This window comes from Netta rufina, assembly GCF_964035555.1.
Source record: "Netta rufina genome assembly, chromosome: 4".
NCBI classification, from domain to species: Eukaryota; Metazoa; Chordata; class Aves; order Anseriformes; family Anatidae; genus Netta; species Netta rufina.
In genome coordinates this window covers 50,557,425-50,845,782 of record NC_140127.1, presented here as the reverse complement: position 1 = coordinate 50,845,782, position 288,358 = coordinate 50,557,425, and the positions used below count along the sequence as shown (strand labels likewise).

The 288,358-nt window shown below is 39.8% G+C and overlaps 3 protein-coding genes across 3 annotated transcripts; 2 read left to right on the top strand and 1 right to left on the bottom strand.

Annotated features, from left to right (window-relative positions):
- Positions 1 to 23,142: 23,142 nt before the first annotated feature.
- LOC311209260 (maestro heat-like repeat-containing protein family member 2B) lies at positions 23,143 to 34,714 on the top strand (the record flags this gene model as incomplete). Its single annotated transcript, XM_084286524.1, has 26 exons — positions 23,143 to 23,213; positions 24,264 to 24,415; positions 24,597 to 24,721; positions 25,056 to 25,178; positions 25,773 to 25,938; positions 26,735 to 26,886; positions 27,373 to 27,516; positions 27,846 to 27,938; positions 28,231 to 28,300; positions 28,412 to 28,525; positions 28,612 to 28,685; positions 28,931 to 29,050; positions 29,188 to 29,295; positions 29,491 to 29,653; positions 29,776 to 29,958; positions 30,347 to 30,399; positions 30,645 to 30,752; positions 31,042 to 31,161; positions 31,300 to 31,422; positions 31,528 to 31,683; positions 32,324 to 32,403; positions 32,617 to 32,755; positions 32,869 to 32,961; positions 33,620 to 33,743; positions 34,217 to 34,329; positions 34,418 to 34,714. 26 exons carry the CDS (start codon positions 23,143 to 23,145, stop codon positions 34,712 to 34,714), a joined length of 3,264 nt encoding a protein of 1,087 aa, XP_084142650.1.
- Positions 34,715 to 106,026: 71,312 nt separating this feature from the next.
- On the bottom strand, positions 106,027 to 143,538 carry GABRA4 (gamma-aminobutyric acid type A receptor subunit alpha4; the record flags this gene model as incomplete). The annotated part of the gene is made up of 9 exons (XM_084285876.1): positions 106,027 to 106,560; positions 121,988 to 122,247; positions 127,347 to 127,499; positions 128,884 to 129,027; positions 130,800 to 130,882; positions 130,985 to 131,205; positions 133,725 to 133,792; positions 143,238 to 143,356; positions 143,456 to 143,538. The coding sequence occupies 9 exons, from the start codon at positions 143,536 to 143,538 to the stop codon at positions 106,027 to 106,029; spliced, it is 1,665 nt and encodes a 554-aa protein (XP_084142002.1).
- Positions 143,539 to 161,866: 18,328 nt separating this feature from the next.
- On the top strand, positions 161,867 to 286,207 carry GABRB1 (gamma-aminobutyric acid type A receptor subunit beta1; the record flags this gene model as incomplete). The annotated part of the gene is made up of 9 exons (XM_084285607.1): positions 161,867 to 161,892; positions 161,966 to 162,057; positions 162,171 to 162,238; positions 228,522 to 228,742; positions 257,127 to 257,209; positions 277,697 to 277,834; positions 277,934 to 278,086; positions 279,161 to 279,411; positions 285,860 to 286,207. Exons 2-9 carry the CDS (start codon positions 161,985 to 161,987, stop codon positions 286,205 to 286,207), a joined length of 1,335 nt encoding a protein of 444 aa, XP_084141733.1. The 5' UTR covers positions 161,867 to 161,892; positions 161,966 to 161,984.
- Positions 286,208 to 288,358: the final 2,151 nt, after the last annotated feature.

Sequence of the window (288,358 nt, the reverse complement as noted above, 5' to 3'; positions counted from 1 at the left end):
GACAAAAAGGTCTTGTAGAAAAAGCTACTAAAGAAACAAACAAACAAAACACACTCAAATCATCTTATGAAGAAGAACAGAATCACCCCCAAAACCTATGCCAGCTGAGATGCTGAAACAGTGAAAGAGGGAGCTTTAAGGAGAATCTATCTTTAACAAAGGAATAAAGATGACATACAGGAGAGGAACACCTCAGAGCAAGTGGTATACGTGACAGCTGAGCCAACTGTCGTGTCCCCAGACTGGGTAATTTGAAACAACAAAGGAAAATCCTTGCTGTGCCAAGACTGAGACAGAACTATTTATTTTTCCTTCTTCTTCTTTTCACTTGTCTGACATGTGTGATTTTAATTTTATAACTCAAGAAACTTATCTCATTTTCAGCCTGAACTAAATGTGGTGATAAGAGCTCTCAGGTGCCTAGACATTATGCATGAGGTGCCCAGGGATCATCATTAAAATATTACCCAAGGCACTTCCTTTCCTCTGGAGCAATACATCAAAATACAGTGAGGACTGAGGGCAAAACATGGTTGTGCGAAGGATTTCTGCAATGTGTATTCCCAGGTTCACACAAAAAATATCCTTAAGAAACAGACGGGTGTAAGAGCTGCATCCTTCAAACAGAAACTAAAGAAAACTTTAATGTTTCTGTTTTATTTTATTTTATTTTAGGGATTCTCTGGATCCCAGCAGTAATTCCTCTGGAGATGGGGACAACTTTTGTTTATGTCAATTATGACTCTCTTGCTTTACAAATCTTCTTTGTGAACAGGAGGTTGATGGCTGTATGAGTAACCATCTCTTTCCTCCAGACTTCTTGCATTTCCAAGACAAATGAAGCTCCTAAATAACTTGCTTAGGGCTGCTGATAGCTGGAGAAGTTCTGATTCCCATGTAAAGCATAAGTAAAAATAATCTCAGCATGAGTAGGCCCGGGGGAGGGCTCCTTGTCCACCTGTATAACATTCAGGTCCAGCACTTCACATTTGCTGCCATGTGTTTCTGCAGCACTTCAGTGCCATGCAATTCCTTATTCTGCAGGTGACAGATATTCTTGGTGGTATTGTGGCTCTGTGGGCAATAAATCTCCACTCAGAATATAAGACTGGGTCACGCTGTATGACAACTTCTTTACTTATTTTCATCACTGTAAGGCAGCCTGGCAATTATACGGAAAGTATGTTACCATGACAACACAGGGAAACTGCAGCATCTAAAAAAAAATTAAGACTGCAGAATTACTTAACATTTTATTCCCCAATGACTCTGGTATTCTGAGTTTAAAATTGAATGAAAAATCATAACAAATGGTGCCTATTTCATAAATAGTGCTTCCTACGCCTTTTAGAAGTAATTGCTTCTTTTCAAAGCATTTTATATTTTCATTTTTGTGAAATTATTGAGTACAAATCTTAATGAGTGAAATATTCCTCTACCCCTTGTCCAGATATTATTTTTTTTTTGGCAACAAATACCACTTGATTATTAGTCAAGTCAAATACAGTAATTATTTCAGTACAGTTAATGCATAAGTCCCCTCACACCTCCCACACAAATGACTGCAGACAGCTCTGACAGCTCCTGTGTCCTGGTAAAGCTCTGGAACAGCACAAAGGAGTAACTGAGAATTTACTTTCATAGGGTGGGAAGAGCTAAGCAGTCTGGGGCATGAGAATGGATGGAAAAAGGAAAGAAGGACTCAGCCATCCACAGTCCAGATAGTGGGTTGGTACCCACTGACACAAGTTAAAAAACATTCTGCTGCTAGCTAAGTTGCAACACGCTTACTGGTTTAGTGGTTAATTCAAAATTGAGACTCAGCTGTTCAGAGATTTCTTTGTCATCCAGGTCCTACAAGCTACACAGGTTATGAATATTTCATGTCAGATGATTTATGTCCTTAATCCCTTTAGTCATGCACATGGTGATCAGGAAGGCAACGGAGAAGGAACAGTCTTTCATATCAGTCTGCTGCTGGAGATCACCTTCTAGATCTAGGTTTTGTAATGACTTAGCATAAGCCATTGCTGACATATCATTGCTATAAACAGTGGCAATACAGTGAAATACATGTACAGTATTAATGAAATTCAAACCATTTTTTTATGTTAGGCCACAGTATAGTGGCCTAAGAATATACATTAAGTCTTTCATTGAACAGAAATAATGATAAGCAAAGATGAAGTAGTCTCAGTTTCATGAAATCTTTCTCACAGACAGAAGGTAGGCAGAGTTCTTTCTGAGCCTTTTTCAACAAAAATGGAACCACATAATGTGGATACAAAATTTTAAATAAGTACACTAATGCATAAGTAATCCTCCACACCTCCACACCAGGCCTCATATAGTCTCATATTTGTCTCATATAGTTCAAACACTGCATACAGGTTCTTTAACGTCTTTAAATTAAAACATCCCACCCATCCATTCACTGACATAGTTAAAAATAAATAAATGAATAATTGACTTCTGAAGATCAGAGTCTGAAAAACAAAACAAAAGTCTTGCTGTTCAGTGTCTCTGACCCACATTCCACACTAATTAACCTATATTTTTCAATTAAAAATATATCTTGGTTCCCTAACAGGACGCTTAATTATGTTACCTATATTGAATTTCTGGATTAGGTAATAAAGTCCAGTCTCAAATTTAAGTCTTTGTCAACACCACAAACCAGCATGCTTAACAGAGAGATGGTTAGGAACAGAAACTCTACAAATTTACAAAGCATTTGTTCAATGAACTTGCAGAAGATAATCACCATAGCCTATCTAGAATTATCTGATGTCTAAGTGGGTACAATAAATATGCGATAAAAGAACTCTAAATAGTACTCCTTTGAGTAAAATTCTAGAGTTTGAGGCCAACAATACAATGGAAAACACAACAATAGATCAGTAAAATATATATATATATGAGAGAATGCTGATTTATATTCCAAACAATAGTCTTGGTGAGCAAGAAGCAGAATGCCAGGCACGGCAAAAAGCAGAAGCGGCAGGGGGAAGAGAGGTAACAGAAGGAGATGCTTGATGTTGTCAGGGAGTCTACTGACATGTCAACTGAAGCAACAAGCTGAGAGCTGTGAAAAGAAAATGGTAAACAAGAAGCAGCAGCTCAATCATTATGAAGCAACAGCCAGCTAATGGGAAAAGATGTCTTGCTATCAAGGAAGCCAACTACCTGGAATAAAACTACCACAAAGCAAAGGTGACCACCTGGCACCACTGAAAAGAAAACAATAGCCTATTGTACATACCAACAAAATTACTAGAATTATTGAGCGGAAAAAGCAGCAAGAGAAAAAGCCTGAAGCTAAAGCTGCCGGAATATCTTGGCCACACTGCAGACATCAATTGAAATGAATTCAATTTTGACTGCAGCCTCACGGTTGTAATGAACCATTCACAATGAAATTGAGTGATTTCCAGGTGCTGGAAAATCTATGCTCATATTGGAGAAAGTGAGGTGTCATCGTCGTAGGAACAGAATTACTTACCAGTTCTGACTAACTGGTTACCGACTTCATAGGACAGGATCCCATTCACACCCTGCCAGTATTTCCTATCATTTATAGTCCCAAATAAAATTGTGCATCTAACTGAATAGAAGGGGGAAGGAAGAGTGACCCAGATGTTGCATCATTGGCCTGGTATGTGAGAAGCCAAGCAGGTTCCACTCCCTATCTTGCAACACACTTTTGGAGTAACTTTTTGTAGATCACTAAGTCTGCTCTTTCCAGTAAGACGATGGTTCAGAGCTGTGGCTTTCCACTGAGCTCTGCAGGTGATGTGCGAGCCTTCCCGATGCATGCATGCTCCTGTAGTCACACTGAAAGCATTCTTATCTTTGAAATGAAGATAATGATCTTCCTAATATAGGTGGAAACAGGACAGAGATACTATGGCAAAGAGCTAGTGAAATATTAGGTACTTATATCATCTTTATTTTCAGAATGCAAGCTGTCTGGTTTAAAATTTCATGGGTATAGGCTGAAAAGAATGTACAGCCACCTCTACAGAAAACATATGGCTGAATTCAATCTTGGTGTAAACAAAAATACTCCAAGTATCACACAATTTCTTTTCCTCCTTTTTGTTTCACACTTTTTCAATAACTGCAAGCTATCATCAGAGCCTGTCACAGCCTAAGTCATTTCTTAAGCCAAGCTATGCATTTTTAATGCCATTTTATCTTTCTCCATATGTCATTCTTTCTATTTCTGTTGCTCTTCTTCACCTGTAAGTCGATTATATATCTTGTAATTCACTCTCCAGTGAAGCCTGATTCATCTGTAACCATGCAAGGACAAACTCCATGATGGAATCTGAAGAAGAGACAGTTGGGAATAGGAGAACTTCACAGTTTCCCCTAAGGACATTTTTCCAAAGTGTTCCACTTCTAGAACACTGTCTAAACCTTGTGGAATTAGCAAAATAAATAGAATAGTCCCTAAGGCCAAAATTGCACATAGAGAAACCTGTTTCTGGACATGTTTTCTTTTGTGCAATATTCCCTTGTGCACTTATTCCTTTTTAAAGATAATCTTGAGAAGGATAAGTTGTATTTCATCATGTCTAAAGCAACTGCAGAATTATTTCACCCATTTTAACAGTCAAATTTCTACATTGGCACTCTTATTGTATTTTTTTTTCTATATATCCACTCTTCTGATTCTAAATCAATGTGTTTCTCCAACATATGAATTATGTGTTTGAAAATCATGGATATGTTTTATCTTTTCCAGAATTATGTTACATTAGGAACCAAATTATCTGTCCCTTAAGAGAACTCTTGGGACATCTCCTACCTCTCTTGACATATTGTTATTTTTAATATATGTGGTAGTCTTTCAGCACACACACACACACAGAGCTTCTTTTTTTTTTTTTTTTTTTTTTTTCTCAGTTGATTCCATAGGATGAGATAAAGCTTTGAAATGAAATCCAAAGACATTTCATCTGCTGCAATCTATACAGCCACTGATTTTCTATTGTACTTTCAATATAAAAGAACAATAAAAACATGCTTGGTAAAAAATAACTTCTCTAAGAATCGGGATACTTCTTGCTCAGAATCTTTTTATATGCTTAGAGAGACGTTTTTCCTCACTATTCTATTCTGATTCTGGAAACAGAAGTTAAATATAAGGAAGCCCTATTACTAACTTTTTTTTCCCCACTTTCCTTTTCACCTCCATCTCACATATCAGTACAGCTAAATGTGTTTTCTCCCATTTCTAACCAAGTAACAGGGGCTGCAGAACCTTATGGTAGTTGAACAGCCACTTCAGCTCCCATACTTTGGCATCCTAGTGCCATGCACAGGCAATAGATTTGGTGCACACCATACCACAGCAGGATGGAAGAGATACAGGTGTGGAAGAAGACAAAGGAGAAATCAAAATAAGCAGTTCATCTTCAATGGACATTTGAATTTGCACATGGAAGCCCTTCAAATGTAGCCCGTGATTTGTATATTTGGTTACCTGGTTCTCCAAAACCAAAATTTTATCCAAAATTGTCTAGAGCAGCAATTCCTCTGGGCTCTGCTACATCTAGCTTTTCCTCACATACTTCCTCCTTCCCCTCTACCCCAAAATTATTTCTGGATGACCCTTTCCTCTTTCTAATTTGTGTGTGCACATATAATAAAGAAATTTTGCAGAGAATCTCAATCTTTGCCATTTTAAATTCATAATTAATTCACTCTTCTTCATTTATTAATGAATTAATTTCTTACTAATGTTAAAGTTACTAGAAAAGGAAAAAAGAAGTTTTTCAGTACATGAAGGTCTCCATCACATCAGTAAAGAAGGGTGTTCTGGGGGCCCACTGCCTAGAAAGGCCCGCAAAATACAACAATAAACAACAACAACTGTACATTTATGAAAGTTAGGCACTCCTCTGGGATTTTCTGTTTGCCTCTTTCTAAACCCTCTAAGTCTGATTAGATCCTTAAGGGGAGGAAAAGAAAAGGAAAGGAAAACCTCAACCATTCTGCTATAATCATATTCAGAAAAAATCTTTTTCACAGCTTCTAACAATGTGCCTCCCATCCTTTACATCTGGGGCTAGTATTTGTCTTCCCAAGACCAGGAAAACAGTTTGCATTTGAGAACAAAATACCTTTTATGGCCATGAACATCCTGAAATAGGAAGCTCTGTGTTTCAAGGGTCTAATTTAGACATTATAAAGACAGAGCAGACTACCTGACCCGGTGCAATGTTTCCCACATTGGAGCAGCATGGTTTTTCAGGTTTGGATGACCTTTCCCCCTGAGAGAGATCATCCTTTCAAGACCTTTTCTTGGGGACACAGGGTTCTTTGTTTGCCTGCAGTTTTCATTGTGCACAAGTGTGAGGACCTTGCTTATTTTCACTTTCCTGAATCATTTTATGTATCTGAATTCTCCACTAAACCGTCTCACCATTACTCAGGTTGCTTCCAACTGGTAACATAAGGCCGCAAGGTAAGGGGAAATGGGGGTAAGTGAAAATAATCTGTTCTACTTGCAGACATGTTTTTCAACGTGGCATGTCTCTAGGCACAACTGTTGGATTCCACATGCCTCATGTTGTCTCTGCCCTTTTCTCTGATTGAACATTACAAATTGATTTCGGATGGTGCTCAATCTTCTTTTCCTAACATTACATTCTCATTTTTATGTTCTTTTATAAAATAGGTCTTTAGCTTACTCAACTCTGTGGCATGCACATTTCTCAAACCAAAAATAAGGTCAACCAAGGTTATCATTATTAATGAAGACTATTCTAAAATTATGTAGCCTAGATGTGTTTTTTTTTTTTCTTCTTCCTTTTTTTTTTTTTTTAATCAAATGTAGGACAAGAGTAAAGAGTACTTGAATTGACACGTTAATGCAGGAGGGAGAGTAGGTGAAGATGGAAACAGAGTTATAATCAAAGTCAGCTGCATAAGAGCAGACTGCTGCAGCTATATTCAGAGATGTATATGATTCAAGCGATCTAAATACATTCTGATTTCTTCTTCAGAAGATTTAGGGTTCATTTCTGAAGGTTTGCATTGTATTTCCATACACAAACACAGACACAAACTGTAACGGAGAGATCACAGCCACAATTGGTAAGGAAACAAGTTTTTGGATTCTGAAATCCAAATTTTAAATTAGAATTGTATTAAGATCTGAATCAATTTATATCTATAATCATGAATGAGCCTTTAATATTATCTACCTATAGCAGAGAAATCATTAAATGTGTTAAAATATATGAAAAAATGTATTCCATCAGTGTTGAACTCATGAAAGGAAAAAAAACATATATATATATAGTGGAAAATGTGCCCATTCCTGTAGAAAATCAAGGACATAAAATTGCAATACCTTGTTTCCTGCAACTTTAATTAGTTTTTGAGGATCTGATACTCCAGAACCCAGCACTTTTTTTGGCTGCCATGGTAAGAGATATCTTCCATAAAATTTTGTGGAAGCAAGAAACCAGAAACCCACCTACATCAAGTTTATGAACTCTATATAGATTAGGTTATTTCAAATGCAAATGTGTATTTAATCAAACTGCAACATTGATGGTCATTAACAAAAATAATATTCAAGACTGGCATTCTCGTAATTCCACCAGACTTGTACCAGCTGTTTCAAAAACTATGTCACTTGTTACCTATGTTACAGTCTCTTACCAAGTCTAGCCAGTTCTCAGCCACTTGCATTTTTGCAAATTTCTCTATACATCAAATATGGAATTAAAACTTTCCTGTATTTCAGCATACACTAACTGCTACCTGTTAATGTATCCTCAAGTATACATTGTAACATGCCAAGACTTCAAACAAAAAACAACCTGAAGCATAATATTCTACCACAGAGTTAAAAGGTTACCTTGAGGATACCTGTTCCAGCAAAGCATTTTAAACTGTATTAAAGTTCAAGGAACTGACAAAAGAAACACATTGAACAGCAAAAAGTTGGTCCTGTTGCAACTAATTTGGTGCCTCTATTTTTTCTCCATTTTTGGACAAGTCAAGAAAAGAGCATGGAAATAGCCACTGCCTTGAGGTGATATAGACCTAGCAGCAAAACTATCAGACACAAGGACAATTTGCTACTTACTGCTTCAGAAGGCAGCCAAGAAAGGACAGCATTTGTGTACCACACATTGCTAGGATAATGGCAGTGTTTTTCTGCCAAGTACTGTTTGTTACCAGAACAGAGTCCAATTACATGGCAGCTAAACAAATTTCATTGTTCCTAGATGAAAAGATTCAAACCTGAACCAAACAGTAGTGCTTTATCAGTTTTCCAAAGTAACATTTTTATTTTTCTTTCATACAGCAGTTAAAGAAATTCAGTAGGGATCTCTGAAAATATAGTTAGTTTAACCAAACATATTAAATGTGAACTGCTTGTGAACATAAATGTGAACATGAACTGCTAACACTTTATAAGTCGAACAAGTCAGTATTTTATGTTTTCCTCAATATAAATCAGTTCCTCACATAATTAAGACACTGTAGCTGAAGAAATATATAATTCATTTCCCACCCTGTTCTCCTAGTAAGGTAGTAAGGATAAGCTGGAACAGGATCATCTCTGCTTTTCACAACTCCTGGGAGTTGTGTGCATGCTGTATAACAAGAATAAAGCTTCATGTCATATTTTGAAAATGCCATTGATACTGTTTTTATGGCTGCACAGTTTCAAGGCCATTCACCCACTTCTTCTACCATTTCTTTCAATAGTTTGACATAGTCAAAAAAAAACAAAAACAAAAGGTTTCTGAAAGTATTAAAGCACTCTAATTAAAATAGATTCTTGCTTTCTATTCTACCTTAATAAATTTCAAACTAGAGAAGTATATTTTTTTAATTGTGTTTTTATTATACTGCTCATATTCCCAAAACCTTAAGCATATATAATTAAGGATCTTAAGCATTAATTTTTAAAGAGGTCTTCACCTTTCTAGAGCAATTATTAAGTTCTGTAAAACAATTAGTCTTTTTACAATTATGTCTTCTTGCAAAAAAAAAATAAAATAATAATGCTCTTTAAAATTTTAAGCTCAAACGCCATTTAAGTTTATTGTTGAAATGATTATTTTTATGAAATAATGAATTAGAAAAAGATACTTAAAGATATTATATTAAGTCCTACTACATGCAAGAAGATAGGTCTAAATTTCTTGGATATTTTTCACTGAGGTGTCAAGCATTAATTTTGTAAGGAGCTTTATTTCATCTGAATAGCAAGAAAATTCTTATTCATTTAACTTCATCAAATTTAGGGAGTTTTCCATCTCTAGGGACAAATTTTCCTTTTCTTTCTAGCAAGCTGCACTACTACAAGTATTAACCTCTCACCATCTTCACTAATGATACATTATTCTAGTCCTCTCCTAGTAAATCTAATTCAGGCTTTGAGTGCTTTAATAATTAATTCTTGGTACTAATGACTCTTTATGCAAGTAGATCTAATACCATTGAATTATCAGTACTAATAAACCCATATAGCTAACAGTGAAACTATTCCTCATCAGGTAGTGTTTAATGCTGTTAATTTTATTATTTAATCTACATTAATCTATGAAAACTCATTTGTTTACAGACAAGCTACAGAAACAAATTATGGGTAAGGTTCATGGATATGTTTTTGCAGCTAAGACAAAGGGAAAACATTTATATATGAATATAAATACATCACTGGCTGCTGTCTCTTGCAAAGTCAGTTATAGTGGAGCAGTGATATGCTTTGCCAACCTACCTTCTGATATGTTTGCCGTGTAAACATAGAAAATCTTAGTTATGTTTAGACATGTTCCTTGCCACACTTGTCAAAGGTGACTTACACCCTTATTTTGCCCATATTTGTCCCAGTCACATTCTCAGCAGATTACAAAGCTCTGAACTCCATCCTTTTCAAATGGAAATACTTAGCTCTTTCAGAAATATCTTTAATGTTTATCTGGTTATTCATCCCAGGATTACAGTGCTTTATAAACACTGCTGAACTAAGCACAGTATGTTGTTAGGTCATGAAGGTAGGGTAAATGGACAAAATCCATCAATATCTTAGAACAGTTCCCTTATGAAAGCCTAAGAAGGACTTTCTCCTGTGGTAGCCAGAAGACCAGAGTTTTGGTGACTATTATAGTTGATTGTAATAATTACAATAACTAATAATAAATGACAGTTCCTCCATTCCTTCAGCACTGCCAGTTACTGAAACTCATGTATCTTGCTTGTATTTCTCTTTGAGCAGGTTTCAAAAGCAAGACCCAAAATCACGTGCTCAACACCCCCTCAGTGGAGCAGGAGCATTTTCAATCCTGTTGCACTTGGGAGCAAAGGGCAGAAGAACAAGTTCTCACAACAGACTGAGAAAAAGAAGCCTTTACTGAGTCTCCAGTCCTCAACAGGAATGGAAGACTGTGTGTCACTGGTGAGGAATCAAGCTGCAGAAAGCCAAATGTTGAACTGGATAGCTAAAACATATTCCAGCCCTGCTGGTAATTTTAGTTTGCTCCCTACTTTGAGTCCATTCTTCTTACCTGACACTCCTGAAGTTTCCCTGTCTCTTCTGCTCTCTGGCTCTGCTCTCACTACAACTCTTGTGGTAATCTGTTGCTTTATTTGTAATATTTTCATTTTATATATATATATTTTTTTATATTTTTTTTATATTTTCATTTTATATTTTTTTTTTTTTTGCTGAGGCGATCGGCTCCGGGGCAGACGTGTTCTGCAGCGGAGCAGGGGACCGAGGCGGGCAGGGCTTTTTGTCCGGCATCGAGGCCACTCGGGGGAGCCGCCGGGACCCGGCTGTCCTCGCGAGGGAGGCTGACGAGGCGAGGGCGGAGCCAGCAACGCCCCCTCCCAGGCTGTTTAAAAGTTGCCCCTAGGGAGCGTGAGCGACCAGGAGCGCGGTGAACAGGGTGTGGCGCAGCAGTTTGCCCGGGCAGGGCGAGCGGGGGGCCCATCGTCGCTCTGTTGCAGCTGCCTCTCCCTTCGGTGCTTGTAACCTGCTTGTGTAGAACCTGACCATGGTATCGACCAGGCAGAAAACCGTGGCCTCCGCATCTCGTGCGGCATCTCCAGCCACGGTCGCCAGTGTGGCTACTCAGACGGAGGGCTCGGGGAAACACGCAGCCGTCCAGGTCCTGGGCTGCAGAGTGTGCCCCAGCCTTCTGTCGGTCTCCGACAGCAGTGGTGGGTACGCCTGTGGGAGGTGTGCCCAGGTTGAAGAACTGCTCAGCCAGGTAGCGGAGCTCCGGGAGGAGGTGAACAGGCTCAGGAGCATCAGGGAATCAGAGAGGGAAATTGACTGGTGGAGGTGCACTCTACCCTCTCTGAGGCAGGCTCACGAGCCTGCCACAGCACAGGCGTCTCCTGTTACGCAGAAAACGGAGGTTCCCTCCTCCTGCCAGGCAGCAGGAGGAGACCTAGATCAAGGGGGGGAATGGAGGCAGGTGCCTATTCGGGGTGGTAGGCGAGCCCTCTCTCTGCCCACCTCACCTTCTCATCTACCCTTAAATAATCGATATGAAGGACTAGAACAAGACAATCTAAATGACAAAGTAGATAAAAACCCATCACAGTTGGAGGGGACGCCTAAGACAAGGCGACCTACGCGTCGCATTGCCACATCATCCTTCAAAAAAGAAGGGCTATTGTTATGGGGGGCTCCCTCCTGAAAGGGACAGAGGGACCGATATGCCGACCAGACCCAACCCGCAGAGAAGTCTGTTGCCTCCCTGGGGCTCGGGTGAGAGACTTTGCCAAGAAAGTCAAGCACCTGGTACGGCCCACTGACTACTACGCGCTACTGGTCTTTCAGGCTGGTAGTGATGAAGTAGCAACGAGAAGTCCGAAGGCGATCAAGAGAGACTTTAGGGATTTGGGGCGACTACTTAGAGGATCAGGGGCGCAGGTTGTGTTTGCCTCTGTCCTTCCGATAGGGGGGATCGAAGCTGAAAGGCGTGCTGTTCACATAAACTCGTGGCTTCGAGACTGGTGTGACCGGCAGAATTTTGGTTTCTTTGATCACGGGAAGGTCTATGCTACACCGGGCCTGATGGCACCGGATGGGATGCGCCTCTCTCGGAGAGGGGTAAGGATCTTTGGTCAGGAGTTGGCAGGGCTGATAGATAGGGCTTTAAACTAGAGTCGAAGGGGGAAGGGGCTAAAACCAGGCACGCCGGTGAAGACCTCTAGAATCAGAGGGGCTGTGTGCCAGTGAGGTCCTTCGGTCAGATCCACAAGGTGCTGAGTGTAAGGAGACGCACTTGAAGTGCTTTTACACGAACACACGCAGTATGAGGAATAAAATGGATGAGCTAGAAGTCCTGGCCCAGTCCCGCAACTACGACATCATCGGCATAAGTGAAACCTGGTGGGATGAGTCCTGTGACTGGGGTGTTGCAATAGATGGTTACAGGCTCTTCAGGAGGGACAGGCAGGGTAGGCGAGGTGGTGGGGTGGCGATGTATGTGAAGCAGAGGCTGGACTGTGTGGAACTTCAGGTCGGCAATGGCAAAGTTGAGAGCCTCTGGGTAAGGATCAAGGGACGAACGAATGAAGGGGATGTCGTTTTGGGAGTCTATTACAGACCGCCTGGCCAGGACGATAGTGCCGATAAATTATTCTTTACAGAACTAAGAGAGGCCTCGAGATTAACTCCCCTTGTCCTTATGGGGGACTTCAACTTGCCGGACGTTAACTGCGAGTGCCACACGGCTGACACGAGCAAGTCCAGGAGGTTCATGAAGCACCTAGATGATATCTTCTTGGTGCAGGTGCTAACGGAGCCAACTAGGAAAGGTGCCCTCCTAGACCTGTTGCTAGAAAACAGAGAGGGTCTGGTGGGAGATGTGGTGATTGGTGGCCGCCTCGGTCATAGTGACCATGAAGTGGTTGAGTTCAAAATTTATGGTGACAGAAGGAAAAGTGCCACCAAAACCTCATCCCTAGATATGGGGAAAGCGGACTTCAGGCTGCTCAGGGAACTAGTCAGCAAGGTCCCCTGGGAAACTGCTTTTGAAGGCCTCGATGTCCACCAGTGCTGGTCATTCTTTAAGCGATGCCTCCTAGAAGCACAAGATCAGGCAATTCCTAAATATCGCAAGTCAGGCAGGCGGGGCAGGAGGCCGGCGTGGCTGACCAGGAACGTTCTAATGGAGATTAGGTGGAAACAGAGAGTGTTTCGCTACTGGAAGGAGGGCCAGGTGTCATGGAAAGAATACAGGGATGCTGTTCGTGTTTGTAGGGAGAAAGTTCGTGTGGCCAAAGCACACCTAGAGTTGAAGCTGGCTGTGTCTGTGAGAGAAAATAAAAAGGGTTTTTTTAGATATGTGAATGGAAAAAGGAGAACTAAAGAATACATAGGGCCGCTCCTTGATAGGGAAGGTCTCCTCACAGACAATGACATAGGCAAAGCAGAGACGCTTAACGCCTTCTTTGCCTCTGTCTTCAATGCCGATGATGGGCTTCGGGACCCAGGGTGCCCTGAGCTGGAGGACCGGGACGGTGGGGATGACAAACTCCCAACCGACCCCGAACGTGTGCGGGATTTGCTACTCCACCTGGATCCCTACAAGTCCATGGGTCCGGATGGGATTCATCCCCGGGTGCTGAAAGAGCTGGCGGACGTCATCGCAGAACCTCTCTCAATTATTTTTCAACGATCCTGGGAATTTGGAGAGGTCCCGGTGGACTGGAAGCTGGCAAATGTTGTGCCGATTTTCAAGAAGGGTCAGAAAGAAGACCCTAGCAATTACAGGCCTGTCAGTCTCACGTCAGTGCCTGGTAAAATCATGGAGAAGTTGGTTCTCGAACTTATTGAGGCGCACCTGGGGGACAAAGCAGTCATTGGTCCCAGCCAGCATGGGTTTGTGAAGGGTAGGTCCTGCCTAACTAACCTGATTTCCTTTTATGATAAGATCACCCGTATGGTGGACCAAGGGAAACCAGCTGATGTGATTTTTTTGGACTTCAGCAAGGCTTTTGACACGGTTTCCCATAGGATCCTACTGGACAAAATGTCCACCATACAGCTAAATAAAAACATCATACGATGGGTGAGCAATTGGCTAACGGGCAGGGCCCAAAGGGTTATGGTAAATGGGGCTGCGTCAGGCTGGCAGGCGGTCACCAGTGGGGTCCCTCAAGGCTCCATTTTAGGGCCGGTACTTTTCAATATTTTTATAAACGATCTGGATGTAGGAATAGAAGGTATTTTGAGCAAGTTTGCTGATGACACCAAACTTGGAGGAGTTGTGGACTCGAATGAGGGTGGAAAGGCCTTGCAGAGGGATCTGGACAGGTTGGAGAGCTGGGCGATCACCAACCGCATGAAGTTCAATAAGAGCAAGTGCCGGGTCCTGCACCTGGGACGGGGAAACCCTGGCTGCACGTACAGACTGGGCGACGAGACGCTGGAGAGCAGCCTAGAAGAGAGGGATCTGGGGTAGTGGTAGACAGCAAGTTGAATATGAGCCAGCAGTGTGCCCTGGCAGCCAGGAGGGCCAATTGTGTCCTGGGGTGCATCAAGCAGGGCATCGCTAGTAGGTCAAGGGAGGTGATTGTCCTGCTCTACTCTATGCTGGTGTGGCCTCACCTCGAGTACTGTGTGCAGTTCTGGGCACCACAGTATAAAAAGGACATGAAACTGTTGGAGAGTGTCCAGAGGAGGGCTACGAAGATGGTGAAAGGCCTGGAGGGGAAGACGTACGAAGAACAGCTGAGGTCACTGGGCCTGTTCAGCCTGGAGAAGAGGAGTCTGAGGGGAGACCTCATCACAGTCTACAACTTCCTTGTAAGGGGGTGTCGAGAGGCAGGAGACCTTTTCTCCATTAACACCAGTGACAGGACCCGCGGGAACGGGGTTAAGCTGAGGCAGGGGAAATTTAGGCTTGACGTCAGGAGGGGGTTCTTCACAGAGAGGGTGGTTGCACACTGGAACAGGCTCCCCAGGGAAGTGGTCACTGCACCGAGCCTGTCTGAATTTAAGAAGAGATTGGACTGTGTGCTTAGTCACATGGTCTGAACTTTTGGGTAGACCTGTGCGGTGTCAAGAGTTGGACTTGATGATCCTTAAGGGTCCCTTCCAACTCAGGATATTCTATGATTCTATGATTCTATATTGGCACAGCTAGTAGAGAAGATGCCCCAGAATTGAAGTTACAGAATCATTTGCTGAGCATGGTTTTGTGGAGCTCTTTGCACCCCAGAATTTGTATGCACACAGTGCTTTCCTCCTATTCCTTTCTGACTTGGGGTGGTTATTACTGAAAAGAATTATTTTCTGAAATAAATTTTAAGCCAAAGCCCTTTCATGTCCCCAAAGTATAGGTAATAACACTGGCAACTACTGTAATTGGGTCTGCAGTGAGTAGTTCAAGGGAGTCAACATGATTGACAGCTCTCTCTGGGCTAATAACCACAGAAGCTTATCCATATTTTCTACAGCTGAAGTACTCCTACAGAAGCTTAAAAGTTCAATACAAACTTCTTCTCCACTTTAAAAAATAATTATTTTCTTACCTGTTTAGAGCCCTCCATGGCACTTTTCTGCTTTTTAACCAGATTTCAGTGGCATGCCATCCTCAGCGTGATGAGGATGAGGATCTGTCATCCTCATAACAGATTTCTTCACATTTCTATTCCTTTTAGGTCATCTACAACAATTATTAAAAGTTCAAATATCATATGAAAATTAAAAATAATAATAATAATAAAAAATATTTAGACTTAAGAACCTTTCTCAAGACCTGAATGTTGTTTCTGAAATTAGCAGGATCTTCTCTCTGTTCCAAAATCTGGGTATATTTTCACACATTCCCTGAATGATTCATGGAATAGTCACTAAATTGATGGAATAGCCCTGGGGCCTTAAAAAAATTATACCAATTTAGTTACCTAAACCCTAGGAAAACATTAAAATCATCAAAACTATCACACACTTTGGAAAATACAAAGTTATTTAGGCCTAAAGCAGATTGTATATTCTATTACAAAACAGTACATTAAGAAACAGTTGACTCCTTTTTTCTTTACAATAAACCTTAGGCTAAAAATTCATGCTTTCTCCCACCCAATTTGTCCCGACTGTTTCCTTGCTACAACAACAATCCTTCTCTCAGCAGTGTGGGTTAACCTCAATACAAAGCATTTCACTGAGAAGCAATGCACTCAGATCTCTAGTGGAATTTGGTACTCAGCATGTGCAGTACACAGCTGAAGTATGGACAGCATATATACAAGAAAACTCTGCTTTTGTACATCTCAGTAGCATAAAGCAACAACATCCAGAACTGATTGTTTGAAAACATTCATCACGGGGAAAAAAAAAAAATGTAGATCTTTCACAAAATCTAGTGCTGTATGTACTACACTAATCAAAATCTCCATCTTCCTGAACTTATTAGAACATATTCCTCACTCAATTAGAAACCAGGCCAACCCTAAAAGTCAGTATTTTTGCATGAATTATTTCACCACAGCTGTGCACCAGCTACATTACTGCTTCAAGTACAGCCAGCCAGCCAGCTGTGCAATTGCTCAGTCAGCAACAACAAGACTTTTAAGCCCGGTACACTAAAATGGCTGTTTAAAGATGTGTCAAACTGGTCAGTGGTGATTCAAATACTGAACAGGAGTAGCTGTTTGCTGGTTAATGATGGGCAAGAGATATAATTTTGTACCTGTGAAGAAAGATGAATTTTTTAGAACTTGCATTGTCATAATACTGCATCCTAATTTACGCCACACAGCATGGCATGAAACTAAAATAACATAACTGGGCTGAATTCCACAGGCATTTGTCAGGCAAAAGCCATCACTCAATTAAGGACTACAGAATTTGGCACACCAATCTGGACCATTTGTTTCATATACAACAACTCATGGCTTTCTACAAAATAAATAAATAAATAAATAAATAAATAAATAAATTGAAACTAACAAAATTTTTCTTCCCATTTTGTAAACAAGTAGATGCATAAATGTTTATATACCTTCCATAATTCCCACTTCTAATGCAGCTGTAAATATCATGCAGAGATATATAAAAGTTTAAGATTGTGACTTCTATTTACCTTCTGTCTGCAAAGACACCTCAGGGCAACGAATGATGAAGGTTAATTATACATTGTAAAAATGTATGTATTTTTTACTCAGCTTCATGTTTAAACTGACTGAATTCTCTCTTGCTCTCAGCACCCATGAACTGTGACCCTGAAGCAGTAATAGAGGCCCCATGAAACTGTCTAGATTAAACTACTTCTCAGAGGTCCATGGCAGCATAAATACAACTTACCCTCAATTAGAATGATTCCACATATTGTGAATATTCATTTTTAAGTAATATATAGTGAACAAACATGACTGAAAAAAAAAATCCTTTTTTAAATTAAAAAAAAAAAAAAAAAGAAATATTTAATTTAGTAAATATTTAAATATTGCCCATTAGGCTTATTATTGAAAAAGTGGACCATCCCAGTAAATCATTTCATTTCTCCTTATGCTATCAGTGACATTCCATGATTCCTGGCTGTCATTAAGTATAACATTAGCTCTTTTTTTTTTATTCTTTCTTTCTTTTTTTCTTTAAATCTATATCCAGAAAAAATTATGCTGGCTTTTCTACAAAAGAGTGCCAGAAGGACAGGTCTGTCTTCAAGAAGAGTAAAAAGGAAAATCTGTTGGGAGGGCTAAGCAAAATACAAAAGTAATAATAAAAATAATAATAATAAAAGTTAAAAAAATAACTGGCTATTGGCTTCAGCATAGTCCCATTCAAATGGCTTTGGGATTAAAGCCGGCTTGCGTGGTCAAAACCTATTCAACACCAAGGACATGCAAACTTTTCTTACTCATCTAACAAGATGAACAAGCCCTGAGTGAGTTACCAGGAAAGTCTGAGCCAGTTTCCCCATATATTTGTAGTGAAGCAAAAAAAAAGTCTGTGGCAAATCACAAATCCTGCAGCAATGTTTCATATTCCAGTATCATTTATTAAGTCAGATCCACACACAAACCCAAGAATTTCATTCACACGCTAGATAGCTTCAGCACTCAGAGCACTTCCAGCTTCTCACTATCAAATCTAATCCACTCTCCAACAGCCACTTTGTTCACTGCTAGTGAAATTCATTGCTACCTGTTTTCTGATGATGCATATGTACTCTTGTATTTCTTTCTTAGGTTCTCCAATGAATCTGAATTCAATCTGTAGGTTATGGCCATAACCAAAGCATGAGATTATATACAGGGAATGAAAAAAATCCAGATATTTTGGTCCCAGTTTGGAAAAAAAAAAAAAGTTATAGCATTTCCAGGAAAGTTTGTATGCCTTATAGTTTATGTTTCCTTTGTAGGTCAGCCTCTACTCCTTGGGAAAGCACCTACCATCATTTAGTCAGAAACCACATTTGCAATGAAAGAGTGTTCAAGTGTAATTTTCCATGATCCATGATACTAGCAAAGCAGTTAAGGTTGAAATTCAAAGACCTCTTAACAACTATAAAATGTATGTACTCTTTTTCAATCTACTCTCTAAAACTCTTACACGAAAGGATGCATATCAAGGATATAACCAATGCAGGAGAGCATAAACTGAATTAGAAGCATTTATAGTCAAGGATGAAACAGTCCTTATCTCATTAAAAGTTGTTACTGCAGCCATTACGGTCTGTCAGAGAGGGAAATCTTGCACGCTAAATGAGGTACAATGGTTCAGCATAAAAACAATAATTGTTTTGAGTCTTACCCCTTCATTTCCCAAATTCAACCAAATGCGTAATGTTAATTGAACTTATTTTTCCTCTGTATTACTTTTATGGTGCTTAAAAATAGAGCAGATAAACTTGCATTTGCAACAGATATTTTCTTTAAAATTAAATCTGCTGGTGTGGTGTACAAGGCAAACTTCCAAATGAGCTCAGAACAACAAAGCTCTGCTTTTCCCTGTGTTCAGTGAAGTTTGACAGCTGTGACCATATTGCCAAAGGCAAGGTATCTCACTGTCTTATGAAGAAGTCAGATTTACATAGTGGGCTTCATTACTGATGAGTCCAAAAACTATACCCCTACAATTATTGCATTGGGACTGTAAGAGGTTCCTGACTCAAATGTTACCATAACAGTCCTAGTACTACAACTCCGTGACAGAATCCTTCCCATAAGCTTCACAGGCAGTAGAGCAGGCAAAGCAGGGGGCAGGGCTGTTGTCATAACACATATTAGACTCTCAGACTAAAATTAAGCAGGACTTTGGTTCTGTTGATTAACTACCCTTGATCAGTGATCCAGGAATACAAGTACATGTATCAGTTAATTGGAGTATATGTAGTCAAGCAGTTACCTTTGGCTCTACGTAAATTAAAATGTGTCTGAATCAAGCATGCAAGATAAAATAGCCTGTACACAGTCGACAGACTACTTTTACAAAACACTTAATCACATCATTTAAAGATCAGTTGCATAATTTAGTATGTAAAATATCACCTTCAAGAGAAAAAAAAATAGCTTAAACATGCTTCAGTGAAGAGTGAAAGTAATGAGAACAGACAATTTTATTTATTTATTTACTTAAAGATGACAAGCACCACCACCACCACCACCACCTTTTTTTTTTTTTTTTTTTGATTCGAACCATTTTAAACTGGAAAATGTCTCAATAAACACTAATTGATGAGAAGTCATTCTGGGATAACTTTCCTTCTTGGGTTAAATGAGATATATAAACTCTCCTGCAGTCTCCTCACACAGTCTTCAAGTCATAGTAATTTTTATAAAACTAATTGGAAGCCTGGCATTCAGAATTTTATCCAAAGACTAACAACAAGTCTATCTGGCTTCTCTTTTTTCATAATAAACTTAGGGGGAAAGAAAAAAAAAAAAAAAAAAGAAAGAAAGCATGATTCATTCTCTCTGCTCTTGCACTAGATCACAGCTTTCCCTATGTTTTCTCATTTTTCAGGCAATAAATATTTCTCAATGCCTTCCCACACAGAATCTTCTGCTAAGCAAAAACTGAACCCTTATGATCAAAAATGGTTCAGTACTACTTCTACAAGATGTAAAGAAACTAAATGAATTTGTTTCAGGAAGACATTTCTTTCCTCTCAAAGAATATTAACAAGCGCATTGAAAAGAATGTCAATGATCAGCAAATTTTCTTACTAATGTTAGTTTAGTTATCTACGCAGAAGTCTCTTGCAGTGATAAGGAAAGTAGCAAAGATGACTGAAAGAGGAGTAGAAAACAGTCAACTAACTGACTACACAAAATACAGAAAACTCTGAGTTCACACCAAGTTCACAGAGCTTAAACAAAGTTGAAGCAACTACATTACCTATATTGAGAGTCTGGCCTTCAGATCACTGCTGAATAGATGCACAGCACACTAAACAATGAAATGTATAAATTCATCATTTGTTTATGACTTTCATGGTAGAGTACAAACAGATCTAAACCTTCAGTGATGTGTGCATGTTCAAAACTTGGATAAATAACTGTAATGGACCATTGCAATTTCCTGCGGACACATCTACATAGAATCTTGCCACTTAAAAGTTTTTCATTTCTCAGGTGAATAAACAGATATTTGTGGCAACAAATAAGAGATATCGATGCCTAAGGCAAAGAAATAATGCGACATCCAAAAGTCTTTTAGAGAAGCCCCACTCTCTTCAGATCCAAGACAAAGACCTTGCCAGTAAAACCTAAAGAAACCAGCTACACAAAACCTCAAGTGATGAACGTTGTGACCCTGAGTATACAAGGACATCAAGCAGAGGATTCTCAGTATTATTTCGCTAGGTGAATACAACCTTTTGTTTCTTGTTTGTTTTTAAACATTAACTAGTTAATTAACTAGTTAGTTTAACATCCTTTGAGTTTGTGGCTGAAGAACTGTAGTTTGGAAAAAGAAATATACCCTTACTGAGTTTCTTTAAGAGGAACATGAGCTGTCATTTGAAAATGATCAGCTTTAATAGATAATGACTCACAGATCCCCTTACTACAAATGGTAATCTACCTAAAACACCATATATGATGGAGATATTGGCCTGCTTCAGAAGAGGATCTGCTACTGAATAATTTGCCTCTCTGCAATATTATTTATTTATAATAATAGCTATGTGCCTTGCAGAAGCTCTTTTATTCCTCAGATGCACTAGAGAACCTTTGGGTGGCTTTTAACTAAAGTAATCACCGATATTTTATTATTCCTCTAAACAAACTCATCAGCCACTGATTTATTTAGCATTTACTACATAGGCAATTGCATTTATCATTTGCTATCCATTCTTTAAATATAAATATTTATACAATACAAATCACCACAGCTCCTTTAAGTAGGATTGATCATTACCTGGTGTCACTTCCCTTTCCCCATCTTTTAAATGTCCTTTTAAGTCAGTCCTTAACACCATTCTTTTCTAATGGACTAAGCCTATGCACTCTAGAAGTCTGGAAAACAAGCCAGTGCCTGGAAGTCCCTCAGGGTGGTGTGTTTTACCACAAATGCACTCACAGCTTTTGGACTACTTTGAACTAGCCTCTACGAGGAAGCTGCATGAAGTTCCCTCACTTGGGTTTTCTCTGTTTTTGCCAGAGACAGGAAAAAATAAAAATAAAAATTAAGCAATGGTGTTATCTGGCACAAATCAAGAGTGGCCACCCCAACAGTAGGCAATCACCAGAGACCATTTGAGTGTTTCATTTCACCTCAGTACAAACAACAGAAAGGATGCAAACAGTACAGAACACTGTACATGTTTCACGTAAAACTCACAGTTCCTCTGAGACTGATGTTTTGCTAATCCATACAACACACATCAAAGCAACATGACTGCAGGAGATAAAGAAAAGTATGCGTACAGTTAATCCTTATAATCAGGAAGGATATAAAGAGTATTCTCTTAGTTACTCTTAAACTTCTGCAGTGCTTAATGCCCCCTGTCTGGCAGACATACCACCTTTGAAATTACTGAGACAGATCTGACATGCTTGTATAAAGAAATGATGTTCTAACAAGGCAACTATCAGCATAAATAGCTGTTAAATAAAAATAAAATTAAAAAAAAAAAAAAACTATTATCTTCAATAGTGGATTATTTGGCTGTTTAAAATTGCTGTATTCAATTTTTGTGTGTCACCTTACTTCTATTTTCTAAGGTAAAGTAGCAATGAAAGGAAGTGTTGCCACGTAGAAAAACTTCTCATTTTAAGGCCTGTAAGAAAATATTTAATTTTGTGGCAAACGTTTTTTGCAAAGCCATCATATGTGAAAGGGAAGCAAGTTGCTTTGCACTACTGCTTGGCTAAATTGCATCTGGTAGCAGTGCCACACCTACCTGGGGCTAATGCCTGTAACTCACTTGGAGTCACAACATCTGTACCTTCCTACACTGCCTTTCCACAATAAGCATTTATTTCTGATGGGATACTTACATGACATTTAAAACCTTCACACTAAGCACTGGCATTAGGAGAAAGCAAAACATTGAAACTCTAATCTGAATAGAAAGCAACTCTGGGAACATTAAACAAAATTTAAAAAGCATAAATTCTATGCAGATTAAATTCTTTAATTTTGTTATATATGGAGTGGTAATTCCTGTCAAGAAAATGGTTGATATTAATAAAGAAGGGGGAGATGTGGGAGTGTGGCCATGGGGGTCAGAAAGCCCCGTGGTTGATGATAACATCAGACTCTTAATGATGAGGCCATCGGGAATATAAAAGAGTTTAGAGGGAACGAAGAAGGGTGATTCAGGAGACTCCATGCAGTCTCCAGTTTCTTGTTCTCCAGCCATTAAGGCATTGGAAGTTTCTGGGTGTTTGCTGCTGTCGTTACATTCAAAGTTGTTTGACCAATGAAAAGTTGTTTTGAAAAGAACTGCTGTGGAGAGAAGGGTATAAGAGGGGAGCATGCCTTCAAGAAAGAAGAAAAAAAAAAAAAAAAAAAGGCAACACGATTAAGTTACTGCATCAATAAAGAAGCAGGAAAAAGAAGTGAAGAGGAACAGGCTGGCAGAATGGAGACCAGGACGGGAACAGGCACTTTGATTGCCTTATGAAGATAGGTTCGGCCAAACTCAGCAAACCGCTCAGAGAAGCTCGCACAGAAAGTCACTGGAAATGGCACACCGGAGCCCGGAAGAAGCTCAAGCTGAGAGAAGCGGCCCTGCGCACACAGCTGCCCCTCGCTGGTAAGCAGCTGCGCATTATGGGGAATCATACGTCCTTAGAAACAAAGACTGTCCTGGTAACCTTACAGCTTATCCTCCTTATTGACAATTGGACAGTTTATGAGCCTGAAATATGGGACCAAATTGAGGTCAAGGTGGGGGACTCTGCAACTAAAAACAACAAGGTTGCAGTGGGATTGCTCGGCACCTGGCGAGCAATCTCTGAGGCCTTAAAGAGCCACATGGGACCACAGTCAGAAACGTGTGGTTTGCCAGACAGTGAGGGAGCTGCAGGCTCCTTTACTGATCCTTCTGCTATGACTGCTATGGCTGCTACGCCATGGGCCCCTCTGCTGCTACAGCCATCGAAGTCTTTTGCTGTTCCGCCCCCTGCTGACCTGGACATGCCTTTTGACCCAGGCCTTATTGGCCTCGAAAAGGAAATGGATATGCTTTTCTTTGATCTGGGAAGAACGGGATACATAAGGCATGAAGACCAAGTTGCTTGACATCTTAAAGCAAGACATATTGTTCAAAAGGAATGGAAAATTGAGACTTGTATGTAATCAAGAAAAGGAATGGGAAATGGAGACTGTTAAGTCATGGAACTTAAAGGAATGTTTGTTACCTTTCCTGATTGTACAAAAGTATAGGCATACTCGGGTTTAGTATGTAAAGCAATGTTCTGTATATTTAGAATGTTTGATGTTTGTGTGTGCATGTTGGTGGAGCGTAGACTCCCCGTACACCCAGCACTGTTTACTTGCCTTTTATACCTTTTAGAAATATTTGTTTTATAAATATTACAAAATTCAGATTGAGTTGAGACCTCATTTATAACACTTTGGAGACTCAGGAGTTGGACTCAGGGATCCTCGTGGGTCCCTTCCAACTCAGGACATTCTGTGATTCTATGACCCCAGTGGAGAAGTGGTGAAAGGTGACAACCAGACCAAGATACTGTAGGTTTGCCAGGATGTATTTCAGTGCAGAAGTTTCCTCCTTGAGTCTACTTCAGCCATGAAGGGACGGCCCTCTGTGTGGTAACAGGCCCTGGTGGTGATGTCACAGCATATCCCTCCTGTATCCCTCCTATGTCCCTCTGCCGTGGGTGCTAGCTGTGGCCCAGTTGCTTGTGGGGCCTGTAGGAGGAGGACCCAGAGAGAGCATTGTGTCTATCTGGGGACATCCTGCTGCGATGGAGAGGCTTAGAGCCCTTAGCGGTGAGGGGCAGCGCGAGGGAGGTTGGGGGCTGAAGCAGGACCCTTCCCAGCAGGCTGCTCGGGGCTGCATCTCCAGCGGAGATTTCTCTCCAAACTGGCCAAGATCCTTGTCCCTACCAGCTCCAGCCCCCTGCAGCCAGCAGCACCAATGACACCTGCTCCGTTCTTTCCTTCCTTCCAGGTGTGGGCTGCTGGCCCAGACGTAAACGTCGCCAGGGCAGAGGCAGGGTGCCAGGGCCTGTCCCTGAAGCAGCCCCAACCTCTGCCACTGTTGCGACTTTGCTAGAGCGCCTGCAAGACGAGGAGGTGAGCTGGGGGCTCCCCACCATGATGCAGCGGGGGGAGCAGGGGGAGACTGTGCCTGGCAGCACCTCTGCCCTCCTGGTTTTCTCGTCCAGAAGCCCTGGCACAGGGCAGTGCCCAGCCTGGAGCTTCTCAAGGAGCAGTCATTTGCCCTGGCCCCATCCCAAGGTCCCGTGGCTGCCCAAGCCCGGAGACCAGGGGATTTGTGTCCCTATTGCAGCTTCCCAGCCCCAGCAGCACATCCCTAGGCTCTGCAGAGCGAGGGCGGGCAGCTGGTGGCACGCTGGGAAGAGGAGCAAAGCAAGTGCAACTGATCCCTATGGTGGTCTGTCCCCAGGGTGACAGAGCGCTGACTTACTGCGAGCTCGAGACCGTCTTGTGGGGAGATGACAGCTGCCTGCAGTGCGGTGTCGTGAACCGGCTGCTAGCAGAGGCGTCCTGGGACCTGACAGCTGACCAGGTGAGACGGTGCTCTTGGAAGGCGATGGGAGCAGCCTGCCAGGCATTGGAGGGCAATGCGGAGCAGCACAGACAGGTTTTTCTGGCCTTGGGGCCTAACAGAGGCTCCCCAGTGGCCCCGAGGGATCAAGCGGCTGGGGAGAAGCCTGCCTGGGCTAGGCGGGGAGCAACAGCTGGGGAGCTGCTCGCCATCCTTCCCCAGGGGACCAGAGGTGGCAGCTGCCCAGCCCCAGGCACAGCTGTCCCCAAGGGGTGTTGTGGGGGAGTAGGGGCCATCTCCCCAGTGCCTCCAGCACACAAAGTCCATTCAAGCTGAAGCCCCGTAGCTGGGGCTGGCTGCCTCGCAGATCAGGGGATCGCAGAATGGCTGAGGCTGGCAGGGCCCTCTGGGTCCACCTGCTCCAAGCCCTGCTCCAGCAGGGCCACCCAGAGCAGGCTGCCCAAGACCGCGTCCAGGCGGCTTCTGAAGATCTCCAAGGAGGAGACCCCACAGTGTCTCTGTGCCAGTGCTCCGGCACCTGCAGCTGTTCAGCCCGTCCAAGTGCCTCACTCAGCCTGTCTCCCGGGGGGCAATTCACCTGAGCCTCTTTTTCAGGGCGTGACAGAAGACACAAAGGTGGCTGCCAGCGATGTCCTGGTGGCTCTGGCCCGCTCCCACTTCAGCTTTGTGCTAGCTGAGCTCCTGGCCCAGCTGAATGCCCCAGGGCAGATCTCCAAGGAGTTCGTGCTCATCACTGTGGGCAAACTCCTCAGCACCAACGGTACGGTCCAGCACCACCATCCTCCCTCCCTCCCTCCCTCCCGCTTTGGGCCAGGCTGGGAGAGCTGGGATAGAAAGGGATCCTTCCCCTCTCCACGCCAGCCGTGCTGAGCTGGGGGGCACCGTGGCTGCAGCGCCTCCTCCCTCGCTGCCAGTGCAGGCTGGGGGCTCTGACCGTGGCCACTCTCCGTTCTCTTCACAGCCCTGCAGTGCATCCCCTTCATGCGCGTGGTGCTGTTGGGGCTGCGCACCGTGGTGGGCCAGTTAGGGAGCGGCCGGATCCTGCGTGCTGCCTGCGGTGGTGAGTGGACCCTGGGGAGGGGCAGGGGCAGGGGCAGGGGCAGGGCAGCCCCTGGCACCTCGCTCTGGTCTCAGAGCGGGCATGGTGGGCCTGAGCCCACAGTGCTGCCAGCCCTGGGCCATCCCAAAGCATTGGGGGCGCCTGGAAAGGGTGGGTGAAGGTTTCTGTGGGCTGGAGGTGAAGGTGCCCGGGAACTCCTGGGTCCCTTTGCTGCCTTCCTGGGCTTTCCCACTGGGTTCATGTGCCCTGATGGGCAAAACTTGGGGAAGGGAAGGGCAGGGGAAGGCTGAAGAGGAAAATGCTGGAGCCTGTGAGGAGACGGTGTCATGTGGAGGACAGAAACGGTGTGGCATTGTCATTGAGACACCTCGAGCACACAACTTGCCCTCGAACCTAGATCTGCTCCTGAGCTGAATGAACTGTGCTTCCAGCAGGCTGGCGGGGGGTGCTGCTCCCTTCCCTGCTCCAGGCTCCTTTTTCTCTTCTCTTGGTGCAGCTCTGGAGCAGTGGGCCAAAGTGGTCAACGTTTACATCTGCACCTGGAAAGGATGCTCCTTGCCTGCTACGGAGAAGGAGCAGCTGTACGAAAACCTTTCCCAGGTGTTCTGCTCTGTGGCAAGAAACTGGCTGGACTGCCAGGAGGAAGAGGTGAGAAGTGCTGCTTTCCCAGCTGGGGATGGCAGCAGGGATGTCCCCGCCTGTGCCTCTGTCTGTGCCCAGAGGGCTGGCTGCAAGAGGCCCCAGACTGGCTCTGTGCCCGGGGCTGGGGGCTCCCTGTGGGGAAGCAGCTGAAGCCCAGGGCATTTGGGCAGGCAGGGCGGGGGGTGAGGGGTGCGGAAAACCTCTCTGCCCTCCAGAGCAAGCCCATCTCCTGCAGAGCAGAAGGGCAAGGGGAATGGGAAGGGGGAGGGAGAGGGAGAGGGAGCGGGAGAAGGAGCGGGAGAGGGAGAGGGAGAGGGAGAGGGAGAGGGAGAGGGAGAGGGAGAGGGAGAGGGAGAGGGAGAGGGAGAGGGAGAGGGAGAGGGAGAGGGAGAGGGAGAGGGAGAGGGAGGGAAAAAGGGCAAGGGGAAGACCTCTCTGTGGGCAGAGCAGACCTTCAGCCTTTGACGCTGGGCCTCCCCGGTTCCTCTCCAGGACAAGCAAGCTGTCATCGGGGCCATGACTCCCTTGATGCGTGTCCTCCTGCACAAGGAGGAGCACCGGGAGCATGTCTGGGAGCAGCTCCTCTGGCTCCTGCACCAGTATCGGACGGTCCAAGACGCCTCCAGGGTGACCAAGGTGAGGTGTGGCGCAGGGCCTGGCACGGCCGTGGGGTCTGTGCAAGTGGCACAAGGGCTCAGGGATCTGTGGCATGCAGGGAGGAGCCAGGGAGCTCCCCTTAGAGAAATGTGCAACAGGGAGGTCAATGGAGATGCGAGGCTCCCTCGGCTCTTCAGGCAAGGGAAGAGCAACCATGATGGGGCCAGGAGGGAGCCAAGAGGCAGTGGGGCCCACCTCTGGGAGATGGGAGGCTTTGCACGGGGAGCTCTGTTGCTGTGCACAGTTTCTCCATTCACAAGTGGCTTGACATGGCTTCGGCCCTTTCTTCCTCTCCTGTTCTCTTGCAGAGCCTCCTTTATTTCCTGGAGGCCCTGGAGCAAGTTCAAATCCCCGTCCCCAAGGGCAAGTGTCTTGCCATTAACAGCGTCGTGTACAGCGAGGTAAGGGGAGCCTGCACCCACACAGCCACAGCAATTCCCTCTTGGCTGAGTCTCGGGAGGACTCCAGAGCCCTGAGTCTTTGAATGCTGCTCAGCCTTGGCTCCTGGGTGGCTCCTGGGTGCTCCAGACCTGTGCGTGTGTCCCTGAGGACGCTGTGGGGTGGGCTGGGTTTTGGCTGGGGGTCCTCTTGCCACGAGTGCTCAGGGAGATGAGAGCTGGCAGCGCCATTTCTTTTCGGGCCCTCTCAATGCTGCTGGGACTTTCTCCACCATGTGGGACCTTGTTCCCACAGCTCACTGCCGACACCAAAGAGCACAGCCAGGACCATAAGGCAGAGCTGAGCCATTGCATCCTGCTGCAAGGTAAGGAGAGGAGCTGTGGCGATGCCCTGTGGTGTCCCGGCAGCTCTCTCCCAAAGCTCAGAAATGGGGGTAAGCTGCTTGCTAATGCAGGATGGGATTTCCTCCCCACAGCTCGGATCTGCCCAGAGGAGACGATCCTGTTCCTGGAGTCCCAGCTGGGCCACGAGAGGGAGGCCGTGCGCGTGGCAGCCCTGGGTCTGCTCGGTGCTCTGGCACGCTGTGACGGTCAGTACTGCGGGGTCAGGGCTTGGAGGGCTCTCTTCCGCCCTCTGGGCTGTGCCTCCACGCATGTCTCACTGGATCTCTTGCAGAGCCCGCGATGGCAGAGAAGCTGCCCCAGGTCGTGGAGGCTGTCAAGTTTGTGTGCAGGGACCCCAGCATCCAGGTGAGCTGCTTTGGGAAGGAACTGTGCCGTCGGGGTTGGGGTCGGGGTCGGGGTGGGAGAGAAACCTTTTCCCTCAGGGCAGAGGCAGAGCCCGGCAAGGCTGGACTAGAAGGGCTCTGACCTAGCCAGCCATTTCCCCGCTCCTTCATGTTTACCGGAAGGAGGGCTGACGGCCAGAGGTGATGCCGCTGCCAGCATGGGCAGGTCCCCGCGTCCCTGTGCTAACCACGCTTCACCCCTGGCAGGTGAGGAGGGCAGTTCTGCACTTCATCAGGGAGCTGCTCAGTGCCAATGCCCAGAGCTGCTCAGCGTGGGACGTTGTGGGCTACATCTTCAGCGAGTTCAGCCAGAGCTCGAGCAGAAGGGTAAGGACAGCGTACAACATCTGCCCTTGGAGATCTGCTGCCAGGAGGCTGGCATGGGAGCCTGCTGGGGCCACGCCTGAGCCTGGGGCAGGAACTGAGAGCAACCGGGGCGGGGGGTTCCCAATGTTGTCTTGCAGGCTGCAGGACTCCTGTCTGCCCAGGAAGCCCACGAAGAAGGAGGTCTCCAAGGGCTGTGCATGGACGTCCTGGCGTCACTGGACATCTCTGTGAGAGGGATGGCCAAAGTAAGTCCTCCTCTGTCCTGCTGCTGCTGCTCCTCTCCTCTCCTCTCCTTCAGGCCATTTGTTCCTAGCCCCCTTTGCACACCTGAAAGCTCCCCCCCAGCATGCTCTGAAGTGCTCCGGGAGATGCACACCATCCTCCCCATCTCTGAGCTGATGCAGAAATGCTGACGGGCTGAATTGTCTCATTGCCTACAGCTCCTGTGGCCGAGGCTGCTGATCTATGTGATGCCAGCCAAGTACACGGGCATGCTGATCCCCCTCTCGCGCTGTCTCCGCGCACTGGCTGAGAGAAATGAGCTGACAGCAGGGCACGAGCATCACGAACTGGATCCCGATGTCCTCAGCTCCCTGTTGCAAGGTAGGAGTAGCAACTCCCCCAATGAGCTCTGCTGACCTCTGGGTCTGCGTCCTGCAGGGACGGCAGCGTGGCAGGGCACGGTGTGGCTCGGCATCTCACCCAGCATTTCTTTCTCCCCGCAGAGACAACGCTGACTCCTCACAACTTGCTGGCCCGCCTGCTGGTGGTGGCGGGGTCTCCTTTTGCGGGCAGCGAACTCCAAGCAGCTGCCTTGCTGGTGATGCAGAGCCTCCACAGCAGGATCCACGGAGCTGTGGGGGCCACGTGGAACATCGAGATTCCCCTGCTGCTGCAGTACCTCCAAGGTAAAGTGCTGCTGGGGAGGGGGAGGGAGGGCAAGGCAAGTCAGCTTCCCAGCATGGCTAAGGGGAATCCCCGCCTGGTGCCCAGTGCTTGTTCTGCTGCTGTTTCGTTTCCCTGCCAGGGAGCCAGCACTAAAGCTGGGTGGAGCGGTCCCACAGCGATCCATTCATCCCGGCGCATGGATGGGGCCCTTCCCGTCCCCTTGGACAGCGTGCTGGTCCTGGTGGCACCTCCATGGCCCTGCTGGGGCGGTGCTTGTGGGGAGGGACGGACAGCTGCCTCTGGAGCGGGTGCAGCCACCAGCTTCTCTGGGCCAGGCCAGCTTTGCAGCAGCTCTTCTTTTGTGGCTTGGTCCCAAGCAAGGTTTTTTGTCTTCTTCCTACTTTCTAGGAGGAAAGGGGAACATCCCAGACGCTGCTGAGTGGGAGCACCGTCTGCTTCAGGTACTGCAGCCTTGGGAGGCGTAGCATATAGAGGTGGCCTTCCCCAGCTGGCAGGGGTGTTTCCCAGGCACCCCGCGCCTCCTCCTGCAGCAGGTGCCCGCCTGCCTAGAGGAGTCTCTCCCTTCTCACACGGGCCACAGCTCTCGTGGAAGGCCACCCTGGCGTGGCCGTGTGCCTTGGCACTGCCTCTTCCTGCTTGTCAAAGGCCAAGAACCATTCGCTTCCTCTCCTGTTCTCTCCTGCAGTTCCTGAGGGCATCCCTGGAAACCATCGGGGATGACGCCTGGACCAAGCGCCTGAGCTGTGCGCTGAGCCAGCGGCTGGACAGCTCTCCCAGCAGCTCTGGGGAGAAGGTCGGTTCCCTGCCCGGCTCTCCCCTGGCAGCGCAGCCACGGGGCCCCTGCCCATGTGCGGGGCTGGGGCTGGGGCTGCAGGCAGTGCTCTGCCCACGAGGGCTGTCTGCACTGCTTCCCCGGCCCTTGCCCCCCGCAGCCTTTCCCTCCGTGCTGAGCGGGGCTGGCGAAAGCCCATCCCTGCGTCCGGGCTCGGCTGCTCCCCGTGCGCTGGTGCCTGTCCTGCTCTGGCCCCGTTGCAGCACGCCAGGCTGTTGCTGCATCTCGGGCTCGGCTTTTTCCCTTGCAGGCTTTCCTGTACAAGGCTCTTGGGACAACGCTGGGAGCTTGTCAGGAACTCCCACACGTCCAAGAGAACCTGCTGCAACATCTGACGAGAGCACAACCTGAGGAGCCATCTGAGGCCCAGGTGAACTTCCCTGCTCTGTCCCTGGGCCCTGCTCCAGGCCTTTTCCAGCTCCTCATCGCTGCCCACCACTGTGGCTGGCCATGTCTGAACGGCTGGGCCTGTGCCAACTGCCAACTGCCCCTCGCTCTTTTGTTGCAGGGAATCATTTCTCTCATCTGCCAAGCTGCCGACAGCCACTTCGGCCTGGTCTTGGAGACATTGACAACATTTGCTGCCACCTCGTGCAGTGTCCGGGGCTTGAGGGTTTCCAGACGCAGGAAGGTGAGGTGTTTGGGGTTTCACTCCCTGGCTTTCTTCCACCTGCTTTTCATCGTGGGCTGTGGGGGGCCATTGGGCGGATGTCTCACAGCATCTCTCGCAACGCAGACGACCCAGGCCAGCAGGAGAGCTGAGGCCACTTGCAGTGCTGTCATGCTCGCCCACAGCAGCATGGCACTGCGTGCCTCCAAGGAACAACTGCTCGCCCACGTGGAGGCAGACATCACGGGCAACATCCTGCTGCTCTCCATCTCCAGCAGCCAGGTGAGAGCTCGGGGAGTGCAGGGGCAGGGCTGCTGGGTGCCCCAGCTCCAAGCCCTCCATGCTAGGGCATCCTGAGCCAGGCCGTCTCTTTCTAAAGGTGCCCCGAGGAATGGTTTGTCCCAGCAGGAAGATCCAAGCCCTTCCCCTAGATTTCCCCCGTGTGCACATGTTCCTCTCACAGCCCGTAGCCCTTCCTCCAGTTCAAAGGGTTTTTTTCTCTCTTGGGCCCCAGAACTTGCAGACCAATCTTGCTCTGGTGCAGAGCATCCTTGAGGTCGGCTGTGCCATCCAAGCTGTGGGGAACTTGGGCAGCTTCCATCCTGTCCTGAAGCACAAGCTGCTGATGATCCTGCAGGTGAGTGTCCAGAGCCAGGGCTGCCTTGCAGGGGAGTTTGGGGCCATGCCAGGAGGCAGGAAGGTCTCCCTCCTGAGCTCCTACAGCCGTGTCCCCAGCTGGGCCCTTGGGTGCTGGCAGTCCATGGCCATGGCTGGGCAGCTGCTGGGGAGCTGCTCCATCCTGCAGCGCCCCTGTGGGAGCTGCGGGAGCGCTGCAGCCTGTGTCTGGCAGTAGTGCCCGTCCCCGGGCAGGGTGTGAGAGCTCTCCTGTGCCCAATGCCCACTTGGCAAATTTCTCTTGCAGAACTTGATGAAGACGACTCTCTGGGACTTCCCGGCAGCGTCACTGCACCTGAAGGTGATTCTGGCCCTGGAGCAGTGGAGGTAAGAGCGAGGAGCTGCGGGGGCTGTGAGGCGGGATGACGTTCCTCCTGTCGGGGAGCTCCCAAAGAGCAGCACTCCCTGCCACAGCCTAGGCTGGTTGGATTTGGGGCTGTCGATGAGGACAAGCCCAGATGCCATGCGACCCTCTCTGGACAGCGCTAGTAACTCCTCTTTTTTATTGTTTTCCCTCATCTTCCTTTTTCCCCTTGCCAGCAAGCTGGAGATCTCATTCAGCAGCAAGGAAATTTGCAGCCTGCTGTCTGATTGCTGCCGGGCCATCCTGCCACTTCCTTCAGCGGCTGAGCAGATTGGGGAGGTCGGGAACGCAGAGGAGGCAGTGCTGCAGCTCCAGGTAACTTGCTGTCCCTTCCCTGCCCACCTCTCGGTCAGGACCCCTCCCCAGCACAAGCTGTGTGCTGGCAGCAGCCGTGATCCTGCATCTCCGTCCCTCTCCTCCGCTTTCAGTCTCTGCACATGGCCACGAAGGCTCTGGGCCGGCTCATGGCAGTCCTGCTCAAGACAAAGCCGAGCCCTGTCCACTTCGTAGACATCGCCGAGGTGAGTATCCATGGGGTGATGGGGCAAGCATCCCTCCTGCCACCAGTGGGGACCCTGGGGAGTTAGCAGAGGAGCAGGAACCTCCTGCTGCCACGCCAGGTTTTTGTGAGCTCGGGGAGGCCAAGAAGTGGGCCCTGCAGGGGGGGAAGCCAAGAGGCAGCCCCTGGCTGGCTGCAGGGAAAAGCTCCTGGGTGGGAGCAGGTGCGTCTGAAGAGAGTGGGGCAGTGCCGCAGGGCAGGCCCTCAGGGAAAGTGCCAGGAAGGGAGGGAAATGGAGAGGGATGGCGGGCAGGGAAAGATGCCCCTTGGCAGACAGAGCTGCTCTGCCCCAGGTCCTGTGGTTCTGGCTCTCCTCGGATGATCTGTGGGTGTGCAAGAGGGCCCTGCAGGTCTGCGCCCAGCTGCTGGAGGACTGCAGAGATGGAGTCGCTTTTCAGGTGAGGAAGGATGCCCACCGTGTGCCCCCTGCTCCCTCCCCAACCACCTGCAAGGGCCTGGCAGGGCAGCTCTGCCCAGCTGTGCACGGGCTGTGGGGTCCCCCAGCGCAGCGCTCTGGGGTGGCCCCTCTGCCCAGTCCTGGCCTGAGCAGGGCGCGGGTGGGAGACGCAAGGGAGTGCTGGGGCCACCTCCAGCCCTTGTTCTTCCTCTCGCCCCTGCAGACAAGAGGTGCCTACCTGCCGTTTGGCGCCTTGGCGGGCTTGCTGGGGCCTCTGACCTGTGAGCCCACGACCAGCTCTCGCCAGCTGGCCGCTGCCTGCCTCAGCTCCCTTCTCCACATCCAAGGTGAGTGTGAGTAGAGCAGGCGCCTGCCAGCCCTCTGCCCCACCTGGCCCTACCGGGATCCCCCGCGGGGGCTGGGCCCTGCCGCCAGGAGGGAGAGGAGAGGCACAGTGCTCGGCTACTGTCCTGTCCCCACCCTGTTCGTCCTCCACCTCCCCAGGCACCTGGGGAGGGATCCTGGCAGAGGGCCACCCAGTGCCACCTGCCAGCAGCGTTTCCTGCAGCCAGGGGCGCTCAGGGCCACCCCTGCTGCTGACAGCAGGACACAGACCCCTGAAACAAGCACCTCCAGGGAAAAGAGGGGTCTTTTCTGTGCAGCCCAGGCTTGCTCAGCGGCAGAACCTGGCAAGGGCCATCCCGCTGCAGCGAGTTCAAGACTGACCCCCCTGGCCTCTGGTCCCCCTTCAGCAAAGGCTGGGAAGGGAAGTTCAGTTGCCCTAAGTGGGACTCCCCTTTTCTCCCCGTGCTCGTTCCAGCCAAGGCCACGAACAGGGTGTTGGAGACAGACGACCCGGTGAGCTTGTGTGAGGGGCTGAGTGCTCGCAGCGACACCTCTCAGCAGCTCCAGACCTCCATCCAAATCGCAGAGGTAAAGAGTGCCCTCAAGCTTGCATTATGTTCTGAAGAGCTGGAGCGGAGCCGTGATGGGATCTCTCCTGTTTCTTGCATCTTTCCAGATTGTTTGCAAAAACTTCCCCAAAGAACAGGCCGCACACTTCATGAATGCCATCCAGGAGCCCTTCCGGCATGCCAGAGGAAGCCGCGTGCGTGCTGCAGGCAACTGGATGCTTACCTTTCTGGAAACATGTGGCAAGGACATTGGTCCAGACGTAAGAGACATTTTGCCATGCCTTGGACTTTCTCGCTTTGGCTGTCGCACCACACATCTTGCCGTTTGCGTGCTAAAGAAGCTCTCGGTGCAGAGTCAGGGCTCGGGCAGGGTGCTAGGGGTGAAATTTCGCCTTAGAGCGTGAAAGCGTGGCAAGGGAGCAGGCGTGGCTCATGGGCTGAACGTCCATGTTCCCGGAGAAGCAAGGACGTGCCAAGACGTTCTTTCTCCCCTGCTTCTTTCAGGTGCAAGGAATCCTCTCTGTCCTGCACACCTGCACAGAGTCCATGCTGGAGCCCTCATTCATGTACTTCGTGCACCATGCGGTGCTGATCCTGGCCCGCCATCACCAGGAGCTCACAATGAACGTCATCCTCCAGAAGTTTGTGCCTATGGACAGGTACATGCGCTCCTCCCTTTCCTGCTGGGCTCAGAGAGCCGTAGCTTGCCTCCCCTCCCCTAGGGCGATCCAAGGGGAGCAGCAGCTCCTTCTCCTCCACCCAAATGTCGGAGGTGTGCTTGTACCGCTGGGAGGAACCGGGCATCTTCAGCCCGGCTGCTGAAGAAGCGTGAGGTGAAGGCATCCCAGGTAACAGAGCATACGGGCTCATGGTTGCACATCTCTTGGCAGAAACACACTGGAGCTGTGGAGGACTCTGGGGAGAGACAGCATTGGCATCGGTGTGCTGAAGTACTTAGCGAGGAAGCTGAGGAGAGTGGGAGACGACAGCTCCCAGCCCAGCTCGTCCAGTCGCAGCTTGCACGCCCAGCAGCCTTCTCCGGAGTCCTTGATTGTACGTTCAGTGGCAGAGGCTTTGTGTCTGCTCCCCCACTCCCAGTGCGAGGGCAAGGCGTTGGGTGCCCTTTGCAAGCGTCTCTGGACACCGCCAGGACACTGCTGCAGTGTCTCAGCGGTAGCAACTCGGGACGGCCGGGACAGCCGCTGCTCCCAGGCTGCAAGGCTGTCCTGGAGACGGGGCGTGCAGGCAGTAGAAGTGCCCCAGGCAGCCAGCGGGCCGGGGCTGGTGGCAAAGCTCTTGTTTAACGGGCGCTTCTCGGGTGGTCTCATTTCCCTGCAGGTCACCTGTGCCATCTCCGAAATGGTGTCTGTGCAGTCCAAGGAGGAGGTCCAGAGCTTGCTTCCCTCTCTCCTCCCTGGGCTCCTGCTGCAGCTCAGCAAGGCACTGGGGGAAGAGATGCTGTTTGCGCCCCTCAGCCCCTGGAGAGGGCACGCTGAGGATCAGCGGCAAGAGGGCAACGTGTGCAGGTCAGGAGCAGGAGGGGCAGGGCAAGGGGGGCTTGAATTGCCTAGCCAAGCATGGTTGGTTGTTTCCTGTCCTGCTTCCTAGGCGGGAGGCCACTCGAGGCTGCAGATTTGCTTTTTTCCTCCCATCCCTGTTTGTTTGGAGCTTGGGATGAGTGAAGAAGCGGCTTGTAAAGCTGCTGAGCATTCTTGCTCTGCTAAGTCTTCCCCTGCGGAACAGGAACACTGCTCTGATCTGAGACTTCTGTGGCTCTTGCTCTTTCCCCAGGCCTTTTTGCGAGACTCTCATGTCAGTGCTGAGCAAATGCGCTGAGAAGAACTGGCTGACGCCATTCTGGAGGCAGAAAATGTCGGCGCTGCTGGAGAGCCCCCGCACTTATGCCGAGGGCATGTGCCTCCTGACAAGGTGAGAGCCCCAGGGCAGCATCTCGCCTTCCTCTCAGTGGCTGTGCCCAGGGGAACGGCTGCCGGGGCCCTTTCCTGCGTGCTCGGGGAGCTCTGTGCAGGGCAGAGCAGCACCTGTGCTGGAGGAGGGGAAGTCCGCGGTGGCAGCCTGCAGCCTTCCCACTTGACCGGGCGTTGCCCCTTGTGCTCTTTGTGCAGTGTCCTGGTCCGTGCCCAGCTCATCTCCCGGGAGCTGATTGAGATCTTCTCCCAGTGGCTGCACTGCCCATCAGCAAACCTGCAGCTGACGGCCATGGCGTTCTTTGCTGAGGTGAGGCAGTAGGAGGGCAGGGGGGCTCCCCAGGGCTTTTCTGAAAGAGATTGCTGCTTGGGCTGCCTCTTGCTGTGGGGAGAGATGAGAAGAAAGCATCCCCATCGAGACTCCTTTGTCTGAAAGCTCCTTTGTCCGAAGCCTGCTTGTGTGCTGTGCCTGGGCTGAGGTTGTGTCCTGACTCTCGTGGCTGTGTTGCTCTGTTGCAGCTGATGAAGGAGCCGCCTCTTGAGAAGAGGAACGTCCTGAAGACTCTGCATGTCTTGGCTGAGAAAGCACACCACCGAAGCAGCACCATAAGGCAGCTGGCAGCAAGAGCTCTGGGCAACGCAGCCGGCAGCATGCCCGTGGAGGTGAGACGGATTTCCCTGCGCTCTGACTGCAGGGATATTCCCCTCCCTAGCAAGACCCCGGGGGAGAGCTGCTTCAAGGGCCTGGACAGAGCGGCAAAGGCAAAAGCAGGGCTCCTTCCTAAGGCCGCGCTCCTTTCCCTGATGCCAGCAGGGCTGCCGAGGGCAAATTGGGTGCCAAATGTCAGAGGAACAGTGCTTTGGAACAGAGCTGTCAGCCACGGAAAGAAAGAGCAGCCCTTGGAGGCAGGGAGAGCCCTAAGTCTGTGCATGTCTGTGGCTTTGCAGGTGCGGAAGCACAGGAGACAAGTTGTCCAGGTGCTGCAACAAAGCCTGGCGGACACTGCCTGTCCCGAGGTGGTTGCAGAAAGCATGCTGGCGCTAGCTGAGCTCGTGAGGGTGCTGCAGGTGGTGAACTTGGGATCGGCCTTTGAAGACATCGCCAGGTCCACCAAGATGTTCTTCGAGTCTGTGAGTGAACCCAGCTCTTCCTGCCGCTGCTCTGAGAAGCGTGGGGTGGGCAGGGGCCTGCACGCGCCGCCTGGACGGCGTCTGCTGGCTGAGTGTCTGCTTCGGCCTCGTTACCCAGCTGACAAATAGCTTTCTGGTTGCAGGAAGAAGAGTGCCTTCGCTACTCGGCCTTGCGCCTCTATTCAGTCCTGGCCTCCTCAGCCTCGAGCAAGCGGTCGTTCTTTGCCGGAGAAGTGGCGGAAACATGGGTCAGCCTTTTCCTGCACCTCCGGGATCCCGACTTTGCAGTTGCCAGCGTAAGTGCCCTTGGAGCTTGCTCCCAAAGCCCCAGAAAGCTGTGTGGCCATGGCCAAGGCGTTCTGCCACTCCTGCCTGCTCAGCGGCTGCCGGGCGTCTCTGCAGATCCCCCCTAAAAGTGTTCCAGCGAGCCTTCCGCTGTGCTGCCCAGGGCAGTCTTGCCAGCATCGCTGTCAGGACCATCTCAGGCCTCTGGGCCCTTTTGCTGGCCACGTGCCTTCGTGCCTGCCTTTGCCTCCCGGAGCTGGTGCTCCCCTGGGAGCGGGCAGTGGGGAGCAAGCCCACGGATTCGGCCGCCAGGCATCAGGACTGGGTCGGGTGCCGGCCTAAGGGATGGAGCAGGTCCCCTCTGCTGCCGCCAGTGCATTCCCCTGCCAGCGAGTGCCCCTCGGGCAGCCCCCCGCCGGGTGGAGCTCAGCAGCACATGGCTGGCTCCCTGGGCAGGTCCCAGACACACTGCTGGAGGAGGAATGACGGCACAACTCTCTTTTTCAGATGTGCAAGATCACCTTCAGTCTCTGTGTTCCATTTATGGGGCTGAGGCAGCCACAGGAGATCATCTCTCTCTCTGAGAGGCTGGGTGCACGAGAGCTGCAGGATGCGCTCTGCAGTTACCTGGTAAGTAAGCTGTGCTCCAGCGAGACGTCAGGGCCCTGTGGCCCTGCCCTGGCTCCCTCAGGGGAGCGTACGGTGATGCACGTGGGGCTGGCCAGGACTGGGACATGGCCATCCCTCCTGGCCACCCACTGCCTCTCCCCTTCCCCCTGCAGCCCACCCAGCCAGCTGGCTGAGGGGCAACAGAAGGCATCTTTTTGGACCCCTGTGAACTTGTGCCTTCCTGTCTTGCCCTAGGCCAGAAATGCTCCCCCCATGTTGGAGAGGCTCCGTACCGTAGCCAGGAGAGGCTGCCTAGAGAACGGGCAGAGGCTGCACCCATCGACCTTCGAAACCCTTGGTGAGAGCCCGCACTGGAACTTACCACTCCCTTTCCTGACCAGAGAGCTGTAGGGGCCTCTGCTTTCTCTTTCCTCTTTCCTCCGGGCCCTGCCTTTGCAGAACAGGGCAGACACTGTGCTGTGTCCCATGGGCTGAAGATGGGGTAGACAGGGACGCAGGGCTTTGCCTTGCAACCTGCCTCCAACTTCCTTCAAAAGCTTGAGCAACCATCAAGGAGTGATCTGGAGAGCCTTGCACAGTGGCTCCCCAAGCATGTGTCCCAGATGGAGGGCAGGGCTGGAAGCCAGGGCTGTGGAGCGGTGCTCTGATGGTTGCCTCTTTGCTCTGTACTTTAGCTGCCATCCTGGCAAGGAGAAGGAAATGAGGCTCCGTCACATAGCAGGTTGCTTCACATGGGGCTGAGCTCCGGATCCGTGGGGCTGGGCAGAGGTCAGAGCCCAGAAGCAGCCCGGCAAATGCCCAGCACCAGGGGCCGGCCAGCCAGGGGGGAGCAGCTCCAGGGTGGCAGGGGGCACAGCTGCCTGGGCTGGCTGCTCACAGCTCTGTCTGTCTTGTTGCAGCTTTCCGGGGCCTGAGCAGCACTGAGAACACCCGAGTACGGAGAAGGCAGACAAGGCCCTCTGTGACTGTGGCACGCTTTGGCAATAAAACTCTGTACATGTACGTGGTCTCACCGCTTGCTGTGTCCTTGGGGAAATCCAGCTCAGCGTGGCCTCCCCTCTGCGGACAAAGGGTCTTTTTCATAGAGCCAGGGGGGCACGTTGGGGCCTGTGGGGAAAAGCCTGGCAGGATGCACAAATGGGTTCTGAAGGAGTTGGTGGACCTAACCATGAGGCCTCCCAGGATTATCCATCAAACGTCACCGCGATCAGGAGAGGCTGCTGACAAACGGGAGAAAGCAAACGTCACCCCTCCAAATTTGTTTCTATCAAACTTCCCTGAAAAAGAAACTGCTTGCCACTCCTGTTCCCAACATGTACATTTCGTGAGAAGCGCAGAGAACGTATACTACTATAACCTGGATCTTAACTTCTTCCCCCAGGTTTCACTAAAGCGCCCTTTGCACCCTTTGCACATTCCAGGAACTCATCTTGGGCATCTTTGGAAAACTGCTCTCAAAAGCAGTTCTCAATATACGCTTCTGGGATGATTTTACTCGGGTAGGCAGCTGAGCTCCACCACAACCGCTCTCTCACTCCCCCTCCTCAAAGAGGAACAGGGAGAAAAGAGGATGCAAAGGGCTTGAGGGTTGAGATAAGGACGGGGAGATTGCTCAACAATTCTCGTGACAGGCAAAACAGAGTAGGGAGACAGTAACATTTATTGCCTATTCCTAACAAGCTAGAGAAGTGAGAAACAAAGGAAAGAAAACAAAAATGCCATCCACCCTCTTCCACCTCCTCCCCCCAAGCAGCGCAGGGGAATGGGGGCTGTGGTCAGTCTATGGCACTTCACTGCTCCTTCTTGGTCACTCTCGTCCTCTGTGCTGTGGAGTCACTCCCATGGGATGCCATCCTTCCCAAACTGATCCTGTGGGGGCTTCCCACAGGCAGCAGCTCTTCCAGAACTGCTCCAGGTATGGGTCTGTACCACAGGGTCCATCCCTCAGGAGCAAACTGCTCTAACCTGGGTCCCCCACGGGCAGCAGCTCCTGCCAGACCCCTTGCTCCTTCCTGCGTGGGCTCCTCTCCACGGGCTACAGGTCCAGCCCGAAATCTGCTCTGGCAGGGGTCTTCCACAGGCCACAGCCTCTGTCGGTGCAGGGCCACCTGCTCCACTGGGGAATCCTCTACGGGCTGCAGCGTGGAACCCTGCTCCACCGTGGTACTCCACGGGCTGCAAGGGGGCAGCCTGCTTCACCATGGTCCTCACCACAAACTGCATCTGGGACATACGTGCATTTCTCAACACTGTTTTTCATCAAAGAGCATCAAGCAGACCCAGAGGTTTTTCAAATGCACGAGGGGCAGGCGCTGAGCTCTGCTCTCTGGGGACAGCGACAGGACCTGAGGGAACAGCAGGGAGCTAAGCACTGGAACAGGCTGCCCAGGGAGCTTGTAGAGTCTCTTCCTTTGGAGATATTCAAAAGCTGCCTGGATGCTATCCGATCCTCTGTGACATGCTCTAGGTGATCCAGCTTGAGGAGGGGGATTGGACTAGAGGATCTCTGGAGGTCCCTTCCAGCCTCAGCCATTCCGTGATTCTGGGATTCTGGGACAGGGGTGGCTCAGGCTGGCTGTGAGGAAAAGGTGCTGCACCGAGAGGGTGGTCAGGCTCTGGAAAAGGCTCCCCAGGGCAGTGGTCACAGCACCAAGCCTGCCGGAGTTCAAGAAGCGTTTGGACAACATTCTTCGACACAGGCTCTGATTTTTTGGGCGGTCCTTTTGTTATATATGGAGTGGTAATTAGTGTCAAGAAAATGGTTGATATTAATAAAGAAGGGGGAGATCTGGGAATGTGGCCATGGGGGTCAGAAAGCCCCGTGGTTGATGATAACATTAGACTCTTAACGATGAGGCCATCAGGAATGTAAAAGAGTTTAGAGGGAACAAAGAGGAGTGATTCAGGAGACTCCATGCAGTCTCTGGGTTGCTTCTTCTCCAGCCATTAAGGCATGGATGTTTCTGGGTGTTTGCTGTTGCTGTTACATTCAAAGTTGTTTGACCAATGAAAAGTTGTTTTTGAAAAGGACTGCTGTGGGGAGAAGGATATAAGAGGGGAGCCTGCCCTCAAAATAAAAAAAAAAAGGCAGCACGATATAATGAAGTTATGTCATCAATAAAGAAGTAGAAAGAAGTAATGAAAAGGAACAGGCCAGCAGAACAGAGACCAGGACAGGAACAGGCACATTGATAGCCTCATGAAGACAGGTTCAGCCAAAGTCAGCAAACCGCTCAGAGAAGCTCACACAGAAAGTCGCTGGAAATGGGCGCACTGGAGATCGGAAGAAGCTCAAGCTGAGAGAAGCGGCCCTGTGCACACAGCTGCCCCTCGCTGGTAAGCAGCTGCGCATTGTGGGGAATCATACATCCTTAGAAACAAAGACTGTCCTGGTAACCTTACAGCTTATTCTCCTTATTGACAATTGGACAGTTTATGAGCCTGAAATATGGGACCAAACTGAGGACAAGGTGGGGGACTCTGCAACTAAAAACAACAAGGTTGCAGTGGGATTGCTCAGCACCTGGCGAGCAATCTCTGAGGCCTTTAAGAGCCACATGGGACCACAGTCAGAAACGTGTGGTTTGCCAGACAGTGAGGGAGCTGCAGGCTCCTTTACTGATCCTTCTGCTACGCCATGGGCCCCTCTGCTGCTACAGCCATTGCAGGCCTTTGCTGTTCCGCCCCCTGGTGACCTGGACGTGCCTTTTGACCCAGGCCTTATTGGCCTTGAAAAGGAGATGGATATGCTTTTCTTTGATCTGGGAAGAACGGGATACATAAGGCATGAAGACCAAGTTGCTTGACAACTTAAAGCAAGACATATTGTTCAAAAGGAATGGGAAATGGAGACTGTTAAGTCATGGAACTTAAAGGATTGTTTGTTACCTTTCCTGATTGTACAAAAGTATAGGCATACTCGGGTTTACTATGTAAAGCAATGTTCTGTATATTTAGAATGTTTGATGTTTGTGTGTGCGTGTTGGTGGAGCATAGACTCCCCGCACACCCAGCACTGTTTACTTGACTTTTATACCTTTTTCTAAATATTTCTTTTATAAATATTAATAAATTCAGATGTAGAGACTTCATTTATAACAATTTGTTCTCACACACAAATGTATATAAATAGGTTATACATGTATAAATCAATTAACTTTTTACTCACACAGGAAATACCTTTTTTTTTTTTTTTTTTTTTTTTTTTAAGAGATTCTTAGTGGCTGGAAATGAACAATGAAATCCAGTAAAAAAGTCACTTGATTCATAAATTGCATATAATATCTGCTTTAAAATTTCTCAAATGGAAATAATAATTCAGGAACCATTTCAGAGAATTTACATCAGTTTTAAACTGGCCACAAGCAATGAAATCAGAAAACCAAGAGTATATCCACTTTTATGATGAATTTCATCTTAGAAAGGCATGAATGCCTTTACCAATGTTTGTGGACCATGATCAGCTTATTAATAATCTTAAACTAATTTATGCAACCTCTTTGGGACATCTTATATCACCCTTTTAATCTTGTACATTTTGACTTGCCACAAGAGTCATGCCAGCAAGTACAGTCAAGCACACACGGTAAGCAAAAATATGAATCAATTAAAAAAAAAAAATCCTGCTTATATAAGGATTTAGCATGTTGAGTTTTGCTGAGCGAAGCTCTTACCTTTGGTCTGTCATAGATGACAACACTCATTTGAAGTACATGATCAGTAGACTTCAATAATGATACCAAATGTGATTATTTTGTTCATATAATTCCCATTCTTTTGATCCTGATTTTTCTTTGCACTCTGTTGTGGTAAACTTTCTCATTAATTTCATGGGTGTAGCTCTTGAAGAGCAGTTGCTCATGTAGTTAGATTTTGATTGCTTTCTCAGTGAAATTAAATATTCAAACTAATTAAAGAAATTAATATGTAATCTTTCTTCTAGCAGAACGAAAAGGGAATTCACCATCTTAACCATAAACCAAAGAGTACTCATTCTAGAGGAACAGAAATGATTCTGGGAAGAACTTCTGCCTTTAACAAAGGGCTAGAAAAGTCATTTTGTACTCTCAAACTGCATAACAGTCACTGCTTTACAAGCACTGTGGTCCCTATGCCAGCCCATTTAATAACAGTTCACTGCAAATTTCATTGTCAAAAGCCCCAGACTTCTTCTTACCTTCTCCCTACATCTTTGGGGCATGTGAACTCCCATACTCCACAGTCCTTGGTTATACTGAACTCTTGCTTGCTCTTCATCAAATGCAATTTATCCTTACTAAGTGAATAAACAAATAACTCTTTATTACCTCTTTAAACAAAGCTTTAAGCTTGCATTAAAAATAACAACCAAAGCACTTGCACAGACATTTATGACCGTTAGCTGCACCCCAGCAGTCTGAATCAGACTGTCCTTTCTGTGGGTTTATCGATAGATGGCAGCAAGAAGCTCCTTCTTTCCTAAGTGTCAGGAACAAAAGATGCATCCCGGTAAGAAGGTAGGACCAGCTTTCCAAGAGAGTTCATATACTAGATGATAACAGCCTGGTATTATAGCTTGTTCAGCGATGATTCTGTATATGCTATAGCAACATGGAGTTAACATTTTAGTAAAGTGTCCTGCCACATTTGCAGAACACATCAACAAGAATTAAAATATGCATTCCATTCCACATTCCAGTTTACTTGTATCTTAACTGGTATGGGTTACAATCCTGAAATAAAGTGTAACAATCACTAAGAATAGTAGCCAAGCCAGGTCAGGATATCATCTCCACTGAAACAAAGGCTTTGGGGGTTGCAACTCACAAGCCATAAGGTTTTTGTTACAGCCCACTACACCATTTGACCAGCTTGTGTATTTAGACATGAGGCACAATTTACATTACACATACCAAAATCTGAATCTGGATGCATGTTAAAAATAGCACTTCTTTTCCTAGTGAGAATGTGTCTTTCAGAAATCTCAAAACTACTTCATCTTCCTTCTCTATTTGACTTTTTTTTATTATTATTTTATTTAAGCAGAACATTAACAAGTTGTCAGACAAAGGACATTTCAACTTAATTTTCTGAGCCAATAGCATCCAATAAGAGGAAACTATACCTTCTTTGAAACATTCAGACAAAACCCCTAAATACCTTGAATTTCATTTTTCAGTGTTAGTATTAAAATGATTCAGATCATCACTTGCAAGACTTTGTTTTCTGCATCATGCTACATGCTTTGAAAAAGTAATTAAAAAATAAAAACTAATACTTGGTATTCTCTTCAGTAGCAGATCTCTTCTGTTTAAGGCTCACCAATTTATGGAGCAATTAATTCCTTACACAGCTATTGACTAAGAGATCAAATTCAAAGCACTCTACAGAATCACTTGTGGATGCTTAAAATCAGCCCTAATGTCAACAACAACAGGGGCAGTGCCATGAACCTGAGAACATTTGTGTACCCATCAAAGTTCTTTCCATCTTCTGCATGACTAAGCAGAAAGGGCAAGGGGCCCCAGTGGCAGTTAAAATTATATTAAACTCTGGCTTCTTGAAAAAACACTGTAATACCATCCAAGATCAATGGTGTGATAAGTTGAGATGGAGAAAGGTGGCTATATTGAGGATTTTCTAACATTTTGTGATGATGGCTGGGGGATTGTAATTAGTATTGGGCTGGCTGAGTGCCTTGGCACATCACCGAGCTATCCCATATTGTTTTTTTGTTTGTTTGTTTGTTTGCTTGTTTTAATTATCTTTGAGGAAAACTTACCTTTATTTTTTACACCCAACATCATCTCATCTTTAAATTTAAGCTAAATGACACATCAAGTTGGTTTTACTTGCAGCCTTTTGATTACAGACTTTTACCTGAAAGCCAAACCTTCACAAGTACCACAGGGGTCTTTCATTGTTTTTACTATTGGCATATCCAAAATCCAACAAGTATTCTTGCAGGCATCTCAAAGTGTTTTCAGCAAAACTTCAGGCTATGGAGCACTTTCTGCCAAGTTAAAAAGAGGCAGAACAGAGTCATGAGCTTAGGTGGAAAGAGTTTCCCTGGGAGGGTGAAAACCAGCAGTCTACCTGTGAGGTTCAGATAACTGTGAGACAGCCCAAGGCTCCAGAAGGGGCAAAAACCCTCATGGTTGTTAATTTATTCTCCCCTTCTAAGCCACAGGGATTACTGCAGAGAGGTGTGGCTGAGAAGATATGAATTTCTGAAGTTAATTTGTGGTACATAATTTTATTTCAACTTATCAAACACATGCAGAGGAGTGAAGTGACACCTACACTTTCAGCCAGAGGGTGGCCGTAGATCTATTTCTGCTGCACTGGAAGCTGCATCCCCCTCTCCTGTCACAATTATTTGCACATCCACAACACAGCCAAAGTACAACCACATCCTCGCTGTGTGGCAACAATCACGCAATTATAGCATGGAGAGGAGGCAAACCAGCTAGCTGATGCATTCCTTTTTGCAGGTTGTGGATGTCGCAGGGCCCACATCTGACACACATTGAAAGAGGCATTGCTTTTCACAGGATGGGCATGTTACTAGTCACAGCAAAAGTGTGAGCAGCATGCCTGACATGCTGCCTGCATTTTGACTCCCCAGGCATGAGCATGGGGCACAGTCCCCAGATGCACCAGGATGGGTGTAACTGGAGCATGATACTAAAGGGAAGAATATCACCATAAAGTTTACCTGGCACATGGGCCATATCTCAGCTGATGCTGGTCTGAAGAACAAAGTACCAGTCAGATTATTTTGCTATTTTATCAGACATTGTAACTAAAGGAGAGGAGAGTCACAGCAATGATGGACACAAAGTGTAAAGCCTCCTCTGAAAAATAATCCACTAAATAACATTGACTCTATACCTTCCAAGAAAATATTTTCCTTCATAGAAATTCTTTTCTACACAAGTTATGACAACATTTGGCAAGCCACAAACAAGTTTTGTCCTGGTGTACTATAGATAATTAAAAAATAAAAAACAACATTTAAGGCTTTAAGTAGTCAGAGTATAGGTATGACAGAGTATGACAAAATTCTGCTTTGTCATAATTACAAATGGGCATTGATGGTATATTTTGGTTATTCCTTAATCAAAATAAATATTTATTACTTAAAAGATTCCTTTATTACAGTGACCTGAAATAATGTATTAATATTTTTAATGCTCATACTAATCAGATTTCATACACACAGACCAATTTCAATATAATTGTCTTGGTAATTCTTCTGCAAACTATACCTCACCTGAGGCTCCTAATCCTTCATTGATCTTCTCGCTGCTATTTATTCTCTCATAGCAACACACAGGAGAATCTAGGGAGAAACTGCCATAAGTGGAAGGGATGGCCTTTCCCACTACAGTTCATACATGTCTTATTCCTATCTCTTAATTTCACCTCAGTGGCAAAATTGCAAGCCCACCTTTCAAGAATCACATAATTTGCAAGTAATCATACCTATATCCCCCACCATATTTGAGATGCTGTAACACTCCCTCACTAAATTACTGCTGTTCAGGCACCTTTTTCCATGAGTAATGAGCCTCTGCAAGCAGGATAGACACAACTTAAGAGGATGTAGCTGTTGTTTATTGCCTAATGCATACACCAGGAGGCTAGGACTGGTGAGCCAGCAGCCTATGCTCACCATCTTTGCCTTACCAGCTAGCCAGAGGACAGGTCTATCTCCATTGCAGCTGTGTTGCTCAGTGGTTTTAGTCTGTTATCTTCTGGACTGCTAACTATTACCATCTCAAAAGTAACACTTCAGTTTGTGCTTTTACCTCTCTTATCTTGCATGATTTTAACTCTCACTTCCTTACGCCTTGCCACAATTTCCTGAGTAAAGCTAAGCCAAGGTTGCACACCTGTACTTCATCAAACCAAGCCTTGGAACACAGGTAGCTAAATCCCCTCATTGTTGTTTACAGGATGGCTATTGTAATGCCTTCAGGACATTAATCAGTGCTCCATTGGAGCTGTTTATCTCCCAGTATATTAGTTTGGTGGGTTTGGGGCTCAGACATCTTTTGCTAGTTTCAACATTGTGTAGCCTTACTACATTTTTTCCCTGAAGCAGTTCTTCACTTACCTAACAGGAGCACTGGCAATTACTGTATACAGGTTATATATCCTAAAGACAAGATGTATGCCATCTGAAATATTACAGGAAAATAAATAAATAAATAAAAATCATCCTCCATACAAAAATGTCCACAGATTTTTATTTTTAATGGAAAGAGACAGGTAATTAACAAATGTCTCTGACAATACCTTTCTAAATCACTGATATTTTTAACGGCATTGAAGATTGATGGCTTTGGATTGTTCATAAAGGATATTTGAAACCAAGAGATTGTTCAGTCCTTCCCATGACAGTGGAAAAGTATTCAAAACGCTCTTTTCTTGAAAGAGGGGGAAAAGGAAATGTCATTTCATGACTTGGTTTACTGTTCAGGAATACAATCAAGCATTTATAACATGCAATTAAAAAACTCGGTCAAATGCTTTATATCACCCCTGAATTACCATAACACTTAAACATCTCTTTCAAAACACAGTATAGCAGAAATGGAATATGATATTAAAGCAAAACAGATCTTCATAAAAATATTACAAAGCTTCATACAAAATTCTTTGCAAACAGAGGTGGCATTTTCCTTCTTCAAAACTATAGAAAGAACAATGGCAGAGAACAAATGGTTTCCTAGGAATTTCCCCAACAAGCTTCACATTTCATAATTACTTAAGTATTAAATTTTGAACTATCACATTTTCCAAGTGTTGCAATACAAAACTAATATTTCTCTTCAGCCTTGGAAAAATCATATATACATTCATGGTAATACAATACATTCTAATAACTCAGTTGCTATTTTGCGTTAATATTAGTCATTGTCTTATGGTACATGGGAATACGTGATTGTAAATACGTATTATTTCCCCTATTTGAGGAGCGGTAATTGTAAAACTGATTTAAAAAAAAGTTTTCAAAAATTGAAAAAAATGTTAAGGTAATGTGAACCGTGAGGAATGTAAATACTTAAAAGACAGTCCTGGTACATATAAAACATTTTTTTTTTCAATAAATCAGCTTGTTGTTAAGAGTCAGGCATGCATACAAGTGAATCACAGCTTAATGTTTTCATTTTGTATTATTTAAACATGTTTAATGACAAAACACTGAGGATGATTGGTGTCCCTGTGCAACTCACTTAAAAAGCTGGAGTTGCTGTATATTATTGATATAGTATTGGGATCCAGGTAGCTTTTCTTTGGGATGTTCTCTACAATGTTCAGTCTGGGTCAAAATTGGTTTCCAATTTTACACGTCATGTAGCCTCTTCAACACTCTTTGGTGGTCATGTTGGAGACATATGCTGGACTTTTTTTTTCCTGTTATTCTGATAGCACTAACTGTCTGCTTTCTGCAGAAATTTTATGTCTAAATTTATTATTTACTTTACACATTAACTTTGTGTTGTGTTCTGATATCAAGGCCTTTTGTTTTTCTCCCCTCTTAAACCTAGAACCAAAACCTTTGCAAGCTTCTTTAATCATGCATTTCAATTGAAAGCTTAGATTGGTAAGCTAAGTATTACTTTATTTATTTGAAAAACATTTTAAGCAGCACAATGATTGCTCTGATATACATAGCTTCCCTTTCCATCAGTTTCTTGCCTGGAAAGAGAAATTTTGCAGAGTCATACATACAGGGTAGATATAGAAGGCTTCACAAGTCATCAAGCTTCGTTTGATCTTCAGTTCAGCTAATTTCACATAGCAATACTATCACATGTAGTTTACTTTGTTCTGAGATTTAACTCAGGTTTTTCCCTACAGTATCATAAATTTGTCTTTGTAAGGAAGCCAGACAATGAAGGATGTGGTCAGTGGCAAGACATGGAAGCTGGCTTCTCAAAAATATAAGAGGTGATAAGAGAGAATGTAATTAGCCCTGGGGAAAAAAAAAAAAAAAAAAAAAAAAAAAAAAAAAAAAAAAAGTGAGAAAGAGTTCATCTGGTGTATTTACAAAGAAAAAAATATACATGTATATATAATCAAAATCTCACAGTTCTTAGGGAATGAAAAAGCAGGAAGCAGGATGGAAAGGAACAGCGACATTCCAAATCTATGATGTAGGAATGGGGCCTGTGCAATATTCAATGAAGTAGCGTGGAAAGGTTGTACTCACCACTTCCAAACAAACACATGCAACTTTTTGAGGAAAATTATGTTTAAGAGTCTGGATGAGAGTAAAGATGAGAATTTAGATGACAAGATAAATTTTATTTTGCATTATGGAGTTACATTTACCTAGTACAGAAATCCACAAACTACAACACTCACTATTACAATGCCTAAAATTTTCCATTCAGTTTAATGAGCAAGATCTGCATCACTACCTTTTCTGAAGGTCTTCACATCTTTCTAAAATCCCATATTTCATCATCAACTTTTTAATCCTTTAAAAAGTGTGCACTCTCAACCCTAGTACCATTTTGCATTGTGCAGTGCAGTCGAGGTAACTCTATTTATTATATTTTCCCTGCTCAGAATTTTACTTATAACGCTAAGAAAGTTTTATTTCTTTGTTATTTGTTTCCGCTAGAATTAGAACAGATGGAAGACTGCAAAATATGACCTATACAAGGTTTTTCAAGGACCAAGATAAAGATTAACAATTCCATCACTAGGTTTGCACTAACCTTTTACATGTAGGGGAGAAAAAAGAAAAAAGAAAAAAGAAAAAGAAAAAAAAAAAAAAAGAAAAAAAAAAAGAACATCAGCAACTTCACTTTTTCCCCCTCCTTGTCTGGAAACCATAGAAACCAAACTGAAAGTACAGCCAAATGACGAAGTTCTTGGCTATCTCTGGCTGATCTCCATGGAAACATTTCACTTTTTGTTGAAACGAAAGATTTTCAAATCAGACAAATGGCCACAGTCTGATGGTTTATGATATCTTTGGGAAAAATTTAAAGAACAAAAACAATGTCAAGTGTTCCTGCTTTACATATTCCTATTACATTTCTAGTTTAGGCTATTCATGACTATTTTATTTCATTATAATAACAGCTTTTCTTTCAGTTATGTTATCAAAAAAGACATTGAATTTGGGAAAAAAAAAAAAAAAAAAGCTATACCCTGCATACAAACCAGGGTTTGTTCACTCTGGCATCCAATTTGAATATAATTTGCTGTAAATTATATAGGTCACATAATACTTTTTTGCTTGCTTTGCCTGGAAGATGGGATAGAGGCGTTGAATGCATAATAATAATAATAACTAAGACAGAGAGCTGAGTAACATTCAACATGGCAAGTCATACTTCTCAGAGCTATTGTCTAAGGAACCCTGCAGACCTAGGAAGGTAGTTCTGTTTGCTTCCCATCCTCTTCACATTTTAATATTTATGAAAACTACTATAAGAACAGGAAAACTGGGGGAACTGGGGAAGGGGGGGGGGGGAGTTATACAGAGAAATGATACAAAATCCACTTCCATGCAACTCAAGACTTAATTATTCCAGGGAGGTATTTCAACACTTGGAGTATATGTCCACAAGCACAATTCTGACAGAGGGTGGAGTGACATTCAGAGGAGGATCTTTCAAATGCTTTGGAGTGCAAGTGGGTTGCTGCTGCTCAGCAGCTATTTCATCAAGTTCCCTCCTCAGACCTCTTTATGATCAAACTTATGAGTGAAAAAGTGCTATTGTTCAGCTGAACATTTCTGCTATTCACATGCATTTCTTTTACTATTTAGGATCTTCTATAAGAAGTGATCACTTAACAAAAAGAGCATAAAGCATAAGTAGAATTCTTCCATGTGGGTAAGCTTTGCAGATACCCTGCTGAACTACACATTCAGCAGTGGAGATTAAATATATATGTTATGAAGTGATTTGAGGCACATAATTAAAGGTATTTGTTCTTACACAAATCCACGTCATTGTTGCAGCTATACAACTCCCATAAGTTTTCATTTTCTCATTTTAGAGGTAGCACTCCCAGTCCAGGTGAGAAAGCTTTTTTTTTCTTCTTCTTCCTAATATAAATACCTGCAGAAGCTCCACTCCAGGAAAGCTTAGACAACAGAGGACAGAAAATACTGATGCTATCTTAGCCTATAAATAAATATATATATATATATAAATCCATAATCACCCTAGAATTACTCAATATTATTCTGTTTATCAACATATATAGCAAAACTACAATGCATATGAGATATGACTTACAGTCTTAAAAATCTCTCTAGATTTCTCTGACTCATTCTGCAATGAAAGATTGTTTCCAACATCAACATTATTGTATAAGGTGTGATTAGCTAAATCTTAGGATGGCACATTATTACACTGTTCCTATCAGTGGTCTACCTGCAAAGAAATAGTGACAACAGAGATTAATGTAATGGAAATATTGCCAGTGATGAAAAGACATCATCTGAATTCAGCTGCAGACAAACTGTCACTGAACAAAAGAGTGAAAATGTGCTGATGCTTCCTGAAATTTGAAAGAATGTCGAAAAGATTGCAATGAATTATAGAGACAGAAGTAAACAGAGCAGCAAACTCAAGGAAGTCATGAAAGAACATTCATAAAGAGAAAGTGACAGGCAAGATATGACTCTGCTGAAAGTTTTATCTAACATCCAAAGTAAAATAATAGCCCAGAGACAAAAGGAAGAAAAAGGTCACATCTGCCTTAGTTAGAAGAATTTACTTTAGAAACAAGGATAAAATCTTGCATGGAAAATGGTGGCAGAGTTTGGCAGATTTTTGCAAACAAGTATGGTGAAGATATCAGTTCTTTAGGCCACTTGATCTGTAACTACACTAGAAGGAAGGTTGTATATTATTTTAACTTCACAGGGATAAAGGACTGATATTTTCCAGCTTGATTCTATTGCAATCTTGTTTTGGGGGGTTTGTTTTTTAATTAATTCTTGAGAACTCAAAATAGATCTCAACATATTTGTTAAATGATTGTGGAGAATACAGATTTGTGGTTCTTATTTGTGCTTAGAATGGATCAATTCCCCAGACAAGAAGGAAAGTGATCGCCTGAACAGTATCCAACAACACCAATTCTGAAAAGCTATCCATGTCCCAGTGTATTAGAAAAAGGGTTAGATGCAAGTCTTCCAACCTGGTCTGCTCAGCACTGCTGTTGAATTAGCAGAGCTACATTCCACAGAGTATCAGCTTCAACAAATCCATGGATCAGCTGGAAATAATACAGAGGAAAACAAGAATAATAATCAGAGAGCTATGAAATGTCCTATAGGGGTGGTTTGAATCAATTGCAGCTACTTAGTTCAGAGAGGAGAAAGCTACAGGGAGACCAAGTTTTGTAATATGCAAAAGCTTCTTGTAACAAGAAGAGATTAATCTGCTTTCTGTGTCCACTGCAGGGAGGTCAAAGAATAATGGACTTAAACTGCAACTGGGGAGATTTGAGCTAGAGAACAAGTGAGAAGTTTTTCCAACATTAAACATTGTGATAAATTTTCTTATAGAAGTAGTGAACTATCCATTAGTAGCAGTTTTTAAGAGCACTTCATGCAAACATCTGTCTGGAAGTCTTTATATTTAATCAATTCTGCTTGGGGCAGAATTGGGCTAAATTAGAGTTTATCTGTTTCATTCCCAAGGTCTGAGCCACAAGCTCCAGTAACAGCAATCAAGGCACAGGGCAAGCTCCCATCCTTTCCTTAGCCTGGCAAGTGAGAGAGGAACTAACCAGTTAGGTGGCCAAATTATTTTAGCTATGATAGACTGGAAAAATTCCACAGCTTCTTTGGCCTTGTTTCCAGCAGTTTTTAGGTAAGGTGAAGTTGGAGTAGTAGAAACAAAGAACACAACAAAGTAACAACAGTTTAAAACCTAAGTTCTAAAATGTGATTCTGGGGAATCTGGTGAAAACTGCTTTTGATTAAATAAATTTAATGAATATTTAATCATCCCACCTGGGATAGCATTTGAAAGGTTTAAAAACTTCATCTGCGTATTTGTAACTTTTCCATAGGAAAGGTAAAGCACGTTGCATGCAGGTGTATATAGCTGGAATCTTTAGCTTATGATATTTTAATTTCTACGTGAGACCTCTTTCATATGATGCTGACATAGGAAATCTTTCCAAAGGCTTCAGTGACAGATTTTAGCAATTTTATTGGTTCATTTTTAAACAGTGCCATCTCTACACATGGCATCTCTCACCCTTGTTATACTCAGATACTCCTTGTATGAGCTAGCCTGAGTTAGCAACTTGAAATAATTTCCATGTATGTGTTTCCAGAACAGAAGATAACAAATTGTACTACCCCAGATTTATCAGGCCAGAGCGTATTTTACACACTAATTTTGATGCTCTTGTCTATGCTAGCGAATTGAAATAAGAAATTCAAATTCAGACACAAGAAGGTTAGAAAGGCAGGCAAGCTGCCTGTGCTGCAGGGTCAATGCAGCCCTGCACCTACCCTCTGTCTGCAGCATCTCCCCAGCCCTACTCAGCCAATATACTTCCATTCCTTTTCTCTCATCCTGATCTACTTTGTGGCTACTAAGATCGTCCTCACATCAAGAGCTTCTTCGCTTCAATGCAAAATAAAAAAAAATAATAATAAAAAAATCCCTTTTTACTTCTCTTAATAAGGCTTGTAATAGATCTGCATCTGGAAACACTGTACCATATTCTTACACTATTTTACAGCAGGAACTGCTAAGTACTTTAGCTCACTTACAAACTCCTCAATTCACGAAAGTATAATTGCGCTGTGATTCATGCCTTTGCTCAATCTATGCTAGTTGTGGGCATGATTATTAACATCACATTTAAACCCTAGAGCTAAAAAGATTAGCAAAGAGATTTTTTTTTCTTGGACATTGACACTTAGCAGATAAATTACACTGTCAAAATGTTTAAGGAAAACAAAGCACAATTATGAAAGGAATGATTTTATTTTACAAACTGCCCTATTTTAAAGAGTATAGCAATTGTTATGTACATGCTATTGTTCTATGGCATAATTTCAATATTTTTTTATCCATGGAAAATCACAAACATAGCATAAAATAACATTAAGTGTTCAATTCAGGAACTTTGATTTCTTAATTTCAATAGAATTTCTCAGTTGGGATATCATTAACTTGTAGAGTGACATGTAGTGGCATAAATGTCACTGGATACCACATAGTGATTTGTATGGAGGGCATCATATATCTGAACGACAGCCACTGGGCCACAAATGGGTCCACTGACTTCATTTCAAGTTTAAGGTTTGCTTAGCTTCAGACCAAAACTATTGCCTTTTCTTGCGTGCTTCTCTGTTGACCTCTGTCCAATGCAAGTATGCATCAGCTATGATCAAAAAGACTATTCAGCTACACTAAAATAATATATCATTTCATATCACTAGGCAGTATTTTCCACCTCCTCAAACAGGTTTGACACAGTATATGTGGTTTTTAGGAGACTGCGGGCTTTCTAAGGAAAATAGGTGAGGGGAAAAATAGGAAACTCTAGGCCAGGGTAAAAGGGGTAGACTTTAATATCACATACCATTGACTTCAGGTGACTTAAGGATACTGTTGCTGCCTCTCAGAAGTTTCTCCTAATCTTCTAGAAGTCCTCTAGAAAACTTCAAGAAAGTTCAGCAAGAAATAAAAGTTCTTATATCCTTAACAACCAAAAATATGATGAAGATGTCTTGCCAAGACAGCTGACACTGACCTCCTCCTTAAATAGGTTTGAGGTTCTTTTATGTCTTTTCTCAGCAAGGTCAGTGTAGTGAATTGTGCTGGAGGAATTGTGGTTAGGGAAAGTATACCACTATAAACATCATCCATCACTAGAAATCTATGATAATATAGCAATACAAGAAGTACAAGCTAAAATTTAAAAGTCTGCTGTATTTATTATCATTTGTTTTATCACATGCATATAACAGATTAAAAAGAATGTATTTTTCTGTAAAAGCAATCAGGAAATCTACCTTATTAACAATGGCATTAAGTTTAGAATAAGTGCTGTTTCTCTTGCCCCTTTTACAACTAAATCCTATTTCTTGAAAACTAAATGATTATAAAAATGTCAGTGTTTCTAGTCATTAACCCCTCACATCTAGCAGCTATCTTGTGACAATTGATTCTAGTGGCAATTACACACTAGGGTTTTTTCAGACACAATGTGTTAAAATACTTTTAGCAAAGAACAAAGGAGACGAAAATATGTTGTTGTCATTGCTGTGAGAAAACTGACACATCAAGACCACACACGATTTTTTGGCTGTTCATAGGTGCAGATCAGGGCCAACTCCCTATAAGGCAAAATTATATTGCCCTTCAGATTTTTATATCATCCAGCAAGACCCAGGAGCACACATTTTCCATAAGCCTGACCTCAGCAGGCAGACACCATCTCTCTCCATTGGTAGAAGACAGATAGAAGCCAACATGCCTAATGCTCAGAGCCAGGTTATTCAACATATTAACAGGATGAATTTCATCATGTTAGCATTGGTACCATTCACATACACTGTCTAGCAATCAAAGAACTACTAGAATAGTAATGCCTTGACTGACTTTCATAAGACTTTAAAAAGAGGAACCTGAGTAGAAATCCCAAGCCTAGGCAGTCTGCAGGTGCCTAACAACCTTCTAGGAGGAGAGAAACACTTCTACCCATACATTCACCTAGTTCAATCTGATTTTATGCTTAAATGCGTTAAGTAAAGACTCAAAACAATGCAAAATATTGACTATCATAGCCAAATACAAGCTAAATTACAACAAGAGTCACAAACTACAGGATTACAAGCAGTAGCAAAGTAGCTGAAGGATTATGAGTGAAAAAAAAAATCTCATTTTGAACAAAGATAGGTAAGAATAATTACCGGCTATATATATTTCCTCTCCATTCCCCTGTCAATTTGCCCATCCCAACCCTCAGGCGTGTTCATTATAACAACAGGCCTAATGGTTGTAACGCTTTGCAGCTGGGAACATGACGAGATTTTCATGACCATTTTCTTCTACAAATGTTGCTGTCAAACAGAAGAGGACACAGCAGACAATGAACAATTTCTTGCTTCGTTTGTAACAATTTTCTTGTTAGCCACAGGGCTCAGTTTAATTACAGTCACAAGCATTGGGTCAGCTGATTTCTTGCCTCTGATAACTTTGCAATTGTTCGTGTCTTCCTTTATCCAGTGCTATCATTAGCAAAAGCACACAGCACTGAGCCTGATGTCATCTTCTAACATCTAAGCCCCAAGAAAGAGATTTATTAATATTTTTTGTTTGTTTGCTTTAAAAATAATGACTGTAGCCCAGGAGACTGGTCTAATTAACTTTCTGAAAGAGTAACTCATTAAGCTGATAATTAACAAATACACATCTCTCAGTCTCTATGATTATTACAATACCAGGCAACGTCTATGAGCAAAAGGGATAATTAGAGATGCTTTCTAATTTATCTTTTTAAAGGCAATCTAAACAACGTTGCTTGTGGAAGGGAATGTGATACAGAGCTTGTCAAAGCAAGCACTGTAAGCCCCATTTAAGCACTGTTTTTTTTTTTCTGTTTTCAATTATTTAGTGTTGAGGTAGGGCTTTTGCTTTTCACAAGCAAATAACAGGAAAGCTCTGAACCACTAATATATTAATTTCTCCTCTCCTGGAAATAATCTTTGCTTCAGCTGTGATTCACTCTGTGTGCCTTGCTTTAAATCAGACTGAAAGAGGCAATAAGCAGTTTATTGTTGGTGGTGACTGCAGATTAAGTGCATACAAGCACCTGCTTAAGGGCTACAGAAACACAGTTCTTCTGTGAAAAGCTCTTCTGATCAGGTGTTGATGTACCAATTTTATTTTAGTTTTACTTACCAGTCATAGGTAAAATTTGTAGTTAAAAATGATGAGAGCAACAAATACTGGGCATCCCTACTGCACTGATCATATATATTTTAAAAGTCTAAAAGTTATGAGTGTGATTATGAATCTATGATTATGAAGTACTATTATCCTCTTACATTCCTTTAAATGGGTATTACTTCAAATGTAACTGATTTAGTTAAATAGGTTTAACCTGATACTATGGTACAATTACATAAAGTTAAATGACTGTTTTAACATAGTTGAGAGGCAAGAAAGTAATACTGGCATATTCATACTTTTGGCCATAGAAGTGAGACTCCTGAGCTAGTTTTTAATAAGTGTAAATATCTAGAGGAAATAACTATAGTGTGTATGCATCTCATACCTCTTAATGCAGCATAATAGCATACACAAGTGTAGGGCAATATGGTTCTCCAGGGGACATTCTGATTTTCATTAAAACATAACTTTGAACATTAAATGCTGCAGATAATTCAAAATACCTATTCATATAAAATTACCTTTAAAAAAGTTTAATGTTTATCTGAACAAATTCACAATTTCCTCAATGTAAACACTTAAACAAGTTATCTTTATTTTTAATACTATTTAATTTGCATACACATACATATTTCAGCTGCAAATTATCCTTATTGCATTACTCATTGTAGCTAACGGGGTTCATCTTGTTAGTTGCCCTGAAGCTTATTTGCTTTTTATATCACAGATATTACCAAGAACACAAACCAACAAACAGGTACTTGAAAGTATCCTGAAAAACAGGGCTTGACTTTACTAATACCCTACAAGAAAGCTTGATGTTCAAATGTGTTTGGTACCTACTTTATAAGTATCTTAAACATAATAAATAAATACAAAATAAGGTTAATGTGCATTGTTGTTATTAATCTACATGATTCATATTGAATTGTTATTTAGTTTGTTCATTCTTATTTCTAAGCACTTGGTAATCTTATATTTGCTTAAAAATAAAAAAAAAATAGGTTTCTTTCATCACTACAGTTTTCTAATAATACATCTCTTACTCTTAGAAGTTTTAGTGTTAATAAAATTAATACTGGCATTACAGGATTACTGCTTTCTGTACTTTAATATTTTTATCTTATTATTATCTCCCAGTTGTTCTGTAATATGATATTTAATTTGTTCCTCTACTTTATCTGTTCCCTTATATTCTCTGTATTTTATTATATATAAACCTCCATCAACCATCCTTTCAAGATATGTAATGATTTAAAAGTTTTCTACTATTTTTTGAAATTTTCTTTCTAAAAAGGAAAAGACAAGACTTTTGAAATTCTTTACTTTTTACCTCAAATCTCATTCAATTTTTAAGGAACTAATTAAGCATTTTATGTGAAGACACAATACAGTATCTGCTTCAGATCATATCATATCAAATAAATTATAAAAATAATCTGTAAGAAAAACTAGCAAAAGACTTGTGGTCTGAAAATTATTTTCCAGTATGTGAATGCATGAAGTGAAGCAAACCTTTTAGTACATCATAGAAACATATTCCATAGAAACCAAGGACAATTCCAAAGAGGGCATTAATGAAGAACCAAAATAATAAAATCTTCACGTATTTTTGAGGGATGTTGATTGATTCCCCTTCTATAGAAGAGCATTTTGTTTCTGTTTACTCATTTAACTTCCAGTCACCTTCTGAGATGAAGATGGGTAATTAGCCTTTACCATATACACATGTGAGGTGAGTTTTATGAGTATAGTCCCCATGTGGATTTCCCCAACTGGAGACCATACAAATGGGCTTGGGCAATGAATGAAATATCGGATACCTGTTTCCCTTTCTGTATTCCTCCCATCTTGGACTTAAACTCTTTGCTTTTCCATAGCTCACTGCTTTAGTCCCCTCCATTGATGTGCACCTATGTGGTTTAGTCAAAGCTAAGGGCAGGTAAACAGTGTATATTCTTCTACTTTGGGTAATCCATCATTTATGGCTACCCAGTCAGAAGCAGTGTACCTGTGACTCTTCCCATCTATTCTGAAGTATTCCATCACTGTTGTAGTTGCACGGCCTGCAGCCTCAGTAGTTACGCTACTAAAATCCAAGAGCAGATTTCTGTGAAAATATTCTTTAATAATCCTCTGCCACCTTCATGGCACCTCACATAAAACTGTTTCATTTTCTTTCCTTCTCCAGAATAGGCACATGTCTCAATTCTCGATCTTCAGAATTTCAATTTAAACTTGCTTCTGGCCTATTATAGCATCTTTTCAGATGTGAATGCTTTTTCGTTCCCAAGTATATTCTGATTTCATGCTGTGAAATCCGTGTTTCCCAAGGCCTTCCCTGACACAGCCTTTGCTGCTGCTGCTGCTTGTTCACTGTTATGTCAATCTGAGGTGAACATTTCTATTACTTCAGAATTCATTCTAGGTTACACCTCTCAAAGGAGTTACTAGCATAAACATATACATTGTCTTTGTTTTAAAATAATGGCATCTAATATTAAAAGCTGCAAGTGAAGAACAAGCTATTACTGCACAGGAAAACTTTGGTTTCCTATGGACTTTAATCATATATTTCTAGAACAAACCTAGCTCGTCTGCTCACACTACGCCCTCTGTGCCTACACTCTGACATGAAACTGTGCTTGATCTCCTCCCCATCTACAAACCCTGTTCTACCACACTCATAAACTCTGTGCTCAGCACAAGGACCAGTACTTCCAAGGTTTTGGTTTTGGTCAGATTTTGCTGCTTTGGAAATGGGAATTTGAAGAGGAAAATATGGAATGAGATTTTCCAAAGCATACACTGCAGCCTTCCATCTATTTGAGAGATTTCCATAACCTGAAGTTGTATTCTCCTCAATTCTCTACCCCTTGCTGCTCCCTTGTACTTTATGAAGAAAGAAGCCCCTGCTTATGTTATTTCTGAGAATTGCCCTGGGCAATCACTACACAAATCAGAAGGTAAAAGTCCAGAGTTCAGAAGCTACAGACTTTCAGATAGTGCACTAAATCCCTCATTTCACACCAGCCACCTACAAAACTAAAAGGAATTTCATATCTTTGAGATCTCTACCCTTTTGTCATGTTCATTGGGCTCAAAAGTTATAACACCATTTGGAAAGTAGGGAGAGAGAAAATAATTAAACTTAACAACATTGTGGAAATGCACAGCTCACAGAGAGTCCATTTTTCAGTTCCCACAGGAGCTGTGTTACTGCACAAGTGCACAACAGGCAGAAAGGGTTTGAATGTGTGCTGCCTCCCACTTTGCAAAGAAGCAGTGATGGTGGAGGTCATCAGAGCTAGAAAAGGCAGCTGAGCTGCAGCAATGGCAAACAGAGCAGCACCCCAGCAGGGCTGAGGGACTACAAATAACAACCAAGGCTCAAAATAGTTTCCAAGGATTCTACCCCAAACTGGAGCTTTTCATAGCTGTTAAAGTTCTCTGACTGCAGTAAGAGTAAAGTAAAGGCATATTGTTCTGATTTAATGAATAGTCAACAATGGTCAGAAACTAACATGAAATATGGTCAAGAACAGATATGAAGAATGTTATAACTCTGGAAAGGATTAATGGTCAAGATTCTCCTTAGCATCTAACAAGTTACATATTTGCAGTGTAAAAAAATGAGACTCTTGAAGGGTATTTTAAGTTCTTGATTCTATTAAGTTTTTGTTTCCATCTGAATGTGATGGTTATTTAAGAGTGAGGGTTGACTGATTGTTGTTGAAAGAAGAGGTTGAAGGTGAGAAGAAATATAATACTAGAGACTGAATTGTGCTTTGGTCAAGATAATCCAATGACAAGTCCTATACATACATGCTGCTGAAACATTTAAGTTACAGAAACCTGGATAAAAGCTTTAAGATACTGCTGTAAAAACTGCTAGTTTCCTATTTACTGTGTTATTACACCACATGCCCTTTGGAGACTGAGACAATCTTTTTTTTTTTTTTTCTTTTTTTTTTTTTCTTTTTCCCAAGACTAAGTGCTTTTAGTCATTATTCAACCAAACCAAATACAACTCACTGTTAAATTGTCTGTATGCTACTAATAGAATCATAGAATATCCTGAGTTCAAAGGGACCCACAAGGATCAATTCCTGTGTCACCAAAGGACCACTCAGAAAATCAGACCATATGTCTAAGAGCATTGTCCAAACTACTTCTTGAACTCCAGCTGTCTCGGTGCCATCACCTGGGGAGCTTGTTCCAGTGCCTGCCCACCCTCTCATTGAAGAACTTTTTTCTGATATCCAGCCTGACCCACCCTTGCCACAGATTCAAGCCATTTCCTTGGGTCCTAATCATCTTAAAAATAAAAATAAATAAAATAAATAAATGAATAAATAAATAAATAATAATAATAAAATCTGTGGTCTGTTTTAGATTATTCAGAAATAATGTAAAGTTCAGAAGAACAGTGATACTATGTAAATAATTTAAAACACTCCTAAATAATGAAATTATGAATGCCTTTTTTTAATTTACCTTTGCCTAGGAAAGGCCAAAAGCAGGACCTCTAGCACTTAGCCTTGGTTTGTGGAATAGCAATGTGAAAACAGTGTTCAGGTGTCACGCAGAATCATTATACTCAGCACAGCTTTAGCTCCTCTTTGCTCAGCTTATACTTCCTGTCCACTTCCTTCCAAATCAATCCATCCACCTATCTATCTACTCCACTGTCCATCCATTTTCTGAGCGATCCTCAGGCCAGACAGGTCCACAGATGCAAACACCTGTGTGCATAAGTAGCAGTATGAATAATATCACTGCAGTCTTTCACCATGTTGGTGAAAGATCTTGGAGTTAAGCTTATATTGAGTGTTCTCAACTTGAAAGTGTAACTTTACAAGGCCCAAGGGCAATCCTCACATATCCTGTCTAACCCAACATGCACGTTGTACACTGATCTAGCATGAAGCAGAGTCCATTGTGCAAGGAAGTATCTAGGGACCATGGCCCGCAGCAAATACATACATAAGAAATTAATTAAATAAAAGGAAAGGAAATGATCAAAAAAGCTATTCACAGAAAATGAGACTGGAAAACAAAGTCTTAAAGATTTTATTTTTGGAGACTCTTCTGATGATGTAGATAGCAAGCTACACTGCAATCCCTAAGTCTAATTAAGTTGTGGAATACAGATAGTAAAACTAGGTTAGAAATTCTGCAAAAGTATGTTTTTAGTGGAGATTATATGATTCAGTCCCAAAGATATAACTACAGATGTCAAGGCTGACTAGCTGATCCATAATAACATTGCTCAAAGTACTCTTTTCCACATTTACCCAGTCACAACAAAACCCATTCCCAGTTTCAAAATACAGAAGTTGCATAAATACAAAACCATTTTTTAGTGTCAGGTATGCAAAAGTTAAAGACCTGCCAGAATATTGTACTGAAAGGAATGTCACCATACCACTTTATGTGCAAAAGACATTTGGCATGATCTCAGCCAGAGCAGAAGTTGCTCACTTTTTCATTGACTGGTCTGAAGTGGGAAAAAATACACAGCAAATTCACACAGTTAAAAATAAAATAAAATAAAATAAAATAAAATAAAAAAAATACAGTGAAGTTATGAAAAGTAAAGCAGGAAACAGGGGATATCTGTCATTTATATATTCTGAAACACACAGGAAGTATTGTTCCATTTTGAAAGCAAAAGAGGAAACAGTGACCAAAATTATGGGCATCATTGTAAGACTAGGTAGGCTTTAAGATTTCTCTGCTGTAAATGTGTGTAGAAAAGTATTTGATCCTTGCTGGCATTTCAGTTGCTATAACACCACCTCACTGACATGAACAAAGAGCCCTTAATTCATGGACTTCATCTGAAATTTGACCTCCTTAATGCTAATGGAAATATTTCAGGTAAGTGGTTTTATTATCAGCAATAAATGTGAGGACTTGCTATTTGGCAATAACAATGTTTTCAACAACAACAACAAAAAAGATGTTAAGATTTGATGACTAGAAGTTTTCAGGCTTTCTAGATAAAGATCCTTAAAATATGGGATTTGGAAATATCTGCTAAGGCTTTAGGTGTAACTCACATTTGCTTTTTAATTTCAATACTTACCAGAAGACTTTGGACAGTTTGAGGATGATGAATACTGTAAGCCTAGATCTGACCTTCTTGGAAGGGAGAATTTTGCCAGCAATTTGTCTTTCAGATTTATGTTTGATCATATCATCTGGTTAAATGTGAAGACATTTCATTCTAAGTGGGAGTGCAGTATTGTGCATTAATGCAGCTATGAGGATGTGAAGTGAGTGCAGGGGAACAGGTTAATGGCATTGCTGACCTGAGAGAGATTAGAGACTGACTCTGATAAAGGTGACAGAATTTCTGAGACAGACTCTATTTACACAATTTTAAAATGTTATTAGTATTTTATTAGAAAGAGGCAGCTGAAATAAAACATATAATGTTTTAGAGAATGGAAATATACACAGAGATACAAGTATTCTTAAATATTAACACAATCCCCGAGTCATTAAGGCATTACTTTTCCATTAGTCATGAAGAAAAAAAGTGATTAAAAATGATGGATGATAGCTATTTATATGGGTGAATTTGCCCATCTGTCTTGCTAATTACAGGCGAACTCAGTTTCTCTCTGTCCATCTATGTGTGTGTATACAAATGCATATGTATGTGCATATTGGACATTTATTTACAATGAGCCTTTTTAATTAGAGGAAGAGCTGTACAAACAAGTAAAAATGGATTGAAATCTTTGCAACCGAGTGGGTTAATGTGAGGTGGGTAGTGGTTCATATATGCAGTGGTTACTATAGTTACAGCCTCTCTCTCTGGCCCTTTAATAAGGAACTAATCACTTTATTTTCTGTCCAAGACATTACATTTCACATGTTTGTCTCTTCACCCACACCTGACATTATTTTCTCCCCAAGGAGAGGCAGAAAGATATTAACTCTCCAAAGATAAAGTTTCTCTAACTAGCTAATCCCAAAAACTGAGGGGGGGAAATGTAGGACTTTCACATGATTTCTGTTGTTAATAATGGGCAGGAACCTGCCATGGCATGGCAGTGAATAATACTTCCCATCTCACCACAGCTCCCAGAAACCTTTAAAGGCTGCAAAGAAGGTCTGTGTCATACACTTCTATTGACACCTGTCCTTGAATTAAATATCAGACAAGGAAAAAAATAAAAAATAAAATTTAGAACTGTTTAATGAAGAGTTTGATACAAGACCCCCAAAATTAATTGTTCCTAAGATTAAAGACATCCATGGGCTCTACATGCACACATGGTAGCTTTTTTCCCCTCTGAAATTATGTCTTAAAGTTGTAAGAGATGAATTGTAACCAAAAAAAAGACAGAGACTGAGGGGCTCAACCTTCAGGCTGCTGTGCCTCCCAAAATATCTGCCAGCTTCCATTGGTACCTCACCTGACAGGTCTGTCCAGCTCTTCTTTTTAGGTAAAACGGATAAAATTCAGGGAAATAAATATAGGTGCCAAGTGCCCTTCTAGGCAGAGTTGTATTTCTGAAACTAGGTCTCATCCTTTCGAAATCTCACCTGGTAGGCAGCAATACCTCAGCATCCTGAGCAAGTGCTCCTTCATGAAAAGGCCAACAAAGGCAGTTTGGGGTTACCTACTTTCACAGTACTTTTCACCTCTCTAAAGAACAGAACACTCTCCCAAGATCCCAAGAGGTGGAACAGTCTGTTATCAATTGCTTCTGGGTAAGAGACACCTGAAGAATGATAAATGTATTAGAATAATCACTTACTGGTTGTTTAATATCACTAAGCAAATTTGGTAAGACATCTTTTCAGCTTCTATCATTTTGTGTTATAAACAATAAACATCAGTGGCACTTGTCAGCTTTGACAGCATGTTTTACTGTAGAGCAGGCCTAAGATGAAAATTAACCAACGATAGCACATGTAATTTACTGCCCCCAAATATCATGCATATCTATTCTTCTCTAAGCTACATCTTTTATTATTTTCAGATGAACTTATAACCAGGCTTAATGTTGAAGAAAAAAGGACTGAATTAAGCTTCATCATAGATTTTCTTCAACTTAACTGACAAGCTAAAATTACCCATACTTGGTCTTTGCCTCAAGGAAATTACATTTAAATTCACCAAGGATTCAAGATTCTACGTGAATATATAAGTTTGCCTATACCTCTGCATGCTCCTCTTCTTCCTCCTTACTGTTGAACCCGGTGCCATTTGACAGATGGAAATGTGAAGATACTGTCTTTGGTACCATAAAGATATTAAGATGTATCTTGTCTTTAAAAGCTTATTGCCTTTATATTTTTAATTGTATCTTGCCATTTTTCAATAGCACCATGGTGATGTTAAATTCTGTAAATATACATGACCAAATAGAAAATGAAAATTGTGCAAGTGCTGAGGCAAAGATTGTGTTATGATCAGGCAGCAGAGAATCAAGACACAAAACACAAGAAAATTGATTTAATAGGTTTCAACAATTAAAAACATTTTGCTGAAACACTAAGAAGCAAACAAAGAGAAAAAGTTTTATTATTTTTGATTTAAGACAGTGAAAATATCGTTATCAGTTTAGATTTCTCTTAACAAATCCTTCAATTTTTGGAGAAATATATTTTAATTTAATATGTTAATGTTTGGACATAACCAGTGGCATCATAAAACCTGTCAAAGATTTGACTGGCTTGTCAATGCAGAAATTCATTGCTTTCCATGGGAATTTTTATATCTCTGTAGATGCATTGTAGAACAGAGTTTTAGGACACAATACAGACAAAATAATAGCTTCTCTTCTGTTTTACCTTCAACCTCTCTGTTCCTTGTAATAAATAAATAAATTCTAATTTATGCTAACGTTGTTGAGGGTGAACTTCAGGTTAGTCAGTTCAATTTGGAGGCCTGCAGTCTAAGTGCTGAGTCGTCCTCCTTGGACTGACAATTAGAATACATACAATAAAAGGATATCATAAATGTTGATAGGAGCTGAGTTGGGGATATATTACTGCTTGACCTTTTTTTTCCTTTTTTTTTTTTTTCTCGTTTCTTTGTTAGTTTGTAAATAGTCTAATTCTGCACAGTAGAGAAGGAAGAAAGTAGCTGATAAGTAAAAAGTACTACACAAACAGAAGACTAAGGCAACACTTGGCTCCGTGTAGAAATGTTCTCTTAAGAGATCATTTTCCCTTCCCCTAAGATCTTTCTTTTAGCAAATCAAGAAAATAGAGAGGGGAAGAAAAAAGAAAAAAAAAAAAAAGTGTTTTTCAGACCATAAAGTGATACAGGTACATTAGCCAGAGTAACAGGCAGTTACATGAGCATAGGAAGAAAAGATATTTTAAGAAAATGTTAGCATCATTAATTCCTGAGGCCTTTAAATATGTCCACCCTTACTCAAAGGCCCTTATTGATGGCTGCAATTAATTGAAAACAATATTAAGTACACTCCATACATATTGACACAGATAGTGAACATTCTGATAAAGCAGGTGGCACCATCCCAGAGCTAGGCATTCTCTATTTAGTGAATTAAAAATTCCACAGAAAGATCTACATTGTACATGCTATATCTGTTTCTCTGAATTTCAGTTAGATAAGAGTATGAACTCTAAACTGCAATAACAGTTATGTTTGCAAAACTGTACTTAGAAAAATTCCTTGCATTCTGAGGATGACATTTTGCTGAACTCTACTAACAAGGCAGCTAATAAGTTCCCCTCTGAGCTGCAAAACAGTTAATAACACCAGCAGTTGTCCATTTGCATATGAAAGACAAAAAGCAACAATTAAAATAATCTCCAGAAGAACAATTATTTCATCATTCCAGTTCTACATATAATTTGTCATATCATATTAGCTTTTCCTTTTTAAAATGTTGTTCACAGCATAACCATTTCTTCCTGACACATCTTTCAATGAGGAGAATGAACAAATAATATTTTTAAACACTTCTCCACTATATAAAATAGGAAGTAGGTCACTGGGTTTGCAGATAGTACATTTAATTCTGAATTCTCCTGTACTTCTTGTTATCAGGATGAACATTAGGTGGTACTAAATCAAATGATGGTGCAAACTACATACTATGGCAGGCTGCTAGGGATAGCAAGAACTGCTTACATTTCCAACACCCCCAATTCCAAGATAGCAGATTGACAAACCACAGGAATATGCAGTCCCTTTTCCTTCTTTTCTGCCATTACAGAAGGATTGTTATTAGCTAATCACTACAGCTGAGGTCTCCCATTTCAAACACCAGTGTTCCCACTCTTCTGCAAGCAGGCTGAGCATCTGAGCCACTGAGGGATGGGCACATTGCCTCTTTTACCCACAGGGATGGTGACATCAGGGCTGATAGCATTAGAAATAGCTTTTACTTTTGAAAGATCAGGTGCTTTCCATCTGAAAATGGAAAACTCTGCATTATATGCAAATAATCAACCTGAAAATTAGTAAGGTATAAAGCAATGGAGAATCAAGTCTCAGGTCCCCTTTTTCCTCAGGGTCTTCACTAGCAATCTAGTTTCTTGTGGAGAAAAACAAGAACATATTCTGCTCTAAAACACCCCACGCGACAGAAATAAACAGGGGTAGGCTTTGCTCCAATTTTGGCCATCCTCATTAAAACCAGTGATTTTTTCTTTTTCCATATGCAGTGGCCAGGAGGAAGGGACATCCTGACTCATGGTAGGATAGTTTATCAGGAAGTTATATGTCACTGATAAACCTGATCAATTTGCAAATTGATAATCTCATAAAAACAGTGGTTATGATACCAATGAATATGCTGTGTATCTTCACCTACTTTGCAAACAGCAAAGTCAGTACTCAGCACCCTCAAGGTAGGCAAGGATAGACAGAACCCACTGAGGTGAGTGCACAGCAGAACATCAGCTGCAGGAGGGTCCCAGCACTGAAACAAGCATCTGATGTTCCTTCTCAATTTATCACTTATTCAATAGAAACTTGGCAGAAATACATCCCACCATTCTGGAAAAGAGGTAACTGGGGAGCAAGGGAGTTGTTTAAAATATTTATTATGTTTCTACACTTTTACATGCAGATAATTAAATCCCTATCCTGATGTCAAACAAGGATGAGAATAAACAAGACCAGGATTGGAATGAGCTCTCAGTCTCCCAACATAAGTGACATTTCTCAATCTAGGCAGAAGATGATAGTTTCAGAAAGGGGAGGAAGAAGGAAATCTCCATTCTTGTAACATGTTAATGTTATAAAAATGGGCATGGTACTGGCTACACAATTGACTATAGCCACTATTTGCCAAATGAGGAGTTTTAGATAAAGAATTTAGTTTTGTATTAAAAACTGAAATACTTGTTAGTGCTGCCTAATATTTTTGGAACATCTAGTTGCTGGAAAAAGCTATATTAATATTAGCAAAATTTCATGAAATTATGAAATTGTACTATGTTGTTTAGTTTCCTCTTCCTCTGCTTACAAAGGAAAACTAAAATAAGTGAGAAGGAATTTGGATTTAAAACTTAATGTGCTTTCCTTTTTTTTTTTTTTTTTTTTTTTTTTTCCTGTATAGACATACATTTTTATAAAAAGAGGAAGGGAGAGGCACAGAGCAAAAGTATTTTATTATTCTTGGGGTTTTTGCCATCTGGGTGTACTGTGAGGTCATATTTCTGTGATGTCAAGATAGCGCAAGACAGTGATAAACTAGGCAGCTATTAAGCTATCTTGTAAATTCTTACACCCTTTATCTTTTGATATCTTGAATATAGCAAGAAGCTATGCAAAATATTATAAAGCTGAAGCAGCGTCAATTAGCTGCTAGTCTAATAACTCTACCTTTTCAACAACTATGAAAAGAGGAAAAAAAGGACAACAAAATAAAACACAAAGCTCTTTCTTGGATGACTGGATTTGAAATTAGCTGCTGTCATTCCTTTATTTATATATATATATAAACTCCTTTATTTATATATATTCCTTTTGACTCAGCACATTCACACAATGCTCTTAGATCACTCTCATCTTGTGAATACATAGTTGGCTTCATGCATACACAGCATTTTTCTAAATGTCTTTATTTTTATAGTAAAGATTTTTTACAACATCTTCAAAGTTTACTTTTTCTTTCATTGGTCCCTTTTGTGAAATACGTTTTTACTGTTATCAGAGTTTAATATCAATTAAAGTTCTGTTTCAGATCAGTGCAAACAAGCTCATCTTTTACACCAAGGTCTATCAACTCTCCAAACTGTCTTTTAAATTTGATTAATAAGTTTGAAGAGTCCTTACACTTAAATAGTAATTTTAAAAATCATTTTCCTTTCCCATTAGCAGTCTCTGGATAGGTAGCTCCTGCTATAAAGAAATTGCTTGTTCAATGACAGATCGTCCATCCAAGTGACCATAGATATTCTCTTCTCAAATAATTTGTTACTTTGGATGACAGCTGATATACTATATATACACCATCTCACTACTCAAATACAGTGTTGAAAGTGAAATATTTGGTGGATTATGTTAAGATGAATAACATTTGCACCTACAAATCAAGAGACACAGCTAAAGGATTTAAAGGTAAGCTTCATTGACGTAAGAAGCAGAATATGCGAGACGGAAATTTTCTCACCTTCCAATTGTCTTTCTTAAATTTTGGAGATTCTAGGCAATAAAATATTTTCTGAAATAAAGTTATTATTTCTTCTGTAGAAGAGTTTGAAGTAATGTCCTTGTCACCTCCAGGTACTAGTTGAGACTAGACTATGCTCTACCTCATATGCATGTCACAATAGAGATCAGAACACTGGGGTAGGTTTTGTTCAAACAAGGTTTGAACAATAACAACAAAAAAACGACTCTGAATTCCCCCATAAAAGCAAATTAAGGAAAATATTGTGATTAGCAATAGGTCCCACATGCATTTTGGAGCTGTTCTGGCTTAGGCACCTGCCAGAGCAGCGATATTCTACATTGCTATTTTTAATGTGGATGGCTCAGTAAATCTTACCTTAATCCTTCTGACAAAACCCTGAATCTTTTCATCTAGATCCTCAGGAAGATGTGAATAGTATCTCAGGAATAAAGACAGGTGCTCAGATGGATGTGCATCAGCAAAACTTACAGAAACACATCTATCTAGGAATTCGGATCTAGCCATCAGGATCAGTCCTGTATCTTTATGAGCGATATAACATCTGTGTATTTGAAGTTAGTTAAACACATGAATTTTATTTTTTAGTGCAGTCAAAAGATATGAAAACAGATTTGAGGAAAGTGTCTGTTAGAAAAATACAGTTTCAAAAACAAACAAACAAACAAAAAACAAACAAACAAACAAACAAACAAAAACTGAAATTGCTGACCTATTACAGCTTCTTTGACTATCTTTAACTAGCTTGGAGACATAGGGGCAATAAAGAGTCTGATCGTCTCATAAGTGCAGTCTGAAAAAAACATTTTTCTCAAATATAGAAAATAACAGATTTTTATTCATAGCTTGATTTTTAAGTAGGTAAACTAATTAAAAGGAGCTTGGGGTATAACTTATATAGAATAAGAAAAATATGGACACCTAGATTTTCACTGGTAGTATTCTATACTTAGGCACTTTTATCTGCCTAATGTAAGTGTAAATTAGCACCCCCAGGGTAAGAAAGAATCAGATTGTGATATAATAGTGTTTGAAATCGACTTCACTTTTTTTTTTTTTTTTTTTACACACAAAGGAGAAAAGAAACCAGCTCTCTATATTTCAATGAATAAATAAATAAATAATGCTATTATTTACTGGCAAGGTTTTTTTTTTTTTTTTTTCTTTTTTTTTTCTGGAATGCAGAGAAGTTTAAATAAAGCCCCTATCTCCTTTTTGGCTTCCAAGTACAGTCATTGAACCGGAATTATGAAGAAAAAAGAAAATAATGTTATCAAATTTAGGAGAAAGTGAACCAGGACCAAAAACAACCAATCACTTACTTTCTCTTTCACCTGGTATTTAATCTCCCATGTATCAGATATAAATTACATTACCAGATAGCAGCTGTCTTTCAGCTTTAATCTGGCTGGGCCACACAAGCAGAGCTTCTCTCATAAAAAAGTCTCTTAGCTCCCTAGCTACCCTTGCAATCTTACCATATACCAGCTATGCTTCACATTTATCTTTCCTCAATGCAGGTGACCAAAATCACCTTCATCTTTCCTTTCTCCAGATGATGTCCAACCAGTTTCTCATACAGGGGTGTTACCAGCCTTTTATACTAAATTCATTTACAAACCTAAGGGAACTAGGAGAGACATTCACCTGTTTTAATCAGTTTATTAAAGTTCTGAGAAGTTATTCAATCAGCTTGATCACCCAAACTGCACCTCTTTATCCAGGTAGTACAGCTATAGAGAAGGAAGCTATACATAGCCTGGCATAACTTAGCTTAGGTTTCACAGGTGCAAGTATTTTAGTCCTGCTTTTATCTGTAATTACTTGTGGCAAGCCAAGAATAATGTATTACTCTCTTATCCCTTGTCACTTTTTGAACTTTAAGGTTTGGCTCCATAAAGACCTTTCTTGGAATTGAAAAAACAGGACTCCTGAATCTTAGACATTTTGCTATGTTAGTAAAGCATTGGAATAAAACAGAAGTATCAACAAATGAACTGAAGACCAGAAGACTGTTTCAATGTCTGCATAGATCCTGACCCTTTGGTCTATACAACTAATGTAGATGGGATATAGCCTCATGGAGAATGTGTATGTCTGGAATTACCTATGGTATTTGAGGAGATGTCACATGGCATTTCAGCTGCTGAACGCAGAGAAATTACAGTGAGATTCAATGCGCATTTAAATATTTCTTAGAGTTCCCTAATAGAAATATATAGCCTTTTAAAGTTCCCGAGTTCTGGAATTTTTCTTGGTTGTATGATGCTGATGCAGCATAACTTAGTATACCACAGCAATATATGAGACTATGAGCCTGTCACGAGCCTTTTGTCTTGATGGCTGCTCAAGCAATTACTTAGTAGCACTGAAGATGAGATTAACCAAAATAAATTAGGCAAACACTCATATATTTAACTTCCATTCACCACCAATAATTGCCAGTCAAATTTAAATATGTTCACATTGTGGGTGATAATGTAAAAATGTCTTTAGTGGAAGTATTTGACTACTTATCAACTCAAAGGGAAAATTGGGCTATTTATGGAATGTTAACACTCAGACCATTTGAAAAGAAAAGCACATATTAATCTTTTACATGTTAGGATTTCCACTGTTTTACAAAACTGTATAAATCTAAAAGAAAAAAAAAATGCAAATGAAAATATCTACTAAATATAAAATAATTTTATATCTTCTCTTGATCACAAAAGAGAAATAAGGTGATATGCTGTATGAGCTACCTCTCAGTGAAGACAGAAGGTCTTGGAATAAAACTCTGCAATAGCTTTATTTTTAAAAGTTAGGGTTATACAATGAGCAAAAAATCAATTTGCAGTTAATGTACAGTATGTGATGTGACCTGGAGAAAAGTAATTATCTTATAAAGCTATAAATACTTGAAAGCTCCATAGTGGTCTCACCATGAGAAGCAAAAAGGGAAGCTCAAAGTGGTCATTGCCACAGCGTGTCTTTGTTCATGCTGGGATCAATCCAAATTCTGTATGATTTGTGTGATGCAGATGAAGGAGAAGAGATACAAAACCAGAAATAAGCTTGCTGACTGGAACCCAATACCTTCCCCTGACATCCCAAACCTGGGTGTCATCATTCTTCAACCAGTGCGCCTGCCTGCTGTCGGTGGGTTGGACATTATCTAGTTGCACTGGAGTGACAGTGGGCCCATTCTAATAAATCCTGTCCTTCAGATTACTTACTTGCCAGGTGTTAGCAGTCTGCTATCTACACCGCTTTGGCATACAGCTTGCTCAGCCAGAATGAAGCCTGGAGAGAAACAGCTCACTTCTACTTGCAAAACACTGAGTAAATATGCCAAAAGTCAAACAATTCCCTTCCCTCTTCTCTGGCATTCACAAACCTTTAATTTGTACCTGCACAAAGGCACAGCTCTAACAGAAGTGACATCTTCCAGACACTCTGTGGCACTACTACAAAGGCATTTCCCTGGGAGAGGGCAGATTTGAAACTCTTCACACTGCAAAAAACATCCCTCATCCTAATGGCATTACTGAACTTTTACATGTAAAGTACATCTTTTCCCAGAAACAAGATTCTATCATTACATCCTATCCATTAGGTGCACGCTATAAATGTCTATGATTTTGTTTCTGTACATAAAAGTATGTCTACGTAGCACTTTGAAGAGAATGGTGTAAGGGAAATGGCCCTTCAAATGAATTGGAAGCTATTCTGCCAAGATTAAGCAGTGATAAACCATGAGGAACCCCAGGTGTGATAATCCAGATTCAGCATCTCACAGATCTGTGTAACCTAGAGTCAGTTCACAGTGCAGGCTTTTACCAACTTTCTTACTTTAGATATCACTTCTGTCCACTGTTGGCTGTTATGTGTTTTCCTACAAACCATCCTCTGGGGTACAGATCAGCTCTTGACTTGACTATACTCCTTTCTGATGTTAGATGAAGCAAGGGCTTAAAAAAATGGAAGAAATGAGACCTTCCCTGCCCATTGCTGAGTGGGACTTTGCTGACATTCCCATAGTGCCTCCTGGCTTCTGTGAATATCGACACCTTGAACTGCAGCATCCCATGCCACCTAGGGGTCTCTGCAGAGCATTCAGTTCCCTGAGGCAGAGATTGATCACAGCTGGAATTTTTTTTTTTTTTCTAGAAGCCTTGGCATGTTTTAGATTTACATCCATACTACATTTCACCAAGTATGACACTAAATATTTTTCTCCTCTCTTCCCACTATATTAATGCTGCTTTTTCTGGGATGGTGAATTCCATTGCCAATTTCCCATCATAGGACAGCTTTACATAGGAAAATATTGAAAGTAGAGCATGTGGAATCTCCAAATTTAGCTTTTTAAATTAAGCCAATAGGCCATGACAAGCAGTGAATTTCTTGAATGGTCATTGCACACTGTAGGGAGCATTAAAAGGTACAAGACAGAAAGCCAAATGGCTTTTTAAGCACTCAAGCAGAGTGAAGCTCAACTGGAAATGAATTACCTGGAGTGCATTGTTGCTACTGTAACATACAATTCAAGCATCTAAATAAAGCAGGACAAACTATGTTTTAAATAACAAATAATCTGAAAGAAACACAAACTAGGAGGACCTCATAAAGGCAGGCATTCTGCAGAAGGCTTATATATAATTTCAGACAGTTCATCCATAATTTTCAGGCTCCTGAACCCTGAAATAGAAAACTTGCTAAATAGACTGTTCAAAGCTATACTACACTCCATGGTCACGGTTTCACTGTGTACTGAGGAATGAAAAAAGTTTCTAAATAAAGTAAAACTGTACAAGGGCATACAATTCTGGAGATATATATATATATATACATATTTAGTTGGTATTCCACTCAGCACTGTATTTTGAAAATTCATAGAGATATTGCTAGCTACATTCAAATTTTGTTCAAAAATTTGCAATTTATTCCATTTAAGTTTGGCTATCATTTTTAAACACGATAGGCAAAAGCAAGACCATGAAAAATCTAAAGTCTGCTGCTATATCCAGATTATTCTTTATCCAAGAGTATGGTTTTCTTTAAAAGGTCTTACTGGTCTTTATGATCAATCTGGATGCTGCAAAACCTAACTTTAGGTGGCTATATCTCTATTGTATCTAGAATAAAACCAGTATTTGTGTCTCTTTAGTGAAGTTACCCAGCCTTTACAGTGACGTGCCTGTTCCCAAACTGCTTTAGTTTAGCTTAAGATCCTAAACAAGGAATATCTAAAGCTACTACTATGTGAGTGTTTTACATTGAACATTCAAGCTGAAATTGGCCCAACCACTTCTGTGGCACTAACAAAAAAAGCAGGTAAAAGATGGGAGCTCTGAGACAATTTCCCTTTGAAGAGAGCAACTGATTTCAAGGAGAAATCAAGGAGAAATACTGCATCCACCAACAGCAGCCTCCTGCCTGGATTTTAGTTGAGCATTCATTTGCTGAGCACCTGACTTAGCTACGTAAATTTGCAGGTAAGATTGAAATAGACTCAGCCAGTGGCTATCCCCAAGAGGGGAAGTAGAACGGAAACAATGTGGGGTAGCTTACGGTTTCACTGAAGTACCAGATTCCTCCACAGATGCTGTGGATATGAAGACCTTGCAAAAACTCTCTCTATACTTTTTTAATTTTTCAGTGGAAAGTAGGAGAGGAATTTATTTATTTATTTATTTTCAGCAGCAGAAAGCTGTATTAAGGGCAAGAGGATTAAAAAGGCTGGCATAAAAGAAGCCTGCATATATTACCTTCTTTTTTTTTTTTTTTTTTCTTTCATTCTCCATTTCCACTTTTCTGCAACCTCTTCCACAAGAAATTCCACAAGAAAAATGATCCACATCATTTTCAAGCATGGATTGTGATGCCCATAAAAGCTGTCCTTATGGTAGCAGTTTTCAATGTCTCTTTCACTAACTCAATTTTGTATCTGCCTTGAAAAATCTCACCCTTTGTTGTTTTGATGCTTGAAGAACAACCCATTGTCATGATGACAAAGTTACACTCATCTGGAATTGCAGAAACATGAACATATCCATTGCTTAACAGGATGTTTGGGGGAAAAAAAAAATCATATTCAACTTAAAAATTTAATGTTGACACAGGTTTAGATGAAGTATTTTTTCAGTTCATACACTGCATGAGCTTGACTGTAGTCCTCACTTGCATAAACATTAGAAGGTGAAAGCAGATGGCTGTCATTGGGAAGTGTGGTTATCTTTCTGGGCCCTGTGGCAGAACAAAATCTCAGGTCTACCAGCCTCATGTTTATTGCATCTGATAAGCAATTGCCTTCATAGAGCAGAGACATGAGCTGCAACGTGGTGAATATCATGGTGTTCTAGCAGTAGATATACATCACAGCACAACATCCTACTATTCCAGCCTCACGATGCTTTCAGTCCTCCTAATTTATTGTGGAAAGAAGAAAACCCAAGCCTTCAAAAGTTAGAAAGTACATTCACACTTGCAGAGGACCAGCATGTGGTGTGTTGGTTAATGACCTTCCTCCCCATGCACCAATTCACGTTCAGAAAAGTAGAGTGTTTTTTTGTTTGTTTGTTTGTTTTGTTTTGTTTTGTTTTTCTCCATTCCCTTCAACTTCTTATTAGCTGGGGATCAGATCAGGGATTTTAGTGAGCAGCAGCTATCATGGTATATTTTAATATCTTTTTACAACTCTGTAATTGCATTGATTCTGCCCTCACTACCAAATCTAGGAGTTATTTTGCTCCTTTTATTGAAAATGTGTGAAAAAAATGTGTGAAAAATAAAATGCCATTTTAAATTTACTTTTGATGATATAATGTCCAAGATACCAAGAAACTGAGGCTGGTATCTGGATTGTACAGTTTAAACAAATAGACCTGAATACATCCTGAAATACTTGTGAGAATAAAACACTGTTTACACATGTGCAAGGAAAAAAAAAAAAAAAAAAGGAAAAGGAAATGAAAGGTTTAGAAACCCTAGCATAGTTGAACATGTGTAATTTAATTTCTCTCTAATTTGCACATTTTATCCAATTTTAATTTATGCTACCTCCAGGCTAAGAGAATGAAAAATCACAAATTTAAATTCTTACTTTCTCAGATGGTCATTGAGATTTCTAGGTGATCATCACATTAACCCCTCCCCCCCCCCCCCCCCCCAGAATCAGATAAGAACAAAATAAATGAAACCTACTTTTTTTCTCTGTAGGCTTTCTAGAAAGTTTTTTAGTGAGGCTCTGAGTTTAAATGGTTGGAAAAAAAAAAAAAGCCTTGATTTCACAATCCAAAGGATCTTGGAAAAAGTGTGGGGAGAAAAATATATTTTAGTCTTCAGGTAATGTTAATTTTCAGCAGTAACAGCTCAAATAGAGTTGCTCACTGTATGAAAGATTTTTAATTGCCAATGGGTTCATTCAAACTTTTAGTGTTCCTTATTATTTCAATGCTTTGTGCCTGTGAAGGGAATTACCCCACCACCACCACCCCATAGACTCCCCACCTCATTTTTTTTTTCCTGGTTATTTCTCTATAAGTCTTTTAGGGTTCTCTTCAATAATTGGATTGTCACACATTTTGCTTAGAAACACTGCCTGAAAAGTCTTTCTCCCCTGCATGTGAAAAAAAGCAATAAAAATACTTGGAAGACAGATGCAGTGGCCAACAGCAAGAAAAGTAAAGGCTCCAGCACAGACCTTAGTAACAACTACTGCATGTGCAAAGGTTGCACGTGGTCCTTATTTGGCTGACCTGCCATTGAATTCTGGGGTTGCCAAGTGAATGAGCTATGTGTTTCAGCAGAGGTTTTAGAGGTTTGGGAGATTTAAGTATGCTATTTAGAGGAAAGTAAGAATAATTAAAAAAAAAAAAAAAAAAAAAAAAAAGTTTGGAGTAAAAAACAGAATTTAAGTGGGAAATCCTAGCTTGGAAAAAGAGTACTGTTGACTGACCACATGCTCCAAAAGAAGTACTAAGAAATACATTGACTTTTCAGTTGACTGTGGTATGTAGTCACTGTTTGTAAGTACCAATAATATGTTAGCTAAATAGACATCAGCAGCAAACTGACACTGAATCTCAGGGACAATTCTTTTTCCTTTCCAGACTCTTTGCAGTAATTAATGTCTTATTATAGTAAATCCCTTTGGAATAAAAATGTGTATCATTAAAATAATTAAAAAAGACCAAACTTTGGATTCTGAAAAAGCTTGGCTCCTTGGTGCTCAAGGTTTCTTTTTTCCCTCTTATTACTTCTGCTTTGGAACAGAGAAGGTCTTAGTATAGATATGAGAAATGTGAAATTTAGTTTGTGGGAACTGAAATTCAACAAAATCATGTTCTGAGGAGAGTTCAACAAGTTCATCACCTGCAGTCACAGTTTATTTCGGCATTAGTCATGATTCTGATGACTGCAAACTGTTGACTGTAAGTATTCCCTGAACAGTTCAGGCATGTCCTCTTTGTCACACAGGTTAATAGTAAGTGAGGCACTGACTGTTTCAGTAATCCTCATTCACGTTGTGCAGAATTTCCACAACTGGGGAAAAGAAGACCTTTAGCACAAGGAAAAAAGACAAGTAAACTTAGGAGAAAATGAGAAATTTTTTCATAAGGACATTTTTTCCTACCTTTTGGCAGCTTTTTCAACAATCGCCTGCAATTGAGCTATTTGAAAAATGGCAAATTAAAGATAACACATTGCAGTTATAGAGGGCTACGGCTTAAGTTAACATGAATGACCACTGGGAACCATTCCTGTGTGTAAAGTCACCTTATTCCTGGTGCTCTTTGTAGCAATAATCTAGATGGACTGTTGATTCACAAACAGCTTAATGAATATGCAACACTTCCATTAATCTAGATGCATTGTCTTTACTGGCAAATAATTTGGTAGGTATGGGCTAGAGCTACAGAGAGATTTATGCACTAATTGTCCTTATCACTTTATTCTAGAGCATTTGCTTAGGCTGTAGGCGAAAAGGGGCTCCTTGTGCCTCAAACTGGACTTGGACCTAACACATTTCACCTCCTAAGAGGCTGCTCTGAGGTGGGGATCTCGGTCCCTCTACCTGACACACTGATGTCACCATGCCCACCTTTACCCACTAGACTCAATGAAGCAATTCTCATTTGGTCCCTCTCAGAAAGCAAAGAAGGAATTCAAAACCACCCCACCCCAAAATATCCCAGAGCAACTTTTCCCCACACACAACAAATTATTGGATCCAGGCAGCAGTGATTAGACGTTTCTTTTATAGCTTCACAATATGGTTATGAATAAAAAGAAAATGGCAAACACCTTTGAAGTCTTTTCCTGTCTTTTCTCTGAGCACTTGCAGTATTTCACGGCTCAGCAACTAATTAGCATCATGCTGACAAACAGTGCTGTGAGTCACTGCTAAGAGACAGGGATGGGGAGAGGGCTTCACCCTGGTCGAGACACACACCTCCCTTCCTCTGCAGCCTGACCACCAGCCAGGGAAAGGGAGGAATCTGACTCAGAAAAAACATAGTGATTTCTGATTTATTGGCAGGCCACTGCCATGATCACAGCTCTCACACTGTTTCTCTCCTGTCTTTTGCAATACTTTGCAAGCATGAATTTGGAACTGAAATGATTAAACAACATAATTAGACATTTATTTTAACTCTGTGGGCCAACGTGTTGGCTGAGGCTTTGCAAATGACGAAAACCGCAGCTGCCATGTTCAGCTTTGGGAGCAGCTCAGCTGCACTGTGTGTCATCACTTCCCATCCTGCTCTCCTGTTTTAATTAGACTCTCTTGCAGGCAACAAATCAGACTGATATTCTTCCTAAGCGCTGCAAGTACCCAGAGCAAACTGTGAATACTAAGGGAAAAACAAAGAGACAAACTAGATGTTTGTGCTCTTTAAGATACCAGAGCTTTGCAAACACAGCCAAAGCCATCAAAATAGCCACGTTCAGAGGGAGATGGCATCCTACTCTCACTGTAATGTTAGTCCAGAATTATTAGTGATAGATATTGCTGGGCTCTCTGTGAGAACAGGCGTGGGTTATCTGAGGCTCCTGGCCCAGGTTCTACCTCCACCTTCCTTCCCCCACATTTCTTCCTATTGGCAGGATAATGCCAGTGCATGGGCTATGGTACATGCCATAACAGAAGGAGACAGCAGTAGAGATGTCTTATTCATGCCTTCTTCCATTCAGCTCAGTAATATCACACCTACTTGAATTGAAAATCCCCAAATGTCTCACTTTTCACCAAAAGCAAGGACCATATCAATTCCCCTTAATGTCAACACAAGAAAACCATTTGACCTTCTTTAGGTGGGAGTGCAGGGCCTCTAGATCCTTCAAAATAAAGAGTCTCATTTGCTTTTATTCACCCCCTTCCATCCCTTAATATTTCCCCCTAAAATCAAACTCCTAAACCTCTCTTTCTGCTGCAAGCTCCTCTTTTTCTTGAAGAGGAAGCCTTTTAAATGCCTGAGATCTTCCCCACCACCTGTGCTTCTTAATATTGTCTGGCAGAATGATCTAACTGAGAGATACATAAAAGGCATATTGTAGAGTGCCCTTCTCACATTTTCTGTTCTCATAACCTGTATCTTCTCCTACCCTCCCCAGCAAAATACAAAACGCAGCAGACTGTTCTGTGCATGGCTGAACCACAGAGGGGACTGGGTGGAAGGAACAGCTGTAATTTGTAAAAGAAAATAAATATAACTCAGTGCAGAGGGAAAGACTCAAACATGCCAGGGCCTTGCATGGCATCTTGGGGTGAAATCTTGACTATCAGCAATTTCTGATCAGCTGCAGATGTGACCTTAGCGTAGTAGGGAGGGAGGGAGGGGCAACACACAGCCTCCAAAAATAAAATAAAATAAAATAAAATAAAATAAAATAAAATAAAATAAAATAAAATAAAATAAAATAAAATAAAATAAAATAAAATAAAATAAAATAAAATAAAATAAAATAAAATAAAATAAAATAAAATAAAATAAAATATAGTTATATGAGTATCACAGTACTTGTTTAAACTGCAATATCTGTTTTAGTACCAATATACCAACACTGCCAAGGATTCAATTGACAGAACCCATCGCTAATTGATATCTGGATTTGTTCCATTCAGATATATAATACATAATCATTCCATGCCAGACTGCAGCACTTATTTATAGCCATGTTATCTAATTATTTAAAATACTCTAACAGCTACTTTGTTTCAGAAAAACACTTCCAGACGTGATATGAAAAGATCCATTGTAGCATTCATTCTTTGAAAGAGGTAGAGAAATGTCTCATTTATCTGTTATCTTCTCGTGTTTATAACTTGGCTAAGACTAAAAAGGCACCTTTTCACAAATCAGAGCATTTTGCATGAAGAACTGAACCATTCATACCCTGTATGAGCCATATAGTTACAAGTTAATTACAGAGTAAACTGCAGTTTTGAAGGATGATTACAGATGAGACCCTGGGTGTTCATATAGCAAGAGACTTTAATTTGAAATGATCTTGGTTGGGGAAAACAGCAGAGCAGTAGCTTTTCTCCTGAGGATATGGAGACAAGCTGTTGTACTGAGGTAGGAACGTACTGTGCCAGGGGAATAGGAAATAAGAGCTAATGAATGGGATTGCTTATGGGAGTACTATCAATTGGATGATCCTGTTCCTGAAATTGTTAATATCTTAATAGTGTATAAGAGGTTGAATAACCATAAATCATTTGACCTGGGGCTGCATGGATTCACAGCTGAATTTGCTGTTTTGGATATCCATACAACCTCAGGTGAAGGCAAACAAAAGAATTATTCAGTCATTGGGACAGACTAATAGAAACTGAGGTAACATACACTGCTTGAACAACTGCCTGTTGACACACTGAAAAACATATGCGTGTTTGGCAAGGCAGGCAGCTCCTAGGGATTATGCTTTTCCCTGAATAGCTATCAGCTTGCAGCATGTATCTGCTTTACAAAAAGAGGTTTAAGAAAATGGATTGAACTGCAAACAAAAATAGTACCAAGAGCAGGCAGAGCTCAAACAGCTGCATTGCAGTAGAAGTTTGCTTTGAACATCGTGACAGAAAAAGCTATCCAGCGCGTGCTTTCAACAAGAATGCCAGGATGTTGCTAGTTCTTGTACTCCCACTGACTTGGATGACAGAGCAATGAACGTAATTGTCAGGCAGAAAGAAAAAAGTGGATAATACTGCTGAGGTGCTTCAAACAAAGGAACATAAAGATTTCTATGATCAGCTTGCATCTGACTAGACGAGGGGTGGTACAAGGCATGGAGAAGGGGAAGAAAGATCACAGAGTTACAGAAGCACCAGAGACATACACGGAGCACTGACAGACACACGGGACAGGAGAGATGAAGGCTGGCGTGACACTGCGGAACAGGAAAATACTACACAGTAGTGAACACTGAGTGAGGAATAGCTTACAGAAGAAAAGATAAACAACATAATAACAAATAAGTAGTGAACAACCTGTCAGGTCTTTGGGTGAAAGTCTAGGGTTCCACATGTACCTTTCCAAGCATGACTGAGAATGGGGCCCTTGGGTTACATCTAGATGGAAGGAGTTGGTATTAAGGTGATTATGCTACTTCTGGCCCCAGGGTCTGTCAGACCTCTAACCAGACATCCCCCACTAATGAAATCAAGTCTGCTGAAAGAGCTTACAATTTGTTGTCTTTTTTGTTGTTGTTGTTATTGTTTTGTTTTTGTTTTTTAAGGGAATGCTGCAAAGTCAGGTTAACAGCTCTTGATATGTTGGAAACTACAGATCTGAGCTAAAGGTTAGATATACTGTAGAAGAGGTAGGCAGGCCACAAAACAGAGCTTATCCAACCCAATTTTTCCCAGCATAATGACACTAAGCAACACTCAAAACATGGAGGTGCTCAAATCCCTTTGACAGCCCCCCAAAATCCACAGTGGTACCCTCCTACTCTTCTGTATGTTTGCTTCAATGTATATAGTTCAAAATCTATCTCCCACCCAAGTCTCAAGGAATCAGCCATTCATTCACCAACATCTTGAAAGGAGTCTGTTTCAAACAGGTTTCATCATTTGCATAATTCACTCTGGATCAGATACATTTCAAAGAAGGTAACATTCACAGGATAAGTGCCCGAGGGAACTCTTCCAGTAACAGACCACCATTTCAGCAGGCAGATCATGTCCCAGAATAGCTTTTAGCTCAGGTACAACATGCTCCTACCACAATTATGTAGTTTCTCAATTGGAGGTGGAGTACATACAAGCAATGATCTCTTCCTGTTCAAGTCTAAACAGGTATATCTGTATAATTTTATTACTTACAGACTAAGATATTTTGAATTTGTAAACTATCATGTTCTTATTTTTTTTTTTAAACTTCCATTTGATTTTTCTGTTGGAAACATAAAAATGAGAAAAGCTAATTTTAAACAAGCTGTTCTTATGGAGTTCAACATCCTTTTTTATTATTATTATTTTATTTTTATTAGAGAACCTGAATTCTCAGCTATTTTTTCTGACCCATTAACTTCCCGAAAATTAATGGACCTACTTTACTCATTTTCCTTCCTTCTTACCCTTGTCCACTTAGTAAATCCTTTTAACAACCGATTAGATTTAGCCAATCAAAATCATTATTATTCTTATCTTTTCTATGCTGGTTTTAATAGTGCCTTAATTCTTGCAAATGTAATCTTTATTTTCTGCCCGTAGCTGAAGGTTCCTTCCTCACAATTTTTTGTGGTGCTTCATGAAGCCACACTACTTCTTTCCTGTTTCACAAAGATGTCACAGAACCCTTACTGATGCTTTCTCCATTATCTTCACCTACAATTTTTAACTCCCAGAAATTATACATGAAGTTCTTCTAATCCACAGACTGACAGTCCTTGCCTATGGACAGATACTTTGTTCTTATGATTATATTAATATATATTATTTCAATACAACTCTCCATTTCTATTGTTCTATTTCTCTTATTTCTCCATCTCCATACTGGTTTAATACCATACTGTAAAGTATTGTTATCTTGTCATTATTTACTTAGCACAAACCCCTCTATTTGTTTTAATTCCCTTTCAATAATTAATTCATGTTGACTGCTTGTAATTCTCTTTTCCCACTCATTTTCTAACCTCCAAGGTACTTTGCTTAAATCCTCAGGCCTTCTTTGACCATATGAGTGCCTACTCTACATACTTCCCCAAATCCTTTCTGACAATTTTTTTTTTTCACTTAAAAATATCCGGAGACCTTTTCCACAATACTGTGGATCCCAAGACTTTCTTTCCTCAGGCATCATCTTCACATCATTTTCTGGCCTTCTTAGTTCAGTTTTGTCTTCAGCTCAGTTTTCTTCACTCATTGTCTCTCATAGTTTAGTCTGCAAATTGAACATCTTAATTATAGGCCTACTTTTGTTCTCACAGAATCTAAAGAGTACTGACATGTTAATTCAATCCAAGGATTTTTCTATCACCAGATCTTTTACTGTGTTTTCAGTGCTTACCACACTACCTCTGTATACAAAGGTATGCCCAATGACAGAAGCAACGAAATACTACTACCAACAGGAAGAGGAAAGACCAAAGAACAGACAATTATATGCAAACGTCTATCTAATAAAATCGGCTTCCGGTATCTATTAAGAAGATTTGGCACCTAACCCTAAATAAAGACAACACAGACATGACCCTAAATAATACATCTTATAATAATAAACACAATACTAACTAAAAACAAACTGCTGTTTGTATAGCAGTTTAATACGTTTCCAAGAAAATATGATGCTAATACACCTCACCTCTTCTTGTCCCTTACCTGGTATGTAGTTATGTCAGTAGCCAATTAACAGCCATCACCTAAGTACACCGTAGCTGTCTTTTCTGAGCTGACAGGGTCCAGGCTTATTCCACACCTCCAAATATTCATACTATTCATATTAATTTTTTACTTGGAATGGGTTGCCCAGGGAAGTGGTGGAGTCCCTGTGTGTGTTCAAGGAAAGGTTGGACATGGTACCTAGGGACATGGTTTAGTGGGTGACATTGATAGTAGGGTGATGTTTGGACTAGATTATCTTGAATGTCTTTTCCAAACTTTATGATTCTATGATTCTCTAACAGTAGCACACTGTTTCACAGTTTCACATCTGCAAGTTGTGCTTCTTTGACATCACAGCTGCCTTACATCACAACCCTCTCTGTCACCCTACTGCTGACAATGATTCAGAGAAGTGTGCAGGTGGAGAGCTGGCAAAATGAGAACAGCAGGAAATTTTTTATCTACCTCTTTAGAAGAGAATGGATGACATCATATGAATTGCCTTTGTGAGTGACATTGTTTTGGTCACACCTCTCTCCACTATGTCACACATATTTCAATGAGGTAAAGCTAAGCTGCAGCACAGTTAAAAACTAAAGGCAATATTTAGAGCATTATTATCTAAGAAAGGCTTTTTCAAAAATAACTTTTTAGTACTAAAAAAAATAAATTACTCTTTTGGTCTGTTTTGTACAAATCATATTACTGTTCTATATTTACCTAAGAAAACTGAATTGACAGACATGGAGTCTGAACACAATTAGATAATGACTAGACATATAACTCACCAGTCACCAAGTCACACTGTGCAACAAAGACATTGTAGCAGCAGTCCTTGTAACAAAGATGTAAACATTAAAGAAAGATAAGAAGCGATATTAAAAATAAATAAATAAATAAAAACAAAAACAAAAAAAATAAAAACTTTTTTGTTGTTGTTTTCTGAAATAGATGAAATACATCAGATATTACCTTAAATGGAATTTAAAAGACCACCTAATCCAGACATAGATCTTAGGCAGGATCAAGAATACTAGAACATTTCTGATACAGATTATTTAAAAAGAAAAGCTGATGCCATAAACTGCCCAAAGTCCACAGAGGTTCCTATGCTTGAACACAATATCAGCTAGCAGGTTTTTCCCGAGTCAAAGGTCTCCCTCACTGTATGAATGTCAACTCGTGAGTTTGAATCACTAAAAAAGTAGAAGACCAAAAGCTACTATGCATACAGAAAGTCCAGGGAGAGTATAAAGTCATGATAACAAAAACACATGCTTAAAATCACTAAAGTGCACAACGAGGTGGATCTGTGCACACACCATATTCCTGAAGCGGGGCACAGTATTGTCACCACCTGAGCATTCATTTTTTCCCCAACCCTAAAGACACTGACCATCTTCTCAGTTTTAAAGCCTGACACAGATAAATTTTGAGGGAAAAAACATGCACCTGCAGCTTGCTTAGGCCCAGAATGCTTCCAGGTTTGAGTGGTTTCTATCTTGCCTCTGGATGTAAAGCATCATGAGGATTGGATACCTTGGAAAACTGGGTTGCTTCTTCAAAATGAGAGTTTTCTGCCTGCAGTGCACTTCCAGCTATCTTCCAAGATTTTCTGTTTGGAGATAACAGACTCTGGGACAAGTCATAGATTAATCTAATAGACAGAGAGGCATCCTCAGGGAAGAAATCAGGAAGGTCCCACGAAATCCCAGCCATTGTCAATGCCAGTAACCACACAAGGTCCTAATGGGGTCAAATCTACTCCACACAATCTTTCAAATGCCAGAAGGCCTTCCACTGTTCAGCAGGGACCTCACCAACAGGCACACGATCAGTGAGCATTGGGCTGTTTAACACTATAAGCAAAGAGCGTGAATCCTTTAGAAGATGATAAATATCAAAAATTAATTTAAATCAGGGTAAGAGTCTGATTTCAGTTCTGCCCTTGAAGTAACTCATTTGCTATAGCTACACCTTTTCAATAGCAGTAGCTTCACTTTTTAAGTTGTCAGTAGGAGTACAACTTCACTTATTTGTTCTCAGCTTTTAAAGGGCCTCACATCAGGGATGTTATACAAGGACTCGATGATCTTGAGGTCTCTTCCAACCTAGAAATTCTGTGTGTGATTCTGTGTGTGTGTGACTGTCTTTATCGGTGACTGCTGAACCAGGAAGTCCTGAAATGAAGAAAGGTATCAAGCTTTTTTTCCTATAATAACTTGAAGTCAACAGCATTTAGGATTAGCTTTTTTTATCCCTTACCATTTCCTGTTCAAGAATCGGGAAAGCTGCTCTCTTTATGTAATTGTTTCCTTAAATTGCTGTTTTCAATTTGCATAATGTATCATTTAAGTAAAGGTAAAGAAGCATTTCATCTTGATAATTTCTGCCAGAGCTGAGATTGCAAAATTGCTTCTTGTTAGAAGGAAATTTTTAAAAAGTGCAATCACTGCAACTTTCCAGATGGGAACTAACATATTTTCAGTGCGCTGCAATAGTGTGTTATAGCTATTCAGTTCAGACTATGAAATGTTAGTTCCAGCTGAGGTAACTTTTATAGTCCCACTTCTTCACATTTTATCACATGTCTTGCCATTTCATGGTGGCTGTTGGTTGGTTTGCTTTTTTGGTTTTGCCTTTTTTTTTTTTTTTTTTTTTTTAATTTCCTTGGCTCTAAATTTTGTCTTGGATATAGAAAATGCTCTAAAAAATTGACTTTCCAAGATATGTTATTTCTCCATTGCTAATTTGTCATTAAAGCTGATTAATTTTTTTCCAGCTTCACCTAAGAATGAAATTCTTTATCCAGAATGCCATTAGACATTTCTATTCCTTACTTCTTTCAAGACATTTTCCATTGTAAAATTTTTGTTTATTACTAATAACAGGTATTCATACCTGCAGTACCAAGCATGCTGCATGCTGGATATGTTGGATCTATTCAGAAGTCCAGAACTACAAAATACAGAATTCTTCCTAAGGAAAAAAAAAAAAAAAAAAAAAAAGTTCACATCTGATACTTCTGTGGAATTAGTCAGAAAATTTGCCAGAAATATCACTGTCATTATATTGAACAGTATCAGGTATCAGGGAGTTCAAAACTCTGGCAATTGATCTGTAATTATATATTGTTTTTATGGGTTTATTTCCAAATTTATCTGAGGTTCTGACTCAGCCAAGCATATAAGATATATTTTCCTCTTTAAAATCCAGGTTTACATGCCTAAACTTTGGTTCAGTTCTGCTCAATACCAGCCATAGCCATTCAACTATTAAAAAAATAATAATAATCAGTACATTACAAGCAACAAAAAACATACAGATGATACTGGTTTACACAATCCCATTCCTTGACTTTAAACAAAGTAACAACAACTCTAGTCCATGGCTATCTACCAGAAAGGAAGAAAACACCATTACTCAAGCTGAAGCTCTTCTTCGGGGTATAACCTTATCAGGAATCATTCTTGTTTACCTGATCTCTCCTGATCTCTTCCCACCTCAAGGTGGGCAGGATACAGAGCCGTATTGTCTCTGTAGTGCAGTCCAAAGACTTGTGCAAATGGTCAATGGAGTAGAACAATTGTGCTTAATTCAGGCATCTTCCTTTTACTACATTTTGAATGTTATCTTTCTCCACCACTTTTTCCATTGTCAATACTAAAAATGTGAGTCTGCAAGGTGATGCAACCCTTCACTTGAAATTCTTTCATTAGAACATGTAACTAGAATTAATTAAAACATGGCATGCACTTCCCTACCAAGTGGCTTTTATCAATCTTTTTCTACCAGAACTGGACAAAACTCCTTTTTTTTTTTCTCACAGAAAATTTGAAAACTTTGGTTTTGATGATATATAATCTTAACTATTTCAGATTTATTTTTCAGTGTCTTCTGTTTCTAGGTAAATTTCTTTAATGCAGAAGAAACCTAAACATTATAATGGACATTATATAAACATTATAATAAACATTATAATCTGTAATAATTTCATTTTGATACCATCTTTCTTGGTCAAAGCAAGCTCTATGAAACATCCCAGATCCAAACTCCAGTGGTTCCCTTACATTTAATGACAATAACAAGGACTCAAGAGACCTGCAAGAAGATCTGCAAGAAGACAGTGATATCAGTCACCTGCACACAGGGGCCAGAAGGATTGACTGTTTGCTGTCAGATCTGAAAGACTGAGAGCAGATTATATCCAGAATACATATGCTTCAGCCATGTGGGTGATGATTCATGGAGCTATCACTTTGTCTCAGTCCTGATGGAACAATTTGAGCTATGTCTGAGGGGATTTATTTGTATGCTACCACTTGGATGTGATCACAGGCTGTGAAGATCACATGTGATGGTACCAGCAAGATCATTTATATGTGATGCCTGAGATGCTAAATGGCTTTACTGAGGAATGCCTTACGGTTATTTCCTAGACAAAAAAATACATTTGCAAAAGACCAAACTGCAGTAATACACATCATTTCATATTGAAATACAGTTATTAAAGTCACCCTACGTCATTAATAGTAGTTAAATTTGACCTTCAGCTAGAATTATTATAACTCTGTGGGATAGTCCTACATAACTGCTTTTTAAAAAGTCTCCTTTCAACAAACACAGTTTGCATAATCCCTCCATACATTCACAGTTCAATTCAAAGAAGCTCCTTTGCTGCTTTTACCCCCTTAATGACTAGGTAAAATTACTGTCCTTTAATTAAGGAACATGAGGAGCCTTCTGTGCCCTGCTGCAGCCTGGTGCACCCATGCTACTGGGCTAAACCTGCCCAGGACTTTTGCCTGTTGCTGAGACTGAGTAACACCATAAATGTCTCTTGCCTTCCAGTGAAAGAAGGCACTGTATTGAGAAAGCTTCTATCATTAACTCCCAGATTGTGTTTTGGAACCACCTGGCTAACTGGTCTGAGCCAAAACCAGTTCAGAAACTAGGTCAGGCATTAAATTTTTAGTACAGATGTAATCAGGAAGAAACAAAATCAAGAAGGAAACAAAACTATGCCTTTGATTTGCTGTCCAAACACTGGACTACAAAGTGTAACTACTGTACTGGAGGCTGCCAACAAAAGCTCCCAAGTGAATATGTAAGTTGTTTTTTTCTCTTGCACACCAAGTAACTGAGAAAGGTTTATCTAGCTGCCTGAACAATTTATGAATGAAGTCATTTGTGACAAAATCAACATAAAAAAATGTTCTTGAATTTATTCATAACTCTGAAAACTCTTCATAAATGTTATTTACTTCACAGACAATTTCAGTCCTGATTAACTAGAGCATCCTTCTTCAGGAGAGCACTTGAACACACCCTCAAGTCCCATTGGAGTCAATTATTAGGTTAGTTGAGGGAATCAGTTATGAAGAGAGATCTGTGAGGAACATTGGACAAAAGAAAGAAGGAATTGAAAAGCAGAGAAGGAAAGAAACAGAAAGAATACTTGGAACAAAGGCTAACAGCAAAAAAAGTTGGAGGTCTTTGAGATTAAACCTCTTGGCCTTGTACTACTGTACTTTTTGTACTTTGCCCATTGTGGGAATCTGCACCTCACTTTTCAGTAGCTCCAGCACAAATATCTTCTGTAATTTTCTCATTTCTTCATGACTCCCATGAAGTGTTTTATTCTATACAAGTTTCCCTAGAAAATCTTTAAACAAACATGTTAATAATATGATACAAATCTATTTGTAGCCTGAATTAACTCCTTGTGAATGTACCTAATTTAAAGACAATAATGTAATGTGTATTAACTGAATATTGAGAAAAGGAAAGATCTACCATAGAAATGCGGCAGCAATGCATTTGCAAGGACATAACAAATACTCTTGCGGAAGATCCATGACATCAAATTAAGCGCATGATTAAGTAAAGATTTGGTTGATTTGCTCAATTTAACACACCCTGATCTTATGATAATGGAAGTAAGATATGCTCACATTATATGAGATAATTTACTCAATGAATTTGACTTTCATGTGAACAAAGTAACAATAAATCATGCTGCATGAAACAAGGCCATTTCACCCAAGGGAGCACTCAGACTCATTCCCACAGCTCTTGCTTTGAGCACCTGCAACCTATCACTGCCACAGGACATTTCTGCCCATCTGATCAAACAACCAGACCACAGCATAGGCTGGGACAGAGGCTAGATACCTAACCAAGGATCTTGTTTGGAGTTCAGTGCAAGTCTTCACATCCATAATTTAACCATTTTAGCAAGACCTATATTCCACAACATACTTGTGAGAAAAAAAGACATAAAATTAGTGACACCAAAACTAATGTTGCCAAAGTGCATTTGTCCAGCAAATTGTGTTGGTCTCATATTTCCAGCACAGCTCCTGCAGTTTTGTCTCTGACAAAAGCAGATCTCTCCTCTTCCTGAAAGCATTTATATAAGTCCATTGTTTTTCCACTCCCACCAAGCACTTCAGTAAATACAGCAAGTACTTGCTGGCTAAGCGTTTAAGATGTTGATACAGAATGTCAACACAAATTTTCATGTCTAAGTTTTGATGTACCTAATTACTAGGCTTTGCCCACAGATGACCTGGAGAGAAATTTGGACAATACATTAAGACTAGCTGTTTCCAAGCCTTTCTCAACAGAAAGATGTCACCCAGATTTCATAATCTGCTAATCAATTTCTCTCTCCATCACCACCTGCAATAGCAAGTTGGCCATTTATGCTCATGTGATTTTTATTTGTCAGTGACACAAAGAAGTCTAATAACTCATATTTTAGAGTGCAGCTCATTGACAACAACCTATAAAAAAAGGGCAAGATGAAGCACACTTTAAAAAAAAAAAATCTATCAGATACAGTGATCTGCAAGTGGTCGCAAGTTTATAACACTGAAAACAAACAATAGGTATACATATTCAGAAGCATCAATACTGACAACTTAGCTAATCTAGTTAAGTGGATATTATTATGTAGCTGCCTGTTCCAATGATATTAAATCCCTTATAATAGGCTGAGTAAAAGGACAATATTTACTGAACTTTTAGCAGATAATAAAAGAGCAAAGGATCTAACTGTCTAGGGTGCAATCAATCCATTTTACTACAGGAAGACTAGATAAAAGTCACGTGAATGAAAATTATAATTTAAGAATAAGTAAAATCCATTAAGAACACTGGGAATTTGGGTTTACACATTAAATGGTAGGAATTGACTTTTTCTAAAAAGCTGCATCCCTATGTTTCTCAGCTGAGTATTTCTGTCAGGAATTAGGTTTTCAAGATGCACAAAATCTTTCAGTGTCACAGTTTCTATTGTATAGCCTGACAGCAACTTAAAAATAAAAAATAAAAATAAAAATAAAATAAATTAACAGATAATTCACTAAAGCCACTTGCTCCTGAAAGTTTGCCTGTACCTGTGAAACTCAGCCACTGCCACAAAGATGGCTCTGAAACACTCATACCTTCTGCATGGCTTCAGGTATTATATCAGCAGAAGGCCCGGTGTTTTCCTCTACTCCTTCCCTTGGCCAAGTCCCTCCAATCAGAGCTACACGCCTTCAAAAGCAGTCACTACTGTAACAACCTTCGGAAAGCATGGGAGGAGGCACCTTATCAAAGCTGAAGATGCTGATAGGATCCCAGGCTCTTGAAAACACAGAATAAGAGGCTTATAGTTAGAGAAGTGGAGCAGACATGCCATTTCCTTACTCGCAAAGCTACATTTATGAACAGTTATGGTCTTTTCTCAAATTCACAGATAAAAGTTATCAGATTTGCTCTGTGAAAGTGATATTTATTTCAATCTTACATGCTGAAGTTAAAGCATACTAAAAAGGGGTTTTAGGGCTAATTCCAGAAGGAGAAACTCACAGACAACAGTGTGCTTAAAGAGGCTGGGAGCCACATGGAGAGCATGGAATCAGACATCCTCCTATGTGCTGATCAGGGTCCTGCTTCTGCAGCCCCAAGGAATCCCACATACCAACAAGAGCCTACATACATCATCTCCAAGGCACCGCACTGCTTCATAGCCCACAATGAATCACATAACAAAGGTGCAATGAAGTTTAGAAGTGCTGAAAATTTAGAGAAACCACAAGCACAACTTCCAGCCCAAACTGTCTTACAGATGTACTTGATTTCCATAAAACAAAAACAAAACAAAAAAAAATAAGGTGATTAAATAAAGAAATCAAAGTCAATTGCATGGTAAAAATAATAATAATAATAGTAATAAAGAATGCTGTAATGCAGTAGCAAAAATTATTCATTACTATGATTATTATTACTATGGGGGGAAAGATAGTGCTCTTATATCTGGTTCTATGTCTATACAACCCACGTAAAGCTTAACCCTGAAGGTTATCTTTTCAGTTGATTTCAGTCTACTTCTCATATTGAAACAGGCCATAAGCTGCTTTTATCAGCTGCTATCTTAACAGCATTGAGGGCTGAATCCAGCAATATACATAGGGACTTTAGGTACAGACTCCTACAATGCTACCTGGTTCCTGGCTCCCTGTGTGTGTGTGTTCCTCAAACAAGGGACCCAGAAACACTATGAAAAGTGTATTTGAATCACACATCTTTGCTCATTCATGATCCAGGATAAACTCCTAAAGCAAAACACATTCCAGTATGCTTCAAGGAACGCCATGAGCTTCTTCTTTGCTGTAACGGAGTAGTGGTTATGGTTAGTTACTCCATGGAATCTGGGTACATGCAGTAATGTGCAAGTTGTAAACTGGGCAGGAGTATCTGAAGGTCTTTTATGGACAAGATCTCTAACCATTAGCCTACAAAGAAAAGGACATAAGAAGTACCTCAGTCTGCAATCAGTTAAAGGAAGACAAAAAAAAAGAAGGGGGGTGGGAAAGTAGGTACAACACTGGGAAGAACCAAGTTGTTCGTGCTGTTTTGGCATGCTCTCTTAATGTTGTGCATGACACTTCAGAGTGAGGAGCTCTCTTTATTCAGCTTCTTGTCATCTGAAAAAGAGAATACTTCAATACATTTTTAATGAATTTTCTGTAGTTAGAAGTGAAATTTTCTCAGCTCAGAAAGTAAAAATCTCCACAGACCAAGCAGAAAATGTCATATAGGAAACATAGCCAAAATTTAAATAAATACCACAGAATAAGCTTGGATACATTTCCCATCTTAGAATGCCTTTGGCATCTTGTTCCAGCAGTTTTATGCCTGCTGGTTTTCCAGAGAGATTCCTTTCAAAACATCCCCCAGGGCAGTGGTGTAATTCCAGTCCAAAGGCTTTCGTCAGCATTAAAGCCAGCTCAGCAACACAGGCAAGTCCTCCGCTCTTCTTAAAGGCTACCCTTCAGCCTCACTTTCCAATGAAGTGAACCTTATAATGTTTCATTTAATATTATTAAATAATTTCTCTAAATCTTGCTGGCTTTACCACATCAGCTCTTGTTTTCATCACCTGATAACATCCATCCGCAACCAGTTCCTTCCTGCTCTCACACTAGGATGGCCCCCTTCACTCTCTCCCGACCTTTACCTCCAGCCTCAATCAGCTGTGCTCTCTCCCTTCGTTGATGTGAGTACAACTGCCTATCTCTGTCTCTTTCTCATGTAAGCTATGAAAAGCCACGTGGGTCACATCTGCCCTATTCCCAGGCGTTTGTTCACTTATATCTGCAGCTGTTGCCTGGTTGGTATCTTGGACAACTTTACTCTCATCATCTCACATGAGCTAACATGCTGAGCTGGTTTTACTTTTATATTCCAGGTCAGAGTTTGCTCAGTAGATGAACAGTGATATTCAAGATCTGAGACCAGGGCTTTTATTATGTTAATGGCATACTTACACTTCTTCAGGGCTGTTCCAACAAAGCATCCCAGAACACATCTGTGAGACCAAGCCCTGCAGAAAGGAAGGAGGAAAAGAGCAGAGAAGAGCAGCAGGAAAAAGATAGAGCCTGACTCCCCCAACTAAGTCCCAAACTGTGGTTTTTCCTTTATGAGAAGGATTGGGTTCTATGTACAAAAGCAGAACATTTTAATGGGAATTGAGAGCACCCACTTCCAGCTCAGCATAAGGTTTTTCACAGGCCTGTAGACAGACCACTCACATAACAAACCCAGGCTCAATTTCCTTCTTCAAACCAGACCAAGAAACTTAGAAGTTTCACGCTCCTGCCTACCAGGAATGGACCCCAGTGCTCTCAAGAAACATGAATCACACTCAAGCCCTGCACACTAAGGCATTCACAGCTGTGAATAATGAATTTAAGAGGTGCTTTACATCAGCCCAGAGAAAAGTTCCCAATTGCTTTCAGGCTGCATACTGAATTCCTTTTACACTGCCAGGAGACAGAGCTCTGACTTGCATAAGATCTGATCCCATCACCCTCTGAAGCCAACAGCAACTGGGATGCCAAACATGCCTTACAAGCAGCCTGACAGCAGAATCACCTGCCAAATCAATACAAGTACCATTAATAAAACATGTGATGTGGGGTAGCATCATGCCATATAGCATTAAACAGCAGCAGCAGCCCAAACAACAAGTTTGTGCATCAGGCTTAAAAAGTACACCCACAGAAGCCGGGAGAAAGAGACGCAGAATCTCCCAAATCTAAGAAATAACTGTGGTTGTCAAACACAGCAGATTTCTTGGTGTCAAAATCTGTCCCTGAAGCAAGCAGCAATTACAGCACTTTGCAGCACTGTAAGCCGTTCTGACAGCTCTCATCTCAGCCTGCAAAAAAAGATTTGATGTTCCTGACCACCCTTAAGCAAAAGAAATAAGGGTGCCCCACTCCCTGCCCTGCACAGGCCACTGCACATACTGAAATGATTTCTCCATACATCTTTCTCCCTACACATATTTATTGCTAGGTATTTTTCAACCCTCACTGAAACACAGTTTCTGCAAGTCTACGTCTGCCTTCTGATGCATGGGAGCTGTATCAGGCCCAAGCACAAAATATTAGAAAAATCACTTTAGGTCGTTTAATGAAGCAGAGCAGCTGACCACTGGACTGCTGGCAGGTAAGACAAGGAGTAAGAACTGTTAGAGCACCTCACAGAAAGAAAGGAGAGAGAAAGAGGGCACCACTACCATGAGTGTTATTTGTTTCTGTTGCTGTGAGAGGCAAGGTAATTTGTTTACCTCTCAGCTGATTAACCTGGTGGGACACATTGACAACAATACATCAGTAAATTGGTGTGCCATCCTAAGAAATTACACAACAAATTATCGTTCATCCTATTACTGATGAAACCCATCCCTTTATCTGTCCATTAGGTAGACTGACACATTAACTAACATCAATATCCCAGCACTAGCTGCGGGAGGATCTGTACCAAAGAAGTTTGATATGTTTTTTCCTCTTCCTGCTGCAGGCCACAATTAGAAAGACAACTGTTTAAGAACTCTCACAATTGTATTTTATTTGACATCAGCAATATACACTGGAGTATAATAGGAACAATTTTTGCACAATCTTTCTTGCAAGATGGATTTATTTTCCAAATACATAGATGTTCATTATACAGGAAGGTAACAGTTAAGCTGCACAATAGCAAAACAAGTTGACAGCTATCAAACCACCTTTTTAGTTTTTTTTTAGTATAGTCAGGTGACCAGCATTAAATATATGCATTCAAATAATTTAGTTAACCTCTGATTCTTCCAATCTTCCAGCCACATTGTTCCATGCAACAAAAATGTGCACAAAGAATGATGTAAAAGAACTCAACTCCAAGGTTTCCCTTGTTTTGATTTCCTTTCTGGCTTTCCCCAGGTATGGGTCAATACAAAGGGATACACATCAGAATTTGGCATGGCACAAACTCTTGCAACATGCATCTAGGACAGTCACATATTGCAGAAGTAATAAATTATTGAAAGAAAAGTTGGGGGATTTGGGTCTTCCCTAAGAGGGTGTTAAAGAAGCATCTCTACTATGCTGCTTTAGAGGGTATTTTCTGCATGCCACAGCTTTTACAGAAAACAAAGATTAAAATACTTCGAAAAGCTTCATATCTTTCACTGGGAATATTTCTTACAATGGTCTAAGATTAAATGCAAATGCTTTGGTTACAATGGACAGGGCTCCACAGGAAAAGTTTACAGTTAATTAAAATACCAGTAAATATTAGCTTTTTTTTTTTTTTCTCAACTTAAAAATGACAGACAGCTATAGCACCTGCTGTAGCCACAGTAGAAATTCCCCTTTTCTTTTGGTTCCTCAGCTGGTACAGCCATTACATTTTGAATTATTTACCAGCACAGAAATTAACACCTCCCAGCCTGCCCCACTGGCCACCATGATTTGAGAATGCAGGAGAAAGTGTGACCCCACATTGCTTATTAGATGAACCAATTTTAGCAGCTAGGGGGAGGAGTCTTCAAGGCACCACTTCCCCCCTCCCAAAAAAAAACCCCACAGCTCTCCCTCCCCGGGCTCGTGGCCCTCCAGTGTCCTGGAGCATCCCAGCAGCTACTGGTCCCCTGCTCATCCACTGGGCAAGGGAGCAAAGCCAGGGAAAGGTCTGGAAGGAACCAAAACAGTGCAAAAAGGAGCAGGACATGCTGAAGCATGGGTTTAGAGACTGTACATAGGAAGTTTTAAAATAGCTAACAAGCAGCTCTTAAGCCTCAAATGTCATACCCTACCTCAGCAAAATGTCTAACAGTCTCTAGGCTCAGCTGTTCTTCCCCAGCACAGGGATACCTTCTCCTGCTGAACAGACCGTTTTACTAGGATTAAGTTCAGGCCTATTAGACCCCAGTCCCCACTCAGTAAAGCAATTACTGGCTGTGTTTGCTGCCTTCCCCAAATTTGCAAAACAGCCCGTGATCTCCATGTGTGCAGTGAAGAAACTTATTTTTTAACAATATAAATAAGACAGCAGGGGGACAGCAGGGGAGAGTCAGCTCAGTTATTTTCTTCACAAATACATAGCATAATAGGGAATTTAAAAGAAGTAAGAGTCAAAAAGAAAGCAACTTTTGCAATGCTTAAGCTATAGGACAACTGATAGGGGCAAAACAACTATGCCTTTAAAAAATGGAGATGCTATTTTGCTTTTGAGGAAGCCCATGTGCTGCTAGAATGGGCTTCAGGAGCAGAGCTTGTACAGCTGGACTTTTTTTTTTTTTTTTTTTTTTTTTTTTTCCCTAAACCACTGCAGGACTAGGAAAACAACTACAGAAACCATGGATATGTACCAAGCAGCTGCACTAAGCAAGCCCATTTTCATGTCAGCCCCACTACTCTCCATATCAGAGCATTTAGCAGATGTGTAAGGAGAAGACAAGTGCAGGACACCTTGATCCTCCTCTGGGATGTTCAGTGCTGTTACAGCCAGTATCAGCTGTGCTGAGCTGAAAGATGAGAGATGTTCACCTCCAGTCTGCCCTATTGGGTACTCCAAGAGAGCATTTTCCATCCTGCCGCCATTACTCTGAGGGCCCTGATACATCACGGTATGGTTTGGAGGCACAGCAGGATGGATGCATCCCAGCTGGCAGTCACTGCTATAGCTCAAATCCTTCTAGCCTTCCAGCCACAGCATCAGAAACCTTAGGACAGACTAAGGATGCTGTTCTGCAGGCAGGATTTGCAGTTAGTGTTGACTTCCACATTACACTCAGCCTATGCCTAAGCTTCCCACTTGGGAAGGAGTTTAGGGGGCATTTTCATAAGTGGCTTAAGCCAGCATAAGATCTGCATCATCTCTGAAAGAGGCAGTCTCATTCTCCTTCATCCCTTTTCTGACCATAGGTTCCTACCTTTCCCCACATCAGCAACATCAGAGCTCTCAAGCAGCCAAACGATGGGTTACAAACTCATCTCTTCCTTTCATAGGATCCATGCTATACATGTGCCAAGGTTTTGGATGTACATTTTCCAACTACTTTAAATGCAGCCACAGCCCACACGCTGTAGTACTGACCAGATTATCAGAAATGCTCAGCACAATAAAGCGTCCCATGAATTTAAGTACACAAAGTCTTTAGATTTTGTAGGAAGGTGACACTTCCGAAAACTGGCTGTCACTGTAATGAAAGCTTTTGTTTTGATTTTTCCCCCTCCTTCTATAATTGAGTTAAAACAGAGGCAGGAATCTCTCTATTTGGTCTCTTAAACAAATCAAGTTAAACACTAGAAGTTTCAAAGTGCTTTAATAAAACTCGATCTTTTTCTTTTACTATTCTGCCTCTTAATTCTTCCTGGCTATGAACATACACTTTTTAATGAAAACAACTTCAATGGAACATAAACGTTTCTAGGAAAACATTAGCAACTTGTTTTCTTTATTACTTTCTCATTTTATTTATAATGAAGAAATAATTATTTCTAGGCTGTTTCCTGCCAGATGCTGCTCTAGTACCTCTAATAGGACATATCTTAAAATAACTGCTTGGTAGCAAGAAACTAAATTTTTCATCCTTGCTGATATTTTCCCTTCTCTTCCTTTTCTCTCTCTGTGACTTGACTCAAGATCTTTCATAAATTCTGACCTTCATGTATTTTTTGTCCATTATTTATAATTGATGCAATTGACAAAATTGCCTTTGTAGAAGAAAAAAATGACCACATAGGGTACACCTAAGGTTCAAGGAAGGCTGTGAGCCTCTGCTTTAATGCCAGAGGAGGCAGGGGAAGAATCCTATAGCTGTGGTTTCACAATAACTTTAATCCACCCCAAAACATAATCCCAGCCTTCTCACCACCTCCTTTGTACCAGAACTAACACAGTGAGCCAGATCAGAGAACTGATTCAGCTGCCTGCTAACTCAGACAAAAGACAAAAAAAAAAGACAAACTTGCTTTTAGCTAGACAAGCTATTTCAACCAGCTCACCATGACCACACCAGTACTTCTCACCACACAAAGCAGACAGCAAGAAGGTAGGAGCACAGTTAGTTTTGTGGTAGAGTAATAATGTAATAACGTTGTCTGTCTGGTGCAGACTGCTTCAGAGGCTAGTAGCACATAAGCTAGCTCCCATCCATGATCCCTTCAAATATGACTCGTGTACTCAAGACCTGGATTAAGCAGCAGTGGATTCGTCTCCACCATGAATTTGCTACAGGCGTTGATCTGCAAAGGCATCCTTCTACGTTACAAAAGGCTGCCTTAACGTAATTCTACAGGAACCCTGGTTATCCAAAACTCCTTAAATCTCCATCAGCAGTCTGGTGCTAGAAAGTGTGGTCTTAAATTAATAAAAATTAAATGAATGTACATACAGAAAACCTGATTTACTTAAAGTATGTTATGATGTATATTACTTATTTGATGACCTAATGAAGTCTAGCAGGGAAATTTTCAAGCTTGCAACTGTAAAATGGACTGTGAAGTTACTGTATAGTGAGGAGGTTCAAAAAAACACTATTAAAGTGCTTTGAAAGCACTTAATGACACACTTGTACGTGTTCTTGAGTTCAACATGTCTGGTTCTCCATACTTGTGCATCTTTACTTACCATGGAGATGAGCCACCAGCACAAGATGACAAGGCAAGACAAATCAGTACTTAATTTTGCAATGCATTGAACTCACAAGTCCAGGTGAGTGCTTCATACAGTCACATGCTTCTTCTCCCAATCTCCAGATAAGAGTTTTCGAAGGAGTAAAACATATTCCCATATAAAGATTATTTCTTTAAATGCTTATTTTATGCCAACCAACCATCTATGTGGATACAGCATTCACTAAAACAGACTGTAAATGGTGAAGTAGATCAACAACGACAAGAGCAACTCAGATCTCTGTTCCAGTTAAGGGTTAATTCAGTAGTACAATTTTTTTTTTTCCCCATCAGGATATTTTCCCTTGAAAATACAGATATGAAGATAATAATAATAATAATAATTCCTTACCTCACGTGGTGCTTTGCATCCAGAAAGGTACTCTTTCAAAATAAGCCTGCTTGCAAGCGTATCTTGAGCCTGCTTCCGTTACAATTCAGAGAATTCATATTATTTGAATGTTTTTATATATATGTATCCAGGCTGTGATCACATTAGTATTTTTAAATACTGAAATTATGCTACTATTTAAAGAGATCATTTTAAAGCTGTTGGGAGTTTGGATGCTTTTTCTAAAAAGGGAGTCTCCAAGGCTTTTTTTTTTTTTTCTTCTCTGTTATTTTTATTTTAAAGATGACATGACGATTTCTCAGGAAAGAAGGAAAGAAAATAGAATTATGACCAGAAAACATAGTGAGCTGCAGTGGATAGTAACTGGTTTGCTTTGAAGTAAGCTCTTTCTCTTGAAATAATATAAAAAACAATAAGGAAGTGTGAAGGAGATCTGTAGATGCATTAAGTTATGGACTAGAGGGTAAAACTAATCAATTCTGAAAAGGATACCTACCACATTTTCAAATCCACATGAAAATAAAGTATGGTTTACAAGTTCCATCGATCTTACAATAATTGCTTTTTCATTCCCTCCAGTTAAGAACACAATAATTAACATTAGCAAAGAGAGAGTTTTTCCGAATGCTCTGTACTTCTCACTACTCACACTTGCTTAGAATGTGCCAAAAATTTACTTTCAAAATCTGATGTACTCAGAACATGCTGAAACTGAACAACCACACTCATATTCTCCAAAAAAAACTACAACTTGTTTCTAAGTAGAGACCTACAAATGAAGACTATAAAAATTAGTGTGTATCAGACTCTTCCAAAATGATGCACTTTTCCTTCCAAGAGAACCAGTAGGCCTGATTTCCCTTCCACTGAACCATCTGGTTTTTTGCACTGTTTTATTTACACAATTCTGCTCCTCCAACTTTTTAATGTACTGATTTATGTTTGTCAGACCATCCAGAGAAGAGCATCCCATCCTCCACTTTCCACTGACCTCATGCAAACTTACTGCCACACATCTCTGCTGTTCTCTAATACTTCTAAAACTCTGATCATCTTTGGCTTTATCCATGTCATCATTAAATGCTATATGTCACCTAGCTTTCTCAACAATGCATTTGCCATTTTTTTTAATCCATGATTTTAACTTTAGAATTAAACAAATCCAAAAGCAGTGTTTTTCAGCTGTCTGTATTGTAATTTATAACTTTATTAGCCATACAACAGCTTTTCATTTAAAGCTATTGGGATTTGGCGGGAGACTGTGCTACAGAAGAAACCATGCTCCAGCTTCTCACACTAAAATTCTCCTAGAGAATCTCCTGAAGTATCTACAAGAAAGTGTCTCAGGTGGCCAGCATGTCTCTTACACAACCTGTGTGTGTGCTCTTTTCTTCTGTTTTAGCCTACCTCTTCACTTCCAACAGCACAAGGGATATACACTGTATATTCCGATGTTCTGACAACATACATGTAACTTCACTACCTCATAAGGTGCACTGTGTAAGAATGACATACAGGAGGTATGCAAGAAAACTGAAGGAAAAAGAATTCTGCACTTATCAAAAATAGCTAGTTCATTTTTCTCTGGAAATAATTGGTTAAATCCTATTACATATAGTTAATTGGTTTTCCCATTTTTTTCCAAGTCCATCCTGAGTCATAAAAATGATGAGATGCCCAAGACTATGCTTGAGCTCCCTATAATCGATAACTTTTAGCTCTTGTTAATAGAAGAGCTCTAGTCACATTCCTTATTAAATTATTTGCTTCTTTGATTCAATTATCATATGTTCTACTTGCCTGATTGCAAGGTGACATAGACTGGGTGACTTAATTTACAAAATCTGCTTTTTTTAAAAAAAAAATTAAAAGCACATGGGAGAAGAAATCCAGAGCACCTCAGAAATGTGCCATTGACATCCATTTGATGGAGACAAGTCCCTTCTGCAGGGACAAAGACTCCAGTTCTGCTGCTGAGCTCTAAGAGGGCTGGGGTTTGGATTTGCCTCTTTACTTGACTTCATCACTTTAGAAAATTAAGTGAAAATTCTTAGTAGCAGGCTGAGAGAAATTTGACCTTGCACAACTCGGCCTTACAGTTGACCATGAAATACACTTCAACACCTGTGAAGACAATCTTCTTGAACTGAGTTTTCAACCGTTTTTCTCAAATGACTGCATCACTGGTTGGGGCTGCATCACTGAAATCTGTGGGAGTTTTGCTATTGGTAACAATGTCTCCGAGGAAACAGCAGTTAGTGGAGATTGATCTCTGCTTCCTGGTAAGGTTCTTTGGCTCTCTATGCAATTTTTTTTTCCTGGTTAGAAAGATGACTATCTGAAGCAATTGGTTAATTTTAAATGACTGTGCTACTGTCAAAAAAAAAAAAAAAAAAAAAAGGTTGTTCAACAAAACCAATATTAAAAAAAATAAAAATCTTGTAAAGCTCATCTCACTCAAAACCATCCCTAGTAACCTATCTGGTCACTGAAATGACACCTGCAACACTCTCCCTTGTGATTTTAGTTACCAGTGTTGAACATTTGGCCCTCTATATTTAGCATATTACTGCCTTGCTTTTTTTTTTTTTTTTTTTTTGTGCTTCTAAATTACACAGTATTCAGAACCAGACAGTATTTCTGAGTATACTGCAGGCTGTTTACTGTTTCTGATCACTCCAAAAGGAGATTAATTATGATGAAAAAAACACTGTTAACAATAACCTTCTATCTACATTGTCCTTATGTACTTTGGAAAGCTAGTTATGATAATTTCCTCATACACAGGAACACAATAATGTAGTACAGTACAATAAATTAGTCCTAGACTCAATGAGAATTTTTATATCTCATTTTGAATATTAACATGCAAGTGTTGGAAGGTAATTCAGAAATATATTGACAGATTAAAAACATTTGTTCTGAGATATGATTAAAAATTTCTTCTAACATGGAAGCATAGAAATTAATAATTGGAATTCCATTAATTTTTGCAATCCTTTTTTCCTCCTTATAAATCTTCAATATGAAACAGGACATACAAATGAATCCAAGTATCATATTTAGATTGACCTTGGTCAAATAGCCTGAACCAGTGTTGATCCTACTGAACAATGCACTGAAAAAGCTGATTATGTGAGCAGTAGAGGGGGATGGGTGGAAAGGAAGAGACAGCTATTTCTCGTGAATAGTTTAAAGCTCTGTCTGAGAGAAAATATACATGTTTTTCATCAGAGAGAAAAGCAAAGAATAACTTCAGTAACTTCTGGAGCAAATTCTAGGTTCCCAGCACACACAAAACCATTGTTCTTTATAGTATGAAAAATATAACTCTTGTGCAATTATGATTAGCAGTTGGCAAAGGATTAGTTTTGTTTCTTCTTGCTTCACAGAATAAACAATCTCTTGTAGAATATCTTCTATTCTGACAATCTGCAATAATATGACTTAATTAGAGAAGAAACAGTCACAGGTCCTAGACCTCCAAAGATGCAAACTACTGCAGCTACACAACTTGCATGGGTGCTCCATTTCTGGTTGTGTGCTATGGCATGTGTAATGGTTTTCCAAGGACTGTTGTAATCTCAACCTTCTTCTAGACATAAAACACAAAACGGAAAGGACCATGCCTAGCCTCTTGAGAATATCACTTAAGTAAACAAAAAAAGATTAAGGTAACTGTTTCTATTACTACTTCTTAATGAAGTCATGTAAGACATCCCAAATCCTATGCATCCTATCATAAACATTCTAATGCTATACACGAAGTAGGAGCCTGGGATCCGTACTACATGCTGTAAGACACGTTTCTTATATTCTCCCAAGTCCTGTAAACTAGAGGGTCAGATTCACAGCTATGAAATAGTTATAAAATTTGGATAGAAAGAGGCAAAGAGATATGGTCACTGTGCACTGATTCTTGTCCCAACTCTGTTAAGGCAGTCTCACGCATGACCTCAATCACCCCAGTAGCTTGTGATTTCCATCAGTCTCTCAGTCACTTGACCACTACTTGGGCAGAGAACCCCACAACACTCACCTTATCTGCCCCCCTGTATAAAACTTTGACAATGGGCTACCAATCTGCTACACAAATTAACTGAAGATAAGAATTGGCCCACTTGAAGGAGAATCAGCTGCTTCCTGACCCTTTAAAGGTATGCTGAGAATCTGAATTTTCATTTGTTGCCTGCACAGAAACAGTAGCCATTTGCCTCGCCAGATGGATCTCTGCAAACACGTTTAGATTTATTGCCAGCATATCTTCTACCCGTTCTGGTAAAAAGAACAATGCAGATAACATTTTTATCACGTTTAAACTGTTCACGTTTTTGTTGTTGTTTTAATAAAAACGGGTAATTGCCTGCTTGCATATTGAGCCAATAAGGAAGCACCTATCTATGCATAAGAGAAACAAACTGACCATAAATATACATTGTGTTCTGCCCTGCTTTGCCTAGAAGCATTCTTTTCCTATTTATGTCACAGCGTTCCTTCAGAAAAGGGTGTCTTGCATTCACTCAAAGATGTGCCATAGCCATGCTCATCAAAGCACTGGAAATTTTGTTTTGCTCAATTCTGAAGCTACTTCAAAATTTGTTGAAAATTTAACTTGAAACAAACATTATATAAAAGAGGGGGAAGAAATATGTGTTCAAAGGAAATCAGAAGTGTCAGACTGAAAATTATGGAAAACAAACAAACAACAAACAACTCAAAAGCATCCAAAGGAAAGAACAAAATTCAAGCAGTTGAACACTGTGGGCCTGGTTGCCTTCTACCACAACAGATGTAATTTAGGAATAAATCCACTCAAGCTGGTCTGCAAAGTTGAAGAATCACATTTAAGATCACCATACCAAACAAAGAACTCCAATTTTGAGAATTACATCAGATTTCAGATTTTATAAGGTTCACTCATTCCTATTTTGAAGTGAGAATTTCTCAGGTTGCAACGCAAAATAATGTTTAGTAAAAATATATGGAGCTCTACAACTCCTTTGCATAACTTTTCTGGAGTTGCACTCTCCCAGGCTGGACTCCATCCTCTCGTTCCACTGCTCATTTTTCCCCCATTCTGCCAATTTTAATCTAGCAGGGAAAGTCCTTTTCTAGCAAGTACTGTCAAAATATTCAGGACATAGGCCTTGCACTCAAAGAATGCAATGTTATGTCCAGACAGCGGTGCTAAGTGCCTCAGGGATTTGTGGTAATCAGCATGCATAATTCCTAGCAGTCAAGATGTGTTCCACTGCACAGTTGTGCACCTCTGCCTTTGATTTGTTCCCTCTGCATGTTCCTCCCAAAGGCAAGCATTCTGTCTGAAGAGACTGGTGGTTCACTGCTAGCTGAAGGGAGGAAGACAATTCTGTTACCTATTACTCTGGAAGGACTTTACTAATTATCCCCAATAACTCCAGCCTTTAAAACGGGAAAGTAGCACACAGCTTTTATAATTATTGACTTTTTTAAATAGTTTCAAAAGAAGAAACTCTGCATCAAATGTGAGTATAATTTAGGAACTACTACATAGCAGCAAAACTACATTAGACTTTCTGATTTTTCCATGGTATCCTTGGATAGATACACCACCCAGTAGACCATGTTAAATGCTCCAAAGGTAACAGGAAATAAAATACGTGCATATTTGTCTATCTTACTAGTGCCAGAGTGGGAGGCAGGGGGAGCAGGTGGTGTGACAGCCGATGGTTTTGCAGATGCTCCTAATGTATTAGGTGTGGTGGTCTGAATCTGCTCCAGTCTAGATCCAAGCAAGTGCTGAATGGAAGGGGATCCAGCTGTGGCATGCTGGGATACAAATCCAGTTAAAATTGGGGTAGAAGGAGGAGCTGGAGGGGTAGCTCTTGCAGAAGATAATGTCTCTGATGCATTGATGCGTGTGAAAGGGTTGGGACTTGATGCAGAAAGAGAGTGGGGTGTAATGTCAGAAGACCCCTGCGCTACAGAGGGAGTCTGGATGGAGCTGTGCCTTGTGTCAATTCGGCTCCCACCATCAGCTTCTGACTGTACTGTAGCATTCGTTCTTTTCCTCACATTTGAATTGGCATCTGTACTCTGCAAAGTTACAAAAAAAAACCTAGTCATTCTTAAAATAAACACTAAAACAGAAGCAATGGAAACTTTATAATCAAGTATTAACTGAATAATACTCACAAATATCAATAGTAGCTTGATCCTGAAGTACAAAAATACCATATGCTCATGGTAATAGATTTAATAGCATATAAAGTGATAAACAAGAATTCCTTTTACCTGTGGCTGTAATACCAAGGTGAACATATCCAACACTGCACACTCCATGTGTTATGGTACCTACGTAAACTTAGTAACATGAGGCTAAGCATTCTTGGGTTGGGATTTTTTCAGGCTCACCACCAAATAAAATTGTCTGATGCTTGCTTATTTCTTTGATAATACACAAATATTCTAGAACTGACTTACCAGCCACGATGGTTTACTTCTGCTTTTCATCTCTGTAAAAGTAACTACCACATATTAGGAACTGTAGTTTTCCTTAGATAGTAAATGCTACTAAAATTCTAGTATTTACCAAACCAAGTTACCCCTTTCTTGTTCCTTAAAAACAAACAGACAAACAAACAAACAAAAAAAACAACAACAACAAGTCAATGCTTTTTCACATCAACCACAGGCAATAAATTATCCAGCTGCAACTGAACCAGTGAATAAATCAGTCTTTCATCAACTACTCCTTTCCTTTAATTAACTATGAAAAGTGGTGAATTCTCCATTACTCGATGTCTTCAGGCAAGTCCGGATGTCATTCTGAAAGATATATTTAAGCCAAATGGTACTTATTAGGCTAGATGAGAAACTAAAATACAGATAAGGATGTAGAGATGGCAAATCCAGCAGGTTTTAATATTTTACTGACTTCTGAGACTGGGACTTGGGCTCTGTCCTTCTTTCTTGTATTTAAGAACAAGCCTAACATCTCCTGAAGCTCCTTCAGGAAGGGTACCTGAAAAGCATTCTTTTAAACCACCAGCTCTGCACTTTTTTTTTAGATATATGAATATGTTTTGCACAAAGGACCACTGCTTTTCATGAAACATGGATTTAAGCATGGGCAGGGTATACATGCTCAACAGCAGCAATGCAGGTGTAAATACAGACAGGACTAAACAATCCCTTGTTATGCATCAGAAATCATATTTTGTACATCTTTGATACACTCTTCCCAAGCATTGCCCTGCACCACCTCAGGCTGCTGTGTCTTTGGCTCCAGTATTTCCCTTTTCCCTTCTCCCCATACCAAAGAACCCTGCCAAAGATCACAGCACAACAAAGAGTGAAAGTGGGCAGCAATCCCTCCTCCCTCCTTCATCCAACGATTCTGTCCGTCAAGTGCCAGAGCAGTAACGGAGAATAACTGGGTTCAAGGTATTAGTGCCTTAAACAGTGAGAAGAGTGACAAACATGTCTGCCTGCTGCATCAGTTGCGCTTAGCTATTTTGCTTAAGAAAAGAGAAACAGGAGCTGAAAAATATCTGGGGAAAAAAAAAAAAAAAAGAATACAAAATGATAATAATAAATCACTTGACATGTGCAGCACTCCCATTATGACCAGAATGCTGGTCCCAAATTCTGTTCATTTCAGTACAAATCAATCACTGGCAATACTGCTGGCTTCAATTTGTGTGAAGCTGTCGCATATACAGTCATGAATAGCAGCCAGTTCACGGCTGATGTATTTGCCAGCTCATGGTTGATATATTAAAGAAACGCTCTTAGGTTTCACAGTTTTCCTTCCTGCATAGAAGTGTGTCAATAGATTTTCTTTATTTTTATGCATCTGCAATCCAAAGAAGCAGAGGACTGGAATTACTGCATAAACACCAGAGGAAACGTGTATTTCCTGAAAGAAACACTAATTGTACTGTTTGAAAGAGAAGCCTGAATCACTACTTGGGAAGCACAGAAGTACACACAGGTGTGCAATTTGGATACTTTCACACTAGGGTTATCTATGACCCAGGAATAGTATAGCAGCTTTTTAAGACTGCTAAATTTAAGTTCTAAAATACAATCAGGACAGGAGTGTTTGCTATACATTTGGTAATACCTGACACAGTGCTGCATATCACTCAAAGGCTTGCAAAGGTAAGTAGATTGATGCTCACTGCCCAAAATAACAGCTCTGTGCTACAGAGGGGCTGACAGTAGAGTCATTCAGAAGAGCTGAGTTTACGTGCCATGCATAGATCCTTGGTTTTTGTTTAGCCCTTCCCAGCCCACAGGCTGGGACAAGGGTTATGAAATAGACGTGCTCTGTAGCTTGGACAAGATATGTCACCTGTTTTCAACAGCCATCTCAGTGTCCTTCCCTTCTGTGCATCAACTATAGACACTGTTATGGCAGACAGGTAAGAGCCAGGCTCCTTTGCACACTGTAGTCACCTCTGTTTCTTACGTGTGCGTTTGCTTCCATCAGTAGAAATACATAATACCTCCTCTTCCCCCCCTACTCCAGCTGTCATCCAAATAACCAAACAGGACTGGTTGCTATTGAATCCAGTACTCACGTCCCATTAAAATGTTTAGTCAAGAATAAAGTTATATATATATATACACCATTTCAAATGTTCATAATGCCTAACTTTATAATTCTAGTATTTTTTTCTTGCCGCTAGTACATAAAAATTCCAATACTTCAGGAACCTAACATTTAGAGAAACCCAGTTTCTGCCTAAGTACATGTAGATGTACTAATGTGCATGTGGAACCAGAATAGACAACCTCATAAGCTATCACAACATAGCACTGCATAATAAGCCTACAAAATAAGGGTGCATTCCTTGTTAATTCTCTGAAAATCACCTTCCAAATGCTCAGTGTGGAAATTAGAAATCATATTTCTAACTTGCTCCACAGTTAACATATCACTGAAAAAGAGTTGTTCTTGTTTGATGTCATAGTTTGCATTCGTGTGCTTGAATTAAACCTTGTCCTTGAAATGTACTGGAACAAGCAAGTTGTGGAGAGAGAGATATTACACATGGAAAGACGGGGGCTTTGACCATTGATGAAGCAGCTAGTTAAGCAATAATGTTCTCTCTAGCAGTGCTGGGAGCAACTTAAATATTGGAGACAGAAAAACTCCTAGGGAAAGGCTTACCTCCAATACCTCACACACCCCTGAAGACTTTTCTAAGGGGAGCATGTTCCAGCTCCTCCTGCACCCAGTAGGATTTGCAGAATCAGCATGCACTGAAGAAACAAAAAATGGAGCAAAAAATGGAGCAGTGGGGAAAGCTGCCCACCTCTCACCAGCACAGCTGTGAGTGGTGAGCACCTAGCTCAGTGCCCTGCCAAAGCTGAGCAGGATGCATGCTGATTCCTAGGGTAGCCTTACCAGTACAGTGCCCAGCAGCTCTCTTCACAAACTGGTTACTTGCACATGCCTTATTCAAGACTACCCTCATGACAATAGCTCGTTCTCCTCCTTCAAAACTCTCAGGTATCTCTCATTTTTCTTTTCTCCAGTTGAAAAATTGTTATTGGTTTGTGCTGGTGCAGCCCCACAATCACAGTATACATGTGACCCTATGTTCTCCTTTATCAAATGTTATCAATATCATTCATTTCTTCCAATGTTAATTTATTATTTCTGTGTACTGACACAATCTCACAACCCCATATCACCTGAAGATTTCATCATTCTACTAATGCCTTGTGCCAAGGTCACTAACAAAAATGTTAAACAAGGTTGATCCCACAGCCAAGTCTTAAAGAACCAAATTCCATTGACATTAGCAAAAGTCAGATTAATCACTACATTACAAAACATACTAAAATGCTACATTTGGTTTGTATTAAGGAAAACATTCACAGATATTTCAGTTATGGTGCATATCCCTAGTAAAAGGATATCATGATAAAAATAATCTGAACAACAAAAATTATATATATGATGTAAAACGTTTGCTGCTTCCTAAAAATATTTTACTTTTGTTTGTTTGCTTGCTTTATATAACAGTAAGAAACACAAAACTACTGCCAATTGGTAGCTTTTAGTTTGGAGGCATCAGAACAAGAAATAGAACATGAAAATCAAATGGAAGCCAAATTAAATGCAACCCAAGAAATGAAAGGAAAGACTCCTTTCCAAGGGCAAGTCAGGCAAACACTCAATTATCCTCAAACAACACAGAGCTGCTGTGCTACTCCAGATGGGGCTCCACAGGAAACACTGAGTCCACATTTTTTTACATTCTCACTCTGGATTCTGAAAGGAACTGATTTTCTAGAGACATTTGGGTGAGATTTTTGGGAGACATTTGATATGCTGTAGCTCAAGAACACAAAATGTGAGTCTGGAAGCTCTCATAAAATGCAACGTATCACAGCATACAAAACCCACCTTAGTGTGTTTGATAAAGATTGCCTTTTTATAAAACAGGCCAACTTAATGCTTATGGCAACTGACACCTCACTCTTCCTTTGAAATAGCCTGTCATTCTGACTTTTCCAACCAGCTCCACAATTCACAATCACTAGCAAGCCAGAAGTGGTACGTACTTTGCTACTGTATCCTACCCCAAGAGGATACCATCTTTCATAAGAGATTCATAATCACTATTCCTTTCTGTCCAAACAAATATTGAATTAGTCCAAAAAAGTGTATATAAAGAGATTTAAGGAGCAACCACCCTATGTGTTATCATACTCAGACTAGAGAGGCAGGGGGACATGGAACAGGACAGGAAGTTCAAATTCTGTCAGGCAGTGAAATAACTCAATCTGTTCATATCTCCCAGCTCTCCAACATGGGAAACACCTCTGCCTCCCTATTTGTTGAAAACACTAGAGCAGGTTAGTTGTAAACAGCAGTTCCTGAAGCCCAAGTTTACACATCTGAAGCCCAGAGAAATGCAAATTAAAGGCCTCTTCCATAATGCTCCATCTGTCTGGGACTTGGCACCCTGGATTTGAGATTTCAGTATTGCTCCCTCAGAGACCTCCGTCTCCTGAGGCATCAGGTGGATACACAGGACCAAGATCCCACCATCTCTCTGGATGGTGTGCTACAACATCCAAATTCTTTAGGTAATCTGTGTATTGAAACTGAAGAATCAAGCACAAACCTCACTGCATCTTGCAACAAAGAGGTGTGATCATATGATTTACAGCTTAGAGCAGAGTATGTCAGATTTTTGCCAAGATGTAGCCTTCCAAGATACCAGTGCAAAAGCATGTCACACAAGTGACTGGTAATTCCCCGCACTTCAGCTAAGAATTGTTTTAGCTCAGGGGTTTGGTTGTTTTTACCTGCCCCAAAAATAATAATAGACATATCCTAATTTATGTGAGGTGATAACAGATTTCCACCAAATTTGATATTAACCCCATTAATATGGAACCAGATTTGGAATAAAATAATCTAAGCCCCACCATTCCATTGATCATTATATCATGATCAATGAAACAACATGCAGTATTGCAAACAACATTTGAAATATTTACTGTATTAAAAAGCAGAGAGATCTTACTTTAATTTTAAGCAATACATACTATTTTGCAGTTTTTTTTTTCTTTAAAATGATCTTAACTGAAATTGGGAAAAACACATTCAGTATGAATTCTTCCTATGTAGAGAGTGCTAATGCAAGATGCCTTTTTTTGCTAGTCCCAGAGCAGAAAGTCCATTTTATCTGACATAAAGATAGGATAACTAAACAAACCTCCTTGCAGGCATGTGTAAAATGTGGTAATTAATGCTGCTTCCTTCCCTTGACAAGTGGATTCACAAGCAATTGACTGTGAATAATAAAATGAAGGATGGTGTTAGCATACTTTAAAATAAATCTATATGATCTATTGTTAAATACTATGGCAGATTCATGGAGCAAGACTGATGGTAAACCTCTGTGATAAAATGTATAGATGAAAACGCTTCCTATCACAATAAATAAATAAATAAAATCCACTCACAGATCATTTCCTTTTATATTTAAGCTCAACTTCGATGGATACTGCTATTTACTACCACACAAGAATGCTGCACAAACATGGGTCAATCTAACCTCTTCAATATTTAACAAGGTTGGCACACTATAAACAGCTGCTCACATAATGTGGAAATCCTGAAACATTCTCTAAGCCTATATAAGCCTTGACTTGAGCCAAAAAATAAAGTACTGCATTGTTTTGTATGTATTGCCAGTTTTTTGACAAGCAAGCCAACTTTGCACTTCAATGAAGTCAGATTGCAAATTTAGCATGCACTGAAGTAGTCTGCAGCAGCTGAGCTGAGATTCATGGGAATGGGATCATCAGCACAGCAATACACAATACCGAACTGACAAACTTAGTCATCTTGTTACAGAACAAAGAGAGGTGGTAACAGCCACAGTACATCTTTCCTATGATAAGGCCAACCTAGAATCTGTAAAACAAACAAGAACACTATTTAGAAGTCACATGCCAAGTTCTAGGGGGATCACAGTAATGATAAAAGCAAATGCCAGGATATCATGCAATTTTATCCTATGATTGTATTTAAGAACATGAACACAAAGAACACTGAAAGCTGTGAGAAATTCTTGTCTTTGTACAGCACAGAGTTAGCTCCTTCATACATCTCAGCGGCATCTTCCTATATCCTATTTGTGTTCTACATAGCAGCTTTCAATTATTCCCTGCAGTTTTAAATTTGTTCATAATTTATACTATAGATACATCCTGTTGGGACTGTAGTCCAAAATAAAGCAGGTCCTACTGGCCAGCCTAACACAGATTCAGTAGTACTTGACATTAAAATCCCTTTCACAGGCCTCTGGCCACTAGGGGACACAACCATCACCAACTTCTTATGAGCAGGTACACACTGAAACTAGGGCCATGCATTTGCAAGGTAATGCAGAGCTTCTATTCTAATCAGCCCCAGCACACTGTGGAAAACAGTTCAGCAGTCCTGGGGTTAGATACATGGACACTTCAGTAGCTCTGCTCAGCCTCATCCTACTACAGACTCTCAGAGGAACATTATGCAAGGTCCCAGGGCTGCTTTTACACCATTTGTTTACTGAAACAGGGAGCTCAGCGGTGCATGTCAATGCATTTTCTAGATCCTTAGCACATCTTTGACGCAGGATTTCACTGAAATGGTATCTCTTTGGGACACAGACAGTACAATATTTAAAGCAGTATCTTCTACCTTCTCAAGGATAAATTCACAGTGGAATTTACAAGTGACATCATCACCATCCGGTACCAATCCTAAGTATCCGATACCTAGAAGCAGCAGAGAGCTAACACTTTTGACATCCAGCAAGCAGCTGTCAAATCTGGGGAGAAACACCCTAGAGAGCAGATTTGAGATTACATGCCTTTAGAGTAGCAGTCATCAGACTCTATCCAGCACTCTTGGCTCTGAGCTCTTTCCTGAGGCTAGATAGCTAAATCACAGTATGAAACGATACACACAAAAAGACTGTGTCCCTCTCTACAGTAGCCCTGCACCCAGGATGGGAACCTGTGTTTGGTGAAAGATGACAACTTCTGAAATCTGCCAGGACTGTGGCAGGGATATCAGCCCAGGTCTCCACCTCTTAAGTGCTTACCCACCAGGCTACTGGATATCCCATGACAGGTGGTTCTCATTTCCTTCCTATAGATGTTGCACTCTGCACTCTTCAATCTCACCCTCCCATTGCACTGAAAGCCCAAACAAGCTGATCCAAGAATCAGTTCCTCCCACTCTCCCCAGCCCTATATAAATTATTTAACAGAACAGAAACAGCTTCAATCAGAGCTTAGCAAACATCCCATGCACTACCAAGTAGTATTCTGGTTACTAAAACAGTTCTCTGAGACAGAACAGGCAGGACACAAGCCTGCTCAGACTCCAGGATGAAGCACAGTAGGTATTTCTTCCACCTAAGATTCATGGCAAATGCTCTGGAAGCAACAAGACGGTTCTGTACATGTCTACCCAGGGAAATTTAGTAATTAAGCCTTTTAGGTGCCTAATCACCATTTTGGGCACTTAATATCCTCAGATTAAAAAAATAAATAAATAAATGAATAGGGTACCATGATCAGAGCAGTTTTAAAGTCACACAGAAGAGATTTATCAGAATAATCAAGCATAAAATGAAGAGGTATTACTATAATGGAATGAAAAGTGAACAGTAAACAAACATCTTTATGCCTCAATAGTGATCTTGCAAGACTAAGATTAGAATCTTTTGTGATAGTATTACTAAGCCTTCAATATGACACAGGTAAATTAATATATTGGAAGATCAGTGATCTGCTATACAAAAGCACGGGTTTCCAAAACTGAGGGATCTCTGTTAATTCATAGAAAAACTCATACAAAAAAATTGGAAGGCTTAAAGCAACCAAGAGTCTGGCATTACATACTGTTTATCTGCAATATGAATATTGTTTGTGTGGTAATTAAGTAATATTTTCCTATTAAACTCTACTACAGTGTTTTTTATCCTTTCCATTCCTTCCTAAGAAAACAGTCTGTTCTTTTGGGAGGACATTACATAGCCTGCCAAATTCACACCATTTGACATTTACCAGGGAAGTAGCATGTTGTCATCAGTGTAAATAATGCTGCTTGTCCCAATTCCCACTGAGTCACCATATTGCCATGCTGCTAGCAAATGCACAACTTGGAGGAGAAATCTACCATGTTTTACTATTATGTTGCAGAGCCAGTCAATCAAAATTTTACTGGAATAGTACTAGAGATTTTGTTTTGCCTTACAGAGCCCTGGAATATGATCAAGTAAAAGCTCCACCTGCCACAAAACACAATGAATTCCAATTTATAGCTTTAGCAATGCAAACAGCAACACAGATTGCTCAGGGAGAAAAAGCAAGGGGAGGTAAGCTACAACAGCCAGTCCACCATCCATGCTGCCGACTTTATGATCTGAATCATGCAAGAGGAGGAGAGGTAAGAAGATCCTACATCGCACAATTGCATATGCCTACAAGTGTGTGATGTGGAAGAAAAGCAAATTCAAAGTTAGAGAGACATAAGAAAACTACAAGGAGCTTTTTTTTTTTTTTTAAAAAAAAAAATGCCAATCAAGCCCATGCCAAATAAACACATCCACCTGTATAGCAGTTAATAGCCATTAAGAGTTAAAAGCACACACATGTATATTGTCTTAAAGACTGTGTTTATATATCATGACAAAAATGAAAGAACTGAAAACGGAGCTACAGAGAAAAAATCTACTAGGATAGGTTAAGTGCTAACCAATTCTGGAGGTGCTCTGTAAAACATCTACAAAAGGAAGAACGTGTGATTAGGAACCAAAGAACATTATTTTCTGTATCTTCAAGTTTTAGTGACCTTAAAACCTTACTTAAATTTGCTTCAGTACTTTGCTGAAAATGCCTTGAACAGTCCTCATAAACTTTCCCGAACTTCTCATTGTTTATTTCTTCTGACTCCAAATTTCCCAGAGTAAAAATAAAGTCAGCTAGAAATCTCACACAGCAGTGAAACTCAACTGCAATTTGGTGTCATTGGGCTCCACAGTATTGAAAATTCACTGTGGAGGAGAAACAAAATTGAAGTTTAAATATACACGCAGAAAATATTTTAAGCAGAAAATATGAAGAGGCTTGAGTTTACAGGCATCATGGGGAAACCTATTAACACCCTGAGATTTTGTATAATGCTGAACAAACTGAAAACCCTCCCCCTGACACCATAAAGGTCTATTCTGAGTTGGTGTTTCTGATATGCTACCACCTTCTTTTGTTTTTCCAAGTACTTATATTTATTCATACAAAATAAAAGAAGAAAAAATTAAGGAAGTTGGAATTAGGTCAATACAAGACTTTACTTACTGCTTAGAACTGATATTAGCACAAAACTAACTCTTATTATTAAAATAAACTTGTATTGTTTATTCAAATGATGAAACCTGAAGGAGTCTCGTCAGGAGACCAGCACAGTGACAGAGAAAGGCGCTTATGGTTTTTGTTTGTTTTAATTAAAACAGTAGGTCTTAGTATTTTCTAGAATAACAAGAGATTGACGTTACTGAGCTATACTTTAGTTTCCAAAATAAAAGCCTTATCCAAATTAAGTCTTCCAGTAACTACAGTAAACACTGTCAAGTCCTTGAGCATCAGACAAATAACAGCAGAGCATATCCCTCATATTCCCTTGCCTACAATTGTGGTAGTTCATTATAATACTTAGAGAAAATTGAAGAGTGAGCAATTACCATATTTCCAAGTAATGTTTGGAGGAGGTAGCACTCCAGCAGGATTTCTTGTTTAGTTATAAATCAATCATAATCCTGCCTTTTGTGCACATCAGTAAAAAAAAAAAAAAATGTAAAAATTCCCCTTTCCATAAGAAAACTTCATTCCACAACTTTGAATTCCAACAGTTACGTTATTTTTATCAACACCCAGCTATTTTTTACCTTTGTGATAACTGAATTCTGGAATTCAATGGAGCTTACATCACATTTAAGTTGGATCAGAATCTAGCCCCAAACTTAACACTACTTTGTGTAGTTTTAGTAATTACTCTGCTCACTTAGCTAAGAGAAATGTTTTTTACTTCCACTGTCAATTTATTCCACAACTGAAATGTATCAAAGGTAGAGCAGTATCAGGTTCTTGGAAAGAAATCAGAGCTTTTAATGTAACACTTTAATTTATGCTGTTTAGAAAGATATACCATGTAAAATATTAGGAAAAACATTTATAATTGTTGACCTCAAATTTATGTCCCAATCATTGTGTTGTTTGACCATATATTTAGCTTTATACGTTGTCAGTAGTTCCAGTTCCTGGATAGGGCTACCTAAGTCTAACAAACAAAAAAGCAAAAGCAAAAAAACAAAAACCAAAACAAAAAACAAAATGACCAAGCAACCAACCAAAAAAACCCACACTTTTGTACCTGAGCATTACAGGTAGTAAAATACTTTAAAGACCACTTTGTTGGGATACCTAAAAGTTAGAATAGATCCAAAGTTCCCACTAAATCACTGCAGCATTGTTCCAGGTAGCCACTCTCTTAGCTTTCAAATAGCATTTAGTATGTGTACATTATGACTCTAAATCATTGACAGCAAAAGTGTTGACTAATGGAGCTAAAGCAACAGAAAATTGTTGACATGTCAAATAAATTATTCACACAGCACAGTGGTACCCCTTCTTAAGGTCCTATCCTTCCATTTGCATGAACTCCAAAAAGCTCTTGAGCCTGAAGTCCTTTAATAGGATCTGTGATTTAAAAAAAAAAAAAAAAAAAAAAAAAATGCTTATTATCTACTGAAATGCTGTTCCATCTCCACTATTAAGTCATGCATCCTCATGAGGAGGTCAATAAACAGAGCATCCCTTTGCGGTCCAAGTACGCCATTTAGATGTGGCTGCTCCTCAAATAACTCCCTCTGCATATGTGAAAAATGGATTTAGTTGCACTTCTCTATTTGCTGGGAGAGGGGAAGCTATTATTCTATTAGCCCCACAGTAACAAGAAACATGACAGTGTCACTTGTAAACTTATCAGGTACACTATGGATGCTCCAGTTAGGACAGGAGTGTGCATCTATGCAACACTGAAGAGCTTAACCCCTGAGTTCCTCCATTAAATGCTAAATGGCTAACTCAAGACAGTGTGACACTTAACCAGCGTCAGAAAATGGGAAGAAAGTTCACGAATTACAATCTACTTGTTATCAAGCTTAACAAAATTATTCCATTCAAAAGGTTTGTTTGAGTCTGACCTGTTTTTTTCAAGTTTCCCACTCTTGTAACAAACAGCTGAGGTTGAAGCTCATTCTAACAGTGTTTAGAAGCCTGTTTTTGAAGAATATTTTTCGGTAACATTCTTCATCTCCAAAATTGGATAGGTCTTTAAAAATAAACTTCATAAGAATACAGTGAAAAGGAAATAGTGCAGAAGCATAAAAATAGATTCAGGAGCCCAATAACAACCTATAAATCATTCATTTCCATCACATACTGACTTGCAACAACACTTCTGCTTTTACTAAAGAAAGGAGTTCAGAATGCTTCAGGACAGGTTCGTTCCTTCCAACCTGAAAGCAATTTAACTTGGTCCCAAGACAAGGAAATCACAGGAGACCATAGTGTAAGTCATCTTTCTTAGCTTAGACTTGAACACTATCTCACTGGGGCTGACAAAAGGGATGAAGGAGGCTGTCCAAGTCCCTTGTGAACTCAAGGCAGGTCTCAAACAAGCTTGGGTCCTACTCATGTGACAACAACTGCAGATCTGCACTCCTCCTTATGGAAATACATTTGTTTGTATCAGAAAGATATATGCTACAAGAAGAAAAAGAGTTAAAATGGGGGAATAGATAAAAAATGCGTACAACGGCATGGCTAAAATGATATCAGGTGATAAAGGAGCACACACTTCATCTGCAGGCACTACAAAAGTTGTCTGTTCCCTCCTACCTACACCAACCCAGTAAATTAGCTTCACACAAGGAATTTTGTTTGGATTTAAACGCTATTCAGACTACTTAGCTAGTCTCCAAGATCCTTTTAATGCTTAATGTAACTGATAAATTGACCAGTCATGTCCACTGTGTGGATCAAAGAAGTCAATACAATTACACAAGAGACTAATTCCACAAAGCTTAATTTTGTGAGTGGCAAATTTACCAGATCAGGCAAAGACAGTTCAAACAAAAACAACGACAACAACAACAAACTTTGAAAGCCTTTGCTTGAGCTCTGGCAACTGTGCTGCTAACAATAGAATTTCTAGCAGATTAGCAGCAATGTACAGCAAACTTTAAAAAATGTATTTTAACTGGGTAAAAAAATCTAAAACTACTGTTTAGCTGTGGAGACTAAATGTGTAGTATTTGTTTATGTTAAGAAATAATACTTAGAGGTTATATGCTGCAGACAATTGTCGTACATTCTTTATGTACCACAGATTTGCAGTAAACCTGGGATCGTGTGATCTCTGGTAATACAGTGCTGATTAGACAGTATACATAGAGAAAAATCAGATTTATAAGAAGACATAAGAAGATTTGAGATTATCCTTTCAGTCCTAGAACTAAACATTTTAAGGAGAAGGGCTGTATTACATATCAGGTTGACATAACAGTCACATTTGCTTCTAGTGACCTTCTGTGCAGCAAGACACAAGAACAGAAATCCTCCTCTAGTCATTGAAGGGACTGCATGATAGCTAAGACCTTTTAACATATCTGTGAGCTCTCCCTCCTGGAAGAGCAAAGAATCAAGTCTCAGCATAGGCATGATTCAAAAAAACACCATAAAAATAACAGTTCCTGACATTATCATCATTGTCACTGTCACACATACAATTTTAATGCATAACCCTTCAAAACAATAGATTGCTCCCCTGACTGCTTTTAAGATCCCCAAACCTGTAAGCAGACTACCACATCTATCTCAGAGATAATAATTTAGCAACAGAATAGAACTCACATCTCAGTTTACCTAGTTTTAAATTTGGGTGAATCTGCATGTGGTCTATTGTTGCTGTTGTGAAGTCTTGTATGTTTGTTTTAAAATATTTTCTCCAAAACATTTGTGTAAATGTTGAAGTACAATACAAGACGGACACACAGCAATTCTGACCATGAATCAAAACCAATATTTTAAACCTCCATCATTACTACCTGAGAAAACTACTATTTCTCCTTGTGTTTTAATCAGATCTTACAAATAAATCTAGTATTAAGCTATTATGCAATTTATTTTCCTACAGACTCAAGTAAAACTTCACTGTCTCCAAAAGCAATATTTATTACCACTCCCGGAGTGCTCAAGATGCTATATTAAACTGCATGCTGTACCACCAAGAAAATTAGCTAGATGAATTAATGTAGAAAGAGAACCACATGCTACTATAAGCATACTTTTTCTTGTTCCTGACTCTTACTAGCAGTGAACAGAGTGACGTGCAATAAACTCTTCAGGAGCACATCCATCCTTTTAAGTAGAATTGGGAACTAGCAGAACAACACAGCCAGAAGACTGAAAACAATAATGATGTATGGTAGGAGAGCAAAGAAGAGGAAGAAAAATGGAAGTGGGTGGACAGCAACTGAGGAGTGATATCAAATGGATTGGGTGGGAAGGCAAAAAGAGCAAATGAATAAGGAAGGAGACAAATGAGATGTGAAAAGAGACAGAAGACAAAATTACCAAGAGTTAGTCTAAAACAGTAGCTCTTAAATCATGGCTCAGTCAAAGGAAATTACAAAGTCAGCCTGACAGGAAGAGTAAATTACGATGTTGCTGTCAGCGTATTAGTTCTCGGTGTTGTCAAGAGAGCTAGCCATGACTGAGAGGTACTGGCCTACCATATGGCCAGTACAAGTGCTGTAATGACTTTGTTAGCCAAGTGTCTAATGAACAGGAGGAGGAACGCAGCAGCTAGTGAGGACAGAGAAACCAGCAAAGGGAGGAAAGGAGAATTACTCGTGAGCTCAGCTGGAAGCCAGATCAGGCCCTTATTAACTGGTCAGCACACTAAAATAACTACCACACAAGTCACACAATCCAACATGCTAAGATAGCTGAAAAGTATTCCGCTAAACAGAGCCCCAAAGCCTTTTCAGTTAGGTGAGCTCCTATGCAAAGATACATAAGTTACATAAAAATAGCATCTATGGTGGACAGAAAGCTTCATCCAGCATTCTTCAAAAAATCCTGAAATTGTAGCTGATTAAGAACAAAAACTCTATATGCAATGAGAGGATAACAGTGATAGTGAGGGAAATTCTCTGAGGTACAACTGCAATGTTTTAGCATATTTTAATTTGTTAGAGACGTTATCCACAGAAGGGAATGTGCTGTCCAGATAACCTGTAATATCTTGGTCTGTATCATCCATCCAAGCAAAATCAATACATAAAGGGAAAGAAAGCTTCATAAAGATACCCATCCCCTTTGACCCTCATCAAAACATGACTAAATATAGAAGAAATGGCAGATATGAACAGACACAACCTCTTCCTCTCCTCCAAGTTAATCCAATCTCCAAAAGTGAAAGTAAAAATTAAATAAAGCTTAACAAGATTTTGTCATTGAATACAGTGGAGCACTAGTCTTCCATGATGTTGACTTACACTGCATGCACGGGGAGAAAGTCATCTGCCAGACACTTATACACCACACTGAATCCAGAGTCAAGAATGAGGCAAACACTTTTTTATGACTGCTCTGTAGAGAGAGCTGCACACCTCCAGGGTGCTGTCCCTGAGGGAATCTGAAATAGAATCTGTTGTTTTATAGTCCTGAGCAGGAGATACAATTCTGTTGGGATGGGCCCAGATGGAGAAGACCTGCTGGGACACGTCAAGAACTTTGTTCACTGTCTCCTCTGGAGACAGTGTTGGGAGGGTACTCAGAGGGAGCCTGGGAGGAGGTTAAAGTCCTAGTTTTGCTGAGAAACACTACCAAAAAAAAAGGAAAATAATTTTATAAATTGAAATCATACCGTGACTGTCTCTTCTGTACTTTTTTCTCTTTGTATAGGAGCAACTGGAAATTCAAGGAGGGATTTTACTGTCTTCCTTTTGGCTCTTTCCATTTGAATATTAGTAAAATAGTTGACAGCAGCAAACTCGATAAGAGCAGAGAACACAAAGGCAAAGCAGACCGCTATGAACCAGTCCATGGCAGTAGCATAGGATACTTTTGGCAGTGAGTGTCTTGCACTGATGCTCAGTGTCGTCATTGTCAACACTGTGGTTATTCCTTCAAAGAAACAGAACAAAATCACTGTTGAATCCAAGAAAACCAAAGAGAACAAAAACAGGCAAACAGCTTCAAACAAAGAATCTTAAAGCACTTAGGAATCATTTAAATTAATTCACATCTGCAAACCCCATTATCATGAAAAAAACATAGTTACATTGTAAGATATTATAACAGAAGTCACTTTGCAGTGTTCCACTCATGATCTCAACAGTAAATGGAAGAAAATACATCTCTATGTTCGGTTAAAAAATAGTATTATTTTTAATTATAGTAATATAGAGATTTTCACATTTAAATCAATATAGGAAACATGGTGTAAGATATGTATCTATGTTTTCTCAGCACTGCAAAATGATGTACCATGTAATTCTACTGCCATAAGCATGATACAGATGTTGCTATCAGACAGTGCACCCTGTATTTGCTTAATAAAACAGTTTTAAGAAACTCCAAGGTCCTGCACTCAGAGATTCACCTTCCATAAAAATGAACTTCTGTGTAACACAGAAGAAATAATTCACAAGTGGAGTAAAGACAACTCATTTCTCAGCTGGATTAAGAAAACAGGGCTTAATCTTTCTTTGCTACTTGTGAATACTGCATTAGATTTAAGTCACTGCAACTACCACGTGCGTATGAATAGTAATTATACATGCACAGCAGTTAACCAGCATGGAAAGCCATGACTTTGTGACTTCAGTAGAACATCTACAACTTACAAGCAGAAAATGTGGAAGCCTTAATTTCATATTTATTTTTTTTCATTGTTTAGAATTTCCTTCAACAATTTATTTTCTAAATATTTGAATATAATTTATTTAATAGAGGAACACTGTGCTCCTCAGACTGCAACAAAATTTTTCCTGTAATGGTTTTAGAAAGCTAACGATTACCCTGTGTCTGGTCTTCTGATCCCACTTGCAATCCAGATGCCATTAAATCATGGCAAATTATTTTGGTGCTAAGGAAAACTATAATGTTCTGTGAACAACTCTGTTAATTAGCAAGCCATCACCTTATCTTTTAAACCCTTCTGCTACCACTCAACTGATGAAATTTAATTAGGATTTCATCTTCTAAAAGAGCAACTTCAATTAAAGTGTACATGCATGAACACTGAGCTCAAATATGACCACTTCATGATAATACTTCAAGTGAAAACACCAGCTATATACAACCAATGTTTTTTTTCTTTCATCCAAAATATTCCAAGGATAGTTAAAACATCAAGAATTCTTTATCTTTCAAATATAAAATACCATGTAAAGAATGAACACTGCTCAAGTCCTACCATGATAACCACAAGGACAACTGAATGCAAACGTATATACATCTTTACTCTTACGAAAAGAACACTTGTACCCATTTTAATTCAAGAGGAAATGCATATACTGAGAAAAATTCAAAATAATTAAGAGCCTGTTTTCCAACAGGATCTTCACACACCCTCTTCCCTAAACGGGCATACCCATCTGGGGAACCTAATATGAAAAAGCTTCATATATATACTGCCACACAGAGAACAGGACACAATTAAAACAGTCTCTCCTATTAAAAAAAAAAAAAAAAAAAAAAAAAAAGACAAGAAAAGAGCAGCAGTTAGTTCATAAATGCATAAAGAATATCTCAGAGCAAACTCAGCAGGATAAAAAACACAGATGCGAGCTCACAAAACCTTCTTCAGTGGGAAGGTGTTGAAAAACACACCACTGAAAATGTTTAATGCTGAGAAAAAAATTATGGAAAGTTATTTTATCCTGGAAGAGGCACATCCCTGCTTACCCTTATCCTTCCCAATTCTACTTTTGTTCTCTTTGAGCTAAAGATTATCTGAATTGTCTTTTTAAAAATATATTTATTTAACAGATATAAGAACAGGATGAAGTGAACCAACTAGACAATGATTAACCAAATGTAAGGAGGAGAGGGCAGGCCATGACAGTGTTACACAGTTTACTGTCTCAGTCTTTATCAGTTTTTCCCCTATGAAACCATTCTGATGAAAGACTTGCAGTTGTCTCTGCAACTGCCCTTGGATACACGCCACAGTTATTTATAGGGTGGCAAATTATGTTCTGGTAAATATATATATATATACACATACACATGAACTGTAGTTATCCAGAGATAAGTACTTGCAAGCTTCTGATTAGAAATGCACATAGTTATACATGTATATAAATATATTTAAGAGTATTTTAATATAAAAAATAATTTTAAAAATCTGTTTGAGGAATAAAATTTCCTCTGTCTTTCCTCTAAGAAATACCAATCCTCCACAAATGGGTCTAAATCTCTGACTGCAGAAATCCCAATTTATGTACCTTATTAAGATTTATTTTACTATTACAGTTAAGAATTATGACAGCAAAGCATGAAGCCTTTATAAAAAGTGCAAATCACTGCTCCATGTGTAACTCCACATGCATAAACAGGTCTGGCTAATATGCAATAAAGCAATGTAATGTTCTCACAGGGTTCTCTGGTTCATAGGAAAAGTAAATCTGTTAGTAAATTGGACCCACAACTGAAGGGGCAAATTCTACCTTCCTGAGAAGCTAATATTCACTGAAGTTCAAAACATACTGGGATGTCTGTATGACAATGTTGTGTTGGTGTCACAGCTGATGTGATTTTTCAGAAAACAGGTAGCAAACAGCCAGTAGTGGTTACATAACCAGTACACAACCATACTGGTTACATAGTAGTACGTAAGTTACCCTGTTTTAATGAAAACCCTTAACAAAAGCCTTAGATGAAAAAGCCTGTAAGTCTGGCAGTGAGAACAGAGAAAATGGTTTATAATGTCTAAATGGTGATGGGGAAAATACAGCATCCTTACTGAAATATGGGTCTTACAGCCATCACTTTTGCTCCTGCATTACTGATTCTGACCGGTACTGGGGGTCGTGACAGTTCTCCCAACTCAACCATGCCTGTTCCTGTTCACTTGCAACACTGCTACCCACATTTTTTGGGTTGTGGAGGTCTCAGGCTCTCACAAAGGAAACTGAAGGACATAGGCTACAGCTCCTTGCCTACCTTATCACACCACTCAGCATTCACACGCTGAAACTGGAAGCAGTGTGTGTCAGATGGTGGTAGTTGACCCAGACATATGACTGAACACACAGATGTGTGACTAGAATTCACTTGCACGTCTAATCCCACATCCAGCTAAGTGCTCCTCATACATCAGAACATTTCCATTTTGTTTTCTGCAATGCTGATATGACAGCAAGAGATCACACACTAAGAAAAAGTGTGCTGGAAGACAACTCCCAACAAGCTACCCCCATCTGAGGGATGATTAGAAATAGCAGTTTACCACTAAGATAAACGATTCAGGTCTAATACACCTGGTTTGTAAGCAAGAGATTAAGCATCCCTGTCTACTATTCAGGCTACTTTCTTGGGGGGGGGGGGGGGGGGGGGAGAGCTTTAAAAAAGATTAATATTTACTGGATCCTATCTCCCAACCACGCATTGTTAATCTGTTAAACATTCAGAATATATTGTAAAACCAAGCCATTACACCTTTGTTCCACATGAAAAGCATCCATAGTGCATCATGTTCATCATAGTGCATCTTTTCCGTAGTAACAGACATCTTGACAGGCAGGAACTCCCTAGATTGTTCCTTGTCTGTCCTTCCTTCATTAGCTTTGCCAATTTCTCTCTAATCATGCAGGAAAGACCTTTTGGCTAGCCTCTTCTAACAGTTCCTCTAGAAAGTCAGTACCATAGCAGATATTCTGGCTTCATTCTTATCTCTTGCCTGCAACATTTTTATCTTCCCTTAAGAATACCTTTACAAAACAGGGTCCCTTCTGGCATTTGTCAGAAAACTAAAAAAAAAATACCCATACTTTAAGCCACCTGTTTCCAAAGCCATATTAGAGACTTAAATGTAACTTAGTATATGTCCAAAATCTATTATTATTTGTTCTCAGCTTTATATATGGATATAATGACACATATTACATATTGCTGTATGATTTCTACATTTTCATTTGTCACATTTTGTCTATAAATACAGATTCTACCTTTACAGTTCGTGGCACTACTCCCTTCAAAAAGCACTACTGTTCAACATTACTGCAAAGACATTTGAAGCAATATAATTGTTTGCCTAATATAATGCTCAAATTGAGAGCTACTGGAGATCTTACTAGCTTCACAGCTTGTTTTTCCTATAACTAATCATTAACCTTGTCTAATTTGTGATACCAAACAGTGTTCAGACTCTACTTACATGTCTGAATGAGCCAGCATGTAGAATAATTCTTATCACTCTTGCCAGCATCTATAGTAAGGCTTTTTGTAGAACATTCTTTTCTTGATCAGTCCTGCTTTCAGCTATGCTATATTATAAAATCAAGACACTGCTCTATGAGGACTGCTTTTAAAATGTTTTTATCCTACTCCTTTGTTAGGAATCATACTTCCATTCAATTTCTTATGCTTTGTCTTCCTTAGAAGCTTTTTTATTTTTTTATTTTCAGTGTTCACTGCAGCATCACATTCAAACTCTATTTTGATGAGTTCAATTTTAATATCTTGCAATATTTTTTCCTTTTGAATTCATTTCCATAATGGAAATGGCAGACAGGAGAGAAGATCGCTAAACGTGAAATTACAGTAACAGGATCTAAGCCTTGCTCATAGCAAGCTTCCACTGATGACACAGATATCTAGTTAGACATCTGCACATTTCACACATTACCAATCAAATTCTTTTAAAAGGATTTTAGAAAGCATGAGTTCAAGTAATTACACTACTGTAGGACAAAACTGCTCTGGATGCAGAGCAAGGACTTGACTAGATTAGCCTGGGCCAGGTCTTCCCAGATTGCTCCCCCATGCAGCTAGAATCCCCACCAACGTACACACATCATTCTTCTGAATAAATATTCCAAGCTTCTTTTCCCATTCCAAGTTTTCACGTACTACTGTCTTCATATACTGATAGAAAAAATTCTTCTGAATTTACCTTATTCCCTTGCTTCTGCACTAATACAGGGGCAGTATACCCTGTACATTAAAAAGACCTATTCTAGAGAAAGTCATTAATAGTGAAAAACAGAAATAGTTACCAAACACAGTTCTAGCTGGAACAGATTCCTTATTTATCCAAAATGAAACTTGAGAAAGGATGACGGTCATAATGCATGGGATATATGTCTGAATCATAAAATAACCCATTTTCCGTCTGAGGTGGAAGTAAACTGTCATAACAATATATTCACCTAAAAAAAAAAAAAAATATTTTTCTGACTGCGCATAAAATTTATGTGTAGCAGAATAACTGTTTCAGACTATCAACTAGGATGATTAAGATGATGCTAATCACAACACTTAACATGTATAGGAAGATATTTGCCTTACAAGACAAGAACAAAGATAAATTTTAACCAATAAATCCTGGAAACAACAGGTCCTTACAGTATTATTCTGAAGCTGCTTTCAAAAATACTGCATATACACAATTAACACTGGATCACTTTGGATAGCGTAAGTATGATTTAATTTTTTTTTTGGCATCTGCTGAAGAAAAGAGTTTCAAGACACAAATTATCTACCTACCACAGTATCCAGAACATTGTGGTACCCATCTGCTAAATAAAACAATTATAACAATGATGCATATAAAATGATATGGAAGCATCTCAGCTTTTTACTGTATTTATACACCAGCATCACTGTGATAAAGAGACATGCAAAAATCATTAAAAATGTCTTAAGTTTAGATAAAGTATCATTTTTAATATTAAACAAAATAGTTACAGTTTCAGCTTAAACTGAATAAATCATCTAAACAGAAGTACTACAGAAAAAGCATTTGGGGGACAGTAAGGAAACGGGGTCATTAAATCATAATAATCAATACACTAACAGGTCAATTTCTAGTGTACTTCAAAATGCTGTTTTATCTTACAAAAAACATCCTTAAAGCAATACATCACATATATTTGCTTTATTTGTTTCATTTTGACCATCTCACAACACCCAAACTTGCTGATGTTTAGAAAATGATTCCAATTTTTAAAAATATTTTGGGAATATGCTTGCTTTATCAGCAAACTGCTCATCAGTGATACTTCACTCATTTAGGATGCCTGTAGTTGCCATTTGCCTTATTTCTTACAGCATAAATCAGCAGAAGTATCTATTGTGACTAATGCATTTGTGCCTATCCTTATCTGACTAGAGGGTTTTTATGGTTTTAATAACCCATTCTGTATGCTCTACTTTTATCCCGAGCTGTTTGTACCACCAAACAAAGGAAGTCTTTTGCACATAATGTGGATACAGTGCTGAGAAATTACTTCCTCACCCAGGCATCCTCTTGACTCTTCAAACTGCATTTTAAGCAGTGATTAAATACTCATTTTGTCCCTTGGAGTAATGATCTCATTCCAGTTTTCTGAAAGACCTTCGCAATCTACGGTAATGAATCTGCAAATGTAAATCTGAAGGACAGAAACCTAGTTCAGATTTATGTTCTCAGCCCTCAATATATACCCTATGACATTCAGTAGAATATCTTACAGGAAAGAAAGAAAAAAAGCCTAGGGCATTATTACAGGGTTAGTTTTACCTGAAATTAACTCTTGCTGATGAGATTCCTACCTGTAATAGATTTAATGGTTTCAGTGGATACCGTATGCCCAAGCAGGTCATACTGAACTAAACTGGAAGACTCCTCAGGAACTTCCACTGACTTCTCAGGTCCTTTTGTCCAGGTATAAATCATTTCACTCTTTGGATATGCATCTACAACACAGCACCAGTTTGCATAAATAGGAAACTTCTCACACCTTACCAGGACCCCAACCCAAACCTACTGAAATTTAACAGCAAGACTGACAGTAACAACTTTAGAAAATAACCTCCACGTGAAGTTGCCCCAAAAAACCACCCTCACATGAGAATAAATTGGAGCTAAAGTCATATGTCAAGTGTCACACATAAATTAATTTCACATTTGAACGTGAAGTCTGAACACTACACTTTCTGGATCAGCCCTTACTGAGTATGTAAAGATTATCTTTAAAGTTATTTTAGAAATTTTTATCTAAAAATTTATTATTAAAATATACAGTATCTAAAAAAAGAGTATGATAAAGAGGACACATTTTGGAGACTGGGTGCAAATTTCTTTACAGGAAATATGATTATACTAAAGTCAAAAGCTTAAGGGTATTTTTTGCCACAAACCAGAGGTCAGTAAAAGATTCAGTGTAGCCCAGAAATAAGAACTCCCAAAGAAACATTCTAACATTTAACACAACAGACATAACTTAGGGCTAGCATTCAATCCCTACACAGCCCAAACTCCTGTTAAAATTCAATTAAACCAGTCTTGAATTTGAAATTGCTATGTCTTATTTAAGGTTTCACTGAAGAAGACACCAGATTAGTGTGAAGCACAATTTCTGCTGACTGATGATTCTGCCTGAAGAAATATGCTGGTGGAAAAGTCCCTACTATTGAAGTTCCCCTAGTACACATCTGATACCAAAGCCAATTCTAGAAGTACCAGGTTCCCAGTCTCACCATAACTGGAAAGAAAAGCCTTATCAGAGCAGTATCTTTAATATCCTCGTTTTGCTTGACTGACTACTCAGCTGTATAAGCTCAATGTATGCTAAGGAACAACTCTAAGCAGCTTCCAGTCATTTCTAACTTCAAAATTAAGGTGTCAAGGAAAGCAGATTACTGTCCAGCCGCTGACTACATCCCACCGTAAAGCAGCAGTGACCAGGGACACTTAGAAGAGTAACAGGATAAATAACAGAGCACATCAAGCGTCCCCAGGTGGTCACAACAATCTCTGCTGTGGATTAAAATCAGAGAATCATAACTGCCTCTCTCTGTTGCATGCAATATGTCCCAAAACATTCCTTCTAACAAAAGTCAGGTGTAGATTTTTTGGATAACCTTCAGACCTTGAAGCAAAAAAGGACAGTCACCTGCACTACGATTTCTCTCATTTACTCTCACCAGTCTAAAAACTATCTAGCATAAACTTGTCACTCAGACTCCCTCATATAGGCCAGGAGACAGGAGATAAGACATACACAACTAAGATCAAATCTTCACACTTAACATACAAGTCTATCTTAGGATATCAGCTTGACACCACTGACTGTAGAGAAAGCCAAATAACCAGCTGCCCTAGGCACCTTTTACCTGACTGCTGTAATTTGAGATGGATCCCACCCTCTGTCTTCTCCAGAGAATTTCTCACTTCACTGAGTGTTCAATTCATCCCTAGGAACCAAGAAAAACTACACATTTCAAGAAACAGTATAGCCAGAAGAGGGGGGTTTAACGTAATAGCTGAATCACTGCCTGCTTTTCAGTTCTCTGTCTGGGTTTAATTTTTCAGTTCCTAAATAAAATTCTCAAGGAACTTAACAGGAGTTTCGTCTGCATAAGGATTGTGTATCAAGACTAATATTCAGAAAGTTTAGTAATTGATCAAAATCTACTTCTACTATTTAAATTCTGTAGTTACAAGAAATTTCATAATTGCAACTTACAACTCCCAAATTTGAGAGGACAAGCATGACCATCCATGGGAAAATCCACTAATCTCATGGGACACTCTGCACTTATTGTAAGCCTATAATGGAACAAATTAAATAGTCTCTGGTTGCCATTTTGTCTAGGCAGCATAACTTTTGCATACAGTAATTGTAAAAAGCTGAACAAACAAGCTAGATACCTCATTGTGTACAGGATGGTGCCATTTCTCATTATTCTGAAGAGTTTATTTGGGGCTGTCATATTATGTGCAACAGACTTTTTCCCGTTCCTGAAGAAAGTGTCAGGAGTCCACACCTTCGAAACCATCAAGTTGTTAAGTCTTAAAATTTCAATAGGGCCATCGTATTTTAATCTTTTGTCTACCCATGTTTGACGGAAGAAGACATCCATTGTATACTCCTGTATTAAATTGCAGAAAAACAAAGATCATATTTTGCATATATAAGTGTTTCCTGTAATTAAAATAAATAAATAAATAAATAAATAAATAGAAATCACTTGGGAGCAAAGAAATTAGTTGTAAAGAAAATGCTAAGTCCACTACACAAACATTTCCACCAATTAAAGTGCTGTGTACATCTTAATAGCTTAATTTCCCACATTAGTCATATCAATAAATTGCTACACATATTTAATCATTAAGAAATAATTAATCTAATTAGATTGCAGGAAGCAGGCAATTTAATTTGTAGTCAAGCATATAACTGGAAACAAAATGATCTGTGACAATAAGTGTCAACAGATTTTTAAAGAAAACAGCCAGCAGCAAAATAAAATAATCCATGGATAAATTAAAATATCAGGACAAACAACTACCTCCACTTTAAAGTCACAAAAGGAAATTTAATTTCAACTGATCAGAAGTAAGCTTTTAAAGAACAAAAGTGAATATTTCCTTTGTCATGTCACCAAGACATATATAATAAAATACACAGAGCTGCATAAACACATATTTATTTTTAGCTACATAACTATCCCACTAACCTCCCCAGAAAAGCCATTTGGATGCTCCAAATAAAACGTGCCAACAACTGCAGAATTGCAGACACAAGTACATCATGAGAAATCACATGCGAATTAATTGACAAAGGAATGCATTTCTCATTTTGGAAAGCTTAAGCATTTCACACACCCACAAAATATGTATATATATATATATATATATACATATATAGTGGCATTGGAAAAGGTAACACAGGAAGCTTGAAGTCCTTTCTAACTTACAGCTGCAATTCTGTGTTAAGTCAAATAATGTTTTTGACTTTATTTCAAATGTTTCTGCATGTTATCAGCATTGAAACTACTTGTTTGGTCATATCTATTCATATGGGCAAGGATACATCTCTACAAGTTTAATGCACACTAGAATTAGGTTTGCGGCCTTTTGCATGGCTGCATCGTCCAGTAAGGTTCATAGTGAATCTACCAGGTCTCTCTTCTATTGTCATTTCCTGCTGGTGACTTCATAGCTTATAGTAGCAGTTTCTGTTATCAGCTTCTACGCGACACATTTTGTAAAATGAGATTTCAACTCCTTTCATTACACTGGGTACCAAAGTAATCCAGTTCTTCTAAAAAAACACTCTGATCAATCACCCCCTGTACTGAGACTATCTCACGCTTTGCTCTTCCAGCGAGTTTTATGAATGCAGCCACATACATACCACATTGGGTCACCAATGGATACACTAACTAAAAATCATCCCCAAAACAATTCCTGGATCCCTGTAGTTGTCTTCTAATCAATCCCTAATGACAAAAGGGGAAATATCTGCCCTAAACTCTCCTTTTGCTGGTTCATTACCTACCTTCACTTCTTGTTTTCACTCCTGCCTTTTCCAACATAACTAATAATTTCCACGTGGCAGCATGTCACATTCTTCACCAAAGCCTGAGAGATCATATGAAGCCATCAATTTAGAGGTGAGGATCACATTACTAGATTTCCTTTGGACCAGATTGTTGCACCTCTTGTCACACTGAACTGCATCATACATAACAACCATTGAAGGTGTAAGATGCAGTCCAACATAAGCCATAGGTGCAGGAACCTAGTCCTTGAAAAAGTATCTTGCTGTCACATACCTCTCCCCAGCATAGAAACAAATCAGGTGCACCAGAAAGTGCAGACTAGAAACACATGGGAAGGAAGCTATTGCCCTGAATCTACCTTTCCCTTAAACAAGGTAAGTACAAACATATAATGCACATATGTCTCTGTTACTTCCATGTGATTTCTTGGATGTTTTATAAAAAAGAGAAACTGTCACATGATTTAAGGGAATACTGCTGGGTTATAGAAGTTGATGAGAGTTATGCTGGATTTGACCTCAAGTGGATGCAGATGCCTTTCAGACACAAATAAAAGTACGTGCAAATGTAGCATTTGTCTTCTGTGAGTATTTCATGCATGTTATTTTGACATTCAGTTTCTGCAGACACTTATGAAAACTCCTATCAGTCAAACATTTACTGAAAGTGATGCTAAAAGGGGCACAAAGATTGACAAAGGGAATTCATCTGAAATGAAAATGTCAACAAGTATTTGTGAAATGATGTTATTATTATTCACCTGAGAATAACACACATTTCAAAAAGGGAAAGGCAATTTCAAAGAGATTACATATTTTCCCCACAGTATGCTTAGTGAGATGCTTCCTGCAAGGCCTCTACACCATAAAAATCTGCTTTAAATCCTGTGAAGTGATTTCTTTAAACCAGTCAAAAACCAGTGCAAGTGTGACCAGAATCAGGCCTGCTGTATCTAATTATAAGCTATAAATTAAGCTGCTCCTAATCCTGTCTACTTTGCATGACTGACAGAGCAGTACGGAGACATGACTTAAGCATCCACTCCTGACTGCAGTTAATGGTTTCTCAGAAACAGGAAAGGGCATTTTAATTCCAGAAATACATACCATTTCTACATCAGAAACAGGTCCAAAACTGGTGACATATATATCTGTTTTGACTTCAGTAACAGGACCTAATACATGAAAAGGAAGTGAGCAAGAAAACATGAATTTTGCTGGTCAACAGTTCTCATAAGTGATCCTGGCATGTGAACAGTTATCTCTTTGAGGGTTCTGTGGAAGAGCAAGAGCAAAATGCAAAACAGGTCATTTCAGCTAAGTCTCTAATAACAACCACTGCTCAACTATCTTTACCACATAAGTAAGTTAAAAGCAGCATTTCCATGCAAATCCCCATTTAGGAAACCAACATTTACTCAACAGATAAGAAAACACATACCAATAAATTAAAAGACTTATGGAAAACACCATGCTGATAAACAACAAGCACCTCATTTAAGTAATCCACACTCCCCAAGGTATCTGTTGCTAATATTCAGTCTTACTGGTAATAACTGGGCTACAGATATTGGCATGTCATGCACTAGGCAATTTACTATTGCAGGATCAAGAATTGTGACCATATCGAGAGAAGTACTTAAGTGGCTTAATACTGACAAACAGAAGATTTAGGAATTTCAGCATTTTGGAGTGTCTGAACCTCGGTCCACATGCTATTGCAAAGCCTGTCGTGAAAGACCTAGTGATATTTATGACACAGTGCAGCAGAGGTCTTGAACATTCACAGCTGGGAATGGCAAACAGCCATCAGAAAAAGAAGTTTCATCTCAACGTTATCATCTCCTTTACTACAGGATAATGCACTTTGAAATGTAAAAAGGGCACCATTCCACATTACCTTTAATGGGAGTCTTAGGATTTCCATTAACCTAAAAACACATGCAGGATTTAGGTCCATTCCCAATGTAAAAGGCTAGAAAACTACTAATTATTACCAGTTATGATGATGATTCTGCAATCAAAGCATTAGCTAATGGTTTAATTCAGGTAATGAACTTACATTATAAATTAAAAATAATAATAATAATAAAAATCTACCGATGTTCCTACCAACCAATACCTGTTTGGGAAAAAAAAAAAAACAACCACAGTTTCTACATTCCTGCAACTCAAATTTCTGAAGAGGATAAGTGGTTCAAGTCTGTTAATTCAGGCTTTATCGTAGTATTTGGAATCTAAATATGAAAAGAGGAAAGACTTAAGACTGTTTGAAGCAGAAGAATATGTGCCTCTTGGAAAGAAAAAAAAAAAATCACTGTTCACAGACATCACTTTGAATCAAATGTTAAAAGGAGAAAAAGATAAGCAACTGGAAAACAGGAAACCCATATTTCTTGCACCTAGAACAAGTGTCAAACTGTGAACAAAAAGTAAAATAAAACCATGCAAAATTATTTCACTAAACAGTTTGCAAGTTATGTAGAGAAGAACAGCTAAGATTTTTTCAGCTAAATGTCAAAAAACAGACTCCTTGCTGGAAGTTAACAGTTTCACAGAAGGACATTTTTTCAAGATAAAATCTTAAGAAAATTCACCCTACAACAGTTGGTAGCTCAGTGGTCCCTGGAAAGTTGGATCCTTCAGCATGTCTGTCTTGAAAAGGTTTTAAGAAGCATTTCCCCAGTTCCAGATAACACACTTTTATACCATTCTGCTCTTCTAAACATGTCAAATGGAAGCTGCTCCCCTTTCTACAAGTAATTATGTGTTCATCGGGGCACAGAAATCCACGAGTGGTTAGACCACTCATTTCACTGCCAATGTAGTCCAATGAAATTTCCACAATATAATTATTTATGGAGAGCTCCAGGAGATCAGAAAAAAAAAAAATAATCATGCAAGAGCTGTCAAAATACTGGAAGTGAAGACTTTCACCTGTAGCATTAAAAAAATAGGTGAGAAAAACTCAATCATACTTGCACATAGAAACACAGGCGATTCAAATTTCCCATAATCACCAGACTATTATTTATCTAGGGTAAACTACTTTGGGTTTAAATACATATATATACACAAAATATTTCTTTATTTCATCTAGCAAATTTGAAATGTTTCTGAAATCCAAGTTCTATAGAAATGAAAAAGAGACATTGCTGCAGACTGCTCTAGGGGGAAAATATAGAAATAAGTCTTTGTTACCCAACAATAAGAAAATACTAAAAGTCATATTCCTAAAAACAAAATAAAACCACCTTTTACTGATTTTCTTTATGATATCTTCATTTCTTTACCTCACAGAACACTGTAATTTCATAACTGTTGAATTGAACAAAGAGGCAGATTTTTCCCATCGGCATGAGCTGGTTTTCCTCGGACATTGATTTCTTCTGTTTTATTAAATCATTACAGCTTCACAAGCAATAAGCGTTCAGAGTCTTTTTGCAAGTTTATTTTTTGGAGTTTCTTGGAAAGATGGAGAGACCTAAGACCAGGAAACTAACCTCAAAATCAGCAAGCTTATGATTTACTACCACTAGAAACTCAATAGGAGCAACATAGGACTAAAACTATGCTAAAGTTTTGTCTTCTAGCAACTGCTATTCTGCTCTTAAACCTTTATTTATTAGTAGGACTCATGAGACAGAAGGAAGGAGGACATACAAATAAGCCACAAAATAAGGTTGAAATTAAAGTTTAGTTTTGGTTGAATGCCTGACACAATGGTAGTGCAATGATGAAATAAATGTTAAAATTCACATTTTTAGGCCACTAGACAATGTCAGAGGAATGAGGATCTACAAACATTTTATGTATCATAACAGAACAAATACATCCACCTAGTACTGATATGCAAATCCCTGCTTTGCATACGAAACTGTGGTAAGCGTTAAGACATTTGGTAGGAGAGAAGATAATTGCAAGGGACAGTGGAGACTGATCATCTCTCTAATGCTTTTCCCAAAGTCGTAGCCCCATCATGCTTCACATCTTTCCCAACATTGTCAGTCCTCAACTGCTAATGCCAACCACTGGATTTTCAACCACATCACAGTACTCAACGCCAACCCAGGACCACCTATGGCGACATCATATTCTCCTTGTAGGAGAAAACATAACTCCAGTACGTAACAATAGTGGGGGTAGAAAGAGTGAGTCATGTCTTTTTCTTTTTTCCTAATTATTACTAATCATGGGAATTCCTGTCAACGAGGAGGTGATTTATAGTCACCTAACCTACTTTTACTGGTGATTTAAGCAGCCCTCTGAAATGAGCATGTTGCACCACTTAATCAACTCGGGCTGTGCAAGCAGAAGATCCTATTAGAAACCTTCACCTTCCACTACTAGCAATAAAATGCAGGGAGTTGTAAGAAGGCCAATTAATTTTAAATATGACCATTTGGGTTTATCCTTCAATGGATGTTCAGAAAGCATCTAATCACCATAAATCTTCAGGAACACTGAAGAACTATTTATAACATACTGGTGTGTATTTTTATGTCAATGAAATAGGAGGAGAGTCCTACACACTGCAGTGGGAACGGTTAAGTCTGAATCACCGCTTGCAAGATAATATATTTTAAAGAAGCTCAGGCAGGATTAAAAGCAACCCCTGCAAAAAAGCCAGAATAGTTCAGCGTTCAGTGGAGATGCTGCATGTGGGTTGCAGAAGTGATGCCAGGCCCTAACCCTGCGAACAGGAACATAAGACAGCTCTCCCATGCATTGCATGCCAACATATGGGTTGAACTGCAGCACAGCTCCCAGCGAAAGACTTTGGGCTCCATTATCCCCTCGTCTCCATAGGCAACTGTCACTGCAGAGATCTCCACTATATGTAAACAGTCAAATCCTGCACAGGCTCTCTGTACATTGCAAATTTCGCCATCAAGAGTCATGCTGCCAAGCAGGAACATTAGCAAACAAGTCTGTACAAAGGTTTTGACACACAAACTACAGTTTAAATGTTAAGTGCAGCTATTGCCACTGCTATGAGATCAGTCCCAGGATACATAAACTACGTGAAACTACATTACATCAGTTCCTACAGCTACATCTAAAAAAGGGGGGAAGGAGGAAGTAGTTGCTACATTATTTATTTTTTTTTTTAAGAACTATATGTGAAAGACTTGGTGCCTTTTCTAAATTCTTGTTGGCTGCTTATGATTGCTATCTTTCAATTTAAAAAAAAAAAAAAAAAGATTCTATGAAGCATGTTCTTTGTTTAATTCTACAACAGAGGACCCCTGCTATATGTGAAATTCTTGTTGGGTACTCAGAACACCTAGGTAGGGCATTTCTGAAAATGAATGTGGAATTCAAACACTTGTGCTACATTCTTTATCCACAGATAAATATAACAAATGTGACAGCACACAGTAACTTTTACATTCATCCATCAGCATGTCTGAACCCTGTAAATAAAAAAACATACCTCCAGAAATGAGGAGACTACTCTGTTTCTTTGCCTGTTCAGCAGTTACTCTCTGCTAAGGCAGCCAACAAGGCTGACATTCATGCCAGTTCCCATGATGTAGACACCTGTCTGCTAAGGACTGGACCAAGAATATCAGCTAATTTTATGCAGGTCACTAAACAACAGACAGATGGTAATGACTTCAAGCATTACAAACCTGGGCCAAATTCAGATCAGGCAACTACAGGTATATAACACCATATCCTGTTAACAAGCCTTTGAGTCATCTGCGCTCACCAGCTGAGGAAAACTGGACAAGTGCCTGAGGAAAGAAATGATCACCTTCACTTTACACTGCTCACATCCAGTCCCTTTGCAACCTTAAAAAAATATATTACAGAATCTATTATGCTGAGCAATGGGACCTTGAAAGTATGCATGAGTTTTTTTTTTTTTTAATAAGAGCATTTAATCATGTAGATACAGTTCTATTCTATAAAAAAAAAAAAAAAAAAAAAAAAAAAAAAGATGTCTTTGCTCTTCAAATTTATCCTGCATGTATTTCTTGACTACACTCACTCATTTTGCCTTGAAAGGAAATGAAACTCTTCAGTAACAATGTTCATATGCTGAACATTACACAGCCTACTAGGGGCAGAGAGGCTGTCCCATACTTTACTTAGGGGAGATGATAGCCAACATATGTAATTTCACCAGGTGTTCAGCTGCACTTTCACAAACACAAGATCATGAGAAAGAGTAAGAAAAGAGGAAGGAAAGAAAAAGGAAAATGAACTAACGTGGTTCTGTTCCTTCTACTCATGAGCCAGCATGCCAGCAACTCGTGAACAGAAAGGTGGAGAGCTATCACCACTTCACTAGCTGATAGTAAGACTTGCACTTTGTGCCAGACTGCACCTCACACAAATAAACAGATTCAAGAGCAGAGATTTCTCCAGTCTTCACTGACTTATGGGCAATCACACCACAAGGAGATAGGAACATGCTGAGGGCAATACTGTCAGCCTCAGAAGGGGCTTTTAAGACCTAACATCAGTGGGTTTCTCAGTCAACCTAAGAGCCTTGAGCAGCAGGCAAGCCATAAAACACCTTCTTTCTTAGGTCTGAACAAAAAGCAAGTTGCCCAAGATTAAAGGCATGCCTAGCAGAAAAATTTATTAGAATTAGCAAATACACAGGAATATGGAGTGATGATTTTCCCTCTCACTTCAGTCATCTCATTTCTTCTTGCTTTGCTAAGTACAGGCTTAAGTGAGTTAGCATGTCATGAAAGTTTTAAAAGATATCATAACATTGCAAAGTTATGACCTTTTAATAATATATACATATATAACAAAATGTGATTCTTCCCCTCTACTCAGCACTGGTGAGACCACACCTTGAGCACTAAGTCCAGTTGCGGGTTCCCCAGAGAGATGTGGACATACGTGGAGAGAGTCCAGCAGAGGTCCATCAGGATGCTGAGGGGACTGCAGCCTCTCTGTGTAAGGAGAGGCTGGGAGCTGGGACTGCTCAGCCTGGGGAAGGGGAGGCTCAGGGGATCTCATTACTGTGTGTAAATACCTGAAGGGTGGATGCAAAGAGGAGGGAGCCAGGCTCTTTTCAGTGGTGTCCAGTGCCAGGACAAGGGGCAGTAGGCACAAACTGTAACACCAGCAGTTCCCCCTGAATATCAGGAAGCACTTCTGTGCTGTGAGGGTGACCAAGTGCAGGTTGTCCTGAGAGGTTGGGGAGTGTCCCTTCTTGAAGATCCTTAAAAGCTGCCTGGACATTATTCTGGGCACCCTTCCTGAGCAGGGAGATGGGACCAGATGGCCTACAGTGGTCCCTTCCATCCTTAACCATTCTGTGGTTCTTTAATCCAGCACAGGTTTTAATCAGGTCTGTCAGGCCCTTCTATCAGGAATTCCTCAGGTAAAGCCTAAAACCATAGAAGTGTTAAAATGGCAAATCAGATTCAGGCCTTTTATGTCAAGTGAATAATGCTCCTGTCAAAATGTCATCTGGAGTTCTACAACCATTTTGAAACTAATCACCCATGGAAAAGTAATGGATTTTTGGAGAAAATCAAGGTTTTGCAATTTTCTAGAGAGTTTGCCTTCGTTGTGTGTCATATGTAAACTTTTAAAAAGCAGATGAAAACTGGAGTCAGAACGTAAGTTGAAATGATCTTCCTTCAAAGTTTTACAGCTCAATAAAAATAGCACCTGGGTAACACCTGAAGTTTTACAGCAGATAATGCTTTTCATTAATCACACCGCAGGCGACTTCTGTAAACACCCTAAGCTTATGATCTGTTAGATAAACAGTGGTTTTGATTGGGAAATCCACACGTTACAAACTGCATCCTGATATTCAGGGTAATGGCAAAATGGCACACAGAGAGTACAGAATGTAACTGACTTAAATTCCACTACACCATTTTAAAACTACACTGCATTACTTTTTTCTTTAGTCCCTAAATACTTTCCCACCACTGAAATTCAAAGCTGCTATGCATTTTATGTCTTCCTGAGAGCACTTGAGGTTTGTTTGTTTGTTTGTTTTCCCCCCCCTACACAAAACTGCCTGTTCTGCTTTGCTTAATTAAACTTCTGGCCAAAGTCTCTTTCCTTCTCTCTTGCTCCTGTTAAGGGTTTAGATTCCCATCCCCCAAAGTTGAGGGGAGCTTCCACTTAAAGAGTCATGAATAACTTTCTTCATGAACTCTTCTGGTTTTATTTATTATGCTAGCAAACCTTGCAATTATTAGTAAGTAACAGCAACTTTTTTTTTTTTTTTTTAACCTGTTTCATAAAGCAACTTTGTAATGCACAATGTCCATCAAGTGACATGGAGAACTTAGTTCTGTTTACCCTCAACATACGCTATGTTCCTGCATAAGATGTACCAGGGCAAGCTTCCACATACTCCACTGATGTTGAAAACCCTCCTGAGGGACCGTAACTACATTTGTAAGCACACTCAGGTGATTTCACTTCTCCTTTATAGCTACCAACGATTGTGCTAATTAGTCATTTGTATCCAGTTTTAGGAAACCTCTAAAATCTAATGTTTCCTCCTTTGCTCTGCATGCAAAAATCTTCATGAATTGTTATTTGTGGAATATAACTCTGAAATATGCCGGCAAAATTCAGAATTTGGCTAGCTCCCCAAATCTGATTTTAAACATCACTTTTGCCAGAATTAGAAATGTTTTCATCGATTTGTAGTTTAAAATCAGCATCGGTCAAACCTCTGTGAGGCCTTTTGTTCTTAAAATAAAACTTTCGTTTCATTTTGAGCCACGTGCAATCTAGATGGTGAATCAGCTTCAAGAATAAAACAAAAATAAATATTCTGCTGCTCATCAGAAAGTGACACAGCTTTAGCATTACTGAAGCACACTATACTTTCCATCTCTAAATATTCCCACCCCCTATGACATTTGTTTGCTACGCTCTATAATAATGAGTGACCCATTTCCAATATGTGAGTCCCATTTGGCATAAAGATTTATCAGCAAAACCCAAGAAATACAGGGAAAATTGAATTTGGACAGTATACATTTTAATAATTAATCCACACATCTTGTTGAGTTATGTCAAAAGGTCGGATCTGACCACTTAGAGAACTTTACATTTATGTTGGTTTCAGTTTTTAGTTAAAAGCTGTTCCTGTCAAATCAGGTGAAGATAACTCACTGCAATGAGCTAGGGTGCTAGGCATTGTTTAAAAAATTGAAGTATTTTTTTCCATGTGTTACTTAGAAGTTCAAAACTCAAAGATGGATGGTTTAGATATTGTAAGGAAGAAGCAAGAAACAATAAAATATCAATTTTGTGAAATATACAGCCAGAAGTGCCTTCCTCAGGATGAAATCTGAAGGTTTTATCTCCCTGTGCCATCTACTTCAATACTGCAGTTATGAAAGTTCAAGGAGATACAAGGAACTTTTCCTTCTTGATAGCATTTTGCTGAAAGACTACTTTTGCAAAATATCCTGCAAAGGACAACTGTATCGAAATAAAAATCAGCACAAACTATATGTCACATCACATATTTAGTAGTTGTTTAATTTTGGAAATCTGATAATGCTCATAAAGCATCTTTGCAAGATGACTAATTAGTTGGCATTCAACCTAAAATGATACCAAACATAGCACATCTCTTGTACGCATGCAGAAGTGTCTGTAACCTCTCTGCAGAGACTGAAATGGAAAAGGCTACCTGTTCTCAATGACTCCTCGGGGTGCTCCAATAAATTTAGCTTTATTCTCGCATAACGTTTAAACTGAGCTATGGAAGGCCTCATTTATTCGATATACCCAAAATAATAAAGAAGTGATCAATGATGCCTGCTGTTGTCCTTTAATGATCAAGATCATGCATGTGAGCCCAGTACATGGCATGCATTGGCATACATGTCAGTGTGGATGCATCACGTGTATGAAGAAGGTACTTTCAGGGGAGGAAGAAAGTATTTCGCAACATAAACCTACGCAAGGATCTCATTCAATTCCGTATAGGAAGAGGCAGCCCATAAGATGTTCTTGCTGGCTTACTGCATCATGAGACGGGCTGTAGCATCTTTCTTTTCTAAAAAAACTTTTAAATTTGTATTTTTAGATTGGCATGCCAGATAATGGAATGAATTCCATCCCGATCCCAGTTATTTTCGGTCCCGAGCCCCTACAGGCGACCAGCACGCCCCACACCGACCGGCGAGCCCGGCTGCTTGCTCAGCAGCACCGAGCTGCGCCGGACCAGCCGGGGGCACCGCGGGGGAGCGGGACCCTGAGTCCACACGGCGGGTGCGGGCAGACTCGGCGCTCCGCTTCTGATTCCTACCCCCAGTTAACTACTAAACCGGAGCTGGACCCGGAGCAGCCGAGCGCTGCTCGTCCCCAACTCGCTGAAGGGAGGGCGCCCACCCCCGACCTGACCCCGCAGCGCGGTACCCAGCCCCGGACCCGCTTCTGCTCGGACCCCATCCGCGACACTTAAAGGGGGGACAAAATCCGCCGGCCCCGGGCTGTGGGGCAGCTTCTCCCTTCCCTGCCAAGCCCACACACGCCGGCTCCCCGGTTTCTCTCCGGCACGACGGCAGCACCCCGAGGACCGGGCCCTTCTCCCCTCCGCTCCCCGGGGGGCTCAGCGCTGCCCCCCGCACCCCCCGCCCGCGGGCACGGCGGCCGTACCCCCGAATCCCGGGCGCAGCCGGTTGTCATAGCCATCCAGGAGGCTGTTCAGGATGCTGGTGAAATTCTCCGGCCACAATTTCTCCTCTTTTTTGCTCTGTCCCGGCGGCCCGCTGAGACTACGAGGCAAAGAGGGAGAGCGGGTGAGAGAGGAGCCGCCGGGAGCCGGCTCGGCGGCACCGGGCGGGGGTCGCCCCGCCGCCCGGGGGGGTACTCACCACGTCGCCAGGCACAGGCAGTGCAGGAGGGCGATGGAGAGACCCGAGGACATGGCGATGGCTGGCTCCTTGGCAGAAACCATCTTTGCATGCCATACTTCACGCCTGGCCACGTTAAACGCCTTGCTCCGGGGCGGGGGGACGGGGACGGCGGCGGCAGCCCCCCGGCGGCCCTACATGCGCGGCTCCCCCCCGGTTACCAGGCGGCGGCGGCGGCGGGCAGGGGCGGAGGAGAGGCGACTTTCCCCGCGCCGTTAACTCCCTCGGGGCAACAGGCACCGGGCCCCGCCGCTCCCGCCTCCGCCCCGCTCTGCCCCGCCTCGCTCTTCCCACCCGGGGCCGCCTCGGCACCCTCCGGGCGGCCGGCGAGGCGAGGCGAGGCGAGGAGTCCGCCCGGTAGCGGCCTCCCCGGGGAGGGAGGAGCCGGGCCGAGCCGCGGGGGGAGGCAGATCTCGGCCCCGGGCGCCCTGAGGGGGCCGGTGAGCCCCGAACCGAGCCCCGGGTGGCTGAGCTGGGTGTCTGTGAGGAGAAGGTTTCTCTCCCCTCTTTGCTCTGCTCATGACTGAGGGCTGAAGTCTTTGCTGTCCCGATCCTCTTTTCTCCCTGAGGGGGAAGCAAAACCAAAACCAGGAGGGAAAGAGAGAATTTGCCCTGCGAGGAGGGTTTGGGAGCAGGAGGGTCCCTCCACACCAGCTGGAGGCATACCAGGCTCTGGGATGAGGAAAGAGATGTGACTGCAGGGTTAAAACACACCCGAAATGGATGGGAGTGAGTGGGTTATCCCGGCTTTCTGGAAGCAAAAAATGCTAGAATAAGGGAATGGCTTTGCATTGTATTTTTTTTTTCTTTCCTATAATTAGGCAGCCAGGTTTGGTGACCCAAATAATTTCCATTATACAAGGTCCAAGGGATTCTTGCATAATTTGCTGTAAAACCCACTGCAAAGTGTTGCTTTTCTGTCAGAGACCGTTGGGATGGTTGGGGCTTTGAGGGAGAGGGAAGAGAAGAGTACGGGCTGTTTTTCCCCCAATACAACAGGTACTGAAAATAAACAACTTGTCCTTCTGATCAGGTGTGTCGCAGAGTTGTTTAGGTTTGGTAATCAGTATGCGTGTCAACTTTAATGAAGCCGGTGAAGTTCATCGTGCAGGAGCACATGGAGCAGGTATTGTAATTGACTTCAAGACTACAGCCCTGCCTATGCTGACATGAAAAAGCCTTATTCATTATGCTACACTATCTCCAAGCACTGAAACGCCTGATTATCTTCAAAACTACTGGACACTTGAAATCTTCCTGATTGTACTTCAGAGCTTGTTCCAGCTAGGGTGCCCTTTGCTGATTCCTTTGAAAAACAATTAAAGCTGTGCTTCAAATACATTTAGTTTGCTGATGCTGTTTATCTTTCAAAAAAAAAAAAAAAAAAAAGAAAACAACAACAACAAAACCTCTGTCTAGGCAGTCAGCTCTGCTTCCAATTTTAAAAGCCCCATTTAGGCCTCTGCAGATTACTACTACTCTATTCTCTCTAATATTTTGTCAGATGAAATGCAGGCATTACCCATCGGCAACCTCCTCCCAGGTACGACCACTCTGTTTTGCATCTTCCTTAGTAAAGAAAAGGCACTGGGCACTAAGGTGGTCTTATCACAATAGAAAGTACCGATTATTTTGGCTCACAGCTTTATCCCCTCTGAATTCACCATGCCTTCAAGACAGACTGAAAAAGAGGGCTGAATGACTACTTCAGCCATAGCACTGTGATATTTAAGCCAAGTCCTGACCAAAGCTAGGCTCAAGAAATTCATTGGCTTTCAGCTACTCCAGCCTTTCCTTCTCTATTTAAATCTTTTGTTTTGTTTTGTTTTGTTTTGTTTGTTTGTTCTGCTAGATCCTCATCCCCTTACTGTCTTGCTGCAACAATTAATGCTCTGTGGAACCTAACATAGTGGGCAGCCTGCCTACAGACAACACACGTGCTCCATGCAGTACTTACAAGCTTAGACAACTCAGACAGTAGGATGTCCAAGGTCATTTAGCTCTCTTGATGATGCTGTGGGAGCAGCCTGTTTAACTCCAAACACAGGTGGGAACCAATGTGCCTGCAAGAGCCCACTGCCCTGGCTCCATTTGCAATCTGGTCAGGAACAACAGCGGGATAGATCAGCAGCTCTTCATGAGTCTAATTTCCCCACATCAGATAAATTTGCCTGAGTTAATCAGGCACTTTTCATCTATAAACAGATGTAATTTATTTTTCTGGACTAGTCCTTGTCCCATGCTATTGCATGGACTATGCCAAGGGAATACTTGCAACTGGCCTTCAGTAAAGAGGATTGCTAGTTTTACTGTCCCTTGCAAAAAAAAAGTCATCCCTTGCTGCAGAACAATGAGATTATCTGATCTAGGAATATCTCAAAAATTTTTGCTGGCAGAAGCCAAACTCACAAATTTAAATGGAGAGCAATAGATGGCAATTCAGAAATGGGAAGAATTCTGCTGGCTGGTCACAGATACAGAACAAAACCCAGTTCTACAGCACTGCCTCTTCTAGCAGCTGCTGTGGATGGAAGCCAGCAACATCCTGGCAGAGCAGGGGACACCCTTGGGTTTAGATTGTTTTATTACGTTCTGCATATGTACAGACACCTGTGTGAACTGAAGTAGCAAAATTGAGCGGTATTCACCAGTAATAATCTCTCCATGTGAATGTCCTGAGAAATGTTACCAGTCTCCCCCTCTCAGATCCATGCCTGGAGTCATAGGGAATGTGGATGCTGCAGATCTGATAGTACCGCTACAGGTAGAGATCAAAGAAACTCAGTTATTCCCCTCCCAGTGATTTTAGGAACCGATCTGTTCTTTGCATGATTCCCAGATTCTTTCTAACAAAAGAATAATAATAATGGTATCTTATATCTTCTCAGTAAAGGTAACAGGTTGAAAGATCTGTGGACGTACCATGTCAGGGCACCAGGAAATAAGTATTCATGGCTTCTAAGAAGATGCTCAGACTGTTTTTGATAAGAAAAGGTAGACATAGTACCATTCCATCACATCCTGCCTGCCACGGGTTATACTGATGTAGGATCAGGTGCTATTTGGCTGCATTTACTCCCTACAAGTCCTAAAACTAAATGAGAGATTACTTTCTCCAGAACTAGAAAATGAGTTCAAACACTTCTTAAAGGTATCAGCAGTTTGTATCTTCCTTAGATCCCGCACTATCAAAATTCACTCGGATTAATACTGAAAACAGAGACTGCTGTCTGCAATCTCTGAATGAGTGCATCATTTGTATGTTGCTGAAACTTTTACAAAACTAGGCTTGAAGGGAACATAAAACAGTTCAGAAAGACATTAACCAGTCCTGTAAGCCAGATATATTACTTTTGAGTACTTGCTTCTGCTTTTTGGTATATCCATTGCCCTGGCTACTTTTCAACATTTTTGAACTAAATCTTGAGAGAATTCCAGATTCTTTTGTATGTCTTTGTAGCATAGATACATACAAAACCTCCCAGGGTGAGTGTTTGTCACCAGCAGACATACGCTAATTTTAAAAATACTACTTCAAATGGTCTTTGATCACTTCAAAGGATTTCTAGGTTATATCATCTCTAAAAGAACTTGATGACTCGAAGGTTTTAGTGGTCACAGTCTGGATTGATGGTCCCTAAATATGTTTTCTGAATTCAGCATTTTCTCAGCTTCTCCAGTTTTTACCACCAATTCTTCCAAGATTTCTCCCAAGATATCTCACCCATCATGGACTATTGTAAGAAGGGGACTATTTTTGCCTGGCACCATATGCTCAGAAAGCACTTGAATAACTTAAATAGACTTTTTTTTTTTTTTTTTTTTTTTTTTTACTGCCCCTAAGCTGATGTACCCCCCTAATTCTTTTTGATGAAGCAGATATTCTGGCTATGCTTCAAAAGCAGTTTTATCCAAAGCTATGGATGGATTTTTTATTTATCACAACACACAGAGAAGCAGGAAAAAAAAAAAATCATCACTCTTCCCATTTCTACTTTACTATCAGATTAAGTAGAAACAAAAATAAAGTTGGTACTTTTCTTGTGGAAACATTATCTAGCCTTTCATGTTTTTTTTGTTGTTGTTTTGTTTGTTTGGTCTGGTTTTTGTAAACCACAGGCTTCAGCAATATTGCAGGTTCTACAGGTAAATTTTAGTTTGTAACCTTTTTCCTGGGAGATTTCGTTACTCTGCAGATTTTGACATGATTTAGTCCTGGCATCAAATCCATAAAGACAGCCAAGCTTATTTGGAAGAGACTAGGAAAATCTTTAATGCTCAACTATAAATTACATAGTTAAAAGCCTCTAACACTTAGGAAAGAGAGGAGATAAAACTGGGGTCACTGCCAAGCACCTACATGTTTCTTTATCTGAAAAGCTAAGTCAATGATTTCATAGATTTTTTATTTTTTTTCAGTTTCTCCCCATATCACTACAGTTTCTTACAGTCCTGGTCAAACTGCTGGTCTTCCCATGCATCCTTTTTAAAGCTTACTGGTAGAAAATCCGTTCCTTGGACAATTTATACCCTAATTCCATTTTTGGTAGATGACCAAGAAAAGATACAGATACCTTTTCAGTATGGATAACTAGAGGATTCCTTTCTTTCATCTCCTCAAGGGTGCAAGGGACTTTTACTCACCTCTTCTCTCACATCCACACATATTAAAGAGATTGTGGGAACCCACAGAAAATACACCTGCCCTTGGCTTTATCATGACTTTAATCTGGAGCTCAAGAGAAGCCTGAACTCTCTGTTCAGGGACAAGTATCAGTGGGGAAGTCTGCTTACTATGGGCCTTGACTATACCTCTAGAGATATGGTTATTTTTAAGCAGTCTGGGTTCTAGCTATGTTGACTGCAATTTAATTTCTGCTCTGGGAACAGTAAAATAGATGCTGCAGCTCCTTGCCACTCTTCTTCTAGTCCAGATTTCCCTCCCCGCTGTAGTTCTGCCATTAGTACATTTACTACAAGACTGCACCAGCTTATTTCAATATCTGATCATGAAGTTACCTCCAGTTTTAAAATGATCCTACTGAATGCATCATAGCCAACACGATACCAGATGCAGTTCCTTCTTGCAAGAGCTTGTAATCTAGCTAGATAAGACTAAGGACTGGGTACTAGAAAGCACTGTTATTTTTATTTTGCTGGAAACCGAGATACAAAAAAGCTTAAGTGGTAACCCGACACCACAGAGGTAAGTTGCTTAATATCTGTCCGCTGGGTCCCAGTTCAGTTCTCTAGTCACCACCTCAGTTATCCTCTGAAAGCACAGCATAAGCTCTATGTAAAACTGTAACCTTCAGCTGGCCCAGCTTTGCTTCACTTCCATGGCCAGAACTCCTACGGAACTGCAGGAACTGATGCCGACATGCATTTAGCTGTATATTTTTTCCTCTGACATATGGTATTTACAAGACTGTTCTACAGTACCATGGTTATTTTAACACACATGTCCTCGATACCTTGGAATAAGGCTAGAAAATCCTTTGAGTACCAAATATATACATGCATATATATACAAGCATACACATGGATATATTGCTATTACTGATTGCAATAGGATTTATGTGGATTCTTCTAGTGATTGACACATGGATGTCTAAGGAGGTAAGCTGTGAGCTTCGTATTTAAGGGGACCTCCAGTCTACACACCACGTTGGAAAAGTGCTAGTGGAAGCACTGCTGGTAGGAACTGGGGCAAAAAATGTCCTCAGCAAGAAAGCATTACAGATTTCCTGTACCTCTCTCTTCCATTTCTCATCTAGCCCTGCTGCTACCCTGGCATACATGCTTATGTATTTGGGCATATCACTGACCTACGTTATATCTGCACCAGGACTCCTGTGCTACCAGGGCCAGCAGGGCAGGCTACAGCCACCTCCTCAGTGGCAGGGTGGAGGATAAAGCAGGGCTCCTGAGTTCTGACTCTAAAATGGGCATCCCCAGAAAATATGTGAAGATCTCTTCATGCAGGGAGAAACAGATTTTTTTCTAAAAACAGTGTGAAGGACAGGGTACCCAGGGTTATGAGGAGGAATCTAGGAAACCACTACCCTACTCCCTGCCTTCCTCTGTCACGGCTGCCAAGTTTAATGAAAAATGTGTCAAAAATTTTGGTTGCCCTGAGCAACAGTAGCAAACCTTCTGCAGCTTTCAGAGCCAGTACGCAGGGCAGAGAGAGGGGCAAGGGTCACAGAGGCAGATAAGATAGCTGCATCTCACTGCTGGTGCCTGTTCCCGGAGGCAGTGGGAGAGCAGAGGCACCAGCAAGCCCCCTCCTTGAAAGGCTTCATGTTCCTGCTCACTGCACATCTATTAATCTCAGAAGTACGTGAGTCATGGGCAGATGCCTGGGGAATGACTTAAACTTGCCACAGGAGCCATAGGTCTGGCTGCTGACTCACGCTGAAGCCAGTGGCAACAGCTCTAGTGATTTTCTTCTTACTGGCACGGTGCCTGGCTTGCCGGGTCTCTTGAAGGCAGGTGAGCCTTTTTTATCTTTAAAAGCAAGAGCATAAAGTCTCTGGGTTGTGAAGTAGTTGAGAAAAACCTACATAATTGAACCAGGTATTTTAAAAGGTACTGCGTGAAGACCCCTGAATCCTGCAGGCAGAGAGAAGTAGAACTGGGACTTCTGAACCTTGCAAGCTCTGTTGGGGCTGACTTCTGATTCTCCCAAGCCTGGGGCTGGCAGTACTGAGGAGGCTCTGCTTGTGCTGCTCTTCCCACTTGTCGCTGTGCTGGGGGGTGGTTCACCGTGCTCAGCACCACCTCTGCACTGACAGTGATGCTCAGTAAAGACACATTCGTTTTGTTTGCAGGGAGAGGACAAGAAGCCCATTCCCCACTGCCACTCTCTTTGCAGATGTCAAGCACACACGTTAAAAGAGAGACCTTCCTTTCTGCCTTAGAAGACATGCAACTTTTATCTTATAACGTCTTGAGGAATATTATGGCTCCAGAAGGAGAAAGGCATACACTCACCATAAAATGCTCTGCATTTATCTTCTTACAAGAAATAGCTTGCATGGTTACACACCAACTACAGTCAAAATCCTCCTTTTAATGATAGCATTATCTGTACCAAATAATCTTATCAGCTAATAACACAGGCACTTGTGTCAGGTGAAAAACATCCCCTTTAAAATGCTTTAGTATAAAAACAAACACAATGAGTTCTTTATGCAAACAGAGCTGCTAAGCAGACTTTTGCAGTGACCCAGGAGTCTGTAAAGAGCTGAGCAAATTGGCATTTACAGCTGCACTTGTAATCTCTGCTTACAAAGGCAAAAATTGCCATTACAGTAATACACTTAATCTAGAGAAGACACATAACCAGTCTGCTCTTCATTACCATCTGGTGGTTGCTGCATGGAGTGGCATTACTCATGTCTCAAAAAATTACTGAGGGGAATTTTATCTCATCAACATCTTATCACCAAAAAGGGAAGGGTGCTGTGGCAGCAGTGGGCAGCACAAGGGGGCTGTTTTTGTCTTACAGGCATTGTGACAGCAGCATCAGGCCCAGAACACTTTGATAAAATAAGCGGGTGGAAGAAAAAGAAAATTCATCATTCCATCAAGTAATTTAAGTGTACCTGAATATCATTTGCAAGGGGCTGAGACCTGCTTTGGAAAGCATGGTGCCCTGTTCCCTCCCACTGAAAGCAATGGCAGTTGAGGCTAATTTGCAAGGTGAGGTATCTTGTTAACCACTTTTAACAGCTGGTTCCCAGATCTCCTTCAGTACTTAGGCAGGGAGGTATGTAACCCTAGCAGGGGCATTATTTCCTCTTCAGTGGACAAGAGGGAGACAACCCCACTGTACAGCTATATAGGGAGCCAGCTAACTTCTCCACACAGTCTATAGTCTGATTCTTAAAGCTAGAAGCACCACTATGATGAAGCTGCCCCTACCTCCAGACACTCAAACCCCTTTTCCTCCAGACAAAACTTGCTTTGAACAGGCTAGGATGTCTCAGCAGCCTGGAGCTGCTGAGTTGGTCCTCTGTATAATCTCATCTTCCCATCCAATGGTTTCATCAAAGGCAAGTCATTGATTCAAAGTACAGCCACCCTCAGAGTTAGAGCAGGTAGCTCTGGGGAGATCCTCACCTTTTCAATTTTCTTGGAGTATTTCTTATCCAGCATAAAGGGCATTCTTCTTTTATACCAAATAAAAGTACAACAATTATTAATGAAGTACAATAACATCTTGCTTTTACCTAAGTGTGTGGATTGATGGAGAACTGATAAAGCCTAGGAAGAAGGTACCCCAAATAGACAAGTCCACTGAAACTACATGTATTTCACACCACTAGAAATACCTCTTGGCCCCAGTCATACAGGTGCTAGTCTGGATATACCATGGGACTGATCCAGTGCAGCTGCAGTATCTCTCATCTTATGCACTAGATTGAATATTCAAGAATAGCATGAAATAAAGCAAAATCAATTCATTATTGTAATTATTAAATTCCCAAAGCATAATACACTTAAAAACAGAAGTAGTTTTATGGCTCAGTTGCTTTTTATGTATAAAGAAGGACACTTCAGTTCCTTTCCCAGCTCTCCCACTGATTTCTGTGACCTTGGATAAGTCATTTAGGCCAAATCTTCCCAATAGGAGTATCTAATATTAAGCGCATAAACGCATATGAAGGCTTTTACAAGTAGGAGTGACCCAGATCTTGTGAAGACCAAATACCCAAATCTGCATTTAAAATTTTTATCCACAGACCTCCGTGTATGAATTTCTTGTTCTGTAAATCATGGATAAGGCTTACATATGTCACAGGGATGTTTGAAGTATTAATTAGTGCAAATGTGTGCCGTGGCTTAAAATGTAAAATGTATAAATACTAAGCATTATTATCAAATAGGTCAGTATTTAAACCATATGCACGTCCCTGTTTAGACATTTTGTCAACTTTGTATCTCATTTGGGATGTTTAACACATAATTGGCTTTCTAAATATTTCTCTGCAGGACACAGACATCAGAGTATGTGAGATTAACACTAAGAAATAAACACTTCTTAGCTAATACACTGTCCACATGAACAGTTCTCAGCAGTCACCTCCCTGACCTATTAGCTCACTTATACATGAGAAATAAAGCACTTTCACTGTTGATGGTGAAAACGAGTGACCCGAGGGACAAAAGGTGAAGCTGAATATTCTACAAAGATAAATATATGATTCCAGGGGACAGCCTTCAAGAGATGAATGGTTTTAACAGGATGGATGAGGTCTGCACTCGTAAGCACTCTTTTATCTCACAGAGAACCATTTGTGTATTTCCCCTTCCTTGTCTATTACCCCAGAGCAATATATACACTTCTTCTTCCAGCTCACAGCCCAAAAAGATGAACAAATCTTTTCCGATTTATGTATGATTTAGATACCAGGGTCATTTAGGTCCTGTTCCAAAACTCACTGAAACAAAGTAAAAACCTGTCTTTCACCTTGGGGATTCTGGAAAGGAACCAAAAAGCATTTTTCACTCTGGGTTCCTGAATTACTCAATTGTTGGGTTTTTCTCTATGTTTGTAATACTTTGTTTTCATACAGACTCTTTTTTGTGTGCTTGCTTTTAATCTATTGTACACAACATGTTCTGATCCCTTTACTCCTCAGCTCCCCATCTGAGAGACTGTTAGGTGATATTTTGCCTTCATCAAAGGGGGAGTGGACAGGAACTTGACATGGCTGCCACTCCTCTGGCCAGCTCCTCAGATCTTCCCAACACAGAGAAAATACCAAAACACATTTTGCTGATTTTCTGAAATGGAAACCTTGATGATTTCCAAAACTTCAAGTAAAATCTAGGCCTTAATGTACTAGGTGAAGGGAGAGAAACTCTCTGAATCAAGGAAAAAGCCAACTAAGGAGACATTTGGCAAGACAAAAACACAACAGAGAGCTTAAGAATATGAGAAGGACCTAAAATTCCTCCCTTGTAGTAGGAAGAAATGAAAGGGGAATGCTTCCAAGTTATCAAGTAGTATAAAGTATAGTCATGTTATTTCTTTTTTTTTTTTTCTTTTTTTTTTTTGGCCTCTTCTGCCCATGAAGCTAAGTCTTCTTTCAAACTCTTATTTCTGTCCAGAGATGGCATTAGAAAATATCTGAAGCTGACACAGTTGACATCACATAAATGCTTGCCACTACTCAGAGGAACAAGACATTGCTCCTCCACCCTTATTGCACCCTATAAAGTTTGCTCGGCCTTCATGTTCTGCTGATTGCCCTAAAACTGACTTTAGGATGGTTCTACCCCTTATGGTGGGCTCTTTCTCCAAATGCCTGAACAATGCAGATATACCAATAACCCCTGCTGCTCAACTGTTCCTCCCTCAGGCCTCTTCATCCCTGGTCATGTCATCCCTGGTGGATCTCTGACCCTGTCCCCACTGTTGTGGGGAGAGGTATCAACAGAGGCGGAACAACCAGTAGTGTTCCAGTTTTGTGGTCTGGCTGAGGAACCTCTATCTCACACCTTTGCCAGTTCTCTTTCTTTTCTTTTGATTTCTTTTTGTCTTCCAAATCTTCTCTTTGCACTTGCTTTAGGCTTTATTTTAGGATTCTTTTTCAACTAGCTAAAAACAGCACAAATGACAGGGCGTAATCTATTTCTCAGTTTATGGACTGCTTCCAGGGACTGCTGCCAGCCCACGTGACATATATAAATCATGGATTTTAGACCTGCACCCCTGCATCAGTTAAACAGATAAGTAAAATTACTTGTTGTCTTACACTTCACTGTTGACAAAGTGACTCCCAGCTGAAGAGATTCACATGTGCTCCTTATTTCAGCAAGCAAGAAGCATATATCTCACTCATCAAATGTGCTCCTCTGACAAGAAAGGAGAGTGCAAGCAGCTGTTGTGTAGGACTATTGCATTTGTTAAATTTATGCCCACTTTGTTTTCTCCCAGCGTAGGTATGACTATACATGGTGATACATATTTAATGCTGTCATTTTCATGGCTGTAAATCTGCCCAACAGAATTCCAGAGGAATTTGCCATCAGCAAAGAAATCAGACAGCCTGTAAGTTTCCAGTCTGGCAGCTTTTATTGTCATATTTTGCCGTTGTTCTAATACTCACTTTTAAATGTGAGAGGTGAAATGTTTTGTAAACATATTCTTGAAATATAATGCAAATTTTCATTCTTGCCACTTTTGTCCTTGGAGGCAACAGACAACCTCTATAATAAAGTGGAATTACAAAATCCCTACCTTTCATGGGCTGGGTGCAATGGCAAGATGATAGAGAACAGTTCCTATTTGTGGTAGCTCTGCTCTAGCCTTTAGTCTTTAGGGTCTTACAATATATAAGCACAGTCTCTTAATAAACAAGTACTATACATTCTTAATCAAAATATGTTTCTTTTCAATTAAAGTTGGCTGTTCGAGATGTATGTGATATTGGCGGATAGTTCTCCAATGCATTAAGAATATTTTCAGATAGATCCAATTTTGAATTGGAAGACCTGGCCAATGGAAAATGCCAGTGTTCAGCACCATTTTTAATCCAAAATCAGAAGACCAAAGTAAAAAAGAATGAAAAATAGTAATAATAGTAATTATATATATATATATATATATATACATCTTTGAGGAAAACTAGACCTTCATTTTCCCCAGTAACAGTAAGTTTCCCCTTCACAGCCAGTGAGCAGGGGCTACTGGAGGTAACAAATCAGCTGGAAACTCTGTTGTTTCCATATAAAATTAGTTTGTTTTATAGAAACTATACTTTGCATAAAAGATCAGCAAACCATTAGTAGAGACAGAAAGTGATGTTACCATCTTTTAGAGTATCAAGATTTCAAAAATGATTGGAAGGGCAAGTTACCTAGCTTTTCTCATGCCCATTTTCAGAGCAAAGTTCAACTCCTTCTCCAACCTGAACTAACCACAAAGATAGGTCAGGTTGCTCAGGTCTTTGAAAGGAATATTTTTTTAATTCTAAATTTCTTGAGAGTAAATAATGCAGAAGTCTATCTTTCCTCAAAGAAAGGTTCATTTTGATTAAGTAGTTTCTTTCTTCTTCCCGATGAAGAAACTCTTTGATCAACGTGCTTATGAATCTCCATGTGAAAATATCCCCAGAAAAGTTGCTTGTGTGACTGAATTTAGCCATCCTGTCGCCTTATTGCTGGAAGCAAACAAGCTGGGCTCTTATTTACATGAGTCACAGATTCATAAGCGTCTGTATGTAGTGAGTGCATCACAACACTGAAATGGGACAGAGAGACATTGCATTCTAGTGGCCCAGTGTGGTAAAATACTTCTGTTAAGAAGAAAACTTGTATTTCTCTATTCACTGCATTTAAAACGATATATTTAACCTGACAATTTAAATAGAGTTTTGCTGTGAGCTGCTTCAGAAGGTGACACAAAAGCAAAGCTAGAGAAAATGAATTCCATTTATCAGAAAAAATAATCTCTGGGCCATTGTGGTAACAGTGTTTCATTTCTACAAAAAATTACCCATACAAATAAAGACAGGACCAGGCCTAAAAAGCATAGAAGCAAAGGTCTCAGTCCTACAAATATGTACACAGCTTTCTGCACTATGAATCAGCATGTTAAAATAAAGGGAGCTGCTCACAACAAAAAGGTGTATGGGTGCTCAATTTCTACAGGCGAGTTTGCACATCAGGTACCAACTATTTCTGTTGTGTTTCTGACATCTCACCAGCACTGACAAAGCCCAGTTTTGGGGAACCGCATAAAAGAACATACCTGAAATATTTTTTAACAGGAACTGTAACATCACCCATCATATTTATCCCCGTTCTTTAAATTTCTCCTCAAAACCTACCTCTGCAGTGCTGTCTATAACCGCCTGCATTTTTTTGGTGACACTAAAGACTACTGGCTACCTGTAGGTAACACCGCCTCTCAGGGCCATCAAACTATGCAAATGCATACAGACTAACTGCTGCCTGCACCTCCTTCATGTCTGTGCCAACACTTGTTGAATGTCTTCCTAATTTATTATGGGTGGCTTGTTCTCTGAAGTCAGAATTGTCTTTTTTATTAATATCTATAGCATCTGACAAAGTTCTTAGGCTCCAAACTCTACTCTTCATGCTCTTGAGATCAGCATCAGCAGAATTTCTTCTTGCAGGTAGCAAGGAGGGGGGCCATGAAAATGTACTGCCAGGGGGGTTTGGGCATTAGACATGCAATACTGGACTAGTGTGCCTCCAGAGGATGGATGCAAGCTCTGCATTGTTAAGGATGTGGGATGAGTGGTATAGACATATGGCTGGGAGATCTGAAAAGGGACTTCAAATAAGCATTACAGATGTTTATCTGACATGATTAAAGACTCACTAAATTATTCTGGCTGGAGATATTGCAGGACAAATAGATCCCTACAGTTCTTATTATAGTCCTTCTCACTCTGATTATTAAAGGTGAATAACTACAATTCACAGTCTGAAGATCCCAGGATAAAATGCAAATTTACTGTGTCACTCCACAGCTCTTCTCAGTCACTTTCCTGGTGCACTAGGAAATCCCCAAAGCACACTAAAAGTACCTTCAGCTTGCTATTTTCTGCCATCCAGGAAGACAGCTCACAAGCCACATCTGACTCAAGGGATTACTGTGGGTATAAAATGACAATAGCATTATCACTAAGCAGATGAAACGTGTGACCTATTTGTTACCTACCTCTTTAAGTACAAATAATAACTTTTTTTTTTTTTTACCTGCGTATGTAGTCATTTCACAGTTCCTAGGTTTAATTTCATAGTATTCAAGCCCATTTACCTTAACTTTTATAAATTTGAAAATTTGATCTAAAATTTTGAATACACTTTATCAGTACAATTACTGAAAAAGGACACTTGCTGAGTACCAAATAAGAAAAAATATATATCCATCCTAACTCTCATTTTTCTTTTACATGGGGGGTATGCAATATGACAAGCCACACGGCCAAGCAAACAGTGGGGTGTAGATGTCTGACAATGAATAATCCAAAGAGCCTTGTTTTCTGTGCACGTTGTTTCATTCTCATGCAGTTTTGCTAATTAATGATGTTGCTTGCACATTTAACAGCAGTCCTGCTTTCACGCAGTAGTTCTCCTCACTGACTGGAGAACTGCAATTCTGGTTAACGACAAGGTTTATGAGTATCCCAGTTCTGCAAGTCCCTATTTCCAATTACTCAAACCAGTCACCATTAAAAATATAAGCCTTCAGAGTCTTTATCTCCACATACAAAGAGCACAGAGCTATCTCTCTCCATTATGAGCAGAATCATGGATACATATCTGCCCTCATCCTATACATGTATTTAACAAGGCACAAAGTACCACTAGAGAGTGGTACTTGATTATTGTAATCAGTGCTTTTGCAATGTTATTTTCCCTAGTTTCATTAAAATTCATGATCTTCCTTACTACAGAATTCAACTAGTGGGAAGCAGGAAGATTTCCTTTTTTTTTTTTTTTTTTTTTTTTTCAGTGATCTCACATTCTTTTTGAGCAGCCAATATTGTCTAAGCAGAACATTGTCGTTTTACTGTGTGCACTTTCTGATTTCCATGTGACAATGATCGCTGCAAAAAATGAGCTTTAATTAACTGCAAATATTTCTTTGTGTGGGAAAAAATGTTTCCTCCTGAAAGTTTTTGCATAATAAAGGTGAAAAATGAACATATAATTGGCCCAGAGAGGCTTTATAAATCATTCTGTGAGATTTTATTATTTATGTTGCTTCTAGTAAGCACACAACATGTCTCAGAACATGCAAAAGAAAAAGAAAAAAAGTTAAAACCAGTGGATCTCAATTGTTTTACATTGCTGGTGCTTATGTATGATTATCAAAACAAAAGTTTTCCCCACTCAGAAAGTCTGTTTCAACTAACACAGCCCAGAAAGAATTTCCAAAAGATCTTATTCACAAAATTTATGCCTATATCATAAACCCTATTAGCACTAAGCCCAAAGTGGAAATGAGTGGGAGAGGAATTTCCCATTATCGTTAGAAGTAAATTATCATTAATTATCATTAACTAGGGAGCAGGTGGGCAGGCTGGGAGCATCAGGAAGTCAGAGAAGTAGACCAACTGGTGGAATCATATTCTACTGTCCCTGGGACAGATGCATCAGCCAGCCACAACACAGGAAATGAAGGATTCCCTGCCCTCTCAGGACCTGGCAGAAGGAGGGGACCAAAGAGACCGGGAGGAATAGTAGCAGGTTTCTGCCCAGGGCAGAAGGCAAATCCCCTTCCTGCCCACTTCGCCCTCCCAGGTGCCCTTACACAGCAGCTACAATGCTGCAGAACTTGATGGACAGGCACACAATGATGTGGATGAAGGTTCATCCAGATTCCCCTTGTATCATGACCACCTCTGTCACAGAAAAAAAAAAAAAAAAAGAAAAGGTGGTTGTCATAGGCAACTCCCTTCTGCCCTTCTGAGGGGAACAGAGGGCCCAATATGCCAACTGTACCCAACCCATAGGGACGTCTGCTGTTAAGAGATGTTACTAGAAAAGTCTGGTACACCCCCTGATTACTGTCCATTATTGTTTTTTGATGTCAGCAGGAATGCAGGAGCTAAGAGAAGTCCAAAGTCAATCAAAAGGGACTTCAGAGTATTGGACCAATTGGTTAAAGGATGAAGCACACAGGTAGGGTTTTCCTCTATCCTTCCAGTACCTGGAACAATATCGATCGGAATAGGCAGGCCCAGCTCAGCTGATCAATACATAGCTGATGTCACTGGCAGAAGACCTTACCGAGAGATTTTGACCAATTAGAGGGCTGGGCAATCACCATCCACATGAAGAGCAAGTGCTGGATTCTGCACCTGGGATGGAACAACCCTGGCTGTACATACAGACTAGGGGACAAAAGGCTGGAGAGCAGCCACGCAGAAAGGGATCTGGGGGTTTTGGTCAACAGCAAGTTGACAGAGAGCCATCAGTGTGCCCTGGCAGCCAGGTGGGCCAACCATACCCTAGGGCGCATCAGGCCCAGCACTGCCATCCAGGAAAGGGATTGTCCTGCTGTGCTCCGCACTAGTGTGGCCTCACCTCGAGCACTGTGTGCAGTTTGGGGCACCACAGTATAAAAAGGACATAAAACTACTAGAGTGTGTCCAAAGGAGGACTACAAAGATAGTGAAGGGTCTAGAGGGCAAGACATATGAAGAGCAGCTGAGGCCCCTTGGTTTGTTCAGCCCAGAGCAGAGCAGGCTGAAGGGAGGCCCCATGGCAGCCTTCAGCTTCCCCACAAGGGGAGCAGAGGGGCAGGGGCTGAGCTCTGCTCTCTGGTGACAATGACAGGACCCAAGGGAACAGCACTGAAGCACTCAAAAGACAGGTCCCCATCGCATTGCCGTGATCCACTGCAAGGGGCAAAAGGAATCCTTCTCATTGCCCCTGCAATGCCATGCAGCTCCTCTGTTGTGTGATTATTCAAAGTCCCACATAAACTTATTTGTTCTCAAACCCCGACCACTAGGGGATCTTTCCAGCATTCCCTCCACTCAGTAGGATATTGTTTCAAGATCCCATTTTAGATCACAGATGTCCTGAGATAAGCTCCAGAAACACACCTAACACATTTCAACCATTAACAGGCACTCAGTCTAGACTACAGCTAGTCTGAGTATGGCTGCCTTGAAATTTACAGAGAAAAAAGAATTAATATAGAATAAACTCCTGCATTCATGCTTTATGACAGATTTTGGAAAGCCAAACAGAGCAGCAGTCTCCCTTTTATACAGACATTTCTGACTTTCTCATGGCTTATGACAAAGTTAAAATTATTTTCAACAGATAGTGCAGCAAACCATCAAGTAGTGAAAAAGGATTCTCAAGTCCCATGGAAAATCCTCATTTAGTGCTTCAAAGGAGCCAGGTAACTTTGTTACGACTGTGTTTGATGTAACTCTGTATAAAAAGATACCTTTTAGTATGTGTCTATGGGGAGATTTTTTTTTTTTTTTTTGAAGTGCTATCTATTCCAGCAGCACCAATTATACTTGAACACTATTAAAATATGTTAATCCTGATTAGAAGATTTTAAACTCTTTCAAAACAGCAATGCCAAAGTACAAGTTGAGCTGAGAGATCATATTTTTTAGAAACTAAGGACTAAAAAAAGGAGGAAAAGAAAGACATGTTCAATATAGAAGACCTGAAAGCCAACTGAAAATACTCATTATGCCTGTAATAAGCTAAGAGCAAATTATTTATTTTCACAAACTTATACTGTCATGGTTTTGAGAAGCAGCTGTGAGGGTAAAACGCTCCTGTCACAGTCTTACAGGAAGCATGTTGTGCTCCTTCCCAAGTAACAAATTTTCACAGAACACTAGATTTTGTGTCACTAACTCTGTATTTCAATATGCCTGCATTTTCCTAATATCATGGTATATTTCAACCACAAGAGCATTACCAATATCTGTCTTTCTGCAGAAATAAATCTGTGTGACATTGTAGGAGTCTCACAAACAGGGAATACGTATTCCCAGGTCACTGAGCACAGGGCTGCCTAGCGCACAGATGAAAGGGGTAGAATTGGAAAGGGATAAATGTTATCTCTGCTGAGCTGCTGTGCAGGGAAATGGAACAGCACCAGCAAAGGCACCAAGTGCCTGCTGGACTCCAGTTATCCAGCATGTCATATTGCCTGTGAGAAGCAGGGGTACACAAGGCCGTAGGTTCACCCTGTCTTTTAAAAAACACAAGATAAAAGACTTTGGCTGAAAAAGATCAACTCCAAACGTGTTGTGACCGACTGCATATGCCACTCCTGGTACTTCAGGAGACCACTCCAATGACAGGTATCACAAAGCAGAGGGACAGACAGATGTGTAACTACGACTCCAGCCCTCACAAATCGGCGAAGTATGCGCATCACCCTGCCATGTAATTCCCTTTGGATGCACCGACACTCTTTTGTGTCACCTCTCGTGTCACCTTAGCATCACCGTGAGCTCTCCACACAACTGCCCTCCCCACTCCCTCTCGCTGCGGCTGCCCACGCAGACCCCCTCGCCCACCTCCCCTTCCCCCGGGGGTGTGCGACCACGCGTGGCGGCCGCTCGGGGACCCCCGCCGGCCTCACTGCTCCCCGGCGAGCACCCAGCCCCGCCGAGCCGGCGGCCCCCATGACGGGCAGCGGGGCGGCGGGGGGCTGCGCGCATGCGTTGGGCCGGCGGGACTCGGTGCTCCGCTCCGCTCCGCTCCGCTCCAACTTGCAGCCCGCGGCTCGGCCCCCGGCGAGGCGGCGGTGGCAGGGGAGCTGCCGGGACCGGGATGAGGGCGGCGAGGTGGGGCGGCCCGCTGGCCCTGCGGATGCTGCTGGTGCTGCTGGTGCTGGCCGTGGCGTGCGCGGCGCGCAGGTGAGCGGCGGAGGGGAGCGGGCGCAGGGGCCGCCGGCCCCCTCCCTTAACCCGGCTGTGCTCCTTCCCGCAGCGCCGACGAGCCCAGCAACATGTCCTACGTGAAGGAGACGGTGGACGGGCTGCTGCACGGCTACGACATCCGCCTCAGGCCCGACTTCGGAGGTGAGCCGCCCGCGCTCCCCGCGCCCCGGCCCCGCTGCCCGGGCTCCCCCCCCCCTTCCCCCGTCTAAGCCCGGCTCCCGCATCCCCTTCCCTCCCTTCTCCCTTCCCCGCAGGGCCACCCGTCGGTGTGGGCATGCGGATAGAGATCGCCAGCATCGACGTGGTGTCCGAAGTCAACATGGTGAGTGAGCCAAGGGCGACCGCTCGCCCCCGGGTCGGCACCTGCCTGCACAGGGCGCTGTGCCCGAGGGAGAGCAAATCCTGCAAAGCAGCCGGGCACGTCGGGTGCAAAAAAAAGTTGTCTGTGCTCTTGGCATAACATTCACGTGTAGCGCTCCAGAAGTGCTCGCTGCCTTGCTCAGCATGCCTGCTACAGGTTTGAGGTTCTGGGCTTTGCTTGCAGTGTTTTGCTCTTTACAGTGTCAGCAGCTGTCATTGGAAACCTTGGGTTTGCCTTAGCTGTAGCAGCACATGACAGATTTGCTTGATTTTTTGTCTTAATGTCAAATGATTTAAAGTTAGACACCTCGTATTGCAAGCTAACGGCATTGAATAAAAGCGTCAAAAAGAAAAGAATGTGCAGCTTCTACAAATCACTCATTCCTGTAGAAGAAAAAATCATTGTAGATTAAATACATAAGGATGTTCCCGATCCAGTTATCAAAATTAGAAAAGTCCCCTAGCTACAGGTGGGAAACGTATGGCATTTGATTTCAGTTCTGCCGCTGAAAGGAGCATTGCTAGACATGCAGGCTTGAAGAACAAAAAATATGTGTGTACACTGCTTGCCTCGTTTGACAGTCTTTTCCCAGAAGAAACTGAAAAATCAGGTACAACTTTGAACATTTTTCAGAATCATGCTGGATTAGCATGCACCCCAGGCATTTTGCTCTCACTGTCTTTTCTTGTACTGGGTCTCATGAAATTCTAAGATGCATTCTTTACATAGGGGAATGCTTATTTGGCTAAAAGAAGCTTAAAACCTTGCATTTCCATACTGTTCAGCAGTTTATTTCACTTTAAAAAAAAAAAAAAAATTATTTGTCCATTCAAAGTAATTTCCTTGTGATTTTTTTTTCCCTTGTATATTAGAGTTAATAGTTGTCATTGAAAACTGATGAAGAGAGTTTGTTTTCCTCTTTATATTTACTTTTTTTCTGTTGTTTGCTCTACAAGCACAGTTCCTATTTGCATGTAAATGCTATATTTGTTAAGATTGCACCTAAGAGAGTTGGGAGGAAAGGATATTTGTCTCTTTGCATGTAGCATACCAGTCTCAAGTTTCAGCTCCTGTAGTTCCTGTTACTGCTTTGTACTTTAAGGGAGTACACGATAGGGACTGTGCAGATAAGGCAGACAAAACAGAACATAAGTCTTCTCCATATCAAAACAGTCAAAGAATAAAACATCTCCAAAATGTTTCTACCACCCTGAAGGTGGTAGAAACTTCTACTGCTTTCTACAAAGCAGTGTGCCCTGAGAAAGCCAAACACTGCAAACACCATCACCAAAATACCTGTTCTGAAAGGTCCAACATATATCTCATGAAGTGTTAACACCTGAAGTCCTGTTAATTCAAAGGGGAGTGGATGTGACAGTTTCCAGTGGAAATGCCAAGGGGTATGAATTGCATTGGATTTCATTGTGGTTTGCATTGCATTGCATTGCAATGGCTTGCAGCATTTCTGCTTAGCTCTGACAGAACCAACATGCAACTTCCTGCATCCTTCCAATTCTTGCACAGCCCATGGGAATGCGTAATTTGAACTTTCTAGTTTCTATTCAAGTGAATTTGCATGCTAGATGGATTTTTGGCAACTCACCATTGTGCAAGGGGAAGCAGCTTGACAAAACTGGTCAAAAAAGTGACAAGATGTTTTAATTTCTTAAAATTAACAATGCATCTTCACAGTAAGCAACCAGGTATAATTCCCAGGTATAGCCAAAAACTGGTACCTTAAGGCAAAATATGGGGAAAAAACAGTCCCCGTTTGGAATCATTCTGAAAGGGCTCTCCCATATCACCTGTACTACATTCATACCACGTCTACAGTGTTCTTTGTCACAAGGTCTTTGTTGCTTTGTCAGAGACCATTGTATAGTCTTTTTTTTGGACAATGATCAGTAACCTCATCCATCATTGAAGAAATTAGGGGATTGCTGTCAGCTTAAGAGAAACATTCCTGCCTAGTGACATAATGCCTTATTCTAGTATTTTATTTTTTTTTCTGAGAAAAAGAGCTTTGAAGTGTTGCAGCAACCTGTGAATCCTTTAGCTTTTCATCTTTCCTTTTAAACTCGTGTCTTGTAGATTTTTTTTCCTCTCCTTAGTAAGAGGAGGAAGAGATACCATTCTATTCAGTCAGTCTCACCTAGGAGGAGTGGAGGCAGTTCTCTCATCCCTTGGCTCTCCTCAAGAATGTGAAACCTTATTTCCAGAATGGCAGAAGCAGCTATTCCAAATCATGGTACCCACTGGTGAGGTTAAACTTTCTATTTCAGTTTTAGTGCTTAAATAAGAGTAAAGTTCTTTTTGTTTGTTTGTTTGTTTTGTTTTGTTTATATCTCTGTACTCCATCAGCATGTTAGATGAGAATTTGTCCCGGCTGTAGGCTGTCCACCAAGTTAACAGGCAGATTTGTATGTCTGAGTAAATCCAGTCATCAGGGAAAAAAGTTGAAATATTAACAACAGAACAACTGTGAATTCTGTGAAAACCATCTGTAATAACTGTCTGATCAAGCAGCTTGTTTAGTTGTAATGGCTTCTTCAAATATGCTAAGTTATTATGAATATACTCAATTAATTGCAAAAAAATCACAAAACGTTGAAGTCAACCATTCTTGCTATTTCCCCTAGGTATTCAGGCTTCATCTGTTCAGCTTTTTAAACTACATTGTTTTATGCCTGTTTGGTAGTTCAACAATACTGTACTGAGCTGCCATAGCAACTTTTACATAAAGATTAATTGAAGCAGTCATCCTCATGACACCTGTGTTTGGCATTGGATCCATTGTCGTATATTGATTTTTGCGGGTAATGAGCTGAAGAGCTTGTCATACATTGAACAAGCAGAAGTAGAATTTCAACGTTGTAATGACCGTTGCCCTGTTCTAATCATACCTTCTTCCTAATACACCATAAGTTTTAATCTGTTTCCATCAGATTTTCACATCCATGCTACAGTAATTGGAATTTACAAAGCATTCACTTCCAAAGGTACAAGGTGACTCTTCTGCTTTGTCTCAGTTAATGACTGTTCAGCTAATTTTCATCCATGACAGAGTTCCTTTAGAAGTATATTAGACATTTACATGAATATAAAGAGTTCATTAAGAACCATACTATGACTAAATCTATTAAGTTTCTGTGACGTGAATTGTCTGCTTTACTGTGATACCTTTACCTGATTAACAGAAGGTGCTGATTGTACATCAAGAATGAACATTGATAGTATGATTCATGGTAGTTACCTTCAAGCTTCAGAGCAAGCAAGCATATGACATATTGCTATATCTACAAGGAAACAGTTGAGAAGTAACTGGACTCTTAAAAAAAAAAAAAAAAGTGCACATGCAATACATGACAATTTTCTCTCTGTTTTTCCTCCTGAGCAGTTAGTCAAACCTTTATAGTAGAGAAAAAGTAGCGGTTATGTGCTGTAAAGCTTTGAAAACCAATGCACACATTAAAGAACCTTTTATAGAGCAGTTGAGAGAGATACAAAAAATTGGCCCATTAATTCATTTTGGGGAACTCAGTTCCTGAAGTGCCATACTGGTTTTACACTGATGATATGGATTTCATTTATGTGATACCAGATTGCAGGTTTTATGTCCCAGCAAGAAAAGAGAGAAGAAAGTTTAATAGTTCTTTGGCAGTAAAGGTATAATTCTTTAGCATCTCCACAACCAAAGTCTGTTTTATTGTTTTTCTCCCAAACAAGTCACAAATCTTGCAGAGAAGTAGGATCTCATTTTTGCTTACTGTTCAGAAATCACTGTCGTCTTCCCAGGGTTTCTCCTTAAGAAGCCTACCTCTTATGCTGTCAACATCCCAACTTGTTGGAAAACATTCTTGGCCCAGAAAGAATTTAGTTTAGCTTAAACCACTCATATTTGTACCCTTTGGGAAAATGGTAGATAAATAAGCCAACTATGTAGATTTTTTTTAATCCATTTCATGCTATACCTCCCTTTCATATTCTGTCTCTTTATCTTTTCTGCCTTTATGGTTATACATAAAAAATAGACCTAGAAATAGACATTATCTTCTGGTGCATTTTTGACACCTTGGCTTATGCTCAATGATAATGTCATGCAGTTTTGGCACAGAGTAGACCCCTATGCTGTGTGTGATCCCTCACATTGTCATTTCTGCATGACTGTGGTGGGTTTGGAGGACAAAGTGTCTCCCACAGCATTAACACTCCGCAGCCCATGTAACCAGACATCATTTTCTACCATACTTATTTCACTTTTCCTGGAAGCAATGTAATGCTTCTCTTTTTTCCTGCAGCCTTTAGGGCTGCTCTCAGGCCTCCTACTGAAACACTAGCTTACATTAGAAATGAAATCCAAGAGAAGTTCACCCTCCATCATACCAGGAGGTTATAGATACATTACCTTGGAGGCTTACAAACAGTTTGCTGTCTGAAGAAGTTTTTTCATAGTCCTTTTGCATCACGCATTGCCACTATAGCAGCAAATGCATTATGGCACATTTACAACAAAATGCACAACAGCTCCCAGAAAGATATTCATTAATATCCAGCACAACCGTTTATACAGTGGACAATTTTCAAGGTAATTCCATCTTTTTTACTGTATGTTTTCAGACACAATTATGTATTTCACCATGTTACCATATTGTAATAAATACTCAGTGTTATTTTGTTGAGGATAAATTAATGTTTTGTATTAGTAAAGAGAGGAATCAAGGTATTCAAGTGAAATATACAGTAGCTTTGTGCCCACAGCCCAGGGCATGATTTTAGCCCTCCCAGAGCTGTTGGTCTCAGGCCCTGCAATGCTGCGATTTAAAGCCTCAATCTGGATAAGGTTTAGAACCACTGGAAGTGTACCTGTTACACCTGACTGGCCAGCACTCATGCATTAGACCCCAACTTTAGGAACAATAGAGAGACTTACATGTATGGGTGCAGGCTATCTTAAGGCACTTTTTGCGGGTTAAGCTGTGTTTACAGACTTCATCAGAGTTTCACGCATCATCTTGTCCCTCGGTTGACTGGCTGGGTTAAGTGTCTGGGAAAGCAGCATGTTGGCTGTTGTGAATGTTAGTATAGGAAATCAGATCTCTTGTGGAGAGTTTAGGACCCAAATTAGCATCACGAACCCCATTTCCATAGCTCTTTGCATCACAGCAGCCAAGTCTCCTTTATTTGAATCTTAAGTCTGGTACCTGGAGAACTAGAAAGTCAAATTCCTTCAGCTCACCCCATAAGGCAACAGAAGTGATCAGGGCAGACAAAATGACAATAAATGCAGTTCCTTAGTCTAAATACATTTGCCTGAAGATCCTCACAGAGGTTAAACTGATTTTGAAAATTGTCATAAAACTCAACAATTCTTAATGAAAATTAGCCTAGCGGTAGTGCAGAAGAAGAAGGGAGAAGTACTTTTCTGTTATATAGCAACTCTCTTGAAAAGCATGAAGGACATACAGAGGACTTGAAATGAATATTAATAGAAACATTCAGCAACTGATTTTATTTTTTCCAGCAAATAAAGAAAAACCAATCAAGTAATAATACATAAAGGTCAGATCATTTCATCACTGTCTGTTCTGAGCAGGAGTAATTATATTAACAGTGAAACATGGAATGAATGTAGAAATAGGCAGCTTGAGGTTAAGTAGCTGGGTCATGTTATTGGATGTTTTGCTGGGTTATTTTTCATCTGAATACAGGAATAAGTGGTCCTTCAACAAAATTAACAAGTAGACAGAACGGATAAAGTGATAACTTAAATGTTGTTTCATGAGACCCAGAAAAGATAAATCTTCATTTTTTTTTGAAAATAAAACTCAACTGAGACCAGCTTCAATCAAGTATTCCAAGCTCTCTTTTTAGCCTGACAGGCATAATACTTCACAAGTTCCTTTATTTCAAGGTTTAAACAAACTAGCTATTAATATCCTTCATAGAAAAGAAATTATTCTTTTATTATTAGATGGACAACTCTCCCATCTCCCTCAATTGTTTCTCTCTCTGGCCACTGTAGGTGGCTTACCCTTACTTCCTAGCATTTCTCAAGGGCTGATAAGCTCAGTTCTGACCCTCGTACATCATCTTTTAGCCCTGATTTTAAACCTGATGCCACAGGGCATCCTGACACATCTGTAGTTCAGCTAAATGATATAACTCATGTGGAGCCTGCATTTGTGAAGACAAAAGAGAAGATGGTCACACTTCCCATTTGTTTAAAACATATTTCAAGAATACAGCCATATAACACAAATTTTTAACATTTGTTGGTAAGGTGCTTCTTTCCTTCTTTCTCCCAAGCCTGGAGTAAAAAATAAAATAAAATAAAACAAAAAATAAGTCTGAAATACAGTGCTATTACTGTGATGAACTGTCAGAAATACCTGGAAGGGAAAGGACCATATGATTTCTTAAGCATTCCACCAAACACTTATCCTGCCAGGTTTGTTTCCTGAAATCTACAGTTAATCCTATCACAATCGGACCTGCAATGAGATGTGACTTCCAGATACATGGATGAAAAAATCCAGGGTCTTGCCGAGCATGCCCTGTTTTGTGCATCTGCATCAAACAATGTGCCTATGCTGTGACCACTGAAAACTTCCAGACTGGGTGGCTGTTAGCCTGTACAAAATCCACAGTTCGGTAGCACAAACATTTTGAGAACATTCAGGGTCCCAAATGATCCTTTAGTAACAGAATGGTCAACAATTCACACAAAGGACCCATTCCCCAAAATTATCCTTTTCCCAAAAAGAGAAAAATACCTCTATAAAACACAGAGTTTTTCCAGGAACCTGAAAAATGTTTCTTTTTCTGTGGGTGGGTGTGGTTGTGTAGGCAGGTAGGTAGGACAGGGCAGGGGCCTTAATTAAAAGTTTGTATTTTTATTTTCCCCATTTTCATTGCCTTTTTATTTCTGAATCTGGAAAGGTGAGAATATCAGGAACTCCCACAGTGAAGATTTGTCTTCACAAGGAGATTTAAGGGACGCTTTTCAAATGGCTGCAAAACTTAGTGATTTTTTTTATCAGCTTTATTTTGTACTTTATGCCTGAAGAGTTTTTTGTACTTCTTCTAAGCTGTTTTCATAAATTCCCTTCCAACTAGCAGTTCAGGAAAGACCTGGAGCTAAAACCATGCACCCAGAAGAAGGAACAGTCACACCACCAGTTCTCCCAGAGGTGTGAAAAGATCCTCACCCTCAGGTAGCACCAAAAGACTTGCTCCTTTTCTCAGGATGCCAAGTAGTCTGAGACAACAGCTGAAACTGTTAAATCAAACCCAGGGATTTCCATCATTCATCAGCATCCCCAGCTGCTGTGTTTTGTGGGGTGCTGTATTCCAAACAGCAGCTGCTGAGAAGAGTTCTTTGTGATGTCTTATTCCCCATATCTACATAATCTGTATTTTAAAACATCAATGAAGCCTGAGAAACTAACTATAAGGGCATCTCTCAGGTGGTGAAAGAGTCCAAGATAACTTTCAGAAAGATTTTGTACTTTAATGCTCTTTAAGACTCCTTTTTTTCTTCAAGAGAAATAATTATGAATCTAAAGGTATGCACCTTTGTGATTGTAGAATTCCTTTTCCCTCACATGAAATACTGCCTGTAATGCTGGCAGCGCTCCAGAAAGTGTATTATAATTAAATTACTTCTACCCCAAAGGCAAGACTGCTGCAAATATTTTCACAAGGAAATCTGTAGTAGTAGTCTGAATAATCTAGTGGAATAACACCAGATTTTAACAGCAGTTTGTTTCAACCTTTCTCTAAGCACTAGCTCTGTATTAAGATTTACATGGGCTGGAGAAGGTGGATATGATTTTTTTTGTGTATCAAGCTTGACAATGTCCTTTCAAGAGTAAAAGGCTGGGTTTGGCCAAAGCAGTGTCACACTAATTTGCTCCATCTTCTGCTGGGGCAAATCCTTGATTGCTTGTGTTATGTCATGGACAGGTAACAAGTAATATAAGAGACACAAAGGCATCTTCTAGAAAGTTGTATTATCACACAGGCATCCACCTCATAGCAAGAGTGAGTTGTAAGGTTTTAAATACTGTAGATTGCATAGTTTCAAAGCGAAGATTAATGGTTTCAGACTGCCAAACTTAATTAAAGGTTGGAATAAATGTTCTCCATTAAGATTCATCAATCCATTTGGCTGAGATTGAAGAATTTCACTTGTATCTTTTTAAATTGTCTATAGAAAAAAATGAAGAGATAGCAAAGTTAAAACTGCTGAAACAGATACATGGTGTCTAAATATTGTTCAGGATCTTAATTATATTAAAAGAGTAGTGCAGTTAATTTCCCATCATAATTTTATGCTGAAGAACCTCTTAATTGCAGCTGTAGTAAAATGAGTACCAGTCAGCTGCAGGTAGATGCATTCATGCTTGTGTGTCTCAGGAGCTTTTGGGCAGCACCAGTCCCCACAAGCACTGAGGACTCTGGTCCCATCCAAGGGGGCCAGATGCTGATGGCCTCACTGGTTTTAAGGAGTACACTCATGGATGAAATGTCTCACACCAGTAAAATCAAGTTCGTGTTAGTTTTACAAACTCAACAGTTTGTTCAGCAGTTTGTAAGAGCAATCCAACTTTCCAGTTTATGGCAGTTTTAAACCTTTGTTTCACTACAATTTTCTGTGTAATTACTCTTCAGCATGAGCAAATAACCAAGCCTGTAATGATACCCCTTCCTCTGTGTTCTTCCATGCTGATTTATCCTCTCTTTGACCAATTTGTTTGTAAAATATTCACTCTGAATACCAATACACTGGTCAAGGAGAGGACATAGGCGAGCTTCAAAGACTTCATAAATGTATTGCACTTCACAGACAGTGTGCAGCTTTGTTACTGGCTTCCTATGACGGCAACAAAACATGGGATTAGCAGCCACCTGTAAATTATGGATTTATTTTATCTACTGTGCCAGGTCTGACTAGGAAAAAAAAAAAAAAAAAAAAAAAAAAAAAAGAGTAAGCTGCAAAACATCAATAACACACTGGGAATCAAATCTGCAATGACAGACTTCACAGCTCGTTAAATGCTGTGTGGATTCCTGCACTAATAGGAAGCAAATACAGTGTCATTGTGGTATCAATTGAAAATGAATCCTGCATAGAAATCTTTTCAGTTTTCACTGTCAAGAGAAATGGCTTTGTTTTCTAGAAGCTCCTGAGTAGCATGTATTACTGAGATCTCAAGGAATAACACATTCTTTCCTTTTAGCTACTCCTAGCAGAAATTCAGAGTAAGCACAAAGCAGATTATTACAATGACGAGCATAATTCAGAAAACACAATATAAATACAAACAGCAAAGTAGACACCATTTCGCTCAAAGCAATTTTCCCAGTTCTCACCAATACAACGTGGTCCGTCAGAGTTGCTCTCAGAGGAGACTTTTGCACCAGATCAAATTATCAGTTCATTGAGCCAATTTCAAATATGAAACTAAAAATTTTGCTTCATGCTGGAGTGTATCATCCTGATGGGCAAAATGGTCTGTATATTTTATCACGCCAATTCTGAAAACATAACACAAATCCTCCACTATTTCCCTCCCAGAACCTAATAAACCTCGTAAAAATAATAAATTTTACACTGTTCTACCGTTTAGCACCAGGGAAATAGCACTGCCAGAGACATAATAGGGTAATGTGGTCCATGTCCAACCACTGCCCTTCTGTGGGTTTGATCTATCATATAATCATAAGTTCATTAAGGCTGAAAAAGACCTCCAAGATCATCTAGTCCAGCCATCCTCCTGAATGCTCAATCTCTCACTGGAACAGGGATCCTTTGTAAGTAATACTGTTGTAGCTCCTAGGAGAGGGACCGCTAGGAGGAAATAGCAGTTCTGGGATGCACAGCATGAGTCAAGATTTCTCAAGAATAACATGATCCTGCTCCGTCATGGGCAGTGTTGGTCTCCAGCCATTTTGCAGTGTGACATGGGTACAGCATTGTTACACTTCCGACTATAAAACACTACTTATGGTTTTCTGTCTGTTTTTTGTTGTTCTTGTTGCTGTTGTTGTTGTTGTTGTTTTTGTTTTGTTTTGTGCCTTCACAGTTGCAGTAAGCATTCCAGGCTGTCAAAGAATAGATGATAAATAGGTTGTGAGTTACTTGTAAAGCGATTAATGTTATTTCTTCTACTCATCATCTACCTGAGAGCAGTAACAGTAAGTGCAGCACTGGCAAAGAGCAGCAGTGCAGCCAGCAATATCCTTGGTATTAGGTGTTCATTTCTCACATCTGCAGAATCCAAGAAGCCATAAGCAATTAAATGACAGGACAGCTCCAGAACACTACCTCCTCTCAGAACATAACATGGGACAAGGGGCCACCTAGGAATGACCTAGGAATGCTTCTCATTGAGTTGTCGAATATAAAAGATTGTTTTTTTTTTTTCCTCAAAACAATGAGAGAAGGAAAGAGAAAATAGGTACATATTTTTTATCTGTTCATGAGTCACTTTTTCTGTTTAGGTAATTTTTCTGCTTATAGCTATGCTCCTTCCACAGCAAGATAGCTATCAAGCTACTATCTTACTGGAAACAAATACATTTTTTGAAGATTAGATATTAATCTGCAGATGATTCAGACATGTATTGTTCAGGCAAGCTTATTACACGTGTTTAGTACAAGACCTGGTGGCTTCAATGCCTTTTGCACAGCTTGTGTTCTGAAATCCAGGCAACCCTGGCACTTCAGATCACAGACAACCATTGCAAGAGGAGCTGCTGACAACCTGTTGGTCCAGGGAACAACGTCAGCACCTGACCTGCAGGGGATGACTGCTGGCTCAGCAGGGACCCCGCTGATCTCATGGCAGCTCAGCTGTCATGACAGATGGACAGTTCTTTTCACTGTTACTTAAAACAGGAATATCATGGTTTAGGTTGGTTTGTGTAGGACTATATAGAGCCTCTTTCCTAAAAGAATACAGTGCACTCAGACATTTTATATAAATTTGTGGTTTGTTGTGTTTCCAAGGATATTTGTGGGACTAAAAGGGAAGTTGGACTAAAGCAGGCAGCTCTACATCCTCAGTTGTTGTTTGGTTGTTATGTTTCTTTTTTGTTGTTGTTGTTTTTTTTATTATTATTATTTTTTCTCATCCAAATGATTACAGTTATGGAGAGTTCATCACAATACTGTGGATAAGGATTAAAAAAAATACAGAGCTATGTACATAACTGAAAGCATTATGAATCCACAGAACTTAGAAGGATGCACAATTTTGCTCTTCTTATGTCCAAGCAAATGGCAAGTCAGTATTTCATATGCATTCCAGTTACAGAAGCAATCACCGTAACACTTCGCAACATTCAAGAACTTTGAAAAAGAACATGAGACAAACTTTTGGCAATAGTAAATCAATGTTGATTTGGAATTAATACACTTTGACTGAAATATTTTAATTCTAGTATTTAGCTATATCCATGTGCTCTTGGATGATCTTTTATAGACATTCCGTAGAAGAAAAAATGATGTATTTGAAACTTAAGTAGGGAAAAAGGAATTCTCAACTATTAGCTGTTCTTCCACTAAATATCAATTCCAATGGACTCTTCTGGAGTACATAGATTATAAAAGCACCCAGGCTACGTGGTCCTTAGGTTAATTTCCACTGAAATTGATGAGGATGTGTCAGTGATCAATCAAACCTATCTTAGGCTGATCATACATTTCTGCAGTAATTGCGTTTTCTTGCAAAATACCTAACATTCATAAGCTCAGAACAAACTGAACTGTCCTGAACACACATAGGCATCAAGGAAAACTTTTCAAAATGCTGAATTTCAATGCTAAAGCTGCTGAGAAGATCTAAATATCAAAATGCAAAACAAATGAAAATGAGGAAGTGAGAAAAAAAAAGAACCCTTTATCATTCTCTGTCATTTCAGTCTTGGCTTGCAGACAGCTTGGTCTTCCATGCAGCTTTTTTACAACTTCCCTGCTGCTATATTCATCCATCCTAACCTAACATTTAAATGTTGGTATAAGAAGTTATTCTGACAGTAATCTGAGATCTCAGTCTCCCTAGTCTACACTGAGTCAGCTCCAGTGAAAATAAAATGAATGTGAACAACCAACTATGCATGTTGGGCCATGTTGGAGCAAGTCCAGAGAAGGCCCATGAGGATGATCAGAGGTCTAGAACACATCTTCTGTGAAGAGAGGCTGAGAGAGCTGGAGTTTTTCAGCCTGGAGAAGAGAAGGTTCCAGGGAGACCTTATAACAGCCTTCCAGAGCCTCAAGGTTGCCTACAGGAAAGCTGGGGAGGGATTCGTGGTCAGGAGTGTAGTGATAGAACAAGGGGTAATGGTTTTAAACTAAAAGAGGGCAGATTTAGATTATATATAGAAAGAAATTCTTTACTCAGAAGGTGGTGAGGCACTGGCACAGGTTGCCCAGAGAAGCTATGGATGCCCCATTCCTGGAGGTATTCAAGGTCAGGTTGGATGGCACTTTGGGAAACCTGAGCAGTATTTGCAAGGGGGGTTGGAACTAGATGATCTTTAAGGCCCCTTCCAACAAAAACCATTCTACAATTCTATGATTCTTTTATTATTCACACCCACAACTACATTATCAGAATGATGTAAGCTTTAAAAGTCATGAGAATCTCTGGCATTATGTAAGCTTTAAAAGTCATAAGTGAGAATCTCTTCCATTCTCTGTATATATGTGTATTTTTTTATTTTATTTGTATATTTTTCTTTAAATAAATAAATTAGAGTAGGTCTACCATTTGGGGAATTACATGGATGTTAATTCTTCTGCGTCCCAGCAACTGTGACTGTCATTGTAACAGCGGAGCGAAGCTGTCAAGGAAGGTCACAGTTCCAGAAGAAAAGGCAGTCAGTAATTCAGCTAGCTTGGGACAGGCACAGAGAGCATTTTGGATGGCAGTGCAGAAACCTTACATTTTGGTCCGTATTCAGCAGGAGACCAGTGCCTGCAGTGGTCAAATATTGCATTATAGAAAAAAAGACAACCGGCTCAGTGGTGAGGCCCATAGTGGAACCATAGGGTCAATTTCTGTCCCTTACGCAAATATCAGGCATAGTAATTCCTCTGGCCCTCAGTCCCTCCTCTGTTGTCATTCCTGCCTCACGGGGATATTATGAGCATTAAACCCAGTGTATGAGCATTTATTTGGACAGTGGGCAAGCTTCTGCATACTCAGATGAAAAGAAAAGGCATACAGCCTGTAGCTAAAAAAGAACATATCCCCTGTGACCAGTGATTTCAACAGAGCATCATGGCTTATGACCCAGCTGGTCTGTTCCTACATCTCTAAAACGGTATTCTTGCGGTACTGACAGGAATTTATTTCTTACTTACCTAGTGAGAAATCCCAAGACAGCACAAGATGTTGCATGGTAATTACATTTTCCTCAGTGGAATTACTGAATGACATATTGTGATATATCAAGAGGCAACTGTGAATTTAACTTGAGTCAGCACAGTAGACTTTACCCAGTACAGTATGTTTCCAGATGAACATAGTGTGAGTGCAAGAATAAAGGGAAGTTACTGAATACCTCACAGAATCATGCATCCTCTGTCAGCATTAGCTTTCAAAACACGCCTGGGTCTGGGCTGCCTTGGGAACGCTTTGTGTATTCATTGTTTGTTTAGCTTACATATTCGCTTTAAGAACATATTGTTTGCAGTATGGATTCACAGGAGAAGGTAATAACAATACTAATTTGTAAGAAGAATCAGGCATGTCAAAGCACAAAACTTACAGTTTCTGTTTACTCTTTGATGCCACTAACTTCTTGTTTCTTAAGTAAGCAACAGGCATGGCTATTCTGTAAATAGGCTATTTAATTTCATTAAATTTCAGGTTTGCCCAGTGTTTGAGTTGTGACAACAAAATGTAACAGCAGAGAATATGTAACAGCAGAGGGCTCTGCTGATCATTAAAGAGGCTGGAAAATTTTCATATGTATCCCTGAGGGTCTTAATGCTTTTTGCAAGAAATTGCAAGGGTGGTATTTGGGGAGGAAGGTGCAGTAGTGCAAAAAGGTGGATATTGAGCTTTAGTTCCTGCATAGATGAGCAGTTCACATACTTTGGTCCCAAAATATTGCTACTGATGTGCTATAATGAGATCTGAGAATGCCAGTGCTGAATATCTTCAGTTGGTATCAGTCTGCTTACCAGGGAGGTAACGCAGGTTGCTTGAAGTGCCAAGGAGAAAAGTTTCCCTCCCTCCTTCTCTAAATAACTTGGTTGGAAGATCCTCTGTCTCTCCATTAATGCTATAGTACAGTCTATCTTCCCCTAACACAGGAAGATAAGGTTAGTCAGTTTAAAGACCTAGAGAAAGACCTTTTTTTTTTTTTTCTTGCTTTATAATCTGTTACTCCTTTAATTCAAAAGAAGCAACACTCTTTCCCCCAACAGTCCTTAACCTCATGATTCAAGCATTACCAGACCAGTTGCACAAAGTAATTCAGAGCCCCTGAAAGCTGTATGGGTTTTAGATGTGGTTTGGCAGTAAAAGAGCTCCTCAGACTCATTCTCTTGGCCATGTCTACTATACAGAGCAGTCAAAGGCAAGAGAAGATAATATGGCTGGTGCTATGACTGGTGTGTGCCAACTGAAAATTTTCAGGTACTCGGCAAGAAATCCAAGAAACTGAGTAAACTGGCATTGTATCTGCATAAATGTAGTGAACAAGTAACAAGACCTAAGCAAGTACAATGTGCTCAGATCCATGACAAAAAAACACTACATTTGTTAAGACAAAAGGGTAGAAATCATAGTAAAATAAAAAAGTTTTCTTATCTAGTGATGTGAGTGTGATACTGCCCTACACTGGGTATTTTCTGTGCTTATTTACTGTGAAAGACGCCAGGAAGTAAAATGGGATCATTGCTGTGCAGTCCTTCCATATCTCAGTCAGGGGATTCCTCATGTCTCTGGGACATTGTTTCTCCTAAATTCACTTCATGGCTTTATATCACATTTCTTAGTACCTGCTCCTTTCAGATAAGGGTAAGTCATTTTGTGTCCTTTGTTTTGCACCCGTAATTCTTCTAAAATAAGTCACTTCTCACAAATTTGTCTTGTATGTGATATTCCTGAGCTCAATGGCCATTTTAGTTATTTTAAAGTTAATGAAACAGCTTGTCACATCATGTACTAAGCCTGCATAAAGATCTGTGGTCTGCAGACTGGAAATGCATGGTTGGCTTCTTTGCTGCTCCCTAGGTTTATTTTCACACAGGTCACAGGGAAGAGTTAACAACTCGTAAGTAATGTCATTCTTTATGTGAGTAGTCCAATTTAGAGTCATAGTTTTCACTATGCATTGACGTTGGATCAGAAGCCCTTCTCACTAACACCAATATAAATCCTGCTGTTTTTAATTCCATTAATTCCATTAATTATATTTTATTAATTCTGTTATCTTGCTATTTATTTTTTTTAAGTCTTAGCTAAATATACTAGCATCCTTAGCTACAATATCTAATTTAATACATGATATCCTGCATTCACTCAGCCTTCTGGTTGTGCCATCCCAGTTTGGTCCATGTCAAGTTAGCTTTTTCATAGAGGTCATTTGCAGAAATATTGGTACATCCCATCCATCCCAGGGATACACAGCACCTTGGAAAGTTGTGTCATGAATAGCAGTTGAACAACACTGAGATAAGTGATTTATACTAAAATCTTCTGTTCAAAGAGCTAAGAATAAGGTCAAGATGCTTTATCACACAAGATGCTTCCCTTGCATAAATTACTTAAGTTTCCAGGTACTGTGGCTTAGGTGAGATTTGAAACAATGTCTGTGAGATAAGGCTGGAGATAAAATGCTTTGACCACTTAGTCTGGGTTTTATTACAGACATGAAACAAATGAATTTATGGAGAGGCAGTATATTTTCCATAGCATAGCTGATAGTAAATAGGCAACTTCTGTATTGCTTTCCACATGAGTGCCACAAATTATTTATATGCAAGCCTGAGTAAAAATATGTTACAAGAAGATAAGTAAACACACATTTTCTAATGTCAGCAATCCAGTTCATTTTCTCAGGGTTGGGTTTTCCATTGAGTAGGCAGCAGTAGGCAGCCACAAAGTGATATATGTATTTTTCATAGTCAATATCTTTTGTTCTGATACATGAGGTATGCAGGCTGAGGGCTCACCAGGTGTCCAATTCATTTGCATGGAGGTAAGCAAACCAAACACCTGCGTGGCAGATGAGAAGGGGGACTTCTGGCAGAGAGCAGGAAGATATCCAGCTGGATTTTAGTTATGGGCTTGCTAAAATTGGCCTGTGCTTTGAGAGACACTTTGGATGAAATTTGATAGTTTTTATCTAGTTCCAGGGAGAAAATTATGACATTTTGAAATGGCACTGAAAGCAGAGAAAGCAAATGGTGAATGAATCTTCAGCCCAGACAGCAAGGCATAGCATAGACCCAGATTGACAACAGTGCTTTAAAAAGAAAGAAAGAAAAAAAAAAGACAAAAAAAAAAGCAAAAAAAAAAAAAAAAGCAATCTTCTCTCCAGAATGTCTGGGTTTTATGAGGGTGGAAGGTATGTTTCTTCAAAGTACATTATAAGCATCAAGCAAGAGTATTTTTCTCACTTTAACGTGGGATGATCTGATACCTTGATAGCAGATATGGGCAATTTCTCAGTTTCTTTGTACTCTTGATATACCCAGACAGTCTTACTGAAAATTGTATTCAGTCAACAATAAAAAAGAAACACAATCAATGAAACATATTTCAGAAATGATCTACAGAAAACATATGTAGATAACATGCTAGTAAATACTTAGAGCTTTCCAGAGTTGAAGGCGAATACCAGATAGCACAATTGAATTTTAAAAAATAAACTACATTTTTCATTAAAGTGAAAGATGGTTTCTGAGAAAATAAATCTCTCAGAAGATGTAACATTAAAAACTAAATAAAAAAAAAATCTTTTTCATCAATTTCTGTTAGTGGATGAAATCTCTACTATTTGCACATCAGTAAGCACAGTACAATCAAAACAGAAATATGAAATCACAGAGTCGTAGAATCATTAATGTTGGAAAAGACCTCCAAGATCATCTGGTACTACCATTCTCCTACCAATATTACCCACTAGACCATGTCCCTAAGCACCACATCCAACCTTTCTTTAAATGCCTCCAGGAACGGTGACGCCACCACATCCCTGGGCCACCGGTCCAAATGCCTGACTATTCTTTCTGAGAATAAATGTCTCCTGATTTAAAACCTGAACCTCCCCTAGCACAACTTGAGGCCATTCCCTCTGGTCCTATCACTAGTTATCTGTGAGAAGAGGCCGACCCCCAGCTCCCCACAACTTCCATTCAGGCAGTTATAGAGAGCAATAAGGTCTCCCCTAAGCCTCCTCTTCTCCAGACTATACAACCCCAGCTCCCTCAGTTGATCCTCATAGGACTTGTGTTCCAGGCCCTTCACCAGCTTTGTAGCCCTTCTCTAGACATGCTCCAGGGCCTCAATGTCCTTCTTGTAGTGAGGGGCCCAAAACTAAACACAGTACTTGAGGTGCGGCCTCACCAGAGCTGAGTACAGGGGGGACGATCACCTCCCTTGTCCTGCTGGCTACAAACAGAGGATCAGCTTCTGTTAAGGTAGTTCTCTTTCACCAATTCAAGTTGTTTTTACTTTATAAAAAACTTTACTGTCTTACGTTTAACCAAATGAGAAAGGATTGCCAAGAAAATTTCCCTTCAAAAGAGAACTCTCCCCACTCTGCTGTCCCATGGCTTCCATATCTTACTCCCATCCTTTGCTGCATCAGCAAATCACATGTAATAAATAAATAAATAAAACTGGTGTTTCAAAGTGCTGAGGTGTTCAGCTCAAGAACTGTGTAAGTAGTTTAGGAAGGAGGATTTGGACAGAGTTATGATAGAGAAAATACTACCCTGAAGAATGCTTCATGAACTGCTTAATTTATTTAGTGATCATCATTAACCTTAACATAAAGCCCAGCAAAATGCTTAGGGACTTGTTGTTATTGGAGAATGGAATGGAATAAACTAAAGCATGACTTTATTCTCTGTTGTTGTATAGGTACAGCAAAAGGGAAATGCACAGATATCTTCCCAAAGTTGAAAATGAGCCTTGTAGTGCTCCACCATGATTATGAACAGAATGTATTAGCTTTGGAACAGAAATATATTCATATTTCTTCTTGGTCTAGAAAGTGTTTTGTGGATAGACAGTGTCAACTTGTTTTTTAAACCAGTCAGTACCAACAACTGAGCAAGATACTAAGCAGAGTGGTATGAAATTCACTGTTTGCATAGTGTTCCATGGTAAAAAACAATGAATTCTCAACTGTGGGCTAAACCATAAATGAAAACATAAGGCAGTACAGAAATCCTGCACGTTTTGTAAGCCACTCCTTCTGTGTTGGTGGCAACCATTGTTTCTTTTGCATGGCACTGTGTTTGAAATGGATGTTACTTGTTCTCCCTCATACGGGATCCTCTGGATAATTTTCCAGTTACCATTTCCTACTGATAAATTGCCCCAAAATCATGAATCTATCCCTTGCCTCCCACAATAGCTACTTGCAGCTGTTAGAATAGAAGAGTTGATCAACAGCAGGAGAACTGTGACTGTATTGCACAAAGCTCCCCAAGCAATGCAACCTTTGAAAATAATGTCTTTGGAAAAAAATAAATCACTCCCAGAAGAGAAAAGAATGACTGGCTTGACTGGCTACAGTTACTTAAACATTTGGAAAAAGCTTAGACAATATGATGAGTCAGGCAGAGAAATGATAGGCGATAATAAGGAACTGCACAGGATAGTGATCAAGGACATGTTGCTGTAATGTTGCTGGAGATCGTATAAAACTAAGTATTAGTCTTTCTGAACAAGGATTAGAAAGGAAAGCTGTTTTTTAGCTGAGATTCTTGCTAGCCTAATTCAATCAGTAAATCAGCTGTAAAGTTGCAATTATGTTTTATCTAGCTATAGTATTTTCCTTTGCTGAAGATTTGACCTTTCCAACATTACAAGTTATGACAACATCCAACAGATTTATTATTATCAATTCACTATGAGATTTTATGGTATCTCTGATTTCATTTTAAAAGAGAGTTATCTAAGTGAACCTCACCGCATAAGAGGTAAACTCACACAATGGTTTATTGCTCTGTATGATGTATTTCTGCCCCTGTGTTCTTCTCTTTTTTTAGGTGTATATAATTTGCTTCCAACGTTTCCAGGTCATGGCAAAGCCTTTTAATACTCATAATCCAAGTTACTAGTCACCTGAAATTTAGTTTTTGTCCAAATAGTTGGAAAAAAAAAAAAAAACACAATTAGTTAAGAGGATTATTTTATGAAGAAAAATGCTTACATGGATGCATTTTTCCATGCAAATTTTCTTCTGTCCTGTTGATTGTAATGTTAAGAGAATCAGATTAACAACATTTGCTGAACACACATTAGCAAAAATATATATAATTGTTGTGGAGCCTCCACATCTCTGAATGTTGCCTTTCCTGTAAGTTTTAGGTATCTGTAAACCAATTACAGAATAGCAAATAAAAAACAGGCTTTTTGTTTTACTGAGTCTGTCTGGCATGTTCGTCGAATCAGTGCCATCATTTGCTTATCTATGGCAGACTGCAGAAAGAAGCTTTTTTGATTTCCTTTTCTATTCACTATTAATTCTGGAATGAGAACAACTGGAAGCCATAATAAAGTCAATATTCTTCCTGCATTAAACAAAGGGAAGGCTGGCCAATGTAGACAGAGAATGGCAACATCTGTCAGTACAGCACGTAGTCACAGTTTTGTCTTACCTTATGTTTTGTTGGTCATTTTCCCTAGCACGTTCTCTATGTGTATGTAGACTATTATTTGGTTGGTTTGGAATAACAGAACATACAGAAGGCAGAAAAATGATGAAGTCTAGAGGGAAGGGTATAAAAAAGATTTAGAATTGCTTATCATTTGTGTAATCTTGGATCATTCTGCAAGCACTGAGCTTCTCTCTCTCTATTTTGCTGTACATTTTTTTCCCCTCTCCTTTACCTTGTTCTTGATCAAAAAGTGGAGAAGGGTATAAACTCCTTTTTGCTCAGCTTACCAAAAGTTGTTTCTCCATTACAGCAGTTTTGGAAGGTTAGTTGTAAGGAAACCAAAGGAACATTTAACTTTTCAGTTGTCCTCTAAACAAATAAATTCTGCTCTAACTTCAGTCCTTCAGTGGTGTTCCTTTAATGGTGGCTGTCAGTGTGAAGTATTAGACAAACAAACAGAGCTCAGCAAGGAAAATGAAATAAGTAAACTGGTGGCCAGCCTATGAGATGCATATGTTTAAGGTGATATGGCAAGATTCTATTCTCCATAAAATAAAGCTTGTTTTCCACCAGCCTGTTAAAAGAGCCAACTGTCAGGTTCTCCACGTGCATTGTGGACTCTGGATGGTTCACCTGTGACTGAAAGGTTCTCCTTTACAGTGTAGGATATTGTCTGTCAGTATGCATTCCAAAGTGCAGCCATCATGTTGAACATTCACTTTGTGCTTAAATCTGAGGAAATTGCTAGGTGTACACAAATCTCAGGAAAGAGCATGGAGCATATTTTTCAATATCTGTGCAGATCTTCTGATAACCTGTAATTCATATACATCAAAGTTTCTGTTCTACATTGGAGCCATCAACATCTTTGTTACCTTTAATAACCAAAGTTGTCGGTATTAAAAGATGGCGAAGAGTCTCTTCAGCAATTAAACTTCATTTGTTAAAAAGTGTCATGGAATGAAAAACATTGTTAGCTCTTTTCAAATTTAGGACAAACAGGTGAAGAATTAAAGCACACTGTGTTTCCTTAAGCAGTTCAGAGTCATGGGGTTTTAGCTTTTGTCACTCATAGTGTTTGGACTGTGACCCAGACAGAGGGCCTGAACAGCAAAGACCAGTTCCAAAACAGAAGGAACTGTAATCCCATTCCCAGTCCCGTTCCAGTGAGAACAACCTCAGCAGCACTTAATTTTTCCACATAAGTCAACAATACCTCCATTTATACCAGTGGGTTACACCAACAACAGGGAAATTGGTATCAGGCTTAAGAACTGTTGTGACAAAATGCTGGCTTCTGTAGCATTTTGAAGGCTTGCGTAGTGCTCAAGCTAAAAGAAATCATTGTGATGATGCTATTTTTATCAATAAAGCTAATAAATGCTGGGAAATGCTGAATAAACTGTACACATGATAAGCTTGAGACGTGGTTTTTCTTTTATTGAAAAGAAATTTCTAAAGAAGCTGTAGAACAGGATTGGTACTTTAATATTCATAGCACATTTAAGCTGGCATGAATTAATATATTCATATAATTACAATTTATAATCTGTTTGCCCAATAAAATGTGATTTCAGGCAAACATAAAGCTTGGAAGCATCTTGTGTTGAGAAGGATTTTTTAAATCACATTAAACAATCAGCTGCTTCTTTAAAAACCAATAAAAATGTCAAACAAAGACTCTCTGACAAAGAAAAAAAAAAAAAAAGCAATACTGCATTGAATAATGAGAAAAGCAGGAAAAAAAAAAAAAAAGTGATTACAGGCTGAGAATTTATATTCCAAGTTTTATTTGGATGGTTGTTGTATTGTAAACTCCTTGGATTCATTATGTTCACACTGCCAAGAATTACTCTCATGTAGTAGATGGGAATTGCTCTAATCTATTACTGTTGGCTGCCAACGGTAATTCTATTAATTCAAAGAGCTAATGACATTTACTAGTATTGCCATGCTGTTTATTACATCTTTGAAAATAGATGGGATACTCAGTGGTGTGTCATTCTAAACAGACTAAATTTAGAGCCTAATCCTCCACTCTTTACACTCTATTTAGTGAGACTGACCCTGAATTAGCAGTGCTTTGTGTCTGATTTGCAACAGTGGAGTTGAGTAGGTGAATGGCACCCGCACTCCTGAATTACGTGCTCTCACTATACATAGAGAGCATGAAGTGTGCAAGACTATGGCTCATCCAGTGATGGAGTCTGAGCTAATTATCAAGACTCGCCCATCTAGACTTATGTTTTCACATCATGCAGGATAATAAAAAGATAAGGGTTTGACTTTGGAAGCCGAACAGCCACATAATGCATCACTATCTCCAAAATAAGTCCAGTCTCAGCACAGCCAGTAACTTGGGTTTAGCATCCCAATGTACAGATGCACCATTTCTGTTTCAGAACAGATGCAGGTCAGAAGCAGTTCAGGTTGTCTGTGCCAAGATCTGTGGCAAATCACACACGTGCACCAGATGAAACCATGAGGTCAGCTCAGTAAGGAGAGATCAGCCCAACATGGCCAAATAGAAGTTGCCTTCAGAATTCTGAATGCTCAGGGTGTAGGCAAGCAAGCCAGACATTTCTCACAGAAAATGAAGGTGCAATAGTTTTTCTTCTGCTCAGCTGGCTATAGGCTTGAGTAGTCATGCAAAATATGATGTATGCTCATTTGGCTGCTGTAGAGTAACAGATTTCACTCCTCCCTGAGGAATGCTGTAACAAAATTATCCTGGTGCAGGGCTAAGTTGCTCCTACAAGAGCTGTTGCATATTTTTGAGTAAAAAAACACAAGAGGAAAAGTAGCTGAGGTCCAGCCCTACCCCAGTAGATATCTAATGTTAAATGAATACTAATTGCAGACAGAAATGCTTGGCTGTGAAACTGTGGGGGGAATTACTCTTTCCCCAGGAGTTCAGCAAAAAAAAAAACAGCAAAGTTACAAAATAAGAATGTATGAAAACTCACGAGTAGAAAGTTATTTCTTCCCCTTAGTTAAGAACAAAGAATGAGCTGAGGCTTCTTCCCCCATCCAGAAATCTATGCAAGAACCTATATTATTGCTTTTTCAGCACATAGTATGTATGTAGCCACATTTTCAGCAGAGGTAAGAATAACAAAGCTAAATAATAAAGACTGTTTTTAAAGATAATAATACGTTATGCCTCAGGGATCTCTACTGTGAATTTGTAAAAACTCCCTGGGAAGATATAAGAAGCCTGGTTAGAAGATTATCTGGACAGATGAAATCGCTCTGTACCAAACTTGCACAGACAGGCTTTTTTTTCAGATGTCAAATGTCATAACATGAAGTCCCTTCTCAAACAAGAGTGCTAAAATCTAACAGCAAAGCAGCAATAGCCTCAAGGCTTGTAAACAGGAATGTGTCTGGAAATAACTAATTTTGTTGCCTTCCTCCAGTCTTGTAGTAGATTCATCAAAATACAAAGTATTTGTAATGTTAACCAAAGTCTCCATGGGCTGGCTGTAATGGAAATTGCAGGCTGGACCACATGCAGTATCTTGATCCTTCATGTCTGCTTGTGCTAAAAAAGGGTGGAAATCAATAGCAACGATCAGATCAGGGTTCATTAACGACTGTATCACCCACCACATGATCCCCGTCGAGGTTATCACCCCAGCACTTACAGCTTCCAGACAGCACAGGTTAAAACAGAGTTTTGAAGGCTTCAGTGATAGTGAAGCTAGTTCTAGGTACAAGTGAAATAAGGAGTTATCTGAGCTAAGTGTTAAATACAACAAACTCATAGATACAGAAGAGCACCAGAAGGAAATGTGGTAGGTCTCATGGCATTGCCCCCAGCTCTCTTACAAGTTCAGGCTGTCTCTGCAGAGCAGCTCATTCAAGTGCCCTCACCTCGCACATCTCTGAACACAAGTGCTTCTTGCAACAGTCACACACCTGCCCCCATGCTTTGCTTGCCAGCACTGATGGCACTGAAGGAAAAGGCAGCACTGGCAAGACCAGCCTTGGTGGGCAGAATGGTGGGACAGAAAGGCAGTTGGCCATGGTCTCACCTTCCTCCAGACAACAGGACACATGAGCCCATGAGCTCAGTATTGGTAGGGGAAGCAGCAGCTGAAGAGATACAACTGAGGGAAAGCAGAGACAAGCATCAGGACAGGGAGCTCATTCAGCCTTTACTCCCAGCCCACGAATATGGATGGTACCTGACAGAGCTGCTCTCCTGAGGCTATGAAACTGAGTGTTACCAAAATGAGTATATTTGTCCTCAAGGCAGTAATTTTTAATTCTGTTTGCACTTACCTGAAGCCTGCAGCCAACTCAATATCTGGGGACATACAAAATAGTGCAGTGCATCTCCCCTACACTTTTCACAGATCTTGACATGTTGTGCTTCACTAAAAGGAGAATCTCTTTGCTACTGTAGAACATGTCCTCCAGATGTGACTTCACTATGCTGAATCCATAAGGACCAAGGAGCTGTTCCGTATCAAACATGCTTTCCTGTGCTTAAATTCCTTTCTATGCTTAAATATCCCTAAAACTAGTCTCGAACTCCAAAGTTCTTCTCACTTACTGTTTTTCACTGGTGAAAGTGTCGGCCCTGCAGGAACAAGCAGCCTGTACAAATACTCTCAAATCCGTGCTGGAAGAATCACTCCAGTCTCCCAAAGGGAAAGCTGCAAGAGGACCGCGAGCCACAGCTGATCCTGCCATCTGCAGTCCCAGGAAAGCAGCATCTCCCTGAAGGGGTAGGCTCAGTTTCAGAAAGAAAATTTGCTGCAACTCTTACCAGTTTAAAAATTAGTTTTATATAAGCTTTTTTTCATTTTTCTCCTACCTGACAAAACCCCTTTCAGATATTGAAATTAAATGATGAAGGCCCAGGATGTATAAACTGAACTACTACGCAGGCAGAGATGCCTGCTGTGAGCTTTGCTTAAGTTCTTCCAAGATGGAAATTCCCAGGCCAAAGCACAGCCATTCATGTGTTAGGAATCTGGTCCATATCAGTCATCTAAGCTCATTTGTAGCAGAAAGTCTATTGATTCATCCACATTCTGATGTTCCAAGAAAGTTGAAAGGTTCTTCTACTGTACATGCACAAATGAAATAAGGGTTCACATAAAGTATGATTCAGTGAGATAATGAGCAATGGAAAGAAAATAAAAATAAAAGAAAAATAAAAAGTTTGACTAAACCTGGGCTATTGAATCAGCCTCTAGTGTTGCATGACATTTTTCCAATTTAAAGCCATATCAGTGGCTGTAGCAAAGGCTGTATTTGGAGATCCTCTTCAGTTCCATTTTAATCATCTGGAAACGGCAGGACAGAAACACTGATGTGCATTTGAACACCTACCCACACACAGAGTGGCTCCGGTTACATAAGAGTGTAAAGCAATTAATGCCTCTTGGAAAAAAAAAATAGCACTAGGTGTTGTAGCTATTTCATACCCTCCTTGTGCACATCAGTAAAGTATCACTAAATCTGTCTTTCTTATAGAGTTTAAAGCATGTTCATTCAAATATAATTAAAATAGCATGAAGTTTAGTTACTTTAGTCAAGTTACTTTTAGAACATAGGTGGTATAAAGAGGATGAATCTGTGAATGACCTTCAAGGGCTTTTTCTTCACCTGTGCTAATGTTAATGATGTGAAGTGCTTGCACTGTGCACGTAAAAGCCAATGAAATACTTATTAGTGTTACTAAAATGAGCACCAGAAGAATTGTTACCAATGTGATCATTTTCAATAGACAAAGTCCATTACAGCATTATGGAGCCTACTTTGGATTTCAGTGAACTGTGTTTTCCAAAACATGCACATAGGGAAAACTAGGAGGACAGAACAATTCATAAACACTGCACCCAAAGTCCCCAGCCCTCATCCCATTTTAAATATTACAGAATCACAGAATCACAGAATTTTCTAGGTTGGAAGAGACCTCAAGGTCATCGAGTCCAACCTCCAACCTAACGCTAACAGCCCTCCACTAAACCATATCCCTAAGGTCTACATCTAAACGTCTTTTGAAGACTTCCAGGGATGGTGACTCCACCACTTCCCTGGGCAGCCTGTTCCAGTGCCTCACAACCCTTTCAGTGAAGAAGTTCTTCCTAACATCTAACCTAAAACTCCCCTGGCTCAACTTAAGCCCATTCCCCCTCGTCCTGTCACCAGGCACGTGGGAGAACAGGCCAACCCCCACCTCGCTACAGCCTCCCTTGAGGTACCTATAAAGAGCGATAAGGTCACCCCTGAGCCTCCTCTTCTCCAGGCTGAACAAGCCCAGCTCCCTCAGCCGCTCCTCGTAGGACTTGTTCTCCAGGCCCCTCACCAGCTTCATCGCCCTTCTCTGCACCCGCTCAAGCACCTCGATGTCCTTCTTGTAGCGAGGGGCCCAAAACTGAACACAGTATTCATTATTAGCATATTTATTACCTGTCTCCTATTTACATACATCCTTCATGCTCCTTCTTACAGCCCCATCCTTAGTGTGCCTGGCCAGACCCATTGATTCCTGCAGATAAGGAATATTTCATGCCAAGGCCTCAAGTCCCCTTAACCCCATCACTGCCTCCAGGTGACGAATAGGGGCACTGCATGGATGCTCCCTGTCCATGCACTTGATTTCTCAAGCATGGAAACACAGAGTCAACGAGAGATAGAAAGAATCCAACTCGCTTCAGATGTTGTCATGCTTAATTTGTATACCTCATTTGTGCAATTAAGTCATAGAAGTGTTAGGTCTTAGGGGCACCTGATGCTGTCAGACTTGCAATGCTGAGTTAAAAGGAGGTTGTACTGTGTGCATTTTAAATTAAAATTGCCTTTGGCTAAAGAAAACTTCATCATTCAAAACTTTGTGGATGTTTTCTATAGTTAGAAGAAGGAATTTGAGAAAATGAAGGCGTTTATGGTGGTGGTGGGGAACCTCACAAACTCAGCTCTGATAACAGATGCTGATCTGTATTATGGTGATCACAGTGTGTGCATCCTGGAGACTACTTTAGACGTTATTGTAACCTCTTAATACTGGGATATTAAGGATTAGCATTAATAGATATTTGGGTAATAATAAAGTAATTGTCCTGCCTCTTACCACATACTATCCTAATGAGATAATCCAATGATACATATTGACATAATCTCAGAGAATACACCCAGATGGACCTCAAGGTCCCGCAGTCCATTCCTTAGGCATGGTCTGTTGCAGCATAGTGCCTGTACCACTCCTGAAACACATTTTTCTAATATGTACATAGAAACTGCCAGTGACTAGTTTCCCTGTAACATCCTTAAGCAACTGATGCAAAATTTCTTGTCAGATAAGAAAGTTTTCCCCTTATTAACTGAAGTCTGGTTTGCTGCATTTTAAGCCCATCATGTCAACTCAGCCACTGAAGTCAGCAGCAGTTTTTCATGTATTTGAAGACTGCCATCATGTCCCCTCTATGTCTTTTCTTCACTATGTTAAACATGAGATGTTACAGGTTCTCTTTCTGTTTACACATCCCACTACAGCATATGCTTTTTTTCTTTCTTCAACAACTTGACATTGGCCCATTATTCGTCTTGTGAGCCACTATAAATGCCCCAGATCTTTTTCTTTAGAACCGTTACCTATTTCCTGTTCTGTATTTGCACATTCCTCCCCCCCATTCTCCCTCCCTCTCCTGTTCTGCATGGGAAGACCTTGCTGCAAATAGGAGCAAAGTAGCAGCATTGCCTTGCCTTAGTTCTGATGTCTGCAAAATCCCAACAGTTACTAGGCAAGGAGGATGATTCAACGATAGTTAATCATCCTGCTCATAATTGCCTCATCATTCCATAAAGATTTCACCTTGTTTTTGCTGCTTTCATCCACTGTCTCACCTTATGGACATGAGTCAGATGTCTAAATGTAGGCATCTACTACCTTTTACACTCCCTGAAGTACCCAAGGCATGTGCCTAGGACTGGCAGATGTGAAGCAGCACATACATGGTTCAGGAGCAACACCTGGAGACCAGGCAGGACAGACTGCAGTGCCCAAAGTGTCCATAACACCCACTTTCAGGCTTCTAAATCCCACCCCTTTGTATGCTACTGCAACATGCACATCAAAATGTGCAAAAAGGAAAATATACAAAGATTGGAATTTCCAAATTCCACTGGAATCAATGGTGAGCTTGTGTTATCTCAAAAGAAATGTAATTAGTGAGCAAAGATTAGAAAAGTTAAGGCTTTAAATCAGTCTTACTGAATATCTGTAGTGCAGTAACATCCAAAATCTCTGTCCAGAATCAAACCCTGGATCCAAGAACTGCATAGAGGTATAGTTTGCACTTGGCCAGAGTTGAGAATATCTCTATATATGCATTTCAGATTTTAATACCGAGACAGACTAAGTGTCTTTCTCAATCAATCTGTACAAGAGAAGGAGGAGGAAAGTTAAGTATCAGCTCTCATGGAAGTTTCTCCATCTCAAAACCCAGCCTGGTTGGTAACTTGGGAAAAGAGCCACAGCCCTTGCATTGCTGTGCAAGCAGGTAGGGCAAGAACAACAGGGGCTGTTCTGATTTGATACCTGTCAGGCATGCTACTGCTTGGGAAATATATTTTGCAATACTATCTGATGCAAGGTTTTTAAAGACCAACTGTGGCATATATGTGACCGCAGTGACAGGATGAATTTATAAAAGCTATGAAGTTGCTAGGTAACAGTGTCCTGTCCTCACATCCGCTGATCAGTGATGACTTGTTCACTTAATATCTATCCTTGCTCAAAATTTTCATGTGAACAGATTTTTAAATAAAAACAAATCTGAATTTATCTCTCTATTTTACAGAATTTGTTCTTTTCCAACTTTCTAATAGTCTGTCTAATCCTTCACTCTCACACCAAATGCAGCACTTTGTATTTCTGGGAAATCACAGCCTCTTCCTGAATCCCCACTCTGAAAGAGCAATATGGAAATTTTACAGCAGAGAGCTCATCCCTCTCCCTGACTTCATTAAGAGAAATGACACACAGTGTTGCATTCAATGTATAAATTCCATCTGAGTCAGCTTCTAATCAAAATAAGCAGTAAGGCAGCAGATACAAGACAATGACTACGAAGTTTATGGACCACATGAGGAAAGACACCCTACAACAGGATTCTCGGAAGGCCTGAAACAGCCTAGGGGAAAAAGATGGTAGCACCAAAACAAATCCAACTAGAAGCAAGTTCTCCACAGCCCATCATAAATAATAAAAATACCTGCTGCAAACATAAAATCACTGGGATTTGTATGATTGACTGTGACAGCCAAGGAGCTCTGACACCAACAGTGGTTTATCTTGGGCTTTGTCTTTTCCAAGTGTATTAACATGGCTTACCCATTCCCTTGCTTTATTTCACTATGTCATTTTGCACTTTCTGTTGTTTTTGATACAGTAAGTGGTACATTATAGATCGCTGTCATCCCAAGTTAGAATTTCAAGGCTAAAATGTCATCCTCTGAGGAGAGAGCTGGTACAGCAGCTCCCAGGGGCCTTGTGTCCAAAACAAACACAAAGTCTCAGAAGGAAAGGCTCAGCTGTCCCATCTGTTCAGTGATGCTTTATTCCCCAGCAGGGTAGGCAAAAGCCATGGAAACCTGGCCACGGGAGCCAAAGGAATAGAAGTAGTCTAACCTTACTGTGTAGCGGCCATGATGCAGAGAGCTGCTACAGGTTATACATCTTCAGGAAGACCTATTACAAAGGGAAACCAAACTAACTCAGAGCTATTTAGAGTCATCCCAGGTGCGAGTGTCCTGCTTCTGGCAGTTTTGATCAGTTCCAGCAAGAAAAAGAATTATTAGCTTATTAAATTCTGTGCATCCAGAATTCAAGTATACTTGAAATATATCTTTCTCTGGGTAATCATCATCATCATTTTCTTCTGGTTTTCTTATTTTTCAGCATATTGCCTTAAGCATTCTTTGTAGTTTCTAGGTAATGGCTCCACGTTAAAGGCTCATTAAAAGCAAATGAGATTGCAAGGTCACCTTATACCCTTTGCAAGAAGTGCCACAATTCAAGTGCATCTGAAATGTCCCTCACTGATGTTAGAGAGGCTCTTACCAGGTATCCCAGAGACTTGCTTTTCATTGAGGTGAAAGCTTCTCTGTTAGCTGCCATGACTTTTGGTCCAGTTTGTATGGTAAGCCCTTCGCCAAAGCACTTGTCCCCACAAGACCCACTGCCACTGCATCTCTCTTAATGCAGAAGCTTACAGCTTTGCCAGGATCATCCTGCTCTGGTAATTCATCACGTCCCACTGCAGATGATGTTTTCTCTATGGGAGTCTGGCTTACTGAAGTTTTTTTTTCGTAACAGAGGTAGCTAAGTAGTGAAGTAAAAGGCAGTGGCATGTCTGACCACAGCTAAACCAAGATATTTCCTTGATTTGTCTTTTTAATTTTAACTGTAACTTATTTCAGGCATGCCTTGCTCTGGATTCAGGGACTGACTGCCCCCTTTTCCCCTGGCATTTTCCCTTTTCAGTGCGTTTCCTTTCACCATCTTTCCCAACACACACAGACCTTCAGAAATACACACCTTGCCAGCTCTTCAAAATGGTTTCAGCTTACCAGAACAGCAAGTGTACCTACCTTCAATGTCACATCTTTATAGCAAGTAGCACCCCTTCACAGTCTTTCAGGCCATACTGTGCTGTTCCTTTATTGCATTATTGTTCACCTAGCATCATTCGTGAACCTGTTTCCCCTTTCCAGTGCATAATGCTTTGAGTGCCTAAGTCAGCTATCAGCTGACTAGCTATCAGTGAGGCATTTGCAGACCAACCATACCTTTTCCTCCTGGAGCAAATGCAGTATTTCTTAAAAGCTGTTGTACAGCTTAGAAATTTTCTGTTCTCTGGGGTTAAGGGTATCTGTTCCTTCTGAACTACAAAGACTATGATTGTAGCTGAAAAAATACTCTTCACAGATTTTTACCTGAAGCTTTTTTCAGAGGTGACATTAGAGACAAAAGGAAGAGTTCAAAGAAAGCAGGTGCTCTCTTACATCCTATTATCCATCACAGCTCTGGTTCTCACTGCTGACACTGTGCTTTTTTTCATTTTTATATTACACGGTCTCTCATCTGCTGCCACTCTTGGGTCAGGTTTGACAGTGAGCTATTTGAGGTGCCAGCCTTGAAATAACCTGTGCGTAACCAGATTTCATTTAACACTGTTGCAGACCATACTCTGCAACTCCCCATTTCTCTTTTGAGAAAGATTTTACAGACAGTTCAAATCCCAAAATAAAAGCCCCACATTTCCCACTATTGGCTAAATGTTGTATATTAAAGTCTTCTTCAGTGACCACTACTGGCTTCTCTAGACTTTCCTCGTGATAACACAACAGGTGACTCAGGACCATCCTTTTCATATATTGATTCAGCACTGGATTTATTCTTCCTTGTACTAATTTCAGTGTCAGACTACTCAGTAGTATTCTTCATTACCAGAGATCATTACGCATTAACCTTGCTAGAAAGCACCACAAAACCAACACTGAAGAATATAAATCATCGACCTTGTGTATTAACATAATCCTTGCAATTCAAGTTTCACTGAAAAAGGTTCCACTCATCTGATTATTTTTGAACTGGTTTGAAATACATGTAATGTATATAATCTCAGAGTAACTAGAAATTCTAATTAAGCTCCCTTCAGTGAGGACTGCGTTTAGTTCATATTGTGTATAGAGCTGTTTGAGTCTACATCAAATCCACTTCAGAATGAATCATTTAAAGGTTTCCTAGACACATGCATAGAGGCTCATTTTTAACAGCCTGTGTTATACAGCATAAAAACACAGCTAGCATCATTTTCAGTAGACATCAATACCAGAAAGTAAAAGACTGCAGATCACCAGCCAGTGTATCTGAAACAGAAATGATACATACAGGTCAAAGCAGAGTATGGATCTCCAGGAGCTCTTTCAGCTTCTTAAGCTTACCACATAGCCAGTGTACCCCTCTGGCAAATTTTTCTTCCACTAAACTTTTGAGCTAGATTCTTCATAAAGTACAAAATGTCAGAGGGAAGGGGACACAACAAATGTCAACATCATATCCCAATAAATTTCACAGAGAAGTTAAAAACCAAAACAAAGCAAAACAAAAACTTGTAAATACAGTTTCAAAATTTTCCAGTTCTTTCCAAAGAACTTGGAAACTTCCCTTGCTTATGACAGACACCTCTTAATGCTGTATGTCAGCTAAAAGTCCCCAGAGCAGGTCATGTTCTTGTCATCCCACTCACCAGCATTTCTCACTTCCCAGCTCACTGTGATGTGTAGGAAAAAGGTATATGTACTGTTGCAGTCCGTGAGATGTTTCTTCTTTACTCCGTTTCTTTTTAAAGCTGGTTGTTAGTTCACACATTAACACTAATTGCAGCAGCAGAGGCATCAGATGTGGAAAGCCAGTTCCCTGCAATAACAAAGTCCCAAAACATTTAGAGCTGTATAAGGTAATAAGGCAGAAAGCAGCTAATGCAGCATGCAGTGTGGTAGCAGAATGTGTGAAGCATTACAGCTTAGATAAACCCATTCAAACCTAATTCACCTTTTGGGTGATCTCAATAAACAGTTCCATCAGTGCATAAACATGTATAGATGAAGGTGATTATGCAAGTTAGAAAGGCCAAATTCTCCTCAGTATATATAGTGTCTGCACAAACGCCCAGAATTTAACACGCTTAAGAACTGCATACTTTTAATAGATGATACACTGATAAAATTCACAGAATGGTTGAGTTGGAAGGGACCTCTGAAGGTTGTCTGGTCCAACACCCCTTCTCAGGCAAGACCACCCAGAACATGCCCAGGACCATGCCCAGACAGCTGCTGAAGATCTCCAAGGAGATATCCACCACCACCTTCCTGGACAAGCTGTTCTCCATCTTCATCACCTACACAGCAAAGAAGCATTTCTGGATGTTCAGAATGAACCTCCTTTTTTCCAGTTTGTGTCCATTGCCTCTTGTCCTGTCACTGGGCACCACTAAATAGAACCTGGCTCTGTCCTCTTTGCAATAGGAGAGGTGCTGCAGTCCCTTCATCATTTTCACAGCCCTTCACTGGACGCATTCCAGTACGTCCATGTCTCTGTGGTACTGAGGAGCTCAGAATCAGACACAGTGCTCCAGGTGTGACCTCATCAGGGCTGTGCAGAGAGGAAGGATCACTTCCCTCAACCTGCTGGCAATACTCCTCCTCATTCAGCCCAGGATATCATGTGGCCATCTTTGCAGCAAGGACACATTTCAGGCTTGTGTTCAACTTGGTGTCCACCAGGCTCACAGGTCTTTTTCTGCAAATCTGCTTTCCAGCCAGGCAGCCCCCAGCATGTACTGGTGCCTGGGGTTGTTCCTCTTCATGTGCAATTCCCTTCATTGAACTTCAGAAGGTTTCTGCTGGCCCATTTCTCCAGCCTTTGCAGGTTCCTCTTAATGTCTGCACAACTCTCTGGCATATCAGCCACTCCTTCCAGTTTTGTGTCATCAGCAAAGTTGCTGAGGGTACGCTGTGCCTCATCATTCAGATCATTAATGGAGACGCTGAATGGGAATGGACCCCATCAATGACCTGGGGTACCAAAGTAGTTACTGGCCTCCAGCTAGATTTCATTCATCTAATCTCCGGGCCATCTGTTCAGCTAATTTTGAATGCACCACACTGTTCACCCAGCCCATACATCAACAGCTTCTCTATAAGGATCTTTTGGAAGACTGTCCAGGCCTTACTGAAGTCAAGGTAGACAATATACTCTGCTCTCCCCTCCCGTTTATTTCCTGTGTTTCTGATTCTTCTCATGCCTGTTTGAAAGCAAAACACAGTGTATTCCCCTCAGCTATAGTGCAGCTGCAACAGAGCCCACATAAATGATATAGTTGGAGGGTCTACCTAACTATAATTTTCCAACATCCTTGTCTAAATTTTCCATGGGTTATGTGGTAATAGCCTAATGTGGTACCTATGCATCAGCAGAATTCCCTCCACTTTGTTCTTATTGGCTTGTGGAACCATGAGCAACCTGTTTTTTTCAGACCTTTTCCAGCACTTCCTCATTCTACAGGGGAATTCATCAATTTAAACCAAAAGGTGTCACTACAAGGTTTAAAAACCTTCTGTTTTATATATATCTATATATATAGATAGATATATCTATGTGTGTGTGTATGTATGTATATATATATATATTTGCTTGTCAAGGTCCCTCTTGACATATAACACTCCCTGAAACTACCCTACAGTGGAGAGCTAGCATTTGGTTAAGAAATTTGCAATTCTTTGATGCAAATCAGAGGGAAGTTATATATGTATGCACATACACATACACACTAATTTTCTACTGTAGGGTAGCCGCAGGGAGTGTTTTAAGTAATAGATGATAATTGAGTTGAGATTAGCTGCTATATCAAAACTACTTTAAAGGATGAGAAGGCAGTTTCCTTACTAAGCAATTCAAAAATCACTTGGGATCACAAGTCTACCAAAAACTCAAGCAAAAGATATGCAAAACCCCTATGTGCTTCAGCGAAGCCCCATGCCAACTGTTCTCCAGGCAATGACAAGCAAGACTTTGTCTTGGTTTTGAAGCAAAAAACAGTCTCAGAAAAGATACTGACAACAAAGATGGTGTTTCCAGTACCAAGAGCTATAGCTTTCATAAGGATTCAGCTGGTATGCCTTGGCAGATGGTAGAGTAATAGGATGATTCCAGTATTTGGGTTCTAGTCCCTCATTTCCAGGCTGAGGACATTATACTGTTTGCAGTCTTACTTTGTCTCCAATTTCCAGACGTTTACACATTCTGGAAAATTAGCAGCAAAGGAAATATTCTACAGATTTAATTTTTCATTTCCATTCCTTTCTGCTTCTCAAATTGCTGCTGCAAAGAAAACTAAAAGCACCTTCAAGAGACATACCCCTTCTCTATAGTGATTTGGACATTTCATTTCTTACACCAATTACTGAGTGACATTTTATATATTGCAGTATAATAACTATAGTTCTTTAAAGAGCACAATTAATTAAGCCTCAGAACAGCCCTTTGAAATAGTCAAGATTTATTATATTACAGGTGAGCGAACTGAGGCATAGAGAAGTTAGGATCAAGAAGAAACATGAGAAATGCTTAGTATGAGGTCACCACAATCATTCTTGCACTGATACTGTCATTTTCAACTCTTTGCTTCTAATGGCTTATTAATTTGCAAGAAGATATTTAAGGTTTTCTGTTAATTTAGCAAGGGGACATGTTTTAAGTTGTTAGTTAAAATGCCTCTTTCTTTTTTTTTTTCCATTCAGAGTTTAGCATGTAGCTTGATGGTCCACATCTTCAGCAACTGAAGACATCAGGCACAGATGACTTAGGAAGGTCATTCAGGAAACAAAAAATAATGAATTTTGGAATTCATATGCATCAGAAATGCATGGGATGGAGGATAAAAATCTGTCAGATTTATCAGCCTTACCTGTCACCCATACAGTTAATCTGATTATTCTCATGGCATATTTTAGCAGCAATAAATCTATAACAAGTCTAGCCAGACTATGTCTTGCAAAACAAACCACTGAAAGCATGAAAAGAATCATTATGTTATAAATAGTAAGAGGGGAAAAAAGTCTAGTATGTCTTAACAGCACATATAAACTAGGGCATTAAAGCAAGGCATGGCGGATGAAGATGCCTATGCACATTTAAAAAAAAATCAGCATTTTTTGGGCTAGAATGATTTTTATTTCACAAGAAATGGGATTTTATTTGCAATAACAGTATGATGTTGGAAGCATGAAAACAAGCATGGATTTTAATGAAGCTTAACCTCTGGATTTTTAACCTCCTTTAACCACCAGAGCTTTTTTCTTTCTTTTTTTTTTTTTTTTTTAATACATTCTGCAGCTCATCTCATGAGACCAGGACCACTCTCCCCACCTGACTCATCAACTGTTTGCTCTGGTGTTGCTCTGCTACTGTCTGTCAAAATGTCTCCAGACAAACCATTTGACAGCTCATTTTATAAGGGTTAAAAGGCACACTGAGGTTCTGTTTTTGTTTTTGACAGACAGCATATAGCCTGGAAACAAATATTCACTTATACCAGTGCCTCCAGTTTGTCTTAAACAGTCAACTCACACAAAAAGTAGGAAAGTCTCAACAGCAGAAAAGTATCAAAAAGGTTTTGGGTACAAATGCTCACTATTTTGCACTAAAAATATATGAACTAACCAATAAAGGAAGAGATTAAGAAGTACAGTAAGAATTAAGCCATTACACTCAAAACAAGGAATAAATACTTTCGACATGTCACATTGACAGTGGGTACAAGATATTACTGTCCAAGAAATGATTTGTCCCCATAAGCAACAGCAGCAAACACTGGTCACCTATGTCGACCTCTCTCTGAACTAATCCCCTCAGGTACAATATTCTTCAGGGCACTGTATCTGGACCTGATAGAAAGACTCAGAGTTATTCATGTTCTTAAATATAAGAGAAAGTAATAAAAACTTTCAGAATATTGTAGGATCACTGTAAAGACACTCAACTAGATTACCAAAACAAAGACATTTCATGGAAATATAACCAATACCCTGCAATCCACTGAGTAATTCAAGAATTACTCTTCAACTGCTTAAGCAATTGAGAGCCAAAAGGTACCAATATTTTCATTAGCAAGTGCCCAAAATTCTAGCAGTGTACATGGGTGAACTGCCTCACTGGTTGTTTTATGCCTCTGTCTTTTAGAGGTCTCATACACCATCATTTGAAAGTCTCGTGTGGTGTCTGTCACACTGAACCACTCTGGCAGCTTGAAAGCAGGGAATTGAATCAAGCATTTTATATATGAAACTGCCATCAGCAGGTTTGTATATGTTAGCACACAAGCTAAAGCCAATGTACATCCCCAAAAATAGTAAGCAGGTTGCTCCAGAAACAGGCTCTAACATCTGGCCAACAGGTAAGGTAGAACAATTAGAAAATTTGACTTCAAGGCTACCTCAATATAGCAGTGGGGAGGCAGCTACCGGATCCAGGGGTCCTCTTGTTTTTAAGAGGCTAATATAACCCTGAGTCATTCTAACAGGTTCAGAAAGAGTGACCTGAAGTAATGTATCTGAGAAGATTCATTCAGAGGGAGCTCCAGCAGCAGAGGTCCACCTACAAACAGGACTCCAACATCATTACCCACCCAGCTAGGCTCACAAATGTTGGAGAAACCATCCCCAATAGCTTGACTCAAATGACATTTGACAAAAGTCCCTGTTGCATGTGTGTAGCTTAGTGTTGCCAGCTGCCTACTGGCAGCTCTCTCAGCACCTGGACAAGTATGTTTGGGATGAACAGTATGATTACATCTGAGACTTCCAACAAATCTGAATGCATAGAAAAGCATAGAAAGAAAAAGTTGTCTCTACCTCTATAATGCTGCACAGTTTCTATCCTTGTTTCCATATTCCTTTTAGTTAAGTCTTGAAATAAGTGTTCTGACTGTTTTATTTAGCAGTGCTAGAATTCACAAATGATCTCCTTGAGACTGCCTTATTATCTGCCATATATCCAGATTTCGTGTCCAATTGCAAGTCCTGGGTGTAATTGTAGAATACATGTTAACAGTCCAGTGAATTAAGGCAAAAATAGTTGGTACCATGGTAAAAATCTAAAAATCTACATGAAGATCCATCGTATGCTGAAGAAGAGAGACTTAAAGAAAACAAATTTCTATCAGGTCGTTTTTCAGGGATTGTTTTTCTACTTTCCCATTCCAAACCATGGAAGCCTTAGAGAGTTTATCCCAGAAGAGGCTGTTGGTCATATATCAGATTCCTGATGTAATTGCCCATAGAGTGTTGTTCAGAATACTATCCTTTGGAGAAAGCAAGAGTAATCATAGTATAACTAGGCCAGCAATCTGAAAGAAAACGCCTCAGTCATATACTAAATAAAGGATTAGTAACATTATATTCTGCAAAAATAGCCAAATAAATATTAATTCATTTATGTTCCAATTTCGCTATTCCCCCCCACCTTTTTTTTTCCATTTGCTTGCCACAATGTCTATGAGTCCAATCCAGAGATGTTTATCACAGGGATTTGACTCAAATCTCCATAGATAGCTTTTATCACAGAGCAGAACTCAGTTACAAAGCAGTTGTTTTAACATCTACCATCACTCAGCAGGGCAGATTACCTATTTACAGAAGGCATTTGTTAAAATCTTACAACACCATGTAGCCCTTTAGACTTTGTCATCTGGTTCAATGGATGTCCTTTTCTAAACTCCTACTTTTTCTGTGTGTTTTCCTGCAAGGGCTGAAGTTCAGCTTTTCACTGAAGCTAATGGGAGTTTGGGCAGCACAGGGAGTACTTCACGTGGGAGAAATCTGCACTAAATCAGTAAACACCCATTGGGACCTCACTAGGGGACACTTGGCAAGTCTAGCTTTCCTTCTGACAGACATATGTTGGTAAAGAACAATTTACTTGTAGATGAAGTGCAGTTGTGCTAAAACAAATTTCTGATGCATTTATACTTCTTAGTTTCTCATGAACGACCAGATTGAGCCTGTCACTACTACAGATGTGTGGAAGGGCAGAAGGCACAAAGCATCCTTCCAGTTCTCCCAAGCGACGGGACCACCTTCAGATTAACAGCTACTCCTCCCAGTTCTCCTGGAGTTGCCTTTCTCCACAGAGAGACAACAAGCTTCCTCCTTCTATAGTAGACCTTAGACCAGAACCAACATGTAGCCTCATTTGCTGAGACTCATACAGATGCAATAGTAAGCAGTATTCTCACGGGGAGTCAGCAACAGCCAGGGCTTTTACTTTACTTGTCTGAGATGTGGCAGTTTCTTACACACATGCTTCATCTCAGATGCATCTCTCTCTTTTCTGCTTCAGGTCTACTTTCTCCATATACACAGATACAGGATTTTAGTCTGCCTGTGGTGGACAAGTGATCAAGCAAAATTGGTCTTTTGTTTGGTGGGTTGGTGAAAATATACAAAAGACAGGAACAAAAGAAAATGCAGAACTCGTGCAGGGTAGCCAAAGAGGCACTTTGTCTTACAAACATCTGAGGGTGATGTTAATTGAACACAAAGTAATGACAGTAAAGAAAGCTGATACATATTGAACTCAAATAAAAGAACAGTTCACCATGGTAAACTCTATCACACTATTAGACTACAAGATAACTTTTTTTTGCATGTAGTAATCAGTATCAACACAAAATGTTTTTAATGCTTTAAACTACTAGAAAGAATGTGTATTCCTGTCCAAGCCTTAGAAAAGATTTCTAGTCCTGCACCACCCCAACACTTGTTAGGATCAAATAAAGTGAAGTAGCAATTCCCATGGCACTTCTGTGGCTACCATACATCCAACCAACAAGTCACTGAAGGAGCACACCAAGAACTTTTTACAAACTCAGCAAAATCATTGGGAAGAAAAATTTGACAGAAATATATATCTGGGGCCTGTATTTATTAATTGCATCCAGGTGGAAGTGACAGAAGAGGAAGAATAAATGTGGCAGAAGTAGCAGAAGCACAGGGGTATTTTGCTTTTTATTTTGTTTTAATTTAATAATAATAGCAGTAATGATGGTACATTTTTAGTTAAAAAAAAAAAAAAAGTCCAGCCAGAAGCCAAAAGACAGTTTTACCCTCAGAGGCATTTGTGTGCTGTCAAAAAGTAAAACCCTAACAAAAAGCACTGAAACGTTATATAGCAAACATGTGATTGGGACTCCCCAAATGCCATATGAGGGCCTGAAAAACATCAAAGCAATGACTCACTCACACCAGGAGACCACAAAGCCACTCAGTTCAAATAATCTGCTTCCATTATTTATGGCATTCATCAGATATACTGAGTGCTTTCCAACACATTGCAGATGTGCCAGTGTACTCACTGTCATCAGCAGAGCAGCAGAGACCTGCCTGATGGACACGGCCACCCTGTTGCCCACCCCACTTTCCAGTCCATGAATGGCCTTTGCCACATGCTCTTGCTGCAAGGAGATAGTCCTGGCTCAGCATTTCTCCAGCTCATCTGGGCTTGCTCCAAAATGAAACTAATGGATGCAGTAAAGCACTGTCCATTCCACTAGATCTTCCAGTTGGGATGACGGGTAGACCAGGAGTAATGAGAGTACAATGAGGCAGACCTGCTCCAATGTGCTGATTGAGCCAGCCATATATCACAAGGCAAAATTTCAGTTCCTTGCCCATTAGACCTCTGAACATTTGTATACATTCCTTTGGTTTTACTTGGAGGTCCACTGTGAGCCAGGGGTCTGGCTGTGGACTCCATTATACGCATCCACAATGCTGTTTCCCATTAAGGTGCTGGAATTAAATTAGAAGAACAGAAGTAGGAAGAAGACCTAACTGTTTGAACATCACGTAAATTTGTCTTATAGCAAAACTGATGGAAGTATAAATATTTTCTACTTTCATACTCAAGAGGAATTACAGTCATTCACCAAAGCTAACAGTGCCTGGGGAAAATGTTGGATCCATTGAAGGAAAGCCTGTTAGGAATACATAACTGGAACCTCATTCTTTTGATTTTTCTAGGCTGCTGTAGTCCCTTATGTAAGGGGAAAAGGACTGCCAAGGGTACCCTTTCCATGCAGCATCTTTCAATTTATGCGAAGAGAAGCTCTTACAATGAATCTACGTTTTAAAGCATACATCTTTAGGCTGAGAGCTTTAAACTTTTCTCACATCTGTAGGGGTGGGGGGGTGGGGGGAGTGCTAGCTAGAATTAATTGAAAAACCTAGGAAGACTCCTGAATGAGTATTTGTCAATGAAAATTCACTCATAGGATAGAAATAAACCCAAGTCTTGAAAATATCACACTATTTAGTCAATTGTAAATCTAATCTAATAATTATCTATTTTCATAGTTTTAACTCCTAAAATTTAACATGAGGAACATATGTTCTGGATGTCATGAGGGCAGACCGGTGGATGTCATCTACCTTGACTTTAGCAAGGCTTTCAATACTGTCTCCCTAGCTACTGTCCATCCTGCTAGCAAAGCTGAGAAAGTGTGGGATAGATGAGTGGATGGCAAGGTGGGTTGAGAACTGGCTGACTGGCCAAGCTCAGAGGGTGGTGATTGGCGGAGCAGAGTCTGGCTGGAGGCCTATAACTACTGGTGTTCCCCAGGGGTCGGTACTGGGTCCGGTCTTGTTCAACATCTTCATCAACAACTTTGATGAGGGAATAGTGTCTGCCCTCAGCAAGTACGCTGATAACACAAAGCTGGGAGGAGTGGCTGACACGCCAGAAGGCTGTGCTGCCATTCAGCGAGACCCGGACCGGCTGGAGAGATGGGCAGGAAGAAACCAAATGAGGTTTAATAAGAGCAAGTGTAGGGTCCTGCACCTGGGAAGGAACAACCCGAAGTATCAGTACAGGCTGGGGGACGACCTCCTGGAGAGGAGCTCTGAGGAGAAGGACCTGGGGGTCCTGGTGGACGACACGTTGACCATGAGCCAGCAGCGCGCCCTTGTGGCCAAGAGGGCTAATGGGATCCTAGCGTGCATTAAAAGGAGCATGGCCAGCAGGTCAAGGGAGGTGATCCTCCCCCTCTACTCTGCCCTGGTCAGGCCTCACCTGGAGTACTGTGTCCAGTTCTGGGCGCCCTGGTACAAGAAAGACAGGAATCTCCTGGAAAAAGTCCAGCGGAGGGCCACAAAGATGATACAGGGCCTGGAGCATCTTCCCTACGAAGAAAGGCTGAGAGACCTGGGTCTGTTCAGCCTGGAGAAGAGAAGACTGAGAGGGGATCTCCTCAGTGTATATAAATATCTGAAGGGTGGGGGACAGAAGGATGTAGCCAACCTCTTCTCAGTGGTTTGTGGGGATAGGACAAGGGGCAATGGCTGCAAGTCAGAACACAGGAAGTTCCGCACTGACATGCGAAGGAACTTCTTCACGGTGAGGGTGACGGAGCATTGGAACAGGCTGCCTAGGGAGGTTGTGGAGTCTCCTTCTCTGGCAATATTCAAGGCCTGTCTGGACGCCTACCTGGGCAGCCTGCTCTGAGGAACCTGCTTTGGCAGGGGGGTTGGACCCGATGGTCTTTTAAAGTCTCTTCCAACCCCTACAGTTCTGTGATTCTGTGATCATAATGCTTATTAAAGATAAACAAAACAATGTGTTCAAGTAAACAACACACTTTAAAGGTCTGGCCATGTGTCAGTGATGGGACAGAGCAATCCTTTGGCAATATAATCCAGTTTTCAGGACCAGTGAAGCTTTTGTCAGGGAAATATTAGCTCAATGAATGGCAATGAACTTGCCTTTATGCTGTATGAAAAGAAGTAAAATGAATCCGTAAGGAACATTAAATAAAACATAACCTTGTCCCATCACTTTTCTGTAGTGTTACTTCTTCCTTCATCTTTGAACACAACAATTTTTTTTGAGTATTTTATAAAACAGACTGTATTATTTTATAATAGTATAAATAAACTTGTCATTTATATTGGTCATTCATACTGATCATTTCTATAGCCAGAAGATGTTAGGGTCTATGATGAAAACATATTTTCATATTAACATGGCCAAAGGCTGAAAATGAAAGAATAAGACCATATTCCTATAAGAGAGAGAATATTCCTATAAAGAAGGATTTTTATATTTTAAAAAATTGAAGAGAAAAGGGAATTCATAAGAAATATAATTTTTAGGATTTAAAATAAAAATAAATTAGCTTAGTAATAATATTACTACTCATTGCAGAAATATCTGTGCCAAGTAGTTTTTAAATCCATTGAGAAAATGTTGAGAAATTTCCTTTTCTTCATGTGTGATGCACTTTTAAACAGGGGCATTTTTTAATATTTGAGGCATGCTTTAGGATGAAATACTGCACCTTTGGAGAACTGATTATGGTCTGCAGGAGCAAAATACTTTACCCAAAGCAATGTCTCTCTGAACACTATCTTTGGAAACACATTCCCATGATGGAAGGTAATTTTAAATTTTCCTGTGCATGATAATGTCAGATCCTTCCAGTCTGTCCAGAACTGAACTTCATTACATGAAAGGTATTATGAACAAAAAAACACGTACATGGTACACAATAAGTAAATAACAAAAACTGAAATAATACCAGAAATTCATGCAAACTGCTTCAAAATGTATGTTAGAATAGTCAAAGCAGTATGTACGCATCTCTAATTTACCAGAAATACAGAAAAACAGACATCAAGAGCATACCTCTGAATTTAATATTACTTTTCTATTCCCTTTAAAGGTCCTCGTCAAGTATAAGTCTGTGCTTACATAACATGCAATTTCTTGTGAACAAAATATTCTGCAAATTCTGCCTCTTTAACTTTGCATAGTTTATACACACAAATTATAACTTTCCTTGGTGTGATCGTTTTCCAGTAATACTTGATAACAAATGAAATTGGACTGCATATATTAATGAGAGTATCTGAACTTTAGGGTAGGCCATTTAATTCTGTTTTAGTTACAAAGTAGAGTTGTGAAAATTCTCAGAACTATATAAAAAGGAAAAAATAAAATAAAATTAGAAATAGAAGGACACAAAGAAGACTCCCAGTAATGATCAAATGGTTAGCATACATAATCACTGGATTTATATTCAGATTCTCCAACAATATCCCAAAAAGCCTACCTACTCATCTTTCCCAGTAAACATTTTGGAAATTACCTCCTCTCTATAGGACAAAAAGTACGTGTTGCCACATGCAGTGGAAAGTAACAGCTAAAGGAAGGATTATAGGTTGCCTTAACTAAAGCGTTGATCCAGTCTATCATCAAAAGCCAAATTTAGATTTCAGCATCTGTGAAATGCGAGAGTTGTCTTTATTAGATCAGGAAGGTTGCCTGCACATGACACTACCAGCCATTATAAATTAACGCATTTGTCAGAAAGGGGCATCGATTTCCAAAGGCAGTCACCACCTGTCCTTACTAATTTCTCTTTGGAAAAATGGTTTGCTGGCTTTTTTTTTTTTTTTTTTCTTATGAAACTGTAAATCCCTTGCTAAGTTTCTTACAATAATAATTTTATGGTTTTGCTGTTTGCTCTATTACATATGTCTTTTCACTATATTTCAAGTATTTACAAGCTTTTGGAGTGGATAAGCCACAACTCTCTACTAGCCCAGTTTGGTTGGGCATGTCAAGTTCACAAATATAAGCAGTTACTCCATCACCAGAAATCATAGTTCCTTTTAGGAAAGGGATCCACATCCCATTGCCTCTACATTTGGTTAAGGAAGGAAGACAAAGCTTGCTCAGTGCTTATATTTGAGTGGCAGCAGACACGCATTTTATTTTAAATAAAGGCTGAATACTCTTCCTGACAGGAGAGTGTAATTAAAAAGTTATTAAAGGTACCTGAGACAAATAGTGTCAAAGTTCAGTAGACCAAATTATGCGTTCACATGAACATCCCTGAAGTGTATATTAGGACTTGTAAAGTTCTAAAAGAGCAATAAAAATTTTAAACTAACAATCTGTAAAAATCAGGAGTCTCAGAAATAGTTCCTGCAGGACACTAACACTTTTCTAAATTTACAATAAACCTTATGGTGTTTCTCCTTTATTTTATTCTCTTAGATTTTCCCAAGACTGAAATTAAATCTTCCCTTTTCTCTGCAATTGCATCTTCCTTTTTTCCCCAACATCTCCAATGATAATTATATTTCTGATTCCATTTGATTTTCTCTTTCTTTTTCCCCTTACAGATGTTTTATCACCTTAACCAGCAATCTTTTCTTCAGGATTTGTTTCCAATTTAGTTGTAGCAGCTCTGTAAGGCTATGCAAAAGCCAGGCTGCCTGTTTACCTAACAAAAGCATTTTTTTTTTTTCAGTCAAAATGATGATGCAGAATGCACTGCATCCAGAATTTGTACAGACTCCACTTTGATTCCTTCTGTGGCTTTACAGGAGGACAGACAAAGAGAACCAAGAGCATCCTGGCTTGGATAGGAAGTATCTAATTAGTCATTGCCACACAAAACAGCCACATTTTATCAGTAAAAGCTGATAATAAAAGAATATTTGCAAATAGACGAGAGAACAATGCAAACGCTATCTTAGTCCCTCCAGCATCATAACAGTGTGCTTTCTATTACTGAAGCATGTCTTCTTTATTAAAGAAATATATTATACCCTGGACAGTGAAAAGAAAGGGAAATGAGGTGGTATTCTGAAATCAAATATCAGATCTTTCCTTTCTCTAAGTTTGCAGATGATTATAAAAAGCTTAGCTGGAAGCCAATTCTTATATCCGGATATACACCAAAACATTCTTATAGACTTAATACTTGAACTACACACATTTCTATGATAGATACCTATTTCTATGGTAGCGACAAATACAGTGACCAGAAAGAAATAGTTCTAAACAATAGCTAAAGATACTTATGAATGTTCTCTAGATCACATCTGCATTGCTAAGCAAGCAGCTATAGAACTTGATTCCCAAAATGTCTTTGCTCACAGGATACTAGTAAAGGACACTTTCTTTACTTTTTTCCTCAGTGTTCTTCACACTTGGAAATAGAAGAAAATCTAAAACAAATACAACACACCTGACTTAACTGTTACCTAAAGTGACTCAAAGCTTTCACTGTTATTTCTTTTTCCTTAGTAATGTGAATTTAATCACAGTAAAGTGTTCTGGATTAATTCTTCATGAGCTCTATTTCTGTCATTCTTCTGCTGAGAAATGACAGCATTTCATGGTTAAAAAAATTAATCCTCATTATTATCTCCTGACACACTTTAATTAAAGAAAAAATAGAAGTACACACATGCTATAACTAGAACATTACAGGGTAAAATAACGTAGGAGATTCTCTCAGAAAAATACCTTATGTGAATTAAATTATTTTCCTAGTTACCTTCACAGAAGTGAGAGAAACGGTTCCCACCTGGTGTTAGTTTAAAGCCACTGACCCAACACATGTCAATGAGAAATTTCCCTTTACTCTAGGTGAAGAAATTAAAAAACGTCCTTTGATCTCCTTGAATTTTCTGGTCTACATATTCAAAATTAATCATTGCAGCCCAAATTTCAAACAAAAATTCAGTGGAACAAAAAGACAGTTTAGAGATAATTACAAGACACTTGAGGCTTTTAACCATAGGTTGTCTTACATAGTCACAAATTAAATGTTAATAAATTTACTTTTCAAAAAAAGAATGATAAAAAATGTGTGAATATAAGAAATCAAAAAAAAAAAAAATCAATATCACACACTATTTTTAAGAAACAGCTTCTAAAAAAATTTTCAGTTCAGTACATAAGTATTATCTTTTTGTATTTAAAACTGATGCATATCACAGGAACAAGATGAAAGACAAAGGACATAGGTTACAATATGTGAGAAATTCTGACTGAACATAAGGATGAAGATTTTCTCCATGAGGGCAGTGAAACACAAAGACAGGTAGCCCAGAGAGGTTGTGGAGCTTCCATTCTTGGAAATACTCAAAACTCAACTTGTCAAGACCTTAGGAAACCTGATGTAGTTTGACATGCTGTCAACTGGAGGTGGTTCTGTGGAGGTTTCCTCCAACCTGTGTCATTCTGTGATTTACATATGAACTTGTAGGTATAGCTTATAAAGAAACTGAACACCCACATGCTTTGAAATGTTCGGATGGAATTTTAGGGAGGTATTTCAGAACAGAAGGTTTTAAAAATAAAAGTTCATGAATTCTCATATTTTCTGCCATCTTTCAACTACCGTAGCATAAAAATTACTCCACATCAACAGTCTGATATATTTTTTTAATGATATTTTCCATTACATATTCATCTATACTTAATTAATGATAAATTGTTGGGTGGGGAGTTTCTTTTAAAAAAAGAAAAAAAAAAGTGAGGTGCCATTTGCTCAAAAATATTTAAGAGGGATTTTCATTTTAGCAAGAAAACTGAAGTTTTTAATTTTGGGTGATTCAAAATTAATAGAAGTGAAAGGCTTGTAAAAAGGGACTCCACACTTGAAATATTATTCAGGGAAGTGATTTCCTGAGTTGTCTTCTGATCCCTTCTGATCTCCGAGGAGCCAGCCTTCACCTGACCCTTCACCCTCAATACCCAGTACTTCAGACTCCACATCCTCTCCCTGTTGAGCCATATCCTTCCCCAGAAAAAACATCATGAAGGTTTGGATGGTTGATGATGACAATTCCCATAAAACATCTGCAGACTACCCTACTGTTCACCCCCTATCAAAGGGGGATATTGTCATCATGCAATTTAGACTGAAAATGTCTCTTCCTGTCTGCAGGGAGCAGCACAGCACAGCCTAACCTCACAGCTTGTAGGCATTGCTGGAGTTGCCACGAATATCTTTGAAGCTGGGGGAGAGATGAATTGCTATCCTACCTGAAGAACAAGTAAGGAAACAGCCCACAGCTTTAGGAGCAGCAGATCCAACGTTACCAGCGATTGTTTCAATGCTGAGAGCAAAATAGAGTTTTTGACAGAAATGCATTTTTAACAATTAGTTCTCATCAGTGTGTAAAGGCATAGCATTGAAAGTCAGAGCAGGTAGCCCAGCCAGTGTTGACTTGTGGAAGAGCTCCATCCACTGCACACAACTCTCTTCTCGTGGCTTCCAAAACTCAGGTTAACCTGAGCTGCCAGAGCTGGAACTGGCATTCAGGACCCTACTTCTCCACTCACCTGACCTTCTCTGCAACTGCCCTAGCCTGAATTAATTTCCTTGATGATATATTGGATGACACCCAGTATTCCCAGTCCTACTTGCTCATGGACAGCAGGGTTAGCACCTCCCTGACTCATCTGCAATACATCACAGTAGGATCATATTTCGCCTAGTACATCTGCAAAAGGGTGGCATATTAGACTGATAAATATCCAGCTCTTCTTCTCTTTGTCCCATTCCCCAGTAAAGTCTCAGCTGGTAAAATAAATCCTAGTCTCCTAGTCCATGATCTTGTCCTATTCAGTATTGAATATAATCCTACTTCTACTACCCCAAAATTCAAGATAGTCATTGTGATATTCTTATACTCCATGATATTGACAGTGTCTCCCGGGTTAATATCAATTGAAAATATGATTGACACAATTTGATTTCTTGTGCCAAGTCATTAAAGACAAAATAAAAAAATAGTCTCAAATCTGATCCTTGAAGATTTCCAGCTGCATTCTCCCTTGGCATATATGTATTTCATCCATTTCATGTAGAAGAACTTTAGTTTGAGAACTTTGTTCTTGTAACCCCCATCTTCTCCAATTTAACTCACATAACCTCAGGTGATTTACTGAACACCACATAGTTGAGGTGCACCACATTTCTTTTATCAAGACAATCAGTTATCAAAGAAAAATATGAAGTGACATGACCCACATTCCCTGTCCAGATTGCCTTTTATGCTTTAGCCACAGCTAGGAGCCATCTGCCAAGTGCAAAAGCATCATTTGCTCAGATTCTCACATTAGTCTTGGCCTTGAGCAGAGCCCCCCATACTGCTGTGGCAGAGCTCAGGCATCTACATCCCTCCAAGCAGCTCCACTTTCAGTGAGGACACTGGGTGCTTGAAATGAGGCACACACTTAAGCGAATTATTGACCATGGCAGCACCAGTGCACATCAACATACATCTCCTGCAGTGGTTCTGCAGATTAAAACAACTGAAGATCTGCATGTTGATTTCAGTTCCGTGATAAACTTAATCCCACATCTGACTTTGCACACAGAAGTCAGTTTGCACACTTGCTGTCACACAGCAGCTGAGCTACTCAACAGATCTCTATGATTCTGGTCCTTGGCCTCTCTGCTAGGATTTTTAGTCATGGTTGGTTTACAGGTGGATACCCCGCTACTGCAGAAAAGTGTGGTAGGTCAGCGATACTGCCCTCCTCTGGAAGCAATTGAATTGAAATTAGGTACTATTTGGGATGAGCGACCTTAATACAGCAAACACTAGCCACCTTGGCCATAAAAGTCATTTGCTGTAGCTTGCAGAAACTTCAGTGCTTCATAATGTTCATAGCTCTCATAATGCCTAAAAATGCCTCACAGTGATGCCTTGGCAATATTTGCAGCTGGAAAGGAATCGGCTTTCAATCATATTTTGGCTGACAGTATTGACACAGATTGCTAACCAGAGTGGTGACTAAATCTGACTGAAAGATGTCTGCCTGAAAAAAGAAACCAACATGCCTTGAGCTGTGTTTTAAACTTGTGTGTATTCCTTCACTTCTTATGTAAGCAATCCATCTATAATGGCAGATCACTGTCTTGCAAGGGAAAGGTTGCAGTGGAATTGTCTAAAACCGACAGTGTCTTTCTTAACACTTGCAAACACAATCCCAAATGTCTGGGGGGTATCTCAAATACATATTTTGTTACAAGCAGTCAGGCTTAAATCTTGGGCTCATCACTAGAACTAGGTGGTGTAACCATAGTGATTTTCCTTCAGTTGCTAGACTTTGGCTTGCCCTGAGAAGGAAAAGGTTTGGGGAGAGATTTAAACAATTCATGCAATATTGAACTGACCTACACTGATGATGTTGCAAAGGAACAAGGATATTTATGACAAACAATCTTTGCACACGGAACTTGAGGAAGTAAGGAATACAGTTAAAAACTGACCAAGATTAAATAATAGAAATGGTTCCTGAAAATAAAAATAAAATAAAATAAAATAAAATAAAATAAAATAAAATAAAATAAAATAAAATAAAATAAAATAAAATAAAATAAAATAAAATAAAATAAAAAATAAAGATAAATAGAAAGAGAAATCATTGTTCCCACACAGAACACTAATCGTAGTGAGCTCTTCCCAAATCTCAGGATGGTGATATAGGACATGATATCAAAAAAAAAAAAAAAAAGTGCTGGGTTGGAATTACATTTTCTGAGTTGCTCCCTGAGACAAGACATAAGTCAGAAGCGTTATGTATGTCTCAAAACTGCAGCAGCTGTCACTGAAGCTGGCAATTTACAGCATTTCTCTAAGCCTATAGGATTTCATTTTACTACAGCCAAAGCCAATTTATTCTCCTATCCTGCCCCCTACATGTTCTAAGTAAGATTTTATATGTTAAATTAACTGTCAGAGTTTTTGCAGAAGCTACAGAGCTCTTTCTCATCTGATGCTATTTCACTGCTTGATGCACAGACATCTGTTTACCTATTTTAACAGGTCTGCAATCCAGGAGATATCCATGAGTTAACATTCATACAGCTGTCTTAGAACACGGCTCTTGTGCTACCCAGGACAAGAGGTCCTCTATAGTCCTGTCTCCAGTAATGACCAGCATCAGATAATATGTGAAAAAATATAAGAAGGGGAATCACCTCCCTATAGCTTTATGGGTCAGACTTGAAATAGTAGGGAAGTTATTGTACCCTGAACCATGCTAATTTATATTCCTCTCAAGACTTATTTATGACACATTTTCCTCAGCCTGTTTTAAAGACTGCAAATTAGGTGTCAGATTCACTTCTATCATTAAAAATAGCAAACTGAAAAGCATACTAGGAAAGTAATTGATTTCACTCATTTTAAATTATGAGGAATTAAGGGAGAAGATTTCTCCTTGAAAGCAGTAGTGAGTGCTCGAGTGAGATTTGCTGCTGGCTTTGTGCTCTAGAGCTCAGAGAGGTAGGGGAAAAGGCAGGACTGTCCTTTTCTAATGATAACTCGGAATGTTAGAGCAAGTTCATCCAAGTCCCAAAGTCACTACCTGATTTTCTATCCTGCCCCAAAGAAATTGCATGTGGCAAGTCTACTGTGGGACATTTTGGAAAGCCAAGCTAGTAAAAGGAATGAAATACTAGGATGAGACTTAGCAAAGAGAGGCAGAATTGTCCCTAGCTGTTTCCTAAACACCATTCTCCACTCTATTTATTAGCTCTACAATTACTGTTTGTAAAGAGTCAATCTCCAAGAAACAGATGTTCATATTAACCTGCAATACCTAGAGATATTGTAATCAGCTGAAAGCAAGCAGGAAAACATACTATTTAGTAGTTTGGTAAATTTATTACTGTACTCTAACAGGTACCAAAGCCATTTGTGCTATAAATAAATGACAAACTAACCATCTACCCAGAAAAAAAAAAAAAAAAAAAATCAATCTGGAAAGTCCTGCAACTAGCTACTGTGTTTATCTCTAAGCCTTTCAGCAAACACTGATATAAATCCATTAATTCTCCAATCAAGCTTTACGTGATCTTGTAAGGCAAATAAGAGGTGATATATATGGAAAAGGTTCACTCCACTAAGGCTATATCTGACTGCACCTGTAACCTTAACAGAAGCCATTTGCCATGTTCCTTCATAGCTTTTGTTACTGCATGACAGGGTGCTGTGTCCTACTTTGTGATGGAGCATTAGTTACCTAGCCACCTGAAAAGGCCCATATCTCCATCTAGAAGTCACCATGGATGGCCATTTTATTCCAGTGAAGAATCAGAAATTGGAGAGTTGCCACCAGAACCACAAGGAAGAACCTCCCCACCGTCTCCATCACTGCTCACATCATGAACAGCATCATAACCTGGTCACCATCTCAGCCATACGGCAAAATTGACAAAGAGCTTGTTTCCTGTCCTAGCTTCACTTTCTTACCAGCATCTCCTTCTTGCCACAAATCAGCTTTACAGATGCAAAAGAAGAGCTACACCTCTCCCGTATTTTGCTTCTCTGCCGGGATGTTTTGCCATTGGTTTTCCATTTACGTCCACAAATAACCCATTTGTCTTCAGAAAAGTCAAGCCTTATGAACCTCCACATTTTATATGCCTCTGACTCCGATGCTTTTGATCAGCCCTGTAATAACTTAAGCAAATCCTACCAAACGCTGCAGTTGGGAGAACATTACATTTTAGCTTTAAAAAACAGTGGCACAGACCTACTCTTCACATAGCTTGGCCAGCTGCATGAAGAACATTTCTGGCTGAATATAAATGGGTTTTAACAGAAAAAGTATCTTTCTACTCAGTGGAGGCATTAAGCAAAGAAAACAGAAAAATAGTCATATTTGTAGAAGAAGGAATAAAAACAGGCACAATTTGAAGTTCTTGTTTCATTCCTGAAAACACACTGAATTTCCATTCCTCTATGGGATGGAAATTGTCTAATTTGCAAAGCAGTAAAAACTTACCAGGAGCAAGCAGCTGTTTGCTTGTTTTTAAATGAAAGAAATTCATGAGGGCTTTTAGTTGACATGGAGAAGGCACTGCAATGACTCCAGAATTAAAAAACCCAGAAGTAAACATTGTCTGGCCAACAAACCATGGACTTAGGAACCCTCAGCGCTCAGCAGATTCTCTGGGCTGTATCATGTCAATAACAATAAATTAAGGACAGACCAAATCTGCATCTTATGTGTCAGTGATCAACACATATGGGTCACCATGAGAAGTTTGATCTTAACCATTCATACCACGACACTGCTGTCCGTAAAAAGCTCTAAAGGGAGTAAAGCTGTGAGCAAAAACACTGCTATATGTACTGTTGCTGCCATGTCAGGATGGACCAAGAAAACTAACATTTCAGTAGAATAACAATAATAATTATTATTATAGTAATAATAATGTCTCTCAGAAATGTTTCCAGTCTGCCCTTTTCAAAATCACCATGCAGGATAAGCTTCAGAGCAAAGCCTCAACATTCAGCAACCATCTCTAGCAAGTAAGGAAAAGCTGAAGATCCTGCCTGTTTTTTCTTTGGCAAACAGTTCAGATATTAATTTTTCTTTAACTTATTTTTTTTTAAATACACACAAGATTTTTTTCTGATGATAATGAAGAAACAAATGCCAGATGATACCGACCAGTTTAACAAACAAACGTAATCAATGCAAGATAACAGATAGGTCACCAGATGCCAGGTCTCAGACTTTGGGTGCCACAATCATTCAGCAAGTGTCAGCACAGCCCTGGCAGCAGATCACAGAATCACAGAATCACAGAATTGTCTAGGTTGGAAGAGACCTCAAGATCATCAAGTTCAACCTCTGACCTAACACTAACAAGTCCTCCACTAAACCATATCGCTAAGTTCAACATCTAAACATCTTTTAAAAACCTCCAGGAATGGTGACTCAACTGCTTCCCTGGGCAGCCCATTCCAATGCCTCACAACCTTCACAGTAAAGCAGTTCTTCCTAATATCCAACCTAAAACACCCCTGGTGCAACTTTAGCCTGTTCCCCCTCATCCTGTCACCAGGTACATGGGAGAACAGACCAACCCCCACCTCTCTGCAGCCTCCTTTAATGTACTTATAAAGAGCGATAAGGTTGCCCCTGAGCCTCCTCTTCTCCAGGCTGAACAAGCCCAGCTCCCTCAGCCGCTCCTCATAGGACTTGTTCTCCAGGCCCCTCACCAGCTTCGTCGCCCTTCTCTGGACTCGCTCAAGCACCTCAATGTCCTTCTTGTAGCGAGGGGCCCAAAACTGAACACAGTACTTGAGGTGCAGCCTCACCAGAGCCAGGGACAGGGGGACAACCACTTCCCTAGACGTGCTGGCCACATTGCTTCAAGCCAGGATGCCGTTGGCCTTCTTGGCCACCTGAGCACACTGCTGGCTCATATTCAGCCGACTATCCACTGATACTCCCAGGTCCTTCTCCGCCTGGCAGCTTTCCAACCATTCCTCTCCCAGCCTGTAGCTCTGCTTGGGGTTATTGCACCCCAGGTGCAGGACCCGACACTTAGCCTTGTTGAGCTTCATACAATTGACCTCAGCCCATCTGTCCAGCCTATCCAGATCCTCCTGCAGAGCCTTCCTACCCTCAAGCAGATCTACACACGCACCCAACTTGATGTCATCTGCAAACTTACTGAGGGTGCACTCAATCCCCTCATCCAGATCATCGATAAAGATATTAAAGAGGACAGGCCCCAGTACTGAGCCCTGGGGAACACCACTGGTGACTCGCCTCCAACTGGATTTGACTCCATTCACCATGACTCTTTGGGCCCGGCTATCCAGCCAGTTTCTAACCCAACGAAGCGTGCACCAGTCCAAACCACAAGCAGACAGTTTCTTGAGGAGAATGCTGTGGGAAACGGTGTCAAAAGCCTTGCTGAAGTCAAGGTAGACCACATCCACAGCCTTTCCCTCATCCACCAAGTGCGTCACTTTATCATAGAAGGAGATCAGGTTCATCAAGCAGGACCTGCCTTTCATAAACCCATGCTGACTGGGCCTGATCACCTGGTTGCCCTGTAAGTACCGCGTGATGACACTCAAGATAATCTGCTCTATGAGTTTCCCTGGCACTGAGGTCAAACTGACAGGCCTATAGTTTCCTGGGTCTGCCCTCCGGCCCTTCTTGTAGATGGGTGTCAGATCTGAGCTTCTTCCATCACTCTGGCCTGGATGCTGTATAAGGCTTTACAGAGCTAACATGACTGGCCTCTGATGTATCTCCAAGCATGGCCCCAAACTGCAGACTTGTCCTGGTTACTCCTGGTCTCCTATGACTAACAATCAAAAACTTCAATGATATTTGCCTTCAGCTGAGAACAGCAAGCATGCTCTAAAAACTTTCACAAGTCCCTATATTTTCCTTGCCTCTTTTTTGAGGCTTTAAAACTGTTCTAGGCTATAGCTTCACCGCCACTCTGAGCTGCTTTGTGTTCTCCCTTTACTGCAAGCTGCCTTTTCCTGCCTTATCATCAGTATTTGGGTAGCCCTTGTGGTGGTAGGATCAAGGAACTTATTTACATTAAAAAAAAAAAAAATATCAACAAACAAACAAAAAAAAAACCATAGTATTGACAAAGTTCATTTTTAAACTGGAAAAATTTTTCCTTCTTCCTTACTAGCTATTTTTTAAACTGGAACAATTTTCCCTGCTTCCTAACTACCTATTCCAATGTGTGCTGACCCACAGGAAAGGATGAGAATAGTGGTCATCTTGGACTTGACTGAAGTGAAACTCTTCTGAGGCTTCATTATCAGAGAGAGATTTTTCACCTTAAGCTGATTAAGCTGATTCTTTAATTAAAGAAAATGGATTTTTGGTCTTGCTTTATCTTTAATCTTGTTTGCAGGAAAACACTTTCCTAGGTTTTTGGTATATTGGAGCCAACTTTCTGCATGAAGCTACTCAGTTTTCCAAATAAGTACCTTTCGTATGTTCTCCCTAGTTACTTATTTTTCAGAAAAGAGACACTGTGCTTCCGTATCTTAGTCAGTATTCAGGGGTACTCACATGCCTTCAAACTAACTGATGAGTTATTATTGGTCTTGCTTGTTTTTCTCTCTCCTGAAATGCCTACACATACTATAAAATGTTTTGAAAAGTGGATTCCTATGAAGCTGGCAATGACACTGGATTTGTAGGGTTTTAATCAGATTAATCACATTAAATTGGCCAACTCAATTAGTTATCCAATTGGTTATACTATTAGTAAGATAAAAATAAAACAAGGTCCTTTATTAACACTCTAAAAATATCCTGGATTCTGTTCTGAGGATTTAGTGTTGATGTATTCATCTAATGGCAAACTGAGTCCCTGCAAAAGCCAAAAGCAAGTTTTCCACAGAAAATTTGCATCAGTGTTATAAACTCATCAACTACGATGTTAGATCATCGTGTAAGTAGCTTAACATTTGAATTATTCAGCTCATGAGAAATCACAGGGGGAAGATTTTTTCTCAAGCTGCCTTTTGTAGAAACATCCTGGATGCAAGCCTTCACAGCACGCTTGGTTTGCAGTGACCACAAGACGACAGATTCAGGATCTGGAGGACAGCCGGAAAAGTGAGCAGCAGAGTTAAAACTCTGGACTTCAGGTAAAATTTGGCTTGTATGGGTAATTGCTAGGTAAAATTCCCCAGCAAGCTGTCATAAAGTGAAAAGGATTTTTAAAGAAAAAAATTCTGAAATCCAGGAACAATCCATCCTATCATGCACGGAGACCAGGAATTTCAGCAGAAGGCCTATTTGCCTAAGACAGATACTTCTTGATGTACTGTAACACAGATGGGAGCATACGAGAGGTAGAAGCAAGGCAACAAAACTGGCAAGAAAAGCAACAATAAAGTTTTTGTGGATGAACAGGCTACGTGGATTTGGATGAACAGCAAGAGGGGGAGTTTTGCTTGATGTGAGAGAGCAGAGCTCTATGCACAGAGAGCAGCTGCATGTAGTTTTGCCTTAGGATGTATCAGACATCAGTCAAGAGTTTGTGAATCAAGATTAATAGGCAGACACACGTGGGTGTTGTTGTAGTTAGTATCTTCTATAGACTTCCTGATCAGAAGGATGATGATGAAGTCTTCTTCCAAAAGCTGGAAGAAGCCTTGTGTTCACAGGCCCTGGTTCTCATGAAAGACTTTAACCACCCTGATATTTGCTAAAATAATGATACTGCAGGGCTCAGGTGCTCCAGAAAATTTCTTAAATTCATTGACAACAGCTTCCTGGCACTAGTAATTAAGAAGCCAACAGGGGAAGGTGCTTTGCTGGACCTGATAGTTAGAAACAAGGGAGAACTGGTCCAAGACATGAAAGTCAGAGGCAGTCTTAAATGTAAAGACCGTGAAATGGTGGAGTTCAGGATCCCAAGATGAGGTAACAGGACAAAAATCAGGACCCAGACCTAGATTTCAGGGGGACAGACTTCAACCTCTTTAAAGATCTGCTTGGAAGAATCCCATAGGATATGGCTCTGGAGTAAAGAGTGGTCTAGGAGAGCTGGCTAATATCCAAAGATCAGCTTCTCCAAGTTCAAGAAAGATCCATCCTGACAAGCAGAAATTCAAGAAAAAGCAGCAGGAGATCAACATGGATGATCATTTCTAATGAATTCAGACATAAAAGGAAAAGCACCAGAGGTAGAAGCAAGGGCTGGTGACCCAAGAGAAGTACAGAGTTGCTGTTCTGTCTTGCAGGCATAGGGTTGGAAAAGTCAAGGCTGACCTGGAGTTGAATCTGGCAAGGGATGTGAATGGTAACGAGATGGTTTTGCAAGTACATAAATAGAAAAAGAAAGATCAGGGAAAACATGGGCACATTGTTCTCTTGTGGGGTCATGTTCTCTTCAACTTTCTGTCCAGTGCTAATGAAATTAGTACACAATGTATTATGGCTTACACAGTAGTGTATAAGATAAAATTCAGCAACTTCCATCTGCTCCCAGACTAACAATAAGCTCAGCTTTGCCTGCAGCACTGTTCACTGACACCATGAGGAATTCTGAACTCTTATTGCTGTGCCTTCCTCCATAGACTTGCAGTACACTTCCTAATAGGCTCATAGTTCACGCCTGCTGAGCTAACTGGAAATTACAAGAAAAACATCATGTGCTTCGGAAACAACTGTTGTCATCAAAAAGGGCTCCTTTCCAATTCTCTTTCTTATTGGTACCAAGGGAAGTGGTGTTTAATTCTACACTTTTCTGCAATGTTTTCACTTTACTGAAACTTGCATCTTTCCAGCAACATTTTCTTAGTTTGTTTTATTCCTCATAGCACATATCAAGTGGTAGACCCTCAGAGCTGATCTATGCCCACCTCTTTAAGAGTCATCCTTCCAGTCACTAAGGAGCCACCTTCAAGAAGTTCAACGTTAGAACCTCAGAGGTACTGTTTCCTACCAAATACCCATCCTCACTCCTGTGTATTCATGCTTTCAGTCCAAGCTGGCTGAAATATGAAATATTTTGGAACGTGAATTAAAGCTTGAAACTTCTTTACCTTGGAGTGCTTGCTCTGCAGAGAGGATGAAGACAACACTACTTGGGCAAAATGTCACAGTCCTCAAATATCACTCCACTGTTCCCTTTCATACCTGCATATGAACAGAGACAAGGTTCTTCATCCAGAGGGTGGTCAGGCACTGGGACAGGGTCCCAAGGGAAGTGGTAATGGCACCAAGCCTGACAGAGTTCAGGAAGCATTTGGACAGTGCTCTCAGATGTATGGTATGATTTTGGGGTGTTCCTGCATGGAGCCAGGAGTTGGACTCACTGATCCTAGTGAGACCATTCCAGCTCAGGATATTCTATGATTCTGTGATCTGTTTTCTTCCCATACAACAAGCAGCATGTTCAGGCCTCCCAGGCTAGCAAAGCTCGAATAAGAGAGCAAAAGCAGAGGGTAATTAAATGGGAAACCAATCCCAAGTACAGAAGTACTAACTCTTCTTCACATAACACAGAGCAGAAAAGAGAAGATTTTAAGAGGGAGAATTTAGCCCCCTCTAAGTTAAATAATGGCAGATGAATGAAGCACAACTATCATAACAGCCCATTTAAATCTCAGAAGCAGCATGCACCAAAACACTGGAAAAAAAATGCAACAAAATAGATGGTTTTATTTCAAGAACTGATAGATATTTTGCCTTTTGCTTTCCTTTTTTCACCAATGATTGAAGACATTGGACATGAGTCTAATCCCATTGTATTTAAGGGGACTTCTGCCGTTGACTGCAAAGAGTAATATTGGATCCCAATACAGTAATGATAAGTGCCTTCATTTACAACATGCTACACTTATAATGAGTCTAATCTTGTTCCTGGCTGTGCTTTGAACAATAAAGGGAATCATCATTACAGCTATGCGGACTCCTGCCAGATCTCTGCTTCTTTCTGTAAGAAACAACTGTGATGCTACATACTTAATTTAATTGTGAGGTTATAAATGCCAACAAGGTTTATGACACACTTCTCTGGAGAATTACCAGCACTTCTGAAAAAGTACATGGCACTTCATTATCAACTAGAGCTACCAAATGGATCAAACAAAATAATAATACCTTACACAACTTTTTATCCTACAGAAATCTTGCATCTTCAAGCGATTTAAATTTTCTGACAGAAAATGTGATTTCTGCAAAAGTGAAGCTTGCTTTGAGAAAATTCTAATCCTGTTAAAAAATATAAAAAATAGTTTATCTTGCCAATAGAGATATTTTTTTCTTATCATCTTGTAGACATCCTGTAGACAGTGGAGCTTCCTATCTTGTTTCCCTGATAGAAGTCTAGTTCACAAGAACTATATCCTCCTGTGAAACAAGATAGCACATTGAATAATTTGAGTACATACTTCCAAACTCCTTCCCCCTCCTCCCACTACCTTGGGCTGAAGAGGGGAATGAGACAACATATGCTGCATCAGTCTTCACTTAAAAACAAAGCCAGAAGGAGCACTAACCCGTGCCCTTAGAAAAAAAAGGCAAATACAATCAATCACTACAACTCACTGACCTCCTTGCTCGGCTGGACTGCAGGCTTAATAAAAACACATAGCTTCCCTGATGTTTTTAGAGAACAGAATAAGTAGAACATGAATAATGTTCTAAAATTAATAAAGAATTTGCTCCATAATTTGGGCAAAAATGTTTTCCACTAAATTTGTGCCCTGTATGCAATTGAGCACAAAGTATGTATTGGTAATTACACACAATTTACATTCCTTTGTCTTAAAATAGCTCTTTTGTAGGTTGAGGGCATGAATACTCACCTAGGTTTCCAAGATTCCAGGATGGACCAGAGGACAACTAACTGTTATTGAACAAACACTGATGCGCTAGCATACAACACATGAATGAACATGCCTTTTCCAATTTGCAAGTACAGCACTTACAGTCTTAAACTCTACCTTTCCCTTCTCTGTATCCAGAAAACATGGAAGGTAATCTTCCCTAATTAATCATAGCTTGCAATCACTGCAGGATTTATGTACATTGGTATTCTACATTTCTGGCCTTTTTTCAGTCAGTATTAGTATCCTGATCATCACTCTATATTTAATTTTAAATTGCAATTTCAATTATATTTTTCTTGATTAAGTTATACTGTATTTGAATTGCATTGCATCTCATTTTCTGTAGTGCTGCCACATACTTGATTATTGGATGCTTCTCAAGGATATGATTTAAATTTCAGTTTGTTTGGGTATACAGTGTGCATTCCACCAATATCAATGTACACTGTTATCTACGAAAAGTATGTAACATTGATGTGTTTCTCGTATTTGTTTTGCTGCACAGTGACCTCATGAGCAAATTCACCTGGAGTTCTAACCTTTGACATTGAATTGAGCTAGAACAGTTATGGATTCACAGAATATCCTTCCATTTACTATTTTCTGCTAAGAATTATATTCGTAGTGTTAATTTTTTTATCTGGTAAGACTTTGGGGATGTGTTTTGATATTCACTATTTAAACATATAAAACAGTAATGGAACTTAGACTGAGACAACCTTGGGAAGAGGGAAAACATTTTAGATCATACTGCTGAACACTGCAAGTTAAAAGATCTCCTCTATTTTCTTCTTAAAACATGCATGCCTGCAGTCTGTTAAATATAGCAGACATTTATACTGGTCTTTTATTCTACTGGAGTCTGTAAATTAGCAAATAAGCAGGGTGAGACCAGCGTGTCCCTCAGGAAGTTAGATTATAGTACAGCAACATATTTCACGTGTTCTGCTGTGCTGAACTAGTAAACCGCACAGTGAAAATTACCAACAAGTAGAAATTACCTAGCCATTTTAATGCATCTCTACTGGTTTCAGAGAGATGCAGAGGTTTATCGGGAAACTAAAAATCCATTACTACCCTTACATCATCTATACACATTGCACAATGAAATTGTTCAAATATACATGTATAGTGAACAAAGTAATAGAAATAAAAAAAAGGAATTAGCATGGTGTGAAAGATCTTCAGCATATTATTTACTGGAACTACAAATTGCTTTTTTTAGCCTCAAGTACATGAGGCATGAGTAGTCCATTCATTTTCTCTCATACAAGAAATTTATATTACCTAGGTGAAGAGTGAAGCTTGGTGCCAATGTTTATTTATGAGCCTAATTAAATTCAGATTAAGAAATAAATTTGCCGTTTAGAGGAAAATATGTTAGTTTCTCTTATTCACGTTTTCACAGAATCTCTCTCTTACCCGAGACAAACATGTAAGCATGTGTCTTAACCTAGCACACCTCATTAAAATGCCTCACACAAGCCAACCTAATGAGAAATTTCTCCTGTTACTTACTGGTATTATGTTATGGAAATTAGCTCAGCAACTCATTCACTTGAAGTCTACTAATATTTTAATTTTAAAATGAATTCAAAGTGAAAACAAGAAAAACTTTTTATTGAGATATTTCTAATTATGTCTCCCCTATTTCTAAAGATGCTCAACAAAGTTCTGTTTTCACAGCTATTTCATTCCACTTTGGAGCTACAGGAAGGTTTCTTATCTTCCACTGTCCTACATGGAGCCATTTCAACCCACCAAATTAACTCCTTGTTTAGTCTAGACTTGATAGTTGGTTTTGGTGCAAAATTGACCTGAGCTCATAATCCTGTAAGTTTTGAATGAAGCTCAGCTGAAATTTGGGAATCTTTTCTTAATCTTCCAAAGCTGACAAAGGGTAATGTAAGATAGTATTTCCAACTCGGTTACAGGGTAGCATATGGAATTTACTCCATGTAATCCAACCAGAAAAGTAATTACATACTCCAAGCTCAGCAAGACCCCATCTAGTTGATGCCTCGTGTCACTCATTACATCCTACATCTGAAATCAGTTTAGCTAAAATCAAAACATGTTTATTGATATTGCATAAACGTACCCATACTCATATGATATCTTGTGTTCTTGCTCTGAGAAGTTTTAAACCCCAAAAGGGAGATGCCAGAGCCATCCTGAAGTCCAGCAGGCATTGTCCTCTCACAGTTCATGTTACTGATACACAGACTGACTTACATACTACAATATACATCCATACACACTTGCTCTCATACCTTCCCAGTTCGATAAAGAAAAAAAAAAAAAAGAAAGGAAAAAAAAAAAAAGAAAAAAAAAAAGAAAAAAAATGCACAATTACCAAGTAAACAAACAAACAAACAAAAATCATCTAATTTTAACATATCAGGCTTTATCACATACAACAACAACAAAAATCACTACACAAAAAACCAATGTTATCATTGGTGCTTAGACATTTAGCACTAGGAAGAAGACTACACCCAAGGAAAATAGAACAGCATTTCACAGAATGGTTTGGCTTGGAAGGGACCTTAAAGACCATCTAGTTCCACCCTCTCTGACATGGGCAAGGGCATATCCTGGGTCAGCCCCATCCGACCTGGACTTTTTGAGGAAAATATGGACAGCTCAATTAGAATTACTGAAATATCATACATTTTCATTTTTTTCTTTTGTTATAGTAAGTAAAGTTATGCAGAAATATTCAGCACATTTCTAAAAAACAAAAACACAACACAGTTTTTAAACTAAATTATTCAAATGAACAGTTATCTGCAGAAACAGATTCTTTTCTTTATTTATTTTTATTTTTATATTGGGCTCTTCTTTTTAAACTCAGGATTAGAAATTTCTAAATGCAAACATTAAACATAGTCTGATTTATTTTCACATCTAGACAGACGCTTGAGATCTTAGGAAGCTGTCATAAAAAGTTAAAAAATTCTGCAGCCAACCACCAATTTAGATATGGAAGATTCAGATAGTATTCATATACCCTAGAGCTTGAAACTACAGAATCCTAAGCAAATTGTACAGGCTAGAAGGTGGTTAGTCATTAAATTCTCACCTCACCTCACATACATTACTGTAAAATATAACAAATTGTGATAATAGAAAAAATCCCAAGGTGAAGCTAGCCATATGTTTTGCTGGTATTTCACTCCTCACTGATCAAACAGGAGAAAGGTAAGGCTACATTCCCTAAAAATACATATGCACATATGTATTGCACTATTGTAGTTCAGATATACTTTTTTTCATTAAAATAACCATTACATAAAATTACATTACCATTAACTTTAAACTTGTATTTTTAAAATAAAAACTCACAGTGAATAGGTTTCTCACAAACACAGTATACAACGTATTTTCTTCATTAAAATATTGAATGAGTAACTCTCTTGGGTTCTGGAGAATGGAAAGAAAATACAACTCTTTCTGAGTTAAGAAACATGAAAATTCTTTTAAGATAAAGCTCAGGTTTTCTCTTCCCACTAACACTTGTTGGCATGCCACATATTTCTATAGTACAACACAGCTGTGGGGCACAGGTTTATTGTCTCTCCTGTAGTGTCATCAACAGTAGTATTCTGTGTAAAGCACAGCTGGATGAAATAAAATTTCTGAGACAGACTGTGATGCTAAAAATAGCAATTTATTTTCTACCACTAGCCATAGCCAAGAGACTTTTTTTTTTTTTTTCCTGATCACATCCTTAAGATATCTTGTAGCCTATCTTGGCTATAATTCTCTCTGATTGATCTTTGAGATCCATCACACACAGAAAATCCTCAATTTTTAGCCTTTTTCTCCAGGGTGACATGACAGTTTTACAAAAGCAGCTTTTAGACATGGTGAAAATATAAAGGAAAGCAGGAAGGGAAGAAAAAGGTAATTATGTGTAATTGGAATTCGTATTCCATCTGTGCTGCAGACTGAATTTTCTCTGCTGAATTAGACAGAAGACAGAGGGTACCAAGCAAAGAGCTGAGCATTGAGAATTTAACTTGTATCACACACTTATGAAACCTTTTCTATGTAAAATTGGTTGAAATAGGGCAGGATAAATAAAAAAAAAAAAAAAGATACAACATATGAAAACTGCATGAGAATATTGATTATTTTTTTCTCATCCAGCTCACATCTGGTGTCGGTGTATCTCTACAAGGAAGGAAAGGCAAGGATTTAACTTCTCTTTAAGTGCTTGCTTCTAACCCAAAGCTATCCAAATTGGACATTACATTTGTTGCAGGAAGAACGGCCGAAAGCACAACAAACACCAGTATGGTCAAATCATGCTCCATTTATTACCTGAATAGCCTGACTTTTATAGTGAACTTAACAGGGGCGGATAGTGTCTCACACAAGATTATTGGTCAAAAGCACTCAGACAAACAACTACAAAAAAACAACCCCACCTGCAAGAAAACAACCCCCTTGTGATTAGCAGTCACGTAGACCTTGTCCTTGAAGCCAACCACTGGCAACAATATTTTTTCTAAATTCCTCAATTGGGCGATGTGGGAACACTGTCATGGGAACTTCTCATAGTCATCCTGGTAGCTTGCTTTGCTCAGCTGCAGCAAGCCATGGGATCTTTGCAGTTTCAAAAATCCCTCAACATACATTCTCAAAAATTTGCTTCCTCAGGGTTCATATTTCTCCATGCTTTTTCCACCATTTAAATTACAAATCACATATTCAGCAGAGTGCAGTGCATGCCTTAGCACATTACTCCTGTCACATAAACCTGTAATTGCAAAAGCCCCTTCAGCAACAGCTGGCAGGGCAGCATCAACACATGCACTGCCTTCATTACACTTAAATTTCAGGAAGAAACACAAAAGGCGACAAAAGAGTTTATGTTGTTCTTTTTTATTATCATTATTGTTGTTGTTATTGTTTTTAAACCATGTTGTTGTAGAAGTGACGATGGATACAGTTATCCTTTTCCTCAACCAGTGAAGATCAAACCTTTGAAATAGAAAGTGAAATTGAGTGGTGACTTAAATTCATACCACACTTGGCTAATGATTGGTAACTCATCAGCAGCTGAGAAGCCAAATAGTCCACCCATCCAGGTATTTCTGCAGCAGTGACAGTTACCCATGACAAAGGTTTTGACCTCTTTGATTCCCCATCTGGAAGGTGGCTGTAGAGTCAAGGGTGGGTTGAAGCCTTTCCACCTCAAGTTTCTACACATTCAGCCAAGCATACATGGTCAGAGTCCAGCCAGACTCCTTCACAGATTAAATTAATCTGAGGCAAAGTTAGAAATAAACACTTGCTCTGTCCCCAAGGAACTTTGTGCTTAATCAGTGTGCTGTGAAAAGGAAAACTAGCTGTCCTGACCTCCTCCTACCTGCTCCTAGTTATGTGGTCAAGACTTACATCTTCTGCATACCACCTCTTGGCTCTGCCATGGGTAACCTTGCAGACCTGAAGAGGTCACATGTAGGAGATGCTTAAAAATTGATTCTCAGAACTGATGTAAATTACATAATGTATAGGACTGCTGATCAAGTCATGGAGTGTCCTCTATACAGGGCAACTACTGCAGGCCCAGGGAAAGCAACATTTCTATTAATATTGACTTATTTTCCTAGTGATCAGCCTATAGTTTATAGCTCTGCTAGATGCAACATTTCAGGCAGAAAGTCTTTTAGAAAGGTAACAACAGTGCTTTGATTTTCATGGTAGTGGTACATCTTAAGAAGCCAGTGAAGATGAAGAGAGGAAATCACAGACGGCTTTTACGCTCTCTATTTCTTCCAAAATTACAGTACAGGCTAGGGTTTGTAAGGATGACAGAGGTGAGGCCTTCTCTCACATAAAAGAAAATCTTACCCAGCATCTGTAATGTTACTGCTCTTTTATTGCTAAATGCATGACAAAATGACCTGCCACTTGAAAACGGGGGTAGGAGAGAAGAGAAGGAAGATAAAACCAGCAGTCTACATACTGCTGTTTCAGACATTGTTTAAGAAATCCATCAGACATAAAGCATGTGGGCTTTTCCACATCAAAAACTTGAGTACCTTTAAAACGACTAAATGCACAAAGTGAAAGACTTGAGGGAGTAAGTCAGACCAGAAGTCTTTTACAACAGTTTCTTTCCTGACCAAGTGTAAAGCTGAAGGACTTTGTGAATGGTACTTCCCCAAAGCTACAGTGTAATAGTCAGGCAATGTTCATTTTCTGTGCAGTAATATTTGATTGCCAAGGCCAGAAAGCATCTGGGCTCAAGTGAGATATGCCCAGCTACCAAAGGTCATTACACTTGGCAACTGCAGCACTCTCAACATGAGAAATTGTTCATTATACTTTCTGCAGTCATTTTTGCTCTATCTCAGATGGTCTAGGGACTGCTAGCCTTTCTGGATTGTGGGAGGAATTTTTCACAATGAAGACAGCAAATATCAAAAGGTGTTTTCAATGGTGTTCAGGGCTATTTGACTGAGGTCAACAAAACCCTGCTTTTTTCATGTTAAAGAAAACCTATCAAAAGATGGCAAGCGTGGTCTGTAGACCAGAGACCCTTTAACCTATAGACTGGAGACCCAAACATACCATGCATTCCCTCTGGCACAAGAGGTTTTTTAAGCCCATGGCCAGGGGCGTTGTGGTGGGTGGTCACTGACACTGGGGAGTAGTGTGAAGTTCTGCATTAACACAAACAAGCCAAGACTCACAGATATTGACAACATTGCAATGAACCTTAAACTTCCTGGTGCTTTTTTGATATTCTGCTACTGAACAGAAAGTTATTTAAAACTAAATTTATGTTAAGTTATTCAGTATGCAAAATACAAAAAGCCTTTCTCATTTATTCTGTAGGATTACACCCTTACCATGTACTTCCAGCAGTCCTGGAGGGATAAAAGGCTTTCTTATTCTGGAATACCTCTGAACCTAACACTGGACAACAGAGTGGCTGACCAGCTCTGGGTGCCTGACACATATTTCCTAAATGACAAGAAGTCATTTGTCCATGGAGTGACAGTGAAAAACCGAATGATTCGGCTCCATCCAGATGGGACAGTCCTTTACGGTCTACGGTATGTTGTCATTTTTTTGGTTTTGTTTTTGCTTGTTGTTTATTTGCTTGTTTTAAATCAGACATATGGCTAGTAGTTGGTAAGTACAGGTATTACCAATGCTCTCCTTTTTCTTGGTTTCTCACTGCGGCTTTAAAAGTCAGCAAATATACTATATACAGCACAAAAATACATCCAACTATTTTCCACAAGGCATCAAAATTATTTTTATTAGCTATAACTAAGAAAAGTGTCTCTTTCAGCTCTTCTGAGCATGTTAGTACTGTTCTTACCTGATCATCAGCCATAACTTAGACAAATCATTCCTTCTGAAATCTTTCATGCAGTTCTTTAGAATGATATAAAATGCAAAATTTAGGAGTCATCTGAAGAAATGCATCCAACATTTGGTAGGGAATAAAAAGAATGAATTTGTGAATTTACTTGAACTATTTAAAGATTACTGATGCTTGTGAGTATAGATTTTCTTTAATCTGCCTTGGTTTATTATTGTCTCTTCACACCACCATTGCTACTTTATAAAATACAACCTATATTTACCCCAATAGATAAAATATATTCTAAGGTCGGAACAGACATGATCTAATGATAATGTTCAAAATGTATAATTAAAACCAAACCAAGTTTTATCTTATGCTGCAGAGCTTGAGTAGGCTTTGCATAATTTTTAAAGTTAAGGTAGCTTTGCTGAGGGGTGGGTAGAAGGGGAAAACTCATTGCTTGCTTGAAACAACCTTTGATCACTGTTATTGTTCAACACTGAAAATGCCTGGAGATTATAAAACCAAAACCATACTTCAGTTAATAAGGAAAAAAAAAATCACATAAAGCATAAAACCTAGATGAAATACCTTAAAATCATAAAATAGGAGGAGAAATCAGGAGAGGGAGGGGGAGATAGAAGAGGAGGAACTGCTGTAGCAATTCAAAATGAAAGTAATATTTTGGGAAAGATAACTTAGAGTTTACTGAAAATAAAAGTTTAAAGGGACATGTTACCCTATAAAAGCACAACCTTCTAAAACATATCATTACCCATGCACTCAGAGAGAACTTTCCAACCCATCAACTGAAGCTTCACAAGAAACAAATAAACAAAAAAAAAAAAATCATTTAAAAATTATTAATTTGGTTTATCATAATTATTTTTTTTTTGAACTTATTAGATTCAAAGGTCATGCATCACTTGGCACCAAGGCACTTTGGTACAGACAGATCTGCTCTGTTACAGAAAAATTGCTGCTTCAGTTGTGAAAAGGAAAACAAGGAACCCATGAGGAAATAGCTGATAGACTACAGACTGTCATTATGACCTGCTAAACAGAGCATGTAAAAACCACATCTTTCCCATTGCCTTCAGACCTCCTACAGTTCTTTTCAATCAAACTGAAAATCAATTTAGCAAAACAGTCATCATTAAAGGACTTTTTGGCCCAAGAATTTTTCAAAATACTTTTTGTTTGTTTGTTTAAGGCCAGGAAATAGATTTATTTCATTCCAGGGTTTGCATAATGGCAAAAGTGTGTATTAGAGCCAAATAGTCCCTCACAAGCCATTTGTGTACAACATAAACTACACCTAGTAGTATATGTTGTGCACATATTTCCATATATATGCTGCACATCTGATGTCAATAACTGTCTTCTGCAGAAGACAGCAAAAGAAGCTGTAGCATCTGGTGAATCTGCTGCAAGTCCACTTACAGGCCTCATCCACAAAGCATGAGCCTGGACAAGAAGCTGTGACACTGCTGAGCATAACAGTTTGTTCTCTTAGTCCCAGAGGTGCTCAAGCAAACCTCCAGTGCAGCAGCAAAGATTGCATCCTTCACATAACGAGACTCCTGGTTGGTGTGATGAAATAACCATTCATATTGGGATGGTTAAGCATCAGCTCTGCAACTGATACAGCTCTGCAGCTTAATACCCCATTCAATACCTAACCTATCTCAGTAGGAAAAACAAACAAAACAAAACACACACACACACACACACACAAAAAAAAAAAAAAAAAAAAAAAAAAAAAAAAAAAAAAAAAAAAAAGACCACCTCACTGACATAAAAGGCAATCTATATTCCGCATACATTCCAGCACTGGGCAATTCTCTTCTACTCTTTCATCCCTGCCTTTTGCCATTAACATAAATGGCACAAGGGCAACCTAGGCCTCTCCTGGGTTTCTGCTTTTTCTCTCCTCACGTCAGAGAAAACAGCAAGGGCTCAGGAGAGCCAGTCATTGCCAGACGTGTCCCTGTCTCCACCAGCACCTCTTCATCACCAACCATGTGCAGAAAGAGGTGTTCAGCTGTTGGGTCTTGTTTGCAGCTCAAGCTGCTGTGCCATCATTTCTCCAAGAAGAAAACAGCTGCTTAGATGCATCTGGTGAGCAGTATTTGTTCTGCAGTCTGCCAGTGAAAACACATGTAATGTCCCAATCCCACATGAACGATCTAATTGAAGACAAAGTGCAGAAGGAATAATTGAGTTAAGAGACATTGAAGTGGGTTTCATACCACAGATGGCAATTACTGCACTGAACATTTTGTGTCTATTAGAGGTCACTTTCCTTATGGTAATAAACATGCCTCTGTCGGCCTACAGATTACCCTTAGTTCATACAAACAACAATTTCTTCATATACAAGATGACACATATGCCTCATAAGAGAGAAGACGTTGCAGAAAGTGTTATGAGGTGAAATTAAACATCGCCTGTTCAAAAATTCAGCACAGCTCCAATCTTAGCCTCGTGGGCAGAGAAGAAACTTTGCAGAGTCTTAGTTTGCATACAGCTTCTACACAGTAGAGAGTGCAAAGAGTATCACCAAACCTCACACAGAGGAGCCACGACCTGTGAGTTTCATTTCAGCTACTGACAATGGAGCATTGGCCTGGCATGGCTGGAAAAAGGCAGACAGCACCAATTACACTACAGACTGGGGTCTGAGCTCCCAGCAAATCACCAGTCCTCTCAGACAAGGCCTAAAACCATCCCTCATGGATGATTTAAATGCTTGCTCTCCCCCATGCCTCCTATTCCCCATGTCCATGTTCTGTTTTTCAGTCCAGAGTTAAATGTTTCTTTTCAGGTTCAGATATGAAATTTTACTGGCTTCCTTAAACAGGAACTGGAACAATCACAACAACTCTAAACAACCTGCCCTGCTTCCATCCACATGCCCAGCAGTTTGGCAGTGATGCAATGTTCAGTCCCAACACAGCTGAGGAAAAATAAAGCAAGGTTAATCGTTTGGCTTTACAGATGAATAAACAAGGGAAATACATACTGAATACACTGGGCTGGTTTTATATCATATAGCAAAATATTATCACTTTCATATGTCTCCATTATAGCACAAATTCTGTGAGGAAACAAACAGCCCCTTTAGCTATTTTTTTCCAGTAACTTTCAGCTGCTATATCACAACAGATTGAAGATGCATGCATATCAACTTGCACAGACACAGAATACTCCTAAGCTTTCTGCCCCCTAAAACTGTGAATTACTGTTATGTGTCCTATTGCAAATTCTACTTCTGTTTATTATTCATGGTAGTGAATAATGTGCAACATTACTAACCAAATAACTTTTTCATCCTATTGCCCAAGCAAGTAAACACACATAAACATATCTAACTCTGCGTTAATATTTCCATTGAATTCCATTTCAATATGCCAGGGAAATTGAGTGCAGCTGTTAAGCATTATGTACCTGCTATGTGTGACTTCAGGTTCTATCAAATACTCCTTCCAGCAGCTATTATTATTTTCTATGATGTATTGGGATAGAGAAGCTACCTGCTTCCTAAGGCAAATTCCCTTTGAGCCAACATGCAAATCTGCAGCATGGGGACGGTTTTGTCTGAGACAGCTCTAGCCTGGTCCAGCACAGCCTGTAAAACAGGGGATTCTTGTTCCAGCTCCTCCACTCCCCCACCCCTCTATTTTTAATAAGCTATCAGACCACATTAGCTGTAGCTCTTTTGGTGCTAGCAGTCCCTCTCACTGCTTGTACTGCCCTTTCATGAAAGATTCTCTAGAAATCTCTCCCAAAGCTTTAGCTTCTCAAACCAGCAGGTCATGCAGGTTTTTCTTTTGCTTGCCCTTTCTCTCCTTCTTTTAAGTATGATGCTAGAGATATAATCTGTCTTTAAAGTGAATTATTATTAATTTGTTGTACTGAACTCCAAACTCAAATTCTTATGTCATGATGTTATGAATGGAAGCTCTGATTTAAATCATCCTTTCCTAGTATTATTCAGCTCTCTCTCAATTCTTCTCTGCATTTCACTAGAAGAACAATGACATCTTATTTCTTCTGAGACATCTGTTCTGTTATCGTGACATTGCCTCAAAATAAATGACAGCAGAATTTCATCTAGTGTGTTGAAAGCAACAATGGGCTGCATACCCTTCAAAAAATATTAGCTAAGAGGAGCAACATGCTTTCAATGATAGATACCTTTACACAGATCTCCCTCCCTTCTGATGTTCAGACACAAACCCATCTGTCATCATTAAGAGTAGATCTTCATTGATTTCAAGGCAGAGGTACTGAGCATGCCTTGACAAGTAAAAGAAAGGCTGGCTTACAGCACTGAAAAATTTTGGTTTACTGAGACCATGTTTTCGTACTGCTGCAGCAACACTAGGCACCAGTATAACTGCAAAGGGGAAGGTGGATCTTTGCCTTCAAGGTAAAGACTTATTTCACCCTTTCTTACATGCATAAATTCTGCTATAACATACATGTAAATACTGTGGGACAGTCATTCATCTCCAACCAATTCACCAATGTGAATCAACCCATGCAACGCTGGATTTACTAGTCATTCACTTATGCAATATCCATGGAAGTCAATCTAATGAATCCTAAGGCTGGAATAAAAGAAAAGCTGTATTTAAATGCAGAACATTGTTTTAAATTACAATCTTAGACTGTAAATTTCATTATAAACTTTCCTTCATGACACCCTATAATGGCAATAAATTTGAGAGTGTTACTAAAGAAATTTGCTAGCCAAATCTTTTAGTACAGTGAAATTTCACTGTTTTGTGTAATTTTTTTTTTTTGTGTGTGTGTGTTGTCATGATCTGGGGCTATGCATTTCTGGTTTTCTTCCAAACACTCTCACGGATTTGATTAAAGAGTCTGTTATCAGGTCCTTTTCAGGACTTGCCAACTTGCCCTCATGGCAACAGGCAGCCTGCTCATGCTGATAATTAATCTATTGTCATCACCTGTGTTTCTAAACAACTCCAGCCAAAAAATAAAATAAAAAAATTCAATCATTCAGAATGATGCAAAGCAACGTTATCTAAAAAGCTACTTTTTATCTCACTCTACAGAAAACACAAAGCAACTTATAAAGCATCTTTTTATCAAGAGATAGAATGGCTTTGAAAAAAAAAAAAAATGGGTGCCTTTTTTTCTATGTATCAATACCACAAGATTTAGCAGTAGGTATATTTTTTTAAAAAAATAATAAAAAATAAAAACACTGGAGTAAAAAATTGGGAACATTCTTTATATTTTTGAAACCACAAGATTTGCAAAATTTTTACAAAAATAAATTAGCCAAACATTTGTCATTTCTTCTACCTCCAAAAATCAGAAACAAAAATGTTTCCCTTTCAAAATCTGAGCATCATTTTTCGGGATTCACAGGTAAATGATTATACTCCTACATTCACAGCTATTAGGAGGAGGTAGGGGTACATTGCAGATATCGGTTCAGGCTGCTGCAGGTCATACTAGACTCCCTTTACAGGAGCAAAGACACCTGATGGGCAACCAGCACAGCTCATAATCACAGGAGATGCTAGCACTGCTAGGAGCATTTGTTCACCTCAGAAGGAAAAAGGAGCCAAACACTCCTTTGCCAAACCACACTCTGCTGTCCTGGGGAAACCACACTCATGTCTGTATTCACAGGGGAAGCAGTCCCAAAGAAGAGAAAGATGCCTGACTGGTGGAAGAAAAATGCTTTCTTCAGTTTGGGACCTTTCACTCTTTTCTTCTAGGCCTTTCAAAACGGTTGACTCACGTGTTTGAAGAAACAAAAAGAATCTTCCCACACCAGTCACAGAGCTGTGCAGCAAAGGGAATTGCTGCATAGATCTAATATAGATTTAATGTAATTAATTATATTCAGATTATATTCAGACACACACACACAAAAAAAAAAAAAAAAAAAGCGAGGATCTGCAACCTGGCTAGTCCTAAGCTCATGACAAACAACCACTGCATTACTCTAGTTCAAATAAAAAGTACTTTTTAATTTTTTAATGGTGGTCTCTTCCCCAGACAGAGCATCCCCTGCATTGTTTAACCTGTCAGCCATGGACAACGCTGCAGTAGCAGCACATATTGCTAAGTCTCTGCTGCGTGTATTGCATTTCAGAAATATTTATTCATATTGAGACAGACTTTTCTCCAGCTTAAATGTTGAAACCTGCATTTATGCTGCCCATCAGTTTCACTGCACCCTCCTGTCCTGGCATGAGTGCTTATCCCCAAACCTGGCTCCTCCTGCTCTTGCAGGACTCTTCTCTGACCAAATCACTGCTTCTTACTACTCTACTTAATGTAAAAATATTGGAAACAACATAGCACTACTGGATGATAGGGATGATAAATCAGTGGGTGAGCAGCACATTTAGTCCATTCGTAACATGAAGCTCAATTCAGCCTGGCTTTATTTCTCTGGTATTTAGCTGGGCACAGGAGGGAAAATCTCCATAACATATTGCTCCATACCTGTACCAGAAGGCACTTCCCAGCTCTACAGCTGTTGGATTTGTAACCTTTGTGCTACATCTGGACTAACACCTATGGACTAACACCTGTGAAATGTTATATGTATAAGGAAATGCAATCTCACTACTGCTTTATTCACACATTTGTTATACATATTGTGGCTCATCAGCCAACACAAGTTTTTATAATTTACTATCATTTGATGAAGAATACCCATGACTGAGTTCTCAGTAGTAATTTCTAACATGCGGCCATAACTGAAGAAGTTTAAGACAAAAGCAGGTGCGCTCTTAGAACTACAGTGGTGTTTTGAAAATGGTATTTTTGGTTTATACCTAGGAGCAGTTACAGGTTTTCTGTTTAACTGCAGTAGTAAAGGTCTATATAAATCACATCCCATAAGTTTTATTTAGTGTCAAGCACAAAATGGAGCCTGATAAAATGAAGTAGTAAATTGGTAGCTAATAAATAGGACAAATGGAAATGGAAAACTGAAACCTATAAGCTATTTTAAAGACCTACAAGAAATGGTAAAAAACCCTAGCGCCTTCTCAGGTGTAATTCAGAGAAAGTCTTCCATTAACACAAATGTCCTCACAAACAACATAGGACAAGCCACCTCCACCCTGAAAAGGAGTGCTCCCCTTGCCACTGAGGAGACATGTATTGAATTCCCCCAGCTAGATCTCCTCCCTCTCTTTGCCCCCATAGTCTTTATACAGAGAAAGCGCAGCTCTGTGTGGAGCAGCTATTCATGAACTCGGACTGAATTAGCAAGTAATACCCAATAATTGATTTCATAGAATCATAGAGCTTTTGGAGATTTTAACCTCCCATTTCAGCCAACAAATTCTTATTCTGTTTATACTTTTTTTGTTTGCTTGCTTGTTTTTTAATGTAAAAATAAATGAGGAAATGAAGTGGGGAAACACTTCAGGTGAAATGAGTCCTATAGAGAGTATTTAAAGAACAACAACAACAACAACAAAGTATTTGATATGGCCTCAGCTGTAAATATGCAACCAGTAATAAAGTACATATGCATTCTGGTGGACTCACAACTGGCTTCATGGGCCTGAATTTAAATACAAGCTTTAGATGTGGTAATTGATCACAGCTTTCAAGCACAGCACTCTGCAGAACTGAATCATAGGAATTTTGTAGAGCAAAGCCCAGTAGGCCTTATTCAAAGACCTCTTAATTCAAGCATATTATGGATCAGACTCAGATTACTGAAAATATTTGTCACCTATTTAATTATCTTAATATTGTTAAGATAATATTTAACTACATTAATACCATCTAAAGAATTAAAAAACAATAACAACTGGACAATCCAACAAGAAGAGTAACAAATGTTTAATTTTAAAGGTGAAAGACACTGTAAAGCATGTATTACATATTTTTAATGCAATATATCATCTCTTGCTTTCTTGGTATGAATTGGGTTTGGATTATTTTCTTCTCTTCTCTCTAATGAACTATGTTCTCTCTATTAATTTGAGCAAGACCTCCCTTCTCTCCTATCAGAAGTAGGAACATCTTCTAATGCTTTGGAGTTATTACTCTGCTATTGTCAACACAATCTACATCAAAATTCCATTTCTTAATATAATAGTCTTTAATATATAAATTTGTATTAAAAAAAAAAAATCAATTCAAATCATAGCTCATCTGTGGTGTGTAAAAATAATGCCTCAAACATGCTGAGATACAGAAATTATGTAAAAATAAATGTTGTGGCAGAGATTAAGACCAAAGTACCTTTGATAGAGAAGAATTTCAAATAAATTTATAAACACTCTAAGAATCCCTTCTATAGCACAAGCATAGGCAGTTTTTAAGGATTATTTCCTTCTTTACTTGATTTTGCAAGGTGAGAGGCAGGGGAGATCTGAAAAGCAATATCCACAAGGAACCTCATATATTTGCCATCACAGCTTTCTCCTTTCACAAACCATAGAAGTTCTCACCTGATAACCTGCTAGTTGTACAGATAGCACAAAATTGGCCAACCAAAAACAAGACCTTTCATCATGTGAAAAACATTTACTAAAATCAAATCCATTTCTCTCTAACACTAATGAAATAAATTATATTAATAAATAAATAAATAAATTTTTACTTTGCTACAGATTTCGAGATTGCATACTATTAATTTCTAACATGTTAAGAACAATTATCATTGAGGGAGAAAATTATAAGTTCTTATCTGCTCAATCTGCTTATCTTCACTCTCATTGGATTTATATTGATAATGATCAGTGACATCACTGAAGAAACAGTGCAACCAAAATCAGAGAAGCTGGAAGACACAAAAGAAATCCCTACCTTTTATATACAATAGAAGTTCCAGGTGGGTAAATAAAAGCTATAGGGAGGCAGTAAATATTTACCAGAAAGAGAGACTGACAAACACACCTAGATGTGTAATAGGGTGAGTAAAGGCACTCTAAGAGTAAAGAACTGTCCTGCCATAAACCATCCAAAAGCTGCTGAACTGATGCTTGGATGCTGGGACAACTTTGATAAAGGCACACAAGGTAAAAATGGAGAAAGAATAAAACCTATCAGTTTGTGGGGGCTGATGTTTGTCAGAGACATCTCCTTTGCTAACAAGGCTCATGGCAGCTCTGTGCTGCACAAGACAGAAGATTGGCTTCAACCTTCTCAGGTGTTTGGGGATATCAGCATCAACAGCAACCCTGCCTTGAGTAATTCACTAAGGCAATCACAAACCATGTTTTCAGTAATCTCAGCACAGGTGAAGTGTTTTCTGAGAATAGTGCTTTAAAAGAAATGCTTTAAAGGTATTTTTTCTTAACGCTCACTCCTCTATAAATCTCACTTAAAAGAAAAATTTCATTCTTCTCAAATATTGTTGGCCTAACTTAGAAGTAGTGGCAAGAACAAATTACAGTCTAGAAAACATTTTTTTAATTATTATTTTATATAAAAATATTTTAATTTATATATAAAAAGTGCCTATCACCATAACAATAAACACTCTTTGGAACCACTCTGGTGGCAAGGGCAAGAATAGGAGTTGGCCTGTTAGTACCTCAGCACTTCTATTTCCAACTAATTAAAAACAAAACAAAACAACAACAACAACAAAAGCCACAGGATTTTGCTGCCAGCCTGGCTGGTGTTTAATATTGCTACTCCATCAGGGTAGGAGGGAGACCTATTGTGAATGGCAACAATTTGCACTGTGAGTCCTTGAGGAGAATGAAGTATCAAATGGCAGATGAATTACTCTATAAAATACAAGAGTACATTTCTCTATTTAGCATATTTGCTTTAGTACCAACATTTGTGATCCCATAACTGTCAGGCCAAAACACCCTCATGTAATCTTCTAATAAAAAAGAAAGAGACAAAATGTGTGGAAACTAGAGGGTATAATTTATAAAGCCATTAACAAGGTGACATTACTATGTAATGGCATTGGTAATAGAATCCCACCTTAAAACACAGGTCTGATCACTTTCTGAAACTGAGAGACACGAGAATGCAAATACTACACATACATACATGTACTTAGGATGATGTATTTTTTTGGATTATGAATGCAAACAGACGTCATCTTTCAGGGAGGAATCTAGAAACATCAGAAGCATTGGAGCTACCAGGAGCCTAAATCAAGAGTCAAAAGCATAGACAAATATAACGTAACTGAAAACCGACTCAGCAGAGAGGTTTACACAGGAGCAATCTACACAGCAGTAACCACTTGGGACTTCAAGCAAAATGCTTGAAAGAGTACAAAACCTCTGGCTCAAGAAACCAGGGCTCTGTGGCACAAAATATATTATAGGCTATGTCCAAATATATTTAATCAGGGGACCAGATCCTCTGCAAAACACAAATCCATTCAAGTTTTTGGTTGTGAGGAGGTTTTCTTGCTTGTTTGTTTGGTTTTGTTTTTATAGAAAGTCCCAATTATTTGTATTTAGTTTTGCAAAATGGTGTATTTTGCACAGATGAGGTGTCAAATTTTTCATGTTCATGAAAAAATACCAAGGACCAATTTTCCAAAAATGCATGAGCAGAAATAGGCTTAGCCCAACAAGATAGTGATACAGAGTATTTGTATCTTCCAAAAAAGATACATATAGTCTTTTATATGACCATAATTTCCATAAATCACACAGAAAAGTTTACGGTCTCAGAAGATAAGTTACTTGCAAAGGGTAAGCTGACATCTCCCATGCATCATGGCACAGACAGAAGAAATTGGTGAGTTTCAGAGCCCTTGCCACTTCTCAGGCCTGCCTCTTTACCTATCTGATGATCAGATGTGTGCTGTTGATGTCCCTTTCAGCACAGCCTCTCTAAAACCACCTCTGAGGGTATGGCAGGAGTTGGCAAATGAGGCATTTTTCATAATCTTTAGGTAGATGGATTTGTAAACTATGTAAGACAGAGTGATCAAGTGGTTTTATTGGGAGTATAAATCATGAGATCCATGTTCTGCTTCCAGCCTTGTTAGTGACATGTTTGTGTAAATGAAAAGCAAGTCTCCTGTGGAAATCTGTAGTTTGGGGGTTTTATTAGGTGGTGTGGGGTGTTTTATATTTGTCCTCAGGTTTTGATGATAAACTTTTCTACAGAAGAAAGACCATCTCTGTGTTTCAATTTCTATTTTGTAGCTAACAAACTACCCTACAAGAGATATTTCAGTACCTCAAAAAATATTTCTGAATAAATGCTTTTGAAAATTTTCTAGTCAGACATTTGGCAAATGGGGCGAGAAATAAATTGTCAGACTATTTGCTAAGAATTATTTCATTGACCCCAGTTAGAACCCTTGAAATACAGTTGACTACTGGCCTACTTGCATTACAAACCCTCCAAATATTGAGTCTCTCACTGAAAGAAATAAATGAAACAGTTATAAAATAGTTATAAAAAATAGGTGTTAAAAAAAAAAAAAAAAGCTCTAAAATTAGCCTTTTTATAGGAGGAATTGGGATTCAAGGGTGGTGGATCATCTTTTTTTTATTTTTTAAATTATTTCTTCACTTGAGACTGCTAATTCTATTGTTAGTACAATTAATCCTGCGTCTTCTTTATACAGAGTACAGATCTAATCCATTTGCAGAAAATTACTAAAATACCATCAAATTCCAAGATCTCTCTGGGATGTTAGGTAGTGTTAAACCTAAATTGGCACAAGACATCCGTCAGCCAGATTTTCAAAAGGGCTGAGGAAAAATTGTAGTTTTTCACTGTCTGCCTTTGAATCCAAGGAACGGCAAGTTCCACTGAAACACTGTATGATGAGCCAAAGGATTTTAGCAACCAAAACATTTCCTAAGTAAAATGCTTTTAAAAATATTAATGCTAAGTGATAATTTAACTCAGATTCTAGGAAGTTTAAAAATACACAGCTATCATCCAAATATGGGCAACTTGTATGCATTAATGCCTCCTAAAGATTTCTCAGTGTTACCTGGGAGCCCCCTGCTGGGGCTCTGCAGTTAGAAAACAAGCAAAGTTTTGTTTTGAAGGTGTGTCACAGATGTTTCGGTAATATTTAATTACTCTACATATGGTATATTATCATCCTTGGAGTCACTGAATGCTTAATTTCTCACAAGCAAATCACTACATAGGATAAAAATAAATAATTCTGTCCTGAATAGAAAATGTATTTTCTCAGTATTAGTTAAATAATTCAAATGTTTAAAAATAGTCCTAATTGTAGGAAACGCATGAAGATTCAAATGGATGGCCTATGTTGTGGATATAAAGGATCCAAACCTGCAGATGGTCTGTGTGGCTGTCACTATAGGTGCCATAAACAGAACTATGTAACTATGTTTGTTCAGTTTGATTAACGAGAATAAAAAATACAAATTAGGAAAACAAATCACTAAACAATAACCTGAATAATATAATATAATATAATATAATATAATATAATATAATATAATATAGTATAGTATAGTATAGTATAGTATAGTATAGTATAGTATAGTATAGTATAGTATAATATATATGACTGCATAAGAAGAAAATGCCATAATATATCTTCATCTGTTTTGGAAGAGTAGTCTTTTTATCACACCACCTGATTTAACTGCAAACAGAAAACATGTAAGTTTTCAGGGAAGTTTTCAGGCATGCAAACTCCTTTTTAAGGACAAACAGAAGCAACAGAGCTAAGTACTGAAAATTGTATTGAACTCACAGATCCACCAGTATTTTCTTTCCAAGCAAAACTCTTATAAAAAGTTTCAACCCATAGTGCAGCCACCTTGGTTCCAACAAGTACTGCTGGGCAGAGCACTGTGAACTTAAACTACATGTGATTATAAACACCATATTTTCCTGAAGTATTTTTCACTACAGCATCTCACTCTTCTGCTTATGAGCAGTGCAGTCTTAAAGCTTAGTTTCTGGACTCATCTTTGAGGATCTTTTTTAGGTCTCTCTGTAAGCTGAGGATTAAGATCTCAGTGGTGGAGTGGCTGTTTTATCAGAATAGTTTTCTTAATGGCAGTGGGAGTTTCTATCTTTTATAAGCAATGAGCTGATAGCTTTTTGATATGTATATGAGCTTTCATTCACCAGTGATCTTTTATCCCATTTCTAATTCCTTTTTCCATTATTTTTCAATGGCAAAATGTCAGGCTTATTTTTAAGATGTCATGAAAATATCAAAGCACATTCTTGAAATAACTCAAAGGCCTGAATGCACACAAGTAAAGCTGCCTGAACACAGCATAATGCTGTCCATGAATTTCCACTTACATGCAGAATAACTATCTTCTGCCATACTCAGTCACCTATATAAATCTTTTTAATCAGTATAAGTATTATTTACCAAATTGAACAGCTACTAGCATGTTTAAAGAGACAGCTCTGGCCATGGGAAAAGGAGCTAAATGACAACAGAAAAAAAACTTACCATAGTTATTCCCACCATTGCCAAGCATACACTTGTTTTAATGCAATAAGTAAAAAATTAGATGTAAATATTCCTCCTTCCAAAGGAGTCTTAAATTATACCCAGGAAGAATGTGTTAAACTAGTAGAATCTTCAACATATAAAGTTTCAAATACAACATTTCCAAACCAGTTTTCAGATCCTTTTCTGGAAGGGTTCCCAGCTCCTTCCTTCAATACAAAAATAAGGTGTCCATTCAACCATTCTGTGAAACCACTGGGTAATGGGTTTAGAATTTGAGCACAGTGTAATAACTCCTTATAATGAACCATTTGCAGCCCATAAGAGAAGGCAAGAAGCAGCAAGAAACATTAAGCCTGTTCAACCAGAGAGCTCATGATCTCTCAGATGATTCTGAAACAGGAGAAAAGAAGAAGGGTGAGCTAAAGTGAGAGGAAAATTGTTCTCTATCAGTTACATATTCTATTTCCATCTTAATCTTCTGGTTGTATGAGAGGAATTTGTTTGCTTATTCCTGGCTTATATAAGCCATACAGCTCTTTGAGAAAACACAGTTCATGACACCACTGAGCAGCCATCAGAACTGTAGATTATTAGAGCACCTTTTCTTTAAGCTTAACTGAACACTGACTCTTAGCAATAACAGGTGATTCAGCTACTAAACAGAATGAGAATAATAACAAAAAAAAAGTATACAGGACGGAAAGCGGAAGGCTGAGAGTTTCAAAGCAATACGGCTTGGCATAATGTCTTTCATATTTTCCTACATTTTTATTAGTTATCTTTATGAAAGAAAGCCCATGTGATTTATTATGTCTTCCCTCATTAAAACATTTCAGAGAAGAACTGCTGAACCATGAAATTCAGAAGAAAATACAATACAGTAGGTGAGCAGCAGTGTCTCACTTTGTATTTCTCTCTTGTCCCAGAAGAACAAACAAGTGAAATCATCCAAACACCTCTTGGGGCTTCAAGCAGCCAGGCAACACAGCTAGGTTATGACAAAACAACACAAAGGGAGAGTTAAACATCACAAACCACCTGATTTTATCTGAAAATTCTATTTAACGAGCCAGATAACTTGAGCGGAAAATAATAATCTATTTGTATAACCTTCAACCTTAAGTCGGTATTTTTACATTACGATAAGAGCATTTTCATCTAAGCATCATCATCTGTCACAAACACAGAAGAAATTATCATGCATGCTATTTCCATCAAATTCAGTTGGGTATTTTTTGAAAGAGAAGTTTTACTGTACTTATTTGTTATATCATCTTCTCTATTATGGAATAACAAACAACCTATTGGAGGTAGAGGCCAATTTGGGTAAAGACAAGGATCATAAAGGGCATGGCTGAATATTTGGGAAGAAAAAAAAAAAAAAGAGATTTTTGCTTATTCTGTCTTCATGAGCATTATATAAATGTAGGTACAGTATCTTTTCATAGAGTCTATCGTAGCATGCTCTTAAAGCTAAATATGAAAGAAACAAGCACAACAATAGATTTTGGCTGTGAAGAACTGTATGTCAACTATTTGTAGAAAACAAATTCAGATTTGTAGCAAGGAAAGAATGAAAACCTGAGGAATCTAAGCCTGCAGTATATTAAACTTCAGTTGAGGCAGGAGACAAAAAGGTTACAAGAAGGCCTGATATAGGTCAACAGCAGAGCCTGAGCCAGGAAATTCTCATGAACATCATCTGTCTTGATGTAAACAATTGTACTCATTCAGCTTCTGGCTTCATTTCGTAAAATGTGCTCATTTTGTTTTTTTCATCAAGGCTTTGACTCTCTGCCAGAAGAGCCAATAGCTAATACATTCTCATACTCCTATAACATCCAGCTTGCTCACATTTCATGGATGCACAAAATCTTGATGAATGTTATCACCATTCAGAACATAGCTAAACTTCATGATTTTAGTGAAAAATCAAGTATGCAGGTACCTTAAATGCAGCTCTATGGTCAAAACGAACATGTGAAAAGGTACCATGAGATTCCATTCATTCCTCTTCTTGGAATTCAGATGGGTATAGTTTTAATTACTATTGAAGTTGCTATTAAGTATTCAGTGGAACCTCTTACTCTCCTACTTTAACAAGTCCCATATTGCCATCTGTTTGGAAATGATTCTCTTTCAAAACAAGGAGAAATCAGAATAGATAACTTAGATGACCAGGCACTCTCAATATGAAACTGTTAAAAGCAATGTGCACAGTTTGGAATAGGGGAAAAAAAAAAAAAAAAAAAAAAAAAACACAATATATTCAGGTAAAATAAGATTGTCCTAGATACATTGGGATGAGCATTTATATATTATCTATAAGGCATAACACATTTGTTTATATTATGAGTTATGTTTTTAGCTTCTGAAACAAAAGTTTTTTAATACGCCCATGTTCTCTGTTTATGAGGGATGTTTGGTTTCCAGAGCAGCAGTGATAGATTATGTGCATTCGAGATGCTGCACAACTATTTGTTAGCCTTCTGGATCCCTGTTGTAAGCAGCATTCAGTGAATATAAGAAACAATGACACTTAGTGTTCTAAGAGTAAAAATTAATTTATTTTTTTTTATTATAACTGAAGTCTAAAAACAAATAAAACAAGACAAAGCTTCAACATTGGAGCAAGTCATTCTTCTTCCCCAGTTCTGCACTAAAATATAAAGGTTATATATATATATATTTGTAAAGCTCTGTAAAATATCTACCACTACTAAAAGACAAAAATAATAACACCCTCCCCCCAAACACACAATATATTCAAATACATAATATCTACAACTACCAATTAAAAGTTATCGGTATCTTTACCCTGAAAAACCTCCTCACTGAAAACAATATCTCACTGGCACAAATCTGATTTTTCCAGCAATGTGAAAACTCAAGGGAAATTTGCACATGACTCATTGGTGTTGGCAGTCAGGAGAAGCTAATGCTATAACGAGAAGCTACGCACTGTCTGGGGCTTGTTAACCTGCTCCATTTTATGCAAGTCCATCCAAAGAACTGGGTGAAAAGGACAAATTCAAATAAATCATGCACACAGAGGATCTGCTCACATAAGTACATGTATATTCTTCTAATCCACATTGTGTTGATTTAAAATGGGCTCTCCTAGTCCACTCCAAGTTACCCATCACCATCACTGCTAGAGATTACAGCCCTCTCATAGATGCTAACTGATTGCTTTAGTGAATACTTCCTAACCTATTTCAGACACTATGAGCTAGTTACTGTCTTATCCAATTTAACCACAAGTCAGCAAAAAGAGATTCACAGAGGCTATTCAAGGTGTTTTCACTTTAGTAGCTCCGCTAGTAGATCAGAATGGATTTTAATTTCCAGGAAAGGGAGCTAAAAGTAATTAGAAAATATTAAATTCTTCATCTAATACTGCTGCAGCCAGAAAAAGGACATATGTCTGCTTAAGAATGACAGAGAATTTTGTTTCACCCAGCAAAAGAGATTTTGCATAGGAGGTATGCTTATTGTCCAGAAAGGGGCAAAACACACCATAGGGAGATGTGCTGTGTAAGCCAAAGGACAATACTATCCCAAGGACAAATGTGTAGACAGCAGCCATAAATAAACTCAGGCTAGTCATCACAAAAACATGTTTCCTAAAAACCTCACTATGTGATAGTTTACCCCACTATTCCCAATGTTTACCCCACATATTCCCAAGTACTTTGAGACACATGTTGGACAGTTTATTAAAGAAATACCATGAGGTGGTGTTTGCAGTAGAAAGAACAGTGACCCAGGCACCCTTTCCTTCCCCTTGTGTGACAAATCTTTTTTTTTAATTAAAATGGTTGTCAGGGTACAATTCTTGTTCCTATGTTTGTTATACCTGACCTAACAACATAATTCATAAAGACAAATAAAGCGTAAGAAATACAAAAAAGCAATACCATAATAAGAGATACACCCCACTGTCCTAAATTTACTTGAAAGTTATTGTTAATTTATGCTCATTCAAAAGGGTTATGAATTAATAAGATTCTGTAGCTAGAAATTTCTTTGATATAATACATGCCTTGCACTGATTCATTATCACAGAATAAGTCTTGGGCCAAATGCAATCAAAACATTCGTTTCTTTGCTTTGTTTTCCAATTAAGATCTATTGACAGGCCATAGTCATCGATCAGTTTTCCATACAAAAGTCACATCAGCTTTCCTGTCAGGTCAGGGGCCTGAAAGAAGACAATCTAATTTCTCTGTTCACACTTTACATTGCCAGGAGGGTCAACATTTTTGTGAAAGCAAAGATCTCCTCATTAAGCTCCTAGCACAAGGTTTTAATTTTACTTTCAGTTCTCCAATGAAATTAGTCACCACACACGGTAGATTAACTGCTGCAGCTCATTTTCTTCAGACGCGCTTGAGTTTTCCCCTCAACGTATGAATCAAGACATAATTATTCTGCCAGCTTTGCTGGCTGGAGTTATTATTTTTCACATTCAACTACCTATCTGGTACAAATGGAGTGTGCTTACTATCTGTTCAGGATCACGGAGAGTAAGGATGGGAGACCTAGGGAAATTAGCGAATACTAGAGACCTAAGAAGAACTTCAAAAATTGATTACACTTAATATTTAAAAATATTTAAGTGGTCTGTAAAGGCTTGATAATTTAAGCTCTGCTCTATAAATGGTAAAAGCATACCTTGATTAGGTCTTGCAGTCAGTTACAAGCATAAAACAGCACGTCATATTGTAAAGAGCCATTTATTGCTGCTATTACAATCTCTCCTAGTTGATAAATGTTGATAATAGATTTCATAGATAAATTCTTTATAAAAAGTGCAGCCATAAAAGCTAATCACAGAATCTAGTGGAAACTCTCTGCCTTTGCATCAGGGTTTCTCTTGCTCTTTACCTTTCATCTTTTTTCTCCACAGGACCCCAATAAAATATGCCCACTTTCTGTTGCACTCTCCTGGGTGAGAGTGCAACCATTCTGTGTCCTACCGGTGTTTGGCAAAATCAAAAATGGATTAAGCTTTTCTACTATCAAACAGTTTTCATGCCACCCAAGAAAGCTTGTTATAGCTTATTTCTCTTCATTTAAAAAGACCAGTTGCCTCTGTCTCACTGTCAGAGTAATTTTAGTACTGAAGCTACTGTTCTGGCTAATTTTTCCAGCGCACAGGTAAAACTACAGCCACAAGAAAAGTAGCAGACTCCCCTCTCCTTGAAAATCTGACAGGCCAGGCATCAGAAGAAAGGAAGAAATAATTTCAGTCCTTGTCTCTGTGCATTTCCTCGGCACTTCTGCTTCAGAGTACAGGTTTCAGTTTGAGATGGGCTGGAGTGGTTGAAGTTGATCTGCAGTAGTTATGTGAGATGCTGTACGGGTGTTCCTGAAGAGATACAGAGTACCTATAGGTAAATAACAATCTCTTTTAGTCCCATTAATTCTTTCAAAATTGAGGAAGACCTCCCATGGTTACAAGGAGGCAAGATAGCAGTGGGTCAATTTGAAGCATGTTTGCCGCCAGAAACAATACTTTTTTTTTTCACCAATCCAAACCATCCACTTTTTACCAGTCATTTTGAACAAGCAAGGCAAGCAAGGCTTTGAGTAAGAAGGCTTTCTTAAGCCTTCCATTTGCAAACTAGTCTCTTTGCAGAAGATGTCGCCTGGATTTCTCTTCTGTCAACACAAGGGGAAAATCTGAAAATGTGCATGTCTTTCTTTCACACATACGTATCTTGGTGTCTGGTTTGGTTTCATTCAGGAATAAACAGCAACAACAAAATTTAAACAAAAATCAAGATATCAGTCAGCAATGACACCACTACTACCATCTAGCAGATCTCTATTCTCTCCTCAACAGGCAATTCAATCAGTTCAATCCTCCTGTGACTAGGAATTTCAGTAGTAACATGACTCTTCTTGCATTTAGTCAGGTTTAGAAGGGTTGTAGAGAGATACTGAAAAAGTTAAGGATTTAGAACCATTCTTTTTATTAAAACCATATTAAAAACCAGTTATCTAGCTTTACTTTCCTCTCGGACCTTCCTTCACGCTAAGCACTTTCGATCCGTCTCTCTCTTTCTTTCTTTTTGGCTTGCAACATACTTGTACTGTCAAACTGAGCTACCTTTTGCAGTAAATTTCAGTTCCAATACTCAAGCACTTTTTATTGAAGTATCTTGTTTGCCCTGGTATAGTTATAGCTCTCTTGGGATTTATATTATGAAATATATTTTCATGGGTTTATAGCTGTGCAGTAAAAAATCTCACTGCACTGAAATTTGGCTTACAAGCATCAAAAAGACCTTTTTGCTAATATTTAAAAAGTTACATTGTAACATTTTAGTGATTTTTTATATTTCTTGATCTTTACAAGCAAGTAATTCATCTTCACTCTAAGCTGAGTTATTTTTTGTACACTCTGTGGAAGAGAAAAAGATCTTATATTACTTATCCAAAATGTATTTTGCTTAAGGTTTTGATTTTAGAAACTTCTAACTCCACTCAGAGCAAAATGCTTTCTTACAGACCATTTCTTCCACCACTTTTCTTCCCATATTCCTGAACTTTAGAGCTCTCCCTTCCTCACTGCCTCCTACCCTGATCACTGCCCTGCAGCTCCAGGCTGTCCTCTTGGGGGAAGGCAGGAGTCAGAAAGCTTATTTGTTCCCATTTTGGGTAATCTCATCTCATCCTTGCTTTGTGATAGTACCATACAACTGTTCCCTGAAGCATAGTTCTGGCAGAGAGAGAGAGAGGCTATTCAGCAAGGATTTATTCCTTTAAACAAAATAACCATGATTAATGTACTGACAATTGCTTTGAGTACTAAGGTAAATAAATCTCCAAAGCCAACTAAAGCCTGATATCCCCTTTCCCAAAATATCTTATTGTTTACAGCACCCAAGTCCAAGATTATCTAACCTCTGAGACATTTCTACTTGGCACATAAGAAGTCCTATTGCTTCTACCTTGACAGTAGAAGTCCTGTTGAAGAAAAATGCAAAAAAAAATAATAATAAAAAAAAATGTAAAAGGCCAGAATACATAAATAGTATAGCACAATAAATCCTGAGTTTGTCCCAGGAATCAGATGTCTTGAAAAGGTAGAACCACCTCCTCATGTGGGTTATTATATTATGTTACACCTTGTCATGTAGCAAGTCTTTGCATTCAGAGATCTGGTTCATTCTGAGAATGAGTTCCGGGGTAAGTATGAGTTGAGCTAGTGTTTATAATATACTTGGTTTCCTTCTACTGAATCTAAAACTTACATTCAAATCAGCCTAACCAGAGAAAAATAGTCTGTGTGCATTAACTGTCCATGTATTTAAAACAAACTTAAAACAATTCTGTTTTAAAATCTATTTCAACATGTCTGTATACAAACAAGAATTATGGACATCTGAGAATAATTGGTGCCATGTAAAGACACCTGAATACTTGAGTACTTTGACGATACAAAATGTTAAAAACCCTCTGAGTAAATTTATCTGACATATAATACATTCAACTTAACAGCATTCATTAATGTTACTTTCATTTACCAATAAAATGTGGAAAGGTATGCCAGAAATTATTGGCACATTTGAAATCACTACTTTGGACAATTTGGACAAGTGGTTCTTGAATCAGAAAAAAAAAAAAAAAGAAGAAAGAAATTCAGTAATAATAGTCAGTTTAAGCTCAGGCTCATATCTCTCCACTTTCCTCTTCCACCTACAAACTACATTTCCAATGGTTAAAGATCAAGATGCTCACATGAGGCCAACCAGCTGCTAGCTAAAAACAAATTTTAAAGTATAACATGATCACAAAGTGCTAGATTTCAGTGGGAATCACAAGATAAATCTGAAGAGAATACAAAGCAGCCTGTGAAGGAGAGTAATGAATCCTTCCCATTTTGTTCTCACCTTGATATCTGGCATGCTGTAGTCTCAGCCACCCACACACTTGTTACTAATGAGCAGCTCATACTCTGTATTTACAGAGTTTGAATGACAAGCTGCCTTTAATGAGACCTATTTTTAAAGGATAACAGTACCTGAGACTGTAGGTTCGTGAGCTTGGGAGGAGGAGGTCAGCAGCAGGGCCAGCAAAAAGAGTTGCTATTCTCAAGGACGTGTCCACTGGCTGTCCCCCACTCCCTGCAGCACACTTAGTTGCTGAGACAAGCTGTGAACAGGATCAGGATATTCCTGTGGATTAAAAACACAAATTTCCCAAGTAAAAGTGGATATTTGCCCTTGAATATCTCCGTGGTTCAGGTAACACTGCTTGCCCACAGACACCTCTGCCAGCAGAGTGGAGGGGCCAGCATGCAGACCAGTGCTCTGGGTAGCAAAGGAGGTGGAATATCCAGGTCATCATCACAGGCACTTAGGCAGCACACCACACTTTCCTATAGATTGCAGCACCATAACTGCAAGGCAATACAGCTTCAAGCCATTACCAAAAAAGCCATAAGCTTCAAAGTGCTTCAAGTCATTTCTGAACCTGGGATCCTTAAAGGAAGACCAGAAGTGACCTTCTCCAGCAAACAGACCTTCATTATTAAATGAAAATTAAAAAGAGGTCACAGAAAGAAAATAGCAAAGAAAGTAGATACAACAGGTAAGAGGGGAAAAAATAAATAGTAAATGGATAACAGGTTTCAAATTCAGTCACCTCTATCTAGCAAAAGAGTATTTACACTTGAGTAGATGGTAACACAAAGATGATGATTCTCATACTGTAGTCTTTAATAGTTTGCTCACCCTGAAATGGCTGGGATTGACAGAGATAAAGGCACAACTTTGCTGCTCCTTTGCTTTGTAGTGTGCTCTAGTTATTTACACTTGCTCCAGCTTGGTACAAAATGCCTGAGACTCAGGATGACAGCATCACAGACTTGCTTACAAAGGCATATGCAAGTCCAAGAGCTCTACTTTTTAATTTTGTATGTCTTGCCACTTTGTGTAATATCTAAAGAATGAATGAGTTATTAATTTTTTAAGATATTTTGTGATAGCATCCACATCTCATCTCTCAGTCTACATGTTCTTGTCATTAAGGCTTTCTAAAGTGTATGTTACTGTATACACTAAAGACACTCAACACACTGCACCCACTTCTGCTTGTCTTACTCCACAGAATCCACAATCTCTCCTGACAAAAGTTTAGGTCCCTTGAGTGACCACTCATATAATTAGTACTCTAAAGATGCATACATATATAAATACATACCTTTTCCAGAGAGCTGCATCACAGGATTTCCAAGTTTAAAAACCATTTTTACTTCTATGTGAGTTTTATTCCATTTTTCTATGTGAGTTCTATTCCATTTTTTACATTTTATTTTTTAACCAAAAAAAAAAAAAAAAAAAAAAAGATGGAGGAGAGGTAAAGCAAACAAAGTACTTACTGCTCAGGCATTCAATAAAACTCAGCAGAAAACTCATACTCTGACACATTTTTCCTGGTCTCATCTCTGTAAAACTGTACCCAGTAAAATAAAGATTGTTGAACCCTTCTCACACTGGACCCTGTTCTCAGCTTCTTAAAGCTTTGAGATGAATATTCTCTGTATGTGTCTTCCTCAAGATGTTTTTTTTATTATTTTTTTTTCATGTTTAAGCAACTTTTTTTTTCTGTGAACAAAGATTAAAAAGAAATATATTCATAGAATCATAGAATCATAGAAAAATTAAGGTTGGAAAGATCATCCAGTCCAACAATTCCCCTACCACCAATGTCACCCGCTAAACCATGTCCCTAAGCACCACGTCCAACTTTTCATTCAACACCTTCAGAGACAGTGACTCGACCACCTCCCTGGGCAAACCGTTCCAATGCCTGATCACTCTTTCTGAGAAGAAATGTCCTAATTGTTTTAATTGTTGAAGGGTAGTGTTCTTTGTTCAATTCTTTGTTTTAATTGTTGAAGAGTAGGAGCATGACATTTCCATTTTTCCACTCACCAGGGACATTGCCCGAATGCCAAGACTTTTCAGCTATGATGGAGAAAGGCTTGGCAACCACATTAGCCAGTTCCCTCAGGACCCTGGGGGAAGACCTGTCATCAGGTCCCATAGACTTATACCTGTTTAGATTCATCAGGTGGTCTCAAAAGTGCTCTTCACTTACAGTGGGTGGGATTCCCCAGCCTCCATTTACAGGTTCAGGGAAAAGAAAGAAGCCCGTGCAGGAAGCTCATCTACCAGTGTAGACAGAGACAAAGAAGTTACTGAGTAACTCAGCCTTCTCCATATCTGTCGTTACTCAACTCCTAATGAGATCATTAAAGGCACTGGCCTGTCCTAATCTTACTAACACATATAACTTCTTGTTAAATAGAATATGTTCAGACAGGCAATACACAGACCAATGAACATAGCTTTTGCAAGTACATATTATATTATATAAAAGATATATATTATCTTTTATATTATATTAATATAAATAATAACATATATATATATATAATAACATATATATATTTAACATATAAATAATAACATATTATATTATATAAAAGACATGAAACCAACCCATGGCTAGTGCTCAAATGTACCTCCTGTAAGTGGGCTCCTCCCAGCACTGGAAGTTGGGCATGTTTGCAGGTTCAGAGCTGACATTTTCTCCCAGGGCCAAGCACTCAGCCACTGATCATTCAGGCTTTGCTTGGAAATTTACAGTGTTGGTAGGCATAACAACCCTGTACACAGCCTGAACAGAGAAGAAAAAAATTGCATATCAGATGTATAATTTCTCTTCCTTCCTCTACCTCTTCAATGTTTCTGCCTACAAGAAATCTTAAGAATAAACTTTCTTTGACATTCCTGAAAAATTAGGGCAATTACACCAGGGACATGTGACTGGATTCTGATGTCAAAAAGTTACTATGGGATTAAGTTCCCTGACATTTCTGAAGTGAAATTAACACAGATTTAATAGAAGCAATATGTTACCTGAGACCTGAAAGCCTATTTCCGGTGTGTACTACAAGCCTCAGCTCTGCAGTGTTTAAGAGAAGCATGGCTACTTTTTATTTGTTTCAGTCTGCTTTTAAGGAAAAAAAAATGAGTTCTTCCCAGTTCATATCCTCATATACATTCATAATTTATGCTCTGTTGACTGAGAGAAAAAGAACAAACATATTAAAGTTTGATATCTTTTCTCCAACTGGGAGGAAACATTTCACAACAGAATTCTCATTGCTTAGCACATCTCCACATTTACTTGCCCTTGCTGTATTAAATATTGCTTCTCTTCTTCAAGAACTGAGGAATAGCTTTTTTGACAGCATTTTGATGAAATGTTCTAAGTACTGAAGCATAACTCTATTTTCTGCACTCATTCTGAACTTACTTTAACTGTTCACTGCTGTTTTAACTCAAAATATTAAGCTTTAGCTTTTGTTCCTACAAGACCTAGTGCTCTGTAGGGGAACCTCTGACAGTATTACACAAAGAAGTCTGTTTTGCAAATATTGGACAGCAATGCTTTTCTTTCACATAGTTTTATTTTGGGCCAAATAACTTTATTATATAGTAAGAGTATGGTATTCAGAGAATAACACAGAAATAAAAGCACAGCAATGGATTAGATAATTTCAAAGACCAAAAGGTTTTTTTAAAAAACATTGTTTTCTTCTTCATAATTATGATGTACCTTGCCTGTTAGTGATTCAGACTTCATGTTTTCCCAGGATGTCTGAGTTTCACATGAGTGAAACCAAGTAACATGATGATATATGTCCACCTAACCATATCTTCTTTGTTTAATCCCATTTTATAATGTCTTCAAATGAATCAAAAGAATGTAAGGAAAGTAGGGTAAAAAACACTGTACAAACAGAATATATTAGCCCCAACACTGAAAAAATACAGAACTTAAAACACAGTCAATAAACAGAAATCCTGGAAAAATCAGATCCTGCTCTGAGATATAAATAACTGTTTCAAGTACTGGATTAGTCCTCACCTTCCACTTTTACAGTGTCTTATCATATTTCACCATTTTCATAAAACACTTGTGCCTAGGGATTTTCAGGATTAAGCCCCTGGAATACAGATTTATTGTAGTTTTTTCCTATCTTTGAACTATTACATTCCCCTTCCTGCCATTACACTCTTGTATTTTGCATTTGAATATCTTTATTTTTTAAGTGCCTGGTGCATGTGCAAGCCATCAACTGCTATCTCCACTGACAGAATACAAACAGTAACAGGTTTGCATTTTTTACTCTGCTTACAACAAAAGATCTGATTTTATTTTTTATCAAGACAGCAATTACTATGATTACATATGGGTTTAATTTATCTCCTTAAACAAGTTTTACAGTTACCCAGAGCATAATATCATTAAAAATTTTATGCAGCTGAGATCTATCATGAGGAAGTAAGAAATGCTTGAAAGCTAGATTTATGAACTACAGGTAATGAATGTTGCTGGATCGTGGAGCATTCCTACCGCAATCACAAGTAGCTCTTGTCAAGGAAGCCAGAGATTCCCAATAAGGGTTAAGCACCTTCAGCTTTAGGAGACACCACATTGGGCTGGCAGGTTTCTCCACTTCGGAGGGAGCTTCCAAAAACTACAACCTGCCTTTTCCAATCTACATAGGTACAAGGTTCAGGTTCTGATGAATCCGTGGACAGATGCCATTCATCATCCCCAGTACCATGTCCAAAGCTGCAGGTCTACAAGTCAAGAGGGAAGTCAAGAGCTCTCAGCCTTCCCCAGCTTAACAAGGATCTCCAATTTTCCTTCCCACCTTGCATTGCATGGCTTTCATCTCTGCAAACTTCAGCTAAAATGCTGTCACTCCCCTCTTCATCTAGAAACAACTGCTTGCTATGGCACCAGAGAGCTAAGAGGTAGAAGAGCCATGAGAAGGAAAGCTGCTCCCCACCACCACCCTTAGGGACCCTTTCCCCAGGCAGACTGACCCATACACAGTGCACTGCCTTACAGGTGCTACAGGGAATGTGAAACAGACCTGAGGGAATGGAGAGCATGGAGTGCTTCTGTTTAACCTTTTCTTAGAGCATAAATACAAGGAGTGATTTAACAAGAATGAAGGATGAGAAATTACTAAAAGACAGATTAGGCAGGTTTGGATTACTTTCTGCTACAAGAAACCAGTACTAATAGTTTATTATCTCTCTTCTGCATAATCCAAGTATTCACTTCCAGGCTGAACCTTCAATTAACAGTGAAGCGTCTTAGTAATACAAACATTTATTTTTGTTCTTGAATTACAGTAGTCAGAGAGACCAAGCCAACTGAAAAACTATGCACAGTGAGAAGACAATGTTTTTGAACAAAGACTTACCAGAATTACATCAGAAAAAAAAATATATATATGTGTGTGGAGGATGTAAATATCAGTTATACTACAAGTGTATTATTTATTATTGAACCATGTGTCAACAAAAAATCCTTGATGTTATTAAGAATAACTGATTCCTACTGCTTAAATATCATATGTAGAATATCCAAAGCTGCAGAAGTCAGGAGTACAGACAGACTGGCCATTCAGAAATAGTTGGCCACTCTAACCCTGTGGTCTAGGAAGCACTATCTCAACTTCTACTTCTGTAAACACTTAAATAAATCTGGTTGAAGATAAATGAATCTGGTGAACTAAATTATCTTAGAAACTGATTTATTTATTGGGAACAAAACATTGCCCTCTGAAACCTTCATTAAAAATCATTTAACTGTGACTAATGTTAGCATATAGATATGTATGATTTTAAGCCTTACTAAGTAGGAGTCTGACAAATCATTACTGCATGTCTTCTCAGTGTCTCTCAGTAAGGCATATTTGGAAAAACACTAAACTAAATGAGGTCCTGCCTCTCTTGAAGTCTTCAACATTTTCTATGACAAATGCAAAACCCATTTAGAAACATGCAAAACAATTCAATGTGCAACAGGAAACAAAGATAAACCTCATAGGAAAAGCAGAAACATGGTATTTTACACAGACTTATGCAGTAGTTTCATGGACCGGTTTCTCTGTCACATCATTTCCTAGACAATGCAGGTAGGTAGATGGATTTTGCAGATTTAGGAAATTTGAAATGTGTCACAGTAAAGAAACATGTGGGTTTTCTTTTTTCCTTTTATTTTTATTAGTTTTGTGACAGCACAAATTATCATTCCCATATAGCATGTAAGCGTGCTTGACTTCCAGCACATCAAAAATAAAAATTCCAGATATGACCCTGTGGTATGAATTACCATGAAACAGGACCATATCTAGATCAAGAAAAAAGGCATTTCTTAGGTAGGAATTTTTAGAGAAAAAGAGAGAAAGGCCAATGAAATTCCAAGCCAAGTTTGACCATTTACAACTTCAGAAGTTTTATAAGAATGTAAGAACCATTCTGTCACACAAACACAAAAAAGGCAACTGCAGATGCCAACTCACTTCTGTGAGTTTGAAAGCATTCTTCAAGAGACTCCACACTTTTGCCTGTAAAGTTTTCAGACGAAATTCTGCTCTGTTCAGCATATCCTTCTATGCTTCATACTGTAACCAGTATATTGTGCTGTAGAGCTTATTTATTCATGAGTTACAAACCACTTTGTATGCCAACATTCTTTTGCACCACCATTCAGTATTTAAACAAATAAGAAAAGCTGCTACAGAAATAATTACCTCTCAAACAAGTCAAATATGGTTTCAAATTTCCTGATTTTTTTCACCCTCCTCTTGCAGGATCACAACAACAGCTGCTTGCATGATGGATCTACGCAGATATCCTCTGGACGAACAAAATTGCACACTAGAAATTGAAAGTTGTAAGTTATTGGAGGGAGAGGGTTGGCTAAATAACATCGGTGGATTGAAAGGCAATCATGGGTTAAACAAAGCGGGTGTAAGTTGTTCAACTATTGCACATCCAGTGAGCATGCACACTGAACATATCTTTCTATAGAGCATACATGTAAGCTAAAATATGTTTATTTCACAATATTTTGTTCATTCAAACTTGCATGATGTCTTTCAAAACCTCTTGCTGAGTGAGGAAGAGAGTACTTCTTGACGATCAGATCAGAGGACAACAGCAGAGCACTGCCAATCTTCAGTACCTACTCACTGCTTCACCTCAGTGCAGTCATCTGTAATATCAAGATTAACAACTGCCACACTTGGTGTTGGGAGAATTGATCAATTATTCTTATCAAAATGCTTAGAAGTTATAAAAGGAAACAACTTAATCCTTCAGCACTAAGGTTAATAAGAGCTTTGCCATTGTCTTCCATGAGAGTAAGATCAAGTCATGCATAAATCAATAATTTATTTGGAAGTGCAGCCCCCAAAATAAAACTACAGATTTTTTTTTTATCCATTGAATATACATTAATGTTATATATCTCAACATATCTGTGAGGTGGCTATTGTCAGGCACTGAGAAAAGCATATAGTTGGTCTAGAGCACTTATTAGGCAGGATGGGCTGTCAGCCTATTGTTTATATCTGTTTATAATTTTTAGTTGATAGCACCAGTAAGGTATCTTACTTAAAGCATTGAAATGGGCACGTATCTGCATATGGGCTCTCCATACTCAAGTAATTTGTTTCTTTGTAAGTAGATAATCAATATCGGCCTTAATATAATCAGTAGAGCAGCAGCTTTTGATTTAGATTTTAAAGTGTTTGGTAAGAAACTTGAAATGTTTCCCCAAGAGTTATTTCCTTTTGCTGTTTTTCCAAGCATGTCATTTTAGAGGGATTTTAGAAATTCTGTGCCAGGTTGAGAACAAATTTTTTATTCCACCAGCAAAAGATTACAATCAAGTAAACATTTCAAGCATGTTTAATGAAAATTATTTTTTTCCAGAGAGAAGCACTGTCTGAACAGAATCAGTTCACTTATTTCTTTAGAAATTCAAAAAGAGCATCTATTATTTTTAAGACAGTAGTGTTTTGGCTCTGCAGGCAGACATATAAGAAAGAGAAGCAGGGAGGCAATGTTGTCAAAGTTCCCATGAAGCACATCAGTAGCTGCAGTCACAAGTCACCACAGTTACATCTTCTCTGTTCTCCATGCAATATGAGCATGGAAGTCTCTGGAAGAACATAGTTGTTGTGCACCATAGTTAACTCCCCACAAGAGACAGTAGCAGAGCAAGCTGGGCAAGTTACTGAGCTTGTAGTGAATAAGACAAACCTACATGAACCTTCCCTATACATCTGCTTTTAGTTAGCACTGTCCATATCTACATCACTCTGAGTTTACTGAGGCACCACAAACCCACAGACCTGTATATGACCTTTTATACAAACATTTTCTCCTCTTCTCTGGGAAGCAGTCAGTAGCCAGACATTAACTTCCCTGTCCAGTGCTGCCCATCACCCTACTGTTCTCCCCAGTTACCTTCTGCTGGAGCAAAACTCTGGCTGAACTTCATAATCCACCACATACAGAGCTGCTCATTAAGCTACATGGTTGTCATGCTTGTCCTTGGGCTTGGCAGTTCACTGCCCTTTTTGGCACAGAACAATTTTGTTGTTGCTTGCTGCTGCTTGGCTTATCTTCCAGCTTAAATTTAATAGGGCATGCAATTAATGCATTTGGAAAATAAGTCATTTCTCAATTTTCAAAATAAAGTGCATAACACATCTCTTCAGTAGAGTTTCTAGCTGATCAGCTGAGGAAATGGATATATACGGTACCACAGATATCAAATTGGTGGCTTTCTACTGAAGTCACTTTCATACTGAATTCATACCTGAATTTATTTGCTGGAAGACAGTTGATTTGAAGTTTCCAGTCCAATTGTGACTAAAGCTTATCAAAGTACATGAGCATTTATCAACCATCAGCCCAAATAACTGTAAAAGTCTGGGTCATACCTCTCTATTCACAAGCTTTCACATAAATGAACTTTTGTAGGCATGAATGCTCAGTGGGAAGGGGCTTGATACTATCATTGAGACTTCATCAAAAATCAAGGCTAGCATCAGATCAAATAGGCAATTAAAATGCTAACACAATCAGAGATGAGCGCATACCACATCACTCATGGGGCCAGTCACACATCTCCAAAAAAAATTGCTTTTCAGACATTCTGAACACTATGGAATAAATGATTCAAGCCTCCAAAGGCATATACGTTGATATGTTAATACTTGTTGAGCCAATTCAAAGAAATCAACAAAATCATGATTCTTAATTTACCACCAGGTCAAAATTTGTATAATGTGTTACTTCTAATGAGTATAATTCTACTAACAAATGAATGATTGCACAAAAGCAGAGGCATGCATAACTGCTACTAAAATTCTGGTGTTTTGTATGCCAGGAACCCTGTAATCTTTGACAATTCACCACCAAAAATATGTCTTTCTAATGCACTCCCAGCTTTTCTCCTATGCGTCTCTAAAACTCTTGAAAATTATTGATGATGTACTTGGAAGAAGAACATTCTAGACACAGTTCTGAAGACCAGGATGCCTCATTCTCAGGCTTTTAAGCAGTAGAAAACCTGTCATCCTGAGTACTCTGCACTTAGTAGTCCCCATTAATCGCCTTGAAAGCTACCAGGGGGCAGGATGGATATGAATTAAAAGGTAATAGCCATGACCACTGCCTTTCTGTTAGTGCCACACACACCAGACATGTGACATTTTCTTCCACGAGAGAACCAATTTATGAGATCCTGATTCTCAACCTCTCACTCCAGTTCCTGCATTCCACTGCAGCTATTCAGCTTTTTATTGTGCCACTATATAAATCTTTGCAGAGCTAGGATGAAAATAAAATTGTTAATATTTTATTGGTTAAAATATATATATATCTTTTTGAAGTAAAGTCTTATACACCTCAGGTTTGAGAGAGACAAGAATTAAAATAAGCCGTCCTTAAATAAAAGGGCTAGAGAAGGCAGTGCCATAATCACTGAGCTATCCTGGATCTGCCTGTGTAGGAGTGAGAAGCATCTCTTATCAATAGACAAATACTGTGCACCATGTACACTCCCAAACCGTCTCCAAAGCACTGGAAAGTGGTTTTGGTCATCTTTATATTGTGTTTATACTCTTTATATGCTTAACCCACAAGGCACCAGGTTCCAGAGCAGTGAAGAGGTATCATCTATGTTGCAATTGCCACCAACTTTCTTCTTCTGCTACCTACAGTCTTGTTGGTTTCAGCAGGAATTTAATAAGGCTAACACTGACCTTTTTTAAATTCTGACTTTACTTCTTAACAACATTTTTTTCCTGAGTGCTGTCAGTAATCTTGCAAGCTCTGTGCATGCAGAAAGAAAACAATAAACGAAACTAAACACATAGACTGCAAAAAGGTCTGTATAGATGTGTAAATCTATGCAATACTGATAGCCCTAAACCTAGTAGCTGGCAACAGCACGTAATCTGATAAAATAGGTCTGATTTTCAGCTGGTGAAAGCTGGCATGGTTCCATTTTTGTCAATTAAAGCACTGTAAATTACACTAAAAGAGAATCTTCTCTTTTTTATTAGTTGTCTGAAATTTTTGTTCCAAGTGAATGATCCTACCTCATCTCCACCCTTTAAATTATATCTGGTCAGGAGAGACTCTATAAGTGAGCTCAGAAATGAAGAGAAATGTTTATAAGGAGAGTTCAGTGCCTGTAGAAAATATACATGACAATTAGGAAGTTAAGCAAAAAGTCAAAGGCAGAATATAAACTAAGTCAAAGATCTGTACGAGCTGGTAAAGTATCTATCCTACATTTGAAGAGAAGAAGTTGTTAAACTGACCACCACTGATCTGCAGGTGTAAATGTACAACTTGCATGAATGTGCATGCCTGCAGATGCAATCACAAGCAATAAGACTGTGCAATAGAAACAGCAAGCAAAAGCCTGACAAATAAATGCGAAGACACTTGACCAGGCCCAAGATGGATCATGTGTTCCTCACACTACTGTTAAATGTCCCCTGAAAAGTCCCTGAGCTTTATGAACAGATCAGGACTGTTTCCTGTTCTTCCGGTCCCACACACAAGGAAAGTAGGGCTGCTACACTGCCCCCTCTCCTTCCCACAGCTCTCCATCAAAAAGAGAGTAGCAGTATCTCCTTCATCCCAACAAGATGGCATCTGTGAGAGTCCTCTCCCTGTCCCAGTGTGCTTCCCCACATCTAAACCAAGTAATCTGGAAATATATTTGGCCCTCCAAAAGTTCAGTGCTTCCCAGTGTGTTTACAGCAGCTGCACAGCTCCAGCAATGACAGGGCACACCAATATTGTTGCACACTCCAACCAGCCCCCTTTTTAACTTTCCCTGTGTTTTTAGTGAGGCTTACTCCTACTGTAGAAGAAGCACACTCCAGAGGAATCAGGCAGTCTCATAGATGAATTTCTCTTAAGTTACTCAAAGAATAGAACATATCTCAGTCAACACGCTGGAAAAGTCTTCCTAGAGAGGTGATTGATGTCCCATGCCTGTCAGTGTTCAAAAGGCATTTGGATAATGCCTTCATTTATATGCTTTAACTTTTGGTCAGCCTTTAAGAAGTCAGGTAGTAGAACTACATGATCTTTGAGGGTCCCTTCCTACAGAACTATTCTATTCTATTCTATTCTATTCTATTCTATTCTATTCTATTCTATTCTTCAGCTGAATGGCAGAGTCATTGCATCATTTAGGGATTTTCTAATTCTTGGGAATTAGCCATAAAATATCCCTTGAAAATCTAAATTGCTAAGAATTGGCCTTAATAATACTTACCATTGAGTAGCATAAAGCACTGCCAAGAGCAGCAAAATAACAGGGCTACACAGGTGTGGGAGAAGAACACAAAGAACCAGAACACTGCCCTGTTATCTAACCTCTCCAGAGGATCAGCCAGAGCAGTGATAATGCATGCTTATATTGAGCCAGCAGATTAATTTCACTTAAAAAAAAAAATAAATAAAAAAATAAAAAATGCATTTCCAGCTTTCCTGAAGCAATCTTGCAGGATGGCAGAAGCTGTTTCTGCACAGCTGACAACCAGATAGGTGTACACATTTAGGAGGAGAGCATTTTGGCTACTCGTGATCCTTCACACAAATTTTCACTGCTTTACTCAAGCACTTCTCCTTACTCCAAATTTTGTGGAGGCAGATGGGAGACCATATCAGAGGTTTCAAACCTGTTTCAGTGTGTAATATGGTGACGGCCACTGGAAATTTGTCTGTGCAAAAGCAAAGGATTTTATAACTGGAATTGCTTTGTCAGCAGAGCTGGGATCTGTCACAACCCAGTTCTCATGGATTAACAGACCCTGGACAGAGGAGGCTTAATACTTGGTTGGAGGTTTACCAGGCAGCCTGTGGCAAGGGCTACTCTTGTACGTATCAAGCTGCTGCAGCTGTGTCAGACAGAGCTGGTCTGGCAGAGACTTTTGACAGCACACAGCCACCTCACTCTAGCATCCTTCATTACAACACAAGTGCTGACCTCACTGCACCACCTAGGATGGGATACTGTTATTACTCTAATACTTTTTGTCTCTTTGAAGTTGCATGTATCACAGTCACGGCATGACCTTGTGGTTTAAGCCTGCATCTGGCTTTCACTCAGCAGGAAAAATGATGTGCAGACAGCACCACTCTAACAATAAATCAGATCCCATTTGGGTATGCCTTCCAGCATTTCCCAATCTCAAGTGAAGCATGTTTCACTGTCACAGGAGAGAGAAAGCCAAGCTGTGCTCCGGCTTGGCAAAATTATTTACTTGCTGGCAATCTGCTATGTGTTTTACAAGAGGTCTGAGCAGATTAGCAGAACTCTCCCTTTGGCCTTAAAAATCTGTGTCTCTATGACAACAGTAATGCTGCAGCATGATTCAGGAATCTACATTGCAACACTGAAGCATGCCTTGTCAGTAGCACTCTCCTAGTAACCACATCACTTGTGTGGGAGAAATGAACAAGCCCAGAGAAGCCTGAAAAGACCAAGTTGGGGGAAAGTGGGAGATTTATTTAGTCAGTTACAGAATAGAAAATGACAATTTCATTTTGACTCCATTGTCTTTATGGCTGTCTTTGGTTCATATAAAAACAGACATAATACTAAATATACGTAATGCTTACATGAAAGAGCAAAAAGCTCACAGTGGTATTGCAGTCAATCAATAAAATATTTCACTTAAACCTCTAGATGGTTTATTGCAAGAAGAAACAACAACTGTGTTCATACCTAAACATTCATTATCACCTCTGTTGGCACAGAGAGGTCTGACAGGATGAGATTTGAACAGATTTATCACAGCTCCCTGCTTGAGACAAGACTGCATTGATCCAGAGTATGATTGCATTTGAACTACCAAGGATGTAAGAACCTACACCTCAAACAAAAAGGTCTATTTTTATTAGAGATGAAAAACCTGTCTTAAATCCAAGCTTTCCCAGAGAGCTTTACCTGCCTGCAGGCAACAGATATCTAGTAATATTTTCATGTCTGACAATAAAAATTCACTGATGAATACGAGTGTGCTGGTACCTGAGGCAGCGGGAACTTTGAGATGGATCCACTGGTGTCTTCTCCCTAAAGTATCAAGAAAAAAAAAAAAAAAGATCTGGTCTCATCCTGCTTCTTCTCACCAGGCATATCATATCACTTCCAGAAAAGGCATGATTTCCCCTTCCCAAGGGGCTCTGCTTGAGCCAGAGGGCAGCAGCTGGGACAGAGCAGGTGCTCTCCTCCAGCCTGCCCAGCCTCATCTTTGTGCTGGTGAAAGTCAGTGGAAAACTGTTTGGTTTTTTTTTTGTTTGTTTGTTTGTTTTTGTTTGTTTGTTTGTTTGTTTTCATGGATTCCTAGGATCTAACAGGTGCATTTGGTTTGCCATAATTTACTCTGCACCTTGCTCTCAGCCCTTGGTCCTCAGGCACCCATGAGTGTTATGGAGGATTTGGTTGCTCAGAGTATGCTAAAAAACAAGTCACAAGTCTCCTTCTCAATTAACAACAAAGCTGGAAGGAAACTCATCTCTATGCCTTTTCCAAAACATTCAATCTTTCTGACATTTGTAATGAGGGCAACTCCCATTCCCCACAGATACTTAGGTTCTGTCACATCCATAAATGAAGAGCTCCTCTTGTTCACTCACTTGTTGTCAGACTCCCCCTGAATGAGATGTGTCAGCCACAACCCCATGTCCCAGCATGTGCCACTTCCCACAGGCCCTGCCAGCCCTACAGGAAAATAAATAAATAAATAAAAAATAATAATAACAAAAAAAATAACAACTCATTTTCTCCTCTTTGACTGGTCTCTGTTTATTACAGCATAGAGCTGAGAATGAGAGCACTCATCTGCTTCTGGCCAATACCTTTAGCTGCTCTAAAATACCAAGCCATCCTAAAATTAAGTTCAAATAGTGTAATATGAGAGACAGAGAATGTACTATGGTGTACAAAGAGTGAGACATCTTTCCAGAAACTCAGGCCAATCAAGCAGTGGCATATTTTTAAGATTAAGTTTCTGAATGCAAAAGCCAGAAAAGTTTCTACCCACTCATCTTTCTAAGAACTGTCTCTAAAATCACTTAGCCCATCAATATCACTGCAAATCTGGCATTTTTAGAAACTGGAGCAAAGGCTATCATCGAGTTTTGCATGCTAAAATTTAGTCAAAATTTGGTTTGTTTGGGTTTGTTAGTTTGGGGTTTTTGTTTGTTTTGTTTGTTTTATTTATTTTGGAAGAAATGTAATCTAAGTATAGAGGACTCCTGGGACCAGTTACCAAAAGAAAATAAACCATGTATGCAAGAGCAAGAGGAAATCTAAATTCAAAGATGTCATGCTGGAAGATAGGAGCCAAGTCCCTCTGTCTGCCGTACATATTTAGAGCTCTGGGACCCTGCTCCTTCATCCAAGCACAAGCCCCTCTCCCCAAATGCTGCAGGAGAGACAGGAATGCCAAATTACACATGAAGCACACTACTCTGAGATAGGTGTGTCCAGCGAAGAATAAAACTTGATACTTGCTTGGGTACAGCACTGTTCCAGAGTAAGGAGAAAACAAAAAATCAATTGGATGAATCAAACCATTCACATCTTTTAGATTTTCTCAGATTAAACTTAAATCTAGTGTGCATTTGAAGTTAGATGCAAGTGCCACACAGAAGAATATGCCATTTCACAACCATTAGAAAATCATTGCCAGTAAGCACTGACACTTCCAAGTGTTCAGACTTCTACATTTACTTAGTAAGACCTGAAGTACCATTTTAACAGACTCACCACCTCAGCTACATGCATGAACATGCTCTTTTTTCTGGTCGGTACAGAGTACAATTTTACAGAAACTTCACTTTTGTGCCGAAGCTGGCTTAAGGAGTTGCAATTACTTTTTCTCTCTTCATTTATTTGATACAAATGTTTGTGAAGCTTAACTAGATACCTGAATCAGTGACAATACAGATGAAAAATACCATCCACCCCAATGGCAAAGTATTTATATGTACATTGAACACATGAGCACATTGTTGACTTTTCCTGTCAGTGAATTATCTAGGAACAAGTGCACTTACTAGCTGTCCCCCCACATCTTCTACCTTTGTCTAGCAGCAGCTCCCCAGCCCCTCTGAGAGGAAGTAGGTGCTAACAACACCTTTCCCAAAGCCCACACAGACTGAGATACCTTTATTCGCTTCTCTCCCACCTCCTTTTACACCAAGAGAGGTGAGGAACTCATCTTAAAAGCCTCATCTTAAAACCTCATCTTAAAAGCAGCTCCCAAGAAAAGGAGCTTGAAGTCCTGGTGGCTGTTGCAGGGTGTTCCATAACTGAAGTAGATATTCTTGCTACACAAGATCACCCTCTGCCTCATCAGATTGGAAGTAATAGAGCTACTAATAAACTGAATTATTTATAGTGCTGACAGGTCAGTTGCTTGAATGGCTTTTCTGCACATGCTCAAGAGCAGCTCCTCATGTTTTGCTGAGACCTAAGGCCGTAGGGAAAAATAGAAAAAAAGCAACAAGGAAGTGGAACAGTTAATAATTGATACAGAATTCAAATTGTCTCAATATAATCAGGATAACAGAAAACAGACCTAAGAGAGAGCTAAAACTGGTCAGTTGGTGCTTAGAAGTGGGTTTACAGCAGTTACACAATACATACAGCCTCAAGGAAGGCAGCACAAAAAATATGCTAAATATGAAATACAGGAAAGGTGAAACAAAAGAAGAGAGTTACAATTGAACAAAATCTGGCCATTTATTAAATCTTTCAAACATTAATCTCCCCAGTTTTGATGTGCGCATTTTAAAATTAAAATTGACATAATTAATTTTGCGACAACCTTCTGCAAGCAAAAATAGTGGGAGGATAGGTTCTGACTTGCTAATTGGGCACATGTTACAGAAATCACTCTTGCAGGCATTTGTAGGAGCAATCTTACTAAGTGGGCAATTCTGCCAGCCTCTCTCTGGCTTAATCTGCCTGCTATAAGGGATAGAAAGATGTTTGCGTTTCATCCCATTCACAGCAGTAACCTTTGTGCATGTGTGCCTCCATCAGCTTACATATAATCCATGCTGCTTTTGCACCCACATTGCTTTCTGCTACATAACATGCACAAAATGCCACATTTCACAAGGGTTTTGTCGTGGTTCAAATGCCATATTCAAGCAACTAGCTCCCACAAACCCTTGCAAAAGAACAGTTAAACATATTTTATCACAGCATGCTCATAAACCAAGGAAGATAGTGTATAGGAAACATCCCTGCAAAAGTTGCAAGGAATTCAGCATGCTTGTGCTGCTGGTATTGCCCAGTGGAACAACAAATTGACCACTCCCTGGGGAAGAACACGTTTAGCAACTCAAAACACTGTAATCATCTCTAAATACATTTAGATAACATGTCCTGAGTCCCTCTATATATCCTTTGCAGGATACACAGGCTGAGCTTGTATCTCTGTCCGTTCACTGCTGAACAATTGCCCATGGAGGCCCTGCACATACACAGCAATTTGTAGATATGCATTATTTTCTAACATAGCTGAAATGCTGTCCTTCAAAGTTGCATAGAATGTACTGGCAACAAAACAGGAGTGGCTTTAAAGTTACAGCATGAGCACCCACAGCATTAAACACCAGTGGAGACAGAAAGCCCAGCACAGTGAAGAACTTGTGGAGCTGACCAAGTTGTTGCTGTTTTATTTTTTTTATTATTTTTTTTTCCAGAAATTCTGAGAGGCAGATTCACAAATACTTTGTTGATATTGATACTGAACACAAATGGGATTTTGTATTGTTTATTCACACAAACAATTATTTTGTTGTTTTTGGTTTTGTTGTTGCATTGTTTTGGCTCAGTTTCAGTCATTGCTTACCCTTCATAACTTAAGTCAAAATAATCCTTTCTTCACAGTACACTAGCATTAAGCAATGGAGACTGCTCTGTTCACACACTTTGGAAAGATTTCTTTCCCTAGAGGGTTAGAAACTAGTCATTTCACTTTCACTGTGCATCTGTACACTGCACGCAAATTTAGAAGTTACTAGGGTGCTGACAGTGTAGTTTAGATATTTTTCCATTTTTATTTTCAAAAGGATGGATAGCTATACAGATCCATAGATTTTGGTAGCAAACACTTGACACCCAGTACTTGCATGAGCACATGAAATTAGCCAAGCTAGTCACCTACCCAGTGTATCTGAAGCCCTCTTCTGTTGCACACTGAGTCAATTACAGTGAGTGTTCTGCACATTTCTGCCCCTTCTTAGCAGCCTCAGAGCCACTGATGGGACCAGGCTGTCCCCCAGTGACCAGAGAGAGCCAAGATGGGGTCACTTTTCAAAAATAGGGTCTCATTTAGAGGAGGGATGGATTTCTCAGGAAACAGCTGTGCTTGTACATGAGTCTGTATTTCTGTAGTCAGAGAAGCAGCAAAAATAATCTCCAAACCCAGTCATATCACATCTTTTGCAGAGCTGGCATATTGTGCTTTGAGATAACACAGTTGTGCTAGGATATTACAGCCCTAAAGTACGGTTTATGAATTTATTTGTCCTCTGCCAAGGTGTGAATTGCTTCATAAAATAAAACCCAGCACAAATTGGGAGATTCTGGTACTCATGGATTCACTTCAATTCATGAGAATGAATTCTTTCCCCAAATGCATCTGAGTTTACAGATGTAATAAATCTCAAGAAATTCTCTGTTCAGTGCCAGTACAGTCTGTCTTGATCTTCACCTATGGCTCCTTGACACTGCAATAATACAAATAAGCAAAACACAGTGCTTCAAGTCGCTATGCTGAAAGACTGCTTACCCAACCTGGAGGAGCATGAGCACAAAGTAGTTAATTACTAATTGGGCCATACTTTCATGTACCAGACCTCCACTCATCAGGAACCAAATTGCAGAACTGAAAGCATAACTGAGTCCATCAGATAAAATTCTTAAAGATTCCTCCATTAGTTTTCTGCTACCACTTCTAACAGCTTTAGCTGATGCAGATTCATCTTCTGCATAAATGTCAAGTAACAAACATGGCATGCAAAAGTAGACTGCTCAAAGAAACATTGCTCATTACGAGCAAACCACCATGTGTGGGAAACTTCAGGAAGAAAACATTAAGCATTTCAGTTTTGTTTGAAGAGCTCATTCATGGTTATATTATTTTTCATTGAATTCATGTTTTCTGGTGATTGGCAGCCTACGATTCATCCGTACAAATAGCAGCACTACGTTTTCCCAATCATAAATCCAATCTCCCTGGCTACACCGGGAGCACATTTCTGTAACTCAGTCTTGTGAATATCTGTTAACACCAAAGTGCAAGGCTGTTTTGTACAATAAAAAAACTGCCCATTAGCTTGTAGGTGGATTGGAGCTAAGCAAAATTCATTTCATACAAGACACTGGATGCCAGGATCAGGTCTGCTTATCCATAGTGCTGATGGCCAGGGAAAACAGAAAGGCTGCACAATTATTCTAAGTATAGATACAGGTTAATGAAGCAGCACCTAAAGGCTGTTGAATTGTTACCCAGCATACCTATTCCCACTGGTGGGATGCAATTTTTGCTAATACCATCAATGACTAAGTTTTAACTCAGAATATATGGCTAATCTCTTCAGCAATCTTTCTCTATTCTTATTCATTTGTATTCTGTAAGTGCCTCTGAACAGTAAATTACCTATGGAGAGCTCTTCCTGAGAAAACACACAGTTATTTAACATATTACCATTTCTAATCCAAACCACACAGAGCATGACAGCCTTATTTGAATTCACATTTAGGGTCAAAGCAACAGAATCCTTAATTCAAATATTTCACACACTGTGGGCTGGAATTTGTAACAACAAGATTAAGCACACAAAAAATTATCCACTGTCCTTTGATTACTAGACCTTGGACCTTCCCTCTCTATGGAAAGCTTGCCCCTCTGTCATCACCCCCTATTAGTCTACTAACGAGTATGTGCTGCACATCTGCCTCCACAAAAAAAATGCAGATACCAAACAGATTTTGTATACAACCCACCTAAAAGAAAGTCTGCTCCTCTACTTACAATCATCAGATGAAGCCACTCACCTCCTGTACTCTCCTCCTGAATCCAGTCTGCTGTCCAGACATATCAAGCTAGTAAGACCTAACATTTCTCTACATAACCCTGTCTTCTTTGGCTTACTATTCTTTTTTTTTTTTTTTTTATTTGTTTATTTATTTAGGTGAAATGAATATAACACATCAGTAAAGTATGCTATACTCCTTCTGCACTTCGAGTCTCCCTACAAAATAAAGATGGATTAGTTTTGTATCATAATCTATTGATGAAAAGTAGCGTATACTTTGTGCGTATTTTCTTAGCAGTAGCAGAATTTTGTTATCCTGTACTATAAATTTGCTATTTTTCTACCAATCATTGCTAGCACAAATTCAGTCTCTGCAACACAGGAAGTCCCAAAAATGCTGGTAACCTGCACTTGTTAGCCCTGCTGTGAACTGCAATATGTGCCATGGTGTTTGAAATGATGCAGACTTATCTTCATGTATCTCCACCTTAGTGGAGGTACATTTCCTTAGAAGAAGACAATGTCATATATGCTTCATAAGCAATGGGATTCATTTCTGTAGAAGACCAGAATTCAGTCTGAAATTTCTTTTCTTTTTTCCTGTTACAACCATAAATCTATTTAACAAGAACACATCCAGGTGTACTTTTCCTTAACTTTTGTTTCTTTGTAGGACTTTCTTACTCCATACTTGTCAATACAGATTTAGTATTTACCTATGGTTACAAAGGTAAAGTAGATGCATGAAAAAGTTTTAAAACAACTGTCAAATCAATCTACATTTCGTTTCATAGTCTTGTAGCAACATCACAAAGAACAGCAGAGTGTTTTTCAGGCCAGGCTTTTTCCCCAGTGAAGTATCAATTCAGTAGCGTGCAACAGTTTTCCCGAGATATGCATGCAGAAAAAGTATAATACATGCAAAAAGTATAACACACGTGCATTTTATATTTTTTTCATTAAAAAATATTTCATTTTCAAAAGTCAAAATAGCTGGAATTTTTATTTGAAACTAATTTTATTTAGGAACGTTATTTTTTACTCATTTTTAATTTTTGCTGAAGGAAAATTTTTATGTAGCTCAACGTTACTTTAGTTTTTTGTATAGTTGTTCATGAACTGAAAATTCAGCATCTTAGATAGACAGAACACCGAGCAAGACCACTAAGATTACTTCATTCTCACAGTTTATCTAAAAAAAAACAAGTTCACTGGCCTAGTACTTGCCTCAGTATTTACCTCTCTAAAAAAAAAATTAAGCAACTGAATTATGTAATTAAAATTTTTAAAAGGTTTTCACTTCCACATCCAGGGGGCAAAAAATATTGCACAGAAATATAAGGTGTACTTGCATGAACCATGCAGTGTCTTGATTCATATAAAGTCAGAGGCTCTGCTGCCTTCAGCAAGCACAGGTTTTGGCCTGACACAATGGAGAACAAAACAGATGGACCTGGACTTCAAATGGTTTCTTCACAGAGCACAACAGCTGTACCTAAATTTGGGGGAATCTGCCTGGCAACAAAATGGGAGCACTTAGAAGTAGATCTTAATTAGTCAAATGAAATAAGTGCTCAAGGGCAAGATGTGTTTACAATACAAGCAGACAAAACTATGTACCATGCAATATTGACTGAACTAAATTAATTGAATGCTAAACAGCTGGACCTCTGTTGCTAATGTTTATATAATATGCTTATATATATTATCGTTCTCTTTTTAACTTTGTCAAGCAACTCAAGTCAGAAAAAAACTTCCAGGATTATAGCTCAGACTGGCATAGCTATGCATTGCATAGCTGTTCCAGATGAGAAAGAAAGAAAGGGTAGCAAAGTAAGGGATGAAAAGAGTGATTTGCATTAGAAAAAATCTCTACACTAAATTAGCTCCTGACAACACCAAAAGCAGTTTACCTTCATCTAGTTATCATGATGGAGTGGAAGCCTTTTGAAATCACACAAGAGGTGAAGGACTGCAACACTGGGTTCTTAGGAGAGGTCATTCTCTCTCAACACATTGATGTCACCTGTCAAGAGTCAGGAGCTTCCAGTTGGTACTGCCAGGATTGGAGTCAAACCAATTTGTGGTGGCATTTTGATGATCCCAAATATGTGTGTGTTTTTTTTTTTCCTTCTCATCAAACCAGGGAGGGTTAAAGGGTAAAATATAAACAGTAAACAGTAAGAGAAAAAAAATAAATAAATAAATAAATAAAAAAAATAAATTAGCCTCACCAAAAGGGGTCAGGAGCTTTGGTTCAACTTTCTGCAGACTGAGATGTAGCTGGTATCTTGTTTAAGTGTCCATTTCAAAGGAGAAGAAGAAAGGAAGAAGGTGAAAGCTCAAAACAGATTCAGGAAAAAGGCATCACAGAAAGAAATCAAGGGGAAAAGGCTGGAATTTCTGACACCTAACATGAGAAAGAAACAAACTCTTTCTTCTGAGTGCCACACTCACAGGGCTATTGTGTTACCAGCAGAAGTCCATCTGGATGGAGGGCAAGAGGAGTTCATCTCTGCATGACTAGCTTCAGCCTTTATCGATTGCTGTCTAGCCTTCAGACAAGAACACTAAGAATTAAGAAGTTTGCTGGTTTCAGCCTCACAGCAGAATAGGATTTAGGCCAGGAAGCAAGAAACACAGAAGCAGATAAACAAACAGGTTATCAGCATAACTACCAGAGTCACTAAAGCTCCATTTCAAAAGACCACACTTTGGATTTAGATTATAAACTGAGAAACTGGCTAAAAATGTGTAGAAACTGATGTGTGAAGGCTATACTTACCAGGACTGATTTGTAAATAGTAGTTAGGCATCTTTGCAATTACACAAATATCCCATCTGCACAAGTAGACACTGCTCAGTTGTTAACTGGTCAGGAGCACTTATTGCATGCTTGCTTCATTTAAGAAGTTTGAAGAGCAATAACATTGCTGCTAGTTTTGAGACAAGTCATCAAAATGCCTCAAACCCAAAGTTATATCTCTGTCACTGAAGTCAGAAATAGTATCAATATGTTTAAAAACTGACAGATTTTTATTTTGTGAATAATATTATAACTTCTGAACAAGCATAAACTTTTGACATCACATCACCTTCTGCAAAGATTTCTGCAGTTTATCTGCATATTACATTTCCCTTTAGTTCTTTCAAACCAACCACTAGGCAATGCCATTTATTGCCTTCTTGATCTAGAAGTGTAAGAGATTGTGAATAATCATTCAAGTTCATCATGCTAATTTGTGATCTCATAAACTGTTGTCATAACATTCCCTCAGTCCCTTCATATATCAGGCTGATGAATCATGCCCAAGCCAGTTTTGCCTTCAGTGGAAGCAAGTCTGTCCTTAATCATCTCAGTGGCCCTTCTTTGCAGCCAATTTAGTACACCTATTTTGGAGAAAGAAAACTATGTGTAATAGTCAAGATATATCACAGCATGGATTGGAAAGCATATGAAAGTTTAAAGAATTTTGCTTATTTTTTCCTAATAATTCCTTGATTTGCTTGTTTATTGCTAATAAGAATTAAATTCTTACTAGTGAACAGGAAAAAATAAAATAAAATAAAAATACCAGTATGCCTTGTAAGAGGTACTTTTGCACACAAAAGCCATACTAGATAAAGCATATTATAGTGTTTTTGTGATTGCGAACAGTATTATCTTCATTTTAGACTCAGTAGGTCCTCTGACATCACTGACATAATCCAGGAGACAAATAAACTGGTAAGGCATTTTTAGTACAAGTCTCACTACTCATATGACTCTTTCACAAACCTTCAAGAGGCTCTGAAATGTTTCCATTTATTGAGACTACAGTAATACCGAGAAGTCCTGCTGTGTTAGCCATTAAAGAGATATTAAGCAAAAACAAACACTTCCTCTCCCAAAGGACTTCCAACCTCGTATCAGGTCTCAATGGCAAATGAGATGTAAAAACTTAAAGGAGCAAAACAAGATAATAAGGAAAAATAAACTGGTACTAAAGGTGTTTGCAAAGTAAGGCAAGGTTATAATTCACTCCCTGAACTAGATTAGAATGCTGCAAGAGTGACTTTGTGCAGTAATAACATTTATTTCCTTACTTCTAATGGATAGGAAATGATGTCTCCAACTGGGATAGAACAGATTCCCCCATATGTTAGATTTATTTTTATTTGAGAAACCTTCTTAAATAACTGACAATTTGTTATACTGCAGCAATCTAACCAAGTATTCATTTGGGTCAGTATTGCTTAGGTTAAATTCTGACTCATATCCCACATTACAATCTGCCATCTGACTATAGAAAGTAAATGGCTGCTTTCCTTTGGGTCAGCCTGTATTCCTCACGGAAAATAAATAAAGAAATAAAGAAATAAGTCATTTATAGATATAAACCCACGCTAACACAGTGACAGGGAACCATTTCGAGCAATTTTACCACTTTAATGTTAACTGTTCCAATCAGATGTTTGGCTTTATGGTGCCCCAGTCCCACACTGGACTTCAGCTGAAACCATCAATTTACCACTGTATATTTACCACTGTATGGATCACCTCTGTGGTGTGCAGAAAAAAAAAAAAAAAAAAAAAAAATGTTTCATCATCATAAATGCTGTCAGAAGAATAGTAACTATATGAAACAGGAAAAATGATGCTGTAAAAACACATTTAGCAACCACATTCAACTTGATTTCAACTTGATGTCGTTAGGAAAGAGATGAGCCAGTAGAAAAAGGTCGAGATCCAGCCCCATGTCCTTATGTGTGGTTGAATGGTTTAGGGCGCACAGACTAGAAATACTCTTTTGAAATGCCCTATTTAGACTCAGATCTCTAAGGAAGAGATCCTTTTGCTTGGTGTTTGGAGCTGCCTACCATGAAGAAGCACAGAAAAAAAGGGGCTCCATTTGTACATCTCTGTGAAATAGGTCCTAGGAATGGAACCGTGACTTTGTTTGTGAAGTAAATGTAAAATGAATCTTTATTTATCCCAGAGGTATTTCATATCGCAAGAAAAAATGCAGTGGAAAATAAAGTAGCCTGGTGACATTAACATCTAATACACTATTAACCTCTGCGATATCACATTTCTAAAGCATATTTTCTGTGAACAGCAAGATTTACATGTATACATAACCAGTTCTTGCCATGTTTGAATCCAGTTAGATTCTAGACCTGTGGCACCTCTGCTTAAGTGTTTTCCCTTCAGCTTTCAGCTGCGGGTCCAGGAGCAAACAAAATGAAGTGTTGCCAGATCAAGGACTGTATTACCATTCCTAGACATTATTTTCTAGGAAGCAGAAGTTTAATGTCTGGAACTGAGCAATAAAACACATTTTAATGGTTTTAAAGGTGGGAAAGAATCTAGGGAGCAAACAAAGGCTTACACATATCAAATAAGCTTTATTAATAATAATAATAATAAAAAATCTTGGCAATCACGTAGCAATTTTGCGAGGGAGGGAGCAGGACCAAGGTAGCGCTCCGCGGTGCGTGGGCGCCCCCGCGTGGGAATCCGGCCCCCAAATCTCTGCAAGGACTGCCAAGGAAATCCTGTGTGCTGTGCTATCTGTTCAACACCACAGGCAGTGTTCCTGCTAGATTACTCGTCTAAAAGCAGAGTTAAGAAACGTGAATGCTCCTGGATAAAAACCATCATCAGCTCTTTCTCGTTATCAGGATATCTCTGCACTGGCTGAGGAAAAGGCAGAATTGGGGCAAAATTGGAGGGAGGGGTGTGGAACAGGCCACAGCTGATGGCACGAAGAAGCAAGCTCATCATTATCTTCCACACCCTGAAGCAGAACCCCTGATTCTCACATCTGAACCTTCCCCTGGTTCACTTTGCATCAAGCACTCACGAAAATTTTGGGTAGTGCCCGCACTTTTCTTCTTTCTAGTACCAGCCCCTAAAAACAAAGCGATAACTGCAACTGCTACCTCACATAGCAGATGTCTGTGTGGTACCAAGCCGACAGATAATCAATATGCTCTCAGTATGAGATAACAGCTTACGATTTCTTCTATTGTGTTGCATCTTTCTAAAAAAAAAAAAAAGGAATATTCAAGAGATTTTTATCATACATTTTTTCATGATTTTTTTTACACTAAAATTAAGTTAAAATTTCCCTGACTTTATAAACAGACAACACATTTTCTGCTTCAGCCCTTTGGTATTACACCACACATGTGGCTAATGTTGGCCCCATGTCTGTGTGCCACGCCTTTAAAGCAGTTACTGAAGCCCCACCACCAAGCAGCTGTCTTGACCTTTTTCAATGAGAAGCTCCTGGGCTTCTACCTGAAAGCAATGAAAACCAGCCAGGCAGAGCACCCTGCGTGACACCCCTGAGATGGGTTATTTCAAATCAATTGGTATAAGTAATGGGAAGCACAGAAGTTTAAGCAAACAGCAATGATCCATATTACACAGGTTAGTACGGTTTCAGCAGCAATTCAGACAGTTAGCAAACCATGGCACAGTTCACAAATAAGATGTGAACACTTGACCTTGTTCAATCCGTCACTGCATGTTTGCATCAAAAGATATCCGTTCAATAACTGCAGAATTTCTAAGTGGTCTCTCAAGCCCAGTGGCATGCTTTGAGAGCTTCTCCGACTGCCCCCAGGGGACCTGCAGATCCATTTTGCATGTGGTCAGCCTTCCTGAGATGAGCCTATTACCAAGCACTATCATAGGAACAGACATCTCAAGTCTAATTTCCCTAGCTAGAAAATTCATCATCAGTGCGTATAGAATGAAAATTCCTAGCTCTGCAGAGGCTTCTGATGCTGCGGTTTGTTCAGTGGCAAAACCATTGTCCAGTTTTCCAAAGCTTTGAGTTCAAACTCATGTTTCTATTTGATCTGTGTTACATGATTTAAACCTGTGATTTAACTCTCACGCCTGGAGGAAAAGTCTAAAATTGGATGAGATGTTCGCTCTTTCAGTGGGCATCTGGAGAAAGTAGTAAAATGCAATAAACTGGAAGCAGTTTAAGCACTAGTTCAAAAATAACATCAACTGTGAGATTTTGAAATTCAACCACTTTTGAGCTTAATTAAAAATGTATTTGAAAATGCTAACAATAATGTTTACATTCCCAATGGTAAAATGGCAGATTAATTTTTAATTATGTGAAAAATAATTAACATCACTATTAAAAGAAAGAAGAAAAAACACACTAGTTTTAAAGTAGATATGAAATATTTCTATGATAAGAAGATAAATAAAATATCAATAGATCCGTAAGAAGATCAATAACAGTGTGGTCTAAATAAAATATAAAACACTATGAATATCAAAGGAGTAACTACAGCTCAGCCAGACGGTGTCAGATTGTAGTACAGGCTCCTGAATTCTTCTGGAATCCTCTTTGCTTCTGCTGGATCCAAACTCTGTATTTTGTCACAGGCTGCACAGGAAATCAAAAACAAAGCTGTGCACAGAGCCTGATTTTACTGCCAGAGCTCCTCCTTACCAGTTTAAAAGTTTCCCTAATGTTATCAGTCTATTAGTTAACTGAACAACTCAAGCCTGAACTAAAAACAGTATTATTATAGCTACCTAAAAATTGATCTTTAATCTTAAATTCTGCCCTTATTTTCTCTTTTCTTACTTTCTGCACTAAGAAGCTTCCCCTGGGCACAGAGAAGTGGAAGTGGCTTCTCTATAGCAGAAATTTCACTCAACAGCATTCAAGAGCAGCTCCTTCCACTTTAACAGCAACTATTTAAGCTAAGTAATGAAACAAAAAGAAAAATCAATAGCCAAACTGTGCCTCTGTTTCAGATGGATACACAACCGATGATATTGAATTTTATTGGAATGGAGGAGAGTCTGCAGTAACTGGAGTTAGTAACATTGAGCTCCCACAATTTTCTATTGTTGATTACAAGATGGTATCAAAGAGAGTGGAGTTTACAACAGGTAAGCAGCAGCTAGTTTAAAAAGCTCCCCCACAACCCCAGAGATATCAATCTCTAACTTTTCTTAGGCATTAGTCATTGTATGCCTTCTTTCTTTCAGGAGCATATCCTCGGTTATCACTTAGCTTCCGGCTCAAGAGAAATATTGGCTACTTCATTTTGCAGACCTATATGCCTTCCACATTGATCACAATTCTGTCATGGGTATCTTTTTGGATCAATTATGATGCCTCTGCAGCCAGAGTTGCTCTAGGTAACTTATTTTCAAAATCACTCCAATATATGGATACTTCCTGTCTTTGAACACAGTAGTGCCAATTCCATGCAGCTTATTTCAGAAGCATTAACTCTGATCTGATGCTGTGCCTCACAGGGTCTTTACTGTCAGGAAGGCAGGCAGATGTCACCTTGCCTATGTCTGATGTTTGGCTCTGCAGTTAGCTTGGGAACCTGACTGACTTCCAGTTGCTGTAGTGGTCTTTGGACCAGGCCAAAAGCAGTTTGCTTCCAAACTGAAGCATAACATTCTAATTCAAATATCTAAGGTTATCTATGCTGTGCTGCATCAACATTTCACTGATGTTAAAAAGAGTCGACTTCAGCTGGATGTGTGGTTTGAATGAATATACAAGGTCCTATGGACAACGGTGAAAATTTACACCAAATAATCCTGTTTTACACATATGGTTGCTTATTTCCCATACCATGTTCTTTCCTACAACTTACCATAAGAACCAAGACCTTCTGCCACTGACTGTGCTTTAAGGCAGATACCCTCTTCAAATTATGTAATTTTTTCTCACCACTATTTTGACTCACCACTCTGTAAATTCAACTCATTGCGCCTGTGCACAGTGTTATCTAGATACATTAATGGCCTGTGATTAGATTAAAAATAATTTCATCCAGCTAAAAGCAACAAAAACAAAAAAGACAGAGATAGCTAACACAGCGAGGTAGAAATGTTTTATTCAGAGCACCCTTTTAACAGGAAAAGGTCTTTGGCACAAGAATATCACCTTCTCTTCACCAAAGACCATTATTTTATCACAAATTTTTCCTTTCTATTTTACATTTTCAGTCAAAAGTTCCCCAGGAACTTTTTCTGGTTCCAAATTATCCTGGGTCCCCAGGACAATGCAAGCTACTCTATGGGTCAAGCAGGGCTACTGCTGTAAATGAAGTGTTCCAGAAGTATTTAGGACCTGATCACATAACTAAACCATCAGCATCAGAACTGCGTAGTAGGAGAACAATGCTGTTATCTTATCTTCAATGCTCTTATCTTCTTCATTGTCTTTTTATTCAACGTCCACCTCTCTTGCAGGGATCACAACTGTGCTGACCATGACCACCATCAGCACCCACCTCAGGGAGACTTTGCCAAAGATTCCCTATGTCAAGGCAATAGATATTTACCTGATGGGATGCTTTGTGTTTGTGTTTCTGGCCTTACTGGAGTATGCCTTTGTAAATTATATATTCTTTGGGAAAGGACCCCAACGTCAAAAAAAGACAGCAGAAAGGACAGGACATGCTACAGGCGAGAAGAGCAGACTGGAAACAACTAGCGTCCAGGTAAAATATTCAAACTAACTTTTCAAACATTATTTCTGCTGTAACAATGTTGATGAATATGATGATCGAGAGAAATACAGTTTGAACACATATGCAAAAATCATTTAAGATCGTCTATAGAAAAAATATGTTTTAAGGAGATTACAGAAACAGTTTTTTCAGTCTTCAACTCAAAACAGAGTAGGAAACTACAGAATATGCAAATGGCTATTGAGAAGAAGCATTTATTTGTAGCACAGAACAAGTTAAAGGGGTACAAGGAAGTTAAACATTTACCATTTCAACTGTAAAGTTGGACTTTTCTATACAAGTTGGTACAGAATAAATATTTAATATAAAGTTTCCTTTTATACACAAAAACCACACCAAAAATAGAAAGCAAAGACAGATTCTGTTGCTACAGTGAGTTTTGAATGAAACCCACCCCACTGAATTTTCAGAAATTCTCAGTGGAAAATACATCGTAATGAGCCCAAAGAATTTTTGCTGCTTTTTTATTTTCATACAATATATTCCATCCAAGTATCTGGATGGATCTTATCCAGGCTACCTCTTAAAATTCTGGTCTGTTGTGGCCTGAAGTGGTAACTTTTGGACAAAAATGTATTTGAGCTCTCTGTTCAGCTTGAAGAAAAAGACTGACATATAAAACCCTTAACAGGTAAGCCATTAACTTGATGGATGGTTGCAATTTCACATACATGCCAGGAAGTGCATTTCCAAAACTGTGGTGTTTTGTTAGTTTTTGTTAGAGTTCTGTGTCCAACTAAATGTCTTGTGTTCCAGCAGCCACACCACTGCTGTGCATCATGCTCTCAGTCCCAGTCAACTCATGAGCCCATTAAAAGTCCTTACCTGCATTTGCCTCCTGTCCCAATACATAGGAGATGCTTTATTACAGTGAATGCACAATTTCAGCTTGGACTTGCAGCAATCTCTGAGGTCCCACAAAGTATTGTCCTCCACAAAGCAGAGGAGATATGGATTGTTGTCCCCATTTTGGATTGCTGTGTGTAGATACTGTCTGATTCTGCGGAAAATAAGGAAGGAAAAAAAAATCCACATACTGGGACCAGTTACTTCCACAGCTTTTGGGCTAATCCAGCCTCAGTGAAAAAGCACAACAGGGGTTCATGATGAAGACAGAAGCCTTGGCTATATGGGCCCCAGTGCACTCACCAGAGTCAGGATAAAAGAGCCGGAGTGCAGGTAAGCTCTTTTTCCTACATATTTGGCTAGTTTGATTGAATATCAAAAAGATCTAGCTCATATAAAAGAGCTTTGTCTAAATGTTATGTTGGTGAAGATTACCCAAAGAACAATAAGCAGAATGGGATGGAATAGATTTATGAACACACTTGAGCTTTTCAGAGCACAGCAACAGCATTTTTCAGACAGCAAATGTAAAGAACACCTATTTTATATGAGGATTTGTAAGTGTCCACACTTTAGATTGAAATTACATTTTGATACTGAGAACTTTTAAAGTGAGTAGAATGCTTTCTGTCTGTACAGTGCAGGTTTGTGATTTTAGATATATGTATACACATATATATAGACATGCATATACATATAGAGACAGCTGAACAGAGATATCAATGAAGTTAGTTATCTCACTGGAGACACATCAGTGTGTGACCTTGTGAGCATTCATTTTACTCAGCGTGGAAATGATGATGTCCAACAGCAGTATATTTCTGTCTTTAGCAGGCAGAAAGCATGTGATCAGAACAGAGCAATGCAGTAAGCTTGTGTGATCTCTAGCAAAGACAGCTCCCAGCCCTTCTTTTGAGATATTTCATTGATATTACGATGGTCTATACTGAAGCAGGGAAAAGGTTTTTTGGAACTCAAAAGAAGTGCAGCTGTAAGTATGTGCAGCTACAGGAGATTTATTCCCTTTACAGGGAATCACGTAAGCATACAGGGACCTATAACTAAGAATGTATGTAACAGTGCTTCCTCTTTTTGTGCCAGGTGAAGATATTGCTTATTTCCGTCTGACTTGCAGCCCTCCCAACTAAAAGAGTTTGAATTCCTTCACCAGATAACAAGTCTTTAGATATGTGGGCAACACTCAGCAAAGTGACCGTGATATTAAAACAGAGAAGACCAGACGGAAACTGATGCCATCCTGTTTCATGTGTAGCTGTACTTTGCTCTACAGACTGAAGAAAGTGAAAATAAGGCCTGTTCAGTTTCACAATTTATGCCTTTCTAATCTATAAATACACAAAAACAAAACAATGTAACAAACAAGATTTCTATTTCTCTGAATAAAATAAAAAAAAAAAATGTTTATATGTCCTCGTCCATTTGTCAAAACAAGATGTCACTGAGGAAATCACCATAGTTATGTATTAATAGAACAAACAATTCAGTAAGAAAATATTCAGGTGGTCCACATGTGAAGAGCTTCTGTTTCCCTAGACAAATCTAATGTGAATAATCATTACACAGATGTCTCTCAAGCATGAAAACAGACAGGATGCAATCATAATGTAAGTGGGGAAGAGGATGAACCATCTAGAAGCTCATAAATTACATCACAAGGCAGGTGACAAGAGGTCTCTTGCCCTCTAATTCTGCACAACATCATACCTTCCTTCCAAATCTTCTGTGAACCTAAAAACATCCATGATGGAGAGACAAAGACCAACCAGAGGATCCAAGGAAGGCATAATTTTCCAGCACTGTGGTAGTGGAAGGATAAAAAAGGAGGGAGCACACCACCATAAAACCAGCTCAGCCTTCATGTAAATCCACACCTGAATAAGTTTATCCCTGTTGAGTATAACCTGTTTCTTTGAAGAGATTGTGATACTTTTACTGCAGGTAAAAGAATATCTGTTAATCAAGAAATCCTGTTTTCATCCCAGAAATGGCTGGTTTATATAATAAAATTTAGGGCAGGATTTATCTCTTTCCTGGTCAGTAACTTTAGCCTTGAGTCTCCAGCACAGTCTTTCTCCACCAGCTTTTTTCCAACAAATGCCACCATTGTGTTTCTAAACAATAGTCTGAGCATACTCAGCCACGCAGATCCAACTATGTCTGCGCTAAATCATCAAAGATTGAGCATCACAGATACTTCATTTTCAAAAGCCAAAAATTATATGATTTTTGATGCCATTATGTTTTACAGGGAGAGAACTTGAGACTCCTTAATGCAGCACAGTCTTGAGGAAACAAGCAATGCCTTGCAAAATTTAAGTGTAAGATAAAAGATATGATCCATCTAAACTGAAAATGTTCCAGGATAGCAGTATAAGAAAGAACATTTCCATTAAGGAACATAAAGACAGTATTTGAAAGAATAAATGGGTTATATCCAAGCAAGGAAAAACTACGCAGGGTTTGTTATGGCTCATCTTTCCTACCTGAGAAGAACGCTGAAGTGCTCCATTCCAAAGCCAGCAACCAGCCAGTGGGCCAGAAAACTAAGGAGTAGACAGAGCCTGGGTTCAGCCCACCCCTGATCTTCTTCAGGTGCACAAGTATTAATAACATTTTGGAGTGAACTTCAATAAATTCTGAAAGGGTTTTTTAAGACAGAGAAACTATGAGTCAAACTATTATTTGACTATTAGCCCAACTTCTTGTTGCATAAGCAGAGAATTTGACCCAGGTACATTAGAAGGACTTTTATACTTCTCTGAGCTAATTTATTAGAGGCCACTGTAAGACCCTTTGCTCTTCAAAGCCTGAAATTCAAAGACTGAATTGTTTCATGATGTATATAAAGCATCTCTCCTAAAATGATCTAAATAAAACTCATTTTAAAAAATAATAGAATAATTCATAATACTTAACTTAGGAACTCATATGCTGCTTGGCTTGTAATAAACTACCAGGACATATTAATTTGAAAAACATCCCTATGAATCAATTTAGATTGTAAGCGGTTATGTAGTTGTCTTCACAAAAGAGAAGCTATAATAACTGCTTAATGATGCTTGCACTACTGTTATTACTATTACAACATTAAAGTAAATTAGTTTAAATATTAGATTATACAATCAAAGACAGCTCAAGGAGTTATTCAGTAAAACTGAAAAGAAAAGGTTGACCCATCAAAACTTCTGTGTTTTGTGTTTTTTGTTTTTTGTTTTTTTAATCTCATTTTACTTGGAGAGAAATCAAAGAATCACAGAATGGTTTGGGTTGGAAGGGACCTTAAAGCCCACCCATTTCCAACCCCCCAGCATGGGCAGGGACACCTCCCACCAGACCAGGTTGCCCAAAGCCCCATCCAGCCTGGCCTGGAACATTTCCAGGAATTGGACATCCACAGCTTCTCTGGGCAACCTGTTCCAGTACCTCACTACCCTTATAGTAAATTTCTTCCTTATATCTAACCTAAATCTACCCTCTTTTAGTTCATAACCACTACCCCTTGTCCTGTGAACTACACTCCCTGACAAAGAGTCCCTCTCCAGCTTTCTGGTAGGCCTTTCAATGTACTTATAGGCCACTATAAGGCCCTTATAAGGACACTATACAGCCACTAATAATCTGAGACCTTTACTTTTTCCACAGAAAACTTCAGAATTTTCAGGCAATGATTAGTCCCATAGCTACAGCAGTCCTCTGGAGAGTAAGAAACACTACCTTAGATCTTCCTTCTGCACATATTAGAAGACCTGACCTAAAAAGTAGAACCTCAGTAGCCCATATCTCAAGTAAACATGGCAAACACCATGCCCGTCTGTGACCATCTGGCCTCTCTAACTCAGAATATTTAAGCTTTTCCCACTAAAACAGAGGTGGGAACTGCAACATTCCCACCAAATGATCATTTCAGTATGTAAAGAATCAGTTGCTAAACCTCACTAAGTGAATTCTATGTCTGTGGTGACTCCATTACTCCTTTTAGAAGGCTTTTTTCCCCTCTGCTCTCCTGAGAGGCTCCTGTACAAACAGTCCCGTCACGTCTTTGTTTTCAGTTAGCAAATACTTAGGCTGGCACAGTGTAAATGTGCCAGTCGTCATCACACATCCTTTTCTCTCAGCAGCAGTGGGAACAAACATCTTGCATGCTGCCAGGTGGAATGGAGGCTTTCACTGGCTTCCAGCTTTCCTCCACAGCAGTCCCTGGAGACTGGATTTTCACTGTGTGCTCTACTTGGGTATTTTCCTTGAATGTACTTCAAACCCGATGTAGATTATTGTACCAATTCCTCACTCTGCTAGATCTTTCTAAAGAGGTAAAGCCCAGGGTGTGAATAATGCATGGTATAGCACTGGTGCTTCACTAGACAACATATTGTCAACTGGTGATTTTTTTTTAATCTTCTGTATGAAGGCTTACACAGACAGCCTTGGTATCAACTGTGGTATATTTGGGGCAGGCATAAGGCCATAAGGTAATTTTAATAGTAAGCCCCAAGTCAAAGTCTTAAAAGTTTCATGTAAGAGGTCTGTTTCCTGGTGTGTATTTCCCTCATTTAAGATACAGTGGAAGTTTAAATATTTGTGAATTTGAAGTCTTTATGGGAAAATCAGAATTCATCTTAGAAATACCAGAAACATCTTCTGAAAGAGGGTTTACTACAAACTGCTGGGAACCTAAAGATAAGTGAAAAATTAAACTCAAGTAATGCAGCCATTCATATGTGATCACACTCATGCATGAAAAAGGGCAATGACATTAAAATGTTTGTGTGTGTGTGTACATATAGATGTATATACCAGTTGCAATTTCCAGTTCTTTACTCGAGTATTTTAAAACAGTGCCCTAACAGCACAAATAAACATATTTGAAATAACTACTTCTGGTAACAATATTTTAAAAATGCAACTGCATTTAAGGTTTCCCTTTGTAAAATGGAATCATTTGTCTGCAGATGAAAAAGTTAATGGCATGCTGTGGGGAGCAGGGATTTCCTTCCCTACAAGAGATTAATTCTCCAAAATTAATTCTTATCACAAGCTTTTTACAATAACTGATAAAGTGCATGTGTACCTACATGTTCTTCATATGATGAATCTGTCATCACAAAACTTTTTAAAACTAACCCACAGCTGTACAAAACTGTACAAAACTGTATAAAAATGGCAGAGACAGGAATGTTTTATTGTCACCTCAAGTACAAGAAAGCTTAAGGTGCCAGGTCACCAGATATTAAACCTCAGTGTTTCATAAAGATCATGATTTAAGTGAAAGATAAAAGTAGAAGTGTTCCTTTATGGATGATGCAATAACTGAGTTGAAAGGTCTCAGACCAAGAAGCTGGGTCAGGATGGAAGATACTTAGACATTTAATAGCTGATTTCATACTAGTCAGGAAAGCATATTCAGCATCTTTTCACTTCCGTCGACAAGATGCAACAATCCCTGCAGTCCCAGAAGCACCTCAACTGTAGAGCCAAAAGGTACCTGCCCATCTGGGAGACAGCTTGGGCTGACTGAGGAACTTACCTAATTCACATTCCTTCCTTGACACAGGTTGATGCCCATGGAAATGTGCTGCTTAACCCACTCGACATAAGAAATGACTTCAGCAGCTCAGGCATGTTCACAAGTCTCCGTGACACCCAAGCCACCACGTATACATATGACAGCACCAGCCTGCAGTACAGAAGAGCCACTTCCAGCAGAGACCTCTACAGCAGGAGTGCTCTGGACAGGCACAGGCTTCATAAAAAAGGACGCTTACGAAGAAGGGCATCCCAGATCAAAGTCAAGATCCCTGACTTGACTGATGTTAACTCCATAGACAAGTGGTCCAGGATGGTCTTTCCCATCACGTTTATTCTTTTCAATGTTGTTTACTGGCTGTATTATGTACACTAATTTATGCAATAATGTTATAATACACTAACACATCTGGACTTTTTTGTTTTCCTTCTCAATTTTGTTAACTATTAAGGACTGAAGTAGCCATGTTACATTTTCAAGGTGAAATACCCAGCCATTGATTACTTCTAGGTTTAAACTTTTAAAGCAAAGAAACAAACAACAACAACAAAATACAAACAGACATCATATTCAGATCAGAATAGTACAAAACTGCTCTCAAAGAACGAGGTTGGACACATGGCTCCTGAGGTGTTGCTTCTGCCACTGTCAGAGCTCAGATTAGGCTAATAGCCACTGCATATTGCCAGACATAACCCCAGCCAAGGAGCTGCAGGCAAGATGCCAGCAAGGTGCATGCAGCTAAGGAGCAGTCGGTTGGTCATCTCCTATCTGTATCAAGTCCCTTCCCCTTCCTTATTGTCAGCTTTTTCCTAATAGTGTTTATATTAATTCACCTAACATAGCATTTTATTGAAACATAACTACTATAAGTTAAATTTTATTTTGTGTTGAAAGCATTTCATACTTTTAGGAGAGTCAAGATATACAAGTCAATATGGCCTATGTAAGTCCCAAGACTATCAATCATCTACAGAAAGAAACACTGATCAGGACAGTAGGCAGCAATACGCACATGTAGACATTAGTAAGGAATACAAATGTGCAGTCTGGAAAGTTTCTTAATCAGTTCCTCATTGACTGGTGTAAAGTCTACTGATGACCTTATCACTAGTTGACTTTACAACTTTGCACTCGGAATGTAATAATAAAAGAAACATTATTGAATGTTAACATTTGTCACATCTCACCAGAACTGAACCTCCTTACAGATCAGGACACACTGCCTCTTCCCTTTGTTTGTGCAGCAGACCTCTACAGAAAGAGTCTAGAATGATAAATCACTAACCCAGAAAGGCAATAGCTTTAATGCATTCATTATAAAATATGTGAGGCTGCAAAACAGGCATTTGGCATTGCTTATCTAGGTTGATCCTTTAGTCTATCAGTTTTGTTGTGAGTTCCAAAGTCCCAGTCTCATCCCAGGTTCAAAGGACATCAGGTCCAATTTGAGATGATTCAGGATAATATTAATACAGTCAAATGAGGGTACAACTCTTATGATTGTGCCCACTCTAAAATAATTCCAAATATTCCCTAAGCACTGCCCCACATCATCAGACTCAAACTGGGGCAGTGTAATTACTTTTTTAGTAAAATTTTTAAAATGCTTAGACCAAGAATACTTTAATGACAACTAATAATAATACATTGGTATCTTGAAATAAATAATACATAAAACATATGGAAGTCTTGCATGCTAAGCAAGCTGAATGCTTCATAACTGCAAGAAATAGCCCCAGGAGAGCAACGGTAGTAAGACCATATTTGCTGTCCATTCAAAACACACACCCCATTATATGGTTTTGGATTTAACAAACTGGCATTAGAGTATACAAGCAGAGAGACTAAGTCAATGAGCCAGTGAACTTGCAGGCCTCTAAACCCCTCAGGATGCAATCTCTCTTCAGATGCATTTTTGGAGAGGTTTTGTTTGCTTCTTTTCTGATGTTTGTTTGTGGTGTTTTTTTTTTGTTGTTGTTTGTTTGTTTGTTGTTTTTTGTTTTTTTGTGTGTGTGTGGTTTTTTTTAATAGATTGGTACTCATTACACATCATGTTGCTATACTTTGGCTCAGCACTAACTATCTCAGTATTTAGGAGAATAATGGCTGTGATACCTTAGAGATCACTACATACTTCTCTTTTACAACAGTAGTTTCTCTATGTGCTACAGAACACCAGTAAAGGCTGCTTTGAAGTTCTAAAGTACCTTCAGTGTGAGGTTGAACCCGGGTTCCTCTCAGCATTAGACCAATATCCACCAATAACTATAACTTTGCATACACATGTCCACCTGCTGCTGTCAGCTATAAAAGTACCCAACCTCAAAGGCAGTCTGCAACCCACTCCTAAAAAATAGCACCTGATTGTTACAGCACCCGATTGTTACACTCAAGACCATCTAAATCAAAAGAGAAAATAGAAAAAAAAAAAAAAAAAAAAAGCTTTCAGATGTTCCCCCACTCCTTTTAACCTCTCTCCAGCCCAACAATACAAGGTCAATAGATTGGACATCCCTAAGGACA